The sequence below is a fragment of the Nycticebus coucang genome, chromosome 6, assembly GCF_027406575.1.
Source record: "Nycticebus coucang isolate mNycCou1 chromosome 6, mNycCou1.pri, whole genome shotgun sequence".
In the NCBI taxonomy this organism is placed as follows: Eukaryota; Metazoa; Chordata; class Mammalia; order Primates; family Lorisidae; genus Nycticebus; species Nycticebus coucang.
In genome coordinates, this window is record NC_069785.1 from 111,944,951 (window position 1) to 112,202,601 (window position 257,651).

The 257,651-nt window shown below is 41.6% G+C and overlaps 3 protein-coding genes, 1 non-coding gene and 1 pseudogene across 5 annotated transcripts; 3 read left to right on the forward strand and 2 right to left on the reverse strand.

The window, feature by feature from the left end:
- The first annotated feature begins 38,142 nt into the window (after positions 1–38,142).
- RAB39A (RAB39A, member RAS oncogene family) lies at positions 38,143–73,939 on the forward strand. Its single transcript, XM_053593830.1, has 2 exons — positions 38,143–38,435; positions 71,685–73,939. Exons 1-2 carry the CDS (start codon positions 38,209–38,211, stop codon positions 72,109–72,111), a joined length of 654 nt encoding a protein of 217 aa, XP_053449805.1. The 5' UTR covers positions 38,143–38,208; the 3' UTR covers positions 72,112–73,939.
- Positions 73,940–95,382: 21,443 nt separating this feature from the next.
- On the forward strand, positions 95,383–228,165 carry CUL5 (cullin 5). 2 transcript variants are annotated; one of them, XM_053593822.1, is made up of 19 exons: positions 95,383–95,999; positions 126,657–126,766; positions 162,248–162,347; positions 167,975–168,151; positions 171,102–171,243; positions 173,985–174,130; positions 174,213–174,293; positions 193,995–194,088; positions 195,772–195,902; positions 197,209–197,316; positions 200,968–201,032; positions 210,031–210,163; positions 211,234–211,365; positions 215,787–215,910; positions 216,279–216,454; positions 217,010–217,171; positions 217,881–217,999; positions 219,286–219,409; positions 224,639–228,165. In XM_053593822.1, exons 1-19 carry the CDS (start codon positions 95,976–95,978, stop codon positions 224,831–224,833), a joined length of 2,343 nt encoding a protein of 780 aa, XP_053449797.1. In that variant the 5' UTR covers positions 95,383–95,975; the 3' UTR covers positions 224,834–228,165. The 2 variants fall into 2 exon arrangements, with proteins under 2 accessions (XP_053449797.1, XP_053449798.1); XM_053593823.1 differs by lacking the exons at positions 95,383–95,999; positions 126,657–126,766 and having other exon boundaries at positions 162,336–162,420.
- Positions 112,654–113,588, reverse strand: LOC128587559 (40S ribosomal protein S2-like). The gene has a single exon (XM_053593828.1). It carries the CDS (start codon positions 113,563–113,565, stop codon positions 112,684–112,686), a length of 882 nt encoding a protein of 293 aa, XP_053449803.1. The 5' UTR covers positions 113,566–113,588; the 3' UTR covers positions 112,654–112,683.
- On the reverse strand, positions 140,100–142,367 carry LOC128587555 (DNA topoisomerase 1-like; annotated as a pseudogene).
- Positions 205,298–205,401, forward strand: LOC128589531 (small nucleolar RNA U13). The gene has a single exon (XR_008381085.1). It is a non-coding gene; the product is annotated as a small nucleolar RNA U13 (small nucleolar RNA).
- Positions 228,166–257,651: the final 29,486 nt, after the last annotated feature.

Consider the following 257,651-nt stretch of genomic DNA (forward strand, 5'->3'; position numbering starts at 1 on the left):
AGGTTACTAGAGATTTTACTTTTCTATTCCTCATTAGTCTGGCCAATGGTTTATCTATTTTATTTATTTTTTCAAAAAACCAACTCCTTGTTTCATTAATTTTCTGAATGATTCTTTTGTTTTCAATTTCATTGATCTCTGATTTGATTTTGGATATTTCTTTTCTTCTACTGAGTTTAGGCTTAGATTGTTCTTCTTTTTCCAATTCCATAAGATCTCTTGTGAGATTGTTGATGTGCTCTCTTTCTGTTTTTCGAATGTAGGCATCTAAAGCGATGAATTTTCCTCTCAAAACTGCTTTTGCAGTATCCCACAGGTTTTGGTAGCTTGTGTCTTCATTGTTGTTATGCTCAAGGAAGTTAATGATTTCCTGTTTTATTTCTTCCTGCACCCATCTGTTATTCAACAGAAGATTGTTTAATTTCCATGCCTTTGTGTGGGGTGGAGCATTTTTGTTAGAGTTGAGTTCCACCTTTAGTGCCTTATGGTCTGAGAAGATACAAGGTAAAATTTCAATTCTTTTGATTCTGTTGATATTTGTTTTGTGTCCCAGGATATGATCAATTTTGGAGAATGTTCCATGGGGTGATGAGAAGAATGTATATTCTTTATCTTTGGGATGGAGTGTTCTATATGCGTCTATCAAGCACAGTTGTTCTAGGGTCTCATTTAAATCTCTTATATCCTTGTTTAATTTCTGTTTAGAGGATCTGTCCAGCTCTGTAAGAGGGGTGTTAAGGTCCCCTGTTATTATGGTATTATCAGATATCATATTGCTCAGACTGAGTAAGGTCTGTTTCAAGAATCTGAGAGCATTTAAATTGGGTGCATAAATATTTAGAATTGAAATGTCTTCTTGTTGTATTTTTCCCTTGACCAATATAAAGTGACCATCTTTGTCTTTTTTGACTTTAGTTGCTTTAAATCCACATGTATCTGAAAATAAGATTGCAACTCCTCTTTTCTTCTGAATTCCATTAGCCTGAAAATTTGTCTTCCAACCCTTGACTCGGAGCTTTAATTTGTCTTTTGAAGCCAGATGTGTTTCTTACAGACAGCAAATGGATGGCTTGTGTTTTTTAATCCAGTCAACCAATCTATGTCTCTTCAGTGGGGAATTCAAGCCATTAACATTTATTGAGATAATTGATAAGTGTGGTAGTATTCTATTCGTCTTAGTTTGTGAGAGTCCATTGTTTAGTTTTATCTTTTGCATCAGTGTGGAGGTTAGGTTCTGTCCTTTAAGTTCTGAGTTCTTACTTGCTACTGATCCATTGTGGTGGTCAGTGTGCAGAACAGGTTGAAGTATTTCCTGTAGAGCTGGTCTTGTTGTGGCGAATTTCCTCAATGTTTGTATATCCGTAAATGATTTGATTTCTCCGTCAATTTTGAAGCTTAGCTTAGCAGGGTACAGAATTCTGGGCTGGAAATTGTTCTGTTTAAGTAGATTAAAAGTAGATGACCATTGTCTTCTTGCTTGGAAAGTTTCATTAGAGAAGTCTGCAGTCACTCTGATGGATTTGCCCCTGTAGGTCAACTGGCGCTTACTCCTGGCAGCTTGCAGAATCTTTTCTTTTGTCTTGACTTTGGACAGGTTCATCACAATGTGTCTTGGAGAAGCTCGGTTAGAGTTGAGGCGACCTGGGGTCCGATATCCCTCTGAAAGCAGTGTGTCAGAATCTTTGGTGATATTTGGGAAATTTTCTTTTATAATATTCTCTAGTATGGCTTCCATTCCTCTGGGGCATTCTTCTTCCCCTTCTGGAATTCCTATAACTCGTATGTTGGAACGCTTCATAAAGCCCCATAATTCTGACAGTGAACGTTCTGCTTTCTCTCTCTTCTTTTCTGCCTCTTTTACTATCTGAGTTATCTCAAGAACTTTGTCTTCTACCTCTGAAATTCTTTCTTCTGCATGGTCTAACCTGTTGCTGATACTTTCCATTGCATCTTTAAGTTCCTTAATTGACTGTTTCAGTTCCTTCAGCTCTGCTATATCCTTTTTATATTCTTCATATCAGTCATCTCTTATTTGATTCTGTTTTTGAATTTCCTTTTGGGTATTTTCCACTTTATTAGCAATTTCCTTCATTGTTTCCATCATTTCTTTCATTGTTTTCAACACGTGTATTCTAAATTCCCTTTCTGTCATTCCTAACATTTCTGTATAGGTGGAATCCTCTGTAGTAGCTACCTCATGGTTCCTTGGCGGGGTTGTTCTGGACTGGTTCTTCATGTTGCCTGGAGTTTTCTGCTGATTCTTCCTCATGAGTGATTTCTTTTATCTGTTTCCTTGCCCTAATTTTCCTTTCACTTCCTCTTGCTCTTTAAGTTCTCGTGCCTGTGGACTAAGGGTTACAGGACCAGAAGAGTGAGAAGGTTGAAGAGCAAAAAAGGGATGAAAGAAAGGAGGACCGAGTGATAAGAAAAACAAAGAAAAATAGAGAAAAGAGAGGGGGTGGGTAAAAGGAATATTGACAAAAAGAAGAGAGGCACAGAAAGAGGGAGACAGAGCAATACAGGTGTACAGTAGTGTAGTTTGATACAACCTTTAAAAAAAACCACCTTCTGGGGGTGCCCAGTTGGGTGGTTCCCTTGAGGTCAGCAGCTCTTTGTTAACCTGATCAGACACAGTACCCCACCTCCACCAAGTAGAGAGGAAAGACAAAAATGCTATAAATCAAACCAAAACAAGCAAACAGAAAACTTTACGGGATAAAATTGAGTGGAAAACCAAATAATAGCGGTAGAAACACTAACAAAAATGAAGTTCTAATTATTGAAATAGGCAGCAATGGGAAATTATAATTAAACTAGAAAAATTGAGAAAGAAAAAGGATCTGTATGGAAAAGGTTGAACTTAAAAAACAAAACAACGGTGGCTCACGCCTGTAATCCCAGCACTGTGGGAGGCTGAGGCGGGAGGATTGCTTGAGCTCAGGAGTTCGAGGCTTGTCTGAGTGAGAGTGAGACCCCAACTCGTGAAAAAAATGGAAAAACCCAGCCGGGCGCAGCGGCGAGCACCTGTAATCCCAGCGGCCCCGGAGGCTGAGGCAGCAGGGTGCCCACAGCCGGAGTCTGAGGCTGCGGTGAGCTCCGACGCCACTGCCCTCTGCTCAGGGCATAGGGTAGAACTCTGCCTCGACAAAAAGAAAAAAAAAAAAAAGAAACAACAATCAACAACATCAAAATAAACAAAAAAAAACAACCAAAGGGGAAAAAAAAAAAAACACAACCAAAAACAAAGCAGTATGTATATGTTATTGAATATTGTCTGGGCAACACGTGGTCTTCTTGGGTATGAGATGTTAATCACAGTTCTGATACGACTGGAGGCTGCTAGTTTCTCAAACCCCAGCAGGTAGACACCCTAAGTCTCTCTTCAGCCCACTTAAAAGGCACTTTGAACTTGTTCACTTGCTGAGCAGAAGCTTTCCCAGGGAAGTGCTTGTCGCTGGAATTACTGCTGAAGTGGCTATCCACTTACCCTGTGTGCCAAAACTGGTCTCCCTCTGCCCCCGAGGGTTAGGGCTGCAAGGTGGCTCAGACCCTGCCCTTAGGCTACTTGGTCGCTGGGTTACCAGCTCCCACCCAATTCTAGCTCTGCGACCCTGAGGGCGGAGCTTGCCGGGGCAGATCACTCACAATGGCTGCCTGTGACCCAGAGCCAAACACTATTAGCTCCGTCTGGCTCAGCGGCTCAGACTGGGGCTCTAGACAAAGGCCAAAGTTCTCCGCACTCCCGCTCAGGCTCTCCCCAAGGCAGTTCAGCTGAGTGCCAAGTCCAAAGACACCAAAACAGTTCACAGGTAAGGTCGTTCTGGTTTGCAGTCTCGCTGCTACTGAACTTACAGTTGCAGGCGGGTTTAGACGGATTGAACACACGCAACCACTTGCCGGTTTTCCACTGTTTTAGTCCTCCTCTTGGGGTCCAGAAGTCTCTCGCTGACTCCCTGTATCTTCCCAGGGGTGATGATAGGCAGATCCCACCAGCCAGAGATGCCTGGAGTCCTATCTCCCCGGACTCACGGTGCCCAGATGCAAGGAAGCTGTTACTCGGCTGCCATCTTGCTCTGCCTGAATAGGGCGGTGCCTGTGCCTCAAAGGAGTGGTGCGCCGGCCCATGTACTGGAGGTGGCGGGTTCAAGCTCGGACCCGGCAAAAAAACTTCCTCCCCCCAAAATGTAGTTGGTTATTCGCTCTTCCCAGGCTCTCCCACTCAAGGGGGATGGTGGCCTCTAGGTCCAGCCCCTGAACTCCATAACTTGAGTGTTGATAAGGAGAGACAGAGACAGATAAATGTTGCAATGTTTTCCAATTAAATGCGTATTCCTTACTTAAATGAGATGGAGGGTAGGGCTAGGCACCTGTAGCTTAACAGTTAGGGTGCTCGCCACGTGCACCAGAGCTGGTGGGCTCGAACCTGACAACAATGACAACAACAACAACAACAAAAATAGCTGGGTGTTGTGGCGGGTGTCTGTAGTCCCAGCTACTTGGGAGAAGTAACTGAGGCAAGAGAATCGATTAAGCCCAAGAGTTTGAGGTTGCTGTGAGCTATGATGCCATGGCACTCTACCTAGGGTGACAGAGTGAGACTGTGTCTCAAGAAAAGAAAAAAATGGAGGGTAATAAAGTATATGAATACAAATATTTGAATTAATAATGCATACAAAATTTCTAGGAAAGATAAGATGAAATTATTTATAATAATGTTACATATGCATGTATAGAAAATAAACAAATCACCTATGCTAGCTATTTACCTGAGTCAGTTAACTATTTGCATTTTTTCAATAACTTGACCAAGTTAATTGTATTAACACATTTGATTTATTGTTTTAGAATCATGTGATCATGTGGACTGTGCCAAACATATTCAAATAGAGAGATAAATTCTACTTATTCACTAACACATTATAGGTAATCCCAAACCAACTCACCTGTTGTGTCCCTGAATTCCACCTAGATTGATTCTATGTCTATATAATGTCAAGAAATAAAGTAATGTTTGGAAATAATTGCCTTGTATGAACTTGAGACTATTGACAAATTTTTATGGAACCACAGAATTACTAGAAGAATCCGAAGAGTTTGATATTAAAACCAGGAGACTGTATGGTAAAATGGCATGGATTTGGGAATCAGGCAAACTTAGACCGGACGAAACACTAAGAAGATTACGTGAGTATACACGCACATGATAAATGCTTTAGTTAACATTGCTGAATAATTAGCTTTACAAACTCTGACCTCAGATGTCCACAGATACCAGAGGAAGCCATAAATCACCAATTAAAATGAAATAATATAATACAATAAATGAATAATAAAAACACTCATTTATTATAATTATCTATTAAGTGCTTACCATGTGTCAAATATTATTCCAAAATTATAGAACGAGAAACTGAGGCTTAATAAAGTCATATAAATTGCCCAGTGTCACATAGTTAATGATCAAGTTCAGCCCAAATTTGCTATCTGTAGAGTCTCCCGAGTTGAACAGAAGGTGCTATCGACGTAGAAAAGAAGAAGCTCTTGATGCAGGGAGGCAAGAGACAGCAGAGAGAGGGTGAAAGGGATCTGACAAGATGGCAAAGGGAGCTCCTTACAAAGCAGGGATTTGGTGGATGGTCAAAGAGACAGAAAGGATATTATAGGCAAAAACAAGAGGAACTTTAAACACACACAGTGTGGCTGGCTCCTTGAGGCACATGGAGCTCTGGTAAGAGCTCAGAAAGGTCAGAAGGGACATGCCACGAAGAGCCCAATGCCTCCTGAGCGTTCCAGTGCTAGGAAGCATAGGAATGTCATGGTCATTCTGTCATCAATGTGTATGACACATAGCAGGGGGCAGAACCAGCAGATAGGAGGTAACAGTAATAATCCAGATAATAGGAGCCTGAACGAAGGATGGAGGGAAGGGGACAGAGTTTGAACATACTTAGGAAGCAGAATCAACAAGTTGGTGCAGATTGGAGTCAAGTGCCCATAACACATGAATAGATTAATAAACCGTGGTATATGTACACTATGAATTTATTATTATGCCATAATAATAATTATGGCTTTACATCTTTTGTATTAACCTGGATAGAGGGATGAAGGAGTCCAGGCTCCCCAACTTCTGACTAAGGAATGAAAGATGATTTATTTCCCATAAAGACTCCAGAAAGAGGAGTAGATTGTAGTGAAAAATAACAAATTTTAGCACAGCTAAGGTCACAACAACTGAAGCAAACAGACAACCTTCAGAATGGGAGAAGATGTTTGCATGCTATGAATTTGACAAAAGCCTGACAACTAGAATCTACAGAGAACTCCAACTAATCAACAAGAAAAGAGCAAATAAGCCCATTTATAAATAGGCAAGAGACATGAACAGAAAATTCTCTGAAGATGACAGACAAATGGCCAACAAACATAGGGAAAAATGTTAATCCTCCCTACACATTAGAGAAATGCAAATTTCTCTTGAGAAATCACCTAACCCCAGTGAGAATAGCGCACAATAGAGTCCCAGAGCTGCAGATGCTGGTCTGAATTTGAGAGAAGAAAACACTTTTACGCTGTTAGTGGGACTGCAAACTAATACAGCCTCTGGAAAGAAGTATGGAGAATCCTCAAAGAGCTAAAAGTAAACCTTTCATTTGATCCCGCAATCTCATTACTAGGTATCTACTCAGAAGAAAAAAATCATTTTACCCTAAGGATATTTGCATTTAAATGTTTTATAGTAGCCCAATTCATAATTGCCAAGGTGTGGCATCAACCCAAGTGCCCATCAACACATGAATAGATTGGCTCGGCACCTGTGGCTCAAGCGGGTAAGGCACCAGCTACATACACCTGAGCTGGCGGGTTTGAATCCAGCCCAGCTGCCAAACAACAATGATGGCTGCAACCAAAAAACAGCCAGGTGTTGTGGTGGGTACCTGTAGTCCCAGCTACTTGGGAGGAGGAGGCAGGAGAATCCCTTGAGCCCAGGAGTTGGACGTTGCTGTGAGCTGTGATGCCATAGCACTCTACCCAGAGCGACAGCTTGAGGCTCTGTCTCAAAAAAAAAAAAATGAATAGATTAATAAACTGTGGTATATGTACACTACGAAATTATTATTATGCAATAAAAAGATGGTGGCTTTACATCTTTTGTATTAACCTGGATAAAGTTGAAGAACATACTCCTTGGTAAAGTATCACAAGAATAGAAGAGGAAGTATCCAATGTATTCAATACTAATATGAAACCAATAGAAAAATACCTACACACCCACACAAAGAAAAACATAAGTAAGTTCAAGTGCGGGGAGGGAGGAGAAGGAAGAGGGGAGAGAGGAAGAGAAAGGGGTTTGGTAAACTCACCTAATGAGTACAGTGTTAAGGGTACACAGCATAGCCCCTGGATGAAGGGCTCAATTGCAATTTGGACTTTCCCTGACAAACTCAAACAATGTAACCTAATCGTTTATACTCTCATATAAATCTGAAATTTTATAAAAAGAATGAAAATGTGTTGAAAGTTAAAAAAAGAAAAGATAACAAATTTTACGTTGGACTTTTCGTGTTTGGGATATCCAGATGGAGGTGTATAAAAATGCATCTGCCCGGCGGCGCCTGTGGCTCAAAGGGGTAGGGCACCGGCCCCATATGTCAGAGGTGGCGGGTTCAAACCCAGCCTCAGCCAAAAACTGCAAAAAAAAAAAAAAAAAATGCATCTGCCACGGAAAAGTGATGTCTTAGAGGCCAAGCACGGTGGCTTACACCTGTAATCACAGCACTTGGGAGGCCAAGGTGGGTGGATTGCCTGAGCTCAGGAGTTCCAGACCAGCCTGAGTAAGAGCAAGACCCCATCTCTAAAAAATAGCCAGGTGTTGTAGTGGGTGCCTGTAATCCCAGCTACTTGGGAGGTTGAGGCAAGAGGATCGCTTGAATCCCAGACTTTGAGGTTGCTGTGAGTTAAGACGCCAGGGCACTCTACCAAGGATGACCAAGTGAGACTCTGTCTCAGAAAAAAGAAAAGTTATGTCTTAGTATGTATTAACATGAAATAAATTTAGCCCTCCTCAATTATATAATCATATTCTCTCTCTCCATAAATTTAGCCCTCCTCAAATATATAGTCATATTCTCTCTCTCCTTTTTTTTTTTTTCTTTTTGTAGAGACAGAGTCTCACTTCATCACCCTTGGTAGAGTGCCGTGTCCAGTAGCTGGGACTACAGGCGCCCGCCACAGTGGCCGGGGCTGGGTTTGAACCCGCCACCTCGGTATATAGGGCCGGCGCTCTACCCACTGAGCCACAGGCGACACTCCCCCCTCCTTTTTCAGAGACAAAGTCTTGCTGTGTTGCCCAGGGTGAAGAGCAATGGTACAACCATAGCTCACTGCAGCTTCAAACTCCTGGGCTCAAGACATCCTCCTGCCTCAGACTTCCCAGCAGCTGGGAATATGGGCATGCACTACCAAGCTCAGCTAATTTTTTTTATTTTTATTTTTCAGAGAGACAGGGTCTCACTGTGTTGCACTGGCTGGTTTCTAGCCTCAGCAATCCTCCCACCTCACCTTTCCAAAGTGCTAGGATTACAGGCATGAGCCACCTGGCCCAAATGTACATTATTCTTCCATAAATGTACAAACCAGCCTTTTGTGGGGGGTGGCGAGCTCGAAGAGAATGCCATGAAGGCCTCCGGCACACGGGGGCGCTGTGTGCCTGCCCGGAAGCGCCACACCCTGCCCCTGGGTCACAGGAGGATATTTGCAGCTAACCACGTGGTCACCACCTCTCGCTTTTGGTACTTTGTATCTCAGCTAAGGAAGATGAACAAGTCTTGGGGAAATCGTCTACTGTGGGCAGGCATTGGAGAAATCCTCTCGGGGGTGAAGAACATCCTCATCTTGTTTCTCTATGACTCTCACAGTGGAACCCACAACTGGTACCGGGACTACCAGAACCTGCCTACCACCGAGCGCTATCACCCCAGGCTGCCAGGATGCGGGTGCCCAGCCCACACCATCCAGACTGTGAAGGCGGAGGAGACTGCAGCCGCAAGTACCGGGTCAGCCGCCCGCCATCAAGTGGTTCCACGCTCCAGGGTCCACACCTGCTGCTACGTAACGAGCACCAGCCACGCTGCACCACCCAGAGGCCCAACCAACACCTTCTTCTAGGTGTAGAGCCCTCTCACCTGGGTCCACCCAAATAAACTCAAGATGCATAGGTTTATCAGTACCGTGAGCTAACGATTGCGCAACTGGAGCACTAGATGCGTAGGTTTTTTGTTTATTTTTTTTTAGAGACAGAGTCTCACTTTATCACCCTCGTTAGAGTACTGTGGTGTCACAGCTCACAGCAACTTCCAACTCCTGGGTTTAGGCGATTCTCTTGCCTCTGCCTCCCAAGTAGCTGGGACTACAGGCCCCCGCCACAACGCCCAGCTATTTTTTGTTGCAGTTTGGCCGGGGTCGGGTTCAATCTGCCACCCTCGGTACATGGGGCCGGGGCCCTATCCACTGAACCACAGACACTGCCCCAGATGCAAAGGTTAAAAAAAAAAAAAAATTTACAAAACATCTTTTATATACAGAGAAACAAAAATAAATATTTAACAGCTTCCACCAGGGGGCATCGCCTTAGAACTAGCCAACAGCAGGTCTTGGCTGAGCATGCCAGTCTGACTGGGAACCTTGGATTCCATCCATTAGACTGTACTGCCTCCTTGTGTATCCAAGTAGCAATAGCAGAAGGAAATTAAATCAGCTATTTCATTCGTTGTCTTGGGCAATATTGGACATACTTAAACACTTCTAAACCAAAAGTAATCGGATGGAATAGACCATAAGTATAAGTAGCTTTTTGAGGAAGCTTTTGGAAACTCTACCATTGTCCAGTTTTCCGCAGAGTAAAACCTTAATTAAACAATACTAATTTATCACTAATAAAGTGACTACTAATTCACTTTAAAAATATAAATGAACTTTACTCTTTGCTTTATTAAGTTACCAAGAAGTAATGGACCATCCTAAATAAGAGTTACAAGTAAAATGTAATTACTTGCTGTACTATCTTCCCATAGTTTTTAACCAAAAGCACTAAAGGTCTGAATGTCTTCTAGTGTTAATAAAAATAAAAGCAGTGTTAAGCATTGGCGTCAGCATACTCTGAATATTTGGGAAAAACTCCAAGACAATAAAGAATAATTTTTCTAACCTCTGGGGAATAGATTCACACAAGTTCTACAAAATAGTTAGAACTTACCCATGCAAACAGAGAAAGAAATGCCTCCTTTCAGTGAAAACAAACACTACAGAACTACAAAATGGGAGACTAATTATGAGAAGGAAAAAGGGAGAAATAGAAAGGTTATACTGATCTGGGACTTTAAAGGACAGATTCTCCTACCTTCTGAGACTTAAAATGAGGAAGAGATTGCACAGATTGTAAGGTAGCTAGGATTTGAACCCAGGTGCCAAAATTTCATCTTCAAATTTCACACTCTTAATCACCCTGATTTCTGTCTTTCAATAAAAAAAAATTAGGCATAATCTTCTAGAACTCCAAGTCAAAAAGTCTGCATGCCTTCTACCAACCATTGAGTGGAGAAATTGTTTTCCCCCAAAGCCTGATACCATCATTGAAGAAGTCTGAAGAAGATAGTTTAGAAAAACAAAGAACCTTTATTTTTTTTCTCCATTTTGAGATCCTTAGATCTCAAAGGGAAATAAAATTTAAAATTAGGGAAATAAAGTTTAAAATATTAAAGTTAGGGAAATAAAGTTTAAACTATTTAACTCAGCTGGGCATGGTGGCTCATGCCTATAATCCCAGCACTCTGAGAGGCTAAGGTGGGCGGACTGCCTGAGCTCCCAGGTTCAAGACCAGCCTGAGCAAGTGTGAGACCCCTGGGTTTGGCAGTGCCTGTGGCTCAATGAGTAGGCAACCGGACCCATAAACCAAGGGTGGTGGGTTTGAACCTGGCCCCAGCCAAACTGCAACAAAATAAATAGTGGGGTGTTTGTGGCAGGCACCTGTAGTCCCAGCTACTCAGGAGGCTGAGGCAAGAGAATCACCTAAGCCCAAGAGCTGGAGGTTGCTGTGAGCTGTGACAACACCACACTCTACCGAGGGTGAGAAAGTGAGACTCTATCTATAAAAAAAACAAAAACAAAAACAAAAAAACCCAGCCAGGTGTTGTGGCAGGCATCTGTAGTCTCAGCTACTTGAGAGGCTGAGGCAAGGGGATCACTTGAGTCTAAGAATTTAAGATTGTGGGGGCGGAGACAAGATGGCTGACTGAAGCCAGCTTTCCACAGAGTCTCCTGGCCAGAAGGAGAGTTAAAGGACAGAAATTTAGCAAGTAACCAGGCGGATTAGAACTGTTGCCAAGAGAGAAGGTTGAAGAACGCACATCAACCCTGCTGAGTCAGCTGCGACCCCAAGGATACAAACAAAAGGTATAAAATCCATCACAGGAGTCCCCTCCCCCATGAGAATGGCTCAGAGTACCCCATAAACAAACGAGCAAAGTTCAAAAGTCCTCCCATTATACACCATGGAAGAGACCCTCTAAAAACTGGACCTACTTCCCCTACTAGGGTGCCATGGTGCTCTCCTGCCAGGCATAAAACTGTGTAAAACTATATATATTCTCTACCTGCAATTCTGAGCTCCTAGCACTCCCCTCCACTCTCACTCTGAGGTCTGGAGGCCTGTCCCTCAGGAGTCCAGATTCGTCGGTGATTTCTCCAGGGGCATGGACAGGGCCTGGACTGCTGCTGGCCAGTGCTGATTCTGCAGCACAGGAGTGAGGAGAGGACTGTCGGCTGAGAGGGAACCACGCCCAGAGTGGCAGTGCCCCAAGGCGAAGAGCAGTAGCCGTTTTGGGGTTTTTAGCAACAATAAGGCTCACCCCTGGATATTCTGGAGTCACACCCCTTGTCTCTCTGGGCAATCAGAGGAGGCCAGGCATCTTCTCAGGTGGTAACCACTGGCGGAACAGATCTGGGGTGGAAACGCAGGCCCCGGGAATTTAGCTGGGACAGAAATAAATTCTGCAAAGTTGTTCTGTTCTGTCAGTAACATTAATCAGGGACAGGGCTGGAACTGAGTGAACATCTCCCAGCCTCCATCAAGCACCCGAGGTGGTCAGGCCTCACCTCCTCCTGCTGGATAGAGGCAGAGAACAGTGGCCTGGAGGAGACATAGATTTCCTTGTGATTCAGGCAGGTACAAACCCCTGGAGTATCTGCTCATTAGAGGCAACTGGGTCACAGCCCTACGGGGTTATCAGTGACTGGGGGTGACAGAGGTACAAGGTGGGGAAGGAGGCATCAACCCTCCCAGACTAATCTATTTGCTGGGTGGCTGCTCCTGACCTCATAGAGCACCAGAGCAAGTCATATTTGAGTTGTCAGCAGACCCCTGCGATCTAGTTGCCAGAGACCTTTTAAACTCTTCCACTTGAGCCAGGTGCTGACTGAGACAATTGATTTGGACCTTTTGAACTGAGCTAATCGTCCGAGGACTATCCAAGTGGTGCCCTGGGTGTGTGGTTATAGGAAGGATTGATTTTCCTTTTCCAATTGTTGCCTGTGAGGGGCGGGGTGAATTAATTGCTGGTATTTCCCCACAGCTGAGACTTCAACCCAGAGTAACTGTTTCACTAGTATCAGACAGAGACCAGCTGAAAACAAGACAGAGCCACTTAGCCCCACCACACCAAACAGGTCCCCAGTTTCTCAGGCCATACCACTGTACAGGTCCTTGGCAAAGCTCCAGGGGAAAAGTCAAATGGTGTAAAATAATCATGGGGTGGAATCAGTTGAAAAACTCTGGTAACATGAATAACTAGAATAGATCAACCCCACCAAGGAAAGATACGGCAGATGTAACTGAAGATCCCATTCATAAACAGATAGCCGAGATGTCACAAATCGAATTCAGGATTTGGATTGAAAACAAGATTAATAGAATGGAGGAAAATTTGGAATTAGAAATTCGAGGAGCAATTCAAAAGTTGGAATGAGAAATTCGAGGAGAAATTCAAAAGTTGTCTCAAGAATTCAACGAATTTAAAGATAAAACCACCAAAGATTTTGACACATTGAAGCAAGAATTTGCAGTCCTCAAAGATCTGAAAAATACAGTAGAACCCCTCAGTAACAGAGTGGAGCAAGCAGAAGAAAGGATTTCTGACATTGAAGACAAAGCTTTTGAATGCTCCCAAACTCTCAAAGAGAAAGAGAAATAGAGAGCAAAAATGTATCATTCTCTCAGAGAGCTCTGGGATAATTTGAAGAAGGCTAATATCCGCCTCATTGGAATCCCTGAAAGCAATGAAATGGCTTCGCAAGGCACAGAGGCCCTTCTCCATGAAATTATGAAGAGAATTTTCCAGACTTGCCAAGAGATTCTGAAATTCAGATAGCAGACAGCTTCAGAACCCCAGCATGACTCAACCCGAATAACACATCCCTCAGGCATATCATAATTAACATCACTAAAGTTAATATGAAGGAGAAAATTCCGAAAGTAGCCAGACATAAGAAAACCATTACCTACAAAGAGAAGAATATTAGAATGACTACAGATGTCTCTGCTGAAACCTTTCAATCCAGAAGAGGGTGGTCATCGACTTTTAATCTCCTAATACAAAATAACTTTCAACACCGGATCCTGTATCCAGCTAAACTGAGTTTCATTTATGATGGAGAAATTAAATATTTTAATGACATTCACCTGTTGAAGAAATTTGCCATAACCAAACCAGCTCTTCAGGACATTCTCAGACGTATCCTCCATAATGACCAGCCCAATCCTCTACCACAAAAGTAAACTCACTCAAACTTCCACAGCAGAAAAGGGATTGAAAATGTCCACTTGATATCCAAAAATTTACCAGACTTATCTATAGTCTCCATTAATGTGAACGGCTTAAACTGTCCTCTAAAGAGGCACATTGGCTGACTGGATACAAAAACTCAGGCCAGATATTTGCTACATACAAGAATCACATCTTACCTTAAAAGATAAATATAGACTCAGGGTGAAAGGATGGTCATCCATATTTCAGGCAAATGGTAATCAGAAAAAAGCAGGTGTTGCAATTCTATTTGCAGATACAATAGGCTTTAAACCAAAAAAAGTAAAAAAGGATAAGAATGGTCACTTCATATTTGTTAAGGGTAATACTCAATATGATGAGATTTCAATTATTAATATTTATGCACCCAAGCAGAATGCTTCTCAATTTATAAGAGAAACTCTAACTGACATGAGCAAGTTGATTTCCTCCAGCTTCAGAATAGTCAGAGATTTTAACACTCCTTTGGCAGTATTGGATAGATCATCCAATAAGAAGCTGAGCAAAGAAATTTTAGATTTAAACCTAACCATCCAACCTTTGGATTTAACAGACATCTACAGAACATTTCATCCCAACAAAACTGAATACACATACTTTTCATCAGCCCATGGAACACACTCCAAAATTGATCACATCCCTAGGTCACAAGTCTAACCTCAGTAAATTTAAAGGAATAGAAATTATTCCTTGAATCTTCTCAGACCACCATGGAATAAAAGTTGAACTCAGTAACAACAGGAATCTGAATACTCATACAAAAACATGCAAGTTAAATAACCTTATGCTGAATCATAGCTGGGTCAGAGATGAGATTAAGAAGGACATTGCCAATTTTTTGGAACAAAATGACAATGAAGACATGAATTATCAGAACCTCTGGGATACTGCAAAGGCAGTCCTAAGAGGGAAATTTATAGCACTGCAAGCCTTCTTCAAGAGAACGGAAAGAGAGGAAGTTAACAACTTAATAGGACATCTCAAGCAACTGGAAAAGGAAGAACATTCCAACCCCAAACCCAGTAGAAGGAAAGAAATAACCAAAATTAGAGCAGAATTAAATGAAATTGAAAACAAAAGAATTATGTAACAGATCAATAAATCAAAAAGTTGGTTTTTTGAAAAGGTCAATAAAATAGATAAACCTTTGGCTAACCTAACCAGGAAAAACATAGTAAAATCTCTAATTTCATCAATCAGAAATGACAAAGATGAAATAACAACAGACTCCTCAGGAATTCAAAAAATCCTTAATGAATATTACAAGAAACTTTATTCTCAGAAATATGAAAATCTGAAGGAAACTGACCAATACTTGGAAGCACGTCACCTTCCAAGACTTAGCCAGAATCAAGTGGAAATGTTCAAGAGGCCTATATCAAGTTCTGAAATAGCATCAACCATACAAAATCTCCCTAAAAGAAAAGCCAGAGACCAGATGGCTTCACGTCAGAATTCTACCAAACCTTTAAAGAGGAAGTAGTACCCTGTTTCCCTGAAAATAAGACATCCTCTGAAAATAAGAACTACTTACAGGAAAGATAAGACATCCCCTGAAAATAAGACCTAGCGCACCTAGGTCTATCTTTGGGAGCACACCTTCAAATAAGACACTGTCTTATTTTCGGGGAAACAGTGTACCTATATTGTTTAACCTGTTCCAAAGTATAAAAAAAGAAGTAATACTACCCAACACGTTCTATGAAGCAAACATCACCCTGATCCCCAAACCAGGAAAAGACCCAACAAGAAAAGAAAATTATAGACCAATATCACTAATGAATATAGATGCAAAAATATTCAACAGGATCCTAACAAACAGAATCCAGCAATACATCAAACAAATTATACATCATGACCAAGTTGTTTTTATCCCAAGGTCTCAAGGCTGGTTCAATATACGTAAATCTATAAGTATAATTCAGCACATAAACAAATTAAAAAACAAAGACAATATGATTCTCTCAATTGATGCAGAAAAAGCTTTTGATAACATCCAGCATCCCTTCATGATCAGAACACTTAAGAAACTGGTATAGAAGGGGCATTTCTTAAACTGATAGAGGCCATGTACAGCAAACCCACAGCCAATATCATATTGAATGGAGATAAATTGAAATCATTTCCACTCAGATCAGGAACCAGACAAGGCTGCCCATTGTCTCCACTGCTCTTTAACATTGTAATGGAAGTTTTAGCCATCACAATTAGGGAAGAAAAGGCGATCAAGGGTATCCATATAGGGTCAGAAGAGATCAAACTTTCGCTCTTCACAGGTGATATGATTGTATATCTGGAAAACACCAGGGATTCTACTACAAAACTCTTAGAAGTGATCAAGGAATACAGCAGTGTCTCAGGTTGCAAAATCAACATTCATAAATTGGTAGACTTTATATATACCAACAATAGTCAAGCTGAAAAAACAGTTAAGGACTCTATTCCATTCACCATTCACAGTAGTGCCAAAGAAGATGAAATATTTGGGAGTTTATCTAACAAAGGATATGAAAGATCTCTATAAAGAGAACTATGAAACTCTAAGAAAAGAAATAGCTGAAGATGTTAACAAATGGAAAAACATATCATGCTCATGGCTGGGAAGAATCAACATTGTTAAAATGTCCATATTACCGGGCGGCGCCTGTGGCTCAGCGGGTAGGGCGCCGGTCCCACATGCCGGAGGTGGCGGGTTCAAACCCAGCCCTGGCCAAATTAAAAAAAAAAAAAAAATGTCCATATTACTCAAAGCAATATACAATTTTAATGCAATCCCTATTAAAGCTCCACTGTCATACTTAAAGATCTTGAAAAAATAATACTTCATTTTATATGGAATCAGAAAAAACCTCGAATAGCCAAGACATTACTCAGAAATAAAAACAAAGCAGGAGGATTCATGCTATTGGACCTCAGACTATACTATAAATTGATAGTGATCAAAACATCATGGTATTGGCACAAAAACAGAGAGGTAGATATATGGAACAGAATAGAGAACCAAGAGATGAAACCAGCTACTTACCGTTATTTGATCTATGACAAGCCAATGAAAAATATTCCTCCAGTTGGGAAAAGATTCCCTATTTAACAAATGGCGCTGGGTGAATTGGCTGGCAACCTGCAGAAGACTGAAACTGGACCCCACCCTTCACTATTAACTAAGATAGACTCTCACTGGATTAAAGATTTAGACTTAAGACATGAAACAATAAAAATACTAGAAGAGAGTTCAGGGAAAGCTCTTAAAGAAATTGGTCTGGGCGAGTATTTTATGAGGAGGACCCCTCCCACAACCCATCCCGGGCAATTGAAGCAGCTTCAAAACACCTACTGGGACCTGACCAAACTAAAAAGCTTCTGCACAGCCAAGAACACAGTAAGTAAAGCAAGCAAACAGCCCTCAGAATGGGAGAAGATATTTGCGGGTTATGTCTCCGACAAAGGTTTAATAACCAGAATCCAGAAAACTCAAACATATAAGCAAGAAAAGAACAAGTGATCCCATCGCAGGCTGGGCAAGGGACTTGAAGAGAAACTTCTGTGAAGAAGACAGGCGCACAGCCTAAAGACATATGAAAAAATGCTCATCGTCCTTAATCATCAGAGAAATGGAAATCAAAACTACTTTGAGATATCATCTAACTCCAGTAAGATTAGCCCATATCACAAAATCCCAAGACCAGAGATGTTGGCGTGGATGTGGATAAAAGGGAACACTTCTACACTGCTGGTGGGAATGCAAATTAATACATTCCTTTTGGAAAGATGTTTGGAGAACAGTTAGAGATCTAAAAATAGATCTGTCATTCAATCCTATAATTCCTCTACTAGGTATATACCCAGAAGACCAAAAATCACATTATAACAAAGATATTTGTACCAGAATGTTTATTGCAGCCCAATTCATAATTGCTAAGTCATGGAAAAAGTTCAAGTGCCCATCGATCCACGAATGGATTAACAAATTGTGGTATATGTACACCATGGAATATTATGTAGCCTTAAAGAAAGATGGAGGGTGGTGCCTGTGGCTCAGTGGGTAGGGCGCCAGCCTCATATACTGAGGGTGGCGGGTTCGAACCCAGCCCCAGCCAAACTGCAACAAAAAAATAGCCAGATGTTCTGGTGGGCACCTGTAGTCCCAGCTACTCTGGAGGCTGAGGCAAGAGAATCGCGTAAGCCCAGGAGTTTGAGGCTGCTGTGGCTGTGATGCCAGGACACTCTACAGAGGGCAATAAAGTGAGCCTCTGTATCTTAAAAAAAAAAAAATAGAAAAAAAAAAAAGAAAGAAAGATGGAGACTTTACCTGTTTAATGTTTACATAGATGGAGCTGGAACATCTTCTTAGTAAAGTAGCTCAAGAATGGAGGAAGTATCCAATGTACTCAGCCCTACTATGAAACTAATTTATGGCTTTCATATGAAAGCATAACCCAGTTATAACCTAAGAATATGGGGAAGAGGGAGAGGGAGCAGAGGGAAGGGGGAAGATGGGCGGAGGGAGGGTGATTCTTAGGATTACACCTATGGTGCATCTTACAAGGGTACATGTGAAACTTAGTAAATGTAGACTATAAATGTCTTAACACAATAAGAAAATGACAGGAAGGCTATGTTAACCAGTGTGATGAAAATATGTCAAATGGTCTATAAAAATAATGTATGGTGCCCCATGATCACATTAATGTACACAGCTATGATTTAATAATAAAAAAATAAAGAATTAAAGATTGTTGTGAGCTATGATGCCATAGCACTCTACCAGGGCAACAAAGTGTGATTCTGTCTCAAAAAAATGAAATGACATATAAAAAATAAAATATTTTACTCTCCAGAGGACTATACAAGTGTCTTTTGTAATATACCAAGTCTATATATTTTTAAAAAATTTTTACAGACAGTGTCTTTCTCTGTTTCCCAGGTTGGAGTGCAGGTGTGCAATCATAACTCTCTGCAGCCTCAAAACTTCTAGACTAAAGCAATTCTCCCACCTCAGCCTCTTAGAGTGGGACGATTACAGGTGTGAGCTGCTGTGTCCAGCATAGGTCTGTATTCATTCATTCATTTAGACAGTCTTATTCTGTTGCCTGGGCTAGAGTGCTATGGCATCAGCCTAGCACACAGGAACCTCAAACTCCCAAGTCCAAGTGATCCTCCTGCCTCAGCTTCCCAGAGTGCTGGGACTTCAGGCCTGAACCACGGCACCTGATTGGGCTATATGTTTTTAATACAAATAAATTCTTTTGCAATAACTCCATGAATGCATTATTTTTTTTTTTTCAGACAGAGTCTCACTGTGCCACCCTCAGTAGAGTGCTGTGGCGTTACAGCTCACAGCAACCTCAAACTCTTGGGCTTAAGCCATTCTCTTGCCTCAGCCTCCCAAGTAGCTGGGACCGCAGGCACCCACCACAATGCCCAACTATTTTCTTGTTGCAGTTGTCATTGTTGTTTAGCTGGCCTGGGCTGGGATCGAACCCGCCATGTTGGGTCCATGTGGCTGGTGCCTTAACCACTGTATTATGGGCGCCAAACCCCCATGAATGCCTTATTGAAGAATGAAGGCTCAATTTAGGTTTCCTTTTCTTTGTGTGTGTGTGTGGGGGGGGATTGAGACAGAGTCTCACTATGTCGCCCTTGGTAGCTGGCATCACAGCTCACAGCAACCTCAAACTCTTGGGTTTAAAAGAATCTCTTGCCTCAGCCTCCCAAGCAGCTGGGAATACAGGTGCCTGCCACAACACCCGGCTATAGGTTTCCTCTTCTTAATGTAATATTGTTTGACATAAAATGTAATAAAAGCTAAATAATTTTTAAGGAATAATCAGAGCCCATTCATTTAAATCTGATAAGGTGAATAGATCCTGAACACTCTTTGGTGGACTTCCAATCAGAAATAACTAGTGTTTGAGAAGGCTTAGAAGTGGAAGAGAGCCAATTCTTTCTCTTTCCTCTCCCTCAATAATATTGATTGTTGAGCTTCTTTGTAAAGCAAAATTTTCTGAAGGTTTGAGGTTTGGGCCTACAGAAAAATTTGCATCTACTTTTACAGTTTGGAAATTCCAACAAAATTGATCTTGAAATTCATTGTAATGATTTATACCCTAACCTTTGAGTCATTTAATTTCCAGTGATGGGAAAAGCAAGCTAAGGAAAAACTAGAGTGACTAATCATCAAGTTATTCAACCCCAGCAAAACTGTCAACTTGACAGGTGAAAATTGCATGTTATTGGTTTAATTTGCATCTCTTTGATTACGAGTGAAGATGGACATTTTTTCAGTGCTTAAGGGCCTTTTATATTACTTCATTTGTGAATAATCTGTTCATAGGCCGGGCACGTTGGCTCACGCCTATAATCCCAGTACTCTGGGAGGCTGAGGTAGGTAGATTGCCTGAGCTCACAGGTTCGAGACCAACCTGAGCTAGACCAAGACCCCATCTCTAAAAATAGCTGGGCATTGTGGCAGGTGCCTGTGGTCTGAGCTACTTGGGAGGCTGAAGCAAGAGAAGCTCTTGAACCCAAGAGTTTGAGGTTGCTGCGAGCTAGGACACCACAGCACTCTACTGAGGGCAACAAAGTGAGACTCTGTCTCAAAAATAATAATAATTATAATTATAATCTGTTCATAAGTGGGAAAGGTTTTTTTTTTTTTATTAATCATAGCAATTTCCAGTGGGGTAAAGACAAAGTATGTTCTGGCACTTTTTGTTTATAATTTGCACTTTAATAACATGATACTGCTCTTGGATGAATATATTACAGACCCCTAGCCATAAAACAAAACAGCAAAAATGGCTCAAAGCCCGTAGCTCAGTGAGTAGGGCACCGGCCATGTACACCAAAGCTGGTGAGTTGGAGCCTAGTCCTGGCCTGCTAAACAACAATGACAACTGCAACCAAAAAATAGCCGGGCATTGTGGCAGGCACCTGTAATCCCAGCTACTCAGGAGGCTGAGGCAAGCGAATTGCTTAAGCCCAGGAGTTTGAGGTTGCTGTGAGCAGTGACACCAGGGCACTGTACCAAAGGCAACATAGTGAGACTCTGTCTCAGAATAAAAAAAAAAAAGCAAAAACTAGCCTTCATCATTTTTGTTCGTTTGTTTTTTAGTTTAAATGCATTTTATTTTTAAACAACCTACATGACATGTTTTTCCTTAAAAACAATGCCTCCACTCCAAATAAATCACGGTCAAAATAAATGAAAATCTCAAGATGACATCAGTCCCGTTTGTCTTAAGTCCTGGTGTTGTTGGATGACAAGCAGCAGCCAGTTATGATGACGGGTGATAGATACAAAGTAACTGCCAAATTTGTTAACATTTTTCCATTTCTAAACCATCCTTAAAATCATGTATGGGGTCACATCACCCTCACGGCAGTCCAGGAGAGCAACCATGCCATCTGGATTCATGTTTTCACCAATAAAGAGTTGGTAGTTTCATCTGTAGTCCCAGCTACTCGGGAGGCTGAGGCAAGAGAATCGCATAAGCCCAAGAGTTAGAGGTTGCTGTGAGCAGTGTGACGCCACGGCACTCTACCTGAGGGCGGTACAGTGAGACTCCGTCTCTACAAAAAAAAAAAAAAGAGCTGGTAGTTTTTGAAATTAGCCAGGAAGTGCTTGATTTGTTCTGCAGCCCCTGTCATAAAAGGTTTAACTTTTCTGGTCTCTGTTCTTCAAGTTTGCCTTTGATCGACTTCATGCAATCTTTGATGTACTTCTTGTAGGCTTCTTTTGGGAAGCTGGTTTCCTGCAAGTGATGGGTCATGACTGTATCGACACCAGTGATCACTGTGCCCTCAGGGCCTTCGGCGGAAGCATTTCCACCCATGGGCGAGTCATCCCTGTTACCCTCTGTCCTACCGACCATCCTCCCCTATCCCTCCAGGCACAGGCCGTCCGCGATCTCTGGGATCTTGTAAACGTCGGAGCACGTCTCGTCTTGGCTGATGAGGTCGCGGTGGATAATCACGAAGGCGGCTGACGCGAGACGGCGGCGGCTCTGGCTTTGCAGGAGCCCGGAGCCCGGAGCGAGCGCGGGGGAGCCGGAGCGGCGCTCGGGGAAGCGGGGAGGGGGCGTAAAAGGCCCCACCATTTTTTTTTTTTTTTTCTCTAACTGAGACAGAGTCTCAAGCTGTCACCCTGGGTAGAGTGCAGTGGTGTCCTACCTCACAGTAACCTACAAATCTTGGGCTTAAGTGATCCTCTTGCCCCAGTTTTTCTATTTTTAGTAGAGATGGGGTCTCACTTTTCCTCAGGCTGGTCTCCAACTCTTGAGCTCAAGCAATCCACCTGCCTCGGTCTCCCAGAGTGCTAGGATTACAGGTGTCAGCCACGGCCTGGCCTGCCTTCATCTTAAATTGAATCACTATTAATGTTTCTGCTATCACTAATTTGCTCTCTATTTTCAGACAAGAAATGAATCTAAAAAGTCAACTCTTCCAAAAATAAATTCCTAACTTTGAAAGACAGACACCAAAGTTTAACTTGCTTATCAATTATAAACATATACTAGTTAACTTACTGGATTACCTACATGTATTTTCACTTTAAATGGTTGAGATAAGCATTTAGTTTTACCTAATCTAAAATTCCTCAGGTTAGGGCTGGGTGCAGTGGCTCATGCCTATAATCCTAGCACTCTGAGAGGCCAAGGCGGGTGGATTGCCTGAGCTCACAGGTTCAAGACCAGCCTGAGCCAGTGAGACCTCACTTTTAAAGATAGCCAGACATCCTGGTGGGCACCTGTAGTCCCAGCTACTTGAGAGGGTAAGGCAAGAGAATCTCTTGAACCCAAGAGTTTGAGGTTGCCGTGAGCTATGATGTCAAGGCACTCTACCAAGGGTGACAAAGTGAGACTCTGTCTCAAATAAATAAATTAAAAATTAAAATAAAATTTCTCAGGTTACATTACTACAGTCACACTCTGCTTTGGAGTCTTGAAGACCCCTTCATCTGTGGGCTGGAAAGAATCTCATGACTTTGCTCCCTTGGCCTTCCTTCATGTCCTTCTAAGATTTTTCTGCCTTCTAATGAGGTTGTCAATCCTCTGCAGAGGCCAACTGACTATTAAAATTTATGGCCCTATCATTAGCTACACTCCAAGTGCCTGGCATTGAGAATAACATTGAATTCACAATCCTTATCCAAAATAAGACAAATAATATCTATGGGAAATTTGACTGAGTGGTCTGTTTCCCCCAGGGTACACAAACATCTAGCTCTAGGAAAGACCAAACAAGAAGAGGGCTGGATTTGAGCCTATCACGTTGCTGAAGTATGCTCAGACAGGATGCCTCTGGCCTACACACTTTGGGGCATTTGTGTGAAAAAATCAAGCTTACTGGCTTCTCAGTTTTTTGAATTTCTTATCTTCATAGACATTTTTCTTTCTTTCTTTTTTTTTTTTTTAGAGACAGAGTCTCACTTTGTCACCCTCGGTAGAGTGCCAGGGCGTCACAGCTCACAGCAACCTCCAGCTCTTGGGGTTAGGCAATTCTCTTGCCTCATCCTCCTGAGTAGCTGGGACTACAGGCACCCACCACAATGCCTGGCTATATTTTGTTGCAGTTCGGCTGGGGCCAGGCTCGAACCCACCACCCTTGGTATATGGGGCTGGCGCCCTACTCACTGAGCCACAGGCACCGCCATTCACAGACTTTTTTATCTACACCACCTCTGGTACTTATTTTTCAGAGTCACATCCTGGAATTCTCATCACCAGAAAACCACAAATCTCACATCTCAACCTCCTTGCTGTCCACTCAGCTCCTCTGTTCAAGCAGCCCACTGCCACAGTCCTTCATCCTCACATGGAGCACCCATCCTTTGACACACCACCACTCAGTCTCTCAAGATTTTATCTTCACTTCCTTCCTTACCCACCTTAGCTATCAAAGCCTAAATTCATAATCACTCATGCATAACTTAAAAATCTAAAGGTTTGCCTGGGCGAGGTGACTCATGCCTGTAATCCTAGTGCTCTAGGAGGCCAAGGCCGGTGGATCACCTGAGCTTAGAAGTTAGAGACCACGGGCGGCACCTGTGGCTCAGTGAGTAGGGCGCCGGCCCCATATGCCGAGGGTGGTGGGTTCAAACCCAGCCCCGGCCAAACTGCAACAACAAAAAAATAGCTGGGTGTTGTGGCGGGCGCCTGTAGTCCCAGCTGCTCGGGAAGCTGAGGCAAGAGAATCACATAAGCCCAAGAGTTGGAGATTGCTGTGAGCCCTGTGACGCCACCGCACTCTACTGAGGGCAGTAAAGTGAGACTCTGTCTCTACAAAAAAAAAAAAAAAAATAAGTTAGAGACCAGCCTGAGCAAGAGGGAGACCCCCAGCTCTACTAAAAATAGAAAAAAACTATCCAGGTGTTGTGGTGGGTGCCTACAGCCCTAACTGCTGGGGAGGCTGAGGCAACTCTTGAGCCTTAGAGTTTGAGGTTGCTGTGAGCTAGGATGCCATTGCACTCTACCCAGGGCAACATCTTGAGACTCTGTCTCAAAAAAAAAAAAAAAAGACAAAGAGAAAAGACATCCAAAGTTACATCTTCTTTTGGCTGTAATTTGATGGATGGGATCTGATGATGTCCTAAGAACCCAGTTTTCTTTTGTGTTTTTCTGGTTTAAGAGCGTTGCTTCCTTTAGGTTAGTTCCACTCTTAGGCAGGCTCTCTCCTCATCCTGGCAAGGAGGCTGCATTTATTAGCCTCACAACTCCAAATCCAACCAAAAGAGAAATTCTATTTGTTTTTTATTTATTTATTTTTATTTTTTTCTACAGAAAAAATAAAATACTTTACCACCTTCAGTAGAGTGCCATGATGTCACACGACTCACAGCAACCTCCAGCTCTTGGGCTTCAGTGATTCTCCTGCCTCAGCCTCCAGAGCAGCTGGGACTACAGGCGCCCGCCACAACGCCCGGCTATTTTTTGGTTGCAGTTCAGCCGGGGCTGGGTTTGAACCCGCCACCCTCGGTATATGGGGCCAGTGCCCTACTCACTGAGCCACAGGCGCCACCCTCTATTTTTTTTTTTTTTTTTTGTAGAGATAGAGTCTCACTTTATGGCCCTCAGTAGAGTGCTATGGTATCACACAGCTCACAGCAACCTCCAACTCCTGGGCTTAAGCGATTCTCTTGCCTCAGCCTCCCGAGCAGCTGGGACTACAGGCGCCCGCCACAACGCCCAGCTATTTTTTGGTTGCAGTTCAGCCAGGGCCGGGTTTGAACCCGCCACTCTCGGTATACGGGGCTGGCGCCCTACGGACTGAGCCACAGGCGCCGCCCTATTTTTTTTTTTTTAATCATTCTTTTTGTTGTTGTTGTCGATGAGGATTCATTGAGGATACAAGAAACCAGGTTACACTGATTGCATTTGTTAGGTAAAGTCCCTCTACAATCGTGTCTTGCCCTCAAAAGGTGTGGCACACACCAAGGCCCCACTCCCCCTCCCTCATTCCCTCTCTCTGCTCTAAGAGAGATTCTATTTCTTTTTCTTTTTTTTTTTTTTGAGGCAGGGCCTCAAGCTGTCCCTGGGTAGAGTGCCATAGCATCACAGCTCACAGCAACCTCCCACTCCTGGGCTCAAGCGATTCTCCTGCCTCCGACTCCCAAGTAGCTGGGACTACAGGCGCCCACCACAACGCCCAGCTACTTTTTGGTTGCAGCCATCATTGTTGTTTGGCAGGCCCAGGCTGGATTCGAACCCTCCAGCTCAGGTCTATGTGGCTGGCGCCTTAGCGGCTTGAGCCACAGGTGCTGTGCCTGAGAGATTCTGTTTTTTAATAGTTTCCTCAAAAGTTCTGAGAACCAGGTCAGCACCTATAGCTCAGTGGGTAGGGCACTGGTCACATACACCAGAGCTGGTGGGTTTGAACCTGGCCTGGGTCTGCTAAACAACGATGACACCTACAAGAAAAAATAGCCGGGCATTGTGGTGTGCACCTGTAGTCCCAGCTCCTTGGGAGGCTGAAGCAAGGGAATCACTTAAGCCCAGGAGTTTGAGGTTGCTGTGAGCTGTGACACCATGGCACTCTACCCAGGGCGACATAATGAGACTCTGCCTCAAAAAAGAAAAAGAGAGAGAGAGAGAGGATGTGCACTTCACATCTTCCTCCCCTGGTTTGCTGGAATGTGGATATGATGGCTGGCACTGAAGCAGCCATTCTGGAGTTAAAATTCACTTGTAAAGTATGGCAGAGCAGCAATGTGGGTCCCCACCTTTGTAAATCTGCCCTATAAGCCCTACGTAGCTCAACTTTATACTTCTTTTACATGAAAGAGAACAAAATTTCCATCTTGTTTATGCCATGGTTATTTTTAGGTTTTCTGTCACTCACAGCCCAGTCCAATCCCAGTCCAATGTTAAGTGCATGTATCAAGATACATAATGGTTGGGCGGCACCTGTGACTCAAAGGGGCAGAACACCAGCCCCATATGCCAGAGGTGGTGGGTTCAAACTCAGCCCCGGCCAGAAACTGCAAAAAACAAAACAAAACAAAACAAGATAGACAATGGCATTTTAGGAACCATACCATAATGTAATAATGTAGAGCAAATTAGAAAAGGAGAGGTCACCAGTGGTGACCAAAATATGTATTTTTTTATGTCATCCTTTTTTATTTTTATTTTTTTGAGACTCAGTCTTAGCCTGTTGCCCCAGATAGAGTGTTGTGACATCATAGCTCACAATAACCTCAAACTCCTAGGCTCAAGTGATCCTCTTGTCTCAGCCTCCCAAGTATCTGGGACTACAAGTGCCCACCACAATGCCTGGCTAGTTTTTCTGTTTTTAGTAGGGACAAAATCTCACTCTTCCTCAGGCTGGTCTCAAACTCCCAAGCTCATGCAATCCACCTGCGTAGGCCTCCCAGTGTGCTAGCTGTAGTATTACAGGCGTGAGCCACTGCACCTGGCCTTCTATGCCATCCTAATCAATTTAAATTTTATTCTTTAAGCTGTGTGTGTGTGTGTGTGTGTGTGTGTGTGTGTGTGTGTGTGTGTGTGGTGGGATTTAAAATATTTTGAGCACCTTTTCCATGCTGCTCAGGGAGCGTTCCCATCATGACTTAAAGGAAAACTTTCACAATGTCCAGAGCCCTTGATGTTCTCAAATTCCTTGCAGCAGGAACCCACTTAGGGGGCCCCAATCTTGACTTCCAGATGGAACAGTACATCTACGAAAGGAAAAGTGGTGGCATCTCCATCCTAAATCTGAAGAGAGCCTGGGAGAAGCTTCTGTTGGCAGCTTGGGCCACTGCTGCCACTGAAAACCCTGCTGCTGTCGGTGTCATAACCAGGAATACGCGGCAGCGAGCAGTGCTGAAGTTGGCCGCTGCCACAGGAGCCACTCCTATTGCTGGATGCTTCAGTCCTGGAACCTTCACTAACCAGATCCAGGCAGTGTCCCGGGAGCCATATCTTCTGGTGATTACTGATCCCAGGGTTGACCACTAGCTCTGTGTCACATAAATTCTCCACTGCATTACATGGACATCACCATCCCATGCACAAGAATGGAGCTCACTCAGTAGATCTGACGTGGTGGATGCTGGCCCGGGATGTTCGCTGACTGCAGGGCACCATCTCCTGTGAATACCCGTGGGAGGCCTGATCTCCCTTCTTTTACAGAGATCCTGAAGAGACTGAAAAGGAAGAGCAGGCTGCTGCTGAGAAAGCTGTGACCAAGAGTTAATTGCTACTCAACACGAGGTTGCAGACTGGTCAGAAGGCTGCAGGCCTCTGTGCCTATTCAGCAGGTCCCCACTGAAGACTAGAGCACTCAGCTGGCCACGGAAGCCTGGTCTGCAGCTCCCATTACTCAGGCCACTAACTTGGGTAGGAACAACCACCGAGTGGTCTTAGCTATTTTTCCACAAGCTATTTTTTTTTTTAAGCAGTCTCACTCGTTGCCCTCAGTAGAGTACTGTGGCATCATAGCTCATAGCAAGCTCAAATTCTTTGGCTTAAGTGATTCTCTTGCCTCAGCCTCCCAAGTAGCTGGGACTTCAGGTGCCCACCACAAAGCCTGGCTATATTTTTGCTTCAGTTGTCATTGTTATTTAGCTGGCCCGGGCCAGGATCAAACCCTCAGCCTTTGTATATGTGACTGGTGCTGTAACCACTGTGCTACAGGCGCTGAGTCCTTCCGTAAGCTCTTAAACAAGATGGAAATAGATTGGCAGAAAATAAACATCAGTTTTTTTTAAAAAAAAGAATTTTGAGCTAGGAATTAACATTGCTTCTTTTTTTTTTATATGTCAGGACAATTCTTCTTCTTCTTCTTTTTTTTTTTTTTGAGACAGAATCTCGATTGGTCACCCTTGGTAAAGTACCGTAGCTTCACAGCTCACAGCAACCTTAAACTCCTGGGCTTAAGCAATTCTCTTATCTCAGCCTCCCAAGTGGTTGGGACTATAGACACCCACCACAACACCTGGCTATTTTTTTTTTTTTTTTTTTTGTAGAGACAGAGTCTCACTGTACTGCCCTCGGGTAGAGTGCTGTGGCGTCACACGGCTCACAGCAACCTCTAACTCTTGGGCTTACGCGATTCTCTTGCCTCAGCCTCCCGAGCAGCTGGGACTACAGGCACCCGCCACAACGCCCGGCTATTTTTTTTTTGTTGCAGTTTGGCCGGGGCTGGGTTTGAACCCGCCACCCTCGGCATATGGGGCCGGCGCCCTACTCACTGAGCCACAGGCGCCGCCCCACCTGGCTATTTTTAGAGATGAGGTATTGCTTTGGCTCAGGCTGGTCTCGAACCTGTGAGCTCAGGCAATCCACCTGCCTCAGTGTCCCAAGTGCTGGGATAACAGATGTGAGTCACCTTGCCCAGCCTTGTTAGGACAATTCTTCAAGTGATATTATGGATATTTGGAAGCAGGCAAGACCAGAGTAATTTAGCTTGTAACGACACCAGCAAAAGACAATCAAGATCACAATCAGGCCAACAGTATTAAAGAAAGCAAAAAAGAGACAGATTTAAAAGAGTTGACCAGAATGTGGTCAGCCTGAATAACTTCTGAAGTAAATAAAGGGAGAAAGGCACTATTACAAGACTACAACCAGCTTTTTGTTTGTTTGTTTGCTTGCTTGCTTACTTGTTTTTTTGAGACAGAGTCTCACTCTGTTGCCCAGGCTAGAGTGGCATGGCCTCAGCCTAGTTCACAGCCACCTCAAACTCCTGTGCTCAAGAGATCTTTCTGCCTCAGCCTCCCAAGTAAGTGGGACTACAGGCGCCTGCCACAACACCCTGCTAATTTTTTTTTTTTTTTTTTTTGAGACAGAGTTTCACTTTGTCACCCTTGCTAGAGTGTTGTGGTATCATAGATCATAGCAACCTCTAACTCTTGGGCTAAAGTGATCCTCTTGCCTCAGCCTCCCAAGTAGCTGGGACTACAGGTGCCTACCACAGTGCCTGCAATATTTTAGAGACTGGATCCCAGCTATTTGTCAGAGATGGGGGTCTCACTCTGGCTCAGGCTGGTCTTGAACCTGTGAGCTCAGGCAATCCAACCACTTCGGCTTCCCAAGTACTGGGATTACAGGTGTGAGCCACATTGCCCGGCCCTTGATTTTTTTTTTTTTTTTAATTTCTGGTAGTTACACACCAAATTGACATACAACTCTCAGTTTGAAAAGCACTCAACCCTTTCAGTTGTGGCTCAACTCTTTTTAGTGTTAAGATGGGGAATCAGAGACCCAGATACAAGGGACTTGTCAAAGGCACCCCAACGTTAGTTGCAATACTGAGACCAGGGGTGGGGTGCAGTGGCTCACGCCTGTAATCATAGCACTCTGGAAGTCCAAGACAGGTGAATTGCTTGAGCGCAGGAGTTAGAGACCTCAGGAGTTTGAGCAGGAGCAAGACCTCATCTCTAAAACTAGCCAGGTATTGAAGTGGGTGCCTATAGTCCCAGCTACTCAGGAGGCTGAGGCAAGAGGATCTATCACTTGAGCTCAGGAGTTTGAGGTTGCTGAGAGCTATGATGATACCACAGCACTGTACCCAGGGCAATGGAGTGTGACACTGTCTCAAGAAAAAAGTACTGAGACTAGAACAAAATGAGGCCAAATCCTCCCTTCCAGCACTTCCCATATTTTCATTATCTCTTAAAAAAAGACTAGAACAGGGCGGCGCCTGTGGCTCAGTCGGTAGGGCGCCGGCCCCATATACCGAGGGTGGCGGGTTCAAACCCGGCCCCGGCCAAACTGCAACCAAAAAATAGCTGGGCGTTGTGGCGGGCGCCTGTAGTCCCAGCTACTCGGGAGGCTGAGGCAAGAGAATCGCTTAAGCCCAGGAGTTGGAGGTTGCTGTGAGCTGTATGATGCCACGGCACTCTACCCGAGGGCCATAAAGTGAGACTCTGTCTCTACAAAAAAAAAAAAAAAAAAAAAAGACTAGAACAGAATTTCCTGAATAATAGCTTACATAGCTTTCTTAAATGTCCCCTACCTACTTGCCTTATTTTCTAAGCTTAAGCTTTCATAAACACAAACACAACATTTTTTTTTTTTTTTTTGTAGAGACAGAGTTTCACTTTATCGCCCTCGGTAGAGTGCCATGGCGTCACACAGCTCACAGCAACCTCCAACTCCTGGGCTTAGGCGATTCTCCTGCCTCAGCCTCCCGAGTAGCTGGGACTACAGGTGCCCGCCACAACGCCCGGCTATATTTTTTGTTGCAGTTTGGCCGGGGCCGGGTTTGAACCCGCCACCCTCGGTATATGGGGCCGGCGCCCTGCTCACTGAACCACAGGTGCCGCCCCAAACACAACATTTTAATTAAAATATTAAATTATTTATACTCAGCATGCATAATACAATATACTTAAAATTAAAGTCATTCATTAATTATTCAAAGGCAAAGGGCGGCGCCTGTGGCTCAACGGGTAGGGAGCCGGTCCCATATGCCGGAGGTGGCGGGTTCAAGCCCAGCCCCGGCCAAAAATAAAAAAAAAAAAAAAAAAAAAAAACAAAGGCAAATTTTAGTAATCATAAAATTAATCAAATTTTAGTTCATCATGAAGCTCATAAGGTTGTATGTGTATATGCACAGCACATATGTAAAATTTCAAGTTAAAACACAAAATTATGGTTAACATAATTCCTTTCAAATCAATGAGCATTTACATAGATAATCTACTATGTGCTAATTGTGTGTGCTAAAAAAAAATATATATATATATTTTTTGAGACAGAGTCTTACTTTCTTGCCCCCAGTAGAGTACCGTGGTGCCACAGCTCACAGCAACCTCAAATTCTTGGGCTTAAGAGATTCTCTTGCCTCAGCCTCCCAAGTAGATGGGACTACAGGCTCCCGCCACACACCACCCAGCTATTTTTAGAGACGAGGTCTTGCTCTGGCTCAGGCTGGACTCCAACTCATGAGCTCAAGTAATCCACCTGCCTCGGCCACCCAGAGTGCTAGGATTATAGATGTGAGCCACCTTGCCTGGCCTGTGCTAGAAAAATAATAGTGAATTAATAAGTACCTCTAGGGCTCGGCACCCATAGCTCAGTGAGTAGGACACTGGCCACATACACCCAAGCTGGCAGGTTTGAGTCCAGACAGTCCTGCTAAACAACAATGACAACTGCAACAACAACAATAAAAATAGCCAGACATTGTGGCTGGCACCTGTAGTCCCAGCTACTAGAGAGGCTGAAGCAAGAGAATCACTTAAACCCAAGAGTTGTAGGTTGCTGTGAGCTGTGACACAGCACTCTACTGAGGACGATATGAGACTCAGTCTCAAAAAAAAAAAAAAAAAAAGTACCTCTAGATTTGAAGAACTTCCATTCTCACAGGAAAGATAGTCAAACTAGTGGCTATAATCCAAAATGAGATATATTATAGAAAATATACTCAGATCCGGAACCAGACAAGGTTGCCCATTGTCTCCACTGCTCTTTAACATTGTAATGGAAGTTTTAGCCATCGCAATTAGGGAAGAAAAGATGATCAAGTGTATCCATATAGGGTCAGAAGAGATCAAACTTTTGCTCTAGGCAGATGATATGATTGTATATCTGGAAAACACCAGGGATTCTACTACAAAACTCTTAGAAGTGATCAAGGAATACAGCAGCGTCTCAGGTTGCAAAATCGACATTCATAAATCGGTAGCCTTTATATATACCAACAATAGTCAAGCTGAAAAAACAGTTAAGGACTCTATTCCATTCACCATTCACAGTAGTGCCAAAGAAGATGAAATATTTGGGAGTTTATCTAACAAAGGACGTGAAAGGTCTCTATAAAGAGAACTATGAAACTCTAAGAAAAGAAATAGCTGAAGATGTTAACAAATGGAAAAACATATCATGCTCATGGCTGGGAAGAATCAATATTGTTAAAATGTCCATATTACTCAAAGCAATATACAATTTTAATGCAATCCCTATTAAAGCTTCACTGTCATACTTTAAAGATCTTGAAAAAATAATACTTCATTTTATATGGAATCAGAAAAAACTTTGAATAGCCAAGACTGAGTGGCGCCTGTGGCTCAAAGGAGTAGGGCGGTGGCCCCATGTGCCGGACGTGGCGGGTTCAAACCCAGCCCCAGCCAAAAACTGCAAAAATGAATAGCCAAGACATTACTCAGAAATAAAAACAAAGCAGGAGGAATCATGCTACCGGACCTCAGACTAAACTATAAATCGATAGTGATCAAAACAGCATGGTACTGGCACAAAAACAGAGAGGTAGATGTATAGAACAGAATAGAGAACCAAGAGATGAACCCAGCTACTTACCGTTATTTGATCTTTGACAAGCCAATGAAAAACATTCAGTGGGGAAAAGATTCCCTATTTAACAAATGGTGCTGGGTGAACTGGCTGGCAATCTGCAGAAGACTGAAACTGGACCCACACCTTTCACCATTAACTAAGATAAACTCTCACTGGATTAAAGATTTAAACTTAAGACATGAAACTATAAAAATACTAGAAGAAAGTGCAGGGAAAACTCTTGAAGAAATCGGTCCGGGCAAGTATTTTATGAGGAGGACCCCCCACCCCCCATCCCCAGGCAATTGAAGCAGCTTCAAAAATACACTACTGGGGGTGGCGCTTGTGGCTCAGTGAGCCCCATATACCAAGGGTGGCGGTTTCACACCCAGCCCCAGCCGAACTGCAACAAAAAAATAGCCGGGCATTGTGGCGGGTGCCTGTAGTCCCAGCTGCTCTGGAGGCTGAGGCAGGAGAATCGCGGAAGCCCAAGAGCTGGAGGTTGCTGTGAATCCTGTGATGTCATGGCACTCTACCGAGGGCCATAAAGTGAAACTCTGTCTCTACAAAAAAAAAAAAAATACACTACTGGGACCTGATCAAACTAAAAAGCTTCTGCACAGCCAAGAACACAGTAAGTTAAGCAAGCAAACAGCCCTCAGAATGGGAGAAGATATTTGCAGGTTATGTCTCCGACAAAGATTTCATAACCAGAATCCACAGAGAACTCAAATGTATAAGCAAGAAAAGAACAAGTGATCCCATCACAGGCTGGGCAAGGGACTTGAAGAGAAACTTCTCTGAAGAAGACAGGCACACAGCCTACAGATATATGAAAAAATGTTCATCATCTTTAATCATCAGAGAAATGCAAATCAAAACTACTTTGAGATATCATCTAACTCCAGTAAGATTAGCCCATATCACAAAATCCCAAGACCAGAGATATTAGCGTGGATATGGAGAAAAGGGAACACTTCTACACTTCTGGTGGGAATACAAACTAATATGTTCCTTTTGGAAAGATGTTTGGAGAACACTTAGAGCTCTAAAAATAGATCTGCCATTCAATCCTATAATTCCTCTACTAGGCATATACCCAGAAGACCAAAGATCACATTATAACAAAGATATGTGTACCAGAATGTTTATCGCAGCCCAATTCATAATTGCTAAGTCATGGAAAAAGCCTAAGTGCCCATCGATCCATGAATGGATTAATAAATTGTGGTACATGTACACTATGGAATATTATGCAGCCTTAAAGAAAGATGGAGACTTCACCTCTTTCATGTTTACATGGATGGAGCTGGAACATATTTTTCTTAGTAAAGTATCTCAAGAATGTTAGAAAAAGTATCCAGTGTACTCAGCCCTACTATGAAACTAATTTATGGCTTTCATATGAAAGCTATAACCCAGTTATAACCTAAGAATATGGGGAAGAGGGAGAGGGAGGGGCGGGGGGGAGGATGGGCAGAGGGAGGGTGATTGGTAGGATTACACCTATGGTGCATCTTACAAGGGTACATGTGAAACTTAGTAAATGTAGAATATAAATGTCTTAACACAATAACTAAGAAAATGCCAGGAAGGCTATGTCAACCAGTGTGATGAAAATATGTCAAATTGTCTATAAAACCAGTGTATGGGGCCCCATGATCGCATTAATGTACACAGCTATCATTTAATAATAAAAAAAAAGAAAATATATGAGATATCATGAAAGTACAGAGTACTGTGTTAACTACTGTAGGAACACAGATGAGGGAGAAATCAATTGTCCTTAGGGGTATAGATGATTCAGAAAGACTGAAAAAGGGAGGTGATGTTTGTTCTGGGCCTTGAAAGATAAATAAAAATGCACTGACCAGATGAAGAGCGAAAGGGGTGCCGGGCGCGGTGGTGCACACCTGTAATCCTAGCACTCTGGGAGGGCGAGGCAGGTGGATTGCTTGAGCTCAGAAGTTGGAGACCAGCCTGAGCAAAAAGCGAGGCCCCCATCTCTACTAAAAATAGAAAAAACTAAGGCAAGAGGATAGCTTGAGCCCAAGAGTTGGAGAATGCTGTGAGCTATGATGATGCCATGGCACTCTACCCTGGGCGACAGCTTGAGACTCTGTCTCAAAAACAAACAAACAAACAAACAAAAAAAACAGGCAGTGCCCGTAGCTCAGTGGGTAGGGTGCCGGCTACATACACTGAGGTTGCTGGGTTCAAGCTCAGCCTGAGCCTGCTAAACAACAATTGACAACTGCAATAAAAATAAAAAAATAGCTAGGTGTTGTGGGGGGCGCCTGTAAGTCTCAGCTATTCTAGAGACTGAGGCAAGAGAATCGCTTAAGAGTTTGCGGTTGCTGTGATCTATGATGCCACAGAGTTTGAGGTTGCTGTGATCTATGATGCCACAGCACTCTACTGAGGGTGACATAGTAAGACTCTGTCTCAAAAAAAAAAAAAAAAACAAAAAAAGAGTGAAAGGGGTACAAGGAAAAGAGGGAACAACATGAAAAAGAAACAAGGAAAACCACGTAACTAGTCTTGATGCCATATTTACATTGTTTTATACATGACATGACTAGGTAGTTAGACTTTATGCTAAAGTGAATGAGGAGTTGTCAAAGGTGTTTAATAAAGTAATTCTGGGAGTAACACAGAAACTAAATGGGAGGGTTTTATGGATTGAATTATGTCCCCTGGAAAAAATATGTTGAAGTCTTAACTCCCACTACCTCAGAATGTGACCTAATTTGGAAGCAGTCTTTATAGATGAAGTCAAGTTAAAATAATATCAATGGAGTGGGCCCTAATTCACTATCATTATATCCTTATAAAAAGGGAAAATTTGGATATAGGCTGACATGACAGAGGGAAAAGCTGTGTGAAGAAAGACGGGGAAAATGCCATTTGGATATGGAAGATTGAGTGACCCATCTACAAGTCAAAGATTGCTGGCAAACCAGCAAAAGCTAAGGGAGAGGTGTGAATCAGTACTCCCTTGCAGCCCTCAGAAAGAACCAATCCTGTTGACACTGAGGTTTTGGACTTCTAGCCTCTGTGAGGAATAAGAATGTTCAGGTTGTACTTATAGAAAATCTAGCCAGCAGTAGGTTAAACAGGTATTGATTTATTTGTTTCAAACAACAAGCTGTCCAGAGCTGGCACAGCAGATCAAGAAGTCCGTCAGGGAGCCAGGCTCCTTCTCGTTCTCCTATCATCTTCCTCAACATCTAGTGATAAGATGGTTACTACACCTTCCAGATAGGGAAGAAAAAGAAAGAAGAAAGGCTGTACGGGTGCCTGTCCCTCACAGAAAAACAAAAACTTTACCAGAATGCCTACTTATTCTCATGGGTCAGAACTCGTGTTACTTGGCCAACTCTACCTGAGAAGGTGCAAGGGAGACAAGGAGAATGACAACTAAAGATAGACAGCAGTGGGGGTGGGGTGAGGGATGGATTTGATGATGAGGAAGTCCCTGGCAACCTTATCAAAAGCAATTATTTCAGGGGTATGCTGCGCATGGGGAGTATATTAAGGGTATGTTAGGCTTGTTGAAGACTCTCTAGTAGATGAGAAATGAGAATAGGTCATTCATTTCTGGTATGTGCAAAGGAGAATGATGGAGGAGGCAACGCTCCGAAGGGGAAGGCGGACAGGTGTCTCGCTTAGTTTTAGGACTGTGGATACTTGAGCATGTTTATAGTCTGAGGAGTAGAAACTATTGGAGAGAGGAAGATTTGAGGTATAAAAAGTATGAAATAAAGGTTAACTCGTGGGGAAAAGCTGCAGAAAGATGAGTGGCAGGGGATTAAACACGTTCTTGAAAGCAACACCTCTTCTAAAACAAGAAAGAATGGAAGAATAACAATGGCAGAAGTATGGCTGTGTGCAAGGAAAAGTGGAATTAAAGCCCGCGAGCTGGTGTGCGTCTCCAGTCCCAGCTACTCAGGAGAGGCCCTTGAGTCCAGCCTGAGCAACATAGAGCCCTCATCTCAAAAAAAGAAAGAAAGAGAAAGAAAAGAGTGGAATTGTGGAAAATTTTATTTTCACAAACATATGCTTTAAATCTGTTGATAAACTTTGAATTAACTTTTTTTTTATTTTTAATTTCAGTGTGCTTGTTCATGTTTGTTTGAAGTACTCCTTTTTTGTTGATTTTCTTCTTTCTCCTGCGGTGCTGGCTGTTTTTGATGTTGTTGGTAGAGACGGGGTCTTACCCTGGCTGACTGCTGTTCATATGGGTTTTGAACCTCTGAGCTCAGGCAATCCACCCGCCTAGGCCTCCCACAGCGCTGGGACTACAGGCGTGAGCCACCACGCCCGGCCTTGAGTTAACTTTTTATTTATTTATTATTATTATTTTTTTTTTTTGTAGAGGCAGTCTCACTGTACCGCCCTCGGGTAGAGTGCCGTGGCATCACACGGCTCACAGCAACCTCTAACTCTTGGGCTTACACGATTCTCCTGCCTCAACCTCCGGAGCAGCTGGGACTACAGGCCCCCGCCACAACGCCCAGCTATTTTTTTGTTGCAGTTTGGCCGGGGCTGGGTTTGAACCCGCTACCCTCGGCATATGGGGCCGGCGCCCTACTCACTGAGCCACAGGCGCCGCCCTGAGTTAACTTTTTAAAGATCAATCTTGAATTTACTATTACTCAATTTGTGGGAAAGCATCAGAAAGCAGTTAAGATCTCACTATAATTTAAGTTCTGTTTTGTTTATTTAGATCATTTGACCAGACAGGTAGGTAGAGCCCACCTGTCCACTTTTTACGACTTACAGAATGGACACCAAGAAGAACAGCTTCCATGAGCATCTCAACATTTCACGCCCCCAGGCTGGAGGGCTCTAGAGGGTATGGGAATGATACGTGGCTTTTTTCCTCACCCTTCTGCGGTACTCAGATTATCGAAGAGACAGCGGTGGCAAATGGCAATGGCCAAAACCCTTGCTAGAAGCACCCAGAACTAGTTGTGCAAATTTATTTTGATCCTCTCAGCTCTTGCACCTTAGAACGTCTTGAAGGTTGCGCTCAACAAGACTATAAGGCAAGAAGCTGCCGAATGGAAACTTCAGAAAACCGGGAAGTAAAAAAAATCCATCAAAGGAGAAGAAACAGCGATGATCCAAACTACGGCCTCAGAGACTTCCAAAACATGAGCCCTAGTCTGCCCAGCTCACCCTGACGCCTGCAAGAAAACGGCTCTCACTTTTTATTGGCTGACCCTCTCGGAGTAGAGACCTTTCTTTATTTTCATTGGTTGTTGCTGCTGTCACGTCCTTTTGCCACACCCATTTTCTTTCCTGCGTCCAGTGAGCTTTGGGGAAGAGTGATTTACAGTGGGCCGGGGGCGGGAGTTCGCGTCCCGCAAGCCTGTCTCCCCCTCCCCAGCACTGCACCCCGCCCCCAGTCCGAGGCCCCGCCCCAAACTGAGGCGGGCCCCGCCTCCCCCTCCCAAGAGGGCAGGGACCAGGCGGCGGCTGCAGCCGCAGGAATATGCTGGAAGCCGGCGGGCGGGCGCCTGCGAGGTGCTGAAGGGACAGTTCCCTCCGCCGAACTTACCCTGCGGGTGGGGCGGCCCGGGAGCCAGCGGGGCACGTGAGCGATGGAGACCATCTGGATCTACCAGTTCCGCCTCATAGTGATCGGGGATTCCACCGTTGGCAAGTCGTGCCTCCTGCACCGCTTCACCCAGGGCCGCTTCCCCGGGTTGCGCTCCCCCGCCTGCGACCCCACCGTCGGCGTGGACTTCTTCTCCCGCCTGCTCGAGATCGAGCCTGGCAAGAGAATCAAGCTGCAGCTCTGGGACACGGCGGGACAGGAGCGGTTCAGGTAGGGCGGCCCGCGCCCGGACTCGGGGACCACGCCGCCCCCTCCGCCGTCCAAACGCTGCTTCCCCAAGCGCCTGCCCCACGGCCCTTGTCGCGGGAGGCTCCGGCCCTTCCCTCTCGAAAGTGCAAACACTCCATTCTCGTTTCCCCTTTGCCCCTCCTCTTCCAGGGACGACTTCCTCCTCCGCAATTTATCACTTCTTTCTTTGGCGCCCATTTCCTGCGCCCCCCGTCTTTCCTTTCCCGCCTGAACCAGGGTCGAGGTCGCCACCTCCCCTCTTCCCCTACCTTTTTTCCCCCTGCCAATATTTTGATCCGCTTCGTCACCCCCTCCCCCGCTGCCTTCTCTGGAAACTCGGCTCCCCGCGCTGCGCACCTGGCCGACCACCCTCCTCCAAGCGCCCCTTTTCCTGTCCTAACCAAGCAGCTTCCCGCTATGTGGCCCGGGAGAATTGCGAAGTAGGGTTCCCAGATTCGTAATTGGTCCTTTAGCTTTACTACAAGCAGCGCTTCAACCCAGGTTACTGAGTGAGCTCACTGGGCATCACAGGGAAATGAATGCGGTAATGATTTGAACACCTCACTGCCCTGAATGCGGTCTTCACAGAAATACGGGGTCATGACCCGTGGGAATGGGGCTTGTAGGGCGACTAGAAGCACCAGCAGGGACACTGGCACAGCCGAGGGTGTTTATGTATGTGTGTGTGTTTAAGGCTTGAATTGTCTTTAGAAGTTGCCATCATTGGTGGTTTGGTGGGAAAAGAGATATATGTTGAGATTTGTCAGGAACTTTAATTTTGCTTATGAACGGTACTTAACGTTCCAGGGTGATAATAGAACAGAAAATAACATTTCAAAATAGATAAAGAAGGATCCAAATAAATAGTCTCATTCCAAATGTTTACCGGGGACGTGAAAGATTTCACTAAGTAGACTTTTGTAAATAAAAAGTAAACAATTATATGCATTTCCTGCATATTGGAGATGGAACCAGATTTAAAGCACATTTTAAATTTCTAGGATTCAAACACACTTCATTTTAGAGGAAGGAAGTAAAACTGTTGTATTACAGTGTTTTGTTTCCTAAAGATTGCATTATCAATTGGAACTGATTTAAGCAAGCATTTTGCATTTGTCAGCAATTGCTGTGCTTGCAAAACACAGTGCTCCATGAGGGGACTTCCCAAACATGGCTCTCCTCGCCCCCAGCCAGCATCCATTCCAAATGAGATCAGCCTACATCTATGAGAATGGTCCAACATTCAAAGTTTTGGCTTCCTTTCCCGGCTATGACACTGATTCACAGAGATGAATCAACTGCTTCACTTGCTTATACCTTACTTTTCCTGTGTATGAAGTGGAAAGATGCTAAGGCCAGCCCTTCAGAGAGGTGTTAAAGGTTATTGATTTGATTCTATTGTATGATACATTAGAATTCCATGAAGAAATGTTTTCCCTTTTTGGTGCCCTTAGCACCGTGGTTATGGTGCCAGCCACATACACCGAGGCTGATGGGTTGGAACCTGTCCCAGGCCAGCTAAACAAGGACAACTGCAACAAAAAAATAGCCGGGCATTGACTCAGCGCCTGTGGCCCAAGCGGCTTAAGGCTTTAGCCACATACACCTGAGCTGGTGAGTTCGAATCCAGCCCCGGCCGCCAAACAACAAAGATGGCTACAACCAAAAAATAGCCGGGCGTTGGGGTGGCACCTGTGGCTCAAAGGAGTAGGGAGCCGGCCCCATATGACGGAGGTGGCGGGTTCAAACCCATCCCCAGGCAAAGACTGCAAAAAAAAAAAAAAAAAAAGTGTGTGGTGGGTGCCTTTAGTCCCAGCTACTTGGGAGGTGGAGGCAGGAGAATCGAGAATCACTTGAGTCCAGGAGTTGGAGGTTGCTGTGAGCTGTGATGCTACGGCACTCTACCCAGGGTGACAGTTTGAGGCTCCGTAGCCAGCCGGGCGCCTGTAGTCCCAGTTACCTGCGTGGCTGAGGCAAGAGAATCACTTAAGCCGAGAGTTTGAGGTTGCTGTGAGCTGTGACGCCACAGTACCTTACCTAGGGCAACAAAGTGAGACTCTGTCTCAAAAAAAATAAAATAAATAAAAAGAAAGAAATGTTTTCCCTTTTCAAGAAGCCTCTTTTAATTAAAATAATTCTTCCAACTTCTGATTCCTCATCTATAAAATTAAGGGAGTCATAAGCTCTAAGATTCCTTCCAGTTGTACCATTCTAAGTTAATTGTAAATTCCTTCACTTGTATTCTCAATCAGAGATGAACTTTGAGATATTTGGAGGTCTGAAAAAAGCATTTGGCTCTGCGCCGATAGCACAGTGGTTACCGTGCCAGCCATATACACCCAGGTTGGCGGGTTCAAACTGGCCTGGGCCAGCTAAACAACAATGACAACTGCAACAAAAAACAGTTGGGCGTTCTGGCCGGCATCTGTAGTCCCAGCTGCTTGGGAGGCTGAGGCAAAAGAATCACTTAAGTCCAGGAGTTGGAGGTTGCTGTGAGCTGTGAGCTACAGCACTCTACCGACATAATAAGACTGTCTCAAAATAAATAAATAAATAAATAAAAATAAGAAAAAAGCATTTACTAATAGCTCTTGCTCCAACCTATAAAGTGAATACAATAAAAGCCTATACTTTATGCCTTAAACTTCCAGCAACCATTGTGAATTGAAAACTACATGAAGCATAGGTGGTAAAAACTTACTGTGTCTAATATTTCCTTAAAAGTAGCTTCTCAACTTATTGACAGGAAAGTAAAGGATAATTACCTCGGTAGACTTTAAAGCCCTTTCTGCTAAATAGATGATTGTTTTTTAATGCCTTTAAGAAGAACATAAATGGTAATTCATGTTATATACATTATTAAAACCAGAGCATAACTCTCCCATAACAATGCAAGGACATTTAGGGAATGTTTATTGACAGTGAGTCAGACTTTATTTTGTTTGGCTCTTTACCAAAGTTATATTCATAAGTACATACATATTTCAGTAGCTACCTCAGAATACTTGCTTTACTCTCATTTATTGGAATGTTTCACCATAAAATTGCATTTGAAACAATTACTGTTAAATTATTTTGTATCTATCTTCAGGAAAATACATTCTTATTTTGTATAATATATATCTTTGCACATTATATTTCATAGAAGGGTATAATAGTTCTTGAAGATGTATTCCTATCATTAGTCATAATCACACAGGAAGAATTTGTAGGAAATGTTTTTTTTAATTTATTTTATTTTATTATTATTGTTATTATTATTTTTATTTTATTTTATTTTTTTTTGCAGTTTTTGGCCGGGACTGAGTTTGAACCCACCACCTCTGGCATATGGGACCAGCGCCCTACCCCTTTGAGCCACAGGCGCCGCCCCTGGAAATGTTATATTTGAAAGTTCATTAGTGATTAGATATAAACTAACAAAAATGAACCTACTTTAGACAGCTCATGCAGTAGCTAGAAAGCAGAAGCAAATATGTTACAGAACAATAAAAAAGTAGTGGCTGGGCAGCGCCTGTGGCTTGGTGAGTAGGGCGCCGGCCCCGTATACCTAGGGTAGCGGGTTCAAACCCATAGCCCGTTGTTGTGGCGGGCGCCTGGAGTCCCAGCTGCTCAGGAGGCTGGCTGGAGGTTGCTGTGAGTCCTGTGACATCATGGCACTCAACCGAGGGCGGTAAAGTGAGTCTCTGTCTCAACAAAAAAAAAAAAAAAGAAAAAAATAGTAGTGGCTGATACTTCACCATGATCAGCCTCAGTTTTCAATGCTCAAATTAACATAGTAGTGGAGGATAACTACTTGGATAAAATCAAAGAAACAAAATTAAAGTGAAAAGGACTTAGGAAAATAATGTGTATGTGAGCATAACTGTAAACTAATGTGATACTCAAATGTTAAGTTTTTATTATTGGGTGGGCACGGTGGCTCACACCTGTAATCCTACCACTCTGGAAGGCTAAGGCAGGTGGATTGCCTGTGCTCAGGAGTTCAAGATCAGCTTGAGCAAGAGCGAGACCCCATCACTACTACAAATAGAAAAATTAGTGGGCAGCGCCTGTGGCTCAGAGAAGAAGGGTGCCGGCCCCATATGCCAGAGGTGTCGGGTTCAAGCCCAGACCTGGCTAAAAATTGCAAAAAAAATAGAAAAATTAGCTGGGAGTTGTGGCTGGCACCAATAGTCCCAACTACGTGGGAGGCTGAGATAAGAGGATTGCTTGAACCCAAGACTTTGAGGTTGCTGTGAGGTATGTCCTTACAATCTCTACCCAGGGTGACAGATTGAGATTCTGTGTCAAAAAAAAAAAAAAAAGAATGGAAGTCAGTCTTCCAAAATGTAAGAGTTTGGGATTGTTTATATAGACAAAGTTCAAGGAAACGTCACAGAATTTAACTTTGTTTTTGTTGTTGTCGTTGACACAGACTCTCTATTGGCCTGGGTAGACTGCTGTGGCATCAGCCTAGCTAATAGCAACCTCAAACTCCTGGGGTCAAGTAATTCTCCTGCCTCAACCTCCAGAGTAGCTGGGACTACAGCTGTTCACCACCACACCCAGCTAATTTTTCTATTATTATTATTATTATTGGTAGAGACAGAGTCTCACTTTATCGCCCTTGGTAGTGTGCCATGGCATCACACAGCTCACAGCAACCTCCAACTCCTGGGCTTAGGCGATTCACTTGCCTCAGCCTCCCAAGTAGCTGGGACTACAGGTGCCCGCCACAATGCCCGGCTATTTTTTTTGTTGTTGTTGCAGTTCGGCCGGGGCTGGGTTTGAACCTGCCACCCTCAGTATATGGGGCCGGCACCCTACTCACTGAGCCACATGCGCCGCCCTAATTTTTCTATTTTTAATAGAGATGGAAATCTCTTTCTTGCTCAGGCTGATCTCGAACTCTTAGCCTCAAGGAATCCTCCTCTCTCCTTGGCCTCCCAGAGTGCTAGGATTATAGACATGAGCCACTATGCCTGGCCTAGAATTTACCATTTTTCCTTGTGAGGCTTAATGCATAATTACAATAGTTTGATTAGTTGAGGTGGTCTTGTTCTTTCAGGAAAGGTATATTTAACATTCCATAGTACTAAAGATGTAACTGTCATAGTATAGCTACAGTCTCTCTTTGCCAAGTCCTTGGTCTTAGAGATTCAAGGAATGAATCCACTGTCCACGAGAATAAGTGAAAGGACAGATGTTATTGATGGCTAGATAAGGAAGCCTCCACTGCAGCGAAGGGAAGACCCAAGTGGGTAGTCCATGTGGGCCTTTTCCTAATGTGTGGGCAGGGGGGTTTGGGAGGGAGATAGGATATTAGTCTGGAATATGTCACAACCATTTGATGCCAGAGGCCTGTGGGCAGAAGTTAATTTTAAAACTTCCATAGTGGGTGGTGCCTGTGGCTCAAGGAGTAGGGCGCCAGTCCCATATGCCAGAGGTGGTGGGTTCAAACCCAGCCCCGGCCAAAAACCACAAAAAAAAAAAAAAAAAAACTTCCATAGTGCAGGGCGGCGCCTGTGGCTCAGTCAGTAGGGCGCCGGCCCCATATACCGAGGGTGGTGGGTTCAAACCCGGCCCCGGCCAAACTGCAACCAAAAAATAGCTGGGCATTGTGTCAGGCGCCTGTAGTCCCAGCTACTCGGGAGGCTGAGGCAAGAGAATCGCTTAAGCCCAGGAGTTGGAGGTTGCTGTGAGCTGCGTGAGGCCACAGCACTCTACCGAGGGCCATAAAGTGAGACTCTGTCTCTACAAAAAAAAAAAAAAACTTCCATAGTGCAGAAGAATTGGGTCCTTACAATCTTTGCCCCAGGCGAGGCCTTTTCTGCTTCTTAAGGGAGTGGTCAAGCTGATTTTTTACAAGCTTGTTTCTGTCCAGAGAAAGTGGCCTGCATAGAGCCTGTTTGAGGCCTAGAGAATGGAGCTCTGAATCTGAGCCTGCTCAGGCCCAGAAAAATGGGGAGTCTCTGTACAGCCCTAATCAGGGGAACCCTGTATCAATAGGGCACCTGTTTGTGCAGTCTGGTCTGAGTTGGGTACACGATAATAAAGGTGGTGATTAATCTATAACAGAGATCAGTGATGGGAAGGGGGAGATGGCTCTCTGGCCTTTCCTAGTCATTTACAGATTGATCAAGAACAATGAGGAAGAGACTTCAGCTATAATTCAAGGCACAGAATTGCAAATATGCTGCGTGATTCAGATCACAATCATTTCTGTCTTAAGGCTTAACTTGTGTGTTGGGGATTCCAACAGATTTTAAATTGTATTTATTTTTACAATGTAACACAAGTATATTACATAGGTATTGTTGGTCATCTAATGCAGATCTCTTTGGGAAAGAGAAATTTGTGGAAGAAGGAATGAGCAGTTACAAGTGTCTGTTTTTTTTTTTTGGTGTTTCAGAGTAAAATGGTACACGAGAGGAAGCCAACATCATTTCTAACAAGTGTAGCAGAATGTGAAAAGATGATTTGTGTAGCCAAACATATTTTTATTCGCCAAAGATTATTTTCAGCATCTACTATGGGCATTCGGAATTTTTTGAGTGATTGCATAGTCAGTCAGTATAGTCAAGAAAGTAGCCAGTAATTTGGAAAATGTGTTATAGCTTTCCTCTTTTTTTTTTTTCAATGAATCAGTCGATTTAGCATATGTAGCCACAACCTCTATGTTGCAGTGATGTATGAAGGAAATTATACACCCTGAGGTCCTAAATACCAAATATCTGAAGGCCCTGGGCCTGCAATAGGCAAAATTGTGAAGTGGATAAAGCTTATTCTCTGGGAAAGGCCTTTCCACCTTTCTTTTTTTCTGTTTTTGGATAGTGAGAGCATGACCCATCCTTCCCCTCTATTCTTCCTCACACATCAATCAAAAATCTGGCTATCCCTTAATCCTCTATCTTGGCTTCAGGGAGCAGAGTAGCTGGAAGACCAAGGCACACACACACACGAAAAAAAAATTTTTTTGAGACACTCTCACTTTGTCACCCTCGGTAGAGTGCTGTGGCGTTACCACCTCCAACTCCTGGGCTTAGGTGATTCTCTTGCCTCAGCCTCCTGAGTAGCTGGGACTACAGGCGTCCACCACAACGCCCAGCTATTTTTTGTTGCAGTTTGGCCGGGGCCAGGTTTGAACCCTCCACCCTTGGTATATGGGGCCGGTGCCTTACCCATTGAGCTACCGGAGCCGCCAGGCACACAAAATTATTAATAGTTGAGAACAACTTAGTAAGGGTCCTGCCTGGAGTTTCTGCATTCCAAAAGAGAATGACCCCCAAGAGAGACAATGATTCATCTGGAGGTAACATTTCCCTATTGGCAGTTACTGACATGTGACTTGATAGGTGTTGGAATTTCCTCTTATCATCCACAGTGAGGACCACCTATTCTGACTCACTGCCCCCCAGCCCCATTTAGCTTTCAAAGCAAGGACTAGAAACAATGTTAAAGATGATTTGAGTACAAGGATAACCACAGTGTTTTCACATGAAGAAAAGTACTTTGATCAGTCTGAGACAGGAAATTTCCAACCGCTGTCAATCAGCTTGGCTAGCATGCAAAACCATTGCAACAGAAAAGAAAGGTGGGCCCTTGAGTGATACTGACACACACACACACACACACACACATACATATACCAGAGAATATCAGATATAATCAAGAAGATATTTTAATTTTCTCTAAAGTAAAATTCCTACAAAGCCTGTACTTTATGATTTTAATAAATCTGCCTCGGCTCAGTGCTGGTGGCTCAAACGGCTAAGGCGCCAGCCACATACACCTGAGCTGGTGGGTTCAAATCCAGCCTGGACCCGCCAAACAACAAGGATGGCTGCAACCAAAAAATAAATCTGCCTCTAAATATCAGTAACTTTTTTTTTTTTTAAAGATGCTCACCACTTTATTTGTTTGTTTGTTTGAAACAGGATTTTCTTCTGTTGCTCAGGCTGGTCTCAAACTTTTTTTTTTTTTTGGTTTTTGGCTGGGGCTAGGTTTGAACCCGCCACCTCCAGCATATGGGACCGGCGCACTACTCCTTGAGCCACAGGTGCCGCCCCTAAATATCAGTAACTTTTAATCAATTCTGATATATATGATTCAGGGAGATTCACTTTAAAAATTGCCACCTCATACAATATGGCCTAACCTACTATGAAATATATAATAAAGTCCTGTACTGGCCTATAGGAGTTCCAGAAAAATGTGAAACTGAGGTCAAAGTATGTGTTTTAAATGTACAAAATTTTATTTTATTTTATTTATTTTTTTGAGACTTACTCTGTTGTTCAGGCTAGAGTGCTGTGGCGTCACCCTAGCGCACAGCAACCTCAAACTCCTAGGTTCAAGTGATCCTTCTGCTTCGTCCTCCCAAGCGGCTAGGACTACAGGTTCTTGCCACAATGCCCAGCTAATTTTTTTTTTTTTTTTTTTTTAGAGAAGTCCAGTTCTTGCTCAGGCTGGTATCAAACTCCTGAGCTCAAGTGATCCTACCACCTCAGCCTCTCAAGAGTGCTAGGATTGCAGGCGTGAGCCACCACACCCAGTCTATACAAGAATATTTTTACATTCAGCTGTAAAAGAGTTTGAAAATAAAGATAGTGGATCTATATATAAGCATTACTGAGAGAATGTTAGTGGCTAGCTAGTATATTAGGTTAGTTTAAAAATCTTAACAGTGTTCTCTTCAATATTCTTAAAATATATTGGTTATTTTTATTTTCCTTCTTACAGTAATGAATCATTTGTAATTTAGGAATACTTTGCTAAATCAGATTTTTATTATTACTATTGGCTGTAAGTCTCTAAGACCATCCACTGATATCAATAGCCAGGATATAAAGAAATCATTGAAAATACCTCAATACATTGAAAAATACTGAGGTGAGGAAACAGATTTCTTTCTTGTTCTTGTTTTCACTTTACTAATATAGTGAGTGCATCAGAAATCACATAATAAAGGGTCTTGTTTTATTTTGTTTTTTGAGATAAGGTCTTGTTTTGTTGCCCAGGCTAGAGTGCAGTGGCATCATCATAACACATTGCAGTCTCAACTCTTGGGCTCAGGCGATCCTATCGCAGCCTCCAGAGTAGCTGGAATTTGCCACTGTGCCTAGCTTTGTTTTGTTTTGTTTTGGAGACAAGGTCTCCCTGTGTTGCCTAGACAAACTTTCTTCCCACTTCAGCCTCCCAAAGTGCTAGGATTGCAGGCTTGAGCCACCACATGCAGCCCAAGAAAGGTCTTTAACAAGGCTTGTCCAAAAGGTCATCAGTGACTTTCTTCTGTGAAAAGCCCATTTCTCCCTACTTTTTGTATGATTGGTAATAGCCTCTTTAAAAATTATCTTTCTGTACCAGAAATAGGAAAAGGGATTTTTTTTCTTCTGATTCTTTGGCCTTTCGAAATGTTGGGTTTTTTTTTTAAACAGATCTCAGTGTGATAAGACCTTGAATAGATAAGGCTAAAGTATAGACTTAATGACAGACTTTTGTCTCAGATATGCAAAAGAATAGTGTGTGCCTCACAGTGAAACCTCTTCTGCTGCAAAAGGGAGTTAGATAGTTAGAACTTCCTAGCTGTAAGAGAAGGCGTTATGAAGAAAGATTATAGATTATCAAATTATAGTCACTGCCTATCATTTTTCTCTGGAATAGCATTTTTTCAAAGTTACAATAATAGATGTAATTTGAGAATAGGTTTTTTTATCAAGTAATTTGGGAAATATAGGGTCATTTCAGGACCTCTCAGAGCTTTTAATATACTAATAACACATTGAAGAAAAAAAAAAAAACACATTGTGAACCCCTGAGGCAGATGTGGTGTTTCCCAGCCCAGAGTTCGTTTACACAGAGCATTTTTCACTACTAATGTTCACAGAGCACACTTAGGATCGGATACTTTAAAGAAAAGTGTAGACAGTTCCTTAAATTTGAAGAATATATTTGTGGACCTTTCAGAGTTTCTTCTCTCAGATGATTCTCTGTGTCTCTTTTTCTGTGCTTCTGGATGATTTCAAGTCTCCCTTTTTAACTACTTGATTACCACTTTTTAGGGAGAGATCTAGTATTTTTTGAAAGTCTTTAATTTTTGTACCTTCATTCAGAATTAAAAATTTATCTTCTTGCCTGACTTGTAGCAACTTCTCATACTTCTACCCTGATTCGTACTTCCTTTAAGTACAAAACCTTCCAATAAATTCTGTAGGAAACCTGAAAGAAATAAAAAGAAGCAAATGAATGAATCCTCATATTTTTATATTTCTTAGATATAAAGTGGCTACTGAGAGGCTATGGGATTAGAAAAGGAAAAGTTAATGAAGTAAATAATGAGGTGAAATTTAAGACTGAGAACTGATAGAACAGATGGATGGACGATAAAAAGAGAATCAAAAGTGGAGGAGACTGCCAGCCGCAGTGGTTCATGCCAGTAACCCCAGCTCCTGGCTGGCCGAGGTGGGTAGATTGCTTGAGTTCTCAAGTTCGAGACCAACCTGAGCAAGAACGAGACCCCATCTCTAAAAAATAGCTGGGTGTTGTGGCGGGGCACCTGTAGTCCCAGCTATGTGGGAGGCTGAGGCAAGAGAATCGCTTTAACCCAAGAGTTTGAGGTTGCTATGAGCTAAGATGCCATGGCACTCTACTGAGTGTGACACAGTGAGACTTTGTCTCAAAAAAAAAAAAAAAAGAAGAAGAAGAAAGTGGAAGAGATTGTATAATCTATTGTACAGCAGAGGATTATTAGAGGAGAGGAAAACTAGTGAGAGGTAAATTAAAAACAAAGTCCAGGGCAGCGCCTGTGGCTCAAGGAGTAGGGCGCCGGTCCCATATGCCGGAGGTGGCGGGTTCAAACCCAGCCCCGGCCAAAAACCACAAAAAAAAAAAAAAAAAAAAAAACAAAGTCCAGAAAATATTCCAAGGGGAGAAAAATACATGAAAAAAAACTACAGAGGTCAATTACACTATGGTCAAACATTCTGCCCATTTTGGTCGATAAATAACTGTAGCCATCAGACTAGAAAGGAGCAGAGAGACGATCTGATATAAGAGTCTAGTTTTTAATGTAATAAAATTAATGTCCAGAGAGGCTTTGACTTGCCCAAGGCCTTAGAGCTCATAAATGGCTTGCACAAGAGCCCAGTTCTCTTAATGTTATATTCAGTGGAGGCGGCGTGGTGGCTCGCACCTGTAATCCCAGCACTCTGGGAGACCAAGGCGGGTGGATTGCTTGAGCTCACAGATTTGAGACCAGCCTGAGCAAGAGTGAGACTCTGTCTCTAAGAAATAGCGGGGAGTTGTGGTGGGTGCTTGTAGTCCCAGCTACTTGGGAGGCTGAGACGAGAAAATCACTTGAGCCCAAGAGTTTGAGGTTGCTGTGCACTGTTACACCATGGAGCTATTGAGGGGGACAAAGTGAGACTATGTCTCAAAAAAAAAAACACTGTATTCAATGTTCTGTGCAGTTTCTATCTTGAAAAATATTCGTTTGCACACAACCCAACTCCTCATCCCTATAGACCTAGGTTAATTACCCAAGCCATAATGTTACTGCTAATTATCTTGTTGTGGCAGGAGCCTTAGTCCCAGCTACTATGGAGGCTGAGGCAGGAGGATGGCTTGAGCCCAGGAGTTTGAGGTTACTGTGAGCTAAGCTGATACCATGGCACTCTAGGCTGGGAAACAGAGTAAGACTCTTGTCTCAAAAAAAAAGGAAAGAAAAGGGAAATTGCTTTACACAATAGTAGCAGTACAGATAACCTACAAACCCCTGTGGCATCAGTGGCCATCAGTCAGCCTTGTGCAGTACTCAGTGACTACACTGTGAGAGTTAGTTTAACGATAATGAACTCTGACACTGAAGTGAGTGTATTGAACATTTTGCCTTCCTGACAAGAGAGTGTTGAGTATTGGTCAAAGCTGGAAGCAAATACAGGAGATGGTGTCCTGAAGTTTCGTAAGTACTATAGAATAGCTTTCTAATCCTTAAATGCTGTCCTTTTTTTTTCTGGAAAAGCTGGAATTAATCAAGATAGTGATTTACTTGTGGAAATCCATGCATTTATTTAGCTTAACTATATGCCAGGAACCAGAGATATAAAAATACCTAAGCTATAGTCTCACATTCAAGATCTATGCAGTCTTGGTTCTGGGTAGAATCCAGGCTATCCTGCTGTAACAAAGAGACTGCCGCAATATAGCAACTTAAATAACATAGAGGTCCGGCGCAGTGGCTCACACCTGTAATCCTAGCACTTTGGGAAGACAAGGCGGGTGGATTGCTTGACCTCAGGAGTTCAAGACCAGCCTGAGCAAAAGTGAGACCCTGTCTCTACTAAAAATAGAAAAACTGAGGCAAGAGGATTACTTGAGCCCAAGAGTTGGAGGTTGCTGTGAGCTGTGATGTCACAGCACTCTAACCAGGGTGATAGCTTGATACTCTGTCTCAAAAAAATAAATAAATAAATAAAAATTAAAATTAAAAAAATTAAATAACATAGAGCTTTGTTTTTCTCTCCTGTAGTAATAGTCCACAATGAGCAGTCCTGGGTAATCAGGGTAGCACCGCCTCAGCATCTGTTTCCAGGGTTCACCAGTCATCGTCATTTCTTACCATGCAGAAAGGGGACAGAGGAACCAGGCAAATTGCTTCTTCAAGCAGATGAACCTTCTGCACACATCACTTCTTATATCCCGTGAATCCAAACTTAGTGTCGTGGCCACCACTACCTACAAAAGAAACTGAGGAACATAGTTTCTGTGTGGGTTCCAATATGCCAGCTAAAACTATTGGGAGTTATCTTAGTAAAGGAAGATAAGAGGAAAAAAGGAAGACAGAGGGAATAGATACTGGAGGATGATGAACGATCTTCTCATGGACACACAGCAAAGAGAAATAGTGGCAGAAAGGCTGGTAAGAACTTTAAGTTACAGTGGCAGAACAGAGGAGAAATTGTCATCTGTGCCTAGGGTGAGGGCCAGTTTCAGAGGATGTATCCGAAAAGGTGGTGCTTGATGCTGGGACATGATGGATATGTCGGTAGGAAGAGAACAGCAATAGGAGACAACAGTAATAGGAAAAGAAGTGGCTTCTTGGGAAGAGAGCAAATTGAACACCTGTATCTGTTTTAGCTTTTTTTCCTGAAACCTCACTAAAATGACAATAGCATTTAAAAAAACTAATAAGCCCCTAAACAAGGAAAAGAGGTAAGGGGGTAACAGTAACAAAATTTTGAAAGCAGGGCAGCGCCTGTGGCTCAGTGAGTAGGGCACCAGCCCCATATACCAAGGGTGGCGGGTTCAAACCCGGCCCCGGCCAAACTGCAACAAAAAATATAGCCGGGCATTGTGGTGGGCACCTGTAGTCCCAGCTACTTGGGAGGCTGAGGCAACGGAATCGCCTAAGCCCAGGAGTTGGAGGTTGCTGTGAGCTGTGTGATGCCATGGCACTCTACCAAAGGCAACATAGTGAGATTCTGTCTCTACAAAAAAAAAAAAAAGTTTGAAAGCAAGAAAGCAGATAGGGGATGGAAAATGAATTCACAGATTCAAGAAAACTGATTTTTAAGCTAAAGGCTTAAAATAAAGAAAAAGCACGTAGGTAGGCTTGGTGGCTCATGCCTGTAATCCCAGCTGAGGCAGGAGGATCACATGAACACAGGCGTTCAAGAACAGCCTGACAACGTAGCAAGACCTCATCTCTACTAAAATATACATTTATTATATATATATATATATTTTTGTAAAGTGCTGTGGCATCATGGCTCACAGCAACCTCAAACTCTTGGGCTCAAGTGATTCTTTTGCCTCAGGCTCCCGAGCAGCTGTGACTATAGGCGCCCACCACAACACCCAGCTATTTTTCTAAAGATGAGGTCTCCCTCTTGCTCAGGCTGGTCTCAGACCTATGAGCTCAGGGCAATCCACCTGCCTTGGCCTCCCAGAGTGCTAGGATTACAGGCGTGAGCCACCACACCTAGTGCAAAATATTTTTTTGTAAAGTAGCAGGGCATGGTGGTATGCATCTGTGATTCCAGCTACTTGGGAGGCTGAGGCAAGAGCATCGCCTAAGCCCAGTAGTTGGAGGCTGCAGTGAACTATGATCCTGCCACTGCACTCCAGCCCAGGCAACAGAGCAAAATGCTGTCTCTAAAAGAAAGAGAGAGAGGGAGGGAGGGAGGAAGGAAGGAAGGACCTTCTGGAAGTGGGAATGTGAAAATAAGGATTATTGAGTTTCAGTGTGTTTAAGAAGGATGGATCTTCCCATCTTTTTCCCCATTTCCACCACTAAATGATTTTCTCTTCCCACAACAGTGGCAAAAAAAAAAAAAAGGAAATTATTCTTTGAAAATGATTAAACACAGCGTTTTTTTTATTTTATTTTATTTTTCTTGAGACAGAATCTCACTATGTTGCCCTCAGTAGAGTGTCATGGCGTCACAGCTCACAGCAACCTCAAACTCTTGGACTTAAGTGATTCTCTTGCCACAAGCATCTACCACAATCCCTGGCTATTTTTGTTGTTGTTGTTGCAGCAGTTGTCATTGTTGTTTAGCTGGCCCGAGCTGGGTCCGAACCTACCAACCTCAGTGTATGTGGTCGGCACCCTACCTACTGAGCTATGGGCTCTGCCTAAACTTAGGGTTTTTAACTGGGAGCACTAGGCATAAGTTGAGTTCTCTGTTTTTCTGTTTTTGGTTTTTTTTTTTTTTTCTTTTGGCCGGGGCTGGGTTTGAACCCGCCACCTCCGGCATATGGGACCGGCGCCCTACTCCTTGAGCCACAGGTGCCACCCTTTCTGTTTTTGGTTTTTTGTTTGTTTGGGTTTTTTTTAGAGACAGAGTCTCACTTTGTCACCCTGGTCATAGCTCACAGCAACCTCAACTCTTGGGCTAAAGTCATCCTGCCTCAGCCTCCCAAGCAGCTGTGACTACAGGTGCCCACCACAACACTTGGCTAACTTTTAGAGACGGGGTCTTGCTCTTGCTCAGGCTGGTCTCCAATTCCTGAGCTCAGGCAGTCACCCACCTCAGCCTCCCAGAATGTTGGGATTATAGGTGTGAGCCACCACACCTGAGGTAGAGGTTCCTTATTAAAAGCCTGGGCTTTCCTGGGTGCAGTGGCACACACCTATAATCCCAGATATTCAGGGGGAGGAGGTGGGAAGACCACTTGAACCCAGGAGTTAGAGACCACCCTGGGCAACATAGTGAAATATGCTGGACTCAAAAAAAAATAAGGACTTTAAGTGAATTTATGCACATTATATGCAAAGACCATCTGGCCCGCTTCCCCCACTGAGATCCCAGAATGCTGGCTGTCAAACCTACACCCTTTAAGCAGAACATTGGTGAAGTTGTTTCTGGAGAATCTGACAAGACCAAAGAAAAGAATTGAAGAGTCCTGGCTCAGTGGCTCACACCTGTAATCCTAGCACTCTGGGAGGCCAAGGCCAGCAGATAGTGTGAGCTCATGAGCTTGATACCAGCCTGAGCCAGAACAAGACCTCGTCTCTAAAAGTAGCTGGGCTTTGTGGGCGCCTGTAGTCCCAGACTACTCTGGAGGCTGAGGCAACAGAATCGCTTAAGCCCAAGAGTTTGAGGTTGCCATGAGCTGTGACAGCACAGCACTCTACCAAGTGCGCTATAGTGAGACTCTGTCTCAAAAAAAAAAAAAAAAATCAGGAATCAAATGGGGTTTAGCCTTCTCCAAAACAACATTGGAATGTGATGGAGAAGTTATTTCAAAATCCTGAGAGAGGCTTAGCACCTGTAGCTCAGCGGCTTAGGGCATCAACCACATACACTGAGGCTGGCAGGTTTGAACCCAGCCCAGGCCTGCCAAACAATGGCAACTAAAGCAAAAAATAGCCAGGCATTGTGGCAGGCGTCTGTGGTCCCGGCTACTTGGAAGGCTGAGGCAAGAGAATCGCTTAAGCCCAAGAATTTGAATTTGCTGTGAGCTCTGACGCCACAGCACTCTCCCCAGGACCATAACTTGAGACTCTGTCTCAAAAAAAAAAAAGGGCGGCGCCTGTGGCTCAAAGGAGTAGGACACAGGCCCCATACGCAGGAGGTGGCGGGTTCAAACCCAGCCCCAGCCAAAAACTGCAAAAAAAAAAAAAAGAAGAAAAGAAAGGGGCGGCGCCTGTGGCTCAGTGAGTAGGGCGCCGGCCCCATATGCCGAGAGTGGCAGATTCGGACCCAGCCCCGGCCAAACTGCAACAGAAAAATAGCCGGGCCTTGTGGCGGGCGCCTGTAGTCCCAGCTACTTGGGAGGCTGAGGCAAGAGAATCGCGTAAGCCCGAGAGTTGGAGGTTGCTGTGAGCCGTGTGACGCCACGGCACTCTACCCGAAGTTGGTACAGTGAGACTCTGTCTCTACAAAAAAAAAAAAAGAGAGAGATGATGAAGAGAAGTCTTAGGATCACATGTCTGCTGCAGATACTGAAGATAAATAGACCAGATGAGAGCAGGGCAGAATGTTATAGGAGAGACCGCCCCAGGAAAATGAAAATAAATGTCATAAATTTCTTAAAAGAAGGCAACTGGCAGACAGTTTAAGATTGAATTATTGAGAGCTACATGGAAAATTTAGCCAAAAGAAAAAAGAAGAAGGAAAAGGATGATGTGGTGTAGAGGCTTTTAGTGCTCACCCGTAACTATCTGATACTTCTCTTCTTCTGAACACATGGGGGGAATATATTTCCTTTCCCTCTTGCCCTTAGGCAGAACATGCCAGTAATTGTGGCCAGTGAATTTGAGCAGAAGTTGCATATGGTGGTTTTAAAACACAGTCCAAATTCTTTTTTTTTTTTTTTTTTTTGTAGAGACAGAGTCTCACTTTATGGCCCTCGGTAGAGTGCCATGGCATCACACAGCTCACAGCAACCTCCAACTCCTGGGCTTAAGCGATTCTCTTGCCTCAGCCTCCTGAGTAGCTGGGACTAACAGGCACCCACCTCAGCGCCCAGCTATTTTTTTTGATTGCAGTTCAGCCGGGGCCGGGTTTGAACCTGCCACCCTCGGTATATGGGGCCGGCGCCTTACCGACTGAGCCACAGGTGCCACCCACAATCCAAATTCTTTAACATTCTATTGAGAGTTAGGTTATTTGTTGCTATAGCACAATCTGGTCCATTACTAATATGCAAGATAATTAAGGAAATGTAAAGAAAATACATTTGTAAGAAAATATGTAAGGAAAATAAAAAGTTGCACAGGAAAGGGGAAAAAAGTCATAGTTTACTCCAAGGCTCCTCAGTGAAAACTATGTGCATGGTTGGAGTGACACAAATGCTAAAAAAGGATCTTACTAAAATTATAGTACGACAATATTAGCAAGTCGGGGGATGGGATGAGTGAGGATGTATGGTAAGTGCATAGGTAACTTGTTAAAACACATACTTAAAAAAAGGAAAAGGGCACCATCTCTTCATTTGACTTGAAAATAAGTGCTGAATGATTTCAGAAATAGAATAAAATAAGAAAAGGGTAACATCAATTATAAATTCCAGGATAATTTTGCGAGGTCTCGGTCTCATCACTGTTTTGCAAGAGGATACCAGAAAGCACTGCAAGATCTTCTACACACTTCGATACGCCATATCAAATAAAAAATACACATCCTTTCATTATTGCCTTGAAGACAATTGGTGAAGCTAGAAATATTTCTCATTAACTATTTTGATTTTCACACACTAATAACTTCTTCTACCTTCCAGAATCCACTGTAAAGTACAATTTGAATCACTCTCAATTTAAATATGTTAGTTTTTGGCCAGCGTGGTGGCTCATGCCTGTAATCCTAGCATCTGGGAGGCCGTGGCCGGTGGATTGCCTGAGTTCAGTAGTTCGAGACCAGCCTGAGCAAGAGCGAGACCCCGTCTCTAAAAGCTAGCCAGGTATTGTGGGCGCCTGTAGTCCCAGCTACTTAGGAGGCTGAGGCAAGAGGATCACTTGAGCCCAAGAGTTTGAGATTGCTGTGAGCTGTGATGCAATAGCACACTACAGGAGGCAGGAAAGTAAGACTCTGTTTAAAAAAAAAAGTGAGACCTATCTCTACTACAAATAGAAAAACTAGCTGGGCATTGTGGTGGGCATCTTGTAGTCCCAGCTGCTTGGGAAGCTGAGGCAATAGAATCGCTTGAGCCTAAGAGTTTGAGGTTGCTGTGACTTATGAGGCCACAGTACTCTAACCTGGGGCAGCAGAGAGTCTGCCTCAAAAAGAGAACAGGAGGGGTGGCGCCTGTGGCTCAGTGAGTAGGGCGCCAGCCTCATATACCGAGGGTAGTGGGTTCAAACCCGGCCTCGGCCAAACTGCAACCAAAAGATAGCCGGGCGTTGTGGTGGGCGCCTGTAGTCCCAGCTGCTCGGGAGGCTGAGGCAAGAGAATCGCGTAAGCCCCAAAGCTGGAGGTTGCTGTGAGCCATTGACATCATGGCACTCTACCAAGGGCGGTAAAGTGAGACTCTGTCTCTACAAAAAAAAAAAAGAAAGGGAGAGAGGGAGGGGAGGGAGGGAAAGAAGGGGAAAATAAATAAATATAGTTTTGTTTTGTTTTTGTAAACAGAGTCTCAAGCTATCACCCTGGGTAGAATGCTGTGGCGTCATAGCTCACAGCAACCTCAAACTCTTGGGTTCAAGCTATCCTCTTGCCTCAGCCTCCCAAGTAGCTGGGACTACAGGGCCCACCACAATGCCCGGCTATTTTTGTTGTTGTTGTTGTTGCAGTTGTCATAGTTGTTTTAGCTGGCCTGGGCTGGGTTCGAACTGGCTAGCCTGGGTGTAGGTGGCCAGCGCCCTACCCACTGAGTACAGGTACTGCCCAATACAGTAGTTCTTTAGAAAATGTGGAAGGTTTTACTTATGTTTACAGAGTGCAATTTTTACCCTATTTCTCCTTTTTTAGCTGTAAAAGTCCCTGCTATAAATGTCAATAAGAGATAAGCTATTTTGTATTTTTCTTCTATTTTTCTATTCAGTAACATTTGAATGCTGCCTGGGTACAACCCGATACGGTATGAATTTTTTTTTTTTTAAGAGACAGACTTTCACTTTGTTGACCTCAGTAGAGTGCTGTGGCGCCACAGCTCACAGCAACCTCCAGCTCTTGGGCTTAGGAGATTCTCTTGCCTCAGCCTCCCAAGTAGCTGGGACCACAGGCGCCCGCCACAATGCCCGGCTATTTTTTTGTTGCAGTTTGGCCAGGGCCGGGTTCAAACCCGCAACCCTGGGTATCTGGGGCCAGCACCCTACTCACTGAGCCACAGGCACCACCCAATATGAACTTATTGATTCAATTGTTTATTTATTCATTTACAAATACTGGTAAGACTCATGCCTAGCTAATTCGGTTTTAAACACTAAGGATATTGCATCAAAAAAAAAAAAGGAAAGGAAAAGAAGAAATAGACAAAAATTCTTGCTCTCGTTGTGTTTGTTTTCTAATGGGGAGACAGGGTATAACCACATAAGCTGTAAAAGTGATACAGGATGTCAGAATGTATGAATTGCTACAGAGAAAATAGTGGGTAAATGCTGAATAGAAAAGTCCTGTAGATGGCAAAAACACATCACTATTATAACATGATCTGTCATGAAAGAAAAATAAAAGGTGACCACAGAGGGAATGATTCACGTATTCAAAAGGAAATATGGCCCATTAGGTCTTGTCAGTATTATGACTGTAGCCTCTACAAACATAGAGTTGATTTTTGATGGAAAGACCCTGGAATTAGGAAAAGAAAATGATTTTTAAGGTTGTTTGTATGAAGAAAGTTTTTGTTTTTTTGTTTTTTAAGAATATCTTAGGCAAGGGCAGGGAGATTTGTGTTTTAGTCTCCTGAAAGCAGTCCTAAGGTCACGAGGCCAGTTAAGCAGGTAAATGAAGCATCCACATAGTGACTCTTCACAGAAGGACAGCAGGAATGTGATGTCCTGGTGAAAAGAGGCACTCACAAGGCTAATGGGTCCATGGGCTTCTGGCTGCCAACAGCCTTTGGCATCAAAGCGCTTCTCCTCTAATGCCTGCTTTACAATCGGCAAAGCCACAGAAGGGCATTTCCAGGATGGAACATCTGGGTCACTTCACCTAAGTAAGTCAACAAATGCTCAGCATTTTGTTGCCTTTTTTTTTTTCTTTTGTAGAGACAGAGTCTCACTTTATGGCCCTCGGTAGAGTGCCATAGCATCACACAGCTCACAGCAACCTCCAACTCCCGGGCTTAAGCGATTCTCTTGCCTCAGCCTCCTGAGTAGGTGGGACTAACAGGCGCCCGCCTCAGCGCCCAGCTATTTTTTTTGGTTGCAGTTCAGCCGGGGCCGGGTTTGAACCTGCCACCCTCGGTATATGGGGCCGGTGCCTTACTGACTGAGCCACAGGCGCCCGCCCCTTTTGTTGCTTTTTTAAGAGGTCTGTGCACATCCAACAAACTTCATGATAACATAAAAGATCTATATAATCTTACCATTTTCAGATAAAATGTTAGATATAATCATCTACTATAAACAGTTTTGAGCGCTCCAGGGCCTGTGTTGTCTTTCATATGACAGCAGCATCTTATTTTCTGTGCCTTCAGGAAACTAGAGACGTGGTCACACTCTGGTAGCCAGGCTGGAGTGCAGTGTTGCAATCATAGCTCACTGCAGCTTCAAATTCCTGGTTCAAGAGAATCTCCTCCCTCAGCCTCCCAAAGTGCTGGGATTACAGGTGTGAGCTACTGTGCCTGGCCTGCATAACTGTTTGAGATATTATTTAATTTCTTCCCTTCCCTTCCCTTCCCTCCCCTTCCCTCCCCTCCCCTCCCCTCCCCTCTTTCTTTTTCTTTCTCTCTTTCTTTCTTTCTTTCTTTTCTTTCTCTCTCTCTCTTTCTCTCTCTCTGTTTTCTTTCTTTCTTTCTTTTCTTTTCTTTTCTTTTCTTTTCTTTTCTTTCTCTCTCTCTCTCTTTCTTTCTTTCACAGAGTGTCATGTTGTTGCCCTGAGTATATTGCCGAGGCATCACAGCTCACACCAACCTCAAACTCCTGGGCCCAAGCGATTCTCTTGCCTCAGCCTCCCAAGAAGCTGAGAGCACAGGCACCCCCTCCACAGGGCCTGGTTATTTTTCTGTTGTAGTTGTCATTGTTGCTTTAGCTGGCCTGGGCTGGATTCAAACCCGCCAACCTGGGTGTATGTGGCCGGTGCCCTACCCAATGAGCTACAGACACCACCCAATATTGACAATTTTTAGAACCTCAATAATCATGTCATTTGTGTCAAAAAGTTTCCAAATTCCCCACAGCATATCATTTACACTTGATTTCATTAATCATATTATTAAGTAATTCCTTGTAAATGTATGCAGACTCCTGATGCTGTCGAATAATCACTTGTCTATATATTATTTGGGGGACAAAACTTAACGGAAAAAAAAATTAGGCATTTAAAAAATGTTGCATCACCAGGTGTGGTGGCTGACTCCTTTAATCCCAGCACTCCAGGAGGCCAAGGCAGGTGGATTGCCTGAGCTCATGGGTTCAAAACCAGCATGAGCAAGAGCAAGGCCTCGTCTCTAAAAACTAGCCGGGCGCTCAGGGTAGCATCTGTAGTCCCAGCTATTCGGGAGGCTGAGGCAAAAGAATTACTTGAGCCCAAGAGTTTGAGGTTGCTTTGAACTATGACGCCACGGCACTCTACCAAGGGCGACCAAGTGAAACTCAGTCTCAAAAAAACAAAACAAGGGTGGCGCCTGCGGCTCAAGGAGTAGGGTGCCGGCCCCATGTACTGGAGGTGGTGGGTTCAAACCCGGCCCCAGCCAAAAAAACAAAACAAAACAAAAAAGTTTCATGAACAAGGCAACCATTTTTCCTTTTTATTATTCTAAAGCAAATGTATGTGTAAGAATGAACTTTATGGGTGAATAAAGAAAATATGGCATATACATACAATGGAACATTATTCTAGTGAACCGAAGAAGGAAATCCTGTTAATATGCTACAACACAGATGAATCTTGAGGTTCTCATGCTAAGTGAAATAAGCCAGTTAGAGGATGACAAATACTGCATAATTCCACTAACATAAGGTATCTACAATAGTCATATTCATACAAACAGAAAGAATGGTGGTTGTCAGGGGCTGAGCAGGTGGGGAAATGGGGAGCTGCTGTTTAATAGAGTTGGAGATTTAGTTAGGCAAGATGAGAAATTTCTAGAGATCTGCTGTACAATTTTCCACTTACAGTTAATCATACTATTCTGTACACTTAAAATTTTGTTAAGAGGATATATCTCATGTTAAGTGTTTTCAACCACAATTTTTAAAGAAAAGAATGAACCTTGGCTTTGTAAAACTGTGTCGAAAGCCTTGTTTTGCATTATTTTTTTCCTTACAAAATCTGTGCATCGTTGCTGACTATGTCTTTGGCTGCCAGCAACAAAACCAACTTGAGGACCTTATTCAAAAATGAAGGTTACCAGAAGCATATTTGAGACACAGAAACTTGATGGGAAGCTGGCAGACCAGGCTCAGAATGAATCAAAAGATCCCAGCAGTTCTGGGCAGCAAGAAGCACAATTGTGGTCCCTGTGATGCTGTTGCCCCTTTTCTGCCTGCTGACTCACTTCTGTAAGAAGCCCCAAATGGCCATTTGGCAGCCTCCACCGCTAATCCAATAGAAGCATCATGGAGTTCTCTAGTGAAAGCATTTCTCCCTTGAATGCTAAAACCTTTGTATCAGCAAAGTTCTGAGGGCTAGGGATTAAAAGCAACAAAAAATTTCAGTGACTCATTAAGTGTAATTGTGAGAAGCACCGTCACCCCACTTTCACCCTCTGCTTCCCATACCACAGCTTCTGTTTATGGGAAAAAACACCACCTACTATTGTGTTCACTAGTTTAGAACATATACGTGTATATCCTGAAATATTATGCCAAAATCATCTTACAAGGTATCATCTCCTGGATTTGGGTAGAATTAAATCTTTTTTTTTTTTCCTGTGTTAGGGTCTCCCTCTGTTACTCAGCAAGAGTGCAGTGGCATCATCAGAGCTTACTGCAACCTCAAACTCCTGGGCTCAAGCAATCCTTCTGCCTCAGCCTCCTGAATAGCTGGAACTACAGGCACACCCCACCACTCCTGGCTAATTTTTTCTATTTCTGGTAGTGATGAGGTCTTGGTCTTGCTCAGTTGGGTCTCAAACTCCTGACCTCAAGCAATCCTCCACCCCCCAGCCTCCCAGAGTACTAGGATTACAGGTGTGAGCCACTGTGCCCGGCGTAGATGTAACTAAATCTTAATAACTCTTTCCACAGTTTTTTAGGGCCAGATGCCTCTCTGTTGGTGATGTGATAAGATCAACAAATCCCATGGCCTCAGCCCATTTCTCTATCTCCCCTGGTGTAAAGTGAATTCTTTGATCTGTAGCAGTGTATAGGGTACCATGACTAGGTATAAGGCATTTCATAAGTTCATGGTTGGTGGTACTGAATCCAGATTAAACATCTCACAATGAGGGTATATCACTGTTCCCTCTGTGATCCCTAAAGTAAGGTGCCGTATTCAAGGTGTCAGTAGCTGCTAGAAAACTGGAGAGCAAGCAATAACTTCCCAAGGTCAGCCTCGGTAAGATCAAGGCTCTATTGAGCTTACGCACAGCCTCCATCTCTCTACCATGACCACTTTGTTTGAGTTCAAACTGGGTTAAAATACTGGTTGATAACAGCAGGACAGGGCATATTTTCCCCATGGATTATTAAGAGCCCCATGGAGGAGGTTTTGGTGAGCATTCACATAAAAAGCAAGCATTCCCATACCCTAAACCCGCCAACATATCCCTTACTCAGACGTCCTTATGACCAGTTCTTTATCTTGCTTTTTCCCAGCATGTCAAGTCCCTAGCCTCTGCTCAGAAATTGGTGTGGATCCTCATCTGCATCTCTCCCACTCATCGGCTGGAAAAAGTAGACAATAAGATGTTCCACCATTAGCCAGGCGTTGTGGCAGCACCTATAGTCCCAGCTACTTGGGAGGCTGAGGCAAGAGAATCGCCTAAGCCCAAGAGCTGGAGGTTGCTGTGAGCTGTGACTTCACAGCACTCTACTGAGGGTGACCAAGTGAGACTCTGTCTCTAAAAAAAAAGATGTCTCACCAGAACTTCCACAGATGGAAGGATTTCTCTTTTCCCCTGACCTTCAGGTTCACCACTGAGTGGAGCTGATGCTAGCATATTGTTTAGAGCCATTTGTAAGGAAGGCTTGGATTTTTTCCTCTTCAGTTATGGGGAATCCAGATAAAGCCATGAGTTGAGAGGATGCTGCAAGAAGAGGGAGACACACTGGGGATGTGAGCCTCGCTGCTCCTAGTCCACTCAGGTTCCACCCATACTCCTGCCTATGGATTTGACTTTTGCTTGGTGATGAAGCTCCAGCCTAGTGAATTAGAGAACACCCAGCTCATCGTGGGCACTCAGATTTCACGGTCACTTGCTATTCCATAGCCAGGCATTTAGTCTCTATCAAAGCCAGGTTATAAGCCAAGAATTAATTTTCTAAAGCATAATAGCCTCTGACAAAAAGAATATGCCTTTTCTGCAAAATGCCACTCCTATAATTGTCCAGTGCAGGCTTTCCTGGGCTTGACAGAGCATGCAGTCTGCTGTGGGCATTTCCTTCACACAGGCACCATTAGATCTGATGGACCGTTGACCAAGTGGCAAAGTTGTTTGCCTTGTACCTTGGACAGACCAAGGGACTTTTCTTATTTTCATCTATGTTACAGCAGGTAGCCTTTGGGTCTCCCACTTCATAGATCAGAGAAACACATTATACTGTTCAGGTTTCCTCCAAAATTCCAAAAAGTCCACCAAGTATTATGGTTCCATATCACAGCTTTTCTTCTCTGGAGAGGCTTCACCACCATGGCCCTGATTAGGAGTCTTCTCCCAAGAAACTTGTCAGAGATTGCTGGCTACTATATTTTTATGGGTGTGTATTTCTGAATATTAATTTATCCATCTTCCTCCAAAACTGCTATGCTCATAGCAACTCAGTGGTCATGGCATGAGAATATAAGACCACACTGAGAGAGGTCTTTCTTTTGTACTGCTAGTATCTCTTTTCCCCAAATTTCCTCACTCTTTCTACTGTTTTCCCAATAGCTGTGTACATGGCTCTGACCAAATCAACCATGTATTCACTAAGAATGTACTGAGTTGCCATTACATGCTGGGCGTGTGAAAACCACTGGATAATGAGCAATAAGCAGACTTGACATTTTGTCTGCATGTCTTTCACAATTAGCAAGCCGGTAGCACGGATCCAGAAAGTGGAAAAGAGGGAGGAAAGATGCTTTACAAGAGTCCTGCTCTTAGGCTTAGCGCCTGTAGCTCAGCAGCTAGGGCGCTGGCCGCATACATAGTGGCTGGCAGGTTCAAACCCCGCCCAGGCCTGCAAACAACAGTGACAACTACAACAACAAAAATAGCCGGGCATTGTGGCAGTCACCAAAGAGAGCAGTCATTTTCCATATACAGAGGAATTAGTAAGAGGGTAAAGTGTTCTTCCGGTTCTCTTTTGTGGGGAGAGTAAGTTTCAATGGAAATTCCCTTTCCTCCTAAGGTAGAATCCTAAATGTGAGGAAAGAGAGAGGAATTTGTCCTGATACCAGCAATATTCCTTGTCATTGTTGAGTACTCACTTGGGATTGGTTATAATTAATTCATAGTGACACTAGCCTGCCTGGTTGAGTGATTCCCCACCCCCCCACCGCCCCAGATTCAGCTGCATGCTAGACTAATCCAGAGGTAGTTTTCCCCAGATGAATACATATACAACAGAAGGAGAGGGGCTTGGGAATTGAGGTATTTCCGAGAGAGTGATTATAATGATGTTTTATTGAACCTAAGATACAGAAGGTAAAGATAGGAGGGTATTAAGGATAGATAGGATGGGTCAGTGCATTACAAATCTCGATGAAATTAAGATTTATCACTGTAAAAAAAGTATGATTGCAGGCAAGCTGTAAGATTTTGAAATTAATAATTTTAGTGGACTGTATAAATTTGCAATTTTGGAGGTAATAAATGTTACAACGATGAAAGGAGGAGCAGAGGGAAAAGTTCATCAGAGAGAAAGAATTCAAGAAATTGAGAGGTGACATTGGGCAGCTCACCAGAGTGGATATTGAAATCAGTAAGTACCATGGCAGGAAGGGAGATAAAAAGAAAAACAAGCCAAAGTGCTAAAATCTTTAGCACGTGGAAGATGACCGAGCAGTTGGCAGATGATGGCAGATGATGGAGCCAGATGGCACAAACCTCAAAGGAGCAGGGGATTTTTTTTACAATAGGGGCTGGGAGAGAATAATTCTCTGGAAGTTGCACTGGAGAAGCAGAAGCCATCTCCTCCTGATCCCAGAGAAGGAGCCCCGCGCTCATGCTGCAGGGGAAGCAGTGTTTCCAGCATGCGTCAGTTAAGGCAAGGAGGTGGAGAAAACATTCTGAGAGGAGACTGTTCTTTCAGAAGTAGGATAAAATTTGCTGATAGTGCAGCCTTCAGGATATAAAAGAACCAGCAGGTTTCTTTTCTTTCTTTCTTTTTTTTTTTTTAAAGTGTCTCTTTTATTTATTTATTTATTTATTTATTTGAGGCTCATAAACAGCAGACATTTATTTCTCACTGTTCTGGAGGCTAGAAGCCTGAGGTCAGGTCCTGGGGACAGCTGCCCCCAGCTTGCAGAGAGCGGTCTTCTCACTGTGTCCCTTAATGAGTGTCCCTAATCTCATGCAAAAGGGGTCTACCCTGAGACACTTTTTAAAAAGAGACACTCTGTCTCACTTTGTCACCCTTGGTAGAGACTGGTTTCATAGCTCACAGCAACCTCCAGCTCTTGGAGGTTAGACAATTCTCTTGCCTCAGCCTCCCGAGTAGCTGGGACTACAGGCACCCACCACAATGCCCGGCTATTTTTTGTTGCAACTTGGCCGGGGCAGGGTTTGAATCCCCCCACCCTTGGTACATGGGGCCGGTGCCCTACTCACTGAGCCACAGGCGCTGCCCCAGCAGGTTTCTTTAATTATCAAAACCAGATCTTCCACTTGAGAGGAATGAGGGGCTGCTAAGAGCTTGTAACTCTAGATCCCTGTCCTCCATAAGTCACCTCCCTCACCCCATTACCATCACTCTGTATTTAGGAGGTGCTGTGTCTCCTTCATCATTTGCTGGAGGATAGTCTTAACAACTCTCCTTTTGGGTGGCACCTGTGGCTCAATGGAGTAGGGCGCTGGCCCCATATGCTGGAGGTGGCAGGTTCAAACCCAGCCCCAGCCTCAGCCAAAAACTGCAAAAAAAACACAACTCTCCTTTTTTGGAGACAGTCCCACCCACCCTGTCTGCAGCACAGTGGCATCATTGTTTGGAGGAACCTCAAACTCCTGGGCTCAAGCAATCCTGCCTCAGCCTCCCAAGTAGCTGGGAATACAAGTGCTGCCAACACTCTTGGCTAATTTTTTCTATTTTTAGTAGAGACAGGGTATTGCTGTTCCTCATGCTATTCTCAGACTCCTGACCACAAGCAGTGCTCCAGCTTCAGCCTCCCAAAGTGTTAGGATCACAAACATGAGCCACTGCAGTCTGCCATATCTCACAATTCTTTTCTTTTTGAGACAAAGCCTCAAGCTGTTGCCCTGGGTAGAGTGCCGTGGCATCACAGGTCACAGCAACCTCCAACTCCTGGGCTCAAGCGAATCTCCTGCCTCTGCCTCCCAAGTAGCTGGGACTCCAGGTGCCCGCCACAACGCCCGGCTATTTTTTGGCTGCAGCCGTCGTTGTTGTTGGGCGGCCCAGGCTGGATTTGAACCCACCAGCTGAAGTGTAATGTGGCTGGTGCCTTAGCTGCTTGAGCCACAGGCACCGAGCCCATATCTCACAATTCTTAATTTAATTCCCTCATAATACAGATGAGGCGAGATTGGAAGCCATCCATTTATTTCTCTCTCCCTGCCTTAGCTCCTTTTTTTTGTTTTTTGAGATTGAGTCTCACTCTGTTGCCGAGGCTAGAGTATCATGGCATTCATAGCAACCTCAGACTCCTAAGTTTAAGCCATCATCCTTCCTCAGCCTTCTAAGTAGCTGGAACACAATGCCTGGCTAATTTTTCTATTTTTAGTAGAGACGGAGGGCTCACTCTTGCTCAGGCTGGTCTTGAACTTCTAAACTCAAGCGATCCTCCTGCCCCTGCCTCCCAGAGTGCTAAGATTATAGGCATGAGCCACTGCACCCACCTCACTTCCTTACTTCAGTCCATTTCCTCCACCCACCTACCTCATTTATTTTTTGTTTCTTAAATCATCTTAGGGTCTTCATAGTCTCTTCAAGAACTTCTAGACACCTACGACCAATTCAAGGGAGGAAGGTCCACACAAAGATAGATGCTTCCTCATCGCCTCTTTAAAAACTGCCTTGTCTGCCTCTTCCCCAAAATGATTAACAGAAATAAGGCCCATTGTTTTAGGGAAAACCCTACCCCCAGGATAACTATATCTGAATCTGAAACCTGAAAGGTCAGAATTCTAAACCTAATGTCACACACAGAAACTGGAAATCAAGTTATTATTATATAGAAAATGACAGGTGTCAGGGCCGCGCCTGTGGCTCAGTCGGTAGGGCGCCGGCCCCATATGCCGAGGGTGGTGGGTTCAAACCCGGCCCCGGCCAAACTGCAACCAAAAAAAATAGCTGGGCGTTATAGCGGGCGCCTGTAGTCCCAGCTGCTCGGGAGGCTGAGGCAAGAGAATCGCTTAAGCCCAGGAGTTGGAGGTTGCTGTGAGCTGTGTGAGGCCACGACACTCTACGGAGGGCCATAAAGTGAGACTCTGTCTCTACAAAAAAAAAAAAAAGAAAATGACAGGTGTCAGATTGAGACCTTTTATTTTATTTTTTTATTAAATTTTACATTTCTTATCTCCATAACATATACAATGACCGTCCCAGATATTGCTGTCTGGCTAATTTCTTGCAGTGAGATACACGAGTAAACTGGCCACGTACAAGGTCCTTAACCACCTTGGGTGCTGTTTAGTCATGAACCACTAACATAGAGACCTGATTCTGAAAATTACACAAATCAGTCTGTTCTCACTTCTGTTCTCTAGAAATACCCTTTCTCTTGAGTTACAATATATTTATCACTTTATTACAATTTATACAAATAGATTGAGATCTCTTATTCCAAACAATTATTAATAAGGTTGTTTTATAAAATGTATTACATATACTTTGCTATAATTTTGTTCTGTAGGATGATTTGCCTGCTGTATTCTAAATGTGTTTTCAAAATGACAGATGAGGTGGTAGAAAACACAATTTTTCCAAATGTCTCTATGTAATAGGCAAGCATTTCTTTTTTTTTTTTTTGTAGAGACAGAGACTCACTGTACCGCCCTCTGGTAGAGTGCCCTGGCGTCACACGGCTCACAGCAACCTCTAACTCTTGGGCTTACGCGATTCTCTTGCCTCAGCCTCCTGAGCAGCTGGGACTACAGGCGCCCGCCACAACACCCGGCTATTTTTTTTTTGTTGCAGTTTGGCCGGGGCTGGGTTTGAACCCGCCACCCTCGGCATATGGGGCCGGCGCCCTACTCACTGAGCCACAGGCGCCGCCCCAATAGGCAAGCATTTCAACACTGAGTCTTCAACTACAAAAGGCATTTTTGTGTGTGTGGCTTAAAACAACATAAATGTATTCACTTATAGTTCTGGAGGTCAGAAGTCCAAAATGGATCTCACTTAGCTGAAATCAGGGTGTCAGAAGGGAGAATCTGTTTCCTTGCCTGTTCAGCTCCTAGACGCTGCCCGCATTCCTTAGTTTATGGCCCTTTCCTACATCTTCGACTTCCTTGTACAACCCCTGCTTCTGTCATTAGCTCTTTCTCTAAGGCATTTTTTTCTTTCTTTTTTTTTTATTAAATCATAGCTGTGTACATTAATGCGATCATGGAGCACCATACACTGGTTTTATAGACCGTTTGACACATGTTCATCACACTGGTTAACATGGCCTTCCTGGCATTTTCTTAGTTATTGTGTTAAGACATTTACATTCTACATTTACTAAGTTTCACATGTACCCTTGTAAGATGCAACGCAGGTGTAATCCCACCAATCGCCCTCCCTCTGCCCATTTCCCCCTCCCTCTCCTCCCGCTCCCCCTTCCCCCTATTCTTGGGTTATAACTGGGTTATAGCTTTCATGTGAAAGCCATAAATTAGTTTCATAGTAGGGCTGAGTACATTGGATACTTTTTCTTCCATTTCTCTAAGGCATTTTTTAAAGTATACTAATAGTAAATTACATGGTTTGGCTGGACAAGATGACTCATGCCTGTAATTCTAGCACTGGGGAGACCAGATTGGGAAGATTGCTTGAGATCAGGAGTTTGAGACCAGCATAAGCACAACCAAGACCCCATGTCTACCAAAAACAGAAAGAAAGAAAAATTAACCATAGGCTGGGCATGGTGGCTCATGCTTATAATCCTAGTACTCTGGGAAGCTGAAGCAGGATGATCACTTGAGGTCAGGAATTCAAAACCACCCTGAGCAAGAGTGAGACCCCAGCTCTACAGAAAATAGAAAAAATTAACTGAGCATGGTGGCATATGCCTGAGGTCCTAGCTACTCAGGAGCCTGAGGCGGGAGGGCCTTAGGAGTTTGAGGTTGCTGTGAGCTATGGTGATAATGCCAGTTCACTCTAGCCCAGGTGACAGAGCAAAATCCTGCCTCCCCACCCCCCAAAAAAATTATGGGTTAGAGAGGAAGTAATGTAGAGTTGGCCCTAAGTTAAAGTTTTTATTCTGGGGCCAGGTGCAGTGACTTATGCCTATAATCTTAGCATTCTAGGAAGTCAAAGTGGGTGGATTACTTAAGCTCAGAAGCTCAAGACCAGCTTAGCAAGAGTGAGACCCAGTCTCTAAAAATAGCCAGGGGCTCAGCGCCTGTAGCACTGTGGTTTGAACTCAGCCCTGGCCATCTTACCAACAATGACAACTGCAAAATTAAACAAAAAAAATAGCCAGGTACTGTGGTGGGCGCCTGTAGTCCCAACTACTTGGGAGGCTGAGGCAACAGGATAACTTGAGCCCAAGATTTTGAGGTTGATATGAGCTATGACAGCACAGTACTCTACCCTGGGTGACAAAATGATACTGTTCTATCTCAAAAAAAAAAAAAAGAAGAAGACATTTTAAACAGAGAAAACAACATATCTAAGGGCAAGAAACGTAAAATATTGGTGGCCTTGCCTAATGAGTCTGCCAAGAAACAGATGGCACAATTGTTAAGTCTACTGAAAGGTGTTTAATGAAGTAACTATTTTCAGAGATGTGGTCAAGATCAAGGATGCTGGCAAAGGATCGTGAAGCATTCAAGGAACACAACAGTGGGAAGCCTTTAACCACTCAGCTAGAAGATTCAAAGACAGAATGGTTTTAGCAAAACTTGATGACAGCCATAGTCATGGGAGAGATACAACCCAACAGAAGCAGAAGAATATAACACCCCTAAGCCACAGCCCAGCAGAGACAAGAAGGGATAAATACCCTCTTTCCTCCAGTCGCCAGCTGGCACTTCCCACTGGCCAAACCCCGCTGTAAGCCAAAGGGCAAGGGAGTTTGGGAAAGCCTTCTGGGAAGGCCATCTTCCTGAGGCTTAGAGAAGAATGGAGAGGCAGACAGGGAATCAGTAGAACACCTAGAAGCATATCCAAGGTCCAAACAATCTCCTGTTTCTTGAACAGGTATGCCACAGGATATCTGTAAACAATATTGTAACAAGTCTTCCGTCTTAGCCAGTTTGGGCTGCTGTAACAAATTACCATAGCACAGGGGTCTTCAATAACAGAAATTTATTTCTTACAGTTTTGGAGGCTGGAAAAATCATGGTGCCAGCTTGATCAGGTTCTGGTGAGAGCCCTCTTCCTGGTCACAGACAGCCATCTTGTTGCACCCTCACAGGGCGTTTCGAAAGAGGGCAAGAGAGCTCTCTGGAGGCTCTTTCATCAGGGCACTGATCCATTTATGAGGGCTCTACCCTTATGACCTAATTACCTCCCAAAGGCCAGATCTTCTAATACCATCACATTAGGGGTTAGGATTTCAACATGAGAATTTGGATTGGGGAGGCACAAACATTCTGTCCTAAATTGACAGAGGCTCTCTTTTTTTTTTTTTGGAGACAGAGTCTCACTCTCTTGCCCTGTGTAGAATGCCTAGCTCACAGCAACCTTAAACCCTGGGTTCAAGTGAGTCTCCTGCCTCCGCCCCCAGAGTAGCTGGGATTGCAGGTACCCTCTGCCACAACGCCCAGCTAATTTTTCTATTTTTAGAAGAGATGGAATCTCCCTTTGCTCAGGCTGGTCTCAAACTCCTCAGCTCAAGGGTATCCTCCCTCCTGGAGCTCCCAGAGTGCTCAGATTACAGGCGTGAGCCACTGTGCTGGGTGGAGAGGCTTGTTTAATTATGTGATGGAGAAATTCTTAAGATCTGGTGTCACCCAATGTTTCTTTTTTTTTTTTTTTTTGGCAGTTTTTGGCCAGGGCCGGGTTTGAACCTGCCACCTCCGATATATGGGGCCGGCGCCCTACTCGTTTGAGCCACAGGTGCCACCCAACCCATTCTTTCTGTATGCCTATTTTTAACCACAATGATGTAATAATTATTCTATCAAATTTATAAAAGCAAGAACGATCATTAGACAGTGTGAGATGTCATACCATGTTAAGTGCTTCTTTGTCTAAAAATAACTACTACTTTAATGTTCTTTCTTTTTTTACAGACAGAGTCTCACTTTGTCACTCTTGGTAGAATGCCGTCGCGTGATAGCTCACAGCAACATCCAGCTCTTGGGCTTAGGCGATTCTCTTGCCTCAGCCTCCTGAGTAGCTGGGACTACATGTGCCTGCCACAACAGCTGGCTATTTTTTTGTTGTTGCAGTTTGGCCAGGGCTAGGTTGGAACTTACCTCCCTTGGTATATGGGGCCAGCTCCCTACTCACTGAGCCACAGGCACTGCCCTACTTTAATGTTCTGTTAGTGTGCAAAAGTTGCATATTAGTCTTATAGAATATTTTTGTTCACTTAAGTGGTTAATATGTTATTTATACATTTTAATTAAATCACATTAAGGTATCTTCACATTTTATTATGGTGCTGCATTGTTTGAAGGGGGGGGGAAGAACAAGTTGTCCTTATGCAACTTTTTTTCTCTGTTTTTCAGATCAATAACTCGATCTTATTACCGAAACTCAGTTGGTGGATTTTTAGTATTTGACATTACCAACCGGCGATCTTTTGAACATGTGAAAGATTGGCTAGAAGAAGCAAAACTGTATGTACAGCCATTTCGGATTGTATTTCTGCTAGTGGGACATAAATGTGATTTAGCTTCACAACGTCAAGTTACAAGGGAAGAGGCTGAAAAACTATCAGCAGACTGTGGAATGAAATATATAGAAACGTCAGCAAAGGATGCAACAAATGTTGAAGAATCCTTCACAATATTGACAAGAGACATATATGAACTTATTAAAAAGGGAGAAATTTGTATTCAGGATGGCTGGGAAGGGGTTAAAAGTGGTTTTGTTCCAAATACTGTGCATTCTTCTGAGGAAGCAGTAAAGCCCAGGAAAGAGTGCTTCTGCTGACTTCAAACATGCCAAAGAACTAACAGGAACAGACTGGGTGTTATTTCAGGATAAATACCAACATTAACAGGAGAATGATGCAAGGAAAGCACTGAAAAGCCCACACTAATGCTGTTTTATAAGGTGTTTGATTCACAGCACTTTGCTTACTTGTTACACTACCAGATTGGGCATTTTGCTAAATTACCAGGCAGAGCAGACAACTTTTTCTTCAAACTGGCATATCTACATAATTACCTCCATTCTCACTTTGATAGCATACAGCAGACATTAGTGTCCAGCTAAGTCAATATTCCTCATTTTTACTGACAGTTCAAAATGGATTTTTTGTACATACATAGTGAGATTGAAAGATTTTTATCAGAAATTGCATTCTTTTGAGTTAATTAAGATTGAATAGTAAAGTGCATTTAAAAGGACACTGTTCACTTGCAAAGTAAACAATCTCAGAAGTATCAACTAGATTTTATGTAACAGTTTTCTTGTTTAGTGTATCAGGGTTTTTTGGGGTTTTTTAAAAATTGTTCTCTGAAATACTTATTCTCCCTTAATTTTGCCTGTACTTAAGAAAATAAGTTTTATACTCATTTTTATTCCCTGATTTATTGCTTCTAGAAATTTTGTTTTGCAAAGATCTCCCTCCAAGGATCCAAGCAAAATATTCTAAGCAAATATTTGTAAAAGTAAAAACGAAAGACCACTCAACAGCAAATGTTTGCTGTTACAGTATACTGTTTGTATTTGGACAAGAAAAACATAATTTATTTATATACTGACCTTTTCAAAGACAGTAAATGCAATTTTCCTTGAACTATTGTCAAAATTATCAATATAGGTAAATATGGAATGCTTTTAATAATAGCATTTTTGTCTGAGTAAATTCCCAAATTTCTTCATTTTCAATACAAGAAGAGTGTATAAAAAATTTTTTCTGGATGAGGAAAATTGATTAAATATTTGACATATTTAGCATTCAGATTACATTTTACAATTTCATCAAGATAAGTCAAGATAGAATAATTCAGTCAAGGCAGTAAAATGACTTTTGAGTTTCCTAATTTTTTTTTTTGGCCGGGGCTGGGTTTGAACCCACCAACTCCGGTATATGGGGCCGGCACCCTATTCCTTTGAGCCACAGGCGCCGCCCTTGAGTTTTCTAATTTTTAATTTATTGATTAAACTCCCCTCCTGGAAGGGATATTTTGATCATAATTCAGATATTTATAATGTGCTCTGTTCCATAAACTAACTCCTCATCACAAAGGAGTACCAAATGACACTGCATTTTTGGAATCATAAGTTTTTTTTATTATTAAACTATATACAATTGTTTCCTTTATTTGAAAACCAAAGTGATACAGTAGAAAGAATATTTAAGAAGAAATCAGAAAACTTGGTTTGAAACTTGCCTTTACAGTACCAATATTTGACTATGAGTAAGTCATGTGACCTCTCTAAGCATCATTTTTCTCATCTGTAAAAATGAAGCTAATGACCTGAGTTATTATTGTGTTTCCTGGAATTATTTTGAAAATCAAGTGAATGATGCAAAAAAGCTTTGTAAATAGAGAAAGTATTACACAAATGTGAAATTGATATACTATTATATTTATAATGGATGAGAACTTTGTTTTCTTGTGTTCTTTCCTTTCATTCCTATGCGGAGGAAGCAGAAGGGATGTGTTTCTGTGGACCTGGTGAAATTCTTGGTTGTAGTTTATCCTCTTGCCCTTTACCCTGAAACATTGCTCCTTCCAAGTGGAAATGATAGGGAGTGAAGTCCTTGGAGACTTAATCCAATCAGAATCAAATTGTGTTTGAATGTGCTTTTGTGCATCTTTCAAATAGGCATTAATTGTATTTTCAAATACTTGTATATTTTCTAGGTTCATGTAAGTATTTTTTTTTTTTTTTTTGGCCGGGGCTGGGTTTGAACCCGCCACCTCCGGCATATGGGACCGGCGCCCTACCCGTTGAGCCACAGGCGCCGCCCATGTAAGTATTTTTTAATAGTACTTACAGAAATAATGTAAATTATAACCTTAAAAGTTACGAATATTCATATTGTCAACATTTCCTTGACACTTAAATTTCATTTGCATTCAAACCGTAATTGACCACTCAAGACATTATCCCTCCCCTCAAGACATGAAGTAGTCTATTTTTACTATTACAGTTTCAAATGTTATATGACAATTTTCTATCAGCCCAAAATGGCATAAACTCAAATACTGAATATCTAACAGCAGTCTAAAGTACTGTGCCTACTTTTAAAGTTAAATAGCTAAATCATAAAATGTGATTTAACTTTCAGTGGACACCTTTGTAGTAATATTGGGGGAGACTAATATTGGAGCTGATGGATGTCATGTGTTTCAAGATTTATATTAGAACTACAGAGGCTGGGCCTGGGGTTCATGCCTGTAATCCCAGCACTTTGGGAGGCTGAGGCAGAAGAACACTTGAGGCCAGGAGTTTGAGAGTAGTTTGAGTAACATAAAGAGAACCAGTCTTTAAAAAAATAAAAATAAGTAAAATAGAACGAAGGAATTAGAAGAAACAAACAGGAAGGCAGTACCAACCCAAAACGTTGATACTTACATGACAGAAACAAACCTAGAACTCTAGTCTCCTAACGCCTTTGAGCGACATGCTGAGGGGTGTGTGTTAGAAGAGGAGGGATACAAAGGAAAGGAAATAAGGATCTAACTGAATCCACAAAATACTGAAGTTGGGTTAAATGATTTGTACATTGTAGAGGAGCTATTTGTGGTAAAACAATCGTAAAATGAATGATGACTGCACAGATCTGAGTTCTTATACAAGATTGCCAAACATCTGTTTATATAACCCTAGCCAGATAGCTTTATCCATTTATATACGTGAAATTAGCCAACCTATTTTCTTACACATCATTATAGAGAATATGGATAATAATGCCAAAATAGTAAAAAGATTTGCTCCAGGCAAAACATTTTGATTAAGTTTCTTAGACAGCTGATAAAACTTGATTTTATATTAAAATTATTTCATCTGAAATGTATTTCATTTAGGGTGGTGCCTGTGGCTCAAAGGAGTAGGGCACCGGCTCCATATACCAGAGGTAGTGGGTTCAAACACAGCCCTGGCCAAAAACTGCAAAAAAAAAAAAAAAAAAAATGTATTTCATTTAAATTTAAACCTTATTTAAATTAAAAAATTTAAAACTTGCTGGGCACAGTGGCTCATCCCTGTAATCCTGAGAAGCCAAGACCAGTAGATTGCTTGAGCTCAGGAGTTCAAAACCAACCTGAGCAAAAGAAAGACCCCATCTCTACTAAAAATAGAAAAACTGGCTGACATTGTGTCAGGCGCCTGTAGTCCCTGCTACTCAGGAAGCTGAGGCAAGGGGATCCCTTGAGCCCAGGAGTTTGAGGTTGCTGTGAGCTATGACAGCACAGCACTCTACCTACCCAGAGCAACAGAGTGAGACGCTGTCTCAAAAAAAAAAAATTAAAGTTTATTTAAATTAAAAAATTTAAAACTAGTGAATGATGTAGCTAATCACTAAATATTATAAGCACATGTCATTTTTAAAAAGAAATGATTGTTCATCTTGAGCTACATTAACACTTTCAGCGCATGCAGTGATGTGATGATTTACTAAATGGCCAAAATATTTAAATAATCAGAATGCTTTTAAATGTGGCCTTTATATGCATAACAGTAGCAAACAAGATTTTCTGAACCTGGAAACTTGAGCCTTTACTCTAGGTTTCCAAAAGCCTCAAGCACTCCATTTATTTATTTATTTATTTATTTATTTATTTTTGTGGCAACCAGAATAGTTTTTATATTGTTGCTAAGATAACTATACAAGAACAAAGTCTTTTTACCCAGCTTTTCATCATTAAAAAACTAAATCTAGGGGCGGTGCCTGTGGCTCAGCCGGTAGGGTGCCGGCCCCATATACCAAGGGTGGCGGGTTCAAACCCAGCCCCGGCCAAACTGCAACCAAAAAATAGCCGGGCGTTGTGGCGGACGCCTGTAGTCCCAGCTACTCAGGAGGCTGAGGCAAGGGAATCGCTTAAGCCCAGGAGTCAGAAGTTGCTGTGAGCTGTGTGAGGCCACAGCGCTCTACCAAGGGCCATAAAGTGAGACTCTGTCTCTACAAAAAAAAAACAAAAAAACTAAATCTATAGATTAATAAAATCCTTTTAAGAGTATTTTTGTCAGTTTTTATCCTGGACTTGGTTCAATTAAGACAAAAGTTTTAACTTTAAATAGTGCACTGTGTTTGAATAATTTCCTTAGGTCTGATACAGTGAGAAGGACTAGCAAGCTGAAGACAACATTTCATAAACTCATTTGTTTCTCAGTGACTGCCTGGAAATATTCAAGTTTGGAGATGCAAAGGTAACACGTAATCTTTAAGGAAAAAACAAAGGCTTTAAAGTCAAATCCTGGCTTGGCACAGGGGCTCACGCCCATAATCCCAGCACCGTAGGAGGCCAAGATGGGAGGATGACTTGAGGTCAGGAGCTCTAGACCAGCCTGGGCAATATAGGGAGACCAGTCTCCACAAAAATTAGCCCCAGGTGTGATGGCACCCTACTGTAGTCCCAGCTGTGTGGGAGGCTAAGGCAAGAGTTTGAGGCTACAGTAAGCTATGAAGACACCACTGCTCTCCAGCCTTGATGACAAAGCCTTGTCTCAGAGAAAAAGATAATAAAGTTAAGTCCTTTGCATTTTTTTTTTTTTGTAGAGACAGAGTTTCACTTTATTGCCCTCGGTAGAGTGCCGTGGCGTCACACAGCTCACAGCAACCTCCAACTCCTGGGCTTAGGCGATTCTCCTGCCTCAGCCTCCCGAGTAGCTGGGACTACAGGCGCCCGCCACAACGCCCGGCTATTTTTTTGTTGAAGTTTGGCCGGGGCTGGGTTTGAACCTGCCACCCTCGGCATATAGGGCCGGCGCCCTGCTCACTGAGCCACAGGCGCGGCCCAAGTCCTTTGCATTTTAAAATGGCAGAATCCATTCCCAATCAGAAGCTAACCCTTGGAAATTCCACAGCTGATACAGCCATCTCTGTTTCAGAAACTTTCTAAATCTGAATGTTTTTACCAAACTCTCCTGAGCAACCAATCTTCACTTGATCTTGGGATAAGTTAGTGATAACAAAGTACTCAGAGCCTGAGTGAGCTGCTGCATGACCTGGTGTTGCTATCATGTTGATAACCGATGCAAGTAGACGTGAGTGACGAGCTGTGACAATCTATCAACCATTATACAATCTAGCTCACTTACTGCACATAATCATAGTAGAAAATAAATGAAAAAAATTAAGGTCTAAAAGAATTAGTGTTCCTTGTGGGTCATTTGTCCTTATTTTTCAATAGTGCCTACAACTGTTATCTATGTGTGTGACATTTAGTGACTGCTAATTAATAGTTTACTATGTTGAATTAATCCTATTAAATGTGGGTTCCACATACTTGATTTTAATTTATATGTTCCATGGAAGAATAAACATCTTTTGCTATTATCATCTCCAGGTATTTTTTTTTTCAAAATGACAGCCAATGGAAGTAAGATATAGTATAAACTTTTTGAAGTGTGTTACTAATGTTTGATTTTAAATAATGAAAGAAAGAATAAGAACTGTGATTGTCACAGGATTGTTACATTATCCATCCATAGCAATCCATCTTCAGTGGTGCTTTTAAAACAGAAATAACTATTTAATTGCAATTGTATGTATATGTGTGTGTGTTCACAAATGAAGTGCAAGTAAGAATTAATTTGAGATTCAAAATTTCATACACATTACATTATACCATGCTGGACTGTAGGACAGAACCTTATAACCAAAATTAATATTTTTATGCAGCAAAATGTATGAATATTCACACTAAAATAGATAAGGTCTATAAATAAACTGTCATCAGTTTAGGTCATATTTTTGCTGCCAAATGGATTATTAAAGGAATCTTAGTTTTCAGTGATTTTTAGATTTCAGAATTGCAGAAAAGAGATCATGGCCATATTTTATGCCTTCACAGATATTTCAAAATTTGTGACTTGGTTCATCTTTGTCATACTTTAGCCTCACACTTAGTGGGAGCTTACTAAATTTTGAATCAAGATGTTAAATACACAAAAAAATTTCAGGGTGGTGCCTGTGGCTCAAGGAGTAGGGTACTAACCCCATATACCTGAGGTGGGGGGGTTCAAATCCGGCCCAGGCAAAAACCAAACAAAAAAAAAAAAACTGTAACCAAAAAAAAAAAAAAAATTCATATCTTCAGCACATATAGCCAGTTAAAGATGTAATATATTTACCACAGTGTTTAGTACATTTTTTTAATTAAATCATAGCTGTGTACATTAATGCAGTCATGGGGTACAATGTGCTGGTTTTATATACAATTTGAAATATTTTCATCAAACTGGTTAAGATAGCCTTCACATTTTCTTAGTTATTGTGTTAAGACATTTCTATTCTACATTTAGTTAAGTTTCACATGTAAGATGCACCATAGGTGTGTTCCCACCAATTACCCTCCCTCCACCCATCCTCCCAGTACATTTTTTTAAGAAACAGGCTGCCCTCAACTCCTGGGCTCAAGTGATTTTCCCACGTCAACCTCCTGAGTAGCTGGGACTACAGGCATGTGCCACTGTGCCCAATCCATAATTTTTATTATGATTTTTGTTGTAGTATCATTCTTTTTTTTTTTTTTTGGTTACAGTTCAGCCGGGGTTGGGTTTGAACCCGCCACCCTCAGTATATGGGGCCAGCGCCTTACCGACTGAGCCACAGGCGCTGCCCTTGTAGTATCATTCTTATTATAATTACCAAGTTGTCAAGAAAGCAGTTTTATTCCTCATAGTCAACTAGAAACTGTTGATAATGGCTGTCTTGTTTGTTTTCAATTGTCCTGACTCTGACATGGTCTGATTCTTAGAATCAGAGAAGAATGCTTCAGTAGTACCCTGAAGGAATAAAGAAGATGTTACAGCTGGGGGATTGCTGGCAGTAACCACAGCATCTGACATAGGGACAGGTGCTGGAGTGAGTGTGGACCAACATATCTCAACAGCAGCACTGGAAGTAACAGCCAGCAGGAAGAGCTGGCACATAGACCCAAAGGGGTGAGGACTGTGCCCTGTAAGTGGTTATGTAAACGACATGACCAGTACATAAAATAATTTATTTACATAAAATGATTATCAGTAGCATTTTTAAAAGTTTTTTTTTTTTTTTTGTAGAGACAGAGTCTCACTGTACTGCCCTCGGGTAGAGTGCTGTGGCGTCACACAGCTCACAGCAACCTCTAACTCTTGGGCTTACGCGATTCTCTTGCCTCAGCCTCCCGAGTAGCTGGGACTACAGGCGCCCGCCACAACGCCCGGCTATTTTTTGGTTGCAGTTTGGCCGGGGCTGGGTCCAAACCCGCCACCCTTGGCATATGGGGCCGGCGCCCTACTCACTGAGCCACAGGCGCCGCCCCATTTTTAAAAGTTTTTTTGGTAACAGCTTTATTGACATACCATTTACATGTTATGCAATTCAGCCATTAAAAAGAAAATTTAATTTTTAGTATACTCAGTTGTGCAACTATCACCATAATCAGTTTTAGGACATTTTCATCATCTCAAGAAGAAATCCCGCACGGTGCCAGTGGCTCAAAGGAATAGAGCGCTGGCCCCATATGCTGGAGGTGGTGGGTTCAAACCCAACCCTGGCCAAAAACTGTAACAAAAAAAAAAAAAGAAGAAGAAGAAATCCCCATACCCTTTAGCTATTGCTCTGACACTCTTCCCCACCTCCAACCCCATCCTGCACCAGAGTCCTAAACAGCCACCAGTGTGCTTGTGTCTCTGTACTTGCCCATACTGGACATTTCATAAGAAAGGAGTCATACAATGTGTAGCAACTTGTGACTGGCTGCTTTCAATTAGCATAATGTTTTCAAAGTAGTAGCATCATTTTAATAAAAATTTTTCCATTATATAATACTAGCTCATTGCACAAAATTTGGAAAATGTGGAAAAATAGGGGGAAATCATTAGACTCATTGCCTAAAACTGTTTTTATTATTTAATAAATTTCCTTCTAATAAAGCATTAGAATGTGGTAAGAAAAAATTCTTTGTGAAAAGAAAAAAATGTGATAATAGATCTATAGCATAGAAAGTGAAAGCACCCTTTCACCTACCCCCATTCCATTCCTCTCCAAGAGAAAGCCACTGCTCACAATTTCATACATTCATGTCTTTTCCTTATGTATCTGCACATACTATATACACATATACAATGGGGAACTTCTTACATGGGATGAATTTTAACGTTTTGTAACTTGCTTTTTGTACATTCTTGGAAAATCTCTATCAATATATATTAATTTTATTTTTTTTTGTTTTGTTTTGGTTTTTGAGATTGTGTCTCACTTTGTTGCCCTTGGTAGAGTGCTGTGATGTCTTAGCTCACAGCAACCTCAAGCTTTTGGGCTCAAGTGATTCTCTTGCCTAGCCTCCTGAGTAGCTGGGACTACAGGCACCCGCCATAATGCCCAGCTATTTTTAGAGGCAGAGTCTTGTTCTTGCTCAGGCTGGTCTTGAACCTGTGAGCTCAGGGCAATCCATCCACCTCAGCCTCCCAGAGTGCTAGGATTACAGGCGTGAGCCACCAAGCCAGCCTATTAATTTTCTTTTTTGACAGCTTCATGGAGTGCCCTAACACTGAAGAAAAATAATGTATTTAACTACTCCCAATAACAGACATTTACATATTTTTCCTATTTTTTGCTACCATGAACAATATTCCAATGAACATCTTAGTGCACATATTTTTGGTCAAATGTGTAATTGTGCATGATGGATTCCTAGAAGTGGGCTCTCTGGGTTAAAGGGCATTGCACATTATTGCAAATTTGTGCTATTGCCAAATTTTTCTTTAAGAGTGTAGAGCTGCCTGGATGTAGTGGCTCACACCTAAAGTCCCTGCTGGAAAGGCTGGGGTGGAAAGATTGCCTGAGCCCAGAAATTAGAGGTTATAGTGAGCTGTGATAGCACCACTGCACTCCAGTCTGGGTACTAGAGCAAACCCTTGTCTCTAAAAAATAAAAAATGAAAGAGTAGAGCAACAAATATTCTCAAAAAGAATTTATAAGGACGTTTGTATTCTTTTTCAAAGAGTAGTATGTAAGAAAGAAAAAAAATCATATTTAAAAAAAAACATTTGTTTCCCTCAGGTCTTCATTAATAATAAACAACAGGGACAGGTGCAGTGGATCACACCTGCAATCCTGGCAATTTGGGAGGCCAAGGCAAGAGGACTGCTAGAGATCAGGAGTTCACACCTAGTCTGAGCAACACAGCAAGACCCTGTCTACAAAAAATAGAAAAGTTAGCTGGGCATTGTGGCCCCGGAGTTGCAGGTTGCAGTGAGCCATGATGATGCCAATGCACATTAGCCTGGGCAGTAAAGTGACACTACCCGCAAAACAAACAAACGAAAACACTAAATAATGAGAGTTTGAGGTGCTGGGACATCACAACACTCTACTGAGGGCAACATGGTGAGATTCTGTCTCAAAAAAAAAAGTAAATAATGACACAATTTGACATATTGACAAAAGATGGCCAAAATAGTCTCATTTTAATCTGCATTTTTCTATTCTTATGAATTCAATCAGCTTTCATAAATTTAGTTATTTTATAATTTTCTATTGAATTATTAGAATTCTTCTTATTGACTTTTTAGGAACACTTTTCGTAAGTATGGACAGAAATGCTTTGTTTTGTATGTTGAAAGCATTTTCTTCCAACCTGTTAAGACTTGTTTAACGCCATCTTTTGTTGTAGAGTTTTCTTTCTTTTTTTTTTTTTTTTCAGAGGCAGAGTTTCACTTTGTCGCCCTCGGTAGAGGACTGTGGTGTCACAGCTCACAGCAACCTCCAACTCCTTAGATGATTCTCTTGCCTCAGCCTCCCAAGTAGCTGGGACCACAGGCACCCGCCACAATGTCTGGCTATTTTTTGTTGCAGTTTGGCTGGGGCCAGGTTCGAACCTGCCACCCTCAGTATATGGGCCAGTGCCCTACTCACAGAGCCACAGGCACTGCCCTGTTGTAGAGTTTTCATTTTCAGGAATGGCAAGTCTATTTTTTTCTTCAGTCTTCTTGGATTTGCATTTTGATTAGGAACTTCTTCCCTAGCCCCAGATTATGAAATACTCTCCTACATCTTGCTTTTTATGGTTACTAAAGGTTGGGGTGGCTGTGGCAATTTCTTGAAATAAGACAGCAATAAAGTTTGCTGTATTGATTGACTTTTCCTTTTGCAAAAGGCTTCTCTGTAGCAGGTGATGCTGTTGTTTGATAGCATAGAAGTTCTAGAAGCATTAGAACTTCTTTCAGAATTGGAGTCAAATCTCTCATCAAACCTCTTGAGCTCTGTTGCTGCCAGTAGTCCCAGCTACTTGGGAGACTGAGGCAAGAGAATCACTTAAGCCCAAGAGTTGGAGGTTGCTGTTCTGTGACGCCACAGCACTCTACCGAGGGTGACATAGTGAGACTCTGTCTCAAAAAAGAAACACAAAAAGCACACCACTTACCTTGCTTATCCATTAGAAATAACTCCTTATCCCTTCAAGTTTTATCAGAGATTACAACAATTCAGTCACAGATTTAGGCTCTGCTAATTCTAGTTTTCTTGGTATTTCTACCACATCTGCAGTTCCTTTCTCCACTGAAGTCTTGAACTCCTCAAAGTCATCCATGATGATTGAAATCAACTTCTTCCCAACTTATGTTAAGTGGATATTTTGGCCTCTTTCCACAAATCATGATTGTTCTATTTGTGTGTGTGTGTGTGTTTTGAGACAGAATCTCACCATGTCACCCTCGGTAGAGTGCTGTGACATCACAGCTCACAGCAACCTCAAACTCCTGGGCTCAAGCGATTCTCTTGCCTCAGCCTCCCGAATAGCTGGAGGGTGCGCGCCACAATGCCCGCTATTTTTAGAGAGGCAGGCTTGCTCTGCTCAGGTTGGTCTCAAACTCCTGAGCTCAAGCAATCCACCGGCCTCAGCCACCCTGAGTGCTGGGATTACAAACCTCAGCCATGGTGCCAGGCTTTCTTTTCCTTTCTTCTTAATCAGACCCAGGTGGGGTTCAAACTCGCTGTCTCTGGCTCGCGGGCCAGTGTTCCAACTACTGAGCTATGGCCCCCAGCTCCTTAGTTGGTTTGTTTGTTTTTTATATCTTTTGCTATTCTTGCATACTTTATCTCCCCAATACATTTTCAGTATCTTATCAAGTTTCCCTTTTAATAAAAATCACTGTGGGGTGCTCAGCGCTGGTAGCACAGTGGTTACGACACCAGCCACATGCAATGAAGCTGGTTTGAGCCCAGGCCGGGCCAGCAAAACAACAACAACTATAACAAAAAATAGCCGGGTATTGTGGCAGGTACCTGTAGTCCCAGCTAGTTGGGAGGCAGAGGCAAGAGAATCGCTTAAGCCCAAGAGTTGGACGTTGCTGTGAGCTGTGACACCACAGCACACTACTAAGGGAAACAGTGAGACTCTGACTCAAAAAAAAAAATATTCATCACTGTGGGGCCAGGCATGGTAGCTCACGCCTGTAATCCTAGCACTCAGGGAGGCCAAGGCGGGTGGATTGCTTGAGCTCACAAGTTCAAGACCAGCCCGAGCAAAGGCAAGACCACATCTCCACTCAAAATAGAAAAAAACTAAGGCAAGAGGATTGCTTGAGCCCAAGAGTTGGAGTTTGCTGTGAGCTATGATGCTATGGCACTCTACCCAGGGAGACAGCTTGAGACTTTGCCTCAAAAAAAAAAAAATTAATTAAAATTTAATAAATAAATAAATAAATCACTGTGGGCTGAGCATGGTGGCTTGGGCCTGTAATCCTAGCACTCTGGAAGCCCAGACAGGTGGATTGCTTGACCTCAGGCGTTCAAGACCAGCCTGAGCAAAAGTGAGACCCATCTCTACTAAAAATAAAAAATTAGCCAGGCCTCATGGCACCTGTAGTCCCAGCTACTTGGGAGGCTGAGGCAAGAGGATCTCTTGAGCCTGGAAGTCTGAGATTGCTGCGAGCTCTGACACATGGCACTCTATGCAGGGTGACAGAGTGAGACTCTGTCTAAAAAAAAAAAAAAATTACCAAGCAGGGTGTGGTGGCTCACGCCTGTAATCCTAGCACTCAGGGAGGCTGAGGCGGGTGGATTGCCTGAGTTCACAGGTTAGAAACCAGCCTGAGCCAGAGCCAGACCTCGTCTCTAAAAATAGCATGGAGTTGTGGTGGGTGCCTGTAGTCTCAGCTACTTGGGAGGCTGAGGCAAGGTAAGTGTTTGAGCCCAAGAGTCTGAGGTTGCCCTGAGCTATGCCACAACACTCTACCAAGGGTGACGAAGGGAGACTCTGTCCCAAAAAAACAAAAAATCACCAAAGTATTTATATTGGAATTTTACTGAATGCGTGAATGTGCAGATTAATTTGAGAGGAATTATAAACACAGATAAGTGTAACAGGATGTTCCCGCTTCTCTGAGCTGATTCTCATGTACGTCTAGTGGCAATTGTCCCTTCCAAGTTGTAGGAGTTTATGGGAAGTCTGTGGTTTTTCAACTGCCTTGTCAATGACAGAGTGGGCAATTTCTGCCTAAAGAGAAGAGGTAAAAAAATGACCATTGGGTTTCCTTTTCGAGAAATACTCTGCAATATAGCTTTACTCCCATAATGTAAATATTTTTAGCCCTGTTTGTTCCTTTGTACTTGAATGGCCCAATTAGAATTCCTAATTATATTCTCCGAAATCACCAATACATTATAGATAGCCCACTAAATTACAGAGCTCAGTGTGGCTGAAGAATGCAAGTAGAATTGCTCCTGAGCATTTTGAATCATGTGCTAGAGATGAGCAAAGCAAAGCAAAATTTGAAAAGTGAAGGGGAAGAAGTGGAGGCTAGTGAGGGACGTGTTAAAATGTAGGTATTAATGTTGATGTAACCTCATTGCCTAAACTTGTGACACCTAGAGATGTTCTCATTATATAAGTATCTAAGCAAAAATATAGCAGAATACATCCTTTGTACTGTAACTACTAGATTGCTTTGGCACAACAAAAATACTTTTTTTGTTGTTTTAATTGAGACAGAGTCTCACTTCGGAGTCCTCGGGAGAGTGCTGTGGTGTCACAGCTCACAGCAACCTTAAACTCTTGAGCTTAAGAGATTCTCTTGCCTCAGCCTTCCTAGTAGCTGGGAATACAGGCGCCCGCCACAACACCTGGCTATTTTTTGTTGTTGTTGTTTATCAGGCCTGGGGCTGGGTTTGAACCCACCAGCTCCTGTGCATGTGGCCAGCACCCTAATCACTGAGCACAGGTACCCATCCACAACAAAAAAAATTTTTTTTTTTTTTTCTGAGGCAGAGTCTCACTTGGTCACTCTTAGCTCACAGCAACCTCAAACCCTTGGGTTCAAGTGATCCTCTTGACTCAGCCTCCCAAGTAGCTGGGACTACAGGCCCCTACCACAATGCCTGGCTATTTTTTTTTTTTTTTTTTTGTAGAGACAGAGTCTCACTGTACCGCCCTCGGGTAGAGTGCCGTGGCGTCACACGGCTCACAGCAACCTCTAACTCCTGGGCTTCCGCGATTCTCTTGCCTCAGCCTCCCTAGTAGCTGGGACTACAGGCGCCCGCCACAACGCCCGGCTATTTTTTGTTGTTGTTGCAGTTTGACCGGGGCTGGGTTTGAACCCGCCACCCTCGGCATGTGGGGCCGGCGCCCTACTCGCTGAGCCACAGGCGCCGCCCATGCCTGGCTATTTTTTAAGCTCAGGCTGGCTCAAGACTGAGCTCACTCTGGTTCAGGCTGGTCTCGAACTTGTGAGCTCAGACAATCCACTGCCTCAGCCTTCCAAGTGCTGGGATTACAGGCGTGTGCCACCACAGCTGGCCAACAAAAAAAAAAAAAAGTTTTTTTTTGAGACAGAGCCTCAAGCTGTCGCCCTGGCATCACAGCTCATAGCAACCTCCAACTCCTGGGCTCAAGCAATTCTCCTGCCTCCACCTCCCAAGTAGCTGAGACTATAGGCACTTGCCACAGACTATAGGCACCAGCCCGGCTATTTTTTGGTTGCAGCCGTCATTGGTGTTTGGCAGGCCTGGGCTGGATTCGAACCTGCCAGCTCAGGTGTATGTGGCTGGCGCCTTAGCCGCTTGAGCCACAGGTGCCGAGCCCAAAAATACTCTTGACAATTTACTTTAAGAAATCAAATTTCTGGGCGGCGCCTGTGGCTCAGTGAGTAGGGCACCAGCCCCATATGCCGAGGGTGGCGGGTTCAAACCCAGCCCCGGCCAAACTGCAACAACAAAAAAAAATAACCAGGCGTTGTGGCGGGCGCCTGTAGTCCCAGCTACTCAGGAGGCTGAGGCAAGAGAATCACGTAAGCCCAAGAATTAGAGGTTGCTGTGAGCCGTGTGACGCCACGGCACTCTACCCGAGGGTGGTACAGTGAGACTCTGTCTCTACAAAAAAAAAAAAAAAAAAATCAAATTTCTTAGTATAAAGTAAATCTTTAAATTCTTTTACTAAAATATTTTTATATAGTCCATCATTACCTTGTAAATGGAGCTGAGAAAAAATTTTAAAATTAGAATAAAGGTTTTAAGCGAGAGTAGCTTGAATAGAAAGTATTATTATAGAATTTTATTTTGTTGTTGTTGTAGTAGTGTGGCCGGGGCTGGGTTCGAACCCGCCACCCTCAGTATATTGGGCCGGTGCCCTACCCACTGAGCCACAGGCCTGTTGTAGAATTTTAAAAGATTTTAATTAGATGAGGTTTTCCAAATGATAAAATGTTACAGCTCCCCAACAACTAATTTGTTTCTTCTACTTGCTGCCAGTTAGACAAGATGAAGTTTTTGTTTTCCAGTACTGCAAAAGTGAATGACTATTAATATTTGAGCGATTATTGATAATTAAACAAGTATTAGAAGTGTTGAGGTGTGTGTGTTTCTTTAAGAGTCTGTTTGAAATTCCCCTTACAGTGGTTCTCAATGTTCCTAATGCAGTGACCCTTTAATACAGTTCCTCATGTTGTGGCAACCCCCAACTGTAAAATTATTTTCGTTGCTACTTCATAACTGTAATTTTGCTACTGTTATGAATCGTACTGTAAATATCTGATATGCAGGATGCATTTTCATTGTTACAAAGGGGTCGTTAATAACGCAACAAGTCAACGTGATCTCAGACAGCAGGTCCTGCTACTGTAGTTAACTGACATACCGCTGGGGAGGGTTATTGAAATAAGAGTTTTCGGGCGGTGCCTGTGGCTCAGTGAGTAGGGCGCCGGTCCCATATGCTGGAGGTGGTGGGTTCAAACCCAGCCCTGGCCAAAAACCACAAAAAAAAAAAAAAAAAAAAAAAAAAAGATATAAGAGTTTTGAACGCCACTCCCCATCCCAGCTGCTGCAACTCCAGTAATGGCCGCTGGGGGCACCAGAGTGCGAGGTTAAGGAGCTTGACTTGCACTTTTGCCCCCAAGATGGAGAGTTTATAGGATGTCGCCTGTGGCTCAGTGAGTAGGGCGCTGGCCCCATATACCGAGGTTGGCGGGTTCAGATCCGGCCCCAGCCAAACTAAAACAAAAAATAGCCCGGTGTTGAGGCTGATTCCTGTAGTCCCAGCTACTCGGGAAGCTGAGGCAGGAGAATCGCCCAAACCCAGGAGTTGGAGGTTGCTGTGAGCTGTGATGTCACACACGCTACAGAGGGTGACAAAGTGAGACTCTGTCTCTAAAAAAAAAAAAAAAAAAAAAAGGAGAGTTTATAGCAGCTGGAGAATCTGTTTACTGGTTCAGGAAAGAAGAGGTGAGCTTGTCTTGATTACGATTTAACTAGGCCAAGGATGGTTGCTCACGCCTGTAATCCTAGCACTCTGGGAGGCTGAGACACGTGGATTGCTTGAGCTCAAGAGTTCTAGACCAGCCTAAGCAAAAAAGCAAGACCCTATCTCTGCTACAAATCAAAAAACTAGCAGGGTGTTGTGGTCCTCACCTGTTGTCCCAGCTACTCCAGAGGCTGAGGCAACAGGATGGCTTAAGCCCAACAGTTTGAGATTGGTGTGAGCTATGATGATGCCACTGCACTCTAGCCCAGGTGACAGAGTCAGACTCTGGTTCAAAAACAAAACAAAAAATAACACTAGCTGATAGATAACTAAACCCCAAGTGTTTTTATAGATTGCTGGTCAGTCAACCCAAAGAGTTGGTTAAAGTATCTGTTTGTTCTGAAGATGATATACTTACTTAATCACTGATTTTTCAAAAATTGCTGATTCAAGGCTGGGTAAGGTGGCTCATGCCTGTAATCCCAGCAATCTGGGAGGCTGAGTCAGGTGAATTGCTTGAGCTCAGGAGTTCGAGAACAACCTAAGCATGAGTGAGACCCCGTTTCTAAAAATAGCTGGGCCTTAGTGGCAGTGCCTGTGGTCCCAGCTACTAGGGTGGCTGAGGCAAGAGGATTTCAAGACCAGGAGTTTGAGATTGCTGTGAGCTATGATGCTACAGCACTCTAGCAGGGTGACAAAGTGAGACTGTCTCAAAAAAAATTGTTTTTGCTAACTCTGATGCATGAGAATGTTGTTTTACAACATTTTGATTGTTTAGACACTTGCTATTTTTCAGCAAGTGTCTAAAAAAAATTATATTTATATAACAGAAGTTCCCAGAAAAACATCAGAAAACCTTCTTTGCTCCCTACTGCCACTGTCTCTTCCTGAAAAATACTCAACTTTGAGTTTTGTGTCAGTCAACTACCCATCTATCCACCCTCCTTGTCACAGTCATGTACTGACCCCCTATTCTCCCCAACATTACTCTGCCATAATTCTTAGTCATTTCAATATCTAGAAGATTAATACCTCTGGCATTTTAATAAAGTTTCTCCTGTGAAGCAGAGTGGAAACAAGGACTTGGAACACAAGTGGTTTATTTGGGAGATAACCCAGGAAGCAGGAATGAGAGATTAGAGGAAGGAAGACAGGAAAGGAGGAAAAGGTTTTGCAAATATGTGCCATCAAGGTCACTGCCATAAACAAGGAGACTCAAGTTTGGGGAGCATCTTTAGGGCCCCACACAATTGGCTACCAAAGAACCAGAGGCTGAGGCACTTATCCACTGGCTTCTGACCCTCCTGGGTAAGGGCTGTTCCTTGTAATCTGCTGTACTTACCTGTGAACTTAGCAGGCTCCTGGGCCTTCCCTGAGGTGAAGGCAGAAAGGAGAGGTGCCCTGGGAACTATCAGGAGGGTAGCTTGCATGGAATGCTCACCATAGCTGCTGCTGAAATCAGAAGTAGGTCAAGGAAATGTGGTTGGGACACCAAAGCATCTGGAATGTCCAGCTTCTCTGTTCCCTAACTCTTCCTTTCTAATTATTCTGTCCTCCACCCTACCTCAACTACTCTCTCCCTTGGTCAGAGTTTAGCCCTTGTCCTTACCAACATTTGGCAGCAGTAACAGCCTATGATTAATTTCACCCTCCAACTACCACCTCTTGTATCTGGACACCAACAATCCTTAAGCCCTCACCTGGACATAGAGTACTTCTGTCTCACCATCTTTTCACCTTTCTTCATTCTTCTCATTCAGCTTAAATCTAATGATCAATCATCATGCCCACTCCCTTGCATATATGTTGAACTCCCACTATCATTCTCCTTCAGCAAAACCCCAACCTTAGTTATATCCTGTTCTACACCTGTTCATTGCCTGTGCCTAACGCTGAGTATAGCTTTAGAATCAAACGGGCTGGCACTTACAAGCTGTGAAATCTTGGGCATGTTACTTAACCCTGGTGAATCTTAGTTCTCTATGCTTTGCTGAGTGGTCTCAGTTAAAATTTGGGACTAGTTTCAAGTTGACACTTAGGACTGCCTAGGAATCATAATACATTTTCTTAGTCCCTTCACTCTCCCACCATCATAGATAACAATTTCCTACTTCTCCTTTTCTCTTTTCTTTTTAAACCTCACATCCTATCAGATGATGACATAGCTTCCAACTTCCATCAGAGAAGAGAAGCACTCAGAGGTGAACTTTCATTTCCAAGAGCCCAGCTGCGGCCTCATGCCCATCCTACCACCAGATGTGACTGTCCATGGTCCTAGCCAAGGTGAACCTCTCTCCACTTATGCCCTAAGTGCCATCTTTTGTCCTTATTGAGAACATAGTTCCAGATAAATTTCCCCTATTTTCTGCATCATCATTCTTTTTCCTTCCAAGGTAGCCTATCTGCAACCTGCAGGCCCACATGCAGATTATTTGAGGACTATTTTGTTTATCTATGGTGTCAGATATTGTGAAAAGTATGCACCATCTTTTTTTTTTTTTTTTTTTTGCTCAGCAGCTTTTATTAGTGTTTGTGTATTTACTGTGTGACCCACAGCAACTATTCTTCTTTCTTTTTATTGAGACAGAGTTTCACTTTCTCCCCCTCAGTAGAGTGCTGTGGCATCCTATCTCACAGCGAACTCAAACTCCTGAGCTCAAGTGATTCTCTTGGCTCAGCCTCCCAAGTAGCTGAGACTATAGGCAACTGCCACAATGCCCTGATTTTATTATTTTGTTTGTTTGTTTATTTAGCAGGCCTGGGCTGAGTTTGAACCCATCAGCCCTGGAACATGTGGCTGGTGCCCTAACCACTGAGTTACAGGTGCCCAGCCAACTCTTCTTCTTTAGATTTGCGGCAGAGAAGAAAAAAGATTGAACAACCCTAATGGCTTATATCCATCAGCCACCTCTGACTCTTCTTTTTCTCAGATGTGAAGTTTAAATGTCTACACAAGGAGGGTTATATTCTGTCATCAAATGTATTAATCTGAGCAAAGTGCAAAGAACTATGCCTGCATACAGGAAGCATTATATGTGTTAGTTCTTATTATTACATGTGTAATAGATTATACTGTATTATGCTTTACATGTATTATATTTAATCCTTACAATAACTCTCTGATATAGATTATATATTTTTCCTAGCTTAACAGTCAATGAAATTAAGACAGCCTAGTTTAGTAACCCTATGTCTCCTAGCTCAAAAGTGGCAGGGTCTGTTTGGAACTGTTTGGTCTAATGCACAACTGTGCAAGGGATTCTTAGCCATTAGTATACAGAAAATCACCAGGGATGCTTGGGGAAAAGACAGATTTGGAACCTAACTCCTGCCTTCTGGAGCCTGGAAATCTGCCTTTTTAAAAATAATCAGCCTTGGCCGAACGCTCATGTCTGTAATTCTAGCACTTGGGAGGTAGAGGTGGATAGATTGCCTGAGCTCACAGGTTCCAGACCAGCCTGAGCCAGAGCAAGACCTAGTCTCTAAAAATAGCTGGGGAGTGTGGCAGGTGCGGGTAGTTCCAGCTACTTGGGAGGCTGAGGCAAGAGAGTCATTTAAGCCCAGGAGTTTGAGGTGGTTGCTTTGATCTGTGATGCCACAGCACTCTACCAAGGGTGACAATGTGAGACTCTGTCTCAAAAATAAATAAATGAAGAAAAAGAATCAGCCTGGGTTATTGTAAGTGATCAACCATATAGGCTTCTTTATATATCTTTTACTGTACATACAGAGAACAAGGGAAAAGAATAAAGCAAACTGTTAACAGTGGTTATTTTAGGAGGTAGGAGAAAGATTATAGAGAACTTTCGTTTTCTAAGGTATTATGATTTAATGTGATGTTTAAATTTTCTTAAATGATCAGCATTAATGGTTAGTAAAGTTTTTTAAAAATAAATTTTCTTGGGCAGCGCCTGTGGCTCAGTGGGTAGGCGCTGGCTCCATATGCTGAGGGTGGCGGGTTCAAACCTGGTCCTGGCCAGCTAAGACAGCAATGACAACTGTAACAACAACAACAAAAAAAGCCAGGTGTTGTGGCGGGTGCCTGTAGTCCCAGCTACTTGGGAGGCTGAGGCAAAAGAATAGCTTAAGCCGGAAAGTTGGAGGTTGCTGTGAGCTGTGACACCATGGCACTCTACCCAGGGCGACAAAGTGAGACTCTGTCTCAAAATAAATTAATAAATAAATTTTCTTAAATGAGCAGGTAATCTTAAAAATTATTTTAAATAGACCAGGTGAGGTGGCTCACGCCTATAATCCTAGCACTCTGGGAGGCCAAGGCAGATGGATTGCTTGAGCTCAGGAGTTCAAAACCAGCAAAAGCAAGACCTCATGTCTACTAAAGATAGAAAAAGTAGCCAGGTGTGCTGGCACATGCCAGTTGTGTCAGTTACTATGGAGGCTGAGGCAAGAGGATTACTCAAAGTCAGGAGTTTGAGGTTGTTGTGAGCTATGACACCACGGCACTCTTCCAAGGGCGACAAAGTAAAACTCTAATCTAAAAAAAAAAAAAAAAAGATTTTAAATAAAGAAAAGTTATCCTATTTCTGACCACCAACAGTCAAGCATTAGTAACGTGAAAAAAATTTTTTTCAGTTTTCCCCCTCTTTAGAGTAGAAAATAAAATTGTGCTATTTTTTATTTAAAAAGTTGGAATTATAGCACATTTGTGGAATTTTGCAACCTGTATTTTTACCTTCCATATTCTGAGCTTTTCCCCATGTAAGAGGTTATGAGATTAAGTAAGCGTACTAGGGAGAATCAGCCCACCAAGGAAAAACATGACAGGATTGTTGGGTAGTGTTAAGTGGCCATTTGAGGTCTAAGTTTGTGAATTTAGAAAGAAAACACTACTTAATTTGGGGCTTTTCTCCAGCAATGTTCAGCTACTTGGTGTAGGCATGCAGAAAATAGAAGGGTTTATTCAGGGTTGTGAATGTATTATCTGTGCACGACGGAAGGTAAACAGGAAGGTTGGTGAAGACATTTCCAAGAAAGCCATTAACTAATATGTATAAATTGGACTATGGGAATTTCACTCCTGACCTGGTTCCATGAGTGGAGATCTTAAGGTTTTCTTTTTTTGGGTGTGGGGGAGAACAGTCTCACTTTGTTGTCCTTGGTAGAGTGCTGTGGCATCATAGCTCACAGCAACCTCAAATTCTGGGACTCAAGTGATTCTCTTGCTTCAGCCTCCCAAATAGCTGGGTTTACAGGTGCCCACCACAATGCCTGGCTATTTTTTCGAGACAAGGTCTCACTCTTGCTCAGGCTGGTTTTGAACCTGTGAGCTCAGGCAATCCACCTGGCTCAGCCTCCAAGTGTGAGCCACTATGCCCGGCCTCAGATTTTGTTTATTATTTTTTCATTTCATTTTTTTAGTAGAGATGCGGGGTGGGGGCGGATCTTGTTATGTTGCCCAAGGTAGTCTTGAATTCCTGGCCTCAAGCAATCCTTCTACCTTAGCCTCCCAAAGTGCTGGGATTACAGATGTGAGTCACCATGCTCTGCCTTTTTCTTTTGAATACAATGCATAAACATTAAGGGTACGCTGGCTGAGTTTTGATAAATATATACAGCTGAATAAGCCTACCACAATATAGAGACTTACATCACCCCAGAAAATGGAAGGTCTACTTTTGATTGTATTTCTTTTATCCTCTTCTGAATTTTGATTTTTTTTTTTTTGATACAGAATTTCATTATGCCACCCTCGGTAGAGTGCTGTAGAGTCACAGCTCACAGCAACCTCCAACTCCTGGGCTTACATGATTCTCTTGCCTCAACCTCCCAAATAGCTGGGACTATAGGCGCCTGCCACAACACCTGGCTATTTTTTTGTTGCAGTTGTCATTGTTTAGCAAGCCTGGGCTGGGTTCAAACCCACCAGCTCCAGTGTATGTGGCTGGTGCCCTAGCCACTGAGCTACAGGCGCCAAGCCATCTTCTGAATTTTGTACTATGTGCTTGTGTTCTGTATTTTTTTTTTTTTTTGTAGAGACAGTCTCACTGTACTGCCCTGGGATAGAATGCTGTGGCCTCACACGGGCTCACAGCAACCTCTAACTCTTGGGCTTACGATTCTCTTGCCTCAGCCTCCCAAGCAGCTGGGACTACAGGCGCCCGCCACAACGCCGGCTATTTTATTGTTGCAGTTTGGCCGGGGCTAGGTTTGAACCCGCCACCCTCAACATATGGGGCCGGCGCCCTACTCACTGAGCCACAGGCGCCGCCCTGTGTTCTGTATTTTTAAAAACTATTTCAGCATTTTAAGCATGTAAGCAGTTTTCAAATGAGCTACTGAATCTAACTTGTATGAGAAAAGAAAGTGAAAAAAAGAAGGGGATGACAGTTTTAACAAGAGGTCAATGGAATGGCGAACTAATTGAAGTTACAGTCTTTTTTTCTTTTTTGAGACAGAGTCTCACTATGTCACCCTCGGTAGAGTGTTGTGGCGTCACAGCTCACAGCAACCTCAAACTCTTGGGCTCAAGTGATTCTCTTGTCTCAGCCTCCCAGCAGCTGGGACTACAGGCGCGGGTGTTGCTATTTTTGGTTTAGCTGGTCTAGGCTGGGAGCGAACCCACCAGCCTGGGTGCATGTGGCTGGCACCCTAACCACTGAGCCATGGGCGCTGAGCCTGAAGTCAGATTCTTCAGAGTGGTATAACAGGACCAAGCAAGTTAGGAAAACAGAATGCTTGGATTAGACAGTGGGATGTTGAAATTGAGTTCTCAGAAATAGTTAAGAGGTTCAATCTTAAAGTTCCATTTGTAAGGGATGTGTAGCTTGTGTGGATGGAGATTAGGATAACAACTCCCTTTTCCCATCATACACACACTGGATTTTTCTTTGCAGTATTTATCACTCCAATTAAGTAATATTTGACTCTTAATTAGATCACAAGCTCCAAAAGGGCAAGAATCTTCTATTTCACACGTATTCCAGTGCCCAGTATGTAAAAGTGCTCAAATTATTACCTCCTTAATTGGATTCTTTAAGTAGGGTCATTCTTCTTTTCTGCTTTATTTTAACCCGACTCTTATTTATTTGTACATATTATGAATGCATGAATACTGTAAGCATCATAATGCAATGCCCACTATCCTGTAAATCGACATATAAATTATATGCTCTTCCCTTGGCTAGTGGTTTGTGGTCTAAAGGGATAAAACTTGTGGCCTTATTAAGATGTTCTAGGATAATGTGCTTTCGGGAAATTAAAGATTAATATTCATTCTCTAAACAATATTTTATGGAATATCTAAGTGACAGGAAATCTTGAATAGAAACGTGTCTTATAAAAGACGTTTCTGCATTAACTGGGCCCATTCTATTCGTCAATACTTACCCAAGACAACCGTTATAAGCATTTCAAGTAATTTATCTCCCTTAACGCTGGGAGGTGAGGGGAGACGCCGGGTCTCGCCAGAAGAGGGCGCGCGTCCGTCCTTTCCGCCGCCTCCCAACCCACCGAGGCTTCCAGGCTCCCACGCTCGCTCCCGGGCGCGTACCCGCCCTCCGCGTCACGTGACGTGGCCGCGGACCCTGAGCTGCCGGGTCTGAACCGTGCTAAATTCGTTGCCGGTGGGCACTGCGGAAGCAACCACAAGGGCTAATCTGAAGGAGTGGGGGCGGTCTGTAGGCCGATGCTTCCTCTTCCAAGTCAGGTCGGCTCCAGTTACCGTCTCACCATTCTCCGTTCCCGTCTCCCGGAGCGCCTGCATGAGCTCTTTCGCGTGGGGAAGCTCCGGTGACCATGTAGGGGGAAAGAGTGAGGAAGCTCCGCGTGCTCTGGACGAGGCCAGCGCTGTCGGCACGCCGCCGCGGCGCCCACCACATCCCCGGTGCGGGCCGCGGGGCCCGTGGGCCCGGCTGGGAACTCCGGCCTTCGCTTGCGGCCTGGCTGCGAGCACTGCGAATTCTCGCGTCGTCTCGCGAGAGTCTAAGTTGAAGGAACATGGCGACGTCTAATCTGTTAAAGGTAAGACCCTCGCCGCAGCTTGGGTTGTCCTACGTGAGCGGCGGGTTCGGTTCGGCTTTCGGGAGAGCCTCGGTTCAGGTTCGGCTGCGAGATGTAGGAGTGTTCGGGAGTTGTCCACCGGAAGGGAAGCAGCGGCGGCTGCCGCCGAGGACCGGGGCGCGGGTCTGTGGCCTTGGGGTCGACAGGCTCGGGGCGCCCCTCCCGCCTGTTGACCGGTGTGTGAGAACCCGGGTGAGGGATGGCGGGGGCCGGTGCGTCCAGGGGACTAGCTGTGGCCGAGGGGGGAGATGAATGGTCGTGCTGAGCCCTGACCGATTGGGGCGTTAGTAGTACTCTTAGGTCTCTGTTTCTTCTGAAACGAGCGTCTAGGACGCGTAAAAGGGAAATCCAAGAAAATGCTGCTTAGCAGGTTTCAGTGAATCGACCCCAAGCTCCTCCATTTCTGTCCTCATTCTATCTGCACGAAGTTCCAAGTCACACAGGAATGCCTTTCTCTCCACCTCCTTTCTCCTCCTTCTGCGTGCTACACCTTCCCACATAATTCTCCCATTCTTGAGTTCATATTTTTCCCTTTCTTCCTTAGGAATCTTCTTCCCAACCCCCATCCCCATTACAGGACACAACCCCCAGATGACAACTTAAGAAGTGCTACCATCGTTTTAGCGGGTAGAAAAGTTACCTTATCGCAGAAAACATTTAAAGTTAGTTTTATATGGCAACGAAATCGAAATCTAGGCCTAGAGGGGGCAGATTCTTCATCAGTTAAAAAGTTTGGAGACGAATAAGATATGGAGCTGTGTTTGTGGATGTAGGGGGGATCTATTGCCTTAAAAGTACTCACAGAAATGGAAGTCAGATTAGCTCAGGGAACATAAATACAAAGGATGAACTACCCCTCCCTCAGACCCATCGTTGTGTCTTGAGACAACGTGGATGGATAATAGAAAAGAAATTAAAATGTACTGGAACTTAACCAACATGTCTTCCATAGACCATTGATACTAATACATGGGACTGTTCTATAACACAGAGACCAACTTTTCCAAGGGACAATACAGTATGTCTTTTAAAAGGTGGGGGGGTGTCTAGAACTAGACAATCTTAAAATAACTCCAACATATGACATATAAGCTTTATGATTTGGGGTAAGTTTCTTTTTTTGGGGGGGGCAAGTTTCTTAACTCTTTGGGCCCAGGTTTCCTTATCAGTAAAAGAGAATTACCAATAACACCTATTTTGTGGGAGCATTGTGAAGATTAAATGATTTAATGTATTGAAAATATTTAAAACACGTCTCCGTGCCCATAGGATAGTATGGCACCAGCCACATACAGTGAGACTGGTGGGATGGAACCCAGCCTGAGCCAGCTAAACAACGATGACAACTGCAACAAAAAATAGCTGGGCATTGTGGCAGGTGCCTGTAGTCCCATGTACTTGGGAGGCTGAGGCAAGAGAATCGCTTAAGCCCAGGAGTTGGAGGTTGCTGTGAGCTGTGATGCCACAGCACTCTACCCAGGGCCATGTAGTGAGACTGTCTCAAAAAAAAAAAAAAAAAGAAGAAGAAAGAAAAGAAAATATTTACTACAGTGCCTGGCACTTGATTAGTACACAATACAATAATTTTTTTTTTTTTCGAGACAGAGTCTCACTGTGTTGCCCTCGGTAGAGTGCAGTGGTATCACAACTCACAGCAACCTCAAACTATTGGCCTTACGTGATTCTCTTGCCTCAGCCTCCTGAGTGGCTGGGACTACAGGTGCACACCACAATGTTGGCTATTATTTTTTGGTTGCAGTTGTTGTTTAGCAGGCCCGGGCTGGGCTCGAACCCGTCAACCTCGGTGCATGTGGCTGGCTCTCTACTCACTAAGCTACAGCGCAGAGCCTCACCTGGCTATTTTTTTTGTTGTGGTTGTCAGTGTTGTTTTAGCTGGCCCGGGCGGGGTTCGAACCCACCAGCCTGGTTTGTGACTGGTGCCCTACCTACTGAGCTACAGGCACCACCACAATACAATAAATTAATAGAACTACTATTGATTTAAAAAAACTAAATCACAGGAATTGAGTAACCCATCTCTTTCTGCCTTCTCTTTTATACTAGTATAGCAAAGTTCTAAATCATTAGTTCAGAAAGAAAATTAGTTTAACTTCTGAAGATCCCTGTTAATGTATCTCTGTGTGTGTGTGTGTATGTGTATATGTATTTGTTTGAGACAGAATCTCTGTTGCCTCAACCTAGAGTGCCAATGAAGTCATAGCTCATAGCAACCTCAAATTCCTGGGCTCAAGTGATCCTCTTGCCTCAGCCTCCTGAGTAGCGGGGACTACAGGTGCCCACCACCATGGTGGGCTAGTTTTTCTACTTTTAGTAGAGATGGGGTTCCCTCTTGCTCAGGCTGGTCTCAAACTTGTGAGCTCAAGCAATCCACCTGCATGGCCTTCCAGAGTACTAGGATTATATAGGCATCAGCTACTGCTTAACATAAGTGATGTTATTAATTGAAATGTGTTTAAGCTAACTGAAATGTATTAAAGCAAGAATTGTATTCCTGGTTCTTTGTGAATTTTTTTTTTTTTGGAGACAGAGTCTTACTTGTCACATTTGGTAGAGTGCTGTGGCATCACAGCTCACAGCAACCTCAAACTCTTGGGCTCAAGCGATTCTCTTGTCTTAGTCTCCCAAGTGGGTTGGATAATAGGCACCCACCACAAAGCTGGGCTATTTTTAGACATGGGGTTTCCCTCTTTTTTTTTTTTTTTTTTAATTTGGCCGGGGCTGGGTTTGAACCCACCACCTCCGGCATATGGGACCGGCGCCCCACTCCTTGAGCCACAGGGGCCGCCCGGGGTTTCCCTCTTGCTCAGGCTGGTCTCCAACCTATGAGCTCAGGCAATCTACCCGCCTCCGCCTCCCAGAGTGCTAGGATTACAGGCGTGAACCAGCACACCTGGCACTTCATGAAATTTTGACTAGTTAATTACCTGGATACGAGGCAACTTTTTGTCCCCAAAAATTATCTCTCAGAAAAGAACAAGTCACTGTTTTACTCCATACAAAGGCTCACAAAGGATTGTTTGGAGGTGATAGAAATCTGAAGCTACTTTGGTCAATTTTTGTTAAGTACTTACATTGTAAAGATTGTGAATCTGTATCTGTAGCACACAACTGTAGAATGAAAACATGCCTGAATATATTACAAATGGGCACTGAGGGGCTCGGCGCCTGTAGCTTAACAGTTAGGGCGTCAGCCACGTACACCAGGGCTGGTGTGTTAATGACAACTGCAACAACAACAAGAAAAATAGCCGGGCATTGTGACGGGTGCCTGTAGTCCTAGCTATTTGGGAGGCTAAGGCAAGAGAATCGCTTAACCCCAAGAGTTAGAGGTTGCTGTGAGCTGTGATGCCATGGCATTCTACCCAGGGCAACTCACTGTGTCTCAAACAAACAACAACAACGAAAAAGATTTAAAAAGGTACCGTATCTCAATCAACTTTTATAAATAAAAGGGAAGTGATAATGCCTTGAAATAAATTGGTAAGTGAGTCAGTTGCTCTAGTGAATATCAAGGCAGTTGCCAAAGATACACTGGAAATTTTTCAATAAAATTGTTTTATGGCAGCGCCTATGGCTCAACAGAGTAGGGCGCTGACCCCATATGCTGGAGGTAGCGGGTTCAAACCCAGTCCCAGCCAAAAACTGCCAAAAAAAAAAAAAATTGTTTTATGATATGTTGGCTGTGAGAAGAAGCCAAATTTTTTTTTTTTTTTTTTTTTGAGACAGAGTCCCACCCTATCCCGAGTAGAGTGCAATGGCGTCATAGCTCACTGCAATCTCATACTTGAGCTGTGGGCATCCCGCTGCGTCAGCCTCCTGAAGCCTCTGGGATTACTGGCATTCACCATGGCACCCAGCTGGGTTTTTCATTTTTTTAGGAGTTGGGATCTCACTCTCCAGGCAAGTCTCAAACTCCTGAGCTCAAGCAATTATCCCTCCTCGGCCTCCCACAGTGCTGGGATTACAGGTGTGAGCCACCCTGCCTAGCATGAAGCCGAATTTTTTAAATATTATTTTATGTAGTATGTGATTTCAAGTATATCTATAACTGCAATAATGGACATTATAAATAGACATTTGATTATTTTGTCTGTGTGTCACCGTAAATTTTTATATTCAAGTTGGCCAGAAAACTTTTTTTTCCTCTCATTGGGAGGCAGTGGTTTGCCTTATATAGTAGATTCTCCCCCAAACTTGGGGTGGGGAAGAATATGTTTCAGGATCCTCATGGATACATTAAATCACAGATAGTACCAAAGCCTATATGTACTGTGTTATTTTCTTATCTGAAAACAAGGGGCTACTAAGCGACTAACAGGCAAGTAATGTATACAGTTATGGATATGCTGGACAGAGGAGGATGGCAGGGAATTTTAATCACACTACTAGAATGGCTGCAATTTAAGACTTCTTATTTCTGGAATTTTATGTCTAATATTTTTGGATGGTGGGTGACTTCAGGTAACTGAACTGCAGAATATAAGACCAAGGATGGGAGGGGGGTGGTAAATATACTCTTACATTAAAAAGTAGCTAATCAGGGTGGTGCCTGTGGCTCAAGGAGTAGGGCGCTGGTCCCATATGCTGGAGGTGGCGGGTTCAAACCTAGCCCCAGCCAAAAACCACAAAAAAAGAAATAAATAAAATAAAATAAAAAATCTAAAAAAAAAAAGTAGCTAATCATAGAATGGAAAGATTGAAGTTTCTCTTTTAGGAGAAATGTAGTGAGACTCTTGCGGGGTAGATCTATAACATAATTTGTAGGATTATTTAAATTCAAGGTGGATCTTTCCAGCTGGTAGTACCTTGAACAGAGACTGGGCTGGCTGGGGAGTGGTCAGATTAGTCTTATTTCCTTTTTTGACAAGATTAATAGGTTCATTAGAAAAATATCTTTGACACTGTACAATTACATTTCACCAAGCATATTTGACAAAATTGTCATGTCCTATAGTCAGAATGATGAAATGTGGGCTAGATGAGAATACAGTTAAAATTTGCATTATTATCAGTTAAACAACTGTGCCTGAAGAGTGATGAATGATAAAACATCATCAGTCCTAATGGGAGGCCTTTGTGTCCTGCCGAAAGTATGTGCCTTTACCTTGTTTACCAGTAACTTGGATAAAGTTTAAACCTGTGTATGACACAGAGTTCAGAGGGATAGCCAGTATGTTTGAAAGGGTCAAAACTTTCTTGATGTAAGCTTTGTGAGTGAGAAACCAATGCAGTAAAACTACCACCTTGTTTTTTTACATATTGGAATTTGTGGAGGTTTTTTCCTTGTTGGTTGGTTGTTTATGAGGCAGGGTCTCACTCTGTTGCTCAAGCTGGAGTGCAGTAGCATTATCCTGGCTCGCTGTAACCTCGAACTCCTGGTCTCAAGTGATCCTTCTGCCTCAGCCTCCTAAGTAGCTGGGACTAGAGGCATATGTCACTATGCCCGGCTAATTTTTTATTTTTTGTAGAGACAGGGTTTTGCTCTTGCCCCAACTAGTCTCAAACTTCTGGCCTCAGGCAAACCTGCCTCAGCCTCTCAAGGTGCTAGGATTACAAGTGTGAGCCAGTAATCCTGGCTGCTGTTATAATTTCATCTTCTGTTTTAGATCTAACATATTCTGCTTGCTCTTTTTCTGGTGGTTATCATTTGGACCCTCAGTGCTAATTTTCTTTTTTTTTTTTTTTTTGTAGAGACAGAGTCTCACTTTATGGCCCTCGGTAGAGTGCCGTGGCCTCACACAGCTCACAGCAACCTCCAACTCCTGGGCTTAAGCGATTCTCTTGCCTCAACCTCCCGAGTAGCTGGGACTACAGGCGCCCGCCACAACGCCCGGCTATTTTTTGGTTGCAGTTTGGCCGGGGCCGGGTTTGAACCCGCCACCCTCGGTATATGGGGCCGGTGCCCTACCGACTGAGCCACAGGCGCCGCCCAACTAATTTTCTTTTAGTTCAGATTTATCCTACTCCAAACAGTAATTGTTTGAATCTTTTGTTTTTAAACTGAGCCTCACCTCTCAATTTTTAGCACATTACCCTGGTATTTGAAGTGCCATTAATTTTCTTGCTCGGGGGTGGCGCTTTTGGCCTAGTGGGTAGGGTGGCAGGTTCAAACCCGGCCTCTGCCAAACTGCAACAAAAAAATTGCCAGACATTGTGGTGGACACCTGTTAGTCCCAGCTACTCAGGAGGCTGAGGCAAGAGAATTGCCTAAGCCCAGGAGTTGGAGGTTGCTAAGAGTTGTGACTCTGTAGCACTCTACAGAGGATGATAAAGTGAGACTCTGTCTGTACCAAAAAAAATTTTTTTCTTGCTTAGTACCACACATTTTATTCTTATTTGTCCCATATTCTCCTCTTTTCCATGCTGTCTCCCATCTTCTCCCCAGGACTTGGTGGCATTCCCCCCACCCTAATTTTTCAGTTTTCTTTTTTCTCACATCTATGCCTATAAGAAAAAGTTCTTGTGTCTCCTCATATAAACTTAATCTGTATTCTGCTTCTGCCTCAAAGTTTGCCCTTTTCTCTCTTCATTAACTGTCACAGTTCTTGGAAAAGCAGCTTTCTGCCTTTATAGTTCTTTACCTTTTTTCTTAACTTAATGTGATAGGGTTCACCCTCCACCCCCACCCAATTATATTGAAGCTGTCAGTCTTAAGAGCACCAGGAACCTCCTAATTGCTAAATGAGATTCTTCTCTGATAACTTTTATCCTCTTTTCTGATATTGTTGCTCACTTCCTCTGCTTGTCTTTTGGTTTTTATGACATTATTCTGTCTTTGGCCTACTATCTCTCAAATCACTTGTTTTTCATTGACTTCCCTTCCTTCCCCTCAATATAATTATTTGTCAGGATTTAATCTTCAGCCCTTTTCTATCTTGATACTTTTTCCTGGGGCAGTCTTAACTGCCATGATTTCACTATTTTTATCTCTTAGCTCTCTGATCAGAGCTCTAGACCAAAACATAGTTCTCACCATATCACTTTCCTGCTCAGATACCTTTGATGGTTTGAATTCTTTGGGATCTTTCCAGCTGGGTCTTCTCACTAATAACTAACTAGTGTTTCTTTCTGTCTCTCTCCTCTCTCTCTCTTTTCCCCCTCCTCCCCATCCTGACTGGTTATTTGTTGGTTCACTCCCATGCCGCAAGATGCGGAGATTTTCTTCCTTCTAATAACTAACTGTAACTCTCTCACTCCTTCTAATTTGATCTAGTGAGGGGGAGGCAGAAGTATATAACCAACCCACAAGAGAATCCAAACTTTAAATTGAAATTTTCTCAGGGGAAACTTTTATCCTTTGAGAGAAAAGAAAATGGAAGTACAAAGCAGTGATTCAAAGTGTCTGTAGAATTTATTCAATATTAAAATTTTATTGGACACCTATATGCAAGATACCATGAAGAATCCAAAGACACATAAAACAGTGTCCAGGCTTTGTGGGACTGTACCACATATTAAAGGAAATTAAAAGTACTAATGATTTACTATAAGGCAAAAATTTCAGGTATGTTACCAGCTACTATATGATTCCTCACAGCCAGAGGAAATAATTTCTGGTAGGATGATCAAGGAAAGTTTTTGTTTTTTTTTTGTAGAGACAGAGTGTCACTTTTTTTTTTTTTTTTTTTTGTAGAGACAGAGTCTCACATACCACCCTCAGGTAGAGTGCTGTGGCATCACACAGCTCACAGCAACCTCTAACTCTTGGGCTTACGCGATTCTCTTGCCTCAGCCTCCCAAGCAGCTGGGACTACAGGCGCCTGCCACAACGCCCGGCTATTTTTTGGTTGCAATTTGGCCGGGCTGGGTTTGAACCCGCCACCCTCGGCATATGGGGCCGGCGCCCTACTCACTGAGCCACAGGCGCCGCCCGATCAAGGAAAGTTTTATGAAGAAAGCATTAGAGCTAGATTTTGAATAATAGATAGACTTTTTCTAGGTGGCAATTAGAAAACTTGGTAGGAATGGAGACTAGATTAGTTTGACTGCACTGTAAGTAGGATTGTGTGCTGTTACATTCTGTATGGATGGTGTTCTTTGGAATTGTTGCAGTGTAGAGGCCCAGAGGACAGGGAAATGGTAGGAGATAAGAGCAAAAGGAAAGTCAGGGGGGCGGCGCCTGTGGCTCAGCGGGTAGGGCACCGGCCCCATATGCCGAGGGTGGCAGGTTCAAACCCAGCCCCGGCCAAACTGCAACAAAAAAGTAGCCGGGCGTTGTGGCGGGTGCCTGTAGTCCCAGCTACTCGGGAGGCTGAGGCAAGAGAATCGCTTAAGCCCAAGTATTTGGAGGTTGCTGTGAGCTGTGTGACGCCACGGCACTCTACCGAGGGCGATAAGGTAAAACTCTGTCTCTACAAAAAATATATATATATTAAAAAAAAAAAAAAGGAAAGTCAGGGTCAGATTGTGAAGAGCCTCCAATGGAATTTGAAATAAAGTTCCATAGATAATGGGAAATATTTTAAAAATATGTCAGCAGTGATATAGTCAAGCTCTCAATCTAATTTTGACTCTTACACATAAAATTATTACTTCTATTTTATGTGTATTCAAAATTTGATTGATGGTGGCGCCTGTGGCTTAAAGGAGTAGGGCGCCGGCCCCATATGCCAAAGGTGGCAGATTCAAACCCAGCCCTGGCCAAAAAACTGCAAAAAAAAAAAAAAGCAAACAAAATTTGATTTGAGAGATGGCCGTGGGTCAGGGGCATTTGTGCTAGTAACATTGTGTGTATTGAAACCATAACAAGAGTCATTAAGTCTACTTGGGAGGCTAGGCCAGAGGATCTTTGGAGCTCAAGAGTCTGAGGTTGCTGTGAGGTATGATGCTACAGCACTCTACCCGGGTGACAGGGTGAGACTGTCTCCCAAAATAAAGAGTCATTAAGTCTATGGAAAATAAGTTTATTTGTTAAAGAAGAATTTAGTATTTTCCAATTTTAACTAGATAATGGTGTACTAGGTAGATAAACTTCTGTCTTTGTATAACTTACATTTTGTGAGGAAGGGAGCTAATAAACATATAAGCAAATAAATATATACTGCAAGTCATATTGTGATAAATACTATGAAGAAGGACAATCAGATAGAGAGTGACGGGTGTTTTTTTTTTTTTTTGAGACAGAGTTTCATTATGTTGCCCTCGGTAGAGTGTTGTGGCCTCACAGCTCACAGCAACCTCAAACTCTTGGGCTTAAGCGATTCTCTTGCCTTTTTTTTTGTAGAGACAGAGTCTCACTTTATCACCCTCAGTAGGGTGCCGCGGCGTCACAGCTCACAGCAACCTCAAACTCTTGGGCTTAAGCGATTCTCTTGCCTTTTTTTTTGTAGAGACAGAGTCTCACTTTATCACCCTCGGTAGGGTGCCACGGCGTCACAGCTCACAGCAACCTCCAACTCCTGGACTTAGGTAATTCTCTTGCCTCAGCCTCCTGAGTAGCTGGAACTACAGGTGCCTGCCACAATGCCTGGCTGTTTTTTTGTTGCAGTTTGACTTGGGCTGGATTTGAACCCGCCACCCTCGGTATATGGGACGGGCACCCTACTCACTGAGCCACAGGTGCCGCCTTCTCTTGCCTTTTGATGGTCAAGAAAGGCCTCTGAGGCTCAACACCTGTAGCTCATACACCGGAGCTGGCGGTTTCGAATCCAGCTCGGGCCTGCCGAACAACAATGACAACTACAACTAAAAAATACACGGGCATTGTGGTGGGCACCTATAGTTCCAGCTGCTTGGGAGGCTGAGGCAAGAGCATCGCTTAAGCCCAAGAGTTTGAGGTTGCTGTGAGCTGTGACACAACGGCACTCTACCTAGGGCAACATAGTGATTCTCTGTGTCAAAAAAAAAAGCCTCTGAGAAGATATTTGAGGCAACACTTGAATGAAGCAAGGGAGTCATTTGTGTACATACTTAGGAGAAGTCATGTGTGAAAGCACTGAGTTGGGAACATGGTTGTCAAATAGTATGGATGTAATACCATGATTTGAATGTTGTTAAGGTACATAACTGGAGAGTTCTCTTTAATATGTCTAGTTAACATAAATGAGAGCTTCAACCCAATTGTCAATTTTCTTTTTTTTTGGAGACAGAGTCTGTCTTTATCACCCTCAGTAGAGTTCTGTGCCGTCATAGCTCAAAGCAACCTCCAGCTTCTGGGCTTAGGCGATCCTCCTGCCTCAGCCTCCCGAGTAGCAGGGACTACAGGCACCTGCCACAATGCCTGGCTATTTTTTGTTGCAGTTTGGCTGGGGCCAGGTTTGAACCCACCACCCTCGGTATATGGGGCCGGTGGCCTACTCACTGAGGCACAGGTGCCGCCCCCAATTGTCAGTTTTCACTGGGTTGGTAGAAATTACCCTCTTTTAAAGGGCACAGGGGCATGAGCCTTAGGGCTACCTTCTCTCTTTCCAGTGTCTTACCCTAGAGGCACAGTTGCATTGGACACAACCAGGGAGAAAATAAATCTAGGAGTATCTGTGTTGGTCATGGGTAGAAATAGGAGTGGCAATAGTGGATTAAGTGACTATAAAACTATCTGATAAACTTAAATGGGAGAATGTTTTCATGATCTGTGCAAACAAATGTGTAATTACTGGCTAGGTATGGTGGCTCATGCCTATAATCCTAGCTCTGGGGGAGGCCAAGGCCGAAGTATTGCTTGAGGTCAGGAATTTGAGACCAGCCTCAGCAAGAGGGAGACCCTGTCTCTACAAAATATAGAAAAAGTAGCTGGGTGCCCTAGCATGTTCCTGTAGTCCTAGCTACTTAGGAGACTGAGGCAGATCCCTTAAGCCCAGGAGTTTGAGGTTACAGTGAGCTATCGGGATGCCACTGTACTCTAGCTAGGGTGACACAGTGGGATCTTGATTTAAAAAAAAAAAAAGTGCAATTCCCATAAACCCATAATGGAGGTGATATATATTAATTAAAGCTACTAAAAGGAAGTGACAATTTAGGATAAATTGAGAAATCAGTCCTTTTTCTGTGCATTAGAGGAAGAGAATTTTAGACTACTGGAAGGTCTATCAAGAGAAGACTAGGCATCTGTCTAGTGACAGAGAGGTTTTTCTTTTCTCTCTCCCTTTCTCACTCTTTTTTTTTTTTATTAATATTAAATCATAGCTGTGTACATCAGTGCCATCATGGGGCACCATACACTGGTTTTATAAACAGTTTGACACATTTTCATCACACTGGTTAACATAGCCTTCCTGGCATTTTCTTAGTTATTATGTTAAGGCAATTATATTCTACATTTACTAAGTTTCACATGTACCCTTGTAAGATGCACTGCAGGTGTAATCCCACCAATCACCCTCCCTCTGCCCATCCTCCCCCCCCTTCCCCATATTCTTAGGTTATAACTGGGTTATAGCTTTCATATGAAAGCCATACATTAGTTTCATAGTAGGGCTGAGTACATTGGATACTTTTTCTTCCATTCTTGAGATACTTTACTAAGAATATGTTCCGGCTCCATCCATGTAAACATGAAAGAGGTAAAGTCTCCATCTTTCTTTAAGGCTGCATAATATTCCATGGTGTACATATACCACAATTTATTAATCCATTTGTGGATCGATGGGCACTTGGACTTTTTCCATGACTTAGCAATTATGAATTGGGCTGCAATAAACATTCTGGTACAAATATCTTTGTTAGGATGTGATTTTTGGTCTTCTGGGTATATACCTAGTAGAGGAATTATAGGAGTGCAGGGAAAACCCTTGAAGAAATCGGTCTGGGTATTTTATGAGGAGGACCCCCCGGACAATTGAAGCAGCTTCAAAAATACACTACTGGGACCTGATCAAACTAAAAAGCTTCTGCACAGCCAAGAACCCAGTAAGTAAAGCAAGCAAACAGCCCTCAGAATGGGAGAAGGTATGCAGGTTATGTCTCCGACAAAGGTTTAATAACCAGAATCCACAGAGAACTCAAACGTATAAGCAAGAAAAGAACAAGTGATCCCATCACAGGCTGGGCAAGGGACTTGAAGAGAAACTTCTCTGAAGAAGACAGGCGCACAGCCTACAGACATGAAAAAATGCTCATCATCTTTAATCATCAGAGAAATGCAAATCAAAACTACCTTGAGATACCATCTAACTCCAGTAAGATTAGCCCATATCACAAAATCCCAAGACCAGAGATGATGGTGTGGATGTGGAGAAAAGGGAACACTTCTACACTGCTGGTGGGAATGCAAATTAATACATTCCTTTTTTTTTTTTTTTTTCGAGTCCGGGTCTTGCTCATGCTAGAGTGTAGTGGCATCATCATGGCTTGCTGCAGCTTCTAACTCCTTAGCTCAAGTAATCTTTCTGCCTCAGCCTCCCAAGGGTGGGACTATAGCTGCAGGCCACTATGCCTGGCTAGTTTTTCTTTTTGTTTTGCCTGTCTAGTTTTTCTTTCTCCCTTTCTTTTCTTTCCCTTTTCCCTTTCTTTCTGAGAGGGTTCTCACCAGGTTGCTCAGGCTGGTCTCAAACTCTGGCACTCAAAACATCGATTTTCTCATCTTGGCCTCCCTAACTGCTAGGATTACAGGTGTGAGCCAACATGCCTGCCTAGGGTCTTCGTGAAAGCAGTTGTGTCACTAAAAGCCCTTTGGCTCTTGTCTTGGTACAGTAGGTTGGGGAAGTAGGTGGTACCTTATGTACTCTAAACAAAGCAAGATACAGTTTATATCAAAACATGGGTCAAATCCATGGAGTACGTGTAAGTGATACCAAGGGGTAAGTGGTCTGAGTAACTGGGGTTTGTTCATTCCATAAAAATCTGAGCCTCTGCTCTGTGCTGGAAGCTATTCTAAGTGTTAATCATAGACTAGTGAATGTCATAGGCAAGGTTCTTAGACTTTAAGGTCTATATTCTCATGAGTAAATACTGATAGTAAAGTAACGTAATACACTGCTTATAAAAAACACTATAATCAAGTATTTGAAAGGTATAGACATTAATTTATTTATTTGCAATAGAAAATAATTTTTCCCCCAAATACTGCTTTTGCCTATGTTTTGTTGAATTTTCTTGCCTTGTTAACATGTTCACATTTCAGCCAGATCTCATAGCTTTGTGGTTTTAAAAAAATTCTGTTTAGGGCGGTGCCTGTGGCTCAGCGGGTAGGGTGCCGGTCCCATATGCTGGAGGTGGCGGGTTCACACCCAGCCCCGGCCAAAAAAAATTCTGTTTAGTCTGAATGAGAACTTCGGTCTCATAGCCAAAGTGTTTTTTTTTTTACCAGCTCAGTACCTTGGCTCTGAATGTACAGAGAGGAATGGAGAAAGGGCATTTTCTTGGGTTTATTTATTTTTTTTTTTTTGAGACAGAGTCTCACTTTGTCACCCTTGGTAGAGTGCTATGGTGTCATAGCTCATAGCAACTTCAAACTCTTAGGCTTAAGCGATTCTCTTGCCTCAGCATCCCAAGTAGCTGAGACTATAGGTGCCTGCCACAAACATTCAGCTAATTTTTTGGAGAGGAGGTCTCACTCTGGCTTATTCTGCTCTAGAACTCGTGAGCTCAGGCAATCCACCCGTCTCGGCCTCCTGGAGTGCTAGATTTACAGATATGAGCCTCTGTTTCCATCCAGGAGGGCATTTTCTTTTTTCTTTTTTTTTTTGTAGAGACAGAGTCTCACTGTACTGCCCTCGGGTAGAGTGCCATGGCGTCACACGGCTCACAGCAACCTCTAACTCTTGGGCTTACGCGATTCTCTTGCCTCAGCCTCCCGAGCAGCTGGGACTACAGGCGCGCGCCACAACGCCCCGCTATTTTTCTGTTGCAGTTTGGCCGGGGCTGGGTCCGAGCCCGCCACCCTCGGCATATGGGGCCGGCGCCCTACTCACTGAGCCCCAGGCGCCGCCCCAGGAGGGCATTTTCTTAGGTTGCTTTAGGAATACCTCTCTGAAGTGAAATTTGAGCTGAGACTTCAATGATCTACATTCTGGTTGTTTTTCTTCTTTGAGACAGAGTCTCACTATTTTGCCTTCGGTAGAGTGCCGTGGCGTTGCAGCTCACAGCAACCTCAAACTCTTGGGTTTAAGCGATTCTCTTGCCTCAGCCTCCCAAGTAGCTGGGACTACAGGCGCCCACCACAACGACCAGCTATTTTTTTGTTGCAGTTCGCCGGGGCCAGGTTTGAACCTGCCACCCTTGGTATATGGGACCAGCGCCCTACTCACTGAGCCACAGGCACTGCCCTAAAAGGAAACTTTCTTTTTTGAGACAGAGTCTCGAGCTGTCACCCTGGGTACAGTGCTGTGGCATCATAGCTCACAGCAACCTCCTACTCTTGGGCTCAAGCGATCCTCTTGCCTCAGTTTTTCTATTTTTCATTCATTCTTTTTGTTTTTTTTGTTTTTTTTTTGAGATATAGTCTCATCATGTTGCCCTGGATAGAATGCTGTGGTGTCACAGCTCACAGCAACCTCAAACTCTTGGGCCTAAGCGATTCTCCTGCCCCAGCCTTCCAAATAGCTAGGACTGTAGGCGCCTGCCACAATGCCCAGCTATTTTTTGTTGCAGTTGCCATTGTTGTTTAGCTGGCCTAGGCCAGATTTGAACCCACCACTCTCAGTGTATGTGGCTGGCCCCATAACTACTGTGCTACGAACACCGAGCCAGTTTTTCTATTTTGGGTAGAGACGGGGTCTCACTTTTGTTCAGGCTGGTCTCGAACTCCTGAGCTCAAACAATCCACCCGCCTCAGTCTCCCAGAATGCTAGGATTACAGGGGTGAGCTACTGCGCCTGGCTGTAAAAGGAAACTTTTTTTTTTTTGCAGTTTTTGGCCGAGGCTGGGTTTGAACCTGCCACATGGGACCGGCATCCTACTCCTTTGAGCCACAGGAAAAGGAAACTTTTTAAAAATACAGCTTGTGTATTGAAATGCACAAAATGTACTGTTCAATGCATTTTTGTGTGTGTGTGTGTGTGAGACAGAGTTTCACTATGTTGGTAGAGTGTTGTGGTGTCAGTTCACAGCAACCTCAAACTCTTGGGCTTAAGGGATTCTCTTGCCTCAGCCTCCCGAGTAGCTGGGCTACAGACACCCGCCACAATGCCCAGCTATTTTTTGTTGTTGTTGTAGTTGTCATTGTTGTTTAGCTGGCCCGGCCCAGGTTCAAACCTACCAGCCTGGGTGTATGTAGCTGATGCCATATCTGCTGAGGTATAGGCACCACCATGATGCATTTTTGATAAAGTAAAATACCTATAATAGTGAGCATCCAGATCTAGAAATAGAATGTTAACAGTATCTTTAAAGCCCCCTCTCTTCTTGCCCTCTCCAGTCTCTAAGTTGTAACCCTCTTCTCAAGGAAATAGCTATTCTAACTTCTGATCGTCTGATAGCTTCTGCATATTCACAAACATATTTGATACTCTTATTGTTGTTTTTGAGACAGAGTCTCAAGCTGTCACCGTGGTTAGAGTGCCATGGTGTCTCACTGCAACCTCAGACTTTTGCCTCAGCCTCTCAAGTAGCTGGGACTACAGGCGCCCGCCACAACACCTGGCTACATTTTGTTGCAGTTGTCACTTTTCTTTTCTTTTTTTTTTTTTTTTTTTTTTTTAAGAGACAGAGTCTCACTGTGTCACCCTTGGTTTAGAATGCCATGGTGTCACAGCTCAGCAACCTCTAGCTCTTGGGCTTAGGTGATTCTCTTGCCTTACCCTCCCGAGTGCTGGGACTACAAGAGCCCGCCACAATGCCTGGCTATTTTTTTTTTTTTTTTTTTTTTAGAGACAGAGTCTCACTTTATTGCCCTCAGTAGAGTGCTATGGCGTCACACAGCTCACAGCAACCTCCAGCTTCTGGGCTTAGGCGATTCTCTTGCCTCAGCCTCCCAAGTAGCTGGGACTATAGGCGCCCGCCACAACACCCAGCTATTTTATGTTGCAGTTTGGCCGGGGTTGGGTTTGAACCCACCACCCTTGGTATATGGGGCCAGCGCCCTACTCACTGAGCCACAGGCGCCACCCCTTTTTTTTTTTTTTTTGCAGTTTTTGGCCGGGGCCCGGTTTGAATCTGCTACCTCTGGTATATGGGGCCGGCGCCCTACTCCTTGAGCCACAGGCGCCACCCAGCCCAGCTATTTTTTGTTGCAGGTCAGCCGGGGCTGAGTTTGAACACGCCACCTTTGGTATATGGAGCCCGCGCCCTACTCACAGAGCCAGTCGTCGTCGTCCTGAAGTTGTTGTTGTTTGTGAGGCCCAGGCTGGGTTTGAACCTGCCAGCCTGGGTGTATGTGGCCGGTTCCTGCAGACTGAGCTATGGATGCCGCCCCATATTTGGTACTCTTCTGTCGGACCTCTTTGTTCATCATTGTGTCCGGAAATTCATCTATGTTGTTACATACTGATTTTTTATTGCTGTATAGTATTCTGTTATCAATATTTTACCATTCATTCTGTTTTTTGTACAGTAGGGTTGTTGGTATTTCTTTACTATTGAGAATAAGGATACTGTGAACTTACGTATATCTTTTGATAGACATGCATGCAGTTTAGTTGGAGGTATGTCTAGGAGTGAAATTGCTGGGTCATGTATACGCCTATGTTAACTTTCTTTTTTTTTTTTTTTTTATCACAGACTCAATTCACTTTATTATTGCATAAAAACCCTAGGTTGTAGCCACAGCTGGAGCCTGGGTCCTCTGCACAGAGACTCTGGTGTGGGTCTTGACAAGATGGTCAGTGAATTCTTGGTAAGGAGACTTGGTGAACACTGTCTCTTTCCAGAGATCAGGAGTGAGATAGCTGTAGGTCTTGGATATGGCATCAAAAGTGGCCTTGGCAAAGTTGCCCAGGGTGGCAGTGCAGCCCCTGGCTGAAGTGTAGCAGTCATCAATCCCAGCCATCATTAGCAGCTTCTTAGGCACAGGCGCTGAGACAATGCCAGTTCCTCTAGGAGCAGGGATGAGACGTACCAGCACAGAGCCACAGCGGCCTGTCACCTTGCAAGGAACAGTGTGAGGCTTGCCAATCTTATTCCCCCAGTAGCCTCTCCGCACTGGGACAATAGAGAGCTTGGCCAGGATGATGGCACCTCGGATGGCAGTGGCTACTTCCTTGGAACACTTAACACCCAGACCAACATGACCATTGTAGTCCCCAATAGCAACAAACGCCTTGAACCTGGTCCGCTGACCAGCGCGGGTCTGTTTTTGCACTGGCATAATCTTCAAAACTTCATCCTTGAGAGATGCCCCCAAGAAAAAATCAATGATCTCAGATTCCTTAATGGGCAGAGAGAAAAGATATATCTCCTCCAGGGATTTGATCTTCATGTCCTTGACCAGGCAGCCCAGCTTGGTGACGGGCATCCACTCTTTGTCCTCGGCCTTGCCTCCGCGAGCTCCGCGGCCTCGGCCCCGGCCCCGACCCCGGCCGCGACCCCGGCCACGGATGCCGCTGCCGAAGCCTCCACGGAAACCACCACGGCCTCCCATTCCAGGGCCCCCAGGGCCTCCAGGCCCTCCCGCTGCACCGGCGTCATCCGCCATTTGGTGTTTTCGTCAGAAAAAAAAAGCCTATGTTAACTTTCATAAACACTGCTAAATAGTTTTACAAAATGGTTATACTAGTTTACACTCTAACCAGCAGAATGAGAGTTTGGTATATTCTCTCTGACACTTGACATTGCTGTTTTTTTCTGTTGTAGCCTTTTTGGTGGTAGGTAGTGATATTTCATTGTGGTTTTACTATGTATTTCCCTTATGATTAATGGTGATGGGCACCTTTTCACATGGTTATTGGCCATTTAGGTATCTTTATCAAGTCTTTTGTAGATTTTGAAATTGAGTTGTTTTGGTTTTCTTAACTTTTTTTAGGAGTGCTTATATATATTCTGGTAAGAGCCTTCTTGTAGGTATATATTAGAAATACCTTCTCCTACTCTGGGTTGCCTTTTTATTCCTTTAATGGTATCTTTTATTTTATTTTTTTTTTTTTTGTAGAGACAGAGTCTCACTGTACCGCCCTCGGGTAGAGTGCCGTGGCGTCACACGGCTCACAGCAACCTCTAACTCTTGGGCTTACGCGATTCTCTTGCCTCAGCCTCCCGAGCAGCTGGGACTACAGGCGCCCGCCACAACGCCCGGCTATTTAATGGTATCTTTTAATGGATTAAAATTCCTTTTTTATATATAGGGTATCAAATGATTTTATTATAAAACTTCACACCATTTATTGACTAATGGATTAAAATTCTTTTTTTTTTTTTTTTTTTTGGCCAGGGCTAGGTTTGAACCCGCCACCTCCGGCATATGGGACCGGCGCCCTACTCCTTGAGCCACAGGTGCCGCCCTGGATTAAAATTCTTAATTTTAATATAAATTTATTAATTTTTTACCTTTTAGGGTTAGTGCTTAGTTATATAAGCAGTCCAGATTTCTATTTGTATTTATATTTCATTGGATTTTTCAAAGCAAACATATAAAAATTATTTTTATAGTTTGAGTCTTAAAAATTTCTCCTGGGTGGCTCGGCACCCATAGCACAGTGGTTATGTCACCAGCCACATACACTGAGGCTGGAGGGTTCGAGCCCAGCCTGCTAAACAATGACAACCACAACAAAAAATAGCTGGGTGTGGCAGGCAGCTGTAGTCCTAGCTACTTGGGAGGCTAAGGCAAGAGAATCACTTAAGCCCAAGAGTTTAAGGTTGCTGTGTGCAGTGATGCCATGGTACTCTACTGAGGGAGACATAGTGAGACTCTGTCTCCAAAAAAAAAAAAAAGAATTTCTCCTGGGAGGCCGTGAGCAAGTGGTTCATGCCTGTAATCCCAGCACTTGGTAGGCTGAGGCAGGAGGATTGCTTGAGCTCATAGGTTTAAGAACAGCCTGAGCTAGAGTGAGACCTTATCTCTAAAAATAGCCTGGCATTGTGGCCGGTGCCTGTAATCACAGCTACTTGGGAGGATAAGGCAAGAGAATTGCTTGAGCCCAGGAATTTGAAGTTGCTGTGACCTGTAACCCCACGGCAGTCTACCAAGGGTGGCAAAGTGAGACTCTGTCTCAAAAAAAAAAAACATTATCCTGGGACCCTTCAAGAGTCCATGGACCACAAAATTTATTTTTATTTATTTATTTGTTTATTTATTTTTTGAGACAAAGTCTCAAGCTGTCGCCATGGGTACAGTGCCATGGTGTCATAACTCATAGCAAACTTCAACTCTTGGGCTCAAGCATCCTCTTGATGCTTTTTTTCTATTTTGAGTAGAGACGGAGTCTCACTTTTGCTCAGGCTGATCTTGAACTTGGGATCTCAAGCAGTCTACCGCCTCGGTCTTCCAGAGTACTAGGATTACAGGCATGAGCCGCCACGCCTGGCCATGGACCACAATTTAAGAAACACTATACTGGCTGGGTGCTATGGCTTGTACCTGTAATCTTAGCATTCTAGGAGGTTGCCATGGCTGGATTACCTGCATTCAGGAGTTCAAGACCAGCCTGCCCAAGAGTGAGACCCCATATCTATTAAAAATAGTAAAACTAGCTAGGCATTATGGTGGGCACCTGTGATCCCAGCTACTCGGGAGATGGAGGCAAGTTGATTGGTTGAGCCCAAAAATTTGAGATTGCTGTGAGCTATGATGCCAGACACTCTACCCAGGGGGACAGAGTGAAACTCTAATAGAAAGAAAGAAAAAAGAAAAGAAACACTATACAAGAATGTGAGTTCCTTGAGGACCTTTCATTTATGTGTCACAATGTACGGATGTTTGCTGAATGAATAAATGAAGGATAAGAAAGCCACCCAAAATGAGTTTAAACTCTTATAATTAGTACTGTTATTTTTGTTTTTTTCCTTAAAATTAGTTGTTTGGCTTTCAGATAATTTAACCATTGTCAGAATTTGTTTAAAAATATTTTTCCTCTGTAATTAAAAGGAATGTAGTATGACAGTTTTCATTTCAAGGGGAAAAGATACACCTATTTAACTTTTGGGAGAATAGTTTCCTCCTCCTCCTCTTCTTCCTACAGTGTACACTGTGTTTAAAAAGTAGTTGTTTTTTTTCATGTAGTAATGTTTCTACCTTGTGGTTTCTAGATAATTGCAATGAAATTTTCATAATCAGAGTTTTTTGGTTTTGTTTTTTTTTTTGCAGTTTTTGGCCGGGGCTGGGTTTGAACCTGCCACCTCTGGCATATGGGGCCGGCGCCCTACTCCTTTGGACCACAGGCGCCGCCCTATAATCATAGATTTTTGCATCTTTTTTTTAAAACTCCATATAATCTTTAATGTAAAAATGTGGAAAAGTCTTTCATCAGTTAGCCTCAATCTCTAAAATTACAGCACTGTACTGGATAAAAAATAATGATTTTTGAGTGGTTGTTTCATGGAGCATCTCGTATATTTAAATAAGATTGTTTTGGGGCAGCGCCTGTGGCTCAAAGGAGTAGGGCACCAGCCCCATATACCAGAGGTGGCAGGTTCAAACCCAGCCCTGGCCAAAAACTGCAAAAAAAAAAAAAAAAAAGATTGTTTTGTATGAGTTAATTCATTTGCTTTGATACATACAACTAAATGGGTTTTACTTTTCTAACATTGATGTGCAGTGAGTAAAACGTCAGTTTGCCATGAATGTCAACCATCAGATGGCAAGACTTAAACACAGTGGAATAACTTCTTCAGTAATCTGTTTTTCCTGAGCAACCAGACTTTCAATAATGTGGATAATATTGTTCTCGTAGTTATGATTTTGTCTTTCTGTTTTTTGTAACTATAGAGAAGTTTTTACATTTGAACTGGATCTTTTGGAATTGACCGTTCTGATTGGTTGAAGGTTTTCTCAGGTTTACTTGATAATTTCTTTCTTTTTTTTTTTTTTTTTTTTTTTTGTGGAGACAGAGTCTTACTTTATGGCCCTCGGTAGAGTGCTGTGGCCTCACACAGCTCACAGCAGCCTCCAACTCCTGGGCTTAAGCGATTCTCTTGCCTCAGCCTCCCGAGCAGCTGGGACTACAGGCGCCCGCCACAACGCCCGGCTATTTTTTGGTTGCAGTTTGGCCGGGGCCGGGTTTGAACCTGCCAACCTCGGTATATGGGGCCGGTGCCTTACCGACTGAGCCACAGGCGCCGCCCCGAATTGATAATTTCTTTCATCAACATAAGTATTCTGGTAGTTGTTTAGGGTAGAGCTCTGGTTAAAAGACATCAAAATTCTGTATGATAAATAATGTTCTTCCCAATTATTTATTTCCTGGCATTGACTATGCAATAATGACTTGGTAAACACCTTACCACACTGATCAGTATTATGGATTTTGGCATGTGATGATATTATTGGCTGGTGAGAGTATAATAGAGTTTTAATAAAAGACTCATCAAATTCATCACATTTAGATACATTCTCTTCCATGTTTAATATCTGGTCTCCAGAAATATTTGAAAGAACTCTTAAGCCAATCCTATATCCAAAGTCCTGGGTTTCTCTGGAGCTTTCAAAACACTGCTCATTGGTTCGTTTAATGTGTAGTGCTGGGTGGTTGGCTACTGTTTGCACACTCTTTACATTCCAGGGCTCTTTTTTTTTCCCCAAGGCTAACCAGGTCCAGTTTAGAGATGGCAAGTTAGAGACCAGGTTTCTATAGTTCTCTAACATCACATCCCTATACATATTTCGCTGAGCAGGGTCCATGTATTTCCATTCCTCTGAAGAGAATTCTGTGGCCACATCCTTGAATGTCAGCAGTTCCATTTTCTGGCTTTTGTATTGTCCCGGCATCCTTCTGCAGGTCACAGGGCAACAGACGCTGAGACAGAGACAGCTAAACCTTGCAGACTGAAAAATCAGGAAACTGAACGCAGATGGAGCATGGCGAGCTGAGGGCAGATTTTTGCATCTTACAAGCTCCACGAAATTAAGCCAAGGACTGGATCTACCCTGTTTCCCTGAAAATAAGACATCCTCCAAAAATAAGACCTACTTATAGGAAAGATAAGACGTCTCCTGAAAATAAGACCTAGCGCATCTTTGGGAGCACACCTTAAAATAAAGACACTGTCTTATTTTCGGGGAAACAGGGTAGCATACAGATTAGAGGTCCTTTATTCCTCATCCAGGAAAGAACCAGAGCTCTGTGGCTTTAACAGAACTAAACTGCTTGGATTGATTTCATGCTCTGCTACTTAATGCCTGTAACTTTAGAGAAATCTAACTTAATCTCATGTTTAACAGTATGTAGTTTTTTCCATCTATAAAATGGGAATACTGAAGTTAAATAATTGAGGGTAGATGCCGAGCCTAAGTCTTGCTCTGGCTCAGGCTGGTCTTGAACCTGTGAGCTTAGGCAGTCCACTCGCCTAAACTCCCAAGTGCTAGGATTAAAGGCATGAGCCACCACGCCTGGCCCCTTAAAATATATTTTCAACATAATAATCATATTTTAAAATCAGATCATGACTTTTTTTTTTGAGACAGAGCCTCAAGCTGTTGCCCTGGGTAGAGTGCTGTAGCATCATAGCTCATAGCAACCTCAGACTCCTGGGCTCAAGCGAGTCTCCTGTCTCCGCCTCCCAAGTAGCTGAGACTACAGGCGCCCACCACAACACCTGGCTATTTTTTGGTTGCAGTTGTCATTGTTGTTTGGCGGGCCCGGGCTGGATTCGAACCTGCCAGCTCAGGTGTACATGGCTGGTGCCTTAGCCGCTTGATCCACAGGCGCCGAGCCAGATCATGACTTTTTAATTTCAAATTAATATAAAGGTACATAAAATTAGGTGGTATTTGCATTTATTAGGTAAAGTCTAAGTTGCACTTGAGCCCTTCACCCAGGAGGTATGCCTTATTACCCCTATTTTGTACACAATAGATGCTAAGGGAAGAGGGTATGGGTATGGAAACCCATATGGGTTTGGCATGTGATGATGTTATTGGCTGGTGAGAGTATAATAGAGTTTTAATAAAAGACTCATCAAATTCATCACATTTAGATACATTCTCTTCCATGTTTAATATCTGGTCTCCAGAAATATTTGAAAGAACTCTTAAGCCAATCCTATATCCAAAGTCCTGGGTTTCTCTGGAGCTTTCAAAACACTGCTCATTGGTTCGTTTAATGTGTAGTGCTGGGTGGGTTTCCATACTTCTTTTTTTTTTTTTTTTTTGCGGTTTTTGGCCAGGATCGGGTTTGAACCCGCCACCTCTGGCATATGGGGCCAGCGCCCTGCCTTTGAGCCACAGGCACCACCCAGCCCCCTCCCCCCTTCTTTAAATGTTTCTCTCTAGAGTGGGTGTGTAGTTCATCTACTAGTTTGGTGTTAATATTGAGTACATTGGATGCTTGCTTTTCCATTTTTGTGGTACTTAGGAGGATGTTCTCCAAATCTTTCCAGGTAAATACAAAAGATGTAAAGTCTTTATCTTTCTTTATGGCTGAATAGTAATTCCATGGTATACATATACCAGTTTATTTATCCATTCATGGGTTGAAGGGCACTTGGGTTGTTTACACATCTTTGCAGTTGTGAATTGAGCTGCTATAGCCATTCGAGTGCAAATGTCCTTATGGTAAAATGATTTTCTTCTGGGTACCTAGTAATGGGATCGTGGGAGCCAATGGAAGGTCTATTTTTAGCTTTTTGACAATTCTCCATACTTTTTTCCTAAAAGTATTAGTTTCCAATCCTACCAATAGTGTAAAAATGTTCCCTTCTCTCCACACCCACATCAGCATGTGCAACTTTGCGACTTTGTGATGTCCGCTATTCTCAATGGGGTTAACTGGTATCTCAAAGTGGTTTTGATTTGCATTTCTCTGATAATTAGGGATACTGAGCACTTTTTCATGTGTTCATTGGCCATCTGCCTTCTTGAGAGAAGTTTATGTTCACGTCTTTTTGTTTTTGTTTTTGTTTCTTTTGTGATTTTTTGGCCGGGGCTGGGTTTGAACCCGTCAACTCCGGCATATGGGACCAGCGCCCTACTCCTTGAGCCACAGGCGCCGCCCTATGTTCACATCTTTTGCCCAGTGATCAATGGGGTTGTTTGCTCTTTTCTTGTTGATTAGTTTGAGTTCTCTGTAGATTCTAGTTATTACGCTTTTTTTTTTTTTTCTTTTTAGACCGAGTCTCACTTTGTCACCCTGGGTCTGAGTGCCATAGCGTCATAGCTCACAGCAACCTCAGACTCTTAGGCTCAAGTGATTCTCTGACCTCAGCCTCCTGAGTAGCTGGGACGACAGGCGCCTGCCACAACATCCGGCTATTTTTAGAGATGGGGTCTCACTAGCTCAGGCTGGTCTCGAACTTGTGAGCTCAAGAGATTTGCCCACCTTGGCCTCTCTAAGAGTGCTGAGATGACAGGCTTGAGCCACTGCACCCGGCCTTAGTTATTAGGCTTTTGTCAGATTCATAACATGCGAATATCTTCTCCCATTCTGAAGGTTGTTTGCTTTAGTTACTGTGTCCTTAGCTGTACCCAAGCTTTTTAGCTTGCAGATCATGGCACTTCTTGCTCTCAGTCTTTTAATGGCTTTGTATTTCACATTAGAAGCCAAAGTCCTTGTAATGGACTTAATGGTCTTACAATATCCAATTCAGAAAGTTCCAGTAGGAAAAGTTACTTCCCTGACCTTATCTGTTCTCTCCTCTTTCCTTACTTTACTTTACCCCGAGCATATTAAGCATGGTGCCACTACCTAGATCATCTCCCTCTTTGCCCCTATTGCCAACTCCCCAATGGCTTCCTTGTGGCAAATTTGTAAGTTGAGACAAGTGAGAGGATTATTTGGCTATACAGAATGAAGGATGAAGGAGGAAGGGTATAGCAAATGTTGAAGTCCTCTTGGTCAAAAAGAGACAGTGGATGAGGTAATCTTAGACCTCTTAGCTGCTGGTGAATCCAGCCTACTTATTCTGAGTAATAATGAAAAGAATGAAAGAAAAGCCTTTGTAGTAGGATAATAGAGATGAGGATGCTTCAGTTAGTGGAAAATACATAAATCAGGATTCATAATTTGAAGGTGCCTTTGCTTATTAGTAAGACATTCTCTTTTGTTGGTAGGCTTGGTGTCCTGTTGCTTAGTTATGTGTTTAATGATATGCTCTTTGATTTAATAAAGTATAGGTCAAAGAACTACTTCAGCATCATTTTTGAAATATATTTAATTTTTTTTTTTTTTTTTTTTGAGACAGAGTCTCACTGTATTGTCCTCAGTAGCGTTCTGTGGCATCACAGCTTACAGCAATCTCAAACGCTTGGGCTTAAATGATGATACTCTTGCCTCAGCCTCCCAAGTAGCTGGGACTACAGGCGCCCACCACAACACCTGGCTACTTTTTTGTTCCAGTTGTCATTGTTGTTTAGCAGGCCATGGCTGGGTTTGAACCTGCCAGCCTTGGTGTATGTGGCTGGCTCCCTGATTACTGAGGTGTGGGCACCGAGGCAACTGAAATATATTTTGAAAGTGTGATAGAAAATATTCAATTATTGTCTCGGCACCCATAGCACAGTGGTTACAGCGCCAGCCACATACACCAAGGCTGGCGGGTTCAAACCCAGCCTGGGCCAGCTAAACAATGACAACTGCAACAAAAAATAGCCAGATGATGTGACAGGTGGCTGTAGTCCCAGCTACTTGGGAGGCTGAGGCAAGAGAATCACTTAAGCCCAAGAGTTGGAGGTTGCTGTGAGCTGTGATGCCACAGCTCTCTACCAAGGGCGACATAGTGAGACTGTCTCAAAAAGAAAAAAAAAAGGAAAACATTCAATTATTAAATTCTTGTTTGAGTATTAGGGGAAAGCGTTTCTGTAGTTAATCTTTTTTTTTTCTTTTTGAGACAGACTCTCATGTCACCCTCAGTAGAGTGCCGTGGCGTCATAGCTTACAGCAACCACAAACTCTTAGGCTTAAGCAATTCTCTTGCCTCAGCCTCCCAAGTAGCTGGGGCTATAGGCGCCCGCCACAATGCCTGGCTATTTTTTTGTTGTAGTTGTCATTGTTGTTTAGCCCCAGGTGGGGTTCAAACCCACCAGCCTGGGTGTATGTGGCTGGAGCTCCACTGCTACAGGCACCGAGCCTGTAGTTAATCTTAACTTGTTTCATCAGACAGGAGAACGTAAGTGTGTTTCCTGTTGTTTAGCTGTATCTATTAGGAGGTTTTAGAGCCTAACTAGTAGTTACCTCACGTACCTAGGTACTCTAGTCCTCTGTACCTTTCAGGGGAGTCCAGCCTGCAGCCCATGGGGGCATATGCAGATTATATGAGGATTTTTTTGCTTTTCCTTGGTGGCGGATGATACTATGCACAGACCTTTTTTTTTTTTGTAGAGACAGTGTCACTTTATTGCCCTCGGTAGAGTGCCTTGGCATCACACAGCTCACAGCAACCTCCAGATCCTGGGCTTTGGCAATTCTCTTGCCTCAGCCTCCCAAGTAGCTGGGACTACAGGCACCCACCACAATGCCCGGCTATTTTTTTTTTGTTGCGGTTTGGCCAGGGCTGGGTTTGAACCTGCCACCCTCCGTATATGGGGCCGGCGCCCTACTCACTGAGCCACCAGCAGGTTTCTTTTTTTTTTTGTAGAGACAGAGTTTCACTTTATTGCCCTCAGTAGAGTGCCGTGGCGTCACACAGCTCACAGCAACCTCCAACTCCTGGGCTTAGGCGATTCTCCTGCCTCAGCCTCCCGAGTAGCTGGGACTACAGGCGCCCGCCACAACGTCCGGCTATTTTTTTGTTGCAGTTTGGCCGGGGCTGGGTTTGAACCCGCTACCCTCGGTATATGGGGCCGGCGCCCTGCTCACTGAGCCACAGGCGCCGCCCCAGCAGGTTTCTTTTATTATCAAAACTAGATCTTCCGCTTGAGAAGAATGAGGGGCTGCTAAGAGCTTGTTAACTCTGATCCCTGTCCTCCATAAGTCACCTTCCCCCATCCCATCACCATTACCCTGTGCAGACCATTTTTTTGCTTACCAGCTTTCCTTAGTGTTTGTGTATTTAATGTGGGCCCAAGACAACTCTTCTTCGTCCAGTATGATTGGACATCCCTAAATGGAGGACTTACACTGTGTTTAATTTTATAAATCATCAGAAGTGCTCATGGAAATAGACTTAGTTGAAATTAGAAATGATCCTTGTTTATTTATTTATTTATTTTTTATTGTTGGGGATTCATTGAGGGTACAATAAGCTAGGTTACACTGATTGCATTTTTTAGGTAAAGTCTCTCTTGCAATCGTGTAGAAATGATCCTTGTTAACAGGGTGTTCTAAATTCTGATTTTCTATATCATAGTAAAGAAAGGATTTGCATGTTCTTTCCATTGTTCTTTCTTATTTATTTTCATACCTTTTCCTCAGAAGGAAAAGTAAAAGAGTAAAAGAGGGTTACAAAAAATAATAAAAGCAGAAAAATTAATGTGAAGCCACACACAAGGTTAATATACAAAGTATGTATGCCACAGGATCACAAACAGGACTCTGAATTTCTCATTAGCCAGTTCTGAGAGGAGAGCAAAGTTACCTATGTCATTTATTTAAGTCTATAAAGCAAAAACAAACTTAACTGTTCAGGAGAGAAGCATAGCTGATCTTACTACTAAGTTTTGAATGAATATTTCCCATGGGCCCTTATAGGAAGAACATTGTGTGAGAGAAACATATACCTGTGGCCGCCAGTGTAACTTTTAGGATGAACTGTGTTTGTGGATATAAGCAGCATTTGCAGGAGTATGATGTTAGTCTGTGGTTCTTTCTTTTTTTTTTTTTCTCATTTTGTCGCCTTCAGTAGAGGTACTGTGGCATCATAGCTCACAGCAATCTCAAACTCCTGGACTCCAGTGATTCTCTTGCCTCAGCCTCCTGAGTAGCTCGTACTACAGGCACCTGCCACAAAGTCCAGCTATTTTTAGAGATAGGCTCTCACTCTGGCTCAGACTGGAAGTCCATGGTTCTTAATCTTTTTGAGTCATAAACCCTCTAACATTTTTATGTATTTTTATCATGAATTTGATAAGCATGCAGATTTTGAACTAACTCCAAGAGATTCTGTTCCAGTAGGCCTGCATGGGTTTTAGGAATCTGTATGTTGGGAAACGTTCAGGTTTATAATTTCAGGGAGTTTGCAGATATATGCAGTCAGTATATGAACCTTAGGTTAAGAACCTATGGTAGAAGTGAGTGCCATGCTCAATAACATGTACATAGTAAAAACAATTATGAGTTTCAGGGGGTGATTGGTGCTGGTGTATTAGAAAAGTAATGACTTTCATTGAAATTTGTTGGCCCAAACAAGTTACATGTCCATGCTTAACTTGAAAAGCAATAGTACTAATGACTAGCAAGTAACGTATATGGAGTTTCTTTCTCCCTTCTTCTTTTTTTATTTTTTTAGGCAGAGTCTCATTCTGTTGCCCAGGCTTGATAAGAGTGCCATGGCATCAGCCTAGCTCACAGCAACCTCAAAATCCTGGGTTCAAGTGATTGTCTTGCCTCAGCCTCCCAAGTAACTAGGACTATTAAGCACCTGCCACAATGTCTAGCTAATTTTTCTATTTTCAGTAGAGATGGGGGTCTTTCTCTTGCTCAGAATTTGGAGAAATTTGAGGCTGGTCTCAAATTCCTGAGCTCAGGCAATCCTCTTGCCTTAGCCTTGCAGAGTGCTAGGTTTATAGGCATGAGCTGCTGGGCCTGGCCTCTTCCTTTCTTTTTGGTAGTGTATTGATGCTGTTTTCCCCCTGACGTTGAACCACTTTCACATTCTTGGGGTATGAGATTATGTATGATTATGAGGTATCATTGTTGGGATAGTCCTCTTTGATTTGCTAATGTTTATTTAGATTTTTGCATCTATATTCTCTGGTGGGATTGGCCTAGAAGCAGGGGTCTTCAAACTTTTTAAACAGGGGCCCAGTTCACTGTCCCTCAAACCGTTGGAGGGCCGGACTATAGTTTAAAAAAAAATCTATGAACAAATTCCTATGCACACTGCACATAACTTATTTTGAAGTAAAAAAACACAAAAACGGGAACAAATACAATCACACTGCTGCAGTCCATAGTTTGAGGACCCCTGGCCTAGAGTTTCCATTTCTTGTGCTGTTCTCAGCAGTTTGGTGTTAGAGTTTTTGTTGTTGTTGTTTGTTTTGTTTTTGTTAGAGACAGAATCTCACTTTATGGCCCTCAGTAGAGTGCTATTGTGTCACAGCTCACAGCAACCTCCAACTCCTGGGCTTAACTGATTCTTTTGCCTCAGCCTCCCAAGTAGCTAGAACTACAGGCGCCTGCCACAGCACCCGGCTGTTTTTTGTTGCAGTTTGGCCCGGGCCAGGTTCAAACCCGCCACTCTCAGTATATGGGGCCGGTGCCCTACCCACTGAGCCACAGGCACTGCCCTGGTGCCAGGGTTTTGTTAGCAATATAAAATGAGATGGCTGTCTTTCCTTGTTGGATTTTGTTTTTGTTTTTATTTGAGACAGTGTCGCCGCGCTTTGTCACCCAGGCTGGAGTGTAGCAGCCCAATCATAACTGACCACTGTAACCTCAAATTCCTGGGCACAAGTAATCCTTCTCAGCCTTCTGAGTATCTGGGACTAAAGACACTCACTACCATATTCTGAGTCAGTTATCTTTCCATGTTTTCCCCCCTTTAGTTTTCAGAGTTTATGTCGATTTCAAATATACTTTTTGTGAGGAGTTTAAAATAACTACAAAATTAGAAGGTACAGGTACCCTGTCTCAAATAAATACTCATAATCATACAATTTATCCCAGGGATTTGAAAGTGGTTCAGTATTAGGGAAAAGAAAATCATAAGACCACTCTCATTTACAACACCAACTGCAATTTTGAAGGGTTCCCAAAACTACTCTCAGGTAATCCTAATGAATTATCAAAGAATTCGGTGAAAACTGCTGTGCTTGTAGTTACACTTTGTTACAGGGAAAGGATTCAGAGAGTAAGATCAGTGAAAGGAATAGACTCATAGGGCGATTGTCTAGGAGGGTTCCAAATACAGAGCTTCTCTTGTCCTCTCCCTGTGTAGTCAGGATGCATTTCTCTCCTGGCATAAATGTATGACAGTACTACCAAAGAGGGGGAGCTCAAATGAGAACTACCAAACAGGGAAGCTTATCCAACCTCCACTGTGTGTAGTTTTTGTGGAGCTTGTTCCTACAGGCATGAACAATTGCTCACATGGATAATTTCAGTCTCGAGGCTGACTGACAGTGCATGATCGGAAACATCCACTCTAACTGGCCAGCCCTTACCCTAAAGACCATACAGGCATGGGTAGTCTCCTCCTTCATTCACATCGTTATCCTATCCGTTGGATCCAAGGCCCCCAAGGTAAAGACACACTTACCAGGCATAACATTCCAAGTGCCCTGAGATCATCTACCAAAAGACCAAATTTTTTACTACACACTTTTGTCAGTTTTTCTTTTATGATTGTTTTCCTGTGATTTCTTAAAAACAGATTAAGCCTATAGGATTCTAGTATGGAAAACTGGTTCTTTGATATTTGAGCCCTGCATTTCTCTAGTTATCTCTTAGAAGATAAACATTTTAGGACACTTTTGATTTAACTGCATTTAAATTTAACTACCTTTTATCTTTTTATCTTTTCTTTCTTTTTTTTTTTAAGAATAAAGGTTCTCTTCAGTTTGAAGACAAATGGGATTTCATGCGCCCAATTGTTTTGAAGCTTTTACGCCAGGAATCTGTTACAAAACAGCAGTGGTTTGATCTGTTTTCGTAAGTAATCCATTAATTCTGTTTGCTAATATAAAGGAAATTTTGGTGATGTTTTTCTGTGTCCACTTACAACTCTAGATCGTTTACCTATTAAAAATTACTAGTAGGTGGTTTTAGGGGTCTTCAAGACCTCCGCCAGACAGGACTACTGAAAGGATACAAAGCAGAATCAGCAAAGGGAAAAAGTACGTGGGGTGAAATTTGAGAAAAAACAAACACAAGCTTCCAAGTGTCCTTTCCCAGAGGAATCACACAGGGCACACTTAATTTTTCCAGCGAAAAGACTGACAATATGTAATATGTTATGTACCAGGAAAGCTGGTAGAGACTCAGCACCCAGAGTTTTTAGGGGGGCTGGTGACATAGGTAGTCTCTGTCTGGCATGTACCAAAATAAGTATATATACAGCTTAGATACAGTGAGCCATTCTACCATTTCAGGAAAGTTTTATATAAGTGTAAGAAACTGTCAACTGTTGGAGTTCTGTGTTACCAGCCAAGGGCTAATCTTACAATCAGACTTTTCTAAGGACCTTTCACAGGTCTTCTGTGTTAACTCTTGGCCCTTGGCCAAAATTTCTTCCTAGCTAAATTATTATTGGTAGTCCCCACATGTAGCAGGGCAAGACTGACCTCTGATAATGACCCCAGTTACACCTTTTAGTAGCCATGGATTTAGGCAGTTAAAACACATCCCGATAACCATAAGGCTTATATTTATTTATTTTTTTTTTTTTTTTGAGATAGAGTCTCACTTTGTCGCCCTTGGTAGAGTACTATGGCATCATAGCTCACAGCAACCTCCAACTCTTGGGCTTAGTTGATTCTCTTGCCTCAGCCTCCTGAGTAGTTGGGACTATAGGTGCCCACCACAACTCCTGGCTATTTTTTGGTTGCAGTTGTCATTGTTGTTTTGCTGGCCCGGGCTGGATTTGAACCCACCAGCCTGGGTATGTGTGGCTGGCGCCGTAACCACTGTGCCACAGGTACCAAGCCTACCAAAAGGTTTATTTTAGAAAACCATGCTGCTTTTTCCATCAGGTTCTGTATGCGTGTTTTCTGACATGGCCTCAAGTGTCAGCTCAGACATAACACAGCTAACGCCAGTAAGTTGAAGCAGACCTGAAAGCCTCCCAGGATTGAGGTAGTGTCATGATAGGATGCATACATAAATATTATTTCAGCAGACTTATGTGGAGTCCCTGGAAACAAAGAGTTTAGAATTGTTAGGGTACCCTAAGCCACAAACATATTAGTGTGGCCTCCTACCATGGGCATAGGGCCTTTTATTCTGGGTTCTCAGTCGAGGCCAGTTAATTTTAGTTTAGGCCTTGATTTCAGATGGCCTTAAAGCAGTTAGTTCCAAACAGTTTTGTTTATTCATCACACTAGTTCATTTGCTTCACTGGTGTGAATGGCATCTGGAGGTATTCTACATGGGAAATGAAGAGGCTGGGGCTATATCCTACTGTCTAATAGTGCCATTAGATGTGATGGTAAGATTGGCAGTCAGTTTGATTTAAAAATACTCAATGAGCCTGGTGTAGTGGCTCATGCCTGTAACCCTAGCACACTGGGAGGTGAAGCAGGAGAATTACTTCAGCTCAGGAGTTTAAGACCAGCCTAAGCAAGAGTGAGACCCTATCTCTACTAAAAATAGAAAAACTGGTTGGGCCCTAGTGGCTCATGCCTGTAATCCTAGCACTCTTGGAAGCTGAGACAGGCAGATTACTTGAGCTCATGAGTTCGAGACCAGCCTGAGCAAGAGTGAGAGATCTCCCTCTTTAAAAAAAAAATAGCTGGGAGTTGTGTCAGGTGCCTGTAGTCCCAGATACTCGGGAGACTAAAGCAGGAGAATCACTTATCACTTGAGCCCAAGAATTTGAGATTGCTGTGAGCTATCACACCACAGCACTCTACCCAGGGTGACAAAGTGAGACTCTGTCTCCCCCTCCGAAAAAAATATGTATATATATATGTATATCTTTTATAAAATAAAAATAGAAAAACTAGCTGGTATGGTGGCTCTTGCCTATAATCCTACCACTCTGGGAGGCTGAGGCTGGTGGATTGCTGGAGCCCTACTGAAAATAGAAAAGCTGGCAGGCATAGTGATGGACAACTGTAGTCCCAGCTACTCTCAAGGCTGAGGCAAGTTGATTGCTCAAGCTCAAGAGTTTGAGGTTGCTGTGAGCTATGATGCCATGTGACTCTACCTAGGGCGACTGAGAGAGGCTCTGTCTCAAAAAAAAAGAAAGAAAAAGAAAAACTAGCTACATACGTGTGGTGGCAGGCACCTGTCATCTTAGCTACTAAGGAGGCTGAGGCAACAGAATTGATTGAGCCCAAAAGTTTGAGGTTGCTGTGAGCTGTGATGACACCATGGTGCTTAAACCCAGTGCAACAGAGTGAGATTCTGTCTCAAAGGAAAAAAAAACTCAAAAGTGTATTTCTAACAGAATTTCTCTGTTTTCATGTTGTCTCTCTTTTTACTGAGGCACTAGTAGGTAAAATCATAGCAAACATTATCAATTATGTAGACTTACTCTGTTTCCAGTACTCAAGAGAGTTTAAATTTCTGTCCCTTCAGCAACAGAAAAAAGTAAGAAAGTTCTGTACCACTAGCTTTTCCTGATGGAGTTACTGATTTAACTGTTTGATTTAGCTGTTGTTTTTCAAGCAACGGAGGAGAGATCTGTATTTTTAATATTGTGATTCACCTAAAACTCACTTTTGGGAACTTCTGGGTATTTTCTCACCTGATGTGAGAACAGAAGCCAAAGATATCCAAAAATAGCCCAGGGAATGAGATAGCTCTAACCCCAGAAGAGTTGTCTATCATTTTCAAATTTCATAGATAATTGAAAAGACAGGTCATTTTGGCAGGCTGAAGCTCTCAGCTGCTGTGTCATCCACAAATGATTATATAGCCACTCAAGCAGTGTTGGTCACCCTCCTGTTTCTTCCTTAGGCGTCCCACTTCTGATAGCAGCTGTCATCTAGTCTGCAGATCACCCCTAGGTTCAGAGTTTGCTTGGAAGACTGCAGGATTCACCATATAGTTATATTCACTGCTATGATTTACTATAGTGACAAATGCAAAATGAAATCAACAAAGAGAAAAGATACATGGTGTTCAGGGGAAAACAATTTGCAAACTTCCAAATGTTGGAGGAGTCATACAGGACAAGCTTAATTCCTCAGCAACTAATTGTAATAGCACATAAAATGTTGTTTGTCAAGGAAGCTCATAAGAGACTTAGTACCCCAGGTTTTGTTTTTTGTTTTTTTTTTTTTTTTTTTGAGACACAGCCTCAAGCTGTCCCCATGGGTAGACTGCTGTGGCATCACAGCTCACAGCAACCTCCAACTCCTGGGCTCAAGCGATTCTCCTGCCTCTGCCTCCCAAGTAGCTGGGACTACAGGTGCCCGCCACAATGCCTGGCTATTTTTTGGTTGCAGCCGTCATTGTTGTTTGGTGGCCCCTGGCTGGATTCGAAGCCCCCAGCTCTGGTGTATGTGGCTGGCACCTTAGCCCCTTGAGCCACAGGTGCCAAGCCAGTACCCCTGGTTTTTATTGGGGGCTGGTCACCTAAGCACACTCTACACACACACCAAAATTCTAGATGCCCAAAAGGAAAGCAAGTATTCAACATAAATTACAATGTTGCTTGAGTATCCTTAAGATATGAAAATAAAAATCACACTTTATTATTTTTTTGAGACAGCACCTCAAGCTGTCACCCTGAGTAGAGGTTGTGGCATCACAGTTCACAGCAACCTCCCAACTCCTGGGCTTAAGCGATGTTTCTTGCCTCAGCCTCCCAAGTAGCTGGCACCCACCACAACACCCGGCTACTTTTTGGTTGTAGTTGTCATTGTTGTTTGGCAGGTCCAGGCTGGATTCGAACCCGCCAGCTCTAGTGGCACCTTAGTCACTTCAGCTATAGGCGCCAAGCCAAAAATCACACTCTTTTAAAAAAAATTATTTTTTAAAATTTCAGAATGTGACGGGATACAAGTGTTTTGGTTACATGCATTGCTGCTTTTTTTTCAGTTTTTGGCCGGGGCTGGGTTTGAACCCATGACCTCTGATAATATGGGTCTGGTGTCCTACTCCTTTGAGCCATAGGCGCTGCCCTGCATGTATTGCTTTTTTTTTTTTTGTAGAGACAGAGTCTCACTTTATGGCCCTCAGTAGAGTGCCGTGGCCTCACACAGCTCACAGCAACCTCCAACTCCTGGGCTTAAGCGATTCTCTTGCCTCAGCCTCCCGAGTAGCTGGGACCATAGGCACCCGCCACAACGCCCGGCTATTTTTTGGTTGCAGTTTGGCCGGGGCCGGGTTTGAACCCGTCACCCTCGGTATATGGGGCCGGCGCCTTACCGACTGAGCCACAGGCGCCACCCCATGTATTGCTTTTGCACCGTTTGAATCAAGATTATAATTGTGTTCGCCCCCAGATAGTGTGCTTTGTACCTGTTTGATGTGAATATCTCCACATCTTCCTACTTCCCATCCCCCTGGCAGATGTCCATTGAAATTTACTACCATATATACACATGCATGTTGATCATTTAATGCCAATTTAAAAATGAGCACATGTGGTGGTGGTTTTTCCATTTTTGTGATACTTCACTTAGGAGGGTGGTCTCCAGTTCCATCCAGGTTGTTATAAAAGGTATTAGTTCACCTTTTTTTTTTTTTGATGGCTAAGTGATACTCAGTGGTATACATGGATCACATTCTGTTAATCCACTCAGGTATTGGGACACTTGGGTTGTTTCCACATATTTGCGATTTTAAATTGTGCTGCTATAAACATTTGAATGCAAGTGTCTTTTTTATAGAATGACTTTTTTCCTTTGGATAAATACCCAGTAGTGGGATTGCTGGGTCAAATGATAGGTCTGCTTTTAGTTCTTCAAGGTATCACCATACAGCTTTCCATAGAGGTTATATTAGTTTGCAGTCTCACCAATAGCGTGTGAGTGTACCTTTCTCTCTACATCCACATTAGCTTCTGTTTGGGGACTTTGGATAAAAGCCATTTTCACTGGAGGTAGGTGATATTTCATTGTGGTTTTGATTTACATTTTCCTGATAGAGATGGTTAGCATTTTTTTATATGTTTACTGGCTATTTATCTTCTTTTAAAAGCTTTTGTTCATATTTTTTGCCCACTTTTTAATAGAGTTGTTGTATGTCTTCTTGCTTATTTGTGGGAGTTCTTTATAGATTCTAGTTATTAGCCCTTTGTCAAATACATAGCATGTAAGTATTTTCTCCCATTGTATAGGTTTGTTTATTGTTTTTTTTTAGCTATGGAGAACCTTTTTAATTTAGTCAGTTTCCATTTATCTACTTTTTTGCTGCTATGATTGTCTTTGGGGTCTTCTTCATAAAGCCTTTCCCTAGGCCAATATCTGTAAGACTTTTTCCAACCTCTTCTAGAGTTGTTGTAATTTTATACATTAGGTTTAAGTCTGTTATCTATAGTGAATTAATTTTTATGAGTGGCGAGAGGTGCAAATCCTGTTTCAGTCTTCTGCATGTGGCTATCCAATTTTCCCAGCACCATTTATGGAATAGGGATTCTTTTCCCCAGTTATGTCTTTGTCTGCTTTGTCAAAGATCAGATTGAGCAAGATGTTTATGTCTGGGCTGTCTGTTCGGATCCATTGCTATGTGTCTCTGTTCTTGTGTCAGTACTATGCTGTTTTGGTTACTATAGCCTTGTAGTATTACTTCAAAATCGGGTAAAGTGATGGCTCCCTATTCTTCTTGCTTAAGGTTGCTTTGGCTATTCAGAGTCTTTTCTGGTTCATATGAAGTGTAAAATTATTTTTTCTATATCTGCAAAGAATGATGGTATTTTAATGAGGATTGCATTGAATCTATAAATCACTCGGGGTAGTATAGACATTTTAACAATGTTGATTCTGCCGATCCATAAGCATGATATGTTTTTCCATTTGTTTATTATATCCTCTATGATTTTTTTAGTGTTTTGTAGTTTGTCCTTGATTAAATATATTCCTAGTATTTTATTTTCTTTGTGGCTATTCTGAAAGGTATTGACTTTTTTTTTTGAGACAGAGTTTTACTGTATTGCCCTTGGTAGAGTGCCGTGGCGTCACAGCTCACATTAACCTCCAACTCCTGAACTCCTGGGCTTAGGCAATTCTCTTGACTCAGCCTCTGAAGTAGCTGGGACTACAGGCGCCTGTCACAAAGCCCGATTCTTTTTTGTTGCAGTTTGGCCCGGGCTGGGTTTGAACCCACCACCCTCAGTATATGGGGCCGGCGCCCTATCCACTGAGCCACAGGCGCTGCCTCTGACTCTTGAATTTTATTTTCAGCTTGACTGTTGTTGGTGTATGGGAATGCTACTGATTTGTGTACATTGATTTTGTAACTTGAGACTCCCCTGAAGTTGAGTTCCAGGAATCTCTTGTCAGAATCTTTGGGGTTTTCTAGATATAAAATCACAAGAACAGGGGTGGCACCTGTGGCTCAGTCGGTAAGGCGCCGGCCCCATATACCGAGGGGGCGGGTTCAAACCCGGCTCCGGCCGAACTGCAACAAAAAAATAGCCGGGTGTTGTGGCGAGTGCCTGTAGTCCCAGCTAATCTGGAGGCTGAGGCAAGAGAATTGCGTAAGCCCAGGAGTTGGAGGTTGCTGTGAGCTGTGTGATGCCATGGCACTCTACCCAGGGCAATAAAGTGAAACTCTGTCTCTACAAAAAAAAAAAAATAATAATAACAGCAAAGAGCAATAGATTGGTATACTTTTTTTTTCAGTTTTTGGCTGGGTCTGGGTTTGAACCCTCCACCTCCAGCATTATGGGGCTGGCGCCCTACTCCGTTGAGCCACAGGCACCGCCCTAAGAGCGATAGATTGACTTCTTTCCCTACTGGGATACCTTTGATTTCCTTCTCTTGTCTGATTGCTCTGGCTACAACTTCCAGCACTATGTTGAAGGGAAGAGGTGACAGTTTGCAAGCAAGCTTGTTTGGTTCTAGATCTAAGTGGGAATGCTTTTAGTTTTTCTCCATTTAGCATAATATTGGCCATGGGTTTGTCATATATGGCTTTTGTAATATTGAGGTATGTTCTGTCCTCAATATGTCCCTATTTTGTTGAAAGTTCATACCATAAAAGGGTGCTGAGTTTTGTCAGATACGTTTTCTGCATCTATCAAAAGGATCATAGGTTTTTTGTTTTTGCTTCTATTTATGTGGTGAATTACATTTATAGATTTACATACATTGAACCATTCTTGCGTCGCTGGGATGAAGCCCATTTGATTGCGGTAGATTATTTTTTGATGATGAACGGAATTCAGTTTGCTAAGATTTTATTGAGGATTTTTGCATCTATATTCAAAGGGATATTGGTTTGCTGTTTCCTTCTTTTGTTGTATCCTTTCCTGGCTTTGGTATCAAGATGATGGTGGCTGGCTTCATGGAATGAGTTAGGGAGGATTCCTTCCTTCTCTGTCATGAAGTAATTTCTGCAGTCCATGTACCAGTTCTTTGTGGGTCTGGTAAAATTTTACCAGCTATGAAACCATCTGGTGTGGGACTTTTTCTTTTTTTACTTTAAAAGCGTTTTATTAAGTTACACAGTGCTGCTACTAGTAACAGTAAGAAACATTTGAAATGACTTACTAAATTTTTTTTTTTTTTTTTTGAGACAGAGTGTATGTTGTCCTTGGTAGAGTGCTGTGGCATCACAGCTCACAGCAGCCTCCAACTCTTGGGCTTAAGCGATTCTCTTGCCTCAGCCTCCTGAGTAGCTGGAACTGCAGCCCAGGTGCCTACCACAACACCTGGCTATTTCTTTGTTGTAGTTGTCATTGTTGTTTAGCAGGCCCAGGCCAGGTTCGAAGCCTCCAGACCTGGTGCTTGTGGCCGGTGCCCTAACCATTGAACTACGGGTGCCATGCCAGACTTATTTAATTTTCTTCCTGAAACTAAAGCAAGCATTAAAATGAACAGTTAGGGAAACTTTCTTTCTAGCCTCAGTTCCTCATTTAATTTTATTTTATACACAGTATTACTGTTTTCCTCTTTCATTCAAATATGAAAGTTTGTTTTTGTCTACTTTGAGTGGCCATGATAGACTTTTCATATAAAATATTTTCAATGGAAAAACAATACAAGTACCTGATAATAAATTAGACATATACAAAGATACATAATAAAAATAACTCTCCCACTCCACTTTCTCAGACCTCATTCTCAGAGACAATCACTAGTAAATGGTGCCTGTGCTTCCTTCCTGAAATCTTTGCTATAAAAATAAGTGTTACCTTCTCCCAGCCTATAAAAATTAGGTTACAAATATCATGCTTTCTTCTCTTTCATATTGTTTTTTATCTCTGTATCATTATACCTTGGAGATTATTATATCATGGCATATACAGATTTAAGTTGTATTTTACAACTGGTCCTTATAGGCAGTGGTAGACTAACAATCTTATGCATATATTTGTAGGGTAAATTTCTTTCTTTCTCACTTTATTTATTTTTTTTTTTGTCACCCTCAGTAGAGTGCTATGGCATCATAGCTCACAGCAACCTCAAACCCCTGGGTTCAAGTGATCCTCCCACCTCAGCCTCCCAAGTAGTTGGGATTATAGGCTCCCACCACAACACCTGGCTATTTTTATAGATGGGCTCTCACTCTTGCACAGCCTGGTCTTGAACTCCTGAGCTCAAGCAGTCCACCCGCCTCAGCCTCCCAAAGTGCCAAACCCAGGCTGTAGGGTAAATTTCTAAAAGTGTTTTTTCTAGGCCAAAGAGTATGTAATTTTAAATTTTGGTAGTTATTGTCAGATTGCCCTACAAAAAGACTACAAATTTATAATCCTTCCAACAGTGTATGAGAATGCCTGTTTTCTTTACCTCGCACTAACACTGTGAAACAAATATTTATTGAGCACTTATCGTATACCACAATACATTCACAATACTGAGGATAAGTAGTAAACAAAATAAAATCCTGCAAAGATAGGCACTAAACAGAATAAGTAAAATAAATGGTATTTTAAAAGGTAGGTAGTGCTGTGGAAAAAAGTAAAGCCAGAGAGGAGGACTAAGACTTTTTTTGTTGTAAGATTTTTATTTTATTTTATTATTATTATTATTTTTTTTTTTTGGTAGAGACAGAGTTTCACTTTATCACCCATGTTGATGTGCCATGGCATCACACAACTCTCAACAACCTCCAACTCCTGGGTTTTAGGTGATTCTCTTGCCTCAGCCTCCCGAGCAGCTGGGACTACAGGCACCCGCCACAATGCCCCCACCTATTTTTTGTTGCAGTTTGGCTGGGGCCGGGTTTGACCCGCCACTCTCATACTCACTGAGCCACAGGTGCCACCTGGAAGTTTTTTTTATTGCTTCTTCAGTTTTGTTACTTGTCTGTTCAGGAGTTCTGTTTCTTCCAGATTGAGCTTTGGGAGGTTGTATTTCCAAGAATGTCCATTTCCTCAACCTTTTCAAATTTCTGTTCATGGAGATTTTTATAGTACTAACAGATATTTTATATTTCTGTGGTATCAGTTTTCATATCTCCATTTTCATTTCTCAGTCAGCTTATTAGGGTTCTTTCCTGTTTCTGGTTAATCTAGTGAGAGAGCTGTTTTTTTGTTTTTATTGAGACAGAGTCTCAACTTTGTCACCTTGGTAGAATGCCATAGTGTCATAGCTCATAGCAACCTCAGACTCTTGGGCTCAAGCGATTCTCTTCAGAATCCTCAGCTTCCCAAGTAGCTGGAGACTATGGGCTCCCGCCACAATGCCTGGCTATTTTTAGAATTGAGGTCTTGCTCTTAGGCTGGTCTTGAACTCGTGAGCTCAGGTAATCCACCCGCCTCAGCCTCCCAGAGTGCTAGGATTATAGATGTAAGCCACCACGCCAAGCCGAGGCCTGTTGATTTTTAGCCATCTTTTTCAAAGAAACACCTTTTTGTTGCATTAATCTGTATAATTCTTTTACTGATTTCATTTAGTTCCACCCTGTCTTTAGTAATTTCTTCTCCTGAATTTAGGATTGGTTTGTTCTTCCTTTTCTGATTCCTTGAGACCATTCAGTAGATTATTGATTTGTGATCATTCTGTCTTTTGTATGTAGGCATTTATGGCAGTGAATTTTCTTCTTATAAGAAGAATCTTTTGATTTCCATCTTTTTTTTTTTTTTTTTTGGCCCGGGGCTGGGTTTGAACCTACCACCTCTGGCATATGGGGCTGGCACCCTACTCCTTTGAGCCACAGGCGCCGCCCTGATTTCCATCTTAATTTCCTCCTTGGCCCAACTGTCATTTAGCAGTAGGTTTAGTTTCCATGACTTTGTGTGATGAGCATTTCTTTCTTTCTTTTTTTTTTTTTAGAGACAGTGTCACTTTATTGCCCTTGGTAGAGTGCTGTGGTATCACAGCTCATAGCAACCTCCAACTCCTGGGTTTTAGGTGATTCTCGTGCCTCAGCCACCCGAGTAGCTGGGACTACAGGCACCCGCCACAACGCCTGCCTATTTTTTGTTGCAGTTTGGCCAGGGCCAGGTTTGGACCTGCCACCCTCGGTATATGGGGCTAGTACCCTACCACTGAGCCACAGGTGCCGCCCAAGCATTTCTATTGGAATTGATTTCTACTTTTATTCCACTGTGGTCTGAAAAGCTACATGGTATGATCTCTACTTTTTTTTTTTTTTTGTAGAGACAAAGTCTCACTGTACTGCCCTCGGGTAGAGTGCCATGGCATCACACGGCTCACAGCATCCTCTAACTCTTGGGCTTACGCGACTCTCTTGCCTCAGCCTCCCGAGCAGCTGGGACTACAGGCGCCCGCCACAACGCCCGGCTATTTTTTTGTTGCAGTTTGGCCGGGGCTGGGTTTGAACCCACCACCCTCGGCATATGGGGCCGATGCCCTACTCACTGAGCCACAGGCACCGCCCATGATCTCTACTTTTTAAAAATTTATTGACATGTTATATGGCCTAGGATGTGATCAGTCTTAGAGAATGTTCCGTGAGTTGAAGAGAACAACATTTATTCAGTAGTTTGGGGGTATACTGTTTAGACACAGTGAGCCATTCTTATGAAGAAATCATAAGAATCCTGTCCAAATCCAGATTCTCAGGTGCCAGCCAAGGGCAGCCTTACAAATAGCTCTTTCTAAAGATAGCAGCAGTCTCAGATCTGCTATCATAACTTTCTTTAGCATACTAGTAAAATACTGTATCACTGAATTGTAGATGTATGATTGCATCACCTGTATGTATTGAGCTGTTGTGCTCATTTTCCTCTTTATCATATAGAAAATACCTTAAATTTCCCAAATAACATAGAATTTGCATAGTGTCAGTTACAGTTCTAATTCTCCCTTTTGAGTTCAATAAGAAACAATAGAGGCTTTTTAAAGTTTTATAGCATGTAAGTTTTTCTTAAATTATCCAATTAAACTATTTTATGAATAATATGTTGAGTGTGGTGGGGATTTTTTGCTTTTGTTTTTGTCAGTCTGTATTGATATGATTTATCATCTAAAATAATGTTGTTCTCTGAGTACTCCTGGCAGAAAACAGGCATGGAGCAGGAATTAGGAACCTGTGGCCGTAAGGTCCTTAACTGTGGCCTTTTGACTAAATCCAAACTTTATAGAACATATCCTTTTATTAATACATTATTGTTCATCTGTTTTATATATATATATATATTTATTTTTATTTATTTATTTTTTTTGAGACAGAGTCTCACTTTGTCACCCTTGGTAGAGTGCTGTAGTGTCACAGCTCACAGCAACCTAAAAATCTCAGGCTTAAGCAATTCTTTTGCTTCAGCCTCCCTAGGAGCTGGGACTACAGGTGCCCACCACAATGCCTAGCTCTGTTTTATGTTGTTATTGTTGTTGCAGTTGTTGGGTAGCAGGCCTGGGTTGGGTTCGTATCTGCTAACCTGGGTGCATGTGGCTGGTGCTGTCACCACTGTGCTATGGGCATCAAGCCCATCTGTTACATTTTTATTTTATTTTTAAAATGAACTTTTTAAAAAAAAATTCTGCTTTTTATTTTTTTTCCATTTTTACAGTTACAAAAGAAAAAATAAGAGCCCTAAAATCTTGATTATTTTTCCTTTTTTTTTTTGGACCAAATAGTCATTTTCCTCTAAGTTTACTGACCTGTAGAACTTTTTATTCAATAAAATCTTTCAATGGAAAGACTGGAGTTTAAAAAGAAAAAGATGGATATCTTAAGGGTACAGAGAATGCTCAGAACAGAAGATGATGGGAAAATGGTTTTAGTCACTGATTATTTCATTATCCTTAGACTCAGTTGCCCCTTGTCCCTCCCCAACCCCAATCTACACGATCTTTTTTTTTTTTTATTGTTGGGGATTCATTGAGGGTACAATAAGCCAGGTTAAGATCAAGAAAAAGGTTTAAGTATTTTAAAATAATTAAAAAAAAAAAATTCACATTGGGTGGCGCCTATGGCTCAAGGAGTAGGGCACCGGTTCCATATGCCGGAGGTGGCGGGTTCAAACCTAGCCCCGGCCAAAAACCAAAAAAAAAAAAAAATTCACATTTATAAAAGAACACTCAAGTCAGGAAATATTTTCCCATCATGCTTTTCTGTGACCAAGTGTCTGAACCAAAACACTGTTGATATCAGACTGCTTCAAGTTTAATGAGAGTTGATTCCCATGACAATAGAAAGTGATGACTGTGAGAGGTGCACTGGGGTTTTGTTCTACTTAATTTTAAATTCCTGAAATGGGGGAGGAAGGAGGGAATTTAGGAATTTATTTCTGTTAAAATATAGAAGTTATTGCAAAACCCTGACTGTAAAAACGCACCAATATAATCGGACTTTGCATACAGTAGCTAAGAGAATCCAAATGTTTGAGTGAAACAGTGAATTTGCCCAGCAGAATGCTGACAAATTTCCATCCACTTGCCCTCTTGAAAATAAAAAAACAAAACAAATTGTACAGCTAGAATTTTGATATCTGAAATATATATATATTTTTTAAGCAGTTCTGGCCAGGGCTGGGTTTGAACCTGCCACCTCTGGCATATGGGGCTGGCACCCTACTCCTTGAGCCACAGGCTCCGCCCAGATATCTGAAATATTTTTAAATAAGTTGTCCATAGGACAACTGGCTCAGCTCTCCTTTATAATATCTCCAGGTTATCTTTTCGCAAAGATGTTTGTTAAAACTTACTGCCTCTCCCTCAGTTGTGAGGGCAAGCAAGGCTCAGTTTATCCATCTTCCCCAAACCATACTGCTCCTTTTCACCAGTCTGCCCCAGGAGATTGGTTAAAACTCAAAGTTTTCATCAGCCATGTCAATGGCCCAAGCAGACTTTTCCCACTGGGTTTTGTTGTAAATTTTCTCAATTGGGATGCCCCACTTCTTGCACCAAGCCACTGTGATCCTAGAGTCCAGATAATTGAGTTTGGAGGGTCTCAAAGCAATTTATTTATTCTCCTCAGTCTGTGGCCAGAACTTTCACCTTCATCAACTGTTCTAACAGCCTTCTTCTTTGATTCTACTTCCTTCTTGGTCTTTGCATCTTTCATGACCTTGCTGTCAGCCTTGGCACTTTTCAGGTCTCTCCAGATCTCTCCAGGCATCTGCTAGCTGATCCTTCTTGGCTTCAATCTTAGACTGCAAGTTCATCATAGACTTCTCAAAAGTTTTTGGTGGTGCCCTCTGATGGTTACAAAGAATTACAGCAGCTCACTTGGCACGGTTATAAGAAAGGATCTTTGCTGGGGTGTTCTCATTCGCAACAGTGAGTTCTTTCAGTTGTTGCTGTAGTGTGATGGAGGCATTGTATTTACGGAATACCTTAGCCATCAAGCCCTCCATGAGATCCTGAAGGTGCTTATTTAGAATACCAGTGTTGAGTCTATCAAAAAGATCATCTTCAGGCTGTTTTTCTCCATAAATAGTTGTAGGTTCTTAAAAACTCGTTTCTCGATGGATGGCGACCTTGTTATAGTATCTGATTGAGTCCTTCCCGGGGAAGTCGAACTCTACCACGTATTCCTGACCATCTAGCTCTGGGTGCATATTCATGTGCTCCACATGAACTGAGCAACAACCCACAGCATCTGCCCTTTCTCCTTTCTTCTTCCTCCTTCTTGTTGCCTGCTCTTAGAGCAAGCTTGTCAATGAAGTACAAAACTACAGCTTTCTGCCAGACTTTCATCTCTTTGGACTTCCAGTCTTCTCTATATTGGTTCTAGATCTTGTCCACACATTTCTTCAGCCGCCGAGCAATCTCATATTTCTGCCAGTCTTTCTCACCCTTTATTCGTGAACTGGGGTTGAGCATAATATATTTAATGGAACCTTGGATGTTTTCTGTCCAGGAGACGAGTCAAGTAACCTTATTATCATGCTGGACCTCTCCACGTATGTCCTGGAGGAGGAGATGGAACCTTAGCATCTTTGCTACAGTTGATAATTATATCTTCAGGCATGATTCTTCTCTTCAGCGTGCCCATCTTGGGGTGGTTGCCACAGCCATGGAAAAGTCCAGGGGGCTCTATCTTGAAATTGGCAATCCTCTCTTTGTGGTTATTCATAATACAGAAACCATATTCTTTCAATAGTTTTTCATTCTCCTCTTTAATTTTCAGTTTCTCTTCCTTGTTCATCTGTTTCCAAGCCTCCGATTGGGCTTTGAAATACTGGCTCATCTGGGTAAAATCACATTTGCTTAGGATGGTGATAATATTATTCTCTTCATTAGTCATTTCCTTTCTCTAGTCTTTAAAGAAATTTTTCCCAAGTATTTCCTTAGTAGTATATTCATAGTCAAGCATTTTTGCAAAGAATGTAGCTACTTCTGCTTTGGGGCTTAGCTTTAAACAACTTTACCATCATAGTAAAACTTGACACTCTCTGCAAGAGGCTCATATGGTGGAGCAAATACAGGACCTTTATGCTCTAGGAATTTCCACTTGATGCTTTCAGGATAGTGCTCTTCTTCCCACCATTTCCATTTCTGCTCCTTTTCTTTCTTTGGCTTCTTTTTCTTGTTATCTGGCTCAGGAACTTTTTTATCTTTATCTTTATTCTTGGGTTTTTTCAACTTACCATCCTCTTCTTCCTCTAGTTTTCTTCTCCTTCTTGATACCTTCTATTTTAATTTTCTTATGTTTATAATCAGCATCATTTTCATCTCGAGGTCTCTTTAATGGCTTTATATCCGCTGTAGGAGGAACAAAATAGCCATCGTCTTCTGGCTCATCTTTAACCTGTGGTGGACTAGAGAAGTCATTTTCCTTCTTTATTTTTGCATCCCCAGAGGCTCCCCTTTTCGTTTTTCTTTGTCTCTTTGTGTTTATCTTTATGCTTTTCTGAGTTTCCATCTTTGTGTTTAGTTTTCTCCTCCTCCTTGTGTTTCTTTTCAGAATCTTTATGTTCACTGTTGCTAAGCTTTGACTTTTCCCGCTCCTTCTTGTCCTTCTTGTACTCTTTGTGCCGGTGTTCTCCATCTTTGTGTTTATGAGAATCATTCAATCGGAAATCCGCCTGGATCTGGGAATCACTGTGGAGATGGTCCCCACTCATGTCGGCCGAGCTGCTGGTGCTGCTGGCAGGGAGGCGGCGGGGGACGCGGATGGGCGGCCTGGGGAGGCGGCGTGGGCAGGCCGGAGACTCCTGGAACCCCTGGGGCAGTGACGGTGATGGCTGCGCTGCGGCCGGGAGGGTGGCAAAAACAGACCCTAGCAGTTGTGTAACATCCCAAGTTCGCATTTCCTAAAATGAATGTATTTTTAAAATGCCAAAGAATAAACAAAGTTTCAAGGAAATAATCTTCCCAGATTGACCAGCACCATCAGAACACTACTAAGCCAGAAGGGCTGAATTAACAACTGTTACACTCATGATTTATTTCTAACTTTTCTGCCTCACTGGCACAACTACCCCACAAGGTTGGTTGGCAAGAGTTCATGAGGGTTGAGTATGCCCATCTGTTTTCAGTGTTTCACTCTGTTGTCTGAAGCTAGAGTTCTGTGGCCTCAGTCTAGCTCATAGTAACCTCAAACTCTTGCTCAGGCTGGTTTTGATCTCTGGAGCTCAAGTGATCCTGCTGCCTTGGCCTCCCAGAGTGCTAAGATTACAGGCATGAGCCACCATGTGTGGCCTGTTAACCAGCTTTTGACAACTGTACACTGTGTATGTATTTGAAGCAAAATTTGTTAGTAGATGCTCAGCTTGACAGTATTTCTTTTTTTTTTTTTGGTGCTGGGGCCAGGTTTGAACCTGCCACCTCCAGTATATGGGGCCAGCGTCCTACTCCTTGAGCCACCGGCACTTCCTAGCTCGACATTATTTTTTTATTCTGTCTGCTTAACAGCCCATCACATCATGGAAGAAAAGAAAATCCTGAAGAAAGAGACTTTTTTTAATGAGAATTGCTAATTGCAGTGTTATCATGTTTTTGCTAAAGATAAGATGATTTTTGCTTGCTTTAAGATACTGCAGTGTCAACATTAAAGAAACTCAGTGCTTATCAGCATTAAAAAGACTCACAAGGACCACAGATATTTTAAATTAGATGTAGAGGCATGAAAAGTTATATTTAGAAATGGGAAGATGACTGCTCGGGAGGCTGAGGCAAGAGAATCGCGTAACCCCCCCCCCCCCCCAAAAAAAAAAAAGCTGGAGGTTGCTGTGAGCCGTGTGACATTATGGCACTCTACGGGCGGCAAAGTGAGACTCTGTCTCTACAAAAAAAAAGAAATGGGAAGATGAAAAGCAAAAACAAAGACAGTTCTTCCAAGCAGCAATAAGACCTGGAAATAATGCCACTGAAGCAATTTATAAAGTAGATAATATACTCAGGGAAAATGAGAAGTCATTCATTGATGTAGAAATTGTGAAAGAATGCATTGTCGAAGTTGTAGTATGCTTAGGACCTTAGGATGTTTCAAGGTACAAATAGCTGTCTCTTTTGAGGAGAACCATAAGTGATTGGCAGCATGAATTAGCCTTCAACTTAATGGAACAACTTCATGCAATACTTCAGAAGGAAAATACTATATATTTTTCTGTTGCTTTGGATGGATGAACTGATACTACTGACTCAGCATAGGTTTTATACTTCATTTGGGTCTTAACAAGATTTTCTTTGCTATGAAGAGTTACTTACTTAGAGCATTCTTGTGAATAGAAAAGGGAGAATATATGTCTTCATCAACTTTCAAGATAATGTTGTGAAGTTGGACTGAATTTGGTAAGTTTAGTGAGTATATTCAGATGGTTCACCTTCTGTGACAGAAAAACATGAAGAGTTTATTTTACAGACAAGGTGTTAGCAGATCCAGATACTCTCATCTCTTTTCATTGTATATTGCATCAGCAAACTCTATGCTAAGGGTAATATTTTAAGTGACACTTTGGAGCAAATTATAAGTATTGCTGACTATATTTATGCAAAGGCAACATGGTATTGTCCGTGGGTGATACGCTGTGTTATTCTAAAATGCATTGTTTATCACAAGGTCAGGTGTTAGCCAGTATTTTACTGGGAGAAACATAATTAAATTTTATGAAGAACAGAATTAGCAATGTGAATTTTTTCTATGATAGTTCACTCAGTTGCACCTAGAGTACCATGGCATCATAGCTCACAGCAATCTCAAACATTTGGTCTCCTCTTGTTTTAGCTTCCTGAATAGCTGGGATTACAAGTACTCACCACAACACCCAGCTAGTTTTTTTAAATATTTTTAGTAGAGACAGGATCTCACTTTGCTAAGGCTGGTCTTCAGAATCCTAAGCCAAGGCAATCCTCCCGCCTTGGCCTTCTAGAGTGCTGGGATTATATGTGTGAGCCCCACACCCAGCCAGCAATGTGAGTTATTGAAAGAAGATCTTTATAGGCACGCAGCATTTCTGTGATATATGTCATATTAAAATGATTTGAATATTTTTTGCAAGATGAAACTAAGTCATTGATATATGGCAAAAAAAAATACATATATAGATATAGATATCTTTTTTCAAAACACTTCTTCAGAAAGAAATTTAGGGTGACCAGTTAGCAAAGGTCATTGATGAGCAGTAGTATTGCATTTCTACTCAGGATGATGAAGAATATGCAGCTGTTACAGACCTGTTAACTGGAGAACACAACGAAAGGTTTGCTGGCTTTGAGAATCACGGCATCATACTCAAATTAGCATTTTAGCTTCACCGGGCATCTAAAGATTTACAGGTGGAATTGATTGACTGCTCAGGTGACATTTTAAAGTCAGTGTTTGATTCTAAGAAAGGTCCAATTAAAATATGGAAAAATGCAGTAGAATACTCACGCCTTCAGCATCATGCCCGCAAATGCTTTCCTGCTTTTCACCCATTTATTGCTGTGAATCTAAATTCTTCTACCTAACCCACATTGAGCTGCCCTTAAGGTCACAAATGACTGACATCCATAGAGGACCAAGTGAAACTACAGACCTTCATGCTTTAACCAAGTGTTCAGATGTTTTCCAACAGAAACCAGACACACACAGTCATTACAAGATTAATTAACTTTAAAATTAACAGATAGTTTTCATTTTTTGAAATAATTAAGTACATAGCAGTTAGAATTTTACAAAACAGTGTACATTTTTAAGTATATTTAATTGAAGTTTCTGGAATATGGCCTTATTTGATTATAGCTAATTAACATGGCTTTCCATCATGAAAAGGTTCCCCACTCCTGCAATACAGTGATGATGTTCTGTACTTAAAGTATACTTCTAAGCAGAATTAGTAACCTTGTCAATAAAAATTGGTGGCCTCAACACATTGTTTTTAAAGATCTTTGATCTTCATAGAGTACCTGAGGCAGCTTAATATGTTGTCCTTTTTAGGTAAAAGAATTCCTGTACATACACTTTCATGGCATCAGCAAAACTGCCAGATGTACAGTGATAAAAATCCTTACAAATTTTAGCCATGTTTTGAATGTATTAATCAGTACCATTTAGGTTGTTTATATCTTTCTAATTCTGAGATACTAAAATAATGTTGTTTTTTTTTTGTTTGTTTGTTTGTTTTTGTAGAGAGAGTCTCACTTCATGGCCCTCGGTAGAGGGCCATGGCATCACACAGCTCACAGTAACCTCCAACTCCTGGGCTTAAGCGATTCTCTTGCCTCAGCTTCCTGGGTAGCCGGGACTACAGGCGCCTGCCACAGCGCCCAGCTATTTTTTGGTTGCAGTTCAGCCGGGACTGGGCTTGAACCCGCCACCCTCGGTATATGGGGCCGGCGCCTTACCGACTGAGCCACAGGCGCCACCCCTAAAATAATGTATTAATATTAAGCTACATTGACTGAGATTTGTTCCTCTTTTCTTATGATCTGTATCATTCTTTCTCAGCTGAAATACGATCGCTGTCCCGGGTGGCTTTATGAGATTGTTCTCCGTATTGCACAATGTTCGTCGCCTCTGGCCTTTACCCTTATAAACTCCAGTTATGGATGCTCCCTCTCTGCTTCTTTCCTCGCCTCCTATTATTAAAACAGAATAAGATTCTCACATGTTTCCAAATATCCTTCTAGGGAAATATATAACATAAAATATATAATATATAATAATATCTCCTTCAGCTGAGAACTGCTGTTCAAGATCTATTAGGTTTGATGCCAGTCTTTAAAATTAAAACCAGAATTAAATAATACATTATTTTTGATTTGTAAGACCTTTTTATAGAATTTATTCTTTCAAATATATTACCAACTTTGTTTTAAAAGGCACCCTGTGAGGCATTTATTAGTATCTATATTTTACAGGTGAGAAAATTGATCTTGAGAGAGATGAGATATTTTACCCAAATTTCAGGACACATTAGCTGTAGTATTGCATTTCTACTCAGGTTTGTGTGTCTCTCCAAAGTTTGTCGTCAGTGTAGTAGTTAAAAGCATAGATTTTAGTATCATTTGGAACTGTGTTTGGGCCCTGAGTTCACTTTTTAACTTTATAGCTCTGGCCTGTTTCTTCATCTGATTTTTTTTTTTTTTTTTTTTGAGACAGAGCCTCAAGCTGTTGCCCTGGGTAGAGTGCCATGGTGTCACAACTCATAGCAACCTCCAACTCCTGGGCTCAAGAGATTCTCCTGCCTCTGCCTCCTAAGTAGCTGGGATGACAGGCGCCCGCCACAACACCCAGCTGTTTTTTGATTGCAGCTACCATTGTTGTTTGGTGGGCCCAGGCTGGATTTGAACCCGCCAGCTCAGGTGTATGTGGCTGACGCCTTAGTGCCCAGCCTTCTTCATCTGATTTACTCCTCTTCCTGTCTTTGTCTCAGATAGAGACATCACTCATTAAGTATTAGATAAATGCAAACAGGCAGGTAGGTATCTACAGGCAGGTTGGGAAGTACGGAGAGGAATAGCGAACAGTGGTTTATGGATTTATTATAAAAGATACTACAGGGTGGCGCCTGTGGCTCAGTGAGTAGGGTGCCGGCCCCATATACCTAGGGTGGCGGGTTCAAACCTGGCCCCAGCCAAACAGCAACAAAAAAATAGCCGGGCGTTGTGGCTATTTTGTGTGTGCTCCGGAGGCTGAGGCAGGAGAATCCCGGAAGCCCAAGAGCTGGAGGTTGCTGTGAGTCCTGTGACGTCATGGCACTCTACCGAGGGCAGTAAAGTAAGACTCTGTCTCTACAAAAAAAAAGAGAGAGTCTCACTTTGTCGCCCTCAATAGAGTGCTATAGCGTTACAGCTCACAGCAACTTCCACCTCTTCGGCTTAGGCAATTCTCTTGCCTCAGCCTCCCGAGTAGCTGGGACTACAGGCTCCCACCACAACTCCCTGGCTATTTTTTGTTGTTGTTGTTGCAGTTTGGCTGGGGCCAGCACCCCAGCTCTTTTTTTTTCTTTTTGCTACAGTCTCTTCTGGAAAATTACATGATTACATGTATTTAATTTGTAGCCAATATAACTAGGCTTCTGTCTCCTTCCCTCACTTGTTATGTCTCTGTGTATTAGTTATCTATTGCTGCATAACAATTTAAAACTTAGTAACTTAAAAAAGCCAACATTTTAATCTCACAGTTTCTGATGGTCAGGAACCTGGTAGTGGCTTAACTTAGTGGTTCTAGCTCAGGGTCTCTCCTGAGGTGGTGTTCAAGCTTTTAGCAGAAGGAAGATCTGAGCCTAGACTCAGATGTAAGATGCAGCAATCTGCTTCCAAGCTTGTTCACGTGATTGCTGGCACATCTCTGATCCTTACTTGCTGTTGGCTTTAGTTCCACCCCATGTGAGTCCCTTCATAGGGCTATTTACAACATGGCAGTATGCTTTCCTGAGAGCAAGTAATCCAAAGAGAGAATGCTCCCAAGACAGAAGGCATAGTATTTTATAACATAATTTTAGAAGCAACAAACCATCACTTCTGCAGTATGCAGTTGGTCACATACACAAATCCTTGTTCACTATAGGAGGGAATTATACAAGGTCATGAGTTGGCGAGGAGGCACAGCTCATGGAGGCATCTTAGACCTCTTTTAGGAAAAAAAAAAACTCACTTTTCTAGTGTTGCAAGAATCCTTATTAAATTTTGTCTATTTTTCTTTGATTTTTTTCTTTTTTTTTTGTAGAGACAGAGTCTCACTTTACCGCCTTCAGTAGCGTGCCATGATGTCACAGGACTCACAGCAACCTCTAGCTCTTGGGCTTCCGTGATTCTCCTGCCTCAGCCTCCCGAGGGACTACAGGCGCCTGCCACAACGCCCGGCTATTTTTTGGTTGCAATTCAGCCGGGGCTGGGTTTGAACCCGCCACCCTCGGTATATGGGGCCGGCGCCCTACTCACATGAGCCACAGGCGCCACCCTCTTTTCTTTTTCTTTTTGAGACAGAGTCTCATTATGTTGCTCTGGGTAGAGTGCCGTGGCATCACATCTCACAGCAACCTCAAATTCTTGGGCTAACGCGATTCTCTTGCCTCAGCCGCCCAAGTAGATGGGACTACAGGAGCCCGCCACAAAGCCTGGCTGTTTTTTTTTTTGTTGTTGCAGATGTCATTGATGTTTAGCAGGCTTGGGCTGGGTTCGAACCCACCAGCTCCGGTGCATGTGGCTGGCACCCTAGCCACTAAGCAACAGGTACTGAGCCTCTTTTTTTCTTTTAATTCTTTTTAAAAAGTCTTTAAAAATATTAATACATTGGGTGGCGCCTGTGGCTCAGTCGGTAAGGCGCCGGCCCCATATACCAAGGGTGGCGGGTTCAAACCCGGCCCCGGCCTAACTGCAACCAAAAAATAGCTGGGTGTTGTGGCGGGCGCCTGTGGTCCCAGCTACTCGGAAGGCTGAGGCAAGAGAATCGCTTAGGCCCAGGAGTTGGAGGTTGCTGTGAGCTGTGTGAGGCCACGGCACTCTTCCGAGGGCCATAGAGTGAGACCCTATCTCTACAAAAAAAAAATATATATATATATATTAATACATTATAAGTATACATATTTATGGGGTGTATGAGATGTTTTGATATGTGAATACAACATGTAGTGATCAGATAGATCATTGATGGGTGATTAGGAGGAATATCCATCACCTCAAACATTTATCCTTTCTTTATGTAGGGAACATTCAAAATTTTCTCTTCTGTGTATTGTGAATTATACAAAACATTGTTATTTACCCTACTGTGCTATTGAGCATGAGAACGTATTCTTTCCATTTAACTCTATTTTTGTACCCATTAGCCAACCTCTCCATCTCTCTTTCCCCCATACCCTTCTGAGCCTCTGGTACCCATCATTCTATTCTCTACCTCTGTGAGATTCACTTTGTTAGCTTCCATATGTGTATGAGAACATGCAATGTTTGTCTTTCTGTGCCTAGCTTATTTCATTTAACATAACATCCTCCAATTCCACTCATGTTACTGTGAATGACAGGATTTCATTTATTTTTCATGGCTGAATAATAACTCCTTGTTTGTATATGCCACGTTTTTCTTTATTCGTTCATCCATTGATAGACACTTAGGTTGCTTCCATACCTTGGCTGTTGTGAGCAGTGCTGCAATGAACATGGGAGTGCTGCTATCTCTTTAATATATTGATTTCCTTCCTTTTGGATATATACCTGGGAATGGGATTGCTGGATCGTATCAGAGATCTATTTTTAGTTGTTTTTTTTTTTTTTTTTTTTTTTTTTTTGTGGTTTTTGGCAGGGGCTGGGTTTGAACCCGCCACCTCCGGCATATGGGACCGGCACCCTACTCCTTGAGCCACAGGTGCTGCCCTATTTTTAGTTTTTTTTATGATGCCCTATATTATTTTCCATAAGGGCTGTACTAACTTGTATTTCTACTAACAGTGTACTAGTTTTCCCCTTTCTTTGCATCCTAACCAGCGTTTGTTATTTTTTGTCTAAATAAACAAAACTTTTTGGTTTTGATTTGCATTTTCCAGTGATTGGTGATGTTGAGCTTTTTTTTTTTTTTTTTAATTGTTGGCCATTTGTATATATCCTTTTCTGAAATGTCTATTTAGGTCATTTGCCCATTTTTAAATAGGATTATTTGGGTCGTTCTGCTAGTTAGTTGAGTTCCTTATATATTCTGCTTATTAATCCCTTGTCAGATGGGTAGTTTGCAAATATTTTTTCCCCTTCTGTAGATGTTTCTTCCTTCTGTTGATTGTTTTCTTTCCTGTGCAGAAGCTTTTTATTTTTTATTTTTACTTTTATTATTTTTTGAGACAGAGTCTTACTTTGTTACCCTCATTAGAGTGCGTGGCGTCATAGCTCACAGCAACCTCAAGCTCTTGGGCTCAAGTGATTCTCTTGCCTCAGCCTCCTGAGTAGCTGTAACTACAGGTGCCTGCCACAACACCCGGCTAATTTTTCTGCTTTTAGTAGAGGTGGGGTCTTGCTGTTGCTGGGCCAGTCTCAAACTCCTGAGCTCAAGCAATCTACCTACCTTGGCCTCCCAGAGTGATGAGGGAAGTGACTGCCATTATAAATGGCATAGTGGAAAGGAAAAGATCCTGGTGAGTCCCTAAAGAGACACCAACAATTGCCTGCCTCTAGACTTCTTGCTATGTAGGAAAAATAACCTCTTGGGTGGCACCTGTGGCTCAAGGAATAGGGCGCCGGTCCCATATGCCGGAGGTGGTGGGTTCAAACCCAGCCCTGGCCAAAAACCACAAAAAAAAAAAAAAAAAAAAAAAAGAAAAGAAAAATAACCTCTTAAAAGTTTAAGGTGATACTGAATTTAATGTTTTTAGTGGAGTGGATCCTAAGTGATACAGGATGTGTTAAAGTATTCCACTGTGTTTGTGTCAAGTTTTTACATTTCTAATTATTTTTGCTTTATATTTTGATATGTATTATAAATAGACCTTACAGGGCGGCGCCTGTGGCTCAGTGAGCAGGGCGCCGGCCCCATATACCGGAGGGTGGCGGGTTCAAACCCAGCCCCGGCCAAACTGCAACAAAAAAATAGCCGGGCATTGTGGCGGGCACCTGTAGTCCCAGCTACTCGGGAGGCTGAGGCAGGAGAATCGCCTAAGCCCAGGAGTTGGAGGTTGCTGTGAGCTGTGTGACGCCACGGCACTCTACCAAGGGCAATAAAGTGAAACTCTGTCTCTACAAAAAAAATAAATAAATAAAAAATAAATAGACCTTACATAAAATGTATATGTGGTATATTATGTCATGTATATGTAAACATATATAAAATTTATTTTAACAATTTTTAAGTGTGCAGTTCAGGGGCATTAATTATATTCCTAATATACAAACATCAGTGCTGCCCATTCCCTGAGCTTCTTTATTATTCCAAGCAGAAACTTTGTACTAATTAAACAATAATTCCCCCCTCCCCCCCGCCCCATTCTATTTTCTGTGTATGAATTTGCCCATCTAGATAACTCATATAAGTGGAATAATACATTTGTCCTTCCAAAGGCATACTGTTTTTAAACGGGCTAAGTTATTCAGTTCAGGTATGTTGTGACTGATTTTTATTTCTATTACTTATCTAACTCTGTTATGTTTTGATATTATGTCTTCATTTTCCTTTTCCTTGTTTTTATTAATATGAAAGTTCACTTCCATTACTGGTTACCTTCCCATTCCTTGCTCTCAAAAGCATATGGTGGTATTACACCAACATCACACTGTTTCTTCTTTACTTCTCTTCTGTGGAAGGAAACTAAAACCTGTGGAATACTTTAAACCTCTTGCTCTTTCTCTTGTCCCTTCTCTCTTTCTCCTTAAGACAGAGCCAGATAGCACTACCAAGCAGGTCCTCAGAGTCTCTGGCTGCAGCTCTGAAAGGGACCTTTGTAAAGCTGTAGGGGAAGAGCCACAATCACGAGCCCCAGCTCATTGGTAAAGGCCTGGTTAGCTCCACTTCCTGGGGACCTCAATCAAATCTCACCCTAACAGTTTTACTAACCAAACTCTGAAAAATAATCATGGTACAGAACCAGCGGAAAAATGCTAGCGACGTGAATAACCAGACTGGATACACTCCCCCAAGGAATGACAAAGGAGATACAACAGAAGATGCCATTCAAAAACAAATGGTTGTATTGTCAGGAATAGAATTGAGAATATGGATAGCAAATAAAATGAATAGAAGGGAGGAAAAGATGGAAATAGAAATCCAAAGAGTTGCTTGGCACCTGTAGCTCAGTAAGTAGGACGCCAGCCACATACACCAAGGCTGGTGGCTTTGAGCCTGGCCTGAGCCAGCTAAACAGCAGTGACAGCTGCAACAACAACAACAACAAAAAATAGCCGGGCATTGTGGCTGGCACCTATAGTCCCAGCTTGGGAGATGAGGCAAGAGAATCTCAAGCCCAAGAGTTTGAGGTTGCTGTGAGCTGTGTCACCATGGCACTCTACTGAGAGCAACATACAAGACTGTGTCTCAACAAAAGAAATCCAAAGAGTTGTTCAAATGTTGTCTCAAGAAATTAATGAGTTCAAAGACAAAATCATCAAGGATAGGGACATAATGAGGAAAGAGAGCAGAGCTAAGGAAATGAAAAAATTTTTCGAGGAGCTTCAAAATACAGTAGAATCCCTCAGTAATAGAGTTAAGCAGGCAGAAGAAAGGATCTCTGAAATTGAAGACAGGGCTTTTGAATGATCTCAAGCTCTCAAAGAGGCAGAGAAATGGAGAGCAAAAACTGATCATTCCCTGAGAGAGTTGTGGGATCACTCCAAAAAATCAAACTTTCATCTTACAGGAATCCCTGAAGGAGAGGAGGATGATCTAAAGGCACAGATACTCTACTCCAGGATCATGGAGGAGAATTTCCCAAGCATTGTAAGAGATACAGAAATTCAGATAGTAGACAGTTTCAGAACCCCAGCAAGACTGATTCCAAATAAAGCATCTCCTAGACACATTATAATTAACTTTGCCAAACTTAAAATGAAGGAGAAAATTCTGCAAGCAGCCAGACATAAGAAAAACATTACCTGCACAGGGAGAAATATTAGAATGACTGCAGATCTTTCAGCCAAAACTTTTCACGCCAGAAGAAGATGGTCATCGACCTTAAATCTAAAACAAAACAACTGTCAGTCCAGGATCCTGTATCCAGCTATACTGAGTTTCATTTGTGATGGAGAAATCAAATACTTTACTGATATACACATGTTGAAGAAATTTGCCATAACTAAACCAGCTCTCCAGGAGAGTCTCTGACCCATTCTCCACAATAACCGGCACAGTGGTCTACCACCAAAGTAAACTCACCCAGAACTTATCAAACAAAACCTAACCTCCACAATGGTGAAAAATTTAAAGATATCCATTGGACTTTTGAAAAACATGACGGCCAAAACACTACCACACCTATCCGTTCTCTCAATGTGAATGGCTTAAATTGTCCTCTAAAGAGGCACAGGTTGGCTGAGTGGATACAAAAACTCAGGCCAGATATCTGCTGCATACAAGAGACTCATCTTACCTCAAGGGATAAAAAAGGACTCAGCATGAAGGATGGACATCTATAATACAGACCCATGGAAATCAGAAAAAGGCAGGGGTTGCAATTTTATTTGCAGATACAATAGGATTTAAACCAACAAAGATATGGAAAGACAAAGCTGGACAATACATATTTGTTAAGGGAAGCCCTCAACTTGAAGAGATTTCAGTAATTAACATTTTTTGACCTACCAGAATGCTCAATTATAAAGCAAACCCTAATGGATATGAACAGTGTGATATCTTCCTGCACTATAATATTTAGAGATTTTAACACCCATTTCTCTGTTCTGGATAGATCCTCCAATAGAATCTAAACAAAGGAATAATAGACAAACTTGACCATAGAACAAATGGACTTAACAGACATATACAGAACATTTCATCCTAATAAAACTGAATACACATTCTTCTCATCAGCCCACGGGGCATTCTCCAAAATTGATTGTATCTTAGGACACAGACTAACCTCAGCTAATTTAAAGGAATAGAAATTATTCCTTGTATCTTCTCGGACCATCATGGAACAAAAGTTGAACTTAACAGCAACAGAAATCTTCATACTCAGACAAAGTCATGGAAATTAACCGTAGGTTGAATGATAGCTGGGTCAAAGATGAGATTGAGAAGGAAATCATCAAATTTTTGGAACAAAATGATAATGATGACACAAGTTTCAAAATCTGCGGACACTGCAAAGGCAGATCTAAAAAGGAAATTTATAACATTATAAGCCTTCATCAAGAAAACAGAAAGAGAGGAAGTCAACAACCTAATGGGATATCTCAGGCAACTGGAAAAAGAAGAACAATCCAACCTCAGACCCAGCAGAAGAAAAGAAATAACCAAAATTAGTACACAACTAAATGAAATTGAGAAGATGAGTCATTCAGCAGACCAAGAAAACAAAGTTGGTTCTTTGAAAAGATTAATAGCCTGTGGCTCAGTGAGTAGGGCGCTGGCCCCATATACCTAGGGCAGTGGGTTCAAACCTGGCAACAAAAAATAGCCGGGCATTGTTGTCCCAGCTGCTTGGTAGGCTGAGGCAAGAGAATCACCTAAGTCCAAGAGCTGGAGGTTGCTATGAATCGTGATGCCATGGCACTCTTCTGAGGGCATCAAAGTGAGACTCTGTCTCTAAGAAAAAAAATAATAAAATTGATAATCCTTTGCCTAGCCTAACCATGAATAGGAAAGTAAGATTTTAATAACATCAATCAGAAATGATAAAAGAAATAATAACAGATAACACAAATTTTAAAACTCCTCAGTGATTATTACAAAAAAATTCTATTCTCAGAAATATAATCTGGAGGAAATGGACCGATACCTAGAAGCACGCCACCCTAGACTCAACTAGAAAGAATTAGGAATTTTAAATAGACCTATATCAAGCACTGAAATAGCATCAATTATACAAAATCTCCCAAAAAAGAAAAGTCTGGGACCAGATGGCTTCACATCAGAATTGTACCAAACCTTCAAAGAAGAACTAGTACCCCATTACATAACCTTTTCCAAAATATAGAAAAAGAAGGAATCGTCCCTAACACATTCTGTGAAGCAAATATCACCTTAATCCTCAAACCATTAAAGGACCCAACAAAGAAAGAAAACTATAGACCAATAACATTAATGAATATCAATGCAAAAAATTCAATAAGATCCTAGCAAACAGAATTCAATGATACATCAAAAAAAATTATACACCATGATCAAGTTGGTTTTATCCCAGGGTTACAAGGTTGGTTTAACATCTGTAAATCTGTAAATATAATACACCACATAAATAAAAGAAAGACCATATGATTCTATCAATAGATGCAAAAAAAGTTTTTGGTAATATCTAGTATCCTTTCATGATTAGAACACTTAAGAAAATAGGCTTAGATGGGACATTTCTTAAACTGTTTGAGGTCATCTATAGCAAACCAGCATAGCCAATATCATATTAAATGAAGTAAAATTGAAAACATTTCCACTCAGATCTGGAACTAGACAAGGATGCCCATTGTCACTACAGCTATTCAAGATACTAATGGAAGTCCTAGCCATTGCATTCAGGCAAGAGAAAAATCAAGGGTATTCAAATGGAATCAGAGGAGGTCAAACTTCACTCTTCACAGATGACATGATCTTATACCTGGAAAACCTCAGGGACTCAACTACAAAGCTCTTAGAAGTGATCAAGGAATATAGCAGTGTCTCAGGATACAAAATCAATACTTACAAATCAGTAGCTTTTATATATGCTAACAGTAGTCAAACTGAAAATATAGTCAAGGACTCTATTCCTTTTACAGTAGTGCCAAAGAAGATACAATACCTGGGAATTTATCTAACAAAGGAAGCGAAAGATCTCTATAATGAGAACTTGAGAACTATGAAACTCTGAGAAAAGAAATAGCTGAAGATGTTAGCAAATGGAAAAACTTAACCATGCTTGTGGCTAGGAAGAATCAACATTATTAAAATGTCCATACTACCGAAAGCAGTCTTCAGATTTAATGCAATCCCTATTAAAGCACCAATGTCATACTTTAAAGAACTTGAAAAAATAGTACTTCGTTTTATGTGGAATCAGAAAAAACCTTGAGTAGCCAATACATTACTTGGAAATAAAAACAAATTAGCAGGCATTATGTTACCGGACTTCAGATTATACTATAAATCTATAGTGATCAAAACTACATGGTACTGGCACAGAAGTAGAGAGGTAGATATATGGAATATAATAGAGAATCTAGAGATGAACCCAGCCACATATCATCATTTGATCTTTTTTTTTTTTTTTTTGTAGAGACAGAGTCTCACTTTATGGCCCTCGGTAGAGTGCCGTGGCCTCACCCAGCTCACAGCAACCTCCAACTCCTGGGCTTAAGCGATTCTCTTGCCTCAGCCTCCCCAGCAGCTGGGACCACAGGCACCCGCCACAACGCCCGGCTATTTTTTGGTTGCAGTTTGGCCGGGGCCGGGTTTGAACCCGCCACCCTCGGTATATGGGGCCGGCGCCTTACCAACTGAGCCACAGGCGCCGCCCATCATTTGATCTTTATAAGCCTAACAAAAACATACAATGGGGAAAAGACTTCGTATTTGACAAATGGTGCTGGGAGAACTGGCTAGCGACCTGTAGAAGATTGAAACTGGATCCTCACCTTTCACCACTAACAAAAATGGATTCTCACTGGATGAAAGATTTAAATTTAAGACATGAAATTATAAAAATACTAGAAGAGAGTGCAGGGAAAATGCTTGAAGATACTGGCCTGGGAGAATATTTTATGAGGAGGATGCCTCTGGCAATGGAAGCAACACCAAAAATGTATTACTGGGATTTGATCAAGCTAAAAAGCTTCTGCCTGGTAAACCAAACAGCCCTCAAAGTGGGGGAAGACCTTGGCAAGTTATGTTTTCAACAAAAGTCTGATAGAATCCACAGAGAACTCAAACTAATCAATAAGAAAAGAGCAAAGAACCCCATTTCTTTGTGGACAAGAGACTTGAACAGAAATTTCTCTGAAGAAGACAGGCATATGGCCTACAAACACATGAAAAAATGCTCATCATCTTTAGTTGTCAGAGAGATGCAGGTCAAAACCACTTAACTCCAGTAAGAGTCACCCACATCACAAAAATTCCAAAACTGCAGATGTTGGCATGGATGTCAAGAGAAGGGAACTCTTCTACACTGCTGGTGGGACTGCAAACTAATATAGCCCCTTTGGAAAGAAGTGTGGAGAATTCTTGAGGAATTAAAATTGACCTGCCGTTTGATCCTGCAGTTATCATTACTAGGTATCTACCCAGATGAACAAAAATTATTTCACAACTAAGACATTTGCACCAGAATGTTTACTACAGCCCAATCCACAATAGCCAAGTCATGGAAGCAGCCTAAATCGCCATCAACCCATGAATGGATAAACAAATTGTAGTATATGTATACTGTAGAATACTATGCAGCCATGAAAAGAGGGAGACTTCACATCTGTTCTGTTTACCTGTATGGAGCTGGAACATATTCTTTTAGTGAAGTATCTCAGTAATGGAGAAAAAGTATTCGAGGTACTCACTGCTATTATGAAACCAATGTATAAACACACATTTATGCAATATAAATTACAAGGATACTCCAGAAAGAAAGACGGGATAGGGGAGGTGCAGCGGGAGGGGAAGTGGAGGGATGGTATTTGGTGGGATCTTGCCTAATGTACACAACGCAAGGGTACTTTTCAGAACAAGTAAGAGTATATTATAAATGTACCACAAAAATAAGTAAGTGAAGTGATGGTTATGTTAATTAATTTAAGCATTTTACATTGTGTTGAAATCATTACATTGTACCCCATAAATGTATACAATTATGATTTAATAAAAAATTTAAAAAGTATTTAATAGAAGATGATGAAGTATCATTGCATAGTACATGAATAAAATTTATGTGCAGAAGCTTTTAAAATGTATAGCATCATCCAAATCATCAAGACTGAATTTCATAAGGACCAAGAGATTGAATCATCACCAATTCTAGGAATTCCTTTAAAGTATTGATGCTGACTATGGGAACATCATTTACTTTCCAGAAGTAAGATGGCTATTTTATTTTGAGGCCAAATGTTAAAAATATTTTATGATTTGTGACATGTGTTATCAAGTTGTTTGGTATAAAAAATCAAATTTGTGCCTAAATTTGATGAAAATTAACCTATAGATTTAGCATTTTTAATAGATTTAACTGCTTATTTAAATGAAACTGAACTTATGGAAAACTCAATTTAAGGCAAACAATTTTATGCATTTCAGCATGCTGGCTAGCCAGGCACAGTGGCTCAAGCTTATAATCCTATCACTCTGGGAGGCCAAGGTGGGTAGATAGCCTGAGCTCAGGAGTTGGATACTAGCCTTAGCAAGAGTGAGACCCCCATCTCTAAAAAAAATAGACAAAATCAGCTGGGTGTTGTGGTGGGTGCCTGTAGTTCCAGATACTCAGGAATATTGCTTGAGCCCAAGAATTTGAAGTTGCTGTGAGCTAGGTTGACACCACAGCACTCTAGCCCAGGGTAACAAAGTGAGACTCAAAAAAAAAAAAAAAAAATCGTTGGGTGGCCAGGCATGGTTGCTCACTCCTAAAATTCTAGCACTCTGGAAGGCTGAGGCAGGTCGATCATTTGAGCTCAGGAGTTTGAGATCCTGTCTCTACTAAAAATAAAAAAATTAGCTGGGTGTGGTGGCTCTGAGCAAGAGTGAGATCCTGTCTCTACTAAAAATAGAAAAATTAGTTGGGTGTGGTGGCTCACACCTGTGGTGCCAGCTATTAAGGAGGCTGAGGCAAGAGGTTCTCTTGAGCCCAGAAGTTTGAGGTTTCTGTGAACTATAACACCAGGGCAGTCTACCCAGGGTAGTTTTACAGAGTAAAACTATATCTACAAAAAACATGTTGACTAAACATAGTACTGTGGGCAATAAAAAATATTCAGCCTTTTTTGATTTGATACAAGAATTTGAAAACAGGTTTTAAAATTTCTGTGAAAATATTTTGAGTTATCTGTAACTTCATTTCAGTAGACATAAATTGTTACCTGCCAGTTCTCAAATGGAATGCATAGAGCTATCCTCTGACATTCAGCTTAAAAGAAAAATTTGATCATGTCTCTTTACTGGATTTTTATAGGTTCTATCTTCCCAGAGACAATATCTCTCACTTCACAATCATGCCTTATTTATGTCATCACTTTATGGTAGCATCTACATTTGTGAGCAACTATTTTCAAGAATGAAGCACATTACGAGTAAAATTAGAACCGAAACATTTGATGAATATCTTAAGAACTGCAACTACTGCCATCAAACCAGATACACGTGTTAATTTCTCTAATACAATGTCAAATACCCTTCTTGTTTCATTTTGCTCACTTTTACTTTTATAATAAAAAATATTTTAAGATGTTGTATTACTTAGATATGTACATTTTTTTATGTCACTGATCCCAAACTTGAGACCCGATTGATTATTTTAAAAGACTTCCTGAATGGGCTGCTGCATAATTAGGATTATTATGTGAGAACTTTTTTGCCCATCTGTGGTAGTGGATATCATGAAAATTATGCAAGGACTTTTTTTTTTTTTTTTTTTGCTTACCAGCTTTCATTAGCATTTGTGTATTTAATATATGGCCCAAGATAACACCATTTTTTTTTTTTTTTTTTTGAGACAAAGTCTCAAGCTATAGCCCTGGGTAGAGTGCTGTAGCGTCACAGCTCACAGCAACCTCAAATTCTTGGGCTCAAGTGATTCTCTTGCCTCAGCCTCCTAAGTAGCTGGGACTATAGGCACCCGCTACAGCGGCTGGCTATTTTTTTGTTGCAGTTGTTTTAGCTGGCCTGGGTTGGGTTCGAACTTGCCAGCTTCAGTTCTGTGGTCGGCACCCTCCCCACTGAGCTATGGGCACCGCCCAATACCATTTCTTCTAAAGTGGCCCAGAGAAGCCAAAATGTTGGACACCCCTGACCTAAACTAACCCTTCAGTCAGTGTGGAATAACTGGCCCATAGGAAGCAGTCAAAACATACTGTAGTAAACTGTAAAGTGATGATGATGACTTTGACTGTGGTAATGGTGATGGAGAGAAATGTCCAAATTAGAGATACATACAGTTAAGCCTGCGACTGAGTGTAAATGATAAAAAGTGGTTGGGTTACCAAATTCTTCTATATTACTCCCAACTTGCTTCTTTACATAGTAGCCACATTGATTTGTTTATAGTTCACTGTAATCCAAGTAATCATCCATAGTTCTTTACATAGTATGGTTATTTTTGCATAAAATATCCTCAAACTATTTTTTGAGGTTAAGCTTAGGAACCAGCACTTCCAGTAAGCCTTCCCTTTTCCCTTCTACCTCTCATTTTCACCTTACCCTATCCTTGGGCTGTAGACATAATTCAAAGGAGACTTTTTATTTTCCTTTGACTTTTTATATTAGGGGCTCTATTATATTTTAAATGAGTCACTGGGAAACAGCTTTTGAATGAATAAATCCTCAATATGACCCTATCCTCTTGTTTGCTTGCCTCACAAGTTGGTAACGAAGAAATCAGCCAGGCCTGGGGACACGAGCGTGTAATCCCAGCACTTTGGGAGATCAAGCTGGGAGGATCGCAGAGGCCAGGAGTTTAAGGCTAGCCTGGACAACATAGGGAGAATTTATTTCTTAGAAAAGAAAGAAAAATTAACTGGGTGTTGTGTGTGCCTGTTGCCAGTGTTACTTAGGAGGCTAAGGCATGCGGATTACCTGAGTCCCAACAGTTTGAAGCTGCAGTGAGCTATGATCATGCCACTGTACTGTGACCTAGGCAGCAGAGTGAGACTGTCTTTAAAAAAAAAAAAAAGGAAATTAATTTTCTGAACATGTTGTAATAGTGCTAAATATATTTCTATAAAGAATGACTTTTTGGTAAAATATCACCTTTATAAGTTCTGAGTTTTGGTGTGCCAATTTATGAGAGCTTTTGTTTTTGTTTAAATCAAGGAGATACCTTGGTAGTGTAAATGGATAATCAATATATGGAGAAGTTAAGAGATTGATTTTAATGGAACTTAAATGACTAATTTTCTATGTACATCTATTGTGTTAAGGAATTAAAAGGATTTATTTTTTTTACAAGAAAATATTAGTAACATTTAACTTGGGGGAATGAGATTAAGAGATGAAGTTATGCTTTTAAAATTAAATTTTATATAGTAAATAACCAGAGAATTAAAGAGGAAAACAGTGACAAAATTAAAATAGAAATGAAGGGGGCGGTGCCTGTGGCTCAGTTGGTAAGGTGCTGGCCCCATATACCGAGGGTGGCGGGTTCAAACCCGGCCCCGGCTGAACTGCAACCAAAAAATAGCCGGGCATTGTGGCGGGCGCCTGTAGTCCCAGCTGCTTGGGAGGCACTTAAGCCCAGGAGTTGGAGGTTGCTGTGAGCTGTGTGATGCCATGGCACTCTACCGAGGGCCATAAAGTGAGACTCTGTCTCTACAAAAAAAAAAAAGATAGAAATGAATGTATGGGCTGGGTGCCTGTGGCTCAAGCGGCTAAGGTGCCAGCCACATACACCTGAGTTGGCGGGTTCAAATCTAGCCCGGGTCCGCCAAACAATGACGGCTGCAACCAAAAAATAGCCGGACGTTGTGGTAGATGCCTGTAATCCTAGCTACTTGGGAGGCAGAGGCAGGAGACTCGCTTGAGCCCAGGAGTTGGAGGTTGCTGTGAGCTGTAATGCCACAACACTCTACCCAGGGTGACAGCTTGACGCTCTGTCTCAAAAGAAAAAAAAAAAAAGAGAGAAATGAATGCATGCATGCGACATAGTGCTTGGTTCATGTGAATGAATTTAGGCACATTGGCTTGGTCTGGTGTGGTCTATGGAAAGTGTACTAAAACAGAACTTAAGAGGAGTTTTGTCTCTGTTCTTGTTCCTTTATTAATGTATGTTTATATTTACAGGGACGTGCATGCAGTATGTCTCTGGGATGATAAAGGCCCAGCAAAAATCCATCAGGCTTTAAAAGAAGATATTCTTGAGTTTATTAAGCAAGCACAAGCAGTAAGTTCTGCTTCTTTATTTTAGATTGCTTTTAAAACTACTGAAAACAACATCATATTTTATGATTTTGAAGGTAGGACTTCTGAAATAATTTTAAAATGCCTTAAGTTTTGATACAGTTGGGTTTTTTTGTGTTTTTGTTTTTTGCTGGGGTTTTTTTTGTTGTTGTTATTTTGAGATACAGTCTTACTTTGTCAACCTTGGTAGAGTGCCGTGGCATTATAGCTTACAGCAACCTTAAACTTTTGGGCTCAAGCCATTCTCTTGCCTCAGTAGCTGGGACTATAGGCACTTACCACAACAGCAAGCTATTTTTAGATACGAAGCCTCGCTCTAGCTCAGGCTGGTCTTGAACCTGTGAGCACAGGCATGAGCCACTGTACCCAGCCAACACATTGTCAAATAAAATTTTAATAAAATGGTTGTTACTAGTTGGGCTTTTTTTTTCCCCACCGTGATATTTCTGTCATGAGAGTACATTATTAACTTCAATTAAAAGATACTATCAAGAATTTAGGTCTTGGCACCTGTAGCTCAGTGGCTAGGGCACCAGCCACATATACCAGGGCTGGCGGGTTTGAACCCGGCCTGGGCCTCCCAAACAACTATAACTACTTGGGGGGTTGAGGCAAGAGAATCGCTTAAGCCTAAGAGTTTGAAGTTGCTGTGAGCTATGATGCCATAGCACTCTATTGAGGGTGACATAGTGAGACTCTGTCTCAGAAAAAAAAAAAAAAAAGAATTCAGTTTTTTATATGTTTTTTTAGACATCGCCACCATAATTTTTTTTCTGTCATAACTAATACCTCTTCTCAATTGACTGGAATTTTGGGGGTATTTTTTTTGGTTTTTTTTTAGAGACAGAGTTTCACTTTGTCACCTTCGGTAGAGTGCTGTGGTGTTACAGCTTGCAGCAACCTCCAACTCCCGGGCTTAGGTGATTCTCTTGCCTCAGCCTCCGAGTAGCTGGGACTACAAATGCCCGCCACAACGCCCAGCTGTTTTTTGTTGCAGTTTGGCCAGGGCTGGGTTTGAACCTGCCACCCTTGGTATATGGGGCCGGCGCCCTACTCATTGAGCCGTAGGTGCCGCCCTGACAGTAATTTTTTTAATTCCAGATGCTTCTCCAATTGTAAAATCCCTGGACTGTCCTGTGTACTGTTACCACTGAGCTGAAATTTAGTGTTCATGTGTTGATATTATATATAAATGGTTAATATTATAGAAATGAAGACATCTCATTTAGACAGTAGATTAATTACATAAGAGTTAATTTTGTTTTGATTTTATTAACACCTTGTGATGTATTACTTTGAATGAGCTATTCAAAGTAGGCTATTCAAAGGCCTCTCTAGTGAGTAAATCCCTTACCATTTGGGGAAGGGGCCTAAGGACATGAGACTGTTTTCTTTCTCCCATCCAAGTAGTAACCAGGCCCGACCCTGCTTAGCTTCCGAGATCAGACGAGATTCGGTGCGTTCAGGGTGGTATGGCCATAGACGATTATTTACTTTCTATAACATGAAGTCTGGGGGACTGGGTGCAGTTGCTCACGCCTGTAATCCTAGCACTCTGGGAGGCCAAGGAGGGTGGATTGTTTGAGCTCACGAGTTTAAGACCAGCCTGAATATGAGCAAGACCTTGTCTTTAAGGAAAAAAAAAAAAAAGAAAAGCCAGGCATTGTGGTGGGCACCTGTAGTCCGAGCTACTCAGGATGCTGAGGCAAGAGAATAGCTTGAGCCTAAGAGTTTGAGGTTGCTGTGAGCTGATGCCACAGAATTCTACCTAGGGCGAAGTAGTGAGACTCTGTCTCAAAAAATAAAACACACACAAATGAAGTATGAAAACTAGAAGGCTATAATTTCTTATTCTTTAGTTGGATTTATACATCAGTGCCTTGTACAATATTAGTAAAAATTATTTGTTAAAAATTTTATTAAATACTAATAGTTCTTCAACAGTTGAAAATGAAAAATGAGTTTTTTCTAAATATGATTTAAAAGAAAATACTTAAATCAAGTATATAATTGGTAAGACTAATGTCATGTTAGGTATTACTTTTGAAATTAATTGGTTTGTCGATAACATCTTGATATATTTTTTAATTGTAGTTTTATAGGAAATTATCTCTTAATGAAAAGGCCGATTTTAAGCTTTACTTAGAGACGTAAATACAGTATTTCAATATCACAGTTTAATCAAAAGGGTATTTTGTTTTGGGTTTTTTTTAGAGAGCGTCTTATTCTGGTACCTGGACTGGATTGCCGTGGCATGGTCACAGTTCATTGTAATGTCAAACTCCGGGGGTTAAGTGATCCTCTTGCTTCATCCAAGTAGCTGGAACCATAGGCACATACCACCATGCCTAGTTGATTATTTCCTTTTTTATTTTTGTAGAATGGGGTCTCACTCTGTTGGTCATGCTGTTCTCAAAACTCTTGACCTCAAGAGATCATCTGGCCTCAGCCTCCCAGAGTGCTATGATTATAGGTGTGAGCCACCATGCATGCCTGGCCCCAAATTATTCTTCTTTATTTATTTTTATTTTATAAAATTTTTTGGAGACAAGAGTCACTTTAGTGCTATGGCATCATAGCTCACATAGCAACTCTTGGCTCAAGCAATTCTCTTGCCTCAGCCTCCCGAGTAGATGGGACTACAGCTGCCTGCCACAACACGCAGCTGTTTTTAGAAACAGGGTCTCACTCTGGCTCAGGCTGATCTCCAACCTGTGAACTCAAACAATCTACCCACCTCAGCCTCCCAAGGGCTAGTATTATAGGTGTGAGCCACTGAGCCTGGCCTCCAGAACTATTTCTCTTAAGCCAAGCTCCTTGATGGGCACCTGTAGTCCTTGCTACTTGGGCAACTAAGGTGGGAGGGTTGGTAAAACTCAGGAGCTCAAGTTCAGTGTGGACAATCTAGTAAGACACCATTTCTTAAAAAGAGAGGGAGAAAATAATTTTCTCAGAATTGATTTATAAGTAATTTCTACTTGTATTGGAAAATATATCAGGTTAATTTTTTAATTATTATTATTATTTTTTGAGACAACACTGTTGCCTGGGCTAGAGTGTAGTGGTGACATAGCTCACTGCAATGTCACATTAGTGGGCTCAAGCAATCTTCCTGGCCTCAAGCTTCTCAAGTAGCTGGAACTACAGATTGTTCCACCAAGCCTTTTAATTTTTCTTTTTTTTTTTTTTTAGTAGAGATGGGATCTTGCTATGGTGCTCCGGCAGTCTTGAACCTCTGGCTTCAACAGTCTTCTCATATTAGCCTCCAAAAGTGCTTGGTTTGTAGTCATGAGCCACTGCAGCCAGCCCTCTTTTATGACTTTTGATAAAGATAAATTATGTTTATTTCATATTGATAGAACTTTATTCTTTAATTTATGAAAATGGGCTCATAAAGAATCTTCTTAGGGCGGCGCCTGTGGCTCAGTCGGTAAGGCGCCGGCCCCATATACCGAGGGTGGCGGGTTCAAACCCGGCCCCGGCTGAACTGCAAACCAAAAAATAGCTGGGCGTTGTGGCAGGCGCCTGTAGTCCCAGCTACTCGGGAGGCTGAGGCAAGAGAATTGCTTAAGCCCAGGAGTTGGAGGTTGCTGTGAGCTGTGTGATGCCACGGCACTCTACCGAGGGCCATAAAGTGAGACTCTGTCTCTACAATAAAAAAAAAGAATCTTCTTAAAAATAGCCAGGTGTTGTGGCAGGCACCTCTACTTCTAGTTACTTGGGAGGTTGAGACAAGCGGATCGCTTGAGCCTGAGAGTTTGAGGTTCCTCAGAGCTATGATGCCACAGCACTCTATGAAGGGCGACAGAATGAGACTCTGTTTCAAAAAATAAAAAGAATTGGTGGAGATTGTCAGCAGGCATTTAAATTATACTCAGCACTAGCAAACAAAATATGTAAGGGTTTCACTGTGGCTCGACTGAAAATGTAGACCTCAGCAAGATCCCTAGGACGAGATTCAGCACCATTAAAAGTAGACACCTATGTTAGACTTAAGTGTATAATTTTTAAACTAAAGAAAATTTAGAGCCATGCACAGTGGCTTTCACCTGTAATCCTAATACTCTGGGAGTCTCTTGAGCCCATGAGTTTGAGGTTGCATTGAGCTATGACACTATGGCACTGTACCAAGGGTGACAAAGTGAGACTATGTCTCCAAAAAAAAAAAAAAGAAGAAGAAGAAGAAGAAGAAAATTTAGTTTTGTGAGTCTTTACTAAACAATCTTCAGCTGAACTTACTTTGTTAGGAAGCCCCAAATGGGAAAGATAACATGTATTAAAATGTTTACTATAGCATTTTTAAAGGACAATAAATAAGTAAAATAATAAACACAATGCTTGGGAAACTGTTAGAAAATTGGGTTCTTCTTTTTTTTACATTAACAACTATTTTATTTGTTCATAATTGTGTGGCATAGTCATTTGGGCTGATCTAACCTAAGCTTATTAATGCAGCAACAGTTAGCTTTTGGCTCTTCAAGGACTGGGTGGTCCAAGAGAGCAATAAGCAAATATTTAGCATGTGGTGGTGGCTTTCTCTTCCCCTGTGTGATTTTTCATTCTTAGAAAACCAGTTTTTGAGGGGAAATCTGTTAGACCTGAATCTTCAGGTCTTGGCTTGAAAAATCTCGCAACATTAAATCTATGACATTGTTTTTGTCAGAGCAAGTCACAGGATTGGCCCAAACTCCAGGAGTGAGGAAATGGGTTCCAATACCTTTTTAAAAAACTTGAGATATAATTCACATATCATAAAATTCACCCTCATAAAGCATGTGAAATTATGTGTTAGTATATTCATGAAATTATGCAACTATCAGCCATTTATTCCAGAATATTTTCATCACCTTAATAAGAAACTCTGTAGCTGTTAACAATCACTCCCACCACTAATCTGCTTTCTGGCTCTATGGATTTGCCTGGTTTTTTTTTTTTTTGTTTGTTTGTTTGTAGAGACAGGGTCTCACTTTATGGCCCTCAGTAGAGTGCCATGGCTTCACACAGCTCACAGCAACCTCCAACTCCTGGGCTTAAGCGATTCTCTTGCCTCAGCCTCCTGAGTAGCTGGGACTGCAGGCGCCCTCCCTAACGCCCGGCTATTTTGTTGTTGTTGTTGCAGTTCGGCGGGGCCGGGTTTGAACCCGCCACCCTCGGTATATGAGGCCAGTGCCTTACTGACTGAGCCACAGGCGCCGCCCGATTTGCCTGGTTTTGACATTTCTTATAGATGGAATCAAACAATATATGTCGCCTTTTGTAATACGTTTCTTTCACTTTGATAATGATTCCAAGATTCATCTGTATTGTAGCATTTATTAGTATTTTGTTTCTTTTTATGGTTGAATACTATTCTGTTGTGTACATTCCATATAGGGCTTATCCATTCATCAGCTAATAGACATTTGGGTCATTTCTACTTTTTGTTTATTTTGAATAATACTAGTAGGAACATTCATGTATAAGATTTTTTTGTGAATATGTTTCAATTTCTCTTGGATATAATACAGTTTGTACAATAAATTTAAAAAATTTTCAATTATAGCATGAATATGTTTTATTTTTATTCTTCAAAGCACCAGCATTTATTTTAAATTGGCATTTTTTTTTCAGCGAGTACTGAGCCATCAAGATGATACAGCTTTGCTAAAAGCATATATTGTTGAATGGCGAAAATTCTTTACGCAATGTGATATTTTACCGAAACCTTTTTGTCAACTAGAGATTACTTTAATGGGTAAACAGGGCAGCAATAAAAAATCAAATGTGGAAGACAGTATTGTTCGCAAGGTAAGTTAATTTTTCCCTATTGTTTTCCTCATATTCTTTAGGCAGAAGGTAATTTGAAGTCATTTGACAATAATTTAGATTTTAAGTGGGTTTTTCTACTTCACATTTCAATTCCTTTTCAGCTTTTACTAGAATTTATTGAATAATATTATTTTTCTTTCACATCTCTTTAGCTTCAGTTCTCTTTCATTTTCTTATGTGGTCTTAAGCTGCAGATCTGTGTCTTCAAATGTTACTCTTTTACTTTTTCATTTTTCTTCTTTTCCTAGTTTTATCTTCAATATTTTATTTTCCTATTCTTTTGTTGTACTTTTACTGTAAATTAAACTACTTTTTCCCTCTTATAAAAATTTCTTTTTTTTTTTTTTTTTTGTAGAGACAGTCTCCCTTTATGGCCCTCGGTAGAGTGCCGTGGCCTCACACAGCTCACAGCAACCTCCAACTCCTGGGCTTAAGCAATTCTCTTGCCTCAGCCTCCCGAGCAGCTGGGACTACAGGCGCCCGCTACAACGCCCAGCTATTTTCTGGTTGCAGTTCAGCCGGGGCCGGGTTTGAACCCGCCACCCTCGGTATATGGGGCCGGCGCCCCACCGACTGAGCCACATCTGATAAATTTGTGTTTAATGATGACAAAATTGTTCTCTATTTTATAATCTCCTTTTACGCAGTTCTAGCTTTTATTAATATAAACTCAAATATTTTCACATTTTGTATAGTTTCTAATTATCAGTAAAAGCTTTGTGCCCAGTAACCAGTCATGATTTAATGGAAAGAACTTAGCCTTGAGAGTGAAAGATCCTAGGTTTCCCTTTCAGCTCTTCAGTACTCTTCAAAATCTCTGTCCTCATTATCCATGTATCTTCCTACTTGTGAGATGCAAGTGGAACCATAGATTTGAAAAGTAAAAAATGCCATTCGAACTTTAAACTTACTGTTTGCTGTAATTCAGCTCTTCAGTACTCTTCAAAATCTCTGTCCTCATTATCCATGTATCTTCCTATTTGTGAGATGCAAGTGGAACCATAGATTTGAAAAGTAAAAAATGCCATTCGAACTTTAAACTTACTGTTTGCTGTAATGGTTACAGTAATAAACTCAGGCATTAAAACAGTGTGGCCTAGGCATTGTTACCACATACTAGCCTTAAAATTTGCCCTAATGTTGAGAGGGATATCGTGAATTTAGGTAACCAGTGGTTCTTCAGCAGTAAAATTAACTGCAGTATGGAAAATTTGTGGCCAGGTGTGGTGGCTCATGCTTGTAATCCTAGTGCTCTCAGAGGCCGAGGCAGGTGGATTGCTTGACCTCAGGAGTTCGAGACCAGCCTAAACAAGAGCAAGACTGTGTATCTATTAAAAAATACTGGGCGGCACCTGTGGCTCAAGGACTAGGGCGCCGGCCCCATATACCAGGGGTGGCGGGTTCAAGCCCGGCACTGGCCAAAACTGCAAAAAAAAAAAAAAAAATAGAAAAACTGACTGGGTATTGTGGGAGGCACCTGTACTCAAAAGGCTGAGGCAGGCAGATCACTTTAGCCCAGGAGTTTGAGGTTGCTGTGAGCTATGACACCATGGCATTCTGTCCAGGATAACTGAGTGAGATTTTCTTAAAAAAAAAAAAGAGAGAGAGAGAGAGAGAAATTTGTACCAAACGAAAAAAGTGAAAAATACTTCTAGATGCTATTTAATTTGCATTCCCATACTATTGTCCTCTTTTTGTTCTTCTGTTATTCCTTTAATTTTTACCATTCTTTATTGATTCTTTAATAAAATTCTATTAATTTTTACCATTCTTTATTGATGGGAAGCAGCATCATTTAATGAGTAAGAGTATTGAGCATGGTACCACAGTTGTTGGATTCAAAGCCCATTGTTTGCTACTTAAAAGCTGTGTGAATGTGGGAAAGCTAGCTTTGCTTTCTGTGCCCCAGATCTCCCATATCTAAAGGGGAAATAGCTAGGTGCAGTGGCTCATGCCTGTAATCCCAGCACTTGGGAGGCCAAGATGGGTGGATTGCCTGAGCTCACAGCTTCCAGACCAGCTAAGTCCTCGTCTTAAGACTCTGTCTCAAAAAAAATCCTAAAAAAAGTTAAAATTAAGAATTAAAAAATAAATAAAGGGGAAATAATAATAGTATCTATATAAAGGTTGTGAAGATTAAGTATGTGTGCAAAATACATAGAGCATTCCCAAGTACACAGTGAGTGTTTTAAAACTGTTAACTCTTACTATTATTGCTGCTGCTGTTACTAATACATGTGTATCTCCTATATTTGACCAAATTATTTGGGGCACTAATGTATACTCATCAACGTGTATATGCCATTTCCATCACTGTAATGGAACATCTATAAGCTAGGGTTGCATATTCTTTTTTAAAAATCTGGTGTGAACATTTTCATTGGTTATTTTATCTATCTATATATTTTTTTTTATGTGTCTGCAGAGGTACATGCATGTGAGTATTCCATACACACTAAGACTTCTGAAATTCAGTCTTGGATCTATAGGAGAAGCAACATTTTCCATTTTATAACCACCACCTGAAATTTGTACTATTATTTTGACTGCTTTATACCAAGGAAGCAAGTAAATAAAAAACAGAGCTGGGATTCCAACCCAATTATGTCTCATTCTGAAAAACCATTTTTTACTATTATGTGCTAAAATACACTGCTTCCTTGGAGTATTCACATGAACACAGCCTAAGAATTTGTTTTGCTTTCTTAGTATTTGTACATGGTACTTGGTATATTAATAATTGAAAATCGTAGTCCCAGCTACTTGGGAGGCTGAGGCAAGAGAATTGCTTGGGCCCAGGAGTTGGAGGTTGCTGTGAGCTGTGTGAGGCCACGGCACTCTACCGAGGGCCATAAAGTGAGACTCTGTCTCTACAAAAAAAAAATAAAATAAAATAATTGAAAATCATATTTTGTTCATGTTTTCCTAGCTTATGCTTGATACATGGAATGAGTCAATCTTTTCAAATATAAAGAACAGGCTCCAAGACAGTGCAATGAAACTGGTACATGCTGAAAGATTGGGAGAAGCTTTTGATTCTCAGCTGGTCATTGGAGTAAGAGAATCTTATGGTATGTTCTGAACTTTTATGATTATAATTTCTCATTCATGGAAATTCTATAATTATAGGATAGTACTGTCAGAGTTATGATAGTTAGCATATGAAGTCACATCAACTTTTTGTGCCAGATGTTTTTCTTAAAGAACACATAAATGACATCTATTTTGCTTTAAAGAAATCTGTAAAAATTGATGTTAATGTTAATATTTATTTTGTCCATATACTTCTTGGCTGAAAATCTTTGTAGTGATTTAAGTCAGAGAAATGTAAATTAGAATTTGTAGCTCGTAAAAAGGTTTTATATTTATGTTTTCAAGAAGTATGTTACTTCCATGTGTACTTCTCTCCTAACTTCTTAGCTTCTGACAATAATATTCATATTTATTGCCTCTGATTTAGAATATTGTTCTTCCTCATCTAACTTATCCTCATCCTCTATTTCTTCACCGGGGCCCTTCCTAATTCCCAGACTAGATTATGTCATCTCACTGAGTACTTCATATTACCTTTGCTTCACTGACCTAATACTTTTGTTTAATTGTCTTGTTAACACTGTATCTTTACTGAACACACATTTAGTATATGTGAACACACATATAGTATTTCTTGAATTAATGAAGCTCTAGAGTTAGAATGTCTTTTTCTCTATTACCCACATATTTTTTAGTAAGTCTTTTAGGTTTTTATTAGCAGTGTCCTTGAAAAAAAATTCTTTTTGTTTCCTTGTTCCTGAAATTTATTTATTTTTTTCTTTGAGACAGAATCTCACACTGTCATCCTGGGTAGAGTGCTGTGGCATCATAGCTCACAGCGACCTCAAACTCTTTGGCTTGAGCAATCCTATCACCTCAGCCTACCAAGTAGGTGGGATCAGACACTCACTACAGCATCCGGCTAGTTTTTCTTTTTTCTTTTTTTTTTTTTGTAGAGACAGAGTTTCACTTTACCGCCCTTGGTAGAGTGCCATGATGTCACAGGACTCATAGCAACCTCCAGCTCTTGGTCTTCTGCAATTTTCCTGCCTCAGCCTCGCGAGCAGCTGGGGGCTACAGGTGCCCGCCCCAACGCCCAGCTATTTTTTTGTTGCGGTTCGGCCGGGGCTGGGTTTGAACCCGCCACCCTCGGTATATAGGGACGGCGCCCTACTCACTGAGCCACAGGCACCACCCTCGGCTAGTTTTTCTATTTTTAATGGAGATGGAGTCTTGCTTTTCCTCAAACTGGTCTCTGAACTCCTGAGCTCTACTAATCCACCCTCCTTGGCCTCCCAGAGTGTTAGGATTACAGGCAAGAGCCACCACCCCTGGCCAAAATTTATTCATTGTTATTTGTTTTGTTTTGTTTTGTTTTTGAGACAGAGTCTCAAGCTGTCGCACTGGGTAGAGTGCCATGGCATCATATCTCACAGCAATGTCAAACTCTCGGGCTTAAGCAATTCTCTTGACTCAGGCTCCCAAGTAGCTGGGACTACAGGCACCTGCCACAATGCCCGGCTATTTTTTATTGCAGTTGTCGTTTTTTTTTTTTTTTTTTTCAGCTGGCCCGGGCTCAATTCAAACCCACCACCCTCGGTGTATGTGGCTGGTGCCATAACCACTGTGCTGCAGGTGCTGAGCCTTTGTTTTGTTTTGTTTTGTTTTGTTTTTGAGACAGAGTCTGAAGCTATTGCCCTGGGTAGAGTGCTATGACATCACAGCTCACAGCAAACTCAAACTCTTGGACTTAAGCGATTCTCTTGCCTCAGCCTCCCAAGTAGCTGGGACTGCAGCACCCACCACAATGCCCAGCCATTTTTTGGTTGCAGTTGTCATTGTTGTTTGCCATCTCTACTTCCAGGCTGGGTTCAAACCCTCCACCCTTGGTGTCTGTGGCCAGTGCCCTGACGACTGAGCTTTTATTCATTGTTATTTGGACTGCAACCAATTTAGACCTCTTTAAACTGTATATGTAGACCAGGGGTGTCCACCTTTTTTTTTCCCTCTGCTGCACATTGGAAGAATAAGAGTTGTCTTGAGCCACACATTAAATGTACAAACACTAAGGAAAGCTGGTTAGTACAAAAAAAAGGTCCGTGCATACTTTTCGTGATATCTGTCTTCATAGGTAAGAAAAAAAGTCCTCGCAAAATCAACATGTGGCCTGCTGGGCACAGGTTGAACACCCCTGATTTGAGTAGGCTTCTTATTCCTATCATTTAGTCTATGTACTGTTCATAAGATTAATTTTTAAGTGCTATTAACATTTTTCCTGGTTACCTCTTAAGTGGTACGTTATACTAAATTCCAGTTACTTATTTGAGATTTGAGGCTCTCCACAGCCATTCCTAATTTACTTTTCTACATTATTTTCCATTAACCTTGTAAGGTACTTAGACAACATATTACTATAACTTGTGCTTTTCTGCTTCTGAATATTTTATTTACCTTACTAATTTTTATCTGTGGAAATCCTCGTTTATTCTTTGTGATTCAATTTAAATTAGTATCTTTTATGAATTTTTGGTTGATCATCCAGTTAAAGTCCATCTCTTTCCTGTTCAAAAACAATAATCCATATTATCTATACTACTTATTTGTTACCTTACTGTTTTGTGCTGCTAATTTTTTAAGTTTCTTATGAAGGATTTTGTCTTTTATGGTTATACGTTTTCTTGAGTGTTGTTATGTTATCCTCAATATTTATTTCATTTATTATACTCAAAATACTGATTTAGATCATAATTAGAGTAAAATTTTATTTTCTGTTTTTCAGTTAACCTTTGTTCTAATCCTGAGGATAAGCTTCAAATTTATAGGGACAATTTTGAGAAGGCATACTTGGATTCAACAGAGAGATTTTATAGAACGCAGGCACCCTCGTATTTACAACAAAATGGTGTACAGAATTATATGAAATATGTAAGTCAGAACTTAGTATATGTGATAATTTGAGGTGTTCCCTTCCTTTTCTTAAAATGATCGTTATTTTGCTTCTGGGCAGGCAGATGCTAAATTAAAAGAAGAAGAAAAACGAGCACTACGTTATTTAGAAACAAGACGAGAATGTAACTCTGTTGAAGCAGTAAGTAATTTCTTAATTGTATATTTTATGAGATTATGAGAAGCACAGGAATGGCAAAAACATGACACAAATAACATTATCTTTTGTACAGCATTACTAATTGACTATAGTATTCTGTCCCAATGAGCCAAAGCCCAGCTTCAAGAGGCACCTGATTCAGAATGTTCTTCAGAGATATTGTGCAAGATAAATCTATTTGCCATCCCTACTCTAGACTTTAATATTTAATGTACTTAATTTTTAATCAGTAGTCTCCTTTATTATCTTTTATGTGTCTGCAATTAACCATTTTAGTAATTTTCGTGTTGCAAGTAAAATGTGCTCCTTGTAGATAGAGTTGATTCTCATTTATCACAGCAATTATATTTGATAACGTGGCTATGAATACTGAATTAGTGAATACTGAACTGTTAACTTCTATGGGACATGTCTTGTCCCAGGAAGGTGTTTCAAACTTCATCTTTTCATGAGATAAAATACAGTGTTGTTTTATTTATTTTATGTTTGTTGTTTGTTTTAAGATCCTCATTTAAACAAAAAATAATCAAAAGTAGTAGACATACCAGATATTTTATTTTATATAGAGAACTACACTTATGTGCTTTAGTAAGGAAAGTAAGAATCAAGTTTGGAAAGAGTCTTGGAATCTGTTCAAGTGTAACAAAAGTATTTCCTCCAGTTTCTTTCAGTCTTTGGATCCTAGGAACGAAATGTTCCTAGGCTGTGTAACATTCCAGCTTGCTTGTAGCCTAACATTTTTCACCTATGGTTGGAATTTTAAAAATGTTTTTAAAGTAACATTCCAGCTTACCTGTAGCCTAACATTTTTCACCTATGGTTGGAATTTTAAAAATGTTTTACTTCTTGGGACGGCGCCTGTGGCTTAGTGGGTAGGGCACCAGCCCCATATACCAACGGTGGTGGGTTCAAACCCAGCCCTGGCCAAATTGAAACAAAAAAATAGCCGAGCATTGTGGTGGGCACCTGTAGTCCCAGCTACTCGAGAGGCTGAGGCAAGAGAATCATCTAAGCCAGGATTTGGAGGTTGCTGTGAGCTGTGTGATGCCATGGCATTCTACTTAGGGCGATAAAGTGAGACTCTGTCTCTACAAAAAGAAAAAACAAAAACAAAAACTTTAGCCCTGGCTCAGCGCCTATAGCTCAAGCGGCTAAGGCGCCAATCACATACACTGGAGCTGGCGGGTTTGAATCCAGCTGGGGCCCTCCAAACAACAATGACAACTATAACCAAGAATAGCCAGTGCTGTGGCAGGTGCTGGTAGTCCCAGTGACCTGGGAGGCTGAGGCAAGAGGATCACTTAAGCCCAAGAGTTGGAGGTTGCTGTGAGCAGTGATGCTACGGCACTCAACCGGGGGTGACACCTTGAAATTCTGTCTCAAAAAAAAAAAAAAAAAGTTTTTGCTTCTTACTTTTCTTTGGCTTCTTCTATCTTGAAGGATCGTCATGTTTATTTTATTTCTTATTCAGAAATCATGCTGAGTTGGATCATTTTTTCCTTTGTGGTTTGGGTTTCTTTTTTTGTTTTCTGTTTCATGATTTGCAATACACGTCCTCTTTCAATGGTTAAAATAATTTTGATATTGGCAAAAGAAAGTGGCTAATTTAGTGGTTCTCTATAAAAAAAATTTAAAACCAGATTTTAGCTTCACTCCAAAGACAGGATTTTTTTATAGAAGTTTGCCATGGTCAAAGCCATGTCATGTCTTTGTCACTTCATATAAAGCTACATAATAATGCAGGCCAGGTATGGTGGCTCACACCTGTCATGTCATCACTCAGAAATGTTAATCTTTTGATAATAAAGATCAGAATAGACAAGAGGGGGAATAAGAAGTAGAACGTGTTTGTGATAATTCAAAGAAGGTATTAAAAAAACCAAATGGGGCTATAGGAGTGGGAATAGAAAAGACAAGGGTAAAGGAAAAAAAACTTCTTAGAGGTAGATCATATGAATGGGGCTAGATATCGCAGAGAATCCAGCCAGTGATTTTTGAGAGGTTTCAGTTGAAGACCAGCCTGAGCAAGAGGGAGACCCTGCCTCTACTAAAAGTAGAAAAATTAGCCAGGCATTGTGTCAGTCGCTAATGCAGTTTAGTTACCGAATGCAGTTGCTATATTTGTATAGCAAATTTTGGTTCAGAGGACACATCAAGCACCAGAACTATAGGATTAATTTATAACATTGGGTGTTTAAGGCTTAGCTCAGATGCATTACTTTGTTACATAACCTCACTGAGCTAAGGGGGCCATTATATTCTCTACCTACTACTTATTAAATATTCATTCATTCACAATTTTTGTTTCCACAGGGAAATGATTTGTTAAAAATGAAGTATGGGGCGGCACCTGTGGCTCAAAGCAGTAGAGCGCCGGCCCCATATACCAGAGGTGGTGGGTTCAAACCTGGCCCCGGCAAAAAACTGCAAACAAACAAAAAAAAAGTATGGTGTGATGGAAAGAACAATAAACTAAGAGATTACTAAGTCTTGGATTTTAATGTAATATGAACAAGATATGATGAGTATTATATGAATAGTTAGGAAAAAAATCACTTTCAATATACCCAAAAACAATCAGAACATACCTCCTAAAATTCTCTCTTAGAAGAATTATTAGTCATCACAGCATGCTATGATGTATCTTAATGCTTTATTGATATTAATCTCAGTCTGAACTTACCTATTAGGTATTCTCATTAATGGAGGATAATAAGGTAAAGAGAACATATTTACTATTATAGTCTCTTCATATAAAGCTACATAATAATGCAGGCCAGGTATGGTGGCTCACACCTGTCATTCTAGCACTCTGGGAGGCCAAGGTGGATGGATTGCTTGAGCTTAGGAGTTTGAGACCAGTCTGAGCAAGAGCAAGAACCTATCTCTAAAAATAGCTGGGCATTATGGTGGGCACCTGTAGTCCCAGCTACTCAAGATGCTGAGGTAAGAAACATTACTTGAGCCCAAGAGTTTGAGGTTGGCTGTGAGCTATGACGTTAAGGCACTCTAACAAGGGTGACTGTGTCTCAAAAAAAAAAAAAACTGCATAATAACTGTACACCAGAATTTAAGACTAAAGTATGTAAATTTTTGGCAGTTAGGGTTTTTCTCTGAAAATTAGCAAATTGTGGTTTATTATTTACATTGTTTGAATTTAGTTTATATAAATCAGTTCTATAAATTTGATTAATTTTCAATATACTAAATGAAAGCAAGGGGCGGCGCCTGTGGCTCAAAGGGGTGGGGCGCCAGCCCCAAATGCCCGAGGTGGCGGGTTCAGGCCCAGCCCCGGCCAGAAACTGAAAAAAAAAAAAAGAAAGAAAGCAAGTTGCTGGAATTATATTCAATATAAAGAGCAAATTGTACCTATATGGTACCCAGTTATGAGGCCAACCCTAATAAAGTCCAGGTGTACATTTCAAGTAATAGTCATATAGTATTTGGTCAATTTCTAAATTCTTTCATTGTTTCGTAAGTTTTATTTCATTCTCTTGAGTATTCCAAACATCTAATTACATCATCTGGAAATAATAACACTTTCTTCATCCTTTCAAACAGTCATACCTCCTATTTCCTTCATTGAACTAATTCACTAGTGCTTAGCTTTAGAAAAGTGTGAAATAATATTGAGGATCCTGGGCAGCGCCTGTGGCTCAGTGAGTGGAACACTGGCCCCATATACTGAGGGTGGTGGGTTCAAATCCGGCCCCGGCCAAACTGCAACAAAAAATAGCTGGGCATTGTGGGTGCCTGTAGTCCCAGCTACTCAGGAGGCTGAGGCAAGAGAATTGCCTAAGACCAGGAGCTGGAGGTTGCCGTGAGCTGTGATGCCACTGCATTCTACTGAGGGTGTCAAATTGAGACTCTGTCTCTTAAAAAAAAAAAAAAAATACTGAGGATCCTTGTCTTCTTCCTTTCTTTAATGAGAATGCTTCTTCAGGGGTCCTCAAACTACGGTCCACGGGCCACATGCAGTAGTGTGACTGTATTTGTTCCCATTTTGTTTTTTTACTTCAAAATAAGATATGTGCAGTGTGCATAGGAATTTGTTCATAGTTTTTTTTTTAAACTGTAGTCCTGCCCTCCAATGTCTGAGGGACAGCGAACTGGCCCCCTGTTTAAAAAGTTTGAAGACCAAACATAATGTTGGTTTTGGCATAATGTACAGTCCACATTTTACTATGTTAAGAAGGTACTCAATTATTATTTTAACAAAACTTATATTAGAAATCTATATGCTTTAGTCTTTCTCTTTTTTTTTGAGACAGACTCTCACTTTGTCACCCTCAGTAAGAGTGCTGTGGCTTCGCAGCTCACAGCTCACTGCAACCTCAAACTCAATTCTCTTGCTTAAGCCTCCCAAGTAGCTGGGACTACAGGCGTCCGCCACAATGCCTGGCTATTTTTAGAGATGGGGTCTTACTCTGGCTCAAGCTAGTCTCAAACTTGTTAGCTCAGGCAATCCATGCACTTGGCCCTCCCAAGTTCTGGTTGAATTGCATAATTGTGGGTAAGAAATTGTAGAGAGAATTTGGAGCTCTGTGCATTATTTTCTCTGAAGGATAATTCCCTTTTTTTTTTTTTTTTTTGTTATTGTTGGGGATTCATTGAGGGTACAATAAGCCAGGTTACACTGATTGCAATTGTTCGGTAAAGTCCCTCTTGCAATCATGTCTTGCCCCCATAAAGTGTGACACACACCAAGGCCCCCCCCATTCCTCTTTCTGCTTCCCCCCACCATAACCTTAATTGTCATTAATTGTCCTCATATCAAAATTGAGTACATAGGATTCATGCTTCTCCATTCTTGTGATGCTTTACTAAGTATATAAAGAATTTTTAAAAATCAAGAACAAGGGCAGTGCCTGTGGTTCAGTTAGTCGGGCGCCAGCCCCATATACTGAGGGTGGTGGGTTCAAACCCAGCCCCGGCCAAACTGCAACAAAAATATAGCTGGGCATTGTGGCGGGCACCTGTACTCCCAGCTACTCAGGAGGCTGAGGCAAGATGATCGCCTAAGCCCAGCAGTTGGAGGTTGCTGTGAGCTCTGATGCCACGGCACTCTACCGAGAGTGATAAAGTGAAACTCTGTCTCAAAAAAATAAAAAAATAAAAAATCAAGAACAAAGGATAAAAGCCTGAGAGAAATAATGGGGCAAAGATGCAAACAGTTCACACAAAAATATACCTAGTAATGGTTTTTGAAAACATGATAATTTATTCTTAGAGAATTCTACCTTATACATGCGTAACTCTAAAGGGAAAATAGATAATCACTGTTAGGCAATATACAGTAATAATTGTTGAAGATATTCCTCCACTAGTGGATACTAAAATTAATGGCCAAAAGTTTGAAATATAATAGAATATTTATAGTTTCAAAGTCTTCCCTTACTTATCTTTGTAAGTGAGATACTTACTAGAGGGGAAATAGTAATGTTACATATAGAAACCCAGATGACACCATCTTAAACAAGTAATCAGGATTAACATAAACAGTATAGACTTACTGACATATGTGTCCCTCATGTTGATGAATTGAAAATAATACAATATCATTTCTGTGTTCTTGCAAGAATGCATAATCTTTCTCTAATCTTGAGAAAAGATTGGACAGTCCCAGATAGAAGGAGTATCTACAGAATAACTGACAAGTATTTGTTAAAAGTATCAAGATCATAACAGACTGAAAAAAGGTTGAAGGAACTGTTGCAGGTTGGAAAAGACTGGAAGTAATGATTAAGTGCAGTGTGGGCTTTTGAGTAGGATCCTGGAATAGGAGAAGGACATTAGTGAAAAAACTAGTGAATTTTGAGTAAAGTCTATAGTTAATTAATTGAATTGTACCAATACTGTTTTCCTGGTTTTGATAGTTGTACTATAATTACATTAAGATGTTAATGTTGGGAGAAATGGGGTGTTATTTTTGCAACTTTTCCCTAATCATTAATCAAAATTAAGAAGTTGAAAAATAAGGCAGTAGAACCTCTATAAGTTGACCACCCAAGGGACAGTAACAAACTGCCAATATATGGAGGTGGTCAGCATAAGGAACTAGGCCTGCTGTACTGAGACGTACATGGGGCACATGTTTGGGTACAAAAATTAGGTCAACTTGAGGAAGTAGTCAATGTAGGGAGGTGGTCAGCAATGGAGGTTCTACTTTATTATGAAGAATGTGTTTTTTTAAATTTGAGAGACATCAGGGCGGCGCCTGTGGCTCAGTCGGTAGGGCGCCGGCCCCATATACTGAGGGTGATGGGTTCAAACCCGGCCCCGGCCAAACTGCAACCAAAAAATAGCCGGGCGTTGTGGCGAGCGCCTGTAGTCCCAGCTACTCGGGAGGCTGAGGCAAGAGAATCGCTTAAGCCCAGGAGTTGGAGGTTGCTGTGAGCTGTGTGAGGCCACGGCACTCTACCGAGGGCCATAAAGTGAGACTCTGTCTCTATTTAAAAAAAGAAAAAAAAAAATTTGGGAGACATCAATGAAAATGATCATATGGTGTTTTTCTCCATTAAACTAATGCATTACATCACACGAACAGAGTCTCTAACATTAAACCAGAAAAGATTAGACAATCTCAGATAGGATTGAACATGAAGTCCTGTTTTTAATGGATAAATATTTATACCCCAAAGGTATTTTGACATACTTTTTTTTTTGTTGTTGGAGACAGAGCCTCAAGCTGTTGCCCTGAGTAGAGTGCCATGGCATCACAGCTCACTGCAACCTCCAACTCCTAGGCTCAAGTGATTCTCTTGCCTCCGCCTCCTAAGTAGCTAGGACTACAGGCGCCTGCCACAATGCCCGGCTGTTTTTTGGTTGCAGCCAGCATTGTTGTTTGGCGGGCCCAGGCTGGATTTGAACCCTCCAGCTCGGATGTATGTGGCTGGTGCCTTAGCTGCTTGAGCCACAGGTGCCAAGCCTTTTCTTTTTATTTTGAGACAGAGTCTCAGTTCGTGCCTTTGGTAGAGTGCCGTGGTGTCATAGCTCATAGCAACCTCAAACTCTGGGCTCCAGCAATTCTCTTGCCTTAGCCTCCCAAGTAGCTAGGACTACAGGCCCCCGCCACAGCACCCGTCTATTTTTAGAGACGGGGATCTTGCTCTTGCTCAGACTGGTCTCAAACCCATGAGTTTAGGCAATCCACCCACCTTGGCCTCACAAAGTGCTAGGATTACAGGCGTGAACCATTGTGCCCAGCTCTGACATATCAATAAAAGATTTTTCTCACACAGTTTTTATTATATAAAATGTTTACATGTTTAGTTTATTATGTAATCAAGATAATATTTTTAGGATCATTTGATAGATTTACTCAACTTTTATTTGAATATGCTTTTAGTTAGTATAGCAGAAATAAATTCATGGAAAGCTAGTAACATGCCAATAAGCAAAAGGTGGGTAAATAAACCATTTTTCTCTTTATAAAGCCTAGACTATGTATTGGAAAGTTATGGAAATTAGTCTGAAAATGCAAGAAGTAGATTTCTGTCTCATTGTGAATGACATTTAAATCCTAGGTTAATACTTTTGAGTTGGAATCTCTAAGCCAGAGCTTTTCAGTGAGTGTAGTTATCTATCTCCAGGGATCATTATAGGAATTTGGAGAAGCACTTTTTGTTTGTTATAATGATTAGACATTTAGTGGCTAGGAATCCACGAATGAGATGTCTTTTCGTTTTTTGGTCCATTCAGGCATTTTATTTTTCAGTATGTATTACATCCCTAGAAAGAGAATCCCGGGATTTTCCCTCCTGTGTGTTTTCTTCTTGCTTCTTCATGGTCCATGATGCCAGCTGAAGTCGTCAGTACAGTGAAACCAGACGGGCAAGATGGAGCAGATTGTTCTGCCATTTTTCTAGATCTTTGAGTTGCTCATCAAACCTGGCGCTGATCACTCCACACTTGTTTAAGCTGCCTGTGAGGTTCACAACACTTTTCTTTTTTTTTTTTTTTTACATTTTCTTTTTTTTTGGCCGGGGCTGGGTTTGAACCCGCCACCTCTGGCATATGGGACCGGCGCCCTACCCGCTGAGCCACAGGCGCCGCCCACAACACTTTTCTTTTCTTTTTTTTTTTTTTTTTTTTTTTTTTGTAGAGACAGAGTCTCACTGTACCGCCCTCGGGTAGAGTGCCGTGGCGTCACACGGCTCACAGCAACCTCTAACTCTTGGGCTTACGCGATTCTCTTGCCTCAGCCTATTCTGTTGTGATTTCAAATTTGCCAATGTAAAGATGCTTCATCATCATCTTGGAAACCAGACAATGACTTTGGAGCACACCCTTATGAGAACCTGGCTTTTGCTTCTCTTTTAGGCAGTGTTGATGCTCTTAAAAGCATCAACCAGGACACTCTTGCTCACCATTATGGTGGCACGGAAAGATGGCGGAAAGACCAGGCATGAGATGTCATATAGTGCACAAATTGTCCCATGTAAATAAGAATTATCTCAAATCCAAGATCATTTTAGCCTGGCCCACCGGCCACCTATAAAGTGAAATATTATTTATAGTTTTTTAAAACTAGAACTTAAAATTTACTTATAAACCAAAAAAAAATTGGATGATACGAATGTATGAAACATTTCCCAGGAATAGTGTTATTGTATCCATTGAGGAAAGACAGTACCTTGTTTGGGCTCTTAAAATTTTTTCATTATTAGAAACTTAGGTCACCTAGGGTGATACTGTAATCGTATTGGGTCACAGTGAATTCACACTGAGCTGCATTTGTAGTTTGCACATTCCTGCTGGTGTTACATATAGGGATGTGTACCTGACTGTGTTATCTCTTTTAACTTAGTGTAGCCAGTCTTTTACAGGTTGAAATACATGTTGACTTACTATAAAGTACTTTTCCTTTTATTTCTACTGTGTGTTTAATAATTAGAGAATTATATGGATGTTTCTGAAATGATAATGTAAGTAACTTCATTCAGGATTTGCTATAAAAGTGAGTATTGAGTCTGATAGGGTTGAGAACCAGTGATCTGGTGATGAAGAGTCTTTAAAGGTTTATGACTAGGGCATCGAAGGTGCATTTTTAAAAGATTCATCCATCATGGAGCAAATGGCAGGGTTTGAAGAGAAAAGAGACTTGGTTTTGGCTGTCCTGAATGCTGTGACAGGGTTTTGACCGGTACATGATGACAAAGGAATGAGAAGGAAGGAAGGTATAAGAGGCTTCTTGAAGACAGAATGAATAGGGTGGGAGGGTGATTTAAAGATGTGAGCCTGGGTTTTGGGGAGAATTTGAGTAGAGTCAGATGGGGACTGATTTGGGGATACTCGCCAATTTTAGAAGAATAAGAATTAGGAATAGAGTTTGTATAATAATAATTAGCCTACATTTGCAGTACTTTTTGAAAAATAATGAAAAGTTATTGTCTTCTGAATGGCATGTGTAACAATGAGTTACAGCAGTGGTTCTCAACCTTCCTAATGCTGTGACCCTTTAATACAGTTCCTCATGTTCTGGTGACCCCCAACTGTAAAATTATTTCCGTTGCTACTTCGTAACTGTAATTTTGCTACTGTTATGAATCGTAATGTAAATATCTGATATGCAGGATGGTCTTAGGCGACTCCTGTGAAAGGGTCATTTGACCCCCAAAGGAGTCACGACCCACAGGTTGAGAACTGCTGAGTTACAGGTTTGATTCAAACTATTGCTTTTTTTACTGAACTGCATTACTTCAAGTATGATATTCCATGAGGAGGTAGATAAAAATTATGTTAAGATTTCTTAGGTTTTGGTCTTTTTTCACCTTTTTTGATGAATATGCCTTTGATGTATTAGAGGGTAGGATTCTATAGCTAGAAATTATAGTACTCTAGTTCTTCATTAAACCATTGTGTCCTGTATGTATCACATCACTCAGAAAATGTCCCCACCATGAAGCAGAGGGGATATAATATGAGCATAGCAAGATCTTTGTTCTTGTAGAACTAAGGTTCTCATGGAGGTAAACAGAAAAAGGCACACAAATAAACAGATGAAAAGTGATTCTTTATAAAATAAGAGTAATTCTGAGAAGTGAAGTGGTGGTGGGTGGTGATGATAATGCTGCTGCTGCTGCTGTATTTATTTTGTGGAATGTAGACAGAGAAGGTCTCTTTGAGGGAGTAATATTGGAGTTAAGACCTGAACAATGGAGAATTAGCCTTATGAAGGTCTGAGATAAAAGCAATTAAGGCAGTGGGTGAAGAGTGATTGATTGTAAAGGGTTTGAAGCAGGGATGAGCTTCATATATTTTAGGAACAGAGAAAGGTTAGTGTGGCCAGAGCATAGTGAATGGAGGAAGTGAGTGATGCAAAATAAGGATAGATGAGAAAGCAGGAGCTTAATGCAGTGGGAAGGTATTGAAGAGTTTTAAGCAAGGAACCAATCTGATTTTCATATCACAAAATAGCATTTGGGCTGCAGTGTGGTATTGGGACTAATAATCTAGGTAAGACATGATGGTGGCAGTGGCAATGGGTATTAAGTGGGTGAACTCAGGATGTGTTTGAGAGGTACAACCTGTACGTAGGTGTTGTTATTCCTATTTTACAAATGAGGAAACAAATTCAGAAATGTGCAGGCAGTTTCCTTGAATCAACAACTAGGAAATAGTGAAGCTGGGCTTCAATTTAATTAAGTCTTATTCTAGATCCTGATTTTGTAAGGATACTGTTAAACACTTTAAATATCAGCTTGGTGCCCGTAGCTCAGTGAGTAGGGACCTGCCACATACACCAAGGCTGGCAGGTTTGAGCCCAGCCTGGACCTGCTAAACAATGACAACTGCAACAAAAAATAGCCAGGCATTGTGGCAAGCACTTATAATCCCAGCTACTTGGGAGGCTGAGGCAAGAGAATCGCTTAAGCCCAGGAGTTGGAGGTTGCTATGAGCTGTGATGCTATGGCACTCTACCGAGGGTGACATAGTGAGACTCTGTCTTAAAAAAAAAAAAACACACACACACACTTTAGAGTACATAAAAAGGAGACGAATTGTTTGGTAAATGATTTGGGTATGTGTATTGTACATATATGTATGTAATTAGCACTCTTGGTTGCAAGGGACAGGAACCCATCTCAAACAAAAAAGGTGGATCTGCTGGTTTGTATAAAATCCACCATGGACAGCACTAGGGTAAAAGGAGGAAATCTGGATTCAGAAATTTGGAACTCTGCCAAGGCTTTGTAGGTGTGTATTTTTTCTGCTGATCTGCTTTACTATCTCTTAAAACTGATAGGCTTTTTGTTGACGTTGAGACCATGAAAGCTGCCAGCCTATTTTTTCAGTTTGTGACCTGAGAGGGACTAACAGTCTTCCCTCCCTGGTTTTAGTTAGCCTAGTTAGAACCCAAGTTGAGTCAAGTGCCCAAGCTTGGATCAGTTGCTGTGTGTGGTGTGTGTCTTGAAACGTGTTTCAGGCTCAGCACCTGTAGCTCAAGTGGCTAAAGCACCAGCCACATACACCAGATCTGACGGGTTCGAATTCAGCTCGGGCCTGCCAACAACAATGGCAGCTACAACCAAAAAAAAAAAAATAGCCGGGCATTGTGGCAGACACCTGTAGTCCTAGCTACTTGGGAAGCTGAGACAAGAGAATCGCTTAAGCCCAGGAGTCAGAGGTTTCTGTGAGCTGTGATGCCACAGCACTTTACCCAGGGCAACAGCTTGAGGCTGTGTCTCAAAAAAAAAAGAAACATGTCAGCATGCTTGAGTAGCAGTGTATATGTGTTTATAATACGTATAATAAGATAATACTTGACTTATCCAGAGGACAACCCTTTTAGTAATTTTAGCTATTTGCAGTTCAGTGGAGAATCTAAAAAGTAAATTAGTTCAAGGTTCAGAGCAGCTAAGTATTGCATATAGATGTCTGATGTCCTGCTTTTACTCATTTACTTATAAGAGAGCCATTAGGACCTACTCTGATCCCGTTTTACAGACGTTCTAATAAGCTTGATTGTATTCAGCAGTCCCATAGCAGTTGAGCAGCAGTGTTATCAGTAAAGCAAGGGGAGCAGCTGCAGAGTTATGCTGTGGAACAGGCATACTGACAGCAAAAATGGCACAACCGTAAGGAAAGAGGGGAAAAAAATGAAGCCTAACTGATTAAAATTTGTCTGTAGCTCTTAGTGTTTAGGTGATAGTTCTCCATGCTTTGGTATTTCCTGAGAGCATTCAATTAGAATTTATTACATACCCAGAGTGTGTTAGGCTTTTTACTAGTTGGGGATAATAAAATAGACCTGATCCCTTTCCTCAGGGTGACACTAAACAAAGTAGATTGTTTATACAACAGAGTAATGGAAGAGTGAATGGGTGGTGTAAATCTTGATCTTTGAGCAGGATACTAATAGGGAAGCAGTGTATTTTAGTTGTTAGGGGCACAACGTGTGTTAGACTTAGATGTAGATTTTAGGCCGAGCATTATGGCTCATACCTGTAATCCTAGCACTCTGCGATCCCAAGGCGGGTGGATTGCTTGAGCTCACGAGTTCAAAACCAGCCTGAGCAAGAGTGAGATTCTGTCTCTACTAAAAATGAAAAACTGAGGCAAGAAGATCACTTGAGCCCAAAAGTTAGAGGTTGCTGTGAGCTATGATGCCACAGCACTCTACCAAGGGCAACAAAGTGAGACTCTGTCTCAAAAAAAAAAAAATAGATAGGGATTTTATTTCCACTATTGTTTTAGCAGGTACTATACTTTGGCACTGTAAGATGGAATAATGCCCATATGTGTTGTCAGAATTAAATGAAGTATGATAACATTTAAGCACTGTCCCTGGCACAGTAGCTTTACTATTGGGGCTCTGGTTTGGAGAATATTGCTTATCAGTTCTACGAAAAATAGAAACTTATCATATGTGCAAAACTGATTAAAAATACTGAACAAGCAACTAGATCAGAAGTTATGAATTATTAATATTAAAATAAGTACCTCAGTATTTTGTATGTGAAGAATGGTATTCAAAAAGTCGAGGTGTGTCCAGACTCTTCATTGCTCTCTATAAAGAGTTACTCATTTAATTGGTTTTAAAATGAAGCATGTGCCACTAGTTGTAATGGTAGAAAAGTAGTTTTGAGGAGAACTTACCACACATTGAATAAATTCTTGAATATATTACAGATACAGATATGGTTAAGGTCCTGATAATGATGAAGTATAATCGTAAGTGGAAAAACCGTAGGATAATTTTTAATTCAACTCCCATAGTTGAGGCAAAGAAAATTATTACTTTTACAGAGTTATATGGCTAATGAAAATCTGAACTATTCTTGTTGCTTTTACTAAATTTCAGTGCAGTAGAATTAATTGTGCAAAGTGAATGCCAGTAAAATAAGAATCTGCCACATCCCTTAGCCTGCCTGTCTCCCCCTTCATCTTCACAGACTTCTGAATTCATTCATTCAACAAACACTTACTGAGTGCCTGCTGTGTTTTATGGCAAGCATTGTCTTGAAGAGTTGATAGTCTTGCTGTAGAGGAGGGTAAAACATCAAGCACATTGATAGTTAAAGTGTTTCACCTTGCAGACGTCTGGGGAGAGATTGCTATGGATTTAGAAGTTGTGCTCATCTCAGGCAAACAAATGCAGGAGTTGATGGCATATGGCAAAAAGGTTTTTTCTTCACGGAAGCTAGCAAAAGGAGACAGGGAGTACAAGGTGAGAGAGATGGTTTATCACTGTCCTTTCTATTCAAGACGTATTTTCAAATAGCAGGTATATACTTAGAATCAACTATGTATGTAGTACTTTGGTAAACGATGGGGAAGAAATACAAAAGAAAAATAACATGGTTTCTGTCCTCAAGGACTGACCCTCTTATTAGGACAAAACTCACTTGAAACAAGGAGAGAATTCTAGCAATCTCCCTTTCCTTTTTTTTGCCTAGGCAATGTGGTTTTCTGAAGGATTTTTCAATACACAGGCATCTATACCATAATTATTCTCTTTGTCATTTTTTAAAACCTTTATTATTAAGGTTTTCAAATAGTTACACAACCAGAGAAAATATTATGGTATCATGAACCCTCCTAACCAGCCTCCAAATTCAACAATCATCATTTTGCAGTACTCGTTTGTTTTTTTTTTCCTTTTTCTCTTACTTTTTTTCTTTTTTATCGAGACAGAGTCTCACTTTGTTGCCCTCTATAGAGTGTTGTAGTGTCATAGCTCACAGCAACCTCAAGCTCTTGGGCCCAAGTGATTCTCTTACCTCAGACTCCCTAGTAGCTAGGACTATAGGCGCCTGCCACAACGCTCAACTGTTTTTTATTTTTGTTTAGCAGGCCCGGGCTAGGTTCGAACCCACAAGCCTGCCCCCCCACCCCCACATGTGGCCAACGCCCTAACCATTGAGCTACAGGAGTCCAGCCCTTTTCTTTCTTTTTTTCCTCCTTTCTTGGCCTTCATTTTTTGCTTCTTTTGTTTTCCTTCCTTCCTCCTTCCCTCCCTGTTTTCCTTCTCTTTCTCCTTCCCTTCCTTGTGTTCTAGCATTTTAAAAGAAATTTATGAAATTGTACTTTTTAAACACATCTATGACACTATAGCAAACACACACATATATATATTCAGTAATATTCATAACCAGTCCTCTGACTGCTTTCTTTGTTTGTACTTTATTGCTTATAAGTAGTGCTTCCTGTATGTCCTTGTATGCTATTGTCTTTTCTCACACTTGGCTTTTTCTTGGAATGGAATGCTCCTGGTAATGAACTTTTTTTCTTTTGTTAAGAGACTCACTTCCTTGCCCCCAGTAGGGCGCTGTGGTGTCATAGCTCACAGCAACCTCACACTCTTGGGCTGAAACAAACTTCTTGCCTCAGCCTCCTGAGTAGCTGGGACCACAGGTGCCCACCATAATACCTGGCTATTTTTTTAGAGATGAGGGTCTTACTCTTGCTCAGGCTGGTCTTGAACTTGTGAGCTCAAGCAGTCCACTCGCCTTGACCTCTCAGAGTGCTAGGATTACAGTCATGAGCCACCACACCTGGCCTAGAAGGGTGTGAATTTTTTTTTTTTTTTTTGGCTGGGGCTGGGTTTGCCTGCCATCTCCCGCCTATGCGGCCGGCACCCTACCCTTTTGCCCCCCAGGTGCCACCCCCAGGGTGTCAACTTTTTATAAATTGCTACATACTGAACACCAAACTGGCTTTCAGAAATGAGTAATTCCTATCGGCAATGTAACTGTTTATCCATACTTTTATTGACTTGGGTTTTGTCAGCCTATTAATTTTTGCCAGTCTCCAGGTATCATAGATTTAAAAATATTGTATGTACATTTAAAACTCATTAATGAGGCTGGACATATTTTTTTTAAATCATGTTTAGATATAAGATCTCCCTGTGTTACCTAAGCTAGCCTGCATCTTTATTCTAATCATTCATCATTTGTATTTCTTCTTTTGTGAGTTCAAACTAATATTTCAGAAACATCACTTTCAGTGTTGTTTTACTTCTTTATTCAAAAATCAGATTATCATTATTTCATAGCCCTGATTTTCACGACCCTTCATAATTTGGCCCTACTTTGCTTTTCTATTTTTTTTTTTTTCTGCAGAGATAGAGTCTCACTCTATGGCCCCCAGTAGAGTGCTGTGGCCTCACACAGCTCACAGCAACCTCCAACTCCTGGGCTTAAGCCATTCTCCTGCCTCAGCCTCCCGAGTAGCTGGGACTACAGGCGCCCGCCACAACGCCCGGCTATCTACTTTGCTTTTCTAACTTAACACTGACTAGCAAGAAACACTGTGTGCCCCCTAAAGGAGTATTTTCTGGTCTATAAAACTCATTCTGTTCATTTTTTTCTTGGATTCATTTTAGTCATGTTTTACTTTTTTGCCTCAATAAGGATCCTTATATAACCCGTCTTGTAATAAAGTAGCTCAGATTCTCTAACTTTCATCAATTTCCTCTTATTTGAATTCCCAAAGTACTTCATCTAGTTTCTACCACTGGATTTAGTAGCTGATCATAGACTGCTTTTTTGTGTTACCTATCACTAACCAGCTATATGTGAGGCCGTGACTGCGTAGCTGTGGAAAGAGCACAGTCTCTGTCCTTGTGAAGTTTATAGTGTAGTGATGATACATTTATTTCTATTGCTTTATTAGTGAAGTTGAACCTCTTTTCATATACCTCTGTACATATCAAGCATATTTTAAGTATATAATCTATAACTGGATTGTAAGATCATTGAGGATATGAACCATGTTTCTCTATTATTTAAAATATTTAACTCTGAGCATAAGATAAGTAAGTATACAGGCTGTGCTAGTGTAGTAAGAAAAGTTAGAGACTATGGAGTTACGTACCTAGCCTCAAATTATAACTTCAAGGCCTTAAGAACTAACTGTGCAATGTTTGCAAGTTAATTTAGCCACTCTCAGCCTATGTCCTCATAAAGCAAATATATACGTTGTAAGGTTGTCATGTGGGTTAAATGAGACAATCTATGTAAAGCATTTAGCATAACACCTGGTACAAAGTAAGTACTTACTAAAAGGTACCTGTTGTTACAATTTGTTTAACCTTTCTAGTTAGAAACCAATTTTACAACCTTTTATTTAAGCCTCTCCTTTAAATTCTCTTTGTAATTCACAATAAGAAATAAATTTTAGGCTCGGTGCCTGTGGCTCAAGCAACTAAGGTGCCAGCCACATACACCTGAGCTGGCGGGTTCAAATCCAGTCTGGCCCGCCAAACAACAATGACGGCTGCAACCAAAAAAAAAAAGAAAAAAAAAGCCTGACATTGTTGTGGGCGCCTGTAGTCCCGGCTACTTGGAAGGGAGAGGCAGGAGAATTGCTTGAGCCCAGGAGTTTGAGGTTGCTGTGAGCTGTGATGTTACAGCACTCTACTGAGAGCAATAAAGTGAGACTCTACAAAAAAAAGGAAATAAATTTTATATTGTGGGTTAGTATATACTGTGTTTATTTTGTACATAGCTGAAATGAAGTTTTTAGAATAATATTTATTGTTATGTAGTACACTCTAATGTTTGGTTTATTCTTTGTCATTTTTTATGAAGTTGGTCATAGCCATTAAAACTTATCTTGTGGATCAGGTAAACTGGCTCACGCCTGTAATCCTAGCTCTCTGGGAGGCCAAGCTGGGTGGATTGCTTGGACTCAGGAGTTCAGACCAGCTTTAGCAAGAGCGAGAGCTTGTCTCTACTAAAAATAGAAAAAAATTAGTCAGGCTTTGTCACAGGCACCTGAAGTCTCAGCTACTTGGGAGATTGAGGCATGAGGATCACCTGAGCCCAGGAGTTTGAGGTTGCTGTGAGCTATGATGATGCCACTGGGTGATAGAGTGAGACTCTGTCTTAAAAAAAAAACAAAAAAAAACTGATCTTGCAACGTACAATCTGAAACACACTGGTCTAGATTTTTGTAATCTGCAAAATTTGGATTACCACTGAGCAAGATAAATGTTCAAGTGAAGTTTTTTGTTTGTTTGTTTTAGTTATTTTGAGACAGAATTCTTACTCTGTTGCCCAGGATAGAGTGCCATGGCATCAGCCTAGCTCATAGCGACCTGAAACCTTCTGGGTTCAAGGGATCCTCCTGCCTCAGCCTCCCAAGTAGCTGGGACTACAGGCACCCACTACAACACCGGGCTAATTTTTTTTCTATTTTTAGTAGAGACAGAGCCTTGCTCTTACTCAGGCTGGTCTTAAACTCCTGAGCTTAAGGGACCCTCTTGCTTCTGCTTCCCAGAGTGCTAGGATTACAGTTGTGAGCCACCATGTCTGTCCTGAAGTCAGAGTTTTCAATGAAGACGTTTAGAGCTTATTTACATTGCACTTTTTCTTTTTCCCTCTTATTAGTTAACAGATAGCTAGATTTACCTATCCTCAGTCTGGTTTTGTTGCTTAATGTAGGCATTTTCAATTGAACCTATTTCAGAGCTAGTATAGAATGAGTCTACTCAGTGGTTGAGGTAGAGAAATTAATTCCCTCCCTTAATATACTATAGATAGATGACATGCTTTTCAGAAGACATATACTATGAGCCGTAGTGCATCTTGCTTCAATACTCACACCCTGTATATTTTATTTGATCCCTATAGTAGGAGTAATAGGTAATAGGTATGAAAATTTTCTACCCCATTTGGGATTTTCCTAATAGCATCCAAGAGCACTAGATCCTGCCTTCTTACTTTTACTGTCTTCCTACCACTTATTTCATATCACTGGCATTACTGCCATTACACTGTTCTTTAATAAGGACTTGACAGGAGGAAAATCTCACTATACTTATTATTTGTTTAAAATTCATTGGTTCTGGCTTGGCACCTGTAGCACAGTGGTTACGGCGTCAGCCACATACACCAAGTCTGTCAGGTTCAAACCCAGCCCAGGCCAGCTAAACAACAATGACAGTTGCAGCAAAAAATAGCCAGGTGTTGTGGCAGGCGCCTGCAGTCCCAGCTACTTGGGAGGCTGAGGTAAGAAAATTGCTTAAGCCCAAGAGTTTGAAGTTGCTGTGAGCTGTGACACCGTGGCACTCTACCCAAGGGCTACAAAGTGAGACTCTGTCTCAAAAAAAAAAAAAAATACATTGGTTCTTCCTTTTCTACCTATAGAATAAAATCCCAATTGTAGATTTTCATTCATAATCTGGTTCCAGCTTAACTTTCTAGCTTTCTCTTCCACTGTCTATCTGTTCCCTACCATTTTTAGTTTTGTATTACAATACTTAATCCTTACTTTAGGACGTACACTATTCTTCAAGATCCGATTTAGACATCAGTTTGTGGATGAGGCCTCTTTTTAACTACCCCAGAAAAAAGCAGTTTCTTAACTTGTTTTTGTTTGTTACGTGTGTTTGTATGTGCATATAATGCCACTTAACTAAATTATATTTAGCAATTTAGGTTTACCCCACTCCTCACCCTCAATTAGACAGCGATCTCTTCCAGAGCAGTAATTATATCTCATTCTTCTCTGTCTGCTAACATTTGTTTGATGCCTGCACATAGTAGGTGTGCAGTAATGGTATGTTGAATGAATTTATTCCTACTTACAGAATTTTAGAATCTAATTCCTATATAGGGTCTCTCCAAATAGGAGGAGTTAATCAAAATTTGTTGTTTCATTTTGGTTTTGTATACTTGGTTTTTTTTTCTCCCGTTTTTGGGGGACTCTTTTAAAAATGTCTCTTCTGGGCGGCGCCTGTGGCTCAGTGAGTAGGGCGCCGGCCCCATATGCCAAGGGTGGCGGGTTCAAACCCGGCCCCGGCCAAACTGCAACCAAAAGATAGCCGGGCGTTGTGGCGGGCGCCTGTAGTCCCAGCTGCTCGGGAGGCTGAGGCAAGAGAATCGCTTAAGCCCAGGAGTTGGAGGTTGCTGTGAGCCGTGTGACGCCACGGCACTCTACCGAGGGCAATAAAGTGAAACTCTGTCTCTACAAAAAAAAAAAAAAAAAAAAGTCTCTTCTTTTTTTTTTTTTTAATTTTTCTAACCTAAGTTTCATAGGTTTTTCCTTAAGGGGAAATTTACTTTGGTAATCTAATGTAGAGTATCCATTTTCAATAATCCTGTAGTGAAGGTAAGTAGACTCTACTTTCAGTGTGTTTAATTATTTCCTTTTGAACAGTGTTTTACAAAGTGGAATAGATTTGTGCTATAAAGCTTACATTAGTCTTGACTAACTTTTTATATATTTCAGCTTATGGAATGCTGTGTAAATGCCCTGGTGACATCATTTAAGGAGACTATCTTAGCTGAATGCCAAGGCATGATCAAGCGAAATGAAACTGAAAGTGGGTAAAACACCACATATGGTTATCATAATCTTTTGAGAAAGTGTCTTTGAAACACACCATTAATAAATTGCTGTTAGAGCATTCTCCTACACGTAGATATTTTTGTTAGAGTGAACTATGCTTAATAAAAATGATAAATTATCTAACAACGAAGTACTGCTGAGGAGTTTATACTAAAATTTTAAGCATGTTCCCCTCTTAGGTATTATACTTGGTGTGCGGTGGATTTCCATTTTTTTTTTTTCTCAAAAGTAGGACTCTGCTTTTAAAGGCCAATTTAAATTATAAATGTATGTTACAAAGTAAAGCTAGGTATTTGACTTTCATGTAGAACCTTGTGGTGAATCGGGATGGAGAGTAATAAAATATACATGTTAAAAATACACACACACACATTAATACTCTTTTCATTACCCCAAATATAACATAAGATTTCTGGGGCGGAGCCTGTGGCTCAACAGAGTAGGGCACTGGCCCCATTTGCCAGAGGTGGCAGGTTCAAACCCAGCCCTGGCCAAAAACTGCAAAAAAAAAAAGATTTCTGAAGTATATTTTTTATTACCTAAAATTTTGTTAATAATAAAGTTATACTTTGAGAGGTATTAAGTATATAACATAAATTTTTAGAAAATTGCCCCTATCCCTACCATCCAAAGAATATTCACTTCTAATGTTTTGATGAGTTATTTCCCAGATTTTCTTATGTCTGACTGCATAGTTCATTTAATTTCAAGTTGCATTTAAAGTACATATTTTAATTTAATTAAGTTCACACTTGTTAGGAGTGATTCTGTTAGTAAGAAGCGATCTGCTTATTGGCATAAACAAAATAATGTGAACTCTGTATGCCAGTTTAATAGATTTATGTTTGATCCGTGTTAGACTCCCTTTAAAGGGTTTATTTAATGGTAACTTGTACTATGTTAAGTAGGGTTTTTATAATGGTCAATCGAATGATACAACATATGAGAAGCTTTAGGAATACAGTTTTATGTTATCTTGAATACAAATGCTTACTCATGTCTGATGTGGTTGTATTTTTAATATTGTAACTACTTTAAAGAAATGTACTAATCTGGGCGGCGCCTGTGGCTCAGTGAGCAGGGTGCCGGCCCCATTTACCGAGGGTGGCGGGTTCAAACCCAGCCCCAGCCAAACTGCAACCAAAAAATAGCCGGGCATTGTGGCGGGTGCCTGTAGTCCCAGCTGCTCGGGAGGCTGAAGCAAGAGAATCACATAAGCCCAAGAGTTAGAGGTTGCTGTGAGCCGTGTGACACCACGGCACTCTACCCAAGGGCAGTACAGTGAGACTCTGTCTCTACAAAAAAAAAAAAAAGAAAAAGAAATGTACTAATCTTTTGTGTAAACTTTTGTACTTCTTTGAATAAAAAATATTTCATCACATTGGAGATCAGATGACTCACCTTTTATAGCAGTTGGGTTTTGCAGTATTTGATCATTTTTAAAGAGATTTAAAAAATAAATAATTTCTGTCAAACTGAGAAGGTGGATCAGAAAGTCCTGCCTACTAATCGTATCTACAGAATACTATTTATAGTACAGACTTCCAACTAATATTTCACTAAACTATTACTGTCATAGGCATTTCATAATATGTATAAAATAGAAATTTTCTTCTAGTACATGAAATGATTACATGAATGTGTTCTGTCCTTTTAGAATTACATTTAATGTTTTCATTGATGGACAAAGTTCCCAATGGGATAGAGCCAATGTTGAAAGACTTGGAGGAACATATCATTAGTGCTGGCCTGGCAGATATGGTAGCAGCTGCTGAAACTATTACTACTGTAAGTTTTCTTTAAGGACAGTGACAGATATATATCAACGTTACTTTTAAATTTTAAGATTGTGGTGGGCCTGGTGGCTCATACCTGTAATCCCCATACTCTGGGAGGCTGAGGTGGGTGGATTGCTTGAGCTCAATTCAGAGACCAGCCTGATAAGTGCAAGACCTCATCCCTACTAAAAATAGAAAAACTAGCTGGACATTGTGGTGAACACCTGTAGTCCCAGCTGCTTTTGAGGCTGAAGCAACAGGATTTCTCAAGCTCAAGAGTTTGAGCTGTAAGCTATGATGCCACATCACTCTACCCAGGGCCACAGAGCAAGAGTCTGTCTCAAAAATAAAGAAAGAAAGCTCGGCACCTCTAGCACCTGCTGGCCACATACACCAAGGCTAGCGGATTCGAACCCAACCCAGGCCAGCTAAACAATGACAACTGCAACAAAAAAATAGGTGGCTGTTGTGGTGGGTGCCTGTAGTTGCAGTTACTTGGGAGGCTGAGGCAAGAGGATCACTTAAGCCCAAGAGTTTGAGGTTGCTGTGAGCTGTGGTGGCACAGCTCTCTATCGAGGGCAACATAGTGAGACTCACTCTCAAAAAAATAATAAAAAATTAAAAAACGAAGAAAGAAACAAAAAAAATTCAAGATTGAGTAGTCATTACCAGAGGCTGGGGAGGGTAGAGGGAGTTGGGAACTAGAATTGATCAATGGGTACAAACTTACAGGTAAGAAAGTAAGAATAAAAAACTATACTTTCAGGGATCATTTCTATTTCTTTATTACTAGAGAATTTTCTTTCACTATAGTAGAGCACTCACACATAAAACTAAGAGTAAACTTTTGTGTTCTAGTTAGTACACACTAGAGTGACTATAGTGAATAACAATGTAGTATATAATATATATTTCAAGACAGCTCAAAGAGATTTTGAATGTTAACATCACAAAGAAATGATAAATGTTTGAATTGATAGATATGGTAATTGCCCCAATTTGATCCTTATACATTGTATAATCATACGTTATATATGCATTGAAGTATCACATACTCCATAAATCTGTGCAGTTACTATATATATGTTATAAACAAAAATGTTAAGAAATACAGGATTGAGTATTCAGAATACTAATTGAAATGGCAAAATAGTGTATTAGAATACCTTTTAATTTTATTTTTAAGAAAAAAATCTTCCCGATTTTAAACTATAGTCTTTTGTTAACGTTATGTTTACATTTTCTCATTTTTATACTATCCTTTTCTAAAATTTCTTTTTAAATTTTCAATTAAATATAAAACATTTTGTTTCTAGGACTCTGAGAAATATGTTGAGCAGTTACTTACACTATTTAATAGATTTAGTAAACTCGTCAAAGAAGCTTTTCAAGATGATCCACGATTTCTTACGGCAAGAGATAAGGTATAAGTCTTTATATATTAACACTTTGTATTAAAAGTGTTACTGTCACAATTTACTTTTATTATAAGATATGTGCATCCTTATGCTATTCAACTGCAAACTGAAAACCCAACAACTCTTCATTTTTCATCAGTGGATCACAGCTGTATTTGTTTTAGTATATGTTTTTGTAAGCATTGAGTATCCTTGTGAACTAGAATTTACCTAGAAAGTTGCTCTTTTCCTCATTTTTCCTATTTTTTAATACTGATTTTTGAATTCTTGTTCATCCTTCCTTTAAGATCCAGCTTGAAGAATAATTCTCTGGAACTTCCTTGGTACCCCACCTCCCTCCATGGTACATGCCAAGCAGAATTGATTCCTCTACCCTATTCTTTCACAGGGCTCCTTCAGTAATTCTTTTACATTTATCCTTGGCTTCCCAGGGAAGCATTTGTGTTGTGTACCATCTTTTCTTACGCTCACTGGTAATCAGAAGAAATTACTGTTAGTTTTTTCCCTTTTTTGGTTAACTTTAATTATTTCCCAAGTTAGAATGATTCTAAATGGACACTCAGCTTGCTCTTAGGAGATTTTTTCCCTCTTTCTGTCCATTTTAAAATAAATAAGTAGGTAGAGAGGGAGTCAGGGAGTATGGAGGTGACAGGCTAGTTTGAAGTCTTAAATTGTGTAGCTTGCATGGACTTTGTTGAGTTTTCATTTAATTTAGACCGAAGGTGATAAAGGAGTAAGTCATGTGGCTTTCTAAGGGAATAGTGTTTCAGCCAGAGGAAATAGCAAATGCAAAGGCTCTAAGGCAGGAATGTGCCTATCATGTTCCAGGAAAAAGAAGTCACAGTGGCCAAAGTGGATTGAAATGAGGGTGAAAATAACAGAAAATGAAGTCAGAAAGGTAATAGGAGGCCAGATCAAGTAAGAGTCTGAGCTATGGTAAGGAGTTTTATTTTTTTCTGTGAGCAGGATGGGAAGTCATTGAAAGAATTTTGGGTTGGATGTGGTGTCTCATGCCTGTAATTCTAGTACCTGGGAAGGCTGAGATGGGAGAATTACTTGAGGCCCAGAATTTGAGACCAGCCTGGGTAACATAGCAAGACCTCATCTTTACAAAAATATTTTTAAAACTAGCTGGGCATGGTGGTTTGTGCCTATAGTCCCAGCTGTTGAGGAGTCTGAGGTGGGAGGATTAAGCCTGGTAGGTGGAGGTTTCAGGGAGGTGCTCTTCTCCACCTGCACTGATGCTCTATCAGTCCTGTCATCTCAGTGGCAAACTCTAGCATACCTTTAAATTCTCAAATTTTATGTCTTTTCCATTAAAAAAAGTATTTAAAACATATAAAATGTTATGGGATACATATAGATATTAAAAAGATTACTATCATAAAGAAAATTACCAAATCCATTGTCGCACCATTTTCTTTTTATATGGTAAGAGCAGGTAAAGTCTTCTCATTTGCATGAATCCCATATGCAATACAGTGTAATTGTACATTAGACTCATTTGTCCTATATATATGCTGCTTGCATCCTCAGACCTGTACCTCTTTGCCCCCATCACCTGTGGTAACCACTCTCTTGTTTTGTCTCTGTATATTTGAAGTTTTTAAGATTTCACACCTAAGTGAAGTAATGCAGTATTTTTCTTTTTGTGTCTGGCTTATTTCATTTAGCATAATGTCCTCCCAGCACATGAGTGTTGTTGCAAATGGCAAGATCATGCTCCTCCCTCCCCCTTTTTCTTTTATTTAAAACTCCAGTGCAATTACTTTTTAGGGCTAAATAATATTCCATTGTATATTGTTGTATTTGCCAGTTTCTTTATGTGTCCATCATTGGACACTTAGATTGTTATCATATTTTGGCTATTATGAACAATGCACTGTGAACGTGGGATTCAGGTATCTTTATAAGTTGGTGATTTCATTACTGCTGGGTATAATGTGCAGAGGAAGGATTGCTAGGATTCTGATAGGCCATACAGGATTTGCTAATGAATCATACGTAGAATGTGATAAAGAGCAGTCAAAGATAACAGTCAGATTTGTCTTCTCATCAATTAGAAGGATATGTTCACTGTAATAGGGAAGACTGGGGGTAACAGGTTTGGGGGAGGTGGTTGCAGAGATCAGGAACTCAATTTTAAAGAAGTTAATCTTGAAATGTCTGTTAATATCCATGTAGCAATGTTGAATCTGGAGTTTAAGGAAGATAATGGGGCTAGAAAAGTATATGTGGCAGCTTCAGCATATAGATGGTTTTTAAAGCAGTAACATTGGCTGTGATCACCAAAGTAATATCTGAGGAAATTGAGAGAGGAATGAGCAGGAGTGAAATGGCCAGGAGAGAGCTGTGTATTAGAAACCAAGAGGAAAGTGCTTTCAGGAGGAGGGCAAGGGCTGCTGTTTTAAAATGCTGCTGATAACCATTGTCTTCAGGAACCTGGAGGTCAGGAGTGACTTTGACAAGAACAGACATGTAGAGTGGTGGTAAGAAAGCATAATTAGAGTGGTTTTCAATAAGAATACAGGAAAGAAATTGGAGACAGTGAGTTAGAGAATTCTAATAAGGATTTTAGCTTAAAGAAAGAAAAAAGACTGTGGTGGCTCATGCCTGTAATCCTAGCACTCTGGGGGGTCAAGGCAAGTGGATTGCCTGAGCTCAAGGTGTTCAAGACCAGCCTGAGCAAGAGACCTTGTCTCTAAAAATAGCTGGGTGTTGTGGCAGGCGCCTGCAGTCCCAGCTACTTAGGAGGTAAGGCAAGAGAATCACTTGAGCCCAAGTGTTTGAGGTTGCTGTGAGCCATGACACCACAGCGCTCTACTGAGGGTGACAAAGTGAGACTCTGTCTCAAAAAAATAAAAAAAAAGAAGAGAGAGAGGGTGGTGCCTGTGGCTTAGTGGGTATGGCGCCGGCCCCATATACCAAGAGTGGTAGGTTTGAACCCTGCCCCGGCCAGCTAAAACAGCAGTGGCAACTGCAACAAAAAATAGCTGGGTGTTGTGGCTGGTGCCTGTTTTAGTCCCATCTACTTTGGGAGGCTGAGGCAAGAGAATTGTTTAAGCCCAGGAGTTGGAGGTTGCTGTGAGCTGTGACAACATGGGACTCTACCGAGGGTGGCAAAGTGAGACTCTGTCTCAAAAAAAAGAAAAAGAGAAAGAGAGAGAAAATTTTGGCATTAGCTGAAAGGTAAACAAAGCTAAAAGACATTTTGAAGACATGAAATTTAACAGTATGTTTTTAATGCTGAGGCTATATAAACAATGAACGGGGAAAATTAATGTAGGAGTGAGAAGAGGGAATTCTGATGACTTCAGTTTTCTCAAATAGGAAAGAAACCATGTTATTAGCTGAAAGTGTATGTGGGGAAGGAACTGTTGGAGGTTAAAGGAAAAAAGAGATGGAATAAAAATGGTGTCTAGGAGATGAGACTGAGTGGGCAAGAGAGAACAGTGTGATTGTCAGGTAGCAGTACAATCCCACGTGAGAATATTGAAAATACAGCATGACAAGCGTGACAGAACCAACACTGTCAGGCCAAAAACACCATAAGAAATAAAAACATTTATATTTTATGTATTTTCAGAAGTATAATTATCTCTGTATTTTAAATACTAAAGGTAATGTTTATATTTCATTTCACATTATTTTTTGCAGGCATATAAAGCAGTTGTTAATGATGCTACCATATTTAAACTTGAATTACCTTTGAAGCAGAAGGGGTAAGCTTTTTAAAACAATGTTTTTAAAATACTTAAGTTGTTTGGAGTGTAATACATGTTACTGGGTATGCAAGATGCCTTATTACCCTATTAGGTTGGTTTTTGTTGTTGTTAGTGTTACAAGTTTTGCTGCCTTTGGCTACTTAAAAAAACCTTGATTTATAATTTTATATGAAATAATCTCAGTTTATAATCAAAAAATGTTGACTTTATTTTTTCAAGTAGAAAAAAATATTTTATTCCTACTCTTAGTATCTCTACTTGTTTTTTCCTCATTAGTCAATAAAAGTATTTTATTACTTCTAAAGCATAGAAAATGATTCAATTTACCATAATGACATAAAAAAATCAATTTTAATGTAAAATTTTATGTTACCATTCTAAATAATTGACCATTTCTGGTAAGATGAATTTGCCCATGCTGGATAGACTTTATAGAAAATTTGACAGTTGAAACTTATGAATAATAAATCCAAGCTGGTTATACAAAGTAGTGATGAAGATTAAATAGCAAAGAAACCTTTAGATGTAGTTTCTAGCTGAGAATTACTAATTTAAAGAAATTTTATAGGGTGGTGCCTGTGGCTCAAGGAGTAGGGCGGCAGCCCCATATACCAGAGGTGGTGGGTTCAAGCCTGACCCTGGCCAAAAACTGAAAGAAAAAAAAAAAAGAAAGAAATTTTATATATAATACTAAAATATTCGGAAAGTATTTAAAAATAGCAGTTCTTCAGAAGGAAATTTAATTATTCAGGTTTCTTCTGTTATTTTGATTTTTTCAGTTTGTCTGTTTTTTAAGACAGTCTCTCTCTCTCTTGCTATCCTGGGTAGAATGCTGTAGTGTCATAGCTCACAGCAACCTCAAACTCTTAGGCTCAAGTAATCCTCTTGGCTCAAGTGGCTAAGGCGCCAGCCACATACACCTGAGCTGGCAGGTTCAAATCCAGCCCAGGCCCGCCAAACAACAATGATGGCTGCAACCAAAAAAAAAAAAAAATAGCCGGGTGTTATGGTGGGCGCCTGTAGTCCCAGCGACTTGGGAGGAAGAGGCAGGAGAATCGCTTGAGCCCAGGAGTTGGAGGTTGCTGTGAGCTGTGATGCTACGACACTCTACCCAGGGCAACAGCTTGAGGAGGCTCTGTCTCAAAAAAAAAAAAAAGAAAGAAATCCTCTCGTCTCTGCCTTCCAAGTAGCTGGGACTATAGGCACCCACCATACCCAGCTATTTTTCTGGTTTTAATAGAGATGGGGTCTCTCTCTTACTCAGGCTGGTCTCAAACTCCTGAGTTCAAGCAATCTACCCACCTTGGCCTCTCCGAGTGCTAGGACTACAGATGTGAGCCACTACACCCAGCCAGTTTCTCTTTATTGAGCTATGTAAGTTACTTGAGTAAAATGACAAAGAAGAATGTCTGAGTCATACGGTATTATAATAATTGGCATATTTTAGAAGGTATATGTCATATTCTCTTTTATAAATCATAAAATAAATGAAAACTACATACATAACTTATAATGAAACATATGACACTACATCTTGGTGATCTCTTCATATGAGTACATAGGTAACTTTCACATTTCTCTTCCACCCAAATGTCTGTGAGAATTTTCAAACTTATGATAAGATTACTATAATTGCTTTATCAAATATGTATCTCCCTATATACATCCACCATTCAACTTTTTAAATGCATTTCAAAAGAAGTTGCAAGCATCAGTGACTTTTACTCCTTACACATTTAAACATGCAATCATTAATTAAATTTGATATTTATTTATATTATGAGGTAAATTTTACATGTAGTCACATGCATGAAACCTAAGTGTGCACTTCAGTCAGATCTGACAAACGCCTGCAGCCCTGTAACCTGACATCTAAATCATTCTATGGAGTTGCCTCATGCTCATTCTCGTCAGTACCACCTCACCTCCAGAGGCAACTGTTATTCTGATTATTTCAACACTGATTAGTTTTGCCTGATCTAGGATTTCATACAAATAAGATCATACAATATGTACTTTTTTGTATAAAAGGTTCTTTCATTCAGCATTGTGTTTTTGAGATTTATCTATGTTTTACCATGTAATAGTTTGTTTTTCAAAGTGGTTATACTGTTCTACACTTCACATACAAAACATGAGTCTTAGTTGGTCCTTGCAGTGTTTGGTGGTAGTGTTTGTTTGTTTTTTTGAGACGGAGCCTCAAGCTGTCACACTGGGTAGAGTGCTGTGGCATCACAGCTCACAGCAACCTCCAACTCCTGGGCTCAAGCGATTCTCTTGTCTCAACCTCCCAAGTAGTTGGGACTACAGGCACCCACCACAACATCCCAGCTATTTTTTGGTTGTAGCCGTCGTTCTTTGGCAGGACCGGGCTGGATTCAAACCCACCAGCTCTGGTGTATGTGGCTGGGGCGTTAGCCGCTTGAGCCACAGGGACCGAGTCAGTGGTAGTGTTTTAATTTTGGTTATTTTGAATATAATTCCCATCTCCCTCATTACTATTGATGTTGATTAAATTGTCATCTTTTTTTGGCATTCTTTTATTTTTATTTTTTTGTGTGTGTGTGGTTTTTGGCTGGGGCTGGGTTTGAACCCACCACCTCCGGCATATGGGACTGGCACCCTATTCTTTGAGCCACAGGCGCCACCGACGCTACCCTGGCATTCTTTTATTTTCTTTTTCTTTTTTTTTTTTTTGAGGGGGGGACAGTCTCACTCTGTTGCCCTTGATAGAGTACCCTCTTGTGTAGCTCACAGAAACCTCAAACTCTTGGGCTCAGGCGATCCTCTTGCCTCAGTTTTTAATTTTTAGTAGAGATGTGGTTCTTGTTCAAGCTGGTCTCAAACTGCTGAGCTCAGCAATCCACCCACCTCAGCCTCCCAAGACTGCTAGCATTCTTAAATGTTGGGTGAAATTCACAAGTAAAACCATTTGGGCCTGGAGTTTTCTAATCTAGTTTTGGTAAATTGTAGTGGGTTTTTCATAACCTCATTATGCTTCATAGCAGTACGGCATGTCTGATAGATGTACTGTAGTTCACTTAACTGGTCCTTTACTGTAAGTAGTTTCTGATGTTCTGCTGTTACCATTAGTGATACAGAGGGAATACTATGTATTTTATAGTATGAATTTTTTGCTACAGGATCAATTCCCAGAAATGAGGATTGCTGGGTTTTTCTTTCTCTCCTTTTTTTCCTCCCTGACTCTAAGGTCATCATGTCCTCCCTTTAGCTCCAGATTAAAGTTGAAAATGTCTGTGGAGTAGAGTGGGTATCATGACCCGATCCAGGCAGCAGAATGTAGGTGTTGTGCCTATTGGAGGTATGGGAGAGGTGAAGTTCAAGAAGAATAAACTGTTAGTAGCATCCAGATTATTTGGGAAACGTGTTTTTGCGGAGGAATGGAGTAGTTTGTGGTAGGCTAATGCTTTTACTGAAAACTGGAAAAATTGGGTAAATTTAGAAAATAGTAATTTTAATATTATGAAAGATTATCAAAGGATTGAAACTTACAGAAATGCCAGAGAACCTTTAAGAAGTTAGCTGAAGATTTTTAGCTGTGTTTCCCAGAGCAGAAACAGCAATTGAGAATCTAGGTTTATCAGAGGCTAGACAGTGCTGCCTAGGGAAGAGCAGAGCTTTTGTTTATCACAAAGGACTGGAGAAACAAAACCCACTGGACTTTGAATTGAAAGTCTAGGAGGGCCAGCCATGGTGGCTCATGCCTATAATATTAGCATTCTGGGAGGCTGAGGTGGGTGTATTGCTTGAGTTCAGGGGTTGGAGACCAGCCTGAGCAAGAGTGAGACCTCATCTCTACTAAAAATAGACAAAACTAGCAGGGTATGGTGGAGCACACCTACAGTCCCAGGTACTAGGGAGGCTGAGACAAGAGGATCACATAAGCCCAAGAATTTGAGGTTGCTGTGAACTATGATAATGCCATAGCACCCTATCCAGGGCGACAAAGTGAAACTGTGTCTCAAAAAGAAAAAAGAAATTTCAGGAGGGACATTCTTTAGATGAGTCAGTGACAACTGGAGGTAGACTGATTCTTACCAAAAGTGCAACCCATCCCTGAATGTTCCTAATTGGAATAAAGTGATCAGTCCTTTTCATAGCAGAACAAAGGGTGAACCCACTATTAATATAACATCATCCTGTGCCTCTGTGTTTCTTTCATATACAGCGTTCAATATTCAATGTGACGTTACTAGTACTGTGAAGGTGGAGAAACTGATGATTAAATGAGAGAAATCACAATCCTTTTGTAGTTCATAAACATGATGATTAGATTTTCATGCTTATGTGTGAGGTGTGCCTACCTCAAACTCTGTTATGACATCAGCACATTGTGTGTGTGACAGGAAAAAGAGAAAGAAATCATTTTAGTAGCAGATTGTCACCAGGTGCAGTGGCTCACACCTATAACTCTAGGAGGCCAAGGCGAGTGGATTGTTGGAGCTCAGGAGTTTGAGACCAGCCTGAGCAACAGCAAGACCCCATCTCTACTAAAGATAGAAAAATTAGCCAGGGGTTGTTGCAGGCATCTATAGTAACAGCTACTGGGGAAGCCAAGGCAAAAGAATCACTTGAACACATGAGTTTGAGGTTACTGTGAGCTATGAGGATGCCATCGTGCTCTACTCAGGGCGACAGAGTGAGACTCTGTCTCACAATGAACAAACAAACAAACAAACAAAAAGAAGCAGATTCTCAGGCGATCCTGATATTGGATTTAGTAGATGAGGACTTAAGAGTAATAGCATATCTACATTGAGATACAACTTTATACCCACTAGGATGGCTAAAATAAAAAGGCACAACAAGTGTTAGGTAAGGTTGTAGAAAAATTGGAATCAGATATTGTTGGTGATGCACTTTGCAGACACTTTGGTGGTTCTTTAAGAAGTTTAATATTGGGCTGGGCATGGTGGTTCACACCTGTAATCTTAGCACTCTTAGAGGCTGAGCCAGATGGATTGCCTGAGCTCAGGAATTCAAGACCAGCCTGAGCAAGAGTGAGACCCCATCTCTAAAAATAGCAGGGCGTTGTGGCAGGTGCCTATAGTCCCAGCTACAGTGATCAGGAGATAGAGGCAAGAGAATCATTTGAACCTAGGAGTTTGAGGTTGCTGTGAGCTGTGATGCCATGGCACTCTGTCTCAAAACAAAAAAAGAGTTAAATACAAAGTTTCTATTTGGCCTAGCAGTTCTCCTCTGACATATATATTAAACAGAAATGAAAACATACATTCACTCAAAAACTTGTGCACCAATATTCATAGCACAGTAACATTACTCTTAATAGCTAAAAAATGGAAATATCCCAGCTATCCATTAGGTGAATGGATAAGCAAAATGTGGCATATCCATATAGTGAATGTTATTTAGTCACAAAAAGGAATTTTTCTGATGCATGCTGCAACATGAATGAACCTTGAGAACATTTTGCTGAGTCAAATATGCCAGACACAAAAGGACAAATTTTTTATGGCTGTATTTGTATGAAGGATATGGAATTAGGAGAATGGAAAGTTACTATTTAACAGATACTAGATTTCTGTTCGGGATAATGAAAAATCCTAGAAATAGATAGTGATGGTGTTTGTACAACATTATGAATGTACTTAATGTTACTGAGTCTTACACTTGATTAATGGTTAGGATCTCTGGAGCCCAAGAGTTTGAGGTGGCTTTGGCACCACAGCACTCTACCAAGGGTGACAAGTGAGACTGTGTCTCAAAAAAAAAAAAAGATGTTTAAAAAGGGAATGAGCTACTGATACATGCTATGTATGACATGGATGAGTCTTGAAAACATAACACTAAGTAAAAGGAGTGAGTGACAAAAGCCTGTTTTGCATGATAGCATTTATATGAGATACATAGAATCTGCAAATCTAAAATAGCCGGGTGATGTGGCAGGTGCCTGTAATCACAGCTACTCAGGAGGCTGAGGCAAGAGAATTGCCTAAGCCCAAGAGCTAAAGGTTGCTGTGAGCTGTGATGCCACAGCACTCTACCGAGGGAGGCAAAGTAAAACTCTGTCTCTAAAAATAAACAAGTAAATAAATAAATAAAAATATGAGATACATAGAATCTGTAGAGACAGAAGGTGGACTGGCTGTTGTCATGGGGCTGTTATTGCAGGGGGTTGAAGAATTGAAGTGAAACAGTGAGATTTGATTACTGAGTATGGGTTTCTTTTTGGGGTTATGAAAATGTTATAAAATTTTATTATGGTGTTGATTACACAACCCTGTGAGTATACTTTAAAATCATTGAATTATATTATTTTGTTTGTCTGTTTTTGAGACAGTCTCACTCTGTTGCCCAGGCTAGAGAGCCATGGTGTCAGTCTTCGTCATAGTGACCTCAAACTCCTGGGTTCTAGCTATTCTCCTCCTCCTGAGCTCGTCAATTTTTTTCTAATTTTTTTTTTTTTTTAAGACTAGTCAAGTGCATTAGTGAGAAGAGGAGAAAGAGTAGAACAAGGAGTTCAATCTTTAACTGATGTGAACAATCAAGTGAGATAACTCGCTGCCTTCGGACCAGCCAGGGACATCAATTTCTAAATTTTCAACTTCCACATCCACTCTTTGGTAAAACTGAACCCTGAAGTACAAGTATTATTATAATTTTTCCTTTTCACCTCTTTCACAATCACTCATCCCCACGTTGCAAAGAAAGGTATACCTCTTTTAATTCTTACTACGGTGCTTTGCTCCATCCAGTTGTCATATTAAAAAAAAGAAAAGGCCAGGTGCAGTGGCTCACACCTGTAATCCTAGCACTCTGGGAGGCCAAGGCAGGTGGTTGCCTGAGCTCATGAGTTCAAGACCAGCCTGAGCCAGAGCAAGACCTTGTCTCTAAAGATAGCCAGGCGTTGTGGCAGCTGCCTGTAGTCCCAGCTACTTAGGAAGCTGAGGCAAGAGAACTGCTTAAGCCTGAGAGTTGGAGGTTGCTGTGAGCTGTGATGTTACAGCACTCTACCAAGGGCGACAAAATGAGACTTTATCTCAAAATTAAAATAAAATAATAAAATTTTTAACGAAAGAAAATAAAGAAAAACCACCAAGTTCCCTCAGAAAGGAATGTTTTGAAATATTGGTATTGGCTGGGTGTGATGGCTCACTCCTGTAATCCCAGCACTTGGAAGGCTGAAGCAGTGGATTGCCTGAGCTCACAGGTTCAAGACCAGCCTGAGGCAGAGCGAGACCCATCTCTAAACCCAGCGAGCCGGGTGTTGTGGCAGGCACCTGTAGTCCCAGCTACTTGGGAGGCTGAGGCAAGAGGATCACTTGAGCCCAAGAGTTGGGAGGTTGCTATTAGCTGTGAGGTTGCTATTAGCTGTGATGCCACAGCACTCTATCAAGGGCGACAAACTAAAACTCTGTCTTTTAAAAGAAAGAAAGAAAAAAATATATATCAACTTAATGTGGTAGAGTGAGCTAATTTGGACAGCTCAATCCTTGGAAAACAACACCTGAATTTTATAAACACAAGATTTTGTTGTTGTTGTTTGTTTGTTTAGAGACAGAGTCTTACTTTATCAGCCTCGGTAGAGGGCTGTGGCGTCACAGCTCACAGCAACCTCCAACTTCTGGGCTTAGGCGATTCTCTTGCCTCAGCCTCCCGAGTAGCTGGGACTACAGGCATCCGCCACAACACCTGGCTTATTGTTTTTTGTTGTTGCAGTTTGGCCGGGGCCAGGTTCAGACCCACCACCCTCAGTATATAGGGCTGGCGCCCTACTCACTGAGCCACAGGCACCATCCACAGATATTTTTAAATGTTGAACTTAAATTTCTTTACATGTTTTTGGGTTTTTTTTAGTTTTTTTTATTTTTGGACACAGAGTCTCACTATGTGCCCTCCGTAGAGTGCTGTGATATCTCAGCTCACAGCAACCTCAAACTCTAGGCTGAAGCAATTTTTCTTGCCTCAGCCTACCAGGTATCTAGGACTACAGGTGCCTGCCACAACACCCGATTGTTTTTTGGTTGGAGTTGTCATTGTTGTTTTGCAGGCCTGGGCTGGGTTTGAACCTGCCAGGTCCAGTGTATGTGGCTGTCACCCTAGCCGCTTGAGCTATAGGCACCCAGCCATCTTAACGTGTTTTTAAAAGAGAAGAAAATAAAGAATGAATATAAGAAGCTGGGTATGGTGACGAGCACCTGTAATCTCAGCTATCCGGCAGGCTGAGGCAAGAGATTGCTTGAGGCCAGGAATTTGAGCCTGGCCTCAAGCAACATAGCCAGACCCCATTTCAAAAATACAGTGTAACCTTCTAGGTGCAGTGTCAGCTATTCAGGAAGTTGAGGTAGGGAAAGTTGAGCCCAGATGTTCAAGAACAGCCTGGGCAACATAGAAGACCCCATCAGTTATTTTTTAAAAAAGCAATATACTGGTTTTAAAATTTTTTCAGGAAAGTAGAATGGAGATATAAGTTCTTCTTTGTTTACAGTTTTTTTTTTTTCCTCAATCAGGCCTAGTCGATGTCTACAGTTTCTTAAAAGGGATGATGATACATAATTCCATCACTATTAAGATATTGTTTACATTGGATACATTTCAAAGACTGAAGCAACAGTTTTCTCTAACATATTAATAATGAGAAGTTTTAAATGTTAACTTATAAGTATCCGAAGATTTATGTAGTTTTTCAGAAGTATTTTAGCATGTATCTGAATAAAATCTTTTAAAGATTACTAGCAAAGCCAGCACTAAAGTGAGGCCAGGAGACCTGGAGTGCCAAATATAAGGGAGTTCTCACTTCCAAGGTCCTGCAAGTACAGAGTTAGTATTTAGAGGAACCTAAGAGTTCACTTATGTGTCTGATGTTGTATCTAGAATGTTTACTGTGCTCATCCCAGTCCCAGCCCTGATGACTGGATTATTCAAATTAGAAATTAGCTTGTGAAAAACTGTTTTAGAAAAAAAATTTTGGAAATATCAGTCATTTTTCAATTGTTTCTAATTTGTTTTTTAGGGTGGGGCTGAAAACTCAGCCTGAATCAAAATGCCCTGAACTGCTTGCCAATTATTGTGACATGTTGCTAAGAAAAACACCATTAAGCAAAAAACTAACCTCTGAAGAGATTGAAGCAAAGCTTAAAGAAGTGGTACATAAGTTTTTTTGTATTTCAGCTTTTTAAATTACCTTACTTTGAGTTTCTCTTGTGTTTATAGGACTTCCTGTAATAATACCAATTTTTAAAAACGTATGTCTGGGGCAGCCCCTATGGCTCAGTGGGTAGGACACCGGCTCCATATACCAAGGGTGGTGTGTTCAAACTCAGCCCCGACCAAATTGCAACAACAACAACAAAAAAAAAATAGCCAGGCGTTGTGGCGGGCACCTGTAGTCCCAGCTACTTGGGAAGCTGAGGCAAGAGAATCGCCTAAGCCCAAGCGTTGGAGGTTGCTGTGCGCTGTGACGCACGGCACTCACCGTGGGTGAGAAAGTGAGACTCTGTCTCCAAAAAAAAATAGTATATGTGTAACCAGACTACTGGATAGTTATTTTTCTCTGTGAAAATTTTTATTTTATGGCTTCCTAAAAGTAGATACCATTTAATTCTTCTCCTTTCTTGATTCTTTTTTAGGCAGTATTCTATCTCCTATTAAAAGATTAAAAAGAGGAAAGTAAAACTGTTAAGTTTGGAATAATAATTGAGAGAGTGGGAGTTTCCCACTCCTTTATTTTTTTGTGAGACCCCAACATAGATAGTTAGGGATGAATGAGAATAGATAAAGAGTTAGTTGCTTTCATTTTTTTTTTTATTTTGTTAGTGTAATAATAAAAGCCAAGGAATACAGAGAAGGGAAAATAAGAAAAACAAAGGGCAAGTATAGACAAAAGAGATGATTATAGTCAGGAGAAAATTATAGACGATATGGAGAAGAGAAAACTTGGGAAAAACCATTGATTTTTCATGGACAGTATGGTCCCTTTTTTATATATAATCTTAAAAAGCTGGTGTTTATGGGGGCTAACGGGTTATGTGGTTACAGTCTCACATTTGCTAACTTTTCAGGTGGTCTAACGACTGGTTATGTTTCAGAGATAGCCTTTATCTGTATTTGTTTCTATAAATTTCCGAATTTTGGCAATTGGGGGATATAGAAAGGTCTAAATGAGAGACAATGTAAGAGTATATAAGAATTGAAAGTAACTTTGTTTTTCATACAGCTCTTGGTACTTAAATATGTACAAAACAAAGATGTTTTTATGAGGTATCATAAAGCTCATTTGACACGACGTCTTATATTAGACATCTCTGCTGATAGTGAAATTGAAGAAAATATGGTAGAGTGGCTAAGAGTAAGTATTTTTTTTAATATTTGGTTTCTAATATAGTACATGGTTTATATACATGTTTAAGACATTTTGGGTGATACTGTTACTGTTAAAGAAATGGGGAACATTTTATAAGAATACAGCGTCAATTATTAAAGTGATAACTAATAAGGTAAATTTTCTTAATAAAGACTTGCAGTAAAGCATCTTTGCTCTTGCTTTCTTTATACTATTTGTTGCATGTACCTCTGCTCTCCTTTGAACTGACCTTATTAATAAACAGGCTACAGGGCAAATTGTTTTATTTTTAAGGTGTTTTCAGTACTATATACTTAACTATAGAGATGTTTGTAAATAATTAACAACAAATACTTCTATACAGCAAAATGAACCTTTAAATGGTGGCTTAGTTAGGATAATCAATGCTGATTATAACTAAATTCCCATATAAACATTTTGATTTATGCCTTTCAGTTTGTTTTAATGGAATTTGAGTATGATTAAAATGAATGTCCTTCATTTCTGGCTAGATAGGTTGGTTGATTTTAACTTAGTTATAACCCTGCTTTGCATGCATGGCAGCATAGGTTAGTAAAAATTACTCTGCCATCTGAAACTGTGTGTAGTGGGAAAAAGAATGTTCTGGGACTTTTCAAAATTTTTGTCAAAATGTTCAAAACTCTTACTGTCAGTTATGTGCAGAAAGAAGAGGGGAAAGATAACCAAACTAGTATGTATTTACTATACTGAACTTTAAAACACAAGAAACAATTAGAATTAAAGAACTTTATTTCTTTGTAAAAAACATCGAGTGTAGGCTCAGCTCTTGTAGCTCAGAGGCTAGAGCGCCAGCCATATACACCAAGACTGGCAGGTTCAAACCCATCCCAGGGCTTACAAAAAAACAATGACGACTACATCAAAAAAATAGCTGGGTGTTGTAGTGGGTGCCTGTAGTCTCAGCTACTTCAGAGGCTGAGGCAAGAGAATCTCTTGAGCCTAGGACTTGGAGGTTGCTGTGAGCTGTGTTGCTACGGCACTCTAGCCAGGGCAATAGCTTGAGGCTCTGTCTCAAAACAAACAAAAAAAAAAGACACTAACTGGCTGGGTGCCTGTAGCTCAGCAGCTGGAGCCCCAGCCACATATATGGGGTTGGCAGGTTCAAACCAAGCCTGGGCCTGCCAAACAACAATAACAACTACTACAACAACCACCAAAAATAGCCGGGTGTTACAGCAGGCGCCTATAGTCCCAGCTACGTGGAAGGCTGAGGCAAGAGAATTGCTTAAGCCCAAGAGTTTGAGGTCACTGTGAGCTGTGATGCCATGGCACTCTACCAAGGGGGACATAGTCAGACTCTGTCTCAAAAATAAAAAAGATAGACAATAACAAATACTGCCAGGAAAAGGAGAAATTGGAACATAATTAAGTTGCTAGTGGGGATATAAAATGGTACTGCCACTTAGAAAACTATTGGGGCAGGGTTTTTTTGTTTTGTTTGTTTTTGTTTTTGAAGCAGAGTCTCAAGCTGTCTCCCTGGGTAGAGCGTCATAGCTCACAGCAGCCTCCAGCTTGGGCTCAAGTGATCCTCTTGGAATAGTTTTTCTATTTTTAGTAGAGATGTGGGGGGTCTTGCTTTTGCTCAGGCTGGTCTCAAACTCAAGAGCTCAAGCAGTCCACCCACCTGGTCCTCCCAGAGTACTAGGATTATAGGCATGAGCCACTGCACCTGGCCAGGGGCAGTTTCTTTTTTCTTTTTTCGGGGGTGGGGGGACACCCTTGGTAGAGTGCTGTGGCGTCACAGCTCACAGCAACCTCAAACTCTTCAGCTTAAGCAATTCTTTTGCCTCAGCCTCCCAAGTAACTGGGACTACAGGTGCCCACAACACCCAGCTATTTTTTGTTGCTGTTGTTGTAGTTGTCGTTGTTTAGCAGGCCCAGGCCAGCTTCAAACCCGCCAGTCCTGGTATATGTGGCTGGCGCCCTAACCACTGAGCTATGGGTGCCACACCAAGGGGCAGTTTCTTAAAAAGTTAAAACATTGAATTAACACAGCAGTTCTATTTCTAGATAATTCCACTTTAGAGAAATGCAAAAATGTAAAAACTTGTAAATAAATTTTCATGGCAGTATTTATAATAGTCAAAAAGTAGCAACAACCTACAATAGCAGTGAGCGAATGAATAAAAAAATTGGTTTATTCATACAATGAAAGATTGCTCTTTGAAAATGTTATAATGCTAAGTTATAGAAGCCAGTCACACAAGGCCACATGTCTACTACTTCACTAATAGGAAGTGTCCAGAATAGGCACATCTTTTTTTTTTTTTTTTTTGTAGAGACAGAGTCTCACTTTATGGCCCTGAGTACAGTGCCGTGGCCTCACACAGCTCACAGCAACCTCCAACTCCTGGGCTTAAGCGATTCTCTTGCCTCAGCCTCCCGAGTAGCTGGGACTACAGGCGCCCGCCACAATGCCCGGCTATTTTTTGGATGCAGTTTGGCCGGGGCCGAGTTTGAACCCAGCGCCCCTGGTATATGGGGCCAGTGCCCTACTCCTTGAGCCACAGGTGCCGCTCCTTTCATAGAATTCTTCTTTTTTTTTTTGCGGTTTTTGGCCAGGGCTGGGTTTGAACCCACCACCTCCGGCATATGGGGCCGGTGCCTTACTCCTTTGAGCTACAGATGCCACCCTACATTAGGTGTTTCCAGAAGCTGGGGCTGGGAGGGGAAATGGAGAGTGACTACAGTCAGATAAGTTTTTTCTGGAGTGATGAAGATGTCTAAAATTAGATTGTGGTGGCTGGGCACAGTGGCTCACACCTGTATATATTCCTAGCACTCTGGGAGGCTGAGGTGGGTGGATTGCTTGAGCTCAGGAGTTCAAGACCAGCATGAGCAAGAGTGAGATCTTGTCTCTACTAAAAGTAGAAAAACTAGCCATGTCTGGTGGACGCCTGTAGCCCCAGCTACTATAGAGGCTGAGGCAAGAGAATTGCTTGAACCCAAGGGTTTGAGGTTGATGTGAGCCGTGGCACTCTAGCAAGGGCAACAAAGTGAGACACTGTCTCAAACAGAAACAAAAAGTAAAAAAGAAAATGAGATAGTGGTTATAATTGCTTAAGTCTGTGAATATACTAAAATCTAATGAGTTATAAACTTTAAAATGGTGAATTTTATGGTAGATGAATTTTATATCTTAACAAAGCCTTTATTAAAATGAAGAGAGTGGTTTGAATAGCACTTGCCTTCTTGTCCTATAACTTATGGTGGAATAAGCATCTTTTCTATGCTTTGGAGAGTTGTCAAACCCCCTGTAAGTTTGGATCAGCTTCTAGCATTTTATCTTTTGGGCTTTCAGTGTCATGAAATACTGAGAGTTCCTTTGCTGTCAAGTTTTTGCCAGCATTACTTCCTCTGGGGTATCTTATACTTTTCTCATTTATGTTGCTAATTTGCCTTCACTAAGTTCCTGTGCCTGTATATCTGTGAAGTCCTTAATGTTGACAGTACCAAGCCGATGACCAGTCAGCTTTCTTATTTAACTCCATTGATGTTTAATCTTTTTTTTTTTTTTTTAAGAAAGAGTCTCACTGTGTTGCCCTCAGGAGAGTGCTGTGGCATCACAGCTCACAGCAACCTCAAACTCTTGGCCTTAAGAGATTCTCTTGCCTCAGCCTCCCAAGTAGCTGGGACTACCAGTGCCTGCCACAGTGCCTGGCTATTTATTTTTTGGTTGCAGTTGTCATTGTTGTTTAGCTGGCCCAGGCCAGGCTCAAACCTGTAGCTTCCATGTATGTGGCCGGCACCCTACTCACTGAACTACGGGTGCTGAGCCTTAATGTTTTATTTTATCTTCATTTCTAACACCAACACTATTCATTTCTATGGGGTACTTTTATTAACTTCATTGGTCAGTTACTTCGTTTGATTATTCTTTTTTGTAACTCATCATGTGTTTTTATCACTGGAAAATGGGGACAATGGGACCACACATCATACTGTGTGTAGGTGAACTAAACAAACAGATGAGAGTAGATTTTGAAAGAAGAATTGTGATTGGTCGCCGATCATGATGTTCTGTTATTTTTGTTAGAATATGTAGAATGAGGAACTAGAAATTAAGTTTATACTTTATGCAGTTGCATTTATTATGTAGTTGCAACTGAAAGTTGAGCTGTGTTGTTGGGGAATTGGTATTATTTAACTGTACTGTGGTATCTGAAATACATGCATACTGGAATCATGCAAAGCAGGGAATGCTTGTACTATCCTATTTAGTTTCTCAGAATAATTATTAGACTATAAGCATTCTAATAAATAAAGGAGAGAAGAAAAAATTTGTATTGAAAGTATCTAAGGCTTAGTGTTCCATTAAAAATTTTTCCTAATAGTATCTCAAATTATTATATATTTATTACTTCTTCTGTCTTTGATTTTTGTAGGAAGTTGGTATGCCAGCAGATTATGTAAATAAGCTTGCTAGAATGTTTCAGGACATAAAAGTATCTGAAGATTTGAACCAAGCTTTTAAGGAAATGCACAAAAATAATAAATTGGCTTTACCAGGTATTATTTTATAATTACATATATGTATATATTTTCAAACTTTTAGGAAAAGAGTATCTTTGTTTTCTAATAAGTTAAAAATAAATGTCAGGGTAATTATTCAATATATGTATGTATTTGGGAAACAAAAAATAAATAAATAAATGTCAGCAACAACCCAAGATGTCATGATGACCTTATTCCTTAGAGACAGCTATCAAAGCATAATGTTAGATTTATAGATTCTTATTTTGAAACAAAGGAAACTTTTAATAAAATCTTTACAGTCTTGTTTTTTTTTTTCATTAAAGCTTACTCTGTATTATTTATTTTTAATTTCATCCATTGGCACGATTATTAACTATATTTCCTGTTATTCTTGACTATAGCTGATTCAGTTAATATAAAAATTCTGAATGCTGGTGCTTGGTCAAGAAGTTCTGAGAAAGTCTTTGTCTCACTTCCTACTGAACTGGAGGACTTGATACCTGAAGTAGAAGAATTCTACAAAAAAAATCATAGTGGTAGAAAATTACATTGGCATCATCTCATGTCAAATGGAATTGTAAGTAGATGGTGTCACTTTGAGTGTAATTGGCAAATCTTCACATAAAAGTTACTTAAACAAAGCAGATTTTTTTGTCTCTCTTACATATAAAAGTTTGAGCAGGATTAACGATTCTGTTCCATGCAGTTTTGGGGGACATGGGCTTTTAGCTGCACAATCAAGGTTTAGGCATTGCCCTTGTCTGCAATACAGGTCATTCTTCCTGTGTCATTCTTCCCTACTGTGTCATTCTTCCTGCCAAGCGGAAGGGAGAGGAGAGTGTGCTTGCGCCTTCCTTTAAAGGCAGATTGTACGTGTCCAAGTTCCCCCACCACTTCCATTGGCCAGAACTCAGTCTCATGGCCACATGTTCTTACAGGGAAAGCTGGGAAATGAGTTTGTATTCTGAATAGTCATTAAAGTCTGATAAAAATTTTTATTACCATGAAAGAAGAGACAGAATGGATAACTACAGCTTTTTTCACATATTAGCTCATGTCATAGACATTATATTAGATGGTAGTCATCATGAAGAGATTCTTGATTATTAGAAACCTGTTTTATCTATTACAGATAACATTTAAGAATGAAGTAGGTCAATATGATTTGGAGGTAACCACGTTTCAGCTGGCTGTGTTGTTTGCATGGAACCAAAGACCTAGAGAGAAAATAAGCTTTGAAAATCTCAAACTTGCAACTGAACTCCCTGATGCTGAGCTCAGAAGGACTTTATGGGTTGGTTGGTTTTGTTTTTTGCTTGTAAACTGTATCCTCTCATATAGCAGAAAATAACTTGATTGGTTTATAATATATTTTTTTAATTCATAACACTCTTCAAAATGATTTTGTAACCAATAAAAATATACTAATGAATATTTATGGAAAAAAGAAATTGAAAATAGATGAGTTACCGTGACAGAGAAACCCCCCCAAAAAAAGGAGATTCTCTTAATTTCATATTAATTAATTAAAAGGAGAATCTCTTAATCTTATATTACCTGTGACAAATGCGATGAAAGATAGGCATTTTTTTATACATGTATGTTTAAAAGAGTATGTTTAAAAATTTTATGATGAACAAAAACTTAAAGGTTAGAACATTTTGGCCTCCGGCTTATAACTCTGTTCCATAGACTTAGTAAGTTCCAAAACAAACGACTGCCTTCGGAAGACATAGCTGGTTTATAACTTGCAGGTAGTGTTTGTTATAGTCTATGTGACCCATCCCATTTCTTGTCCTACTGTAAAGAGAGTGTTTATTGCTTCCTCATAACTTTTCCTCTTCTCTTTCCTCATTATGAATTTATATTGTTACAGTCATAGAAGTATCAAGTAGATATTCTGAATTTGTGATTATACCCTTTCTTGCCTATGTTAGTTATGTTGGAGAATATCAGAATCCTATACCGTTGATCAATGCTAATGGTTCTCTCTTTGTCCTCAGTCTTTAGTGGCTTTCCCAAAGCTCAAACGGCAAGTTTTATTGTATGAACCTCAAGTCAACTCACCCAAAGACTTCACAGAAGGTACCCTCTTCTCAGTGAACCAGGAGTTCAGTTTAATGTAAGCTTTATATTGATCTAAAATAAAAATATCTTGTTTGAATTTTAGTGCTTTGCTTTTAGCAAAATAATTACTTTCCTTGTGTGATATTTAAAACATAACTGTATACTGTTGTCACTCTATATTTTGTCATTTAGTTATTTATTGAAAAAATGAATCGGAGATATTTACTTCTTTACTGTATCTTTCATGGATATATCTGTATTCTTTTTCTTTTTTTTTTTTTGTAGAGACAGAGTCTCACTTTATGGCCCTCGGTAGAGTGCCGTGGCCTCACACAGCTCACAGCAACTTCCAACTCCTGGGCTTAAGTGATTCTCCTGCCTCAGCCTCCCGAGTAGCTGGGACTACAGGCGCCCGCCACAACGCCCGGCTATTTTTTGGTTGCAGTTTGGCCGGGGCCAGGTTTGAACCCATCACCCTCGGTATATGGGGCCAGCGCCCTACCGACTGAGCCACAGGCGCCGCCCTCTTTTTCTTTCTTGCTTTTTCTTTTTTCTTTTCTTTTTTTGAGGTAGAGTCTTACTTTGTCACCCTTAGGAGAGTGCCGTGGCATCATAGCTCACAGCAACCTCAAACTCTTGGGCTCAAGCAGTTCTCTTGGCTCAGCCTCCCATGCAGCTGGGACTACAGGTGCTGGCCACAATGCTCAGCTATTTTTAGAGATGGAGTCTTGCTCTAGCTCAGGCTGGTCTGGAACCCATGAGCTCAGGCAGTCCACCTGCCTCAGCCTCCCAGAGTGCTGGGATTATAGGCGTGAGCTACCTCGCCCGGCCTGCTTTTTATTTTTAAATTAAGCACTAAACTTTATTCAAAGCATTTTTTCCTTTAGATGCAATAAGATGATAATGCTTAATTTTAACTTAGTATCTTCAGTTAGCTGACCAGTTTCATGGCAATGTAAGTTATATTTATTTTGTTATTACAGGGAAGTATAGTTACTCATATTTTGTTTTTTTCTTTTGTCTTTTTTTTTTTTTTTTGCAGTTTTTTGCTAGGGCTGGGTTTGAACCTGCCACCTCCGGCATATGGGGCCAGCGCCCCACTCCATTGAACCACAGGTGCTGCCCATTACTCATATTTTGTTAAGAGGGGTTGTATCATGTTTAAAGGAAATGATAAGAGTTTATTTTAAAGTTACATGTTGATTATTTGTTACTTTTCTTTTAAACAGTTCTTGATGCTAATTTTTAGAATATTTTGAAATTTTTTTCTAAGCCATTGTTGCAGCAATATGATGTTTAAAGCTTTTTCACTATAAAATATTTGGTTCAATTTTTTTATAGAAAAAATGCAAAAGTTCAGAAAAGGGGTAAAATCAACTTGATTGGACGCTTGCAGCTCACTACAGAAAGGATGAGAGAAGAAGAGAATGAAGGGATAGTGCAACTAAGAATATTAAGAACCCAGGTTTGTAATATTGACAGAATGTCTACATTTTGAAAAGCCTTAGGGGTTTTTTGTAAACTTTTTTTTTTTTATTTAAAAGCATGTAGGTATTCAGGCTTTTAAAAAATGAGCTAATTTTTATTTTATTAGAATTTAAAAATGATATAGATAGAAATCTCTTACCTGCTGAAAGGGTTATCTATCTGTTCGACTGGGTGGCTGCCCATTGACTCTGATCTATTAGTTAAATAAATCCTTGGTTTTTGTTTTAGGTTATGTCTCCTTATAACCCCACCTGAATCTCAGCAACAAATCACAGTAGGGTTGAAGTATAGTACAACCTCTGTAAATTGACCACACAAAGGACTGTAAAAAACTGGTCAACATACGGAGGTGTTCAGCATCAGGAACTGGACCTGCTGTACTGAAACATACATGTTGTGCATGTCCAATCTGTGAAAATTAAGTCACCTTAAGGAGGTGGTCTACTATGGTGGTTCTACTGTATTTAAAATTATATTCCATTGTAACATGAAATTAGGAAATTTTTATTTGGAACCAGAGAAGTTCTCTAATATCCATTCTTTCTCTTAAATATAATTTAAGCGGCCGGGCATGGTGGCTCACGCCTGTAATCCCAGCACTATGGGAGGCTGAGGTGGGACGATTGCTTGAGCTCAGAAGTTTTAGACTTGTTTGAGCAAGAGTGAGACCCCAACTCAATAAAAAAAAAAAAAAAAATGAAAAACCCAGTTGGGCACTGCGGCAAGCCACCATGCCTCGCTGAGAAATAGTTGTTTTAAAACTAAGTTGTTCCAGCCTGAGCCATAGCAAGACTTCATCTCTAAAAATAACTGGGCATTATAGTGGGCGCCTGTAGTCCCAGCTGTTTGAGAGGCTGAGACAAGAGAATTGCTTAAGCCCAAGAGTTGGAGATTGCTGTGAGTTGTGACTCAACGGCACTCTACAAGGGCGACAAAGTGAGACTGTGTCTCCAAAAAAAAAGTTGTTCAACTTTTATCATTATTATTACTTTATTACTTTTTACCATACTCGGTAGAGTGTCATGGCATTACAGCTCACAGCAACCTCTAATTCCTGGGCTTAAGTGATTCTCTTTGTCTCAGCCTCCCAAGTAGCTGGGACTACAGGCGCCCGCCACAATGCCTGGCTATTTTTTTGTAGCAGTTTGACTGGGGCCGGATTTGAACCCACTACCCTCGTTATATGGGGCCAGCGCCCTACCCACTGAGCTACAGGCACCACCCCAACTTTTATTATTTTTATTTAATATTATTTAAAACTTCTGGACAGTGCAATAAAATATGAAATACGAGGAAAATATTAAAATTTTGTATTATAGATCATACGACAAAGTAGTAGAGAAAAGATGAATAAATAAAAGCTAATTGCCTTTCCATGTAACGATAAGTAAGGGGAAAATAAAATGAGGAACCGTAAAATGCATTGTTTTTTTTTTTTAAGTACTGAGTAGGACCTGTATGGAGAGAACATGACCTTTTACTGAGAAATTCAGAAGGATATTTGAATAAATAGACAAAAGCTCTTTTTTAAAGTTGTCAAAATTTCAAGTTATAATTTACATACAATGGAATGCACATTGCAAAGTGTAATGTTAAGTGATTTGTAATAAATGCACATACCTATTTAAGATACAGAACATTTCCATCACTACAATAATTTCCCCAGCCAATCTTCTCCTCAGCCCCAGCTGATTCTTAACGCCATTGCTTAGTTTTGCTAGTTTAGGTCTTCATATAACTAAAATCAGACAGTATGTAGTCTTAACCTTATGCAATACCATATTCTTTCATGATAAGGTTGACTGACATAAAAAGTCAGTTTTTCCCATATTAATTCCAAGTTCATTAAATTTCATATGAAATTCAGTGGTTTAATGACTAGGAAGAGTGAAAAAACTTAGGAATACTATTGAAATTTTACAAATTGATTCTCAGTTTTATCAGAATAAATAGATGATGAAAGTGATTGAGAAACTTAAAAAAATAAGAATAAAGTGTTGGTGGTGGTGAAACTTGCCCTGCCAGATGTTGAAATGTACTAAAATATGTACAAAAATAAAACAGTGTGAAAAAATAAATAAATAAAATAGTGCGGCAAGAAGATGGCTTACTTGAAGAAAATAATGGGACTTAAACCTAAAGTATATATTGCAGAAAGGAAGGAAGCTATAAGAGAGTAAAAAATAATAATAATAAAACCTAAAGTATAGGCAGACTTAAGCAATATAGGAAATAATTTCCATAACCCATAGAAAGGGAATGGATTATTCATTAAGAGGTATTGGAAATTTTTACTGTGGGAAAAGTGAGGATATAGTTTATAGATTTAATTCCAGACAAATTAATGAGTTGAAATGTGTAATGGGATGGCAGTTGTAACTGGGTTCTTGCTCTTGGTAAGCATGGCGTAGTTTATCTGTCCCCTTTGAGAATTTGGCTTTCTATTATACATACCAATACTGTAGTAGATGAACTTATGGTTTATTTTTTTTCCAATTGGTAGGCCATGTGGCTCCTTTCTGCTCCAACTGCCTTACCCTGCTCTGTGTGGACCTTGGTCTACAAGACACACTGTCATCCTCTGTTATTGCAGGATCACCCTACCCTGGAAGGAAAGGCCTTATAGCGGGCCATTAGCTGTGAACTCTGTGACATGTGGGAACTGTGGGAGAGTCGAGAGTGCAGATTATCTCCATCATATTATGCCACTCTTTAAGTGACCTCCAGCACATCAAATGGGGACCAGGGCCAGAGCGTCTCTGTTTTCCTCTTAGATTCTTTAACACAGTCACCACCTTCCCCTCTACCAAAGCTAGATGAGGAAATATTAGGACATTTACAAATGTTTCTACTGGGCCAGGCGAGGTGGCCCATGCCTGTAATCCTAGCACTCTGGGAGGCTGAGGTGGAAGTATTGCTTGAGCTCTGGAGTTTGAGACCAGCCTGAACAAGAGTGAGACCCCATCTCACTAGCCAGGCATCATGATGGGGGCTTGTCGTCCCTGCTACTTGGGAGGCTGAGGCAAGAGGATCTCTTGAGCCCAAGAGTTTGAGGATACTGTGAGAGCTACGATGACACCACGCACACTACTACCTAGGGCTACAGAGTATGATTTTATCTCAAAAAAAAAGAAGCAGCAGCAGCATTGCTAGAATTTTAGTAATTGATTATATTCAGGTGAGGACACCAGTTCTTCAGCCAAAAACAAAAATACAAATTAATGTTCAAGTGCCTGAAAGGACAGACTTTCCCTCTTCTTTCAATCAGACCTTTGACGTAAATCCCAGTTGATGATCTGTGATCAAGAACCTGGTATCTGAATATATTGAGGGTGAGAGGAATTCACTTGAACTTTAATGTTAATGAAGAGGTTGTCATGTCTATACAAGAGAAGTTGAAGGTATTTTTCTCTTGGCCTGGCTCCAAGCCTATTGATTTATGGCAAAATTCCATTTTAAATTTTAAAATCAAATGTTTCTTCTTTTTCTCTTTTCATATTTCTTTTTTAATAAATTCTAATCTCCACCAAGACAGATGCCTTTTGATGGCTAAAGAGAGGGCTTATACTGGAAAAGGTAAAAAAGGATATTTAACAGTTTTCAAATAACCCCTTTTATAAGGTTAGTAGCAATTAAATTATCAAGGAAAATGTCGATAAAATGGAAAATATCCTTTTAGAAAGTTGAAGCGTATAATTGCTGAGTGTGGTGTCTCACGCCTATAATCCTAGCACTCTGGGAGGCTGAAGTGAGAGGATAAGTAGTCAGGAGTTCAAGATCAGCCTGAGCAAGAGCAAGACCCTATCTCTGTAAAAAATAGAAAAATTCACCTACAATCCCAGGTACTTGAGGCTTGAGGCAGGAGGATCACTTAGTCTATGAGTATATGAGATTGCAGTAAGCTATGCACTCTATCCGTGGCAACAAAACAAGACTCTGTCTCCAATAAAAAAAAAAAATTAATTGGATCAATACAAACTGAAGGTAATATTTATAGCAACTATAATTTATTAATTTGGTAAATATATAAAGATTATACTTACTGATTTTTGTTTTTATTTTTTTCTTTTTATCGAGATAGGGTCTCGCTCTTGGTCAGGCTGGTCTCGAATTCCTGAGCTTAAGCAATCCACCTGCCTTGGCCTCCCAGTGTGCTAGGATTATAAGCATGAGCCACTGTGCTAGCCCTTACTGATTTTTAAAACACCAGGCCAGGCATCATGGCTCATGCCTGTAATTCTAGCACTCTGGGAGGCCAAAGCTGGAGGATCCCTTGAGGTCAGGAATTCAAGACTGGCCTGAGCAAGAGCAAGACCCTGTCTCTACTAAAAATAGAAAAATTAGCTGGACATTGTGGTAGGCACCTTCCTTAGTCCCAGCTACTTGGGAGGCTAAGGCAGGAGAATGCCTTGAGCCCAGGAGTTTTGAGGTTGCTCTGAGTTAGGCTCATGCCATGGACAGCAGAATGAGATTCTGCCTCAGAAAAATTTTTAAAAAAGGTGCCTCTGCTACCACACAAAGAAATAACTGAATATAAGGGGAACATTACATATAAGGATTTTATTGCATTTTAATTCATGTTCATATATATGAATTAATTCATATATTTTAAGAATGTGCAAGGTATAAGAAAAAAAGGAATTAAAGGAAATATGGGGCGGCACCTGTTGCTCAGTGGGTAGGGCGCTGGTCACATATACCGAGGCAGACGGATTTGAACCTAACCCAGGCCTACTAAACAGCAATGACAACTGCAACAACAACAAAAAGTAGCCGGGCGTTGTGGTGGTCTCCTGTAGTCCCAGCTACTCGGAAGGCTGAGGCAAGAGAATCTCTTAAGCCCAGGAGTTAAGAGGTTGCTGTGAGTTGTGAGGCCATAGCACTTTACCAAGGGCGATATAGTGAAACTCTGTCTCAAAAAAAAGAAAATACCTTGTAACAGTAGGTGTGGTTTTCTTTCAGCAGAGAAGCTATGAGGGATTTTCCTTTTTTCTTAATCTTTTAAAATTTCTATGACAAGCAGATTTTCTTATATGGGGAGTAGAAAAAAAGATACTTTTATTTGTTAAGTAAAAGGCACTGGTCTCAAGATTAATCCTTTAGGGATTGTTACTCCTTTGGGTAGATGTTAGATAGAGAATGCCTTTACTTGTATTTAAGATATTTAATATATTAATACTCTCTCATTTTTATTTTTTTGTTTTAGGAAGCTATCATACAAATAATGAAAATGAGAAAGAAAATTAGTAATGCTCAGCTGCAGACTGAATTAGTAGAAATTTTGAAAAACATGTTCTTGCCACAAAAGAAAATGATAAAAGAGCAGATAGAGTGGCTGATCGAGCACAAGTACATCCGAAGAGATGAGTCCGACATCAACACCTTCATCTACATGGCGTAACCTTGAATACCATCGACAAAAGTGCGTGGGCAGAAAGTTTCAACAGTTTGTGCTGGAGAAAGGTTTATTTGGACTTTGATTACATAAATAATCTCTGCCTTACCTTACAGAGCAACTCTATTTTGCCAATCACAGTAGTTAGCATGGTGGCGTTCCCTTCATGTTGCACACTCTTTAACAGCATGCTGTTTTGTGGAGAAACTTGCATTCATGAAGAGCCCTTTATGAACTTTTAAAAGTAAATTTGATTTATACCCACCGGGAGAAATATAGTTGGGAAGGGTTGAGGGCGGGGTTCTTGTTGCTTTTTTTCCTCTCTTAGAAAAATGTACTTGCACAAGGAAGGATTTTCAGATATTCATGCACTGAAAAATACTGTTATCTTTTGTTCTTAAAAAATGCAATTAAAACTAGAAATAGCACTGTTGGTTTCTTTTTGAAAAGAGTGAGCTGATCAGTGCAACATTGGGAAAGCGCAGATACAGGCGAGAAGTATTTAAGAATATCAAATTGTTTGTTCAAACACTGCTTCAGTATAGTAACTGGATTTTAATGGTGACCTAAAAATGGTATTAAATATTTCTAACTTACAAATGTTGGGTTTCTTTAAGTAGGAGACTGCTGTTTTAGCTGTTTGTTGTTAAATGATGAGGTGTTTTTTGTTTTATTTTTTTTTTAATCTTACATGGCTGGGCAGCTTGTTTTGAAAAAGTGAAGCTTATGTTAATTGTTGCTTCAACTGTTAAAAAAAAATTATGGAGATAGCTAGGTCATTATGATTGCAGAGTCAAAATAGCGAAACAAACGTATTAAGTGTGTTTATTAACACACTTAATATTTATATACCTAATATTTATTATGCATATCTAAATTTATTAAAAACAATGCAGAGATCTCCTGCTCTGATATAATACAGTTATGTAACTGATCTCTTAATCTGTAGTGTAGAACTATTTTGGTATTTTGAAGTCTCATGATTAGGGATTTATAGCCTCAGGTTTCCAGAAAGAAAGACATTTCTCTTTTAAAAGGTCATAATTAAGTCATCAGTCACCTAGAAGGAAGAGAAAAAACACAAGACCTGAAAAGCATAAGCAAAATTGCTGCAATCTTAATATGAGCAGTAAACTTGCCAAATATATGTACATATATATTTATATATTTTAAAAATAAACATTTTTAAAATGTTCAGAAGGCAACATTTACCATGTTCCTTTCAGTCAATCCAAAGTAGCAACTTACAAGTTGCTGGCAACTGAATAACCCAGAGTAGTAGAAATGTTAAGACTTGAGGACTTGAACAATTTAAAAGAGAACAATTTATTCCCCATTGGGAAACGATGCCTCAACATGCATTTTTACTCATTGTGGTGCACGTTTCAAATTTTCTTGCAAATTATTTTATATCTTGTTTGATGTTAAGTAATATTTCTATAGGAAACGGAGTGCAGAAAGGCATTCAGTATTACATTACAGCAGAGTGCTTCTAGGAACATTGCGTAGAATCTGTACCCAACCTCGAGGCTTTGTGAGCTGCCTGCTAGAAAGGAAAATAAATTTAAAACATTTAAGGTTTTGCTGATTACAGCTATATATCTGTTCTGAAACTCATAGGAAATTGGAATTTGGTTTATAATTTAAAATCTGAATGCATCTTTAAGGTAGCATATGTCAATTACTAGAACAAGTATATTGTGATGAATTAAACTAAAATTAGTGCTCACTGTCTTCTCTAATTAGATGACTGCTAACAAAGGGTAAATTTGAAATTTAGAAGAGAGAGTTTGTGTCTGACAGATAGTTTGGTATTGGCATGTCTGCTTGTCCTGCTACAAGAATGCCAAAGGAAGAAACAATGGGAGGAACAATTACAGGCCATTTTTTAAAATTTAGGATTTGTTGTTTTAAACCTTAATTGTTCTCAGTAGTCTTTGGAATTTCTGATCTTTTTGGTCATTTAAGAATGAGAGCCATGATGTTTGATTTATAAAGGCAAATTTAATGCAAAAGTGGGTAACACTAAATCCATTGTGAAGTTTTCTATTAAATTTTATAACTTTTTTAATAGCTAATTATGTCCTAATTGTATTTTGGGGATTGAATAGCAGCAAATACTGTAACCTTACAGTTTTCATCACTTTTTTTGTTACATATACGAAAGTTTAACTACTTTTTGGTGTTTATGGGAAACCAATTTAGTTGACAAGGTGCCTATATTATTGTTGAATTTTCTTTTAATATTTTGACAATAGATTTGCTAGTTAAATAAAAGAATGAAAATATTACCAGCAGTTTGCTAAAGGTACAGAATCACAGTTAGTATCCTTTATCAGGTCTCTTGTCTACAAATGTGCACTTAAAATTAGTGCTATATGAGCAGGGAGGAAGCCTGATATAGTTAAGGGAAAAGAAAACACTCCCCCTAAAATATACATGCATATATATTTAATTTTTTATGATCAACGTGGCAATAGGATACTTCACAGGTTAACTTAAGCTTTGAACACTCATCTAAAGATGGGTGTGTCTGAAAAACATTAACCTTTGTTGCCATCTCATTGCCAGAATAAGTAGACATGAAAGGAAGTGAAAATGTGTAACAATTTTGATGCTTACTATGGAATAAACATTAGAACATTACTGCTCCAGTGATTTAATGAGGATCTTGAAATAAATTCTGAAGTCTTCCGATTTTTACATGTATTAGAGGGGTCCCTATTCTTTCAACTTGTTTAAGTCTCTTGCTCTTATTTTGTGCATAAATGTTAAAATTTCCAAAATGAAATGTTAGTTTTTCTTACTTTTACTTTTTATTAAATTTAATACAAAATACAACCCGAATAAAAAAGTTGTTTTAGTTAAAAAGTATTTTGCATTATTTGCAGTAGGATGTCATTAGTGCTGCTCAAGGGGCAAATTTTAAAACTTCAATTTGGGTGAAAGATTTGCTAGTTTTACAGAAAGATTTGCTATCTTAAACTCAAGCTTGTTTTTCTATTTTCATGTAAATGACTGGGATGCTGTCTTATAAATTCTTCCAAGGTCATGTTTGTGAAATAAACATCACATGAGCGCTTTCCTGTCATCTACACCATATGCCATCTGGAGTGTTGAACAAATTTGAGTTCCTAAGTTGTCATCTATCTTCATCTGGTCTATACAATTTTGAATGTGTGCCACTACATACTGAGATGATAATGCTGTACAATTTTAAATGGTAGCAGTTTCTGTATGCAGTAGGCTGAAATATTTTGATGAACTGCTTAATTTTTGGATTTTATTTTTTAAGTTGTATAATTTATTTTCTTGCAAAATAAAAATGTAATATAAAAGCTTTCACCTTTTCAGAAATGTTGATGTTCTACTATAAAATAATTCCTAAGAGTTTAAAATTTTTATAGGAGGTATGTTTCAACATGAAATAGTAAATTGCAGCCAGCCTTAGGAATCAGATGTATTAAAAAAAAAAAAAACACTTTTTATTTTAGATTCCTAAATTCTAGTTCAAAATGAAAGCAGTCAGAAATGTGGGTTTTCAACTGATAGCATGTGGTACCTGAAACAGGTCAAAAATTTCAAACCTGAAAATAAATTAATGCATTCATCATTCATTAATGCAGTTTAGATATGCCATATCATAACAAAATTCAAATTTTATACAAAGTAAAAAACAAATTATTTTACATTTGGATAATTTGAAAATTTGTGAAATACTTCTAAGCTAGTGACAATTTAGTAAATAATGTTAGGAAGATGGACAGTATGCTTGATAGCAAGTAGTTACTGATCAAGTGAGCAGTTTAATAATCAAAAAGCTGACTATAGGCCATACCCACTGATTTTTAAAACAATACCAGGATGGGCACAGGGGCTCACACTTGTAATCCTAGCACTATAGGAGGTTGAGACAGGAGGATTCCTTGAGCTCAGGTGTTCAAGACCAGCCTGAGCAAAAAAAGAGACCCTGTCTCTACTAAAAATAGAAAAATTAGCCTGGTATTGTGGGGAAAGTCTGTAGTTCTAGCTACTTGGGAGGTTGAGACAGGAAAATAGCTTGAACCCATTTAAGGGTTGCTCTAAGCTAGGCTAATGCCATGGCATTCTTGCCTGAGCAACAAAGTGAGACTCTTTCTAAAACAAAAAGGTGACTATAGAAAACTTGAATTGCATACAGGGACCTTAACCCATTTATTCTTTACCTTCCATTATTGGACTGGTAGTGACATGCAGTTACGTACATCCTACTGCTCTGGGTCATTACTGAGGTCTGATTTTTCACACATCTGCTTCTTGAGGGTACATGTTGTCACGTGGTACACAGAGTTAGTCACTGTTCTAGATACTGGCGTGCTGGGAGCTTGTCAAACAGTCATGCAAAGACTTGAGAAATTTCAACCTCTGACATAAATGGGTTAATTGCATAGGGAAACTCCATTTAAAAGAAATTTAAGGCCAGATGCCATGGCTCCTAGCACTTTAGGAGGAGGAAAGATCGGGCAGTGGCTGTGGCTCAGTGAGTAGGGTGCTGGCCCCATATGCCGAGGGTGGCGGGTTCAAACCCAGCCCCAGCCAAACTGCAACAACAACAACAACAACAACAAAAAAAAAATAGCCGGGTGCTGTGGCGGGCGCCTGTAGTCCCAGTGACTTGGGAGGCTGAGGCAAAAGAATCGCTTAAGCTCAGGAGCTAGAGGTTGCTGTGAGCTGTGTGATGCCATGGCACTCTACCAAGGGCCATAGAGTGAGACTCTGTCTCTACAAAAAAAAAAAAAAAAAAGGAGGAGGAGGAAAGATCCCTTGAGGCCAAGATTTTGATAACAGGCTGGGCAATATAGCAAGACCCCAGGATGCCATCTCTGCAAGATGCTAAAGAAAAATTAGCGGTGTGTGCCTGTTGTCTTAGCTACTGGAGATGCTGAGACAGTAGGATCCCTTGAGCCAGGAGTTTGAGGTTGCAATGAGCTACTATATCCTGGGAGACAGAGCAAGACCTTGTGTCAAGAAAGCAAAACCCTGAAACAGACTTACTGTTAAGTTTAAGCTTTTAGGCTCTCTTACTTGCACAGGCCCTTTCCAAGGCCCTGGGTGGGTCTCTAGGAGTTTTGTATTTGTAATTTTGTATTATTATTATTATTATTTTGTAGAAACAGTTTCACTCTATTGCCCTTGGTAGAGTGTGGTGGCATCACACAGCTCACAGCAACCTCCAACTCCTGGGCTTAGGGCAATTCACTTGCCTCAGCCTCTCGAGTTGACTTACAGGCACCCGCCACAATGCCCAGCTATTTTTTGCAGTTTGGCTGGGGCCAGGTTTGAACCCGCCACCCTCAGTGTATGGGGCCAGCGCCCTACCCATTAAGTCACAGGTGCCGCCTGTAATTTTGTATTATTATGTCTCCAAAGTATCAAGTTCAGGATCAAGACCTACCAAAACAAGGTAAAAAGAAATAAGTCTGGTGCAAAGTACTACTGAATGAATGAGAGCCTGTGTGCTTAAGGACAGAGTTCAAAGTTTTTAACGGGTGGGCTTTATTTCCAATTCCCCATTCTAGGCTATACAATCAAAATAATGGACATTTTTGTGTCATTGTACTGTTTTGACTAGTGTACAATGTGAGAAGTGATGATGGATGAGTTCTAGATTTTTGTGAACTGTCTTCATTCTGATTAAAGCAAAAGACGTACATGTAAAGATGTAAACAATTCTGTGTGTGAATTTAAAGGATTCACACAGCAAACGTTAAAATGCTTTAATAGTGAGATCCTAGAGTGAGTAAAGTGAGTATCAGTGTGCCCTGTGGATTGGCCATGGCCTAATGTCAGGAGTCAAGCCTAGATCTCTCCTACTTCTTGTTTGTCTAGAGAATGACAGAAGACTTCTGTGGCTGTTAATGGCTTTTACTATTTTCATTTTAATAAGGAAATGTATTAAGGATTACTGAGGTGGCTAATACTAATTACATTTTTCTTTAGCAGTGGTTGATGGTTGAAAGTGAGCAATAGAGGGCGGCACCTGTGGCTCAGTGAGCAGGGCGCTGGCCCCATATGCCGAGGGTGGCGGGTTCAAACCCAGCCCCGGCCAAACTGCAACAAAAAAATAGCCGGGCGTTGTGGTGGGCACCTGTAGTCCCAGCTACTCGGGAGGCTGAGGCAGGAGAATCGCCTAAGCCCAGGAGTTGGAGGTTGCTGTGAGCTGTGTGACACCACGGCACTCTACTGAGGGCAATAAAGTGAAACTCTGTCCCTACAAAAAAAAAAAAAAAAAGAAAGTGAGCAATAGAGGCTTGGCGCCTGTGGCTCAAGTGGCTAAGGCGCCAGCCACAGACCCCTGAGCTGGCGAGTTCGAATCCAACGTGGGCCTGCCAAACAACAATGATGGCTGCAACCAAAAAAGGCGTTGTGGCAGGCGCCTGTAGTCCCGACTACTTGGGAGGCAGGGGCAGGAGAATCACTTGAGCCCAGGAGTTGGAGGTTGCTGTGAGCTGTGATGCCACAGCACTCTACCCAGGGCAACAGCTTGAGGCTCTGTCTCGAAAGAAAAAAGAAAGTGAGCAATAGAAACCAGGAAGGCATAAGTCCAAGGAGATAACCAGCTTTGTACTTAGTTGGGCACAGTGTATCACCCATGTAATCCTAGCACTCTGGGAGGCCTAGGCAGAAAGATCACTTGAATTCAGAAGTTCGAAACCAGCCTGAGCAAGAGGGAGACCTCCCTATCTCTATTAAAAATAGAAAAATTAGCCAGGTATTGTGGGGCACACCTGTAGTCCCAGCTACTCAAGGGGCTGAGGCAAGAGGATCACTTCAGCCCAGAAGTTTGAGGTAGCTGTGAGCTGGGCTGATGCTGTGGCACTGTACCCTGGGCCACAGGATGAGAGAGTGTCTCATTAAAAAAAAAAAAAAAAGGCTCAGCGCCTGTAGCACAGTGGTTACGGCACCAGCCACATGCACTGAAGGTGGTACACCTTCAGTGAAGGTGAACCCACATACACTGGGTTCGAACCCAGCCTGGGCCTGCTAACCAACGATGACAACTGCAACAAAAAATAGCCAGGCATTGTGGTAGGTGCCTGTAGTCCCAGCTACTTGGGAGGCTGAGGCAAGAGAATCACTTGAGCCCAAGAGTTGGAGGTTGCTGTGATCTGTGATGCCACAGCACTCTACTGAGGGTGACATAGTGAGACTCTGTCTCAAAAAAAATAAATAAACAAGAAAAGTTGACACTCCTTTTTAAGAGACCACGATACAAGTGTGCCTTTAAGGAAGTGGAAGAGTGGAGCTTGAGAATGCTTTTACATGGTCCTTTTTCTGTGGCTGCTAAATGTGTGATTAAATTTTCTTTTCCCCTATTCTACCTTCCTTCATTCTCAGCGGATGATCTTGCTTTGAAAAAATAAGCAGAGAAAATAAGACCTCCACACATGAACTTTCACAAATTGCCTTTCTTTCAACTCTAAACCTCTAATAACGTACATCTTCATCTGCCCACATGTGACAGAGGAAGGCCAACTAGTTTACTCTTTTTGGAATCCCATCCTCTCCTGCTTCCTGTGTTTTGCTTCATAAATATCTACTTCTCCTAAACCTTTCAAACATTCTTTTTGTGTGTTTGTGTTTTAGAGATAGGATCTCTGTCACCCAGGATGGAGTGCAGTGGCCTCATAGCTTACCATACTCTCTGACTCCTGGCTGAATGTTTTCCAGACGTAGATAGTTGGCTCCATCTGGCCTCTGTGAGCCTGGCCCTGCCCTGGGAACTAGTCGTTCTTCCTTCACTTTGCTCTGTCCCTTTCCCTCCAGGCTAATAGTGTTTCTTGTGCTCCCCACAAATGCTTCCTGAGTAACCCCATCTCTATTTCTGGCTTCTGCTGAGATAGAGGGCTTCAGTTAGTATAGACATTTTAACAATATTGATGGATGGTTCCATCCACAAGTCACATGCCTAATCTCTTTAGCAAATGTCCAAACACACTTGGACATTTAACCTTCTTTAAATGTACTCTTTAACCTTCTTGTCCTTTGCAGTATAGCTAGGCTAAAAATTTTTCTTTTTTTTTCATTTTTCTAAAAATTTCAGATTAATATGAGGGTATAGCCATTATATAATTTACACATGACAGGTAAAAGTTGGAGTTTTAGTTATGTCCTATAGCCAGGGAGTGTGCCCTATATCCATGCATTGTACTCATTGGATGAGAAGCTACTGAACCCCTGCCTCCCTACCCCCTTCTTCAATTTATTTTTATTTTTTTTATTTATTTTTTTTTTTGAGACAGAGCCTCAAGCTGTCGCCCTGAGTAGAGTGTCATGGCATCACAGCTCACAGCAACCTTTAGCTCCTGGGCTTAAGCGATTCTCTTGCCTCAGCCTCCCAAATAACTGGGACTACAGGCGCCTGCCACAACACCCGGCTATTTTTTGGTTATAGTTGTCATTGTTGTTTGGCAGGCCTGGGCTGGGTTCGAACCACCAGCCTCAGTGTATGTGGCTGGCACCATAACCACGGTGCTACAGGGGCCAAACCTGTTGCTAAGATTTTATTATTTTTGCATTAATGTTCATTAATAATATCAGTATATAGCTTTATTGTTGTTGTGCCCTTTCCCAACTTTGGTATCAGGGTGATAATTGCTCTGTAGAAGGAGTTGGGAAGGATTCTTTCCTCCTCAATGTTATGCAGTAGATCCTGCAATATTGGTATCAGTTCTTCTTTGAAGGTTTGGTAGAATTCTGTTGTGAATCCATCTGGTCTGGCACTTTTTTTTTGTTGAAAGTTTTTTTTTTTTTTTTTGTTCCTTCAGTTTTGGAGCTTGAAATTGGTCTGTTCAAGAGTTGCTTATGTTGCTTCTTGGCTGGGTCTATGGAGATTGTGTGATTTCTGAAATTCGTCCATTTTCTCCATCTTTTCCAATTTCCAGGTGTAGAGATTTTTGTAGTATTCAGTGAAGATCTCTGTGGTATTGCTTATTTCTCCTTTTTGTTTTCTTATGGACTTTATTAGAGATTTCACTTATCTGTTTGTAGTTAATCTGGTCACAGGTGTATCAATTTTGTTCGTCTTTTCAAAGAACCAATTTTTTGTTTTGTTTTCCTCTGAATGATTCTTTTGTTCTTGATTTTGTTTAGTTCTGATCTGATTTTGGTCATTTCTTTTCTTCTACAATGTCTGAGATTGGATTGGTCTTCCTTTTCCAGTTCCTTAAGATGAGTCACTAGAGGGTGGCGCCTGTGGCTCAGGGAGTAGGGCGCCGGTCCCATATGCCGGAGGTGGCGGGTTCAAACCCAGCCCAGGCCAAAAACCACAAAAAAAAAAAAAAAAGAGTCACTAGATTGTTTTTTTGTTTTTTTTTTATTAAATCATAACTGTATACAATGATATGATTATGGGGCATCATACACTCACTTCATAAACCATTTGACACATTTTTATCACAGTGGTTAACATAGCCTTTCCGGCGTTATCTCAGTTACTGTGCCAAAACATTTACATTCTACATTTACCAAGTTTCGCAAATACCCCTGTAATATGCACCACAGGTGTGATCCCACCGATTCCCCTCCCTCTACCCACCCCCCCCTTTCCCACTTCCCCCTATTGTTAAGTTGTAGCTGGGTTATAGCTTTCATGTGAGAATCCCAAATTAGTTTCATAGTAGGGCTGTGTACATTGGGTATTTTTTCTTCCATTCTTGGGATACTTTACTAAGAAGAATATGTTCCAGCTCCATCCATGTAAACATGAAAGAGGTGAAGTCTCCATCTTTCTTTAAGGCTGCATAGTATTCCATGGTATACATATACCACAATTTATTAATCCATTCGTGGATCGATGGGCACTTGGGCTTTTTCCATGACTTAGCTATTATGAATTGGGCTGCAATAAACATTCTGGTACAAATATCTTTGTTATGTTGTGATTTTTGGTCTTCTGGGTATATGCCCAGCAGAGGAATTACAGGATTGAATGGCAGATCTATTTTTAGATCTCTGAGTGTTCTCCATATATCTTTAATCATCAGAGAAATGCAAATCAAAACTACTTTGAGATATCATCTAACTCCAATGAGTCACTAGATTGTTGACTCACACTCTCTGATTTTTGTATGTGGGCATTTAATACGATACATTTTTTTTTCCTTAGGACTACCTTTCCAATATCCCAGAGGTTTTTGTTTTTTTTTTTTTTTTAGAGACAGAGTTTCACTTTGTTGCCCTGGGTAGAGTGCCCTGGCGTCAGAGCTCACAGCCTCCAGCTCTTGGGCTTAGGTGATTCTCTCGCCTCAGCCTCCAGAGGAGCTGGGACTACAGGCACCTGCCACAATACCTGGCTATTTTTTTATTGCAGTTTGGCCAGGTTCAAACTCGCCACCCTCAATATATGAGGCCAAGCGTCCTACTAACTGAGCCATACGTGTTACCCCAGAGGTTTCGATAGATTGTGGCTTCATTCTCATTTTGTTTAAGGAATCTAATGATTTCCTTCTTTATCTCTTCTTTTTTTCTTTTTTTTTTTTTAAGACAGAGTCACACTATGTCGCCCTCAGCAAAGTGCTGTGGCTCATAGCTCATAGCAACCTCAAACTCTTGGGCTTAAGTGATTCTCTTGCCTCAGCTTCCCAAGTAGCTGGGACTACAGCTGCCCACCACAACGCCCGGCTATTTTTTGTTGCAGTTGTCATTGTTGTTTGGCAGGCCCGGGCCTGGCTCAAACCTGCTAGCCTTGGTGCACATGGCTGGCACCGTAACCACTGTGCTATGGGTGCCAAGCCCTTTATCTCCTCTTTGACCAAGCTACTGTTTAGTTCATGCCTTTGTGTGAGGATGAGTGTTTCTGTTGGCACTGAGTTCTACTTTTATTACATTGTGGTACATAAAGAAAGATAAAGGGTATTATTTCTACTTTTTCAATTTCTTGAGGCTTGATTGTGTTCTAGGATGTGATCAATCTTGGAGAATGATCCATGAGGTGATAAGAAGAATGTGTATTCAGTAGTATTGGGATAAAATGTTCCGTTGATGTTCGTTAAACCCAATTGTTCTAGAGTCTTAAACTATGTTTAAGTTCATAGTTTCTTTTTTTTTTTTTTAGAGACAGAGTCTCACTTATTGCCCATGGTAGAGTGGTCACACAGCTCACAGCAACTTCCAGCTTTTGGGCTTAGGCGATTCTCTTGCCTCAGCCTCCCGAGTAGCTGGGACTAGAGGCACCTGACTATTTTTTGTTGCAGTTTGGCCAGGGCTGGGTTTGAACCCACCACCCTCGGTACATGGGGCTGGTGCCCTATTCACTGAGCCACAGGCACCGCCCCATAGTTTCTTTTTTTTCTTTTTGAAGAGTCTCACTTTGTCACCCTCGGTAGAGTGATGTGGCATCATAGCTCACAGCAACCTCAAACTCTTAGGCTCAGGCGATTCTCTTGCCTCAGCTTACTAAGTAGCTGGGACTATAGGCACCTACCACAACACCTAGTATTTTTAGAAATGAGGTCTCATTTTGGCTCAGGCTGGTCTCGAACCTGTGAGCTCAGGCAATCCACACACCTCAGCCTCCTAGAGTGCTGGGATTACAGGCGTGAGCCACCACGCCCAGCCCAAATTCATAGTTTCTTTCTTTAGTTTCTGCTTGTGGGATCTGTCCAGTTCTGTCAGTAGAGTGTTGAAGTCCCCAGGTATATGATGATGGTGTTGGTTATCATATTGTTCAGACCCAGAAGGGTTTGTTTTATAAGACCCAGAAGGGAGTGTTTATGTTAGGTGTGTTTGTGTTTAGGATTGATATGTCCTCTTGTATTGTTCCCTTGACCAATATGTATAGTGTCCTTGTTTATCTTTCTTTACTTTTATTGTTTTAAAGCCAATTGCCAATTGTATCTGCAAAGAGGATTGTGATACTTTCTTTGGGTTTTTATTTGCCTGAAATATTATTTTTCAACTCTTCACTCTGAGTCTTGATGTGTCCTTGAAGCTAAAGACAGAAAATATTTGGTTTGTACTTTTTATTCATTCACCTAGTCTGTGTCTCTTCAGTAGGGAATTCAAGCCATTCACATTTATTGAAAGAAATGGTAAGTAAAGTAGAGTTCTGTTCATGTTGTTATATGAAGGACTGTTGCCTTGTTTTATCACTTGGGCCACTGTGGAAGCTAGGTTTTCTTGTTTGTTTGTCTTTTTCTTTTTAGACAGAATCTCACTCTGTCACCCTGGGTAGAGTGCCATGGTGTCATAGCTCACAGCAACCTGAGACTCCTGGGTTCAAGTGATCCTCTTGCCTCAGCCTCCTGAGCAGCTGGGATTATTGGCATGTACCACCACACCCAGCTAATTTTTCTATTTTAATTTTTAATTTATTTATTTACTCACTTATTTTTTTAGAGACAGAGTCTCACTTTGTCACCCTTGGTAAAGTGTCGTGGTGTCACGGCTCACAGTAACCTCCAGCTCTTGGGCTTAGGCGATTCTCTTGCCTCAGCCTCCTGAGTAGCTGGGACTACAGGTGCCCGCCACAACACCTGGCTATTTTTTTTGTTGTTGCAGTTCGACCGGGGCCAGGTTTGAACCCACCACCCTCAGTATATGGGGCCGGTGCCCTTCTCACTGAGCCACAGGCGCCACCCTAATTTTTCTATTTTTAATAGAAAGATTAAATAGACTTGCTCAAGTCTACCAGGCTGGGCACAGTGTCTCATGCCTGTAATCCTAGCACTCTGGGAGGCCAAGGCAGATGATTGCTTGAGCAAAGTGAGACCCTATCTGTATTAAAATTTTTTTCAACTTAAATGCCATCAGAACAATTTTATAAAATAATACTGTCAGCACTTAAAGTATGTCCCAAAACACTCATATTTCACTCACCATAAGCACACACACACACCCCTACCACACAGACACAAAATCCCATCCCGCTGGCTCTCATCACAATTGATAGTGTAATGGGGAATAATATGCTATTAGTTTATAAAATTGTTCTGATGGCATTTAAGTTGAAAAAAAAAATTCTTTTTTTTTTTTTTTGTAGTTTTTGGCCGGGGCTGCCACCCCCAGCATATGGGGCTGGCACCCTATTCCGCTGAGCCACAGGCACTGCCCAAAAAAAATTTAAAAAAAAGTTTTAAATACCTCCATAAAATATACTAGAAATTGATTTTTAGAGAGTAAGTACGTAATAAGCAAATAGCAAGGCTCAGTGCTCATAGCTCAGTGAATAGGGCGCCAGCCACATACACTAAGGCTGGCGGGTTGAGCCCAGCTCAGGCCTGCTAAACAACAATGACAACTGCAACCAAAAAATAGCTGGGTATTGTGGCGAGCACCTATAGTCCCAGCTACTTGGGAGGCTGAGGCAAGAGAATCACTTAATCCCAAGAGTTTGAGGTTGCTGTGAGCTGTGATGCTATGGCACTCTACTGAGGGTGACATAGTGAGACTCTGTCTCAAAAAAAGAAAAATAGCAAATGCTGGTTTCTTCTCCTTCTCCTGCTCTTCTTCCTCTCACTTTGTCAACCTGGGTAGAATGCCCTGGTGTCAGAGCTCACAGCAACCTCAGACTCTTGGACTTGATCCTCTTGCCTTAACCTCCCCAGTAGCTGGGACCATAGGCATGTACCACCATGCCCAACTAGTTTTTCTGTTTTTGGTAGAATAGACTATTCAATGTTAAGCTAATCCTTGAAGGTCTGCCCTAAATAAGTTGAGGAGAGATCAGGCGAAGAAGAGACTAAGGGTAGAGCATAGTCTTGCTTTGCTCAGGCTGGCCTCAAACTCCTGAGCTCAAGCAATCCATCCACCTTAGCCTCCCGGAGTGCTAGGATTACAAGCGTGAGTCTTTGCACCTGGCCTGTAGTTTCTTTTACTGTGGGTATGTCCTTCTTATGGAGGGTTTAAATTTTTTTCCTAGGACACTAGAGGGTGCTCCAATATTATTAAAAACAGCTGATTTTGGTTGTGAAGCTCTGAAGCTAGAACTTGAATTTCACAATGTCTTGTGGCAGATTGTCCAGGACGTTGGACCTGGTTTTCCTATTCTGGGAGTGAATGCTGTGGGTGGTGCAGGTGCCTTAGGGAATGACGCCCCAGGACAGAGGCATACACCCTAAGATCAAGACCACTGCAGCCTTGGCTGAGAATTTTTCAAATGAAGTTCTGCTTTTTTTCTGCTTAACAATTCTTACCTCAATTTACCTGTCTTCTCTAACATTTTAATATAAACAAAAAGGAAAAACCAGACTTTGCCTTCAATACTTTGTTGGAAATTTCCTCAGCTAAATATCCAGCTTCATTGCCTGTAAGTTCTACTTTCCATTGGAGCAAAGTTCAGCCAAGACTTCTACTACTTTATAACAATTACTTTGTTATAAATCTGTGTTTGTTTCCTAAGACTACAATAACAAATTGCCACAAATTAGTTAACTTAAAACAACAGAATAGGAGGCTGAGGCAAGAGAATTGCGTAAGCCCAAGAGTTAGAGGCTGCTGTGAGCCGTGTGATGCCACGGCACTCTACCCAAGGGTGGTACAGTGAGACTCTGTCTCTACAAAAAAAAAAAAAAAAACAACAACAGAACTTTATTCTCGGGCGGCGCCTGTGGCTCAGTGAGCAGGGCGCTGGTCACATATACCGGAGGTGGAGGGTTCAAACCTAGCCCCGGCCAAAAAAAAACCAAAAAAAAAAAAGAACTTTATTCTCTCACAATTTTGGAGGGCAGAGGTCCAACTGCAGTTGTTGGCAGAGTTGATTCCTTCTATAGTTATGAAGGAATCTGTTCCATGACTCTACTGTGGCTTCTAGTAGTTGGCAGAATCCTTGCTATTCTTTTTTTTTTCTTTTAGAGACACAGTCTTACTTTGTTGCTCTCAGTAGAGTGCGATTCCATCACAGCTCACAACAACCTCCAGCTCTTGAGCTTAGGCGATTCTCTTGCCTCAGCCTCCTGAGTAGCTGGGACTACAGGTGCCCGCCACAATGCCCAGCTGTTTTTTTGTTGCAGTTTGGCCGGGGCGGGGTTTGAACCCACCACCCTCGGTATATGGGGCCAGCGCCCTACTCACTGAACCACAGGCACTGCCCATATTCTTTTATTTGTAGATGAGTCATTCTAATCCCTGCCACCATCTCCAATGGCCTTCCCACCTGTGCGTGTGTGTCCTCTTTTAAGTACACAAGTGGTTGGATTTAGGGCCCACCTTAGTCCAGTAGGACCTCATCTTAACTTGATAACATTTGCAAAGACCCTATTTCCAAATAAAGTCACATTCCCAGGTACCAGGAGTTAGGATTTGTACATATCTTTTGAGAGGACACTATTCAACTATGTATAATGAGTTATCCCAATGGGACAGAAGTTATTTGTTTTCAGACATCATCATTAACAGAAAATTCCATGGACCCCACCTGTGATCCCAGCACTCTATAGAGGGCTAAGGCAGGTGGATCTACTAGGCTCAGGAGTTCATGACCAGCCTGAGCAAGAGTAAGACCCCTGTCCCAGTGAGATCTGGGTGTTGTAGTGAGCACCTATAGTCCCAGCTGCTCTGGAGGCTGAGGCAAGAGGATCACTTGAACCCAGGAATTTAAGGTTGTTGTGAGCTATGACTCCACAGCACTCTCCCCAGCATGACAGAGTGAGACTCTCGCTCTCTCAATAAAAAAAGTAAATATCACGGCCATGTATGGTGGTTCACAGCTATGACACTAGCACTTTATGAGGGCAAGGCAGGAGGATTGCTTGAGGCCAGGACTTCAAGACTAGCCTGAGCAAGAATGAGACCCTTGGGTGGCACCTGGGGCTCAGCAAGTAGGGCACCGGCCCCATATACCGAGGGTGGTGGGTACAAACCCAGACCCGGCCAAACTGCAACAAAAAAATAGCCGGGCGTTGTGGTGGGCGCCTGTAGTCCCAGCTGCTAAGGAGGCTGAGGCAAGAGAATCGCCTAAGCCCAAGAGCTGGAGGTTGCTGTGAGTCCTGTGACATCAGGGCACTCTACTGAAGGCGGTAAAGTGAGACTCTGTCTCTACAAAAGAAAAAAAAAAAAAAGAATGAGACCCTCATCGCTATAAAAAATGGAAAAATTAGCCAGGTGTTTTAGTGCATGCCTGTAGTCCCATAGTCTCAGCAGTTGGAAGCCTGAGGCAGTAGGATTGCCCAGAAGTTTAAGAGTGAGAGAGCTATACGACACCACTGCACTTTAGCCTGGGAGACAAAGCAAAATCCTATCTCAAAAAAGGAAAAAAAAAAAAGTAAATAAAGTGATTATCAAACATTTTTGTACTATGAATCTAATACCTCCAAGTTTTCCTTAATTCCTATGAATTTCCTACCTTTTCCTGCTGTGAGAACAATGTTATAACATTCCTAAAGTTAACTTCTAAAAAATCACTCTTGTGGGTTCTGGGCATTTACAGAGAGAGAAGAGGGGTGTACTTTGTCAAGTCATGGGACACACTTTGCAAGATGTGTCACCACTTAAAATTTTGTCACTACATGGAGCTATTGGTTAGATGCCTTTGACGAGGGCAGTCACTCAGAATCTAAGAAGAGCTTTTCTTATCCTCGCTCACAGCAACCTTAACCCCAACTGATCCTCCTGCCTCAGCCTTCCAAGTAGCTGTGACTACAGGCACATGCCACAACACCCAGCTAGTTTTTTAATTTTTAGTAGAGATGGAGTCTTACTCTTTTGTTGTTTTTTTTTTTTTTTTCCTTTTGGAGACAGAGTCTCTCTCTGTTGCCCTAGATCAGTGGTTTTCAACCTTCCTCATGCTGCGACCCTTTAATAACAGTTGTTTATGTTGTGGTGACCTCCAACCATAAAATTATTTTCGTTGCTACTACATAACTGTAATTTTGCTACTGTTATGAATCGTAATGTAAATATCTGATATGCAGGATGTATTTAGGTGACCCCTGTGAAAGGGTCAATCGACCCCCAAAGGGGTTGTGACCTACAGGTTGAGAACTGCTGCCCTAGATAGGGTTCACTGGTATCATCATAGCTCACAACCATCTTAAACTCCTAGGCTCAAAAAGTCTTCCTGCATCAACCTCCACACTAGCTGGGACTGCAAGCGCCCACCACAAGATCTGGTTAATTTTTCTATTTTTTTCTTTTTAATTTTTTTTATTAAATCATAACTGTACATTGATGCATTCGTGGGTTTCAGGGTACTGCTTTTATATACAATGTGAAATGCTTACACCGAACTTAGTAACACATCCATCAATCCATGACAATTATACTCATTTTCTAATAGTTTTGAAATGTACCATTGCATCATGCAAATTAGGTGAGATTCCCCCAAATACCCTTCCTCCTCCCACAGCCCCCCTCCCCATCCCTCTATCTGTCCTCTTCCCTTCTACTTTCTGGACTATAGTTATGTTTTGCCATTCATATCAGTGTGTAGATGGTTATATATTGATTTCATAGTAATATTGAGTACATTTTTTCCATTCTTGAGATACTTTGCTAAGAATATGTTCCAGCTCCATTTAGGTAAATATAAAAGATGTGAAGTCGGCGGTGCCTGTGGCTCAAGGAGTAGGGTGCCGATCCCATATGCCAGAGGTGGCGGGTTCAAACCCAGCCCCAGCCAAAAAAAAAAAAAAAAAATCTTTAAAAGATGTGAAGTCTCAGGGCAGCGCCTGTGGCTCTAAGGAGTAGGGTGCCAGCCCCATATGCCAGAGGTGGTGGGTTCAAACCCATCCCCAGCCAAAAACTGCAAAAAAAAAAAAAAAAGATGTGAAGTCTCCATCTTTTTTATGGCTGCATAATATTCCATGGTGTACATATACCCCAAATTTTAATCCATTCATGGGTCAATGGGCACTTGGGCTGTTTCCATGTCTTGCTATTATGAATTGGGCTGCAATAAACATTCTGGTGCAAATGTCTTTGTTGTAAAATGATTTTTGATCATCTGGGTATATACCTCGTAGAGGAATTGCAGGATCGAACTGTAGGTCTACCTTTAGTTCCTTGAGTGTTCTCCAAACTTCTTTCCAAAAAGGTCGTATTAGCTTGCATTCCCAGCAGCAGAGTAGAAGTGTTCCCTTCTTTCCGCATCCATGCCAACATCTGTAGTTTTGGGATTTTGTGATGTGGGCTAATCTTACTGGAGTTAGATGATATCTCAAAATGGTTTTGATTTGCATTTCTCTGATGATTAAGGATGATGAGCATTTTTTCATGTGTTGTAGGCCATGCGCCTATCTTCATCAGAGGTTTTTGTTCAAGTCTCTTGCCCACATAGAAATGGGATTATTTATTCTTTTCTTATTAATTAGAGTGCTCTGTAGATTCTAGGATAAGCTCTTCTTAGATTCTGAGTGACTGCCCTTGTCAAAGGGAAGCATAACCTTCAAAAATCTTCTCTCATTCTGAAGGTTGTCCGTTTGCTTTACTTACTGTGCTCTTGGCTATGCAAACGCTTTTTAGTTTGATCAGATCTCAGTAATGGATTTTTGGTGTTGCTTCAATTGCCTGGGGTGGGGGGGTGTCCTCCTCATAAAATACTCTCCCAGGCCAATTTCTTCAAGTGTTTGCACTTGTTTTCAAGCCCTGCACTCTCTTCTAGTATTTTTATAGTTTCATGTCTTAAGTTTAAATCTGTTATCCAGGGCGGTGCCTGTGGCTCAGTGAGCAGGGCGCCGGCCCCATATACCCAGGGTGGTGGGTTCAAACCCAGCCCCGGCCAAACTGCAACAAAAAAATAGCTGGGCGTTGTGGCGGGCGCCTGTAGTCCCAGCTACTTGGGAGGCTGAGGCAGGAGAATCGCCTAAGCCCAGGAGTTGGAGGTTGCTGTGAGCTGTGTGACGCCACGGCACTCTACCGAGGGCAATAAAGTGAATTTTTTCTGTCTCTACAAAAAAAAAAAAAAATCTGTTATCCAGTGAAAATCAATTTTTGTTAATGGGAAAGGTGAGGGTCCAGTTTCAATCTTCTAGAGGTCACTGGCCAGTTTACCCAGCACTATTTGTTAAATAGGGAGTCTTTCTCCCACTGAATATTTTTAATAGGCTTGTCGAAGATCAAATGGTGACAAGTACCTGGGTTCATCTCTTAGTTCCCTATTCTGTTCCATAAATCTACTGCTCTGTTTTGTGCCAGTACCATGCTGTTTTGATCACTATAGATGTATAGTATAGCCTGAAGTCTGGTAATGTGATACCTTCTGATTTGTTATTTCTGAGTAATGTATTTGCTATTTGAGGTTTTTTTCTGATTCCATATAAAATGAAGTACTATTTTTTCAAGTTCTTTACAGTATGACAATGGTGCTTTACTAGGGATTGCATGAAATCTGTAGATTGTTTTGGATAGTATGGACATTTTGATGTCCATGTTGATTCTTCCCAGCCATGAGCATGGTATGTTTTTTCCATTTGTTAATATCTTCAGCTATTTCTTTTTTTAGAGTTTCATAGTTCTCTTTATAGAGATCTTTCATGTCCTTTGTTAGGTAAATTCCCAGATACTTCATCTTCTTTGGCACTATTGTAAAAGGAATAGCGTCCTTGATTGTTTTTTTTTTTCAGCTTCACTATTGTTGGCGTATATAAAAGCTACTGACTTGTAAGTACTGATTTTGTATCCTCAGTTGCTACTGTATTCCTTAACCACTTCTAAAAGTTTTGAAGTTGAGTCCCTGGGATTTTCCAGGTGTATGATCATATTATCAGCGAAGAGTGAGAGTTTGATTTCCTCTGACCCTATTTGGATACCCTTGATTGCCTTCTCTTGCCTGATTGAGATGGTTAAGACTTCCATTACTATGTTGAATAGCAGTGGGGACAGTGGGCATTCTTGCCTCATTCCTGATCTGAGTGGAAATGTTTTCAATTTTACAACATTCAATATGATATTAGCTGTGGGTTTGCTGTAGATAGCCTCTATTAGTTAAGAAATGTCCCCCTGCTGGGCGGCGCCTGTGGCTCAGTCGGTAAGGCGCCGGCCCCATATACCGAGGGTGGCAGGTTCAAACCCAGCCCCGGCCAAACTGCAACCAAAAAATAGCCGGGCATTGTGGCGGGCGCCTGTAGTCCCAGCTGCTCGGGAGGCTGAGGCAAGAGAATCGCTTAGGCCCAGGAGTTGGAGGTTGCTGTGAGCTGTGTGAGGCCACGGCACTCTACTGACGGCCATAGGGTGAGACTCTGTCTCTACAAAAAAAAAAAAAAAAAGAAATGTCCCCCTGCCTAATCCTAAGAATTCTGATCATGAAAGGATGCTGGATATTATCAAAGGCTTTTTCTGCATCCATTGAGAGAATCATATGGTCTTTGGTTTTTATTTTATTGATTTCATGTATTACATTTATACATTTGCATATGTTGAACCAACCCTCTAACCCTGGAATAAAACCAACTTGATCATGGTGTATAATTTTTTTGATGTGTTGTTGAATTCTGTTTGCTAAGGTCTTATTGAATATTTTTGCATTTATTATCATAAATGATATTGGTCTATAATTTTCCTTCTTTGTTGGGTCCTTTCCTGGTTTGGGTATCAAGGTGATATTTGCTTCATAGAATGTGTTGGGAAGTATTCCTTCTGTGCTTTGGAAAATGTTGTATAATATAGGTACTAGTTCCTGGCTCGGCGCCTGTGGATCAAGCAGCTAAGGTGCCAGCCACATACACCTGAGTTAGTGGGTTCAAATCCAGCCCTGCCTGCCAAACAACAATGATGGCTGCAACCAAAAAATAGCCGGGCGTTGTGGCGGGTGTCTGTAGTCCAAGCTACTTGGGAGGTGGAGGCAAGAGAATTGCTTGAGCCCAGGAGTTGGAGGTTGCTGTGAGCTGTGATGCCACAGCACCCTACCCAGGGTGACAGCTTGAGGCTCTGTCTCAAAAAAAAAAAAAATTAATTAAATAAAATTTAAAAAAATATGTGCATATATATATTTTTGAAATATAGTTCCTCTTGAAAAGGTTCCTCTTGAAAGGTTTGATAGAATTTGGATGTGAAGCCATCTGGACCTGGAATTTTCTTTTTAGGAAGATTTCATATTTTTGATTGTATTTCAGTGGTTGATATAGGTCTATTCAAGATTTCTAATTTTTTCTAGTTGAGTGTAGGAAGGTGACGTGTTGCCAGATATTGGTCCATTTCCTTCAGATTTTCATATTTCTGGGAATAAAGATTTTTGTAGTAATCATTGAGGATTTTTTGAATTTCTGAAGTATCTGTTATTTCTCCTTTATGGTTTCTGATAGTATTAGAGATTTTACCTTTCTATTTCTGGCTAGGTTGGCCAAAAGTTTATCAATTTTGTTAATCTTTTCAAGAAACCAACTTTTTGTTTCATTGATCTTCTGAATATTTCTTCTGTTTTAATTTCATTTAATTCTGCCTTAATTTTGGTTATTTATTTTTTTCTTCTGGGTTTGGGGTTGGAATGTTCTTCCTTTTCCAGTTGCTTGAGATGATCCATTAAGTTGTTGGGTTCCTCTCCTTCTATTTTCTTTTTCTTTTTCTTTCTTTTTTTTTTTTTTTTTTTTTTTTTGTAGAGACAGAGTTTCACTTTATGGCCCTTGGTAGAGTGCCATGGCATCGTACAGCTCACAGCAACCTCGAACTCCTGGGCTTAAGCGATTCTCCTGCCTCAGCCTCCTGAGTAGCTGGGAGTACAGGCGCCCGCCACAATGCTGGCTATTTTTTGGTTGCAGTTTGGCCAGGGCGGGTTTGAACCCACCACCCTTGGTATATGGGGCCAGTGCCTTACGGACTGAGCCACAGGTGCCGCCCTTCTTTTTCTTTTTCTTTTTGCAGTTTTTGGCTGGGGCCGGGTTTGAACCCACCACCTCCGGTATATGGGGCCAGCGCCCTACTCCTATAAGCCTCAGGCACCACCCTCTTTCTGTTTTCTTGATGAAGGCTTCCAATGCTATATATTTCCCTCTTGGGACTGTCTTTGCAGTATCCCACAGGTTTTGATAATTTGTGGCTTCATTATCATTTTGTTCCAAAAATTTAGTGATTTCCTTCTCTTTTTTTGCAGTTTTTTACTCACCACCTCTGGTATATGGGGCTGGTGCCCTACTCCTTTGAGCCACAGGCACTGCCCTCCTTCTTAATCTCGTCTTTGACCCACCTATCATTCAGCCTAAGATTATTTAGCTTCCATGACTTTGTTTGAGTATGAAGATTCCCATTGCTGTTGAGTTCAATTTTAATTCCATGGTGGTCTGAGAAGATACAAGGAATAATTTCTATACTTTTAAATATGATGAGATTAGACTTGTGTCCTAGGGTATCATCTATTTCGGAAGATGACCTGTGGGCTGATGAGAAGAATGTATATTCAGTTTTATTAGGGTGAAATATTCTTTTTTTTTTTTTTTTTTTTTTGTGGTTTTTGGCCGGGGCTGGGTTTGAACCAGCCACCTCTGGCATATGGGACCGGCGCCCTACTCCTTGAGCCACAGGGGCCGCCCTAGGGTGAAATATTCTGTAGAGCTCTGTAAAGTCCATTTGTTCTAGGGTCAAATTTAAGTCTAATATTTCTTTGTTTAGTTTCTTCTTGGAGGATCTATCCAAAACTGTCAAAGGGGTGTTAAAATCTCCAACTATTATATGCAGGAAGATATCAAGTTGTTCAAATCTATTAGGGTCTGCTTTATGAATTGAGGAGCATTCTGGTAGGTTGCATAAATGTTAATTATCAAAATCTGTTCACGTTGGGTGTTTCCCTTGACACATATGTAGTGACCTTCCTTATCTTTCTTTATCTTTGTTGATTTAAAGCCAATTGTGTCTGCTACTAAAATTGCAACCCCTGCTTTTTTCTGGTTTCCATTTGCCTTTATTATACAAGTCTATCCCTTCACCCTGAGTCTATTTTTATTCTTTAAGTAAGGTGAGATTCTTGTATACAGCAGATATCTGGTCTGAGTTTATGTATCCGGCTAGCCAGCTTGTCCCTCTTTAGAAGACAATTTAAACAATTCACATTAATTGAGAGAACTGATAAGCCTGGATGTGTTTTGGGTGTCATGATTTTTGGATATCCAGTGGACATTTTTAATCCTTTCACCACTGTGGAAGTTGGGGTTTGTTCAAAAATTTCTGGGTGAGTTTACTTTGGAGGTAGAGCATTGCGCTGGTCATTGTGGAGGATGGGTCTGAGGATATCTGGAGAACTGGTTTAGTTATGGCAATTTTTTTCAACATGTCTGTCATTAAAGTATTTGATTTCTCTATCACAAATGAAGCTCAGTTTAGCTGGATAGAGTATCCTGGGCTCGTAGTTGTTTTGTTTTAGGAGACTGAAGGTTGATGACCATCTTCTTCTGGCTTGAAACGTTTTGGCTGAGAGGTCTGCAGTCATTCTGATATTTCTCCCTTTGTAGGTGATGCTTTTCTTACGGCTGGCTGCTTGCAGAATTTTCTCCTTCATCTTAACTTTGGCAAAGTTAATCACAATGTGTCTAGGAGATGCTTTATTTGGATTGAGTCTTGCTGGGTTTCTGAAACTGTCTGCTATCTGAAGTTCTGTATCTCTTGCAATGCTTGGGAAATTCTACTCCAAAATCTCTTGGAGTAGAGCTTCTGTACCTTTAGGACCATCTTCTTCTCCTTTGGGAATTCCTATAAGACGATTGATCTTTTGGAGTGATCCCACAACTCTCTCAGGGGGTGATCAGTTTTTGCTCTCCATTTGTCTTCCTCTTTGAGTGTTTGGGAATGTTCAAAAGCTTTGTCCTCAGTTTCAGAAATCCTTTCTTCTGCCTGGGCAACTCTATTACTGAGGGATTCTACTGTATTTTGGAGCTCCTCAACTAACTTTTTCGTTTCCTTGAGCTCTGCTATCGCTTTTCTCATTATGTGCATATCTTTAGTGCCTTGGGCTTTGAATTCATTGATTTCTTGAGACAACTTTAGAACTACTCTTTGCAATTCAGTTTCTAACTTTTCTTCCATTCTATTTATCTTATTTACAATCCATATTCTGAATTCAGTTTCTGACATTTCTGCCATTTGTCTGTGCATGGCATCTTCAGTTGTATCTCCTTTGTCATTTCTTGGGGGTGTTGATCTACTCTGCTTATTCTTGTTGCCAGGGTTCTTTTGTTGGGTCTGAACTATGTTTATTTTCCACCATTTGGTTATTAGAACTGGTAGGGTGAGATTGAATTGGGGTTCCCAGGTAGTAGATATAGACCCTTACCAAAGCGTTCATCTTTGTAATTGTGGCTTATCTCCTACAACCTTACAAAGGACCCTATCAGAGTTTTAGCTAGAGACTCTGAGCACCTACTTGGTGAGATAGCACAAGATAGCTCTGTTTTGCTGTCTCCCAACCTCCACCCTATCCTAAGAAACCACAGTATTAGGTTTAAATCTTGACTGTGAAGAGATAGAAACAGTTGCAGTGCCCAGTCCCCACTCTTCAGTTCTTTTCCGCTACAGAACTTGAAGGTCAACCTCAGAATGTTCCTGAGTGGATAGCCCCAGACATGGGTTCCAACCAATTTGTCTCAGGCAGTGCAAACCCTGCCCAACAGAGAGGAGTTCAAGGGCCTCCAACAGCACAATTGTAGCCAGGGATCCACACTCCCGCCCACCAGACTCAATCCACACTGTTATCTGCTTCTTGCTCACAGGCCCAGCTGGAGCCAGGGGCCATGCCCCCACCCACCTGTCTCAGTCCACATCCAGCTAGTCTTTGCTTGCTAGACCAGTTGGCATGAGGGGACCACACCCCCACCTGCTAGTCTCATTCCACTGCCTGGCAAGCCTCTGTTCTCAGGCTCTGTTAGGGTCAGGGCACCAGGCCCTGCCCTCTGGTCTCATTCCACACACAGCTAACCTCTGCTTGCCAGACCAGTTGGAGTCAGGAGACTACCCCCCCGATCTGCCAGTCTCAGTCTACAGCCTGGCAAGCCTCTGTTCACAGGCCCTGTTGGGGTCAGGGCACCAGGCCCCGCCCTCTGGTCTCAGTCCACACACAGCCTCTGCTTGCCAGACCAGTTGGAGTCAGGAGACCACACCCCCACTTGCCAGTCTTAGTCCACTGCCTGGCAAGCCTCTGTTCGCAGGCTCTGTTAGAGTCAGGGTACCACACTCCACCAGCAAGTCTTAATCCTCACCTGGTAAGCCTCTGCTCACTAGCCCCACAGGAGACAGTGGACCACACCCTAGCCCTCAGGTCTTGGTCTTACTCTTCAGAGTAAGCCACTGCTTGAGGGTTCTGTTGGAATCAGGGGACCACACTCTTGCTCTCAGGTCACAGTCCATGCCTATCAAACCTCTGCTCACAGGTCCAGCAGGGGCTGGGGACCAGCCCTGTCTGTGGAACTCCATCCATGCGGGACAACCACTCTCCCACTGTGGTGCCATCAGAGCTGGGGGTTCTGCACCCCATCCCACCAGACACAGCCCAAACTAAGGGTCAACACTACCATTGGCCAGGAATAGTCATAACCAGGGACTGCTCCTCCTTCCGCCGAGTGTCCCTTTCTTCCCACACCCTCTTTCTTCCTCGTTAGTCACAGATTCTGTCCTGATGATTGGTGGACCACACTATGCCCAGTTCTCTCAGGACAAGACCAAACACTCTGTGTTCTGCAGAGGGCAAAACTTCAGGTCGCCGTGTGAGGGGGAAAGGGTGGACTGGGAGTTTGGACTTGTGGGGGAAAATATCTGTTCGATTTTATGCCTGGCAGGGTGGTGTTTTCCTAAGTGGGACCTCCCTGGAGAAAGAGACCTGGAGTTTAGCAGCTTTCTCCAGTGAGGTAAAATGAGAGGTCTTTTGTTCCCTGCTCCTTCACAGATAGCCTGTGGCAGGCCCCCTCCTTGTGGGAGGGGTCTCCAGTTCTTTAGTCAATATGCTTTGTACCTGTAATTTGTTTTCTTGAATGCTCTTCCTTGGAGTTACAGCTTGCCAAACTTCCTTCTTGGCTCAGCTCTCTGTCTTTGGCTTCATAGAGTCGGATTCTGTCCAGTTTTTCTTCCTCTGCTCAGGAGCCTGTGCTGAGGGTTGCTACCAATTGGTCATCTTCCCAGAATTCCCCTCTTTTTTTTTAAGTAGAGATGAGATCTTGCTCTTCCTCAGACTGGTTTTGAACTTCTGAGATCAAGCAATCCACCCATCTCAGCCTCTGAGTGCTAGGATTACAGGTGTGAGCCACCAGACCCAGCAAAGGAGCTACTTTTTGAAAGATGTAGCTCTTTATTAATAAATCCACATACAGGGCGGCACCTGTGGCTCAGTTGGTAAGGCGCCGGCTCCATATACCGAGGGTGGCGGGTTCAAACCTGGCCCCGGCTGAACTGCAACCAAAAAATAGCTGGGCGTTGTGGCGGGCGCCTGTAGTCCCAGCTACTTGGGAGGCTGAGGCAAGAGAATCGCTTAAGCCCAGGAGTTGGAGGTTGCTGTGAGCTGTGTGATGCCATGGCACTCTACCGAGGGCCATAAAGTGAGACTCTGTCTCTACAAAAAAAAAAAAGAAAAAAAAAAAATAAATAAATCCACATACAGAAACTATATTACCTATTGTGGCATGAATGATATGCAAAACAACAAATTCAGATATTCAAACATTTTGTTTAGGGTGGCACCCGTAGGTCAGTGGGTAGTGTGCTGGACACCAAGGCAGGCGGGTTCAAACCCAGCCTGGGCCTGCTAAACAACAATGACAACTGCAACAACAAAAAAAATAGCTGGGCATGTGGGGGGGCTCCTTTAGTCCCAGCTACTCGGGAAGCTGAGGCAAGAGAATCACTTAAGCCCAAGAGTTAGAGGTTGCTATGAGCTGTGACGCCACAGCACTCTACCGAAGGCAACAAATTAAGATTCTGTCTTAAAAAAAAAATTTTTGTTTAATTCTCTGTAAATTTGGCTTAATTTTTTTTTTTTTTTTTTTTTGTAGAGACAGAGTTTCACTTTATTGCCCTCGGTAGAGCGCCATGGCATCACACAGCTCACAGCAACCTCCAACTCCTGGGCTTAGGCGATTCTCCTGCCTCAGCCTCCTGAGTAGCTGGGACTACAGGCGCCCGCCACAACGCCTGGCTATTTTTTGGTTGCAGTTTGGCCGGGGCTGGGTTTGAACCCGCCACCTCGGTATATGGGGCCGGCGCCCTACAGACTGAGCCACAGGCGCCGCCCAATTTGGCTTAATTTTTATCCTATCAATATGTAGCCAGAATCTCTCTGCCAAGTACTTGATCTTGGAGAACGAAAGGATCCTTGGGCGTTGCCTGTGGCTCAGTGAGTAGAGCACTGGCCCCATATACTGAGGGTGGGGGGTTCAAACTCGGCCCCAGCCAAACTGCAACAAAAAGTAGCTGGACATTATGGCAAGCACGTGTAGTCCCAGCTACTCAGGAGACTGAGGCAAGAGAATTGCCTAAACCCAGGAGGTGGAGGTTGTTGTGAGGCAAGAGAATTGCCTAAACCCAGGAGTTGGAGTTTGTTCTGCGGTTGTTCTGTGACACCACAGCAATCTACTGAGAGTGACAAAGTGAGACTCTGTCTCAAAAAAAAAAAGAATGGATCCATGAACCAGAAGAGTAAGTGAAAGGATGAAAGGACCACCTTTATTGATAGGTTAAGAGGGGAAAACAGTCAAGGCCTTCAGCAAGCCACACGGGGGTTCCCTGAGCAGGTAGCCCATGTTGTCCTTCTGTCCAGGGATTTATATACCATTCTTCCTACCCGCAGGAAGAGGCTTGGGGGAGATGGAATGTCAAAACTGTTTGGCACCAGGGGCTTGAGGGCAGAAATTAATTTTGAAACTGCCCTTGGGAAGGACTGCCGTTTCACTTCTCTGCTCCTTCAGTGCTGGTCTCTGGTGGGGGTGTGTTCTCTGCCCTGATCTCCTGTGGGGGTGTGTTCTTTGCCCGGGGGCTGCTGGTCTCCTGTGGGGGTGTGTTCTCTGCCCTGATCTCCTGTGGGGGTGTGTTCTTTGCCCGGGGGCTGCTGGTCTCCTGTGGGGGTGTGTTCTCTGCCCCGGGGGTGCTGGCCCAGGGGGTCGGCTGCTTGAGAATGCGGTGAGCTTGCTTCGGCCTAGAAAGCGGGTGTCCCTGTCCATACATGAAGGACAGTAACCTGTATCAATTCCGTTTCTTCATCTCAGAAGAAATGTGAATGTAGTGACTTCACCTACACTCAGTCAAATTCAGTTCTCTTTTCATCAAGTTTGGGGGTAAGGTCTGTCCCTTTCAGGACTGCTCCCGCCACCCTTTCTGTCCTGGGCATTCCCTGTCATCCTGGCTGCTCACACCACACGGCTGCACCTGCACGTAACTCCTGATGGCAAGGTCCAGTTTCTCAGGCCTGGGGCCTTTTCCCAACTCCAGCTTAGCTTACTTCTGTACTCCTCACAGCTGCAAGAGAGAAAGCATCCATTTGGGTTTTCAAGAACTTTTTGAGTCATGGGGCTATTCTATAAGGCTGCCTTTGCACCTTCATATCCAAGCACCCAGAGCAGCCACCTCAGACTCCCACTGAATCTCTAGCCTCATGCAGGCTACTTCTTCAGACATGCTGGCTTGAATCAGAACTCACATCTATTCCCTTAACACTGAACATGTTGTGTGTCAGGGAGTTGGTGCTGCTGACACTCCACCCATGTAAACTGCAGGAGGAGATGGGTAAGGTTGTGTCGGGGACGCCCATCAATGTCAAATCCTCTTGCTTCCTCTCCAGCTGTAGCCTTTCTTTCTTTCCTTGAGGCAGAGTCTCACTACATTGCCTTCGATAGAGTGCTGTGATGTCACAGCTCACAGCAACCTCAAACTCTTGGGCTCAAGCGATTCTCCTGCCTCAGCCTCCCGAGTAGCTGGGACTACAGGTGCCCGCCACAATACCCGGCTATTTACTTTGGTTGCAGTCGTGATTGTTGTTTGGCGGGCCCGGGCTGGATTTGAACCTGCCAGCTCAGGTGTATGTGGCTGGCGCCTTAGCCGCTTGAGCCACAGGTGCTGAGCCTGAATTGTAGCTTTTTTTTTTTTGTGGAGACAGAGTTTCACTTTACCGCCTTCGGTAGAGTGCCTACTCACTGAGCCACAGGCGCCACCCTGAATTGTAGCTTGAAAATTTATATATGTATATTTTTCAGATTAATATGAGGTTACGAATGATTAGGTTACATTGTTAGGCTTTGTTGGTAAAGTCCCTGGTGTAGTTGTGCCCCCCACCCGGTGTACCGTGTCCCCTCACACTGTGCCCATTAGGTGAGAGCTCACCATTCCTCCTCTTTTCTCCCCACTGTCTCCTTCCCCCTTCTCAGGAACTGTGGCTTCAGAATGGTAAGGAAAAAATTTAGTGTACTTTTGGGGTTTTTTTGTTATGGTGCTGCTTCTCCTCAGGGTGAAGCTTCACCCTGGGGAAAATGGGTGGTAGTCACAGTTGAAAAAAGAAGTGGGTGTAGAGGCTGGAGCAGCACATCACAGCATGACCTGCCTCTTCCTTACAATTCTCTTTCCATCTACTTTGGTGGCTCTTCTTCCTCTACCTTGATGCAGGTATTCTCTGAGTTTCTCTCTCAGAGTTTCTTTCTCTGACTTTTCTTTGGGAATCTCATGCAATTTGCACTTATAATTATGATTCTCTAAGTCCCAATTCTGTACTTTAAAGCTGAATTGGTTTAAAATTAATTTTTCTTTTTTTTTAGGCTTGATGCCTATAGCTCAAGCAGCTAGGGCGCCAGCCACATACACTGGAGCTGGCAGGTTCGAATCCAGCTCGGGCCTGCCAAACAACAATGATGACAACTACAACCAAAAGAAAAAGTTGTCGTTGTTTGTCGGGCCCAGGCTGGATCAGAACCCGTCAGCTCAGGTGTATGTGGCTGGCGCGTTAGCTGCCTGAACCACAGGCACTGAGCCTAGCAACCACTTTCTTACTTAAATGGTGGAGACCCTCAGGAAGATCAAGAACAAATCCTTGGGGCTTAGGAATTCTCAAGATTTTGTTGCAACCCTCAGGATCACATTAATTTGTGGGGGAATCAGACCCCTTTTGGTCAGTTTTTAAATACGTTCCTTAACACTGTCAGATGTCAACTTCAACCAAGTGGAGAGGCTGAGGAACAGGGCAGAGCCACCTGTGACAGGCCCTTCCTGTCAGTATTTGCACAACCCCTGGTGGCGGCAGTCAAGTAGCAAGAAGGGCTGCTCTTATTTTTTTGAAGTTTAGTTTTGAACAGCAGCTTGCCAGCTGTAGTTCTGGAAGTAAATTCACTGTTCTTCTCCATAAATGCTCCTCAATCTCTCTGAACTTCTCTAGCGCTGTCTCCTTCAAAATAGTGGCAATATTTCCTGATATTGCCTTTGCCAGCAGAATTGTCTGATTAGAACTGAGCTCCATGTTCCTAAAGTCCATCTCTCCTTGTCCTGGTTTTTCCTAAGGCGAAACTAGTGTAGTGTAGTTTTTTTTTTTTTTTGGTTTGTTTGTTTAAAGAGGGATCATTTATTGTCACTGTTCCAAATGTACCAAAAATTAGAAAATAACCCCCCAATGCCCCCTGGACATTTTCCCCAAACCCATGAACATAAATTCGTTCTGGTATTTTCACCAACAGTTCAGCTAAGAAATAGTTTAGGAAAAAATTGAACAGGATTCCAATTATGGCCATTCAGTCCTCTCAGCCCAGAGAGGCAATAATCCCACAGGGGTCTCATTCCTCCCCAGCGGTCTCCCATCTGTGGAGGAAGAGTCCTTCCACAACATGGTACACTTGGCTGCTTCCTTAGAGACACTCCTGTGCCTTCTTCTGCCTGGGTTTTTCTTGTTGAATTATAGGGGGTTTGTAGCTTCTTGCTTTAGGTAGCTAATAAAATCATTCAATTCACAGCCACTTTCATATTTCTTTGGATTTAGCTTCAGGTTGGCTGGAGAGAAGTAGACACTGGGAAAACCACTGACTTCATATGGAGAAGGAACATCAGTGCTGTGTGTCTATCGTGGGTAGGACAGTATCTGGGTCTTTGCTGCCCTGCTCTCCCAGGTCTTTATAAATGGGCTCCAGATTCCTACAGTGACCACATCAAGGGGCTTAAAATTCAATAAGCACATCTTTATTTTCATTATTCACTATTTCAACAAATTCTCTGCTGCCTCTCCCTTTACAGGCCCATCACTGCTCTCTGGGATAGGCTCAGACTTCAGGTTATCTCTTCAGGTTGCCATGAAAATAATCCTGCGCCAGCCCTTCTGTGTTGAAATTGTGGCTCCATCACTATTAACTCTGTGTCCTTCGACAAACTTATGTCTCATTTTTTCATCTTTAAAATGTGGATAGTGATATTCCCTAATTCAATGGGTTTTATGATTAAACGAAGTAAACTGTGAAAGAACTGGCCCATATTAACAACTATATAAGTAGGCGGGACTTGGTGGCTCACACCTGTAATCCTAGCAGTCTGGGAGGCTGAGGCAGGTGGATGGCTTGAGCTCAGGAGTTCAAGACCAGCCTGAGCAAGACTGAGACCCAATCTCTACTAAAAAGAGAAAACTAGATGGGTGCTACTAAATATAGAAAACTAGCCCAGTTTCATGGCAGGCACCTGTAGTCTGAGGGAAGAGAAGGTCTTGAGCTCAAGAGACTGAGGTTGCTGTGAGCTATGATGACATGGCACTCTACCCAGGGCAACCGAGACTCAGTCTCAAAAGAAAAAAGTAAAAAACAAACAAACAAAAAAACCTATATAAGTGGCCATTATTATAACCAGTCATCTTTTACCATTTGCTCCCCTGGTCTACTCATCAGCCTTGGCATCTCACAACTGGTAATCTCTATTTATTAGGCCAAATAAGGTGTTTAATTTGTTGAGTTATTTCTTTAAAAAGTCAACTTTTTCAGTCAGAAATATTATCTAATACATTACACACACGAAGCATAAACACTGATACACTCTCTAATGACCATCTTTCAATAGCTATTGAAGCAATCCAGGTATGAAAATGTTGTGCTTGGCCTAGAAAGAAAGGAGAAGGTGGGAGTGTGGCCTTCCAAGGAGGAGGCAGGCCTTGTGATCTGTTGAATATAGAGGTTCTCATAGATGCAGGATACAGGAAGGGACCAAAATCAGGTGACTGGGAAATTAAAGGTAGATATGCTATATTTATCTGTTGTGTACAAAAAAATTACCCCAAAACATTATGGCTTTCAAAATGATGATAACCACTTATTTTCTCTCATTATTTCTGTGGATCAGATATAATGGTGATCCACCATTGGTAATGCAGCATTGTCTCTGCACCATGATGTCTGGGGTCTCAGCTGGAAGGGTCAAAAGCTGGGGAATGGAATCATCTGAGGCATTGTAAAAAAATATAGAAAGCTGGGCGAAGCCTGTGGCTTAGTGAGTAGGGCGCTGGCCCCATATGCTGAGGGTGGCGGGTTCAAACCCAGCCCCGGCCAAACTGCAACAACAACAAAAAAATAGCCGGGCGTTGTGGCGGGCGCCTGTAGTCCCAGCTGCTCCGGAGGCTGAGGCAAGAGAATCGCGTAAGCCCAAGAGTTAGAGGTTGCTGTGAGCCGTGTGACGCCACGGCACTCTACCTGAGGGCGGTACAGTGAGACTCTGTCTCTACAAAAAAAAAAGAAAAAAAAATATATAAAGCCATATTTCTGCCTGGATCAGCCGGGGAGGTCATATAGCATCACTTCTGCAGTACTGGATTGGGGCAGTCAGCATTCCCAGATTCAAGGGGAGCCCAGATTCAAGGGGAGGAGCACAGACCCCCACCTTTGATGGGCAGAGCGTCAGTCATGTTGAAAGTAAAGCTTGTGAGGCATAACACAGGTGTGGCCATCTTTGAAAGATACAGTCTCCCATTGAGGGAGCATACCCCGGGAAAAGTAAAGACTAA

Excerpts from the sequence above, each read along its gene's own strand:
- RAB39A (XM_053593830.1), top strand. The coding sequence starts at position 38,209 with ATGGAGACCATCTGGATCTACCAGTTCCGCCTCATAGTGATCGGGGAT. Across the intron at positions 38,436-71,684 it reads GCGGGACAGGAGCGGTTCAG|ATCAATAACTCGATCTTATT; the intron begins GTAGGGCGGCCC and ends TCTGTTTTTCAG.
- CUL5 (XM_053593822.1), top strand. The coding sequence starts at position 95,976 with ATGGCGACGTCTAATCTGTTAAAG. Across the intron at positions 197,317-200,967 it reads TTCTTACGGCAAGAGATAAG|GCATATAAAGCAGTTGTTAA; the intron begins GTATAAGTCTTT and ends TATTTTTTGCAG. Across the intron at positions 211,366-215,786 it reads ATATGGTAGAGTGGCTAAGA|GAAGTTGGTATGCCAGCAGA; the intron begins GTAAGTATTTTT and ends TGATTTTTGTAG.
- LOC128587559 (XM_053593828.1), bottom strand. The coding sequence starts at position 113,565 with ATGGCGGATGACGCCGGTGCAGCGGGAGGGCCTGGAGGCCCTGGGGGC.